The sequence below is a fragment of the Osmia bicornis genome, chromosome 7 (genome assembly GCF_907164935.1).
Source record: "Osmia bicornis bicornis chromosome 7, iOsmBic2.1, whole genome shotgun sequence".
In the NCBI taxonomy this organism is placed as follows: Eukaryota; Metazoa; Arthropoda; class Insecta; order Hymenoptera; family Megachilidae; genus Osmia; species Osmia bicornis.
Genome location: NC_060222.1, coordinates 2430787 through 2719144, shown reverse-complemented (window position 1 = coordinate 2719144; position 288358 = coordinate 2430787). Strand labels below are relative to the sequence as shown.

General features: G+C 37.5%; 20 protein-coding genes across 26 annotated transcripts; 7 read left to right on the top strand and 13 right to left on the bottom strand.

Moving 5' to 3' along the window:
- Positions 1-3325: 3325 nt before the first annotated feature.
- LOC114873350 lies at positions 3326-13243 on the bottom strand. The gene is made up of 5 exons (XM_029181593.2): positions 13169-13243; positions 9091-9237; positions 8649-8980; positions 5657-5767; positions 3326-4981 (listed from the first exon to the last, which is right to left on the bottom strand). The coding sequence occupies exons 2-5, from the start codon at positions 9226-9228 to the stop codon at positions 4741-4743; spliced, it is 822 nt and encodes a 273-aa protein (XP_029037426.2). The 5' UTR covers positions 9229-9237; positions 13169-13243; the 3' UTR covers positions 3326-4740.
- A 2093-nt stretch (positions 13244-15336) lies between these two features.
- Positions 15337-17063, bottom strand: LOC114873456. The gene is made up of 4 exons (XM_029181814.2): positions 16590-17063; positions 15795-15997; positions 15582-15692; positions 15337-15518 (listed from the first exon to the last, which is right to left on the bottom strand). Exons 1-4 carry the CDS (start codon positions 16761-16763, stop codon positions 15380-15382), a joined length of 627 nt encoding a protein of 208 aa, XP_029037647.1. The 5' UTR covers positions 16764-17063; the 3' UTR covers positions 15337-15379.
- A 1581-nt stretch (positions 17064-18644) lies between these two features.
- On the bottom strand, positions 18645-23614 carry LOC114873472. The gene is made up of 4 exons (XM_029181837.2): positions 23399-23614; positions 22964-23142; positions 19917-20033; positions 18645-19003 (listed from the first exon to the last, which is right to left on the bottom strand). The coding sequence occupies exons 1-4, from the start codon at positions 23537-23539 to the stop codon at positions 18895-18897; spliced, it is 546 nt and encodes a 181-aa protein (XP_029037670.1). The 5' UTR covers positions 23540-23614; the 3' UTR covers positions 18645-18894.
- Positions 23615-26233: 2619 nt separating this feature from the next.
- Positions 26234-28976, bottom strand: LOC114873806. Its single transcript, XM_029182515.1, has 4 exons — positions 28836-28976; positions 28571-28743; positions 27434-27550; positions 26234-26363 (listed from the first exon to the last, which is right to left on the bottom strand). The coding sequence occupies exons 1-4, from the start codon at positions 28974-28976 to the stop codon at positions 26234-26236; spliced, it is 561 nt and encodes a 186-aa protein (XP_029038348.1).
- A 998-nt stretch (positions 28977-29974) lies between these two features.
- LOC114873263 lies at positions 29975-34219 on the bottom strand. The gene is made up of 5 exons (XM_029181429.2): positions 32984-34219; positions 32499-32804; positions 30867-31021; positions 30208-30315; positions 29975-30140 (listed from the first exon to the last, which is right to left on the bottom strand). The coding sequence occupies exons 2-5, from the start codon at positions 32619-32621 to the stop codon at positions 30035-30037; spliced, it is 492 nt and encodes a 163-aa protein (XP_029037262.1). The 5' UTR covers positions 32622-32804; positions 32984-34219; the 3' UTR covers positions 29975-30034.
- A 14-nt stretch (positions 34220-34233) lies between these two features.
- Positions 34234-39441, bottom strand: LOC114873910. The gene is made up of 4 exons (XM_046286526.1): positions 39307-39441; positions 35089-35291; positions 34495-34568; positions 34234-34360 (listed from the first exon to the last, which is right to left on the bottom strand). The coding sequence occupies exons 1-4, from the start codon at positions 39439-39441 to the stop codon at positions 34317-34319; spliced, it is 456 nt and encodes a 151-aa protein (XP_046142482.1). The 3' UTR covers positions 34234-34316.
- Positions 39442-41432: 1991 nt separating this feature from the next.
- On the bottom strand, positions 41433-44965 carry LOC114873903. Its single transcript, XM_029182688.2, has 3 exons — positions 44802-44965; positions 42537-42653; positions 41433-41649 (listed from the first exon to the last, which is right to left on the bottom strand). Exons 1-3 carry the CDS (start codon positions 44960-44962, stop codon positions 41484-41486), a joined length of 444 nt encoding a protein of 147 aa, XP_029038521.2. The 5' UTR covers positions 44963-44965; the 3' UTR covers positions 41433-41483.
- Positions 44966-51405: 6440 nt separating this feature from the next.
- LOC114873896 lies at positions 51406-55006 on the bottom strand. Its single transcript, XM_029182673.1, has 3 exons — positions 54830-55006; positions 52540-52835; positions 51406-51635 (listed from the first exon to the last, which is right to left on the bottom strand). Exons 1-3 carry the CDS (start codon positions 55004-55006, stop codon positions 51479-51481), a joined length of 630 nt encoding a protein of 209 aa, XP_029038506.1. The 3' UTR covers positions 51406-51478.
- Positions 55007-57190: 2184 nt separating this feature from the next.
- On the bottom strand, positions 57191-60035 carry LOC114873451. The gene is made up of 5 exons (XM_029181804.2): positions 59987-60035; positions 59621-59889; positions 58667-58853; positions 57658-57826; positions 57191-57463 (listed from the first exon to the last, which is right to left on the bottom strand). The coding sequence occupies exons 2-5, from the start codon at positions 59738-59740 to the stop codon at positions 57310-57312; spliced, it is 630 nt and encodes a 209-aa protein (XP_029037637.1). The 5' UTR covers positions 59741-59889; positions 59987-60035; the 3' UTR covers positions 57191-57309.
- A 4543-nt stretch (positions 60036-64578) lies between these two features.
- Positions 64579-66653, top strand: LOC114873798. The gene is made up of 5 exons (XM_029182502.1): positions 64579-64604; positions 64716-64845; positions 64982-65172; positions 65462-65569; positions 66518-66653. Exons 1-5 carry the CDS (start codon positions 64579-64581, stop codon positions 66651-66653), a joined length of 591 nt encoding a protein of 196 aa, XP_029038335.1.
- Positions 66654-79263: 12610 nt separating this feature from the next.
- LOC114873564 lies at positions 79264-80062 on the top strand (the record flags this gene model as incomplete). The annotated part of the gene is made up of 4 exons (XM_029182008.1): positions 79264-79341; positions 79429-79616; positions 79677-79784; positions 79921-80062. Coding segments are annotated over 4 exons (516 nt in total), but the record flags the coding sequence as incomplete, so codon positions are not given.
- Positions 80063-80398: 336 nt separating this feature from the next.
- Positions 80399-88112, bottom strand: LOC114874318 (mitochondrial folate transporter/carrier). 2 transcript variants are annotated; one of them, XM_029183502.2, is made up of 6 exons: positions 87665-88112; positions 85036-85189; positions 84711-84963; positions 84510-84623; positions 84285-84430; positions 80399-81949 (listed from the first exon to the last, which is right to left on the bottom strand). In XM_029183502.2, exons 1-6 carry the CDS (start codon positions 87822-87824, stop codon positions 81778-81780), a joined length of 999 nt encoding a protein of 332 aa, XP_029039335.1. In that variant the 5' UTR covers positions 87825-88112; the 3' UTR covers positions 80399-81777. The 2 variants fall into 2 exon arrangements, with proteins under 2 accessions (XP_029039335.1, XP_029039344.1); XM_029183511.2 differs by lacking the exon at positions 87665-88112 and adding an exon at positions 87041-87140.
- Positions 88113-88378: 266 nt separating this feature from the next.
- On the top strand, positions 88379-103793 carry LOC114874289 (phospholipid-transporting ATPase IF). Of its 2 annotated transcripts, none has more exons than XM_029183480.2 (20): positions 88379-89069; positions 95964-96068; positions 96138-96392; positions 96597-96749; positions 96814-97112; positions 97176-97390; positions 97608-97894; positions 97958-98137; positions 98395-98542; positions 98752-98894; positions 98960-99199; positions 99373-99515; positions 99611-99770; positions 99949-100257; positions 100328-100514; positions 100590-100735; positions 100805-100908; positions 101161-101386; positions 101479-101575; positions 103543-103793. In XM_029183480.2, the coding sequence occupies exons 1-19, from the start codon at positions 89067-89069 to the stop codon at positions 101539-101541; spliced, it is 3366 nt and encodes a 1121-aa protein (XP_029039313.2). In that variant the 5' UTR covers positions 88379-89066; the 3' UTR covers positions 101542-101575; positions 103543-103793. The 2 variants fall into 2 exon arrangements, with proteins under 2 accessions (XP_029039313.2, XP_029039294.2); XM_029183461.2 differs by lacking the exon at positions 88379-89069 and adding an exon at positions 89812-89983.
- Positions 90029-94557, bottom strand: LOC114874310 (2-oxoglutarate dehydrogenase, mitochondrial-like). Its single transcript, XM_046286605.1, has 14 exons — positions 94483-94557; positions 94132-94413; positions 93851-94061; positions 93617-93794; positions 93427-93542; positions 93226-93365; positions 93023-93168; positions 92563-92752; positions 92277-92498; positions 91901-92177; positions 91757-91842; positions 91220-91540; positions 90796-91080; positions 90029-90340 (listed from the first exon to the last, which is right to left on the bottom strand). Exons 2-14 carry the CDS (start codon positions 94291-94293, stop codon positions 90140-90142), a joined length of 2535 nt encoding a protein of 844 aa, XP_046142561.1. The 5' UTR covers positions 94294-94413; positions 94483-94557; the 3' UTR covers positions 90029-90139.
- A 2-nt stretch (positions 103794-103795) lies between the features above and the next one.
- LOC114874273 lies at positions 103796-106357 on the top strand. Its single transcript, XM_046286525.1, has 10 exons — positions 103796-103929; positions 104009-104056; positions 104129-104313; positions 104382-104502; positions 104582-104721; positions 104773-105110; positions 105180-105385; positions 105461-105698; positions 105779-106168; positions 106259-106357. Exons 1-10 carry the CDS (start codon positions 103796-103798, stop codon positions 106355-106357), a joined length of 1899 nt encoding a protein of 632 aa, XP_046142481.1.
- Positions 106358-106366: 9 nt separating this feature from the next.
- Positions 106367-108330, bottom strand: LOC114874283 (cilia- and flagella-associated protein 300-like). The gene is made up of 6 exons (XM_029183449.2): positions 108090-108330; positions 107906-107987; positions 107758-107827; positions 107522-107694; positions 107286-107458; positions 106367-107210 (listed from the first exon to the last, which is right to left on the bottom strand). Exons 1-6 carry the CDS (start codon positions 108182-108184, stop codon positions 107012-107014), a joined length of 792 nt encoding a protein of 263 aa, XP_029039282.1. The 5' UTR covers positions 108185-108330; the 3' UTR covers positions 106367-107011.
- A 9295-nt stretch (positions 108331-117625) lies between these two features.
- LOC114880264 (cleavage stimulation factor subunit 2) lies at positions 117626-120072 on the top strand. 2 transcript variants are annotated; one of them, XM_029196103.2, is made up of 8 exons: positions 117626-117829; positions 117910-117988; positions 118178-118749; positions 119022-119193; positions 119259-119285; positions 119359-119456; positions 119528-119724; positions 119858-120072. In XM_029196103.2, exons 1-8 carry the CDS (start codon positions 117769-117771, stop codon positions 119975-119977), a joined length of 1326 nt encoding a protein of 441 aa, XP_029051936.1. In that variant the 5' UTR covers positions 117626-117768; the 3' UTR covers positions 119978-120072. The 2 variants fall into 2 exon arrangements, with proteins under 2 accessions (XP_029051936.1, XP_046142316.1); XM_046286360.1 differs by lacking the exon at positions 119259-119285 and having other exon boundaries at positions 117630-117829.
- A 149-nt stretch (positions 120073-120221) lies between these two features.
- LOC114880265 (tudor domain-containing protein 1) lies at positions 120222-281294 on the bottom strand. Of its 4 annotated transcripts, XM_046286356.1 has the most exons (29): positions 280748-281294; positions 280260-280650; positions 279974-280021; positions 278913-279185; positions 278753-278835; positions 278370-278573; positions 278203-278283; positions 128437-128658; positions 126800-126927; positions 125855-126003; positions 125694-125783; positions 125362-125514; positions 125018-125294; positions 124801-124957; positions 124618-124731; positions 124360-124462; positions 124063-124232; positions 123768-123994; positions 123034-123685; positions 122799-122947; positions 122359-122708; positions 122108-122283; positions 121908-122027; positions 121721-121831; positions 121099-121575; positions 120921-121014; positions 120687-120837; positions 120439-120598; positions 120222-120358 (listed from the first exon to the last, which is right to left on the bottom strand). In XM_046286356.1, exons 4-29 carry the CDS (start codon positions 279172-279174, stop codon positions 120233-120235), a joined length of 4986 nt encoding a protein of 1661 aa, XP_046142312.1. In that variant the 5' UTR covers positions 279175-279185; positions 279974-280021; positions 280260-280650; positions 280748-281294; the 3' UTR covers positions 120222-120232. The 4 variants fall into 4 exon arrangements, with proteins under 4 accessions (XP_046142312.1, XP_046142313.1, XP_046142311.1 ...); XM_046286357.1 differs by lacking the exon at positions 279974-280021; XM_046286355.1 differs by lacking the exons at positions 279974-280021; positions 280260-280650; positions 280748-281294 and adding an exon at positions 279553-279848.
- Positions 130628-184017, top strand: LOC114880263. Its single transcript, XM_029196099.2, has 3 exons — positions 130628-130774; positions 176957-177181; positions 183475-184017. The coding sequence occupies exons 1-3, from the start codon at positions 130714-130716 to the stop codon at positions 183819-183821; spliced, it is 633 nt and encodes a 210-aa protein (XP_029051932.1). The 5' UTR covers positions 130628-130713; the 3' UTR covers positions 183822-184017.
- On the top strand, positions 237957-278047 carry LOC114880149. Its single transcript, XM_046286359.1, has 3 exons — positions 237957-238113; positions 275539-277082; positions 277149-278047. Exons 1-3 carry the CDS (start codon positions 238059-238061, stop codon positions 277482-277484), a joined length of 1935 nt encoding a protein of 644 aa, XP_046142315.1. The 5' UTR covers positions 237957-238058; the 3' UTR covers positions 277485-278047.
- Positions 281295-288358: the final 7064 nt, after the last annotated feature.

The following is a 288358-nucleotide window of genomic DNA, read 5'->3' as shown; positions in this document are numbered from 1 at the left end:
GGCCAGGAAACCTAGAACCCTAGGAAGTCTATTGGGGAGGGAGACATTGCAATTTTCCCTGAGGAACCCTACAACAATTTTCCCACTATTTTCTCTGGGAAAGCGCAGAGTCGAAACGTTTGGCAAACAATAACGTTCGAAGACAATTCGGAACTTCTTACGAACGTGATACTCGTCCGCACGAAATCAAGTTAATCGAGAGAAGAAGCAATTTGTCGGGCAAGTACTGCGGCAACGGTGCCGGTCGAATCAATAGCCACGGCTCGTCGCAACGAGCGTTTCGCAGGCCGGTCCAAGGCGAGTTAAAAGCGGATTCGAGCTTTGCCGTGGCTCGAAGCGTGAATGAATAATCAAACGGGGCCGGATGATAACGCGGCCAACCCTTTTGTCCTCGTCGAGACGGATTATTAAACCCTTAAGCGGCTACAACGGATACAGGCCGTGTGTTTGGGGACCGCTGTTTTCTATGGTGTGCTGCTTTTGTTTGCGGAAAAACAATGAGAAAAACCGACGCGGATAGGATAAATTGTTTGATTAGACGTCCTTTTCCCGTGTTCGTTCGTTGAAGAATTTATTGTCTCGCGTTGGATCATTACTATGATACTTTTGGGAATTATAAATAATAATTTACCTAAAATTTACCTAGAATTTACATAAAAAATGAAATGACTTTTGTAATTAGCATAACTATGCTCTATGAAGCTGCGTTTAAAAAATAAACTGTAATTGCAGTTGCATAGATGCACAAAAGTTGCACCAAAGTTTCCTCCTTCTCAAGTGTGTTCAACTTTAAATAGAAATTCGGAGAAAATCCTGGTGTAACCGACTTAAGAAATAGTTTTAAACCGGAAGCAAGTCGATTATCATTTTAATCGTACTGCAACATTAACGCTTCGCGAGATAGAAATGAAATTCCTGTGGATGCCGTCATTGTCTCGGTCCTTCTTTTTCTGCTGACCACTCCTTAATTATCACTTTTAATACGTGTAACGCTCTTTACCACGCTTTTAATTCCTGGCACGTTAGCAACCCCCACCCCCCGGGGCAATTCCTTTCCTTTTAATTTGGACCTTAAGCGGCAGAAAATAGTCAAGTATGGGCGTAGCAGTTTAATCCTTTATGAAGCAGAAAGTGGCAAGAAATGTAAATACGTGTTTCGTGTTTTAATCGTGTCATTTTATCCTCGAAAAATTCGTGTAACTTTCGGCTAATGCAACATTTTTCACCCTTTATCACATTTGTGGAAATTTAATTTATCTCGGAATTTATTAATATTTTAAAATACCTTTCTACGAACAGAAAATAAAAATGTCGACTGTACAAGCTTGCTTAAAAATTAAATTTCGTCCGCGATTCAACTTAATCCCGAACGAATATGCCTGTATTATATCAAATATTTGAATATCAAGTTCACCACGGTAGGATGTCTGATTGAAAGAAAATTCAATTCTCTCGGTTTTCACCTGGCAAACACGCTGGAACTGCAAAGATTCCTATCGAAAATTTAATATTTCATTCTTGACCAATTATACAAGCGGTCTCTTTTAAAGCGCACCGTTTCGATAGTAAATATTGTTGAAACGTAACCGGCCTGTTTGCGTTCAGCCGCTTAACACAGCTCGTACGGTTTAAACGTTCAAACGATCGCATCCGCTCTGAGTATGATAGTCACGTTGTCCATTGTTCGTAATGCGGATAATCGAATATTAGCGAACGAGATCGGCGCCGTATGCACCCGGTGCATCGCGTTCTTGCTGCAGATGCACCGAATATGAGATACTAGATTAAATTAGAATCTCTCCATGGTTTGTCGTCCTAAAGTTAAGATTTCATATTTTTCATATTTTAACGTACTATTCGTGAGAACATTTTTTATATAATTTCGATAGCATTATCCACTGATTTAGAGTATAAAATCCTGATTGAATAATTAAAATTTTTAACGCCCTTTGACCACGAACGGTGCAATTGAAGCTGAGTTACAAATGAGCTGCGTAAATTGAATTTTCACCAAAAGAAAAATAAAAATATAAAACATGAGTGTACTCGAGAGATGAAGGATTCGATTGGTGTGTGTAAAGACAGTAAGGGTCATCCGTGACCAGAAGTCTTGATGTCGGTTCGACCACAATGTGATTCAACCTCGATACAGTAGCCACTTTTATGTGGCTGAACTTTTCATCTGGAAGTTTCATCGACGAAGCCAGTTATGTCCGTAACTTTTTTTAACGGTGCTGGTTTGAACCAGGCATTCGATGAAAATCCGTCGGAAAGTTTCACCATCAGTGGTCAGGAAATGCGAACGGAAATATTCTTTATATTAAAACCAGTCGAGCGATCTTTCTAATTTCACCCGCAGATAATGCGTTTCCTTATCGCAATCTTCTTTTCATCAATTCTTATTTTATTAATAAAACGAAAAGATTGCCCTGAATTGAGATTGTTAAGTTACAAATTGCAATTGGTAGTCATTGCTCTATATAAAAATAAAATAAACTAAGAACCGTTTAAAATTCCGACGAACCACTAATAACTTCCTTCAAAAGAAAACACATAAAGAAGCTTGTTCGACGAAGGGAAAGGAGCTTAAAAGGGGAACGTATCAACAAGCGAATTAAATGTACCGAAGCTAGGCGGCTGATACGTTTCAATTATAGAAGCATTGTGTTTGAATGCTTTTCAGCTAGCTGTGAGTAATCTGGTAATTTGGAAAATATGCTTTTCAAAGGAGCGTCTTATACATTAAAACCGATGTCTCGGGATACAACGGGACCCGTCGTTGAAAAGCGTGACGAGAGGGAGGAGAGAAAAGAAAAAAGAGCGACGAGTAGCTCTTGCTTTTTTCTTTTTCACCGAAGGGAATTGTGGTTAACCGTACGGAATCGGTAGTGTCGTGGAAAAAGAGGGTTGTTATAAGCGGTCTACACCACGCCCTGCTTGGCCCGCGAACTGGGGCGGTGTCACTGTCATCGAATCGATATCTCTTCACTCTTACTGAATTTTATTCGTCCAATTGATGATAACCGGCTAACGAGATTATTTTATCGATATTCCACCTGATATTTATTTTAATCCTCCTGATAATCCTCCATGATTAAGAGTCGATTTGCAAAGATTTACCAAATTTCGCTCTCTCTCCATGGTCCGCCGTTCGATAGCGAGCATTGACAACGACAGGTGTCATATTTTTCTTATATTAACATCTTCAAAACTCTATCATATGATCTTGAGGACTTGAAATATTATTTACAAAGGGTATTCGTGGACAGAAAACTGCTCTAACAATAAATATATCTGATTCTACTTACACGTAGATTCACCAACGTCGACCGTACTCGCGCGGCTATTTACAAGCGCGCTATTACGTAAAGTACACACAACTCGGAGTGTATACAGAGTCATTCTATTTCGCTTATTACATATGGACTCTGGTGTAACTTGTCAGACTGCGGAGGAGTCTCGTTCCGCCTCGTTTCCCGTCTATAGACATCGGATGCTTACTTTGCGAACTTCGAACGCAATATGTCTGACCAAATTCAAGGCTATTCTACTGACTTTAGATACTCGCGAGTTCTATTTCTAATATTGCAAATTTTCTTTATCTTATTTTATAATTAATTTCACTAAATGGTACGTAGGATTTTTGCTTACCAACACCGGATCGAGCGGTGATGCATAATACAGCAGAAGGTCGGCGATCATGCAAATGGAGAAACCACGCGACGCGAGTAAAGCCGACTTATTCACACGAACGTCTGCAGCCGAGTGTTCGAAACAGTTTTCCCGATTTCGGATAATGTTCGCTCCGACGCGCGACCTAATCCTATTACGTCGAATATACTGGCGTCTGGTGCAACAATATTACAAAGAATCGTTATTATCGCCGAGCCGGTGAACTGGCGGATGCCACGCCGGATCCCCTTATCCGCCCTTCACCTACCGACACACGTTTATTTCATGTTCAACCCCTCCCATCCGCTTCGATGGGTAAGCACATCCAATTACCGAAAATGTAGCACTGCACGCTGCTATCTTATGGATTATCGTCGTTTTTAAGAGTGCCTCGAGTAACTCGTATCAGCTCCCCTCGTTTTTTAAACCGTACCACCTTTCTTCTACCCCTTTTCACTTCTTCTCTTTTCCCCTGAATTGAATGTCACTTGAAAATGATCATTATTAAAACGCAACTGACATTAGCATAATTAGATATTATGATGCTGTGACCCAGTTTTTCAGTGTCTCTCTTCATCTTTGTTTTTGATGCCTTGAGGGATGAGTCCCCATTCGCTGTACCACCTTTCCCCTCTCTATTATAGTCTTTGGATGTCCAGTTCAGAATGACTTCTCAAATTGATAGACCTAGAGATAAAACTCCACAGACACCTGGACTGTATTACCTTTCTCCTCTCATACCTCTTTCTGGTCCTTCATTTTTATTGCAATTATAGTTTCTGAATGTCCTACTCGATGCATCATCCTGAATGATCCTCCAACTATCCCAGCTTTAATTATTCTTCATCATTGTCATCATGGATGTCCATTGGTTCTCTTCATCAGACTCCTCCTAGCCTATCATGGACGTTTGTCCCTAAATCTTGCTGCTCTTCGAGAAACTGTGCTTTCTGTAATTTCTGCAACTAAACTACCGATAGCAGGAAGTTTATCATCGATAAATCGAACCGACTGTCGGACAGGATTCCTCCGAAATACGTGTCCCTAGTTCTTCCGGATGTCGACGTCTTATTTCATGTTGTACCTGATCCTTTCGTTGGAAAACCGAGTTGCATCTGCGTAGTCGACCGGAAGCGGAGGTGGTGGTGACCTAGACGCGTCGTATTTTCCGAGTGCCATGTCTATCAGAGAGAAACTGCAGCTGGAGAAGGTGCTGGCGCAGTCGTGACCTTCGTGGCCCGCCTTGTGCGCCCTGCTGTACACGTGATGCTCCTTGGGCTCGCCGGAGAACAGCTTCTTCAGAGGAAACCTGAAACAATCGAGGAATCAGAAACTCCTTGCTCCTTTTAGACATCGGGAAGAGGAGCAGTTGGTCGCGACGAAGGGGTTGAAAAAAGGAATTGATCGATTCTTGCCAATTACAGCCGCACCTGGGACACGGAAGATTCTAAAAGACGATAGGGAATGCATTCGACAATTTTATTTTTGAAAAAATCATTGGAGACAGTAGTGTACCTAAAATTTGTTTTTAAAAATGAGGAAAATTAGGCTTGATATAAAATATGAAAGACAATTTTTATGTCACCGAAGAAAAGAAGGCATATTGTCTCTCGAAAGAAGTTGATTGAAAACTGAAATACGTGTGAAATATTGCTGCACACCGTAGGCAACTTCATCATCGCGAAAACCCATAAAGTTTACGATGTAACGAGAGTTAAAAAGCTCTTAGAATCCATCAAACTCGATAGAATTTCGCGGAGGAACAGCGAGGAGACGAAGTAATGGCGTAGCTTACGCGGTGTACGCGAAGGTCGTCCTCTTAACTTTATTTGCTTAATAAAATTCTCTTTCGCGATCCGGCCTATCCCCTTCGACGAAATAAGATTATTCCGAAATCCCATCGATTCCCGGGGCAAAGCTTGTCCTCGAAAGGAACCCCTTCGTTGCGGTTCCAACTTTTATCCACCCCCAGTGTGAATCTTACGAAAACGATATCCTCATCATCTCCTCGATGAGAGTGTTCCCCTTCGGCATCAGCCGCTGGGAGGCCTCGCAGAGTGCTCGAAGTATGCAAGTTCTGCCGTCGAAATTCATCCTGAAATAAAATACATATCAGTGGGATACAATAAATTCGAATCAAGGGTGAAATTGCTACTGAAACTTATACGGGGTTGGAATAGAATTTAATCACGTGTCTAGAGATCGTTTCGTGTAATATGAAATGAGAGAAAGAAAGAAAAAATATTTAGTATCGTGTATTAATGTATCCTTTCGACGCTGAACAAGCATCTCGTTGCACGTAAAGAACGATGAAAGAGGGTGGTAGTAATGTTTTCTCATCTGACCGACCCTCTTTCGTGGAAGATTAAAGTCTCCTTTGAAGCAGCGTTTGAAAAATTCGTTTCCCACCCCAATAATTTCATCCTTGATTTGAGTGGCTCTGGACAAGCCTCGAGATCGATCTCGAAAATTGTTATCGTTTAACAAAAATAATTGACGTGAAAAATAAAATATAAAAACAACTTTTTTTATTCAGATAAAATTCGGGAGTAGATACTGTAGGCATTGGAAAAAAGTATTTGACATATATTTTCTTTTTATCAGACATCATCCACTCTGAAGGGGTGTAAATGGCTTTTGGAGTTGGGGTTGGGTGCCATATTTCATCGAATATCTTTCTAACTTAAAAAAGTTAAGACTCGCAAAGTTTTCGATTGCCAAATTCACTGTGAGATTTATCTGTTTAAAAAGTTAAGCACGTCAACCCTTGTTAGTCTTCTAAATATTAATTCTATCCCTGAAATATCATTCCACGGTAGCTTAGAGCTTTATTGAAAAACATAATATTTGCTTGGAGAGAGAATAACAGGGAGGGGAACGCACGAGGCCATGAAATAAGGTCGCATCTTATGATCACCAATCGGGGTAAATGCCGGCCATTAATTCAGAGAAATAACTGAGGAAAGGGGAGGAAATAGATTGGAACGAGTGGATCCAAAGAAGTTGGATAATATTAATGCTACAATCGCAAATTCGCGTAAACAATCTTCTTACCACCATTTGATTCTTCGACTTCTTTTATCTCAAGTATTATCATATAATTAATTTACTAATTCCAATTTAAAATTGTCCCTTGCAACCTTACAAAATTATAACGTTAAACCCACTTTCCTACCCTTATAGAAGATTAATTTTTTTTTAAATTAACCTGTCATTATTCTTCATATTCTCTGTAGTCACTAAAGGTTAACTCGCCCCAGCAAAATATTTTCAGTTATTACAATTTCAACCCATAAATAAACGCACGACAGGGAGAATCATGCAGCCACAAATAATAACAGGATTTTCCAGCAGGCAAAAATTGATTCCAGAAGGGTAGGATGAGAATCGTGTAGAGGAGGCTTGCAAGGAAACAGTTGGTGGTGTTGGAGCTGCTTAAGGGTGGCATGAATCAGAGGGTGGCGCCTGAACCAGCATGGAACGTTGGCTGAATGGTGGGGTAGTAGTCGGTAGCTGGGTTGGGGTTGTTTCTGAACGAGCCCGGCAGACCATTTATCTGTTTCTGGGGCCAACAGCCATGAGGGAAATAGTTTACCCTCTCTCTCTCTTTTGTGTGCTTTGTCCATAACCAGATTTATATCCCACCGCCGAAGGGCTTGATTATTTTCCCCGGTTGCTCGCCGATCATCAGAAATAATATCGGACGCAAATAGGGAAACATTAGTTCTACTGCATTAGTTTCTCACGTTTAATGTCCGCCGTTATTGTCTCTAATGTTTTCCTATCTTTCTTGTAATGCAAATTCTCCTCTGAAAAGCTATCGGAAAACAGATCCAGTCGCTGTTCATTTTCATTCTTTTTTTAAATAGCAATTTAGATAAAGGTAAGATTGTCTTGGAAATAAAGAAAATCACGAAGAAATTCTCAGTTTTATCTATCCTTTCCCTTTCTAATACAGCAGGAACAAGATGGTCGTAATTGGTATTCTACATCGTCTATTCTTGATCTTGACGCGTTCAGGCGGTCCATCGGGTTTCTATGAAACGCGACCGAAATACATCAGCGTAGATGACATGGAAAAAACTGAGACGGTTCGACGGGTCTCCATAAACGCGAACGACGATCGTTCGATCACGTCCAGACTACTAAAGCTGCCGTTACATTTTATTATCCGGCGTGCCACTCGGCCTGACGCGCTTCGCGAAAATTTATTCGCCCGTACGATTTTCGGACGGCGAAGAATCGACGCTTTCGTCCCAGGTAACGTGACATTCTCCTTACGTCAAAATCAATGTTCTTACAAAGAACGTTCTCGAAAAGTATATTAAAGGTTCATATTTAATCTGACCAAATTCTTTAGATAATTATATTTTTAATTATGGTAAATTATGTGGTAATTAGAAATGCAAGCAGAGATTCTGCAAATAGAAAGAATACGAGTTGTGTGATCATATTGAAAATCGTTTTACTTGTTGTCGACAGAGAGTTTTACTTTGCTCAGTCAGATGTTCAATCGTTTACTGGAGTAAATCGATGTCGGACTAGTTCTGTTCTACTTGTCTGACCAGCGTCGAATCTATTCTACTGCACTGTCAACAGGCAACCTTTGTCTGTTTTTTCCATTTCAATTCTACATGATTCTGGGACGTGTTCTACCTTTTTTTTTTAGAGAAAAATTACAAACTCACTTCTAATGTTAAATTGATATTTAATTAACAACCCTTAATCCCTCGTTACATTATATTGAAAATCTGCTGCTTTTTGAAAATTTATAATTACAAATTTTATTTTGAATATTTAATAATATATCATTTTTCTTTGAATAAATAGCTATTAAATCATGCAATGAAGGATTAATGAAATCGTCTCAGATTAATCCTTGAATATAAAATAAGAGATTACAGTAAAATTGGGACTTTCTCCATGGTCCGCCATCCAAAAAAAAGAACTATTATTAACAATTAATAATAACTTACGCGTTCATGATGACTTCCAGCTTGCTATACAGATCCCTCCGGTGTCTTCTCTGCAGATAATAGTAATCCGACTTGTAGTACTTCCTTTTCCCGGGTTTCACGTAATATTTCTCGTTGCTGTTCCATTGCGGATATTTTACGACGTTTTTGTTTAGCGGACCGTTCGCGTAGCCGTATTTGTTAGCCGGTTTAATTTGGTCTTGTCTGAGCTGTAAAAACGGCTCGAGGGCCGGCTTACTTTCGTTCGGTAAATCGTACGCGATACCCCAGTTCACACCCTCGGAGAAGATGTCATCGTCCGATAGGGTGTTAAACGTCACGCAAAGGGCGATCTAAAAATTACAACAAACTATGCCAGTACATATCTCGGTGAATTTGTATATACCGACTCGTCTCGTTTGACAAATTATAGTTGAATGAAAACAAAAGAAGCTTCGCTTACCGAGAAGGTGGAACCTTCGGGAAAAACCACGTATCGTTTCCTTCTTGATAAACGAGCGTTTTGGTCAGAACTGACCCCATAATCGCTCGTCAAAATACACAGTATTAAAAAGAGAATGTAACCTCCGGTTAGATTCATATCGGTACTCTGAAGGGAAGAAAAAAATTCATTACCAAAAAATAATCTATCAAGGAAAGGTCTCTGATTACTGAAACTCTGACATTTTATAATGCTATCCCTTCACATTCGACTCGTTTACTCGCGGAAGCACGAAGAACAAAGGGATAATTTTTACAGAGTGTATCCTCGTTCTCCATCCTCATCTTGCATTCCAATTACGAGGAAGCGAACCACGAGATCGTAATAAAGCAATCTCTTTTTTTCCGCGCATCAGTCGTTGAACGAAAATTAAATAACTCGCTCCGTTTTCAAGCGAAGTGCATTTCATTCTTCGTAGAATCCGAGACAACCGGGGTGCACAAAGACGGAGGGAGATAGAGGGTGGTAACCCGGCTTTTCTTCGAAGGACATCTCATTAATCCGAGCTTGAAACGACGAACGAGCAATTTTCCCCGGTAGCGAACAGGACACGACGTTTCTTTATTTTTCGAAAACGAGCAGGAAGAATTATTTTATTTGTACGGGGTGGTCGGTCAACGGGCAGGGAGAAGTTCACGTCGCGGCGAGTTGTAAAGGAATTACCTAACTTTCTGCCGGCGAGAATCTCGGTATAATCCGTTGAGAAATTGTTCGACGACTCGGTCGAAATAAAAGAGGCGTCGAGTAGGTTGATAATGCCGGCTGCGAGCGAGCGCGACCACCGAGAACGTGGTAAGCTCTGACACGCGGTCGCTGAATTCTCGACGAGTGGAGGAGTTAAATCGAGATTGGTGAGACAGGATCTCGAAATAATCTTGAACGATGAGGGAAGATTAACTCGTACGGATCGAACCGGTGAACCGATGCCCGCCATTCGATTACCTAGCCAATAGCTGCAACCAGCTTCCTGTTTAATTCCAATGGCAGACCATGGAGAGAGGTCCAATTTCAATTTAACGTATGAAACTTTTTCATTTCAAAATTGTACATTTAAGTCACGATCGATAATTGTAATAAAAATAATTTATGATAATTTCTACTATCTTTTGCATAGTTTTTCTTTGCACTTTTTCCCGCTTTCCTTTCCGATTATCCAGCGTCCTTACCCCGGCTCCTCTCGAAGGAATTTCTCCTTTGTCGCCGGGGAAAAGGATATTGTCGAATACCTTGAGGGTGTTCGTGCCACCGGTTTTCGTCTCGTCAGACGAACGTCAATCTTCCGGCGTCACTTGCCGCGATTATTTCACGTGGAAAAATTGTTTGCCATGCGTGGAAGCTCGTGCGCAAAGTGTCGAGACGAGTGCATGAGAGGATGCCTTGAGAAAATCGTTCGCTTTCTATGATTTTCAGCCCCCTTTACCTATTTACCTTTCAGCGATACCTAACAACTTCGTTGAAACGGGAAAAATGATTTATTTAGTACAAAATTGAAATGAAATCGAGTCAACTTTAACTCTAAATGAATTTATATCACGAGTTATTGAAAAAATGACAGACGGTTAACGGGTTAAACAAGGGAATCCAATCAGACGTTTGCCACGATTTAAATTCGGACGAGGCTGATGAACGTGTCGCAATCGAAATGAAATTCCCGAGTCCTGTGATCGAATCAGAACAGTGCTCCCGTTTGCCAGCCACCTCGGGAATCTATTAGACGAGTCAACAGAAACGATTGAAATTTCTCAACTACTTTTCACCCTCGTTCGTTTCTGTCTGATGTAGCCTCGCGTATCCGGAACACGGCAGACGTGATTCCACGCTCTGGAAAAATGTTTCTCGACTCGAGGCAAGTAAGGGTTGGCAAATATTGACGATTTCGAATGGGCTGTAAATCCTGCACAGCTTGTTCCTCCGACTACCGCCAGATAATATTCCGATCTTCTAACGACGCTACAGAGCATAACCGTCTCTTAAATTTCTATAGAAAATCTTCAGGGTGTGATATTGATTTTAACGAAAGAAAATTTATATTCAATTCGTACTGAAAAATTTGTTTCGATAATACTCAGGATATCTGTATCTAGAACTTGATATTTTTCCCCACTGTACACTCACAATATAAATCTGCGTATATGGAAAAATGGGCGTATATATACGCTCTATCGACTCTAAAGAAATTGCACCTTATCGCCTTTAAGAAAACTGCACGTGTATATACGCTCTGTATCCTCCAGGAAAATATATACGTCAATGATGCAAATAGATTATGTCAGAATCTCTGAAAAGAAGTTCACATGCGAAGAATAAAGGGAACAAAGATAAAGTAGCAGATTTTTGTAAAGAAAATTCGTAACGAGGTGAGATATCTGAAAATCTGGTCGAAAGGTGACAGGATGTTGTATCGATCGTACGGAACAGCCGTCAGGTTGAATAAAGCTGGTTCACGATCGGATAAGATTTATCATAATCAACGACGAGCTCGTCCCGATACGGTTGGATGGCGTGTACGCTTAGGAAAGCCTGGACGACAGAAACGTCTCGGCTGTTCACCGTCTTGCGGAGTGAACGTCAACTTCCTGCTTTGATGCCGGCTTATTGGAGACGTGACTCCTGCCGGTTGTGCACAGACGAGCACCCTCTCTATATATCGATCCGGTGGTACGTTTCAACGGGAAACCGAACGATATTTCAAAGGCCGAAACAATTTCGGAAATCGTCCCGGCGATCTGTCAAAAATTGCGGGGAAGAAAAACGGGCCGTTCGAAATGCGGCTGAACGAAGCAATAAACGCGTCACTATGGACGTCGGTGTGAATTTGAAAGAGAAATAATTTTGCGGATCAATCTCTGAAATTAATCTTCGTGTTCTCGAAATTTCTGAAGATTCAGAAATCAATCATGGAAAGGATAACAGAAGCTTTCCCGCCGACGGGAAGTATAAAGAAAGAGAAAAGGCAAAAGTCGAAAAGCATCCTCGATGGATGAAAAAAGAGGAAAAGGTCGGTGGAAGAGGAAAGATCGATCCTTCCCCAGTGGAAGTATCTTGTAACTCAGTTCGGTAAACTCTTTAGGAAACAGGAAGTTGTTAGTCGGCCGTGGGGGCAACGAGCGGAGGAAATGATCGATAGGTGACGGCGATACTGAAGAAAACACGGGATCCATGCTTCGAACGGGGCTTTTGCCGATGAACGATGGCAACGACGTGATCTCACTTATCGGGAAAGCATATTACCCGATGCCGACCAGGACTACTCGGCCTTCTTTCTTTCCTCCTTGCTCGTCCTCGATCGTTAAGCCTCGAAGAAATATGATATTGCGACAATTCCGTGGCTCATTCGTCGAATTCAATTTACGAGGCCTACTTGGGAAACGAGTAGATCGATAACGATACCCCTACCGTTGATTACACCGCCGGATTTTATATATTTTTCCTTTTCTTCCTTGGAATTTTATCTCGAACACTTAAGAATACCCAAAAATAAGATTAAATTAATTTTAGAGAGCTTAAGATTTTTTATAATTAAAAATTTTTAATTACATATTGGATTAGTTAAAACTGGACTCCTCCACCGGGGAATTAAAATGAAGAGTGTAATTGGCAAAGTGAAATTTTGTAACCGAAGCAAGCATCGTTCGAATCAATTATCTCTAGGCATGTTTCTGGTAATTTTACTTTCTCACAAGTTTAGTTACCAACCTAACACCTCCGTTCATTAATTAAAAATTCAAGTGTTAATAAGCCACGGTCGTACGATTCTGTTTTATTAATAAATGCAATAAAATTTCTTGGTGAAATTCCATTACAAATGACGAAGAGAAACCTGATTTTTAATATCACGTACAAACTTAGTGTTCGAAGATTCACCGTTTACGACTGGCCGAAGTAGCCAGTTAATGAAGCCTCGAAGCCGAACACACATCGTAAAATTCCCATTTCTTGTCTGTTTCACGAGGCAACGTGTGCGGTGCGAGGAGTCGAAATAAGAAATGCAAAAATCGGCATAGTTTCCGGCGGATTTTATGGAAATTAGTTTACTCACCGGTACCCACTTGCTTCTCGGTGATGTCTTCGCGACGAATGACACCCGGACCAGTGTCAAACGACCGTTATTATTGCATTTCGAGAGCAGACCGGCCATTGTCAAGTTCATTAACGCTCCCCGTGTTCCTTCGCGCCTTGTTTGACAAACAATTAACAGGCTGACGGTCGAACGACCGTAAGGAGCCACCGTGCTAATTACTGCCACCGCTAGCGCTCGCGTTGACATCTCAGAAACGTGTTACGACTCTTCAGTTTTTGCTTTTAGACAACTCCAAGGACAGCTCCCTCTTTCTTTTCTGCCGCTATAATCATCGTTTGTAAATTTCCATCGCATAATTTTTAACACCTGGCGACATTGTTGATTAATCCTGCAAAGTTAATAAAATTATATCATTTTCTTAAGATTTCAAGTGGAAAATGTTGAATAAATATAATTGTAACAAATTAACCCTTAGATAATGGAGCCTAGGTCACTTATGACCCAAATTAAATTAAAATTATGCCTCTCTCCATGATCCGCCATCCGAGGTTTAAAGTACACAAAAATGTGTCAAGACAAAATTTCATTTCTGGATTTCTAGAGCACCTGAAACCTATTTATCTATATTAGAACGTTTAGTTCTCAGTTTAGAAGCCCTAGGGTCCTCGTCCAATGTTTATTAAACTTCTTGTTCAATTTAATGAGCATATAACAACTAAGTTAGAAGCACCAGTTAACACCTTATGAGTATCAGTTTGCACATCTGACTAATTTATGTCGCATTACACTTTGTGTGTGTGTGTTACATATTACAAGTAAGCCTGCTGTCTCAGCGTCTATTATCATAAAGAAAGAAAGAAAAAAATACAGTTACCGTAGGAATAGGTGTGAAAATTAGATCAGCTCGTTTTGCTCGACTTTACACGAGCCTCCGAACGACGACGTCAAACACAACGGTGTATGTCATTAAATTTTGATTAGGTATTCAGCTTTCGAGATCGTCGATCTGTCGGGGAGAGGCGAGAAAAGGTAAACGTAGCAGATGGCTTGATTCTTCGAACTGTCGATACCGAAGTGTCTGGAAGTCGCAAGGCAGGGAAAATTGGGTCGTGTCCCCGGGAAAAAGGCCGTCGGGACTCGTTACGAAGTTTCCCTGAAAGACAATGGAAGGACTTTAAGGAGGAGCTTGAGAAAAATTAGAAAGATACGTTGGGAGAAATTAGCTGCTTCGTGTTGGACAAATTTCTTGGGAGATCGATAAACTGTTAAGGGATAAACTTCCTGATATTGCTTGTTCAACTTCGTTAGATGAAGTGCAACTATGTTGATGACTGTTTCGCAGATTATTAAACTTTCGGAAGTTCGGGCGTAGTTGGGAGTTTTAGGAAATACCAATTTTCTTTTTTCTTTACGGTAATTGCCTTGGCATCGAGCAGGTTTCTGTAACAAACGTGAATGAAAAATTGAAGGAAATTTAAAAGCAATCGAAGGCCTTTGTTTCCAACCTGGAGGATCCGTGAAAGCGAGTTCCGGTGCCAATAATCGCAGTGACGCGTGTCAATTGCATCGTCACGCAGAACGTCAGCAGGTAGCAGCTCGTCAGAGACAGCTGGAGCGCGACACGTGCGTCGCGACGCGGCGACGTCGCAACCGTTTAACCAGTTCATGTTGCTCGGATATGCAGCACGTTTCGAATATGTATTAACCGTTTATCCACTTGAACCGTCTCTTCGCGTATGATGTTTGCGCCTGCAGGGCTTCGAACTTATTCGATGACGAGATGGAAATTTATGAGGAACGGGATAACCCGACCTAATGGCTCGTTCATCGCGTCTATCAGCTACCGGATATCTTCTCGGAGACGTGTTTTTACATCCTTCAGGAGATCGCTTCCTTGGGTTAGGTTGGGTTGGGTTGGGTTAGTCTATGATTAATTGGATGTGCGTTTTATCGCTGCTCGACGTTTCTTCCATTTAGTTTCATTTTTCTGATGAAATGGATATCTGTTTACCATGTTCAATTAGGTGTAATTGAAGAGATGGATTTCTAAGTTTTTTTATTTTAATTTAGAAAAATGAGTCAATTAATACCTTCGATATAGAACACTGTAGAATACAATTATTCTAAAAATCTGTAGTTAGCCAAGTTAACCAAAAGTTTCTCTGTAGAGAAATAAACATCAGGGCCTGAAAGTGAAAAATAAATCTCCGCGAACAGGAACGTTTATTGTCAGCTTAAACTATCCGAGTACAAATGAAATAACAATAATTTTAGAAGAGAAAATGGACAAGTATAGGCCATGTCGCATGGTACCTTTGTCCTATATGCGATGTCGTACGAGTCTATATCTCCAACGTCTTCAATGTTACTGAAACAAAATTAGACGCGTAATAAATTAACAAAGAAAAGATATTCTTCTTATTTGACGTACCTTAATATCAGTCGAATTGCGTCTTCGATGAAGGATTCACCTGGAGGGCTCAAGAACACCTTTGCTTCACAGATTGTCCTCAGAATACATTGTCGTCCTGGTAAATTCTGGCTGAAACAAATTGTGTTTTTTTTACTCTTTATAAAAGAACAAAGTATTCTGCAAGGAACAGGTTGGGTTTTAAAAAGATTTTAATTAAGAGGACATGTGTACCTATCCAAAGCAGTCTCAAAATTAGCGTACAGCTCACGACGATGACGTCGTTTCAGTATCCATGGTCTTTTCACGAAATACTTTCTCTTGATAGGTACTTTCTCCGTGGTAGACGGTATTGGCCAGATCATATCGAACTCAAAATCCAGATTCCAAACCGCGGGCAACTTCACCGGAATCGGTTGCAAAATGGATATTGTCATCTAAAAGAAAAAAAAAATTGCACTGTTACACCAATGATAAGCACCCTTGATCAACAGCTATTAATTTAGAATTTTTGTGAAATTTGTAAACTGAAAAAGCAATATTCGGACGGTGGGTCATTGAGACAACGATCAAACATTCCCTAACCCTTTGAGGGGAATATTTTTCTTCCAAACAAATTATTGAAATCAAAGGTTATCTAATGGTTTCTGGGGTCACTGATTACGATTCCCATGTCACTGCTCCTCAAAGGGTTAATGGGGATGGAATACTTAATTTTAATCAGAACACTGTTTAACCACCCAACTACCTAATTTCAGCCTCAGCACCATTGAAAAATTAAAGTGTCTAATTTTAACCTATGCACCGTTTTACACCTTTCCTAGATCCAGGTCTCGATTGACCCATTTTCCACCGTCCGAAGATGAACTACCCTCCGCAATCACAAATATCACTAAATCACTGCTTTAATCTTCCATTCTGCCACGAATACCAGCACCTCTGTCTGGCACAGTGATCCCAAGGTATCTCGTTTGGTATTCCGTCGAAAAACGCTTCCGTTTCAACAATTCCAAAAATGTCCACACTTACCACGAACGCGCTGCCCTTTGGAAAAGCGAGACGCCTACGTCTGGATAGAGTCACCGTGGACCTTTGACTGGGAACGATGAAGTCGGTGTGATTACGGTGACACACGGTGTCCCCGAGGGCCGGGATCGAGTCCAGGATCTCGGCGAGAATCAGGACGAGCCACGGGGCTCTCATTTCGTGGAATTACCGGCTGAAATCAGCCGTTTCGCGGTTTCTCGAAGAGCTCAGACGTCTCCTGGGAGAAGCAGCTGGCTTGCAAACTTCCTCCACGACGTAGCGATGAACATCTTTCGCGGTTACTAAGCTGACCGAAGCGGCGGTCTATCTGTTTACGCGTTCCTCGCGGACTGGCGTCGTTCCGCTTCGAACCCGCCTCGAACGACCACGCGTGTTTGACCTACCAGTTATCGAACCTGGCGTACTGTTTTTCATCATCGCACGAGTCGCTCGATTGTATTTGTCCAGGTTCTGCTTCTAAATCGGAGATGGACAGCGTTGTTTCATTTGAGAGATGATTATTTCTGAAAAGAGTGTTTATTAATATAATTAGATGGATGTAATTAAGAAGATCGAAGCACCTCTTGTTATATTCCCAATTCAAAATTTTTTTTGAATACTACAAGTTACTCGAACCCTGAAGAATAAAATTCTCCTTTCGAATCTCTCCAGAAACTTTTTATTCATTCCTGGACGTATCCTGTTAAACGGTCTGTATATTGTAAACGACCCCTGTGTCTTTTCTCAGTCGGTTCTCGTGACGGAATTTCAAATTCGCGTAGCTGCTGGTTCTGAAGAATTCTGGAACGAAGAAGAAGAACCCGTCTCGATCCTGAAGCCGTGCTCACTATGTAGGATCAGGGTGTTCTTAAATTTCGCAAATCTCCGGGAATATATTCAACGACGACGTCCCTACTTTATCCAATCTCAAGGAATCCTGACCATTTTCGTGGCTCTCATCTACGGGGTAATTTTACTTGCTACCCCTCTTCCATCTACGATGATGTTGCTACTTTTTCATTCCCTTTACAACGTGGAACACGGTTGGAGAGTAGGTTGAGGAAGCAACGAGTGATTTATTCGATGTCCAAGACGAGGGCTGGTTTTGCTCGATGCCGGCCGATCGGTCTTAATTAAACGGGTCGCTGCATTTTAAACGGGAACAGGGACTTCGCGAAATTGCGTCGGCCCAATACTTTTCGAATAAATGAATGAAGAGACGAGGGGCAACGGGAAAGGTTCCCTTTGAAGTCCACGAAAGTGAATTTTAAACACCCCTATCGTTAAACCTCTGTGCATTTCTAAAGTATCCTAACAAATTCCTATTTAATATTATTAAAATCGTTCCAAAGGTTAAGGAAAAATTTTAAACATTATTAATTTTTGTAGATCTAGGTGACGATTGTTACAATTGCTTTCCGTTATATAATTTTCTATCCTGAATTTATAATCTTCTTCATTGCATACTGTTGCAATTTTCGCATACCGTGGAGTAATACAAATTTCAAGCCCCAACTGACGTTCTCAAAGGGAGAATCGCGTTATAGGCGCATATATTCGCACACGCATAAACAGAGTATTCGGGTAGACGCGTGCATGCAAGCAAAATAGAGAAACCATTGCACTAGATCCGAATCCCCGGAAGGTTGCGTGCTCCGGGATGCACACTGGCATTATTCTAGACAGTACCCAAGATTATTGTAGGACTAATGGATTCACTGATAACGTCTGCTCGATAGATAACGAGGGATCTTAGAAAATGTACGATCTCTGTAACAGTTACTCTCTGATTAATTAACCTTAAGGTTTCTTATTCTCCGAAAGAATCTGATTCGTTGATGTAAAATATTAACTTTTCATCATTTGTCTTGGCACAATTGTCTAGAATGTGTAATTAATTTGGTGAAGGGAATGAACGTTGATTGGAAATTTCTTTATTTCAAGATTCACTTTAACCCTTGACTCAATTGAGACTCGAATTTAAAAACAAAAATATTTAAGGATATTATCCTAAAATTAAATACACAAATTTTAAACGAGATTAAATTAAAATTCGGGCTCTCTCCATGGTCCGCTGTCCAAGAACAGCTTGTTCAGTCTGAAAAACTGTATGAAAATCACCTGAAATTCATCACACTGACCATCAAGGTGTTAATGTAAAGCAGTAAGTAAATGAAGCACACTAATTAGAGACGATTTCCCTGCCACCTCGATGGGAGACGTAACTCGAGTGCTTTCGAGGAGCCTCCTAGATGGTCGAGGATCGTGTGGTCACTTAGAAAATGAAGAAGAATGATTCTCTGTCTGTTCAGAACACGTTTGGACACTTGTCCAGCACTTCCTGGCACTTCTCCCTCCAAAGGTAGGCTCTGTCGTAGTCGGTCATTGATTCTGTATCGCTGAATCCATCTGGCACCCTGAAATTAAAACGATGATTTGAAGAAGATAATTGACAAATCGCGATTAATTATTAAACAACAATCCGGAACTTGCTGAACAGGGAAGAATAGAGGCAGCTTCGTTTCGATCAGCGAGAAACTGACGATTCTTGACGCGTTGGAAACTTTCGAACGATTATTAAAACGGGACGGCGGGAAAAGTTGTCGAAGGAAATTCAGCGAGTTCAGCCTCGACGGGTTTCTCAAGTTTCCCCCGGTTGTGTCGGTCGAAGACTACGTCAAGCGTCACACCGGATGCCATGAATAAATTCAACGTGTTATCGAAAAAGTGTAACCCAGGCGGGCCCGTCTTGCTGGCAGCTTTGAACGGACTTCGAAAAACCTGCACCCGACGACAGTTTGATGACAGATACATCCGTCACCCATACTCTATTTTCCCTTCTGTCTTTTTATTTTAATCTTCTTTCCCAGCGTTCCATTGAAACATCCAACAAAGTTTACCTACCGACCTTCCACTGTTATATTCGATGAATATTGATTCCCAAGCGAATGAGAAATTTAAATGTCAATGAAGGTTTGGGAAGATATGAAGTTTACCGAGGGATCGCGATATTAAATTTCAAGGGGTGGCGTTTGCATATTAGCCTGTCCCTTTTAACGATCAACCTTCGATTAATCAACGCCTCTGTCTGATCAATATTACATCTTCCTTAATCAATCTTTTCGCTAATCATCGTTTAACCATTCGCTTCGATCGCCACCTTCTTAGCTTCTCCCTTTGCCTTGATGAACATTCTATTAATCAACGCTTTCCATTTCGATCTCCTCTCCTGTTCGATTGTCTTTTAATCAATCTTACCGTCGATGGAAATGGAAAACAATCGATTGAATGATTGAATTGAAAAAAAATTAGAAAGATAAAGACACTTACGTGAATACTGCGTGCAGAATCTCCTGAAGGAAGGATCCCTTGCCAATCTCCTGTCGACTTCTTGCGGAGGCATCGCAGATCGCCTTAAGGACGCAGGACCTTCCGTCGTTGCCCTGACTTCGCAACAGGATACAGGGTTTAAGTGGTAGGTAACAGCAAAGGTCTCTCGGATCGTTTGTCATTATCGTCCTCGTTATCGTCGTCTTGCTGTCCGTTAGTCGGCGGTCTATTCATTAAGTTCGCGATAATACCGAGCCAGGGCTACCAAGTGGTACGGTGTAAACTGGTGAACCTTTACAAGCACCCACTCCGCCCTTTTCAGCTAAACCCGCCCAAAACCGTAGCCGGTTACCCCGAAAGCAAATACTGGGCAATTACAGAGCACGATGCTGCGCTATTAGGATTCGAATAATGCGCCCTTCCTGTCTATTCGCGACACCGCTGGGAATCTTGGGATCGTGTTTAACCCTTTACCTACCAAGCACGTATATATACGGTCGTCAAACTGATTTTACAGTCCAAATCCTAGAATGCTTCCTTTTTTTTTTGAAAAATAATATATTTGAAATAATATTGCAGTTTCCCCTTTCAATTTATAGATCATCGATTTCCACCCCTTCTTGAAAAGGAAATGAATTTTGTTGAAATTAAACAGATAATTGAAACGACTTTTTATTATTCCTCTACTAGGATGAAAGTAACGAGTCGAACGAACAGGGAAATCGATTTCGAGGGAAGTAAATGAAACGGGCATAAATATAAGAATTAATCTTGAATGCCATTTGTCGGGGTCGCGCGAATTCCGATGCAGCAATTTGACAAATGGCTACCAATATCGGCCAATCGAAGATATTTATGCAAACGGCTACGCGACACGTGACGGGGTTGGGGGGTGTTTTAATCGATCGATAATGCTTCCTTTCGAGTAATGCACCCCTTTCGCCCATCGAGATAAATCCCTCTCGTTTGTCAATACTCGAACAGTCTTGGCTGGCCTTCTTGTGCGGTTTAACCCCTTCTCTGTGAGGGCGTATATATACGTAGGTGAAAAACGACCAGTCATCCGCTAACGGTGTACACGAGTTGTCGACAAAGGGAGTATTTCACGTAAGAAAATTAATGAAAAACTAATTGAACCCCCTGTAATGCTCCTTCGATGGAAGTTATTTGATTTATTTCAATAAATTCTCTCGAGCCTCGGTTCATAATCGCTTGGCTGAAGGATCATTATTTAAAATGAAACAAAGCAGAGGCACATTTTCGAGGAGGGCCCTATTCGTTCGTCAACATCTCGAGGCTCGCTTTATCGTTAACGCGATTCAGGGCGCACAATCGTGCCGAATCCACGAAAAGCTCAACCCTTTCACCGGCATCGACAGAAACAAGGGACGAAAGCTTTGCTTGGACGGCCGAGCTTTGTTTCTTTCACCAGCTTCTTCTATGTACGTCACTCATAAGGGGGTAGGAGAGAGAGGCAGAGCTTTGAGATTGAAAAAGCAGTTCTATCAGTGGCGTTTCGCGATCGCCTTCCATTTTCACAACGGAGGTCAACGTTTGTTCACGTTCGTGACGTGGATCGAAGGGATAAGGAGTGTCGAGAGCCGGCCACTTAACCCTCCTCTTGCTTCTCATTGTCGTTTTCGACGATTATCCGGCGAGAAACGGACAAGTGGCCAGGCAGAAGGCCGTTTTATCGACGGTAAAAAAAATTCCTTGTTTTGCATACACAAGGAAATGCCTCTCCAATCGGCCGAAAATGAAGAAACCCTTCGCGGAGAGGGAACAATGCGGCGAACCCTTAAAACTGTGAAAAGATCATATTGGGAAAAGTAAACCCAATTCAATCGTGAATTCATGACATAAAAGTACCATAAAATGGCACTTATGATACGTCAATTTAAAGCTTGAAGTTTCACGAAAATCATTATGTGAAGGGCTCGTTAGTATTCTTAATACAAAATGGCTGGTTGCTACTTGAAGCAAACTATGATAAATTTTGTAATGTATGAAGTCTAATAGAATTTGAAGACATAAAGGTATTATAAAATGGCACTTATGATACTTCAATTTAAAGCTTGAAGTTTGACGAAAATGACTACATAAATGTTCCATCAATATTCTTAATAGAAATTGGCTGGTCCTTCGTTGAAATGCATAGAAAGCTTCAAGAATATTCTTCCCTGTGAACCAAGAGCAATTTAATCGTGTTTTCGAGGTCTTTCATAGTCGGATGTTGTTAAAGATTTAATTTCACCGGAAATGGTACATTTCGGAGGAGAACGCGATATCTGAATTGCCATCTAAGTGACCGCGTCTCGCGTAAAGGCGCATCGAAACTGTGCCAGCTAACTTGGTTAAAAGACCCCTCCCCCCTTCGTTCCCTTTTGCAGTCTCTTTAGAATTTCTATTGCGTTAAAAATGAAACGAAGAAGAATATGAAAAACAAGGAAATAAAACATTCTTCAAACCTCCATTTCCTTTGAAATCTTTCTCTATTCACCGACCTGGAAGTGTTGAAACATCATATTTTTCACCTTCAGAAAATTATTGCAAAATTATTTCTTTCAGAAATAATTGTAAATTAAAATTCCATTATTTTGCTTGCCTTCAACACTTTATAGTTTACTTATCTGTAGTGGTACAGGCTGAAAACTCCAGCCAACGTCTCTAAAACTTTCTGAACACGTAATTCTCAGCTTTTCAACCGAGAATCCCCTCGGTTTCCTTTAATCCCCCCAATTCCTCCACGAAAGAACCCCCTTCAGAATCTCGCTATTTTAATCGCTAACACGTTTCCACGATTCGACCAAGAAAAGTGGCCATAGATTTCGAGTACAAAGATCTAAAAACGGTTTTATCGACAATCACCATGATCCCTTTGATCCCTTCCTGGCAAGAATCGCGCGATGATTCGGATTTTCGTACGAGAGGATGCGATGAACGGTTTCCAGGGATTTTTCATCGTACAAAAAATGAGGGAGGAGCTTTTTTTCGACAGGGTAAATGCTCAAAGAAGTTTCGTTCGGCAAGACTCTTTTCAAACTCACCTTCCCAACAGAAGCTCCACTTTGCGATACAACTCTCTTCTGCTTCGACGATGATAATCCCTAAACTTGTTTGACAGCATGCTCTTCGAAGGCAACTGCCATGCCTGACCCACTGTCACTCCCAAACTGAGCAAACCGGTAGGCTTCACGTAGGTGCCTAAACTCATACAGTACACCAGCTGGAAAGACCAGTTAACGTTTCAGAGAAAAATTGGGAAATTTGGGGAGTGGAAATTGGGGCTAGGCTAGTAAATTAAAAATAGAAAATTGTACGATGGGAAATTGGGAATTTGAAGAATTGGGAATGGGAAATGGGAAATTCGTGGGTGAGGAATTGAGGGTGGGAAATTGTATAATGGAAAATTATGAGATTAGAGAATGAAAAATTATTAAATAACACTAACAGCCAGCAAGTGGCAGAAAGACTAAACTCACTTGAATATTGCTCCCTTCAGGGAATACCAAGTATGTGGTATCGAATTCCCTTTTGGTCCGTTTGATACTATGATTCGTGGAAACTGAGAGGTCAAGGAGACACAGAAATCCGATCAACAGTATGACAAACGACATATTCATACTCGATGTTCTGTTATAGTTCGCAAATTACGTTGTATAACGTAAGTGAATTGGTCGAGCTGGTTCCCTCGGACAGAGACGATAAGTGACTGAAACTGGTGAATGATATAATGACAAGTAATAGTGGTTAGAACGTTCTCCTGGACCATTTAGCGAGCAGTTTAAGGCGGGATCGTTAAGTCTCCTTAAATTAGTCGTTAAAATCCACCATGGCAATTGTATCTCGCTCTTTAAGTGTCCATTTTTCGCGCTTTAGGTATAAATGATTACATTATTCCATTTTATAATGATAATGGAACAAGATTACTTCTGAATCCCTTTGAAATGAAATAATTTATTCTCTAAAAAATTCCACTTTTATAATTATTTTTTTTTTTGGTAATATAATAGCTACTAGAATTATAAAAAATTTTTAATTTCCATTAAGTGAATATTCCTCGCTATCTAATTATCAGACTATTGCATATTAAATGGACATAAAAGTGCAAAATACCACTTATCTACCGATAGTGCATAGAAACACGCCCCCTAAAAAAAAAATGTATTATCGTTGGTGAAAATCCGCAGTTCCGTTTCACCAGCGACGAACATTCGCAATTATATTTTCGACCGACAAGTCCGGTGGATAAAATTTCACGAACACCGTTGAATGAAGACCGTTCCCCATCGTTCTAATTACTCGCCGAGCACGGAACGATGATCCGCGATCTTTCTACCATTTTCTATTAATTCTCGTCGCGAATCGTATCGCAGTAATTCGCGTAATTCAACTCCGGTTCGTTGACACCCCGTGGCCCAGGACACTCTTCGTTCCGCCGACTACTTTGCTATTTATGCGACCAGCCCCGACGAAATCCATTTGCGTCATTTATTCAACCTGTCTGCTTTTATACCCGTCCGTCGCTTTGTCATTTTCGACGCTGCTGAATACAAATGAATATTATTTGTAAGAAGGATTAATTTTATGAGGTCCCTCCGAAAAATCATTCGTTTCTCGTCTTCGATATTAATCCTCGCAGAGAGGATTCATAAAAATATTTTCTCTTTCAGTATTCTAAGTATCCTTGAGTTTTTCATATTTCTTTGGAATAAATTATTTCAAAATTTCAATTATTTCGCATAAAAAGCCTATAACATTCTTGAAATAATACACATTCAGAAAAATGTTACAGTTCAAGATCACGTGGTAAAAAATTACCTCTCTGACAAGTGTGCAATTAAAACTGACCATTGTTGGTAATACTTGAACAAGCTCAAGTTTTCAGTCTGGTCTGAAAACGCAACGCACGAGTGCGTTTCTCGTGGAATCGAAATAAAGAGCCATCCACCCCGGGAATGGGTGCGTGTTTCATTCAAAACCAACGAGAGATTTTTATTTCTCGTTCAAAACCGCGTCGCGAATGCATTAATAAAACGTGGAGAACGTATTTAGCGTAATACTCGCTTGTTAAATATTGGACGTTTAAATGGTGACGTTTTTCTTTTTACCGTTTACAAAAAGCTCGACACCATTCTCGCCTAACGAGCCATGAATCCATCGATAGAAATCGTATGAAATTTGATTAGAAAATATTTCGGATAAAAGCAGAACGATAACCGACAGCTACACGTAGATAGATTTGTTTCAGAGAAAACGAAACGAACAAATTTGTAGAGGTGGCACTCTTCCAATTAATTCTACGTACACTCGCGCTCTTTCGTCTTTTATTTCCCTCTCATGAAATTCTTTTTAATCGATACAATGAATTAAACAGATTACCCAATCGAACCGGTCCTGATGTCGATTCCAGACCAATTTCCATTTCTCTTACCACCATACACTAAATTAACCCACAGTCTCTTTCGAGCATTCGTTCGAAATCAATCAGCTCTTTCAGGAACTTCCTTTCAACTTCCACTTTTCTATTTCAAAATAAAGTTACCCATTTTATTAAATATTTCTCTGTAAATTGATTCGACTAATTTATGTATACTAGCCTGATTACAAGCTGGAAGTTAGAAATGACTAATTATTCGAAGCGAAATTAAATAGGAGTTATATGGAGATACAGTTTTAATTGAAACGCTGATTGCTCGGGGATTCTCGGGAATTATTAGGAACATGCGAAAATAAATTTTGTATTAAAGGGTTAATTGACCCTGTGCTTCATATAATATTGATAAAAGCACGGATATGGAGAATTTTCTTAAAAAGAAAAAATGAATTCAGATCCGCACAACTTGGCAGCAATCGGGCAACCGTGTTCGCGGTGGATGAAGATTATGCAGTGATGCGGCAATGTTCGGGTTGAAAAATCGTCCAGCACCGGGATGGTAGCCAGGAAAACTTCGGAAGCGTTTCTTCCTCGGGGCACGTCCGAAAGAAACGCGGTCAACGGTGAACACGCATACGAATGCGTCCAATTGCACCCTTCCTTCAATTCTTCAGAGACAAATTTATTAACCACTTGCCCTGCAATAACGTGTAATCGTTAAATAAATATTGGAAATAATTTATTTGTGATTGTAGTACAACGAATAAAAATTTATTACAATATTAAAATGTCTCCCTATAATTTTACCTTCCAATTTCTTTTTATTCTGCAATATTGTAAATATTTATTTACACCCGATCTTCATCGTAATCTCGTTAAGGGTGTTTGACTAAAAGTGGGAGAAAATTGAACGTACACATGAGTATCCCTGAAGAGGAGCTCAGAAGTCTAGGTCGTAAATGGAGTGCCGGCAAGTCGGATAAAGTTGGCCGCAATTTTCGCTGCTCCGGTATGCGTGCTCGTAAGCTTGATCCCGCGATCGCTCGAACCGTCCTCCGTCCCTGGGCAACCTGCAACAAGGAAAATGGGATTTAAGGTAGCCAAATGGAACTGACGAATCAGAGAATTCCTTCGAACGATAGGATCTACCGGAATCTGATTTTCGACCTGATTCCATCAGGAAACACGTGAATTTTCCTCGAATAAATTCAATTAACCGAAAGTTTATAATCTTTGAAATTTCCCTCTTGGTTAAATTTTAATCCCGTCCAAGTTTGGTTAACTTTAATGGCTACTGTTTCCTAGCAAAATAGCTAATCGATTCTCGGCGAAGTAAAAGTTGGAAAGTTTCAAACTCCAGGGAAAATTGATTCGTATAGGATAAAAGATTAAAGAATTCGATACATTGAACGCTGGTTTCACTGAATTAAGAAACAATTGAAGCGAAATGATTTATCCATGCTAAATTGACCGGCTAAGTGTTGGTTAATCGGTTACATGAGTCCACTCGTAACTCAATCGTTTCGGTTGATTAGTTCCTTTAATTGATTACATTCCGGTCAGCCCGACGTTTTGGCTTGATAATCGCTCTAATTGACTAACTGTTCGTATTAGATACTCTCCTGTTTTGTCGCTGAATGTTTCATTATGTGCCCATCAACGAGTACGTGCGATATCAATCTTCCTCCTTCGATCCATTGCATGCACCCGTACGATGGGAATGCATTTACAAAAATACAGCAAAATTTCGGAGAATCTTTAAAAAATATGAATAACTATATTCAAAGGAGATTCGATCTATTCGACTTGTCGGTAAGACGAGTTATAGTCAGTCCAAAGGATGTGTATAGGAATGGATATTGAATAATGGATATAATCAATTGAAGGATGGTTGAGGGAGGATTTGCGAGAAAGTTATTGCAGATGTCTCTCCGGTGACCCCAATATGAATGCAAATATATCACTTAATATTAATGGTATTATCATTGTGCTGTTAATATTTTGCACCATATTCATCCATTTGCATCCGGTATTAATACACTCATGAATATAAATATCTTCTGTGTAAATGTAATAACTTTATAAACGTTAAAATCCTCGTTGGTAAATTTTTATAACGCGCAAAGAAGAATGTACTTACGTAAATATTACGTGTAGAAGTTCCTGGACCAGGGTTCCTTTGCCTACGTCAGCAGGATCCCTTTGGGCCGCTTCGCAAAGTGCCTTCATCACGCAAGCCTTCCCATCAAGTCCCGTCCTGTCAATGACGTTTAATTTAAAATATTTCCCCGTCTGAAAGTCGGAACAAGCGCCCGAGCTCGGAGAACGCGCTACGCTTTACCGGCCGATACCACCGCCGGAAACTTCCTCGACACGAACTTCCGGGATAACTAGGCGTCGCACGAAATCGCTGTTTCGAGTCATTAGAGCGTTCTTGAATCGACGGAACGGTGTTGATTCAATTAGCAGATTTAAATTCGTTTCGTCCCTTCAGCTTTGTTAAAAAATAGAAAAGCAGGAAAAGTTGATGAGGAGATAATTTTAAAATTATTTTCCATGATTTATTCTGAGTAATTCGTTCTGTAATATGTTCATCGAGAAGGGGAAAATAGTTGAGAGAAAGGAAACGGAAGGCGTTATATAAATGGAACAGAATCAAATCGAGCGACTTCCTGTTTCGTTATTCTCACACGTTTCTCATGAAAATTCCTGAGCCTGCCATGCATTTGCATGTGCCAGCCAGGAAAAAAAGGGCTCCATTTGCATGTTATATCACACTTCAGGAGCGAATAGGAAGCGAGTTTTCGTCAGACAAAAACAACAAGCGAACAAGGCACAGAGGGATCACAAAAAAAAAGATATTAAAATTCCCACCCTTTTACTCAGGATCCATCCTCCTCCCTTTACGATCTAACACCCTGTTTCCTACTTAGTTTGTGCCACTAGTGAAACTCATTAAACGAAAAGTACAAAAATCACGATGATTATAGAGAAAAGGTAGATTTTAAGTAGTATAAGTCAATAATACTGCGAACATGGGTAAGTAATTTATAAAATTAATTATGAGAGGAACAGGGAAATATCAGAAGCTTAGAATTACTTGAAATTGTCACAGGAAGTAAAGAAAATGTCTTAGGTTACTAATTTCTAAACGTGGCTGAAGGAAATTAGAGCGAACGCTGTTATCAAGTAGTGCAAGTCAATAATAGTTGCGTCACTCCCGTTAACAAGAGGATTAAATGAAAGAATACCTTTCAAAGTACAGTAATTTACTTACGACTGCAAAAACGCCTCTATTTTGGGAAACATGACGCTTCTGGTTCGACGATGAAGCAGCTTTGTTACTTTTGGGTCAACTTTGGTCGGTAGCTCCCAAGCCATAGCAGCTGTTATTCCCACCACCACGTCTGTTTCTGTAATGTACGTTCCAAAGGTCAGACAGTATACCATCTATCAAAGAGAAAAGCAAAAATACATTTTTAATTAATGTAATTAACTCTGAGTGTGATTACTTTCTGACACAAATTTTGTTAATTTTTTACCTGCATATTGCTGCCCTCCGGGAAGATCAAGTACCTTTTCGGCCTGGATAAAATCCTCGTGTCATTTTGATTCTCAGTCGCATGGATCGTTAAAAAATTAAGACACAGGAGAAAAATAGCAACACGTCGAATGCCTGGCATCCCTTCGACGAGATCACACCACTATTTCTCCTTCTCATGCGTTTTGATTTATCGAAAGAGAAAACAAATTTTCCTATGAAAATCGAGTGAACACTGCTAGAGTGCGTTCTATACTGAGACATGTTACTCAAACTGGAAGATCAGTAACAGGCGTGAGTTAACGGGAACCGACTCGCTCCTTTTCACAGGTTTGATCAGAAGTAAGTCGACAATTATTTGCACAAACAAAACGGCTCTCCATTCTGTAACTAGGTTAAGATCTATGTAAAAGCGTCTGAAAATTTTTAAAAGTGCCATAATTGCAAACAAAATTTAATATTTAATAAAAAAGAAGGAAATATTAATAGTTGAGTTAATATCCTAAAGTTCATTTGAATAAATGTATTGAATAAATTTCTTTTTTTATAAAATCTAACAATAAAAGCAAAGATTCCACTCGTTTATTGTACTTTCAACAGTTGCCTTATATTAATTCATCCTATCTTCACTGGCAGGATGTAAGGCTAGTAAAAAAATAAAGGAAGTTCATCCAAGAGGAAGAAGGAGAGATGTTTTTCACCAGGCCACGGTACTTATTTCCTCATTTCGTAGACCATAGCTGCGCAACGAGCGTCTGTTAATTGCATATGGGAGTTGCGCGCTCTCGCGACCACCACCCACACCATATTCGTCGTCTCAGGCAAGAAAACCGCACAGCATTCTAAATTAATGCTTTTCGTTAACGCGTGGTCCGACGTGGATGCAATTATAACCGTTCTGTCGTGGAATGTTGGCGAGAGCTGTCGCAGAAGGGTGGAAAATTCACCAGGATGATGAACGACCGACACTTCCGGTTCGACTTCTAAAAATAAGACCCAACGAGGAGATATCCATTCGTTGGAGAAATAAGAATCGCGATCGACGATTTAATTAGTTCTTTTATAATAAAATTTAATTTATAAATAATTATCCAGCAAAAATTAAAACTGTTCTATCAACTTTGAATAAAACGAGCTTCATTACGTATTTAAATGGAAGATATAAATCAGGATCAAGCAGATTGTAACGCAATCTTCATTTTATTGCTCTATAAAACTATCAATTCCTATTAACTCGAGGGGGCAATTCTTGACGTGAATGTCGCAGTAAACATCATCCTGCAAACTTCCATTATTCCCGTACGATCTGAAATTAACCACGACTAATTAACTAGGAATTTTCGTACGAAGAAATGGATACTAATTTTGCTTACCCCATCAGTAATTTTAATATTTTCGCTATTACCCCATCTCTGTGCCTCACGTACTCCATCGCTTGGCAAACGTTCTTCATCAGACAGGATCTACCATCGAAACCGTGGCTGAAATGTTCGTGGAATATAAATTAAGATTTCAAACCATTTCGACCAACAAAATGCTTATTTAGCGTTCGAAAATTTTCAAAATGAAGAAAAATTCTTTTCACTGAAACTTTTAAAAATGTTTAACTTCGAATAACATTTTAGAATTCCATTGGTGTGCCAATTCTAAATTTCGACAAGTTCCACCTTTGTTTAAGAAAAATAAAGAAGCCAGACTGAAAGGAGGTGCACGAACGGTTCAGAGGATAAAATTCTGAGAAAAATCGAGGAAATCCATCGGATGCTTAGCTGGAAGGGATGAAACGAAGGCTGGAGGAGCCCGAAGGAAATAAGAAAACGGAAGTGAAGGTAGGGCGGTGACTAACTGCGGATGCAGTCGGCGGGTACAGCATTGGCCGATCCAGTGGTCGAGGCCGGAAAGCCTCGGCCCCGATGGCCAGAAATCCATCCGGCACCCTTTTCCAGCAACCCTTCTCGCCAATTTCACAAGACTTCTCTACGTCTCGCTACCGCCCGTTGCATTATTCACGGACTATTAAACTATTTATTACCTTTCGTACACCAGTTCCGCGGCCTCGTGAACGTCGGAGATGGACCTCTTGATCCGAACCGGCCCGCTAGGAAGTTCCCACACCAACTTGAAACCAGCTGCATGGGCGAAGATCGTAGTGTACGAGAAGGTAGTCAGCTTGTAATTCACCCTGTACTGAAAAAGAAAAATCGTGGTTAACAATGGCAAGGTTAAAATGGAAAATTTTAAGAAATATTACAGGAGTTCTGTAGCGAAGATTTAATCCTTGGACGGCGGACCATGGAGAGACACCCAATTTTCTAAATTTTACACCGTTTCGTTTTGTTTCAAAATTATATTTTTAACTTGAGATTAATATCCTTGAGAGTTAATTAATAAAGATAAGATTAATCTCCGGAAACTCCTGAAAGAATGTCGACTCTCCGAAGCAAGGATTTCCAATTCATGAAAATATTGCGCGTGTGCATTCCATCGTGTTGCATAATCCAGCTGGAGAGGGTATGAATGTATTCAGGACTGTCGAAAGGGAACGATGATAAATTGCGAGGACGTATCCCATGCGATACACTTCTGCTCAATTTTTCCGACCATTCTCTAAAGTCACTGGCAACCTCTTTTTAACCGTCCACCATGTCCGTGTCAAATATCATCCTAGCTGTAATTAATTGGAACAAGAACATCTTTCAAGTAGCACCGGCTGAGAAATTGAATAAAGTTTATCATAACAGTTTCACGAGCTCTTCATCTGCGAAGGAGCTATCGCCTTAGTTATCGAATAAAGTGGCACGCGATGCGTGGGAGGGGGTAGTTTTGCACTTTATTATTGCTCCCTGCATATTGGCCCACGGTCGAGCGGAGTGTATCGATTTATGGATGCTGATCTGAAATTCAGCCGGTGTCTCGTACATTAGGAGGAGTAGCGCACGTGCAGTGTCGTCGATACCGTCGCGTTGCACTCGCTCGTAAGTGCACCGGATCATCGCGAGCTGCATAATTCTTCTGGTGGAATGGCGGCTGGAAATGCAGCCTACCCGAGCCTCGCACCTGCTGCACCCCTAAAATCCTAAATTCTCCGTCACTGGGTCGAACAAATTCCGTTGGAAACGTTCGCTGGAAATTTTACGACCGAACGTAAACTTATTACAATTAATACCGGATGTTTCGTTAAATTTACTAATTACTAAAATATCGTCGTTCTCCTATGGAAAGGGTTAAATATACCGTTTCGATAATTTCGTTGGTCGATAGGCTGTCGGAACGCGTGTTCTTCCCGTGATATAACGTAAACTGATCGCAACGGCATATTTTCAGCTTGAAAGGGTAGCAGATGAGCACTCGATGATGCACCGCATTAATGCACTCACTATGAAACCATCGCGCCGTAATTCGTGGATCCTGAAATGTATTATGACTACGAGTCGAACGCATTATCCTAGTCACGGTTAGGTCGTGGAAAATTTACTTCAGCTATCGAACCGTGTAGGGACAGGACGAACCCTTTTTTAAAATTATTTAATACTCAAAATATTATAATATTAAAAAGATTTAAAAAATATATGATTAACGATTTATTTTCATAATTGCGATTTAAGAACTTTCTGATCGAAAGATTTTATTAGCGAAAGTAGGAAGGCAGTTGGCAGATACTTACGAAGTAGGAGCTGCCCTTCCGGAACGTCAAGGACCTGGTGGGTCTGTCTGCGGCGACGAGTTTGGCCGCGGTAATGAAGGTAACACAGAGGATGCTCCAGAACAACAGTCGCATAATCAGCATGGATGTCGGGAGCTGGGCCAAGATGTCCTCGCGAACTTGCCGCACGAGACTCGTACAAACTTGCTATGGAAATACGCCCGTCTGTCCTGGAATCCTTGCTCCGTTGGAATTGAATCTGTTGGACGGACAGCGGTGCCTTGGAATATTGATAACGGTGCTTTGGTCCCCACCAATCCGAGAATCCTTAATTTTTTGAGAAATTTAAATTACTTCTGGCTCCTCCTCTTTCTAGGTACATATTTATTTTGTCCGATGCCAGAGTTTGTAATTTTATCATGGATAATTTTATACCAGCGAAGGAAGGTACGTGTACGGTTGAAAATTCAACTTAATATCAAATGTCAGAAGAATAAAATTATTACCTAAAAATATATATAGTACAGTGGCAACCAAACCAGGCTCCTCCTCGGGGAAAGTGGTTTCTATCTTTCCCTGCAAGCTTTTCCAGGAAAAATTACATTGTAGCGAAAGGGAAAATTTGAATTATTTGCCTTGTTAAATCTTGTAACAGATAATTGAAAATTGTATTATTTTTTCCAAATTATTTTTAACATTTTTATCATCAACACAGGAGAAAATTTTCAATCGCAAAAGGACAGGAAATATAAGTTTCATTTTTCATATTTAGCACAGTATTGTTTTACATATATTTCAACGCATTGTTCAAGTTTTCCAAACCGATTTCTTTATAGACTTGTTCGACGACAAAACTTCTCGATCAAGTAACAGTAGAAACAGCTATTCCCCGATACACCGTGAGCGTGCGATTGTATAAGTGTACTTATCAAACAAGGCAGTTCATTAAACTTAGCAAATGCATTTAACTGTACTTCTCGAAGCGAGACGGAACGTCCGGGTGGAAAATCGACGAAATAATTCCCATGAGTCGCAGAAATAGAGACTTTGTCAGCCGGCAATTGCTGCTTTAAATGTGAACCTGCCTTTCGATTAAAGCGACTTCAATTAAACGTCCGGTTCGCGCTTTAAAACGATCCCGTGAAACTGGCACTTAATAATAAATTATTTCGCACCTATACACAACCGTGATATCCCTCACAAACACCTGTTTGCAGTATACTTAATCTAGAAAGCTGTATAAAATACTGACGGCAAGCATCCTCGTTTCTTTTTTTCTTTCTCTTTTTCTTCAATTTTTTTATTTTCTCTTCTCTCTGATTAATCGTGCCTCGAATGCGAGGAAATTCGAGGAGTAAGTAGCACGGAGAAAATGAACGTGGTGGAAGGGTGAGGCGGAGGGGAAAAAAGAACGTATCGTGGTGGATCAAAGAATCTCCGTTTCATAAGCCACGCTGAAAATTATTTCGACGCTAGCCAGCCTTTAATTAACGAGAATTTCGCGTGGAAAAGTTACGAAAGCTGTTGGCTTGCGCTGGCTGGCTTGCTTGCTCGTTTATCGCGTCGTAACGAGCGTAACAGCGTGTGTAACGCAAGACAGAAAGAGATTTATTCCGCTGTGAAGGAAAAGTTGACGTAACGCGAGCTTGATGGATGCAACTGGGTCGAGGAAGAAAACTAAAGCCGCGAGAAGTGGCGAACGTACGTGAAAAATCTGATAAACCGGATGGATGCTGGGTTAATAAACGATGGATATTTTGTCTAAAATTCCGGCACCGAAGGGACAGGACGGATAAAGGGCCGAACAATTATCTAGTCTTCTTCCGGCAGTGGCAGCCTCTAAATACTCTCTGTCCATCGTCGACGCGTCTCCTTGATCGGGTCTGTAATGAAAGATCAAACGGATAAACGGTGTTTTTTTTTTTTCTAATTAAATTTGGTAGAGATCGAACGATTGATAGCGAGTGAATCGAAGCGTCTTACGTTAGGAGCAGATGCAATATTTCACCGACCAGACCTTCGTCTTTCAAAGGTGTCGCAGCAGCCTCACAGATGTTCTTTTTCAAGCAACTTCTTCCATCGATGTTCCTCCTAAAAAGAGTGTTTAATAATTAGAAATTTTTATTTTAAATTTTAAAGTGAAATATTTGTATCGTGTACCTAATATTGTAGACATTATATCATAATGCGTCACAGCAATTAAGCTCTGAAATTACATATTAACGTAATGTACACTTTCTAATTGCTTTGCACATTGCATAAATAATTTATTAAATTTGCGTCCCATGTATTCCATATTCGAATGGCACAAGTTGCGGGACATTTTGCACAAAATTGCACGATCTACCGCGTATAGCGACCAATGGAATTAATATACAAATTGTAATATCAATATATTATTTACAAGAATTTCGATAGGTTAATTGCACTTAGCGACAGAGCGTTAAATACCAAACATCCCGAGTTTATTCATCAGAATTGCAAGTATTAATTCGTCAAAGCTGTTAATTCATAAATTGACGAGGCAAAGTTTCAGCAGTCCCCGGGAGGGACTAATTGCACGCGATTACGAAGCTAGAAAGAGTTAACGCGTAAACTCGGGGATGCTTACCTGTCGAGTTCTTGTTGGAGAACGTCGTAAACAGGAGCCCTCTCGTTCCAACTTACGCTTCTGCGATGTCGTCGTGACGAGCCCTCGAAGAAGTTGGTGAAGAAGGTTGCATTGTCTGGCATCATGTATTGGAACTGAAAGTTTTGGCCGTAAACCAAAATCTTGCCGGAAAGCTGCACCGGCACTGCTATGCCCACGACTAGCTTGACAGAAAGGCAATAAATATACAGATGTAAGCGTTAGATGCGTCGAATTCGATTTCAAAGATATTCCCTCCTGAAAGCTTGCCATCAAATCGTACTAAAATATCAACGTTTCCAAATTTCACGAAAATGTAACTAAACATAAATAACATTGATATTTTAACACTGGTCAAATTTCAAAAACTAATATAATACACTAATTACAATGAAAACTATTTAATTAGATTTGTATTTAAAAATTTTTTAGATAAAATCGTCAATTTATACGAGTGGCTCTAATAATTTGATCACCCACTATAGATCACTTTAAGTAGTACGAGTCAATAATAAACGATCGACCCCTGAGAAAACGTGCACAAAGGGATTGAACGTTCCTCTAATTGGAATTCTTTAAAAATACATATTCAAAGAACAATCTGTTCCCGAATAAGGGAGAAGAAATTCCATCGCTGAGAGTAAGTAAGCGTGTGAAACATTCAAGATAATAAAAGCTTCTTCCCCGTAACTCTGGCTTTCTTTGGATCACCGAAGACGGATCGTTAAAGAGCTTTCGACGAGGGTGGCTACGAAGAAGAAGACATTTCTGTGTTTTCCCGTTCGAGAAAAACGGGCAGCCCGTCAAAAGTGTATCCGAGCGACGAGGAGCGAGTTACAGAGCGAACGCGACAACAATCGTCGCGCTCTTTGTCGATGGTGAAAAACGTTGCGAGGTACGAAGCAAATGACTCGAAGACCGTCATTAAAAAGAAGTTCTGAGAAGAAAGATGGTTGGAACGGAAGTGCGAGGTACAACGAGAGAGAAGCGGCTTGTCTCACGGGTTAAGAGTAAGAAAAATTCGTCAACTTGTGTCGTAATGTCAACGAGCATCTAGAAAAGATCTGTGGCAAAGCGATTTTCATGTTTCATGATATTTCGCTTGGTTTGCTTGCCGACGCGACGCCTCGAGACCAAGTGTAAGGCTTGCAAAAACAATGCAACTCAGTGTAGAACTCGGTCGTTGGACAGAGAGAGAGAGAGCAATTAGAGAGCAGAAAAATCCTGTCTTCAAAGCGCACGCTGGATAAAAAGGCTCCGAAAGATTTCATTAAAGTTGCCGCGTACCAGCGACGCTGCGAGAGAGAAGATTGACGTTGAAGTTTAACGAACGGGAATTCCATTCGTTTTCACGTTCGAAACTATGTGAAAACGAGCCGAGAGATCGTTACTTCGATGGATCGTTGATAATCTTTGAAGGATAATTAACTGTCCGACTGAGACAGCAAAAGTTTGTAATCAAAGATTAATTTTAATCGAGGGATTTTTGCCTACTTTGCTCGATACTACACATATTTTCTTCGTCTGGGGTCACGATTAACCCGGCATCTGCCGTTCAATGGTTAAGAGATTACAACTGAAGACAGTTTCCATTCTGAGAGTAATTGCCAGAAAAAAAAGGGAACATCGTAAAGGGGTTCTCTTTCAATTCCGAGATAGAATCTTCTCGGAATTGTTGGAAGGAACTTTTGCAAGTGTAAAGAATTTAACAGACGGGGAAGGGGCAGAAGTCGAAAAGGAAGTCTGGATAAAGTAGTTTTCCCTTTTCCTCGGATTCGCCTTGCCTTTGAAATCGTTGCTCAAGCGAGATAAATGTGCCGGATGTAATGAAATGAAAAGCCCAAGGAAACGAAATCAAACGGACAGCAAAATTGGCCCTGTTGCCGTATCAGATGATAAAAAGACTATAACGAAAGGAAATATTCAGAGATGCTCGGCATTCATTCGTTTATTTCTAGAGAATAATCGTGTTGATTAAAATTCAAAGAATTTTCGGAACGACGTTCGGGAAATAAATATGTAAAGGGTAGCCGAGCACAGGGGATGAAAATAAAATCGTGCGAAAAGAGGTAGCAAGAAGGGAGTAAAAATACAGCAGTACTCGGATATTTTTTTTTTGTCATTTCTGGAGAAATTTCGCTTCCGCGAACCTTGGTCCTCATATTTCAACTTTTGGAATACTGCTTAACCCCTATTCGTTTCCAAGATATTAAGCCGTCGCTGAACTTTCTTTCTCACCCTCCACCTCCGTCCTGCACTTCGTTACTTTCCCCGTTTCTTTAACTAAGTTGACATCGTTGAAAAGATATCCTGTAACTTCAATTATACAAACGATGTATTACCAGTAAAGTTTATGAATGGAATAATTGATTGAAATGTTAGTTTCCGAAGCTCTTTTAAGAAGTCAGCACGCGATGGAAGTATTTATACGATCTTCCTGATAAGATGGGGATGCGAAGACACGGAAGTAATTCAAAGTCGCTCGCTCTTCTTTTCCAGCTTTACTTCCTCGCTGTTTTTCTTCTCGCTTTGAAACTGCGCTTTTGACGCAGTGCAGCTTCGCCTGTTTAGATACATACTGACCCAGAAACGGTGAATTTTATTTCGCGTCAGTTTCCCGCCTCCATAAGGCAAATTCCCAAATATTTGCCGGGCTTCGCGCATCCGCCTGTAAATCCGCCAATCAGACAGTTGATCCATGAAGGAACGCTTCTTCGTTCGATGTTCAAGAACGAGAAAAAGATTTAAATTTAATAGAAAAATTTCGAATCAATCATTTTCAAATTATTGCAAGTTTAAATGTTTTCCCGTTTAATTAGAAAATTTCACGGAAAATAGAAAATAAAACTGCAGTTAATTATAGGAAAATTCCAGGGGGTGAAACACGCTCGAGTCCTGAACTCGAGGAATCCGGTTCAGTTTGTGTTCCACTTCCGGTACCGATGTCGAGGACTTCGAGAAGAGATCGAGTCGGGGAAGACTTAACCAGACGACTAATTAATTCGTACCTGACGGACCGACATCCGAGACGTTAATTGCGGAAAGGAAAACAGTGTGGCTGTCCACGATAGAGACTTCCGATTTCGCTGTTTCTCCTACTTCGCTACGAAGATACGCTTTGCATCGTCAACTTTTTTACGGCAAGTCTCGAATCAATTTAGACCAGGTATTAATTAATGGCGCTGAAAGAAAAATATCAGCTTCCAAAGAGGATTCGGGCTTTTTGTAATTTGCAATGTGTCTGGTATGCTCAAAATACTGTCTTTCTTTTATTTTCAAAGGATCGTTGAATTCTGGATACCCGGGTACCCGAAATTAAGGAGTCGGTTCAAAATATTTGCAGACTGAAATCTCGTTACTCGAAATTCCCATCGAATTTGCTCAGAAATGACCTGCCATCCAAGGATTTTCTTTTTTAATAATATAGGACACCATTTTCTCCTTAGAAATGTGTCGGAGATTTTTTGCCACCTTTCTTCTGGACAAGTTTATTCGTAATATCAATTAGAAGCGTAACGAGTTTCGTGTCGGTCGACGATGATACACGAATTCGCTTACGGGTCGCGAAACACGCGCGTGAATCCGTTCAAAAACGGGAAAATTTGAATACGCAAGATGTACGATCGTCCGAGGATATTTATGTGGCAAGAAGGACGCGAAATAAAAGGGGAATACGAAGCCCGGACACGTTCACCGTGCACTCGAGCGTATTTTTCATTCGCGTTTCCTGTTAAATGGGCCTGTTTATCTTCTATATGGTTTCCAGATACCAGCGAAAAGCGTGAATTATTGCACGGCCATTATCCAAGTGTACAGAAACCGGACTCGTTGAAATTTAATTATTAATAGTTTTCGATTAATGATTAATCGGATAGTTTACAGAAAACATGTTCCTTTACTCTGACACCCTGTCTCAAACTTCGTTTCATTCTTACATTTTATAAATTTCCAATTTTTTACTTGCGATATTTTATCGATAATTTTCTCTCAGGTTATAAAATGGAACGTAAAATTGTAAAAGTTAATTGCAACGTCAAGGTGTTAAATAAAAAAGGCGACTTTTCTTTTTCTTCAACTTAAGAAAGTAGGATAATTTTCAAGTTGAAGTGGAAAAAATTCCCGTCAAAGGATGAAAGTAGTTAATTTTATGGTACCGATATTAAAGTTTAAAGCTTCCCGGTCGAAGTATAAAATAAATACCTTGAACATGCCGGTCAAAGGGTAAACAAGAGGCGGGGGATACAATGCTTGCCTCTTCTCTCGAAGTTGCTCGCTTTCTCCACTCAGGCTGATCGCGAAAAGGAATAACAGAGGCAGCTTCCAATCCACTTTCATCTAAATAAACATCGTCATCTGTTATTTATTGTTTAGTTCGCGCCTTCGTTTATGCTCGATAAAAGTCAAAAAGAATTACCTTAAAAGATATTCACTGAAACTAATTAGATTTATTTATATCCTTTTTGAATATTTTGAAAGAATGGTTATTCTACAGGGGTGTAATATTGATTTGATATGCTATCGTTTATAAAAGCTTATCTCGTTTTTCCCTTGTTTCGTCGTCAACCGGAAAAGCAGTGAAATCCTCTGGCAAATCCTCTGAACAACGTTCCGAAAAGCAGGTTGGCAAACTTTCCGAGTATATTTTACTCACCTCGTGGATGAAAGAAGGTTCTATCCTGATCTCAAAGTGAATTTTGTCCCCTTGGTAGCGGGCACAAAGGCACGCAACTAGTACGAAACTCGCCGGGACTCTGTCGAGCGGTCTGAATGCCCGAAACTTCCAGTTCCTCCGCGAAATTAACGCGTCATCTGTCAACTCAGAACATAGTTACACTAGGAAGCTTCTGTGCTCGACTGTACCCTGAGTTGAACGAGCTAATTTTCTACAGTGAACGATCCAACCTGCTACTCGTCAACCTGCCATAATTCTCTTCTCTCTCTTTGTCGATTCGTCGAGTTCTTCTCGTTTCGGTCATTGGTACCCGGTTCGATAATGAGAAAAGAAAACAGTTTTATCTTTCGGTGCTTCGTGACTCTGCTTCTATTTTGAAGATTCATTAGAGACATCCTCGTAATCGTTAGGTATACAGGAAGTCGTTGAGCTGATCCTTGGAACGACTAGCTTCAATCTTTCTATGTTCGTAGTAAATGGATGCTGATGGCAGTTCAGTTATTTAAAATTAAATGGCAAAAAATATGCGTCTGATTATGTATTTGGAAAAGTGGAAAATTGGTAATTTAAAAGGTGAGAAAATTAGAGAATTACAAGTTGGAAAATTGGGAAATTGCAAACTAAAAAATTGAGAAAATTTCAGAGATTCGTAAAAATAACCTTCTCTTTTTTATCTTCCTCAATTCCTAAAAAAAAGACCATTGACAACCCTCTCCCTAAAAGTACAGAATAAAGGGGTACGAGTCGGGCATAAATCACGCGATTACAGGACGTAGAAGGTTGACGTTTAATAAAACTTTTAGAATCACAAAAGAAGGCTAAAACAGGGTGGCACATTTTTCAAAGCGTCGACTCGATACTTTCGAAGTACAAAATCTTCCCTGAGCGTAAAAATATAACAAATCGATTATTTATCACTTGTAGCAAGAGAAAAATTAAAATAAAATTCCACGTCGATGTAGGATATTTCAGAGAAAGCTCCGACAGGAAAATTTACTTAAGACTTTTCCTTATTTTTCGCCCTGGCTGCGCGAACGATCGCCTTCGATCGGTGGCTGTAATCGAAGCGACTTATGGTTGCCAGCTTGAAAACTTATCGCGAAAACAGAGTGGCCTTATCGATCAATGGAATTGCTTGCCAAACGGAACGTTATCCTCCATTTGTGCCAAGTGAATCGACCCTGTCGATCTTGATTGCCGTCTCGATCACTGTTATCACTTAACGCAATGCAGACTACTCGTTCCTTATTCCTACCGATGTTCAATTATACAATAAAACAATACTTTTCTTAAGTGATAGTTGATGTATGAATTGTAAGAGACTTTTTCGTGAGGAATAATTCAAAGGGAAAGGGGTAGAAGGTGAACATGGGGGTTTCTAGGACAACGTGGGAGCTGCTACAGCGAAATTTACTTAGCACCTTACTTCCTTGCTGTCCTCGTCGCTGTCAAACCTCCTCCATAATAAATTCTTTTATGACCAAGCTGCTGCATCGTGCATTTCCTTAACCCTCGTGCATCAACTCCGATATGCCTGACATGGAAGTTTGATAAAACAGTCTATTATTAAGTTTCATTAGAACTTCCCTAAAAATATTCTTCAACAATGTTAGAAATAATTTTTCAAGTAATTTAATAGTCTGTTACGAGGCGTTACAAAAATCGAAGGGATGAAAGTTGAGTGAACGTTTAAACGTAGCATCTCCTAAGGGAAGGCGATTTCCGTAAACGTTTCCAAGGGTGACTCGATGCAATCGGGATAGGCCAGGATGCAGTCACCGCCAGATCTTCCCAATCGCTCCGCTTCCTGATACAATTGGTCGACGCTTTGGTGAGTGGAATTAGCCGTTCCTGGCAAGTCCTCCGTCGGCCTGAGAAATTTCACGTTTCCACGATGAGCGCGCAGGGAACGTGTTAAGGTAGAAGAAATTGCGATTTCTTTCTACTGTCAACGCGTTTAACCGGGGGCAATCGACTGGAAATGCGTTCTCTAATTTTTCTCGATCACTCTATCACCGGTTTCTTTATCAAGGCTTTATTTAATACGTCTCTGCAAAGTTGTAAAGGATAGGAAAATGAAATTGACCATTGAATTATTGAAACTCTGCAGAAATTTCCTAGTGACACGTGTACACAAGGAAGACGATACAAAGGGAAAAGCAAAGCGAAACACCTTTCATTAAAAGCTTAATGCAAGCGCCTAAGTTGGTCGCAATTAGAGGACCGCTACCGGATCGCCAGCAATTTCCTCCGAGTACACGAAGCCGCTTTTGGAATAGCAAATTCGTGACTAGTTTTCTAGCCACCCGATCGTTCTACGGATACTTCTCCTAACCCTTTCTACCGATCGATCGTTAATTAAATCCCTGTTCGTTATTCTAGTCGCTGGCTATCCTTGCTCCATCCCTTTTAGATTACTATTATTGCACTCGCCTTTGTGCCATCTTCTCAGTACACGCGCGATCATCGATCAAAGTGAAGAAATTATAATACTGTTTCGTATTAAAGCATTAAATCTACGTAGCTTTTTGAGATTCACAAAATATCAGTTTGATTTATCGCGTTATCTTGGCGTATACGTGCCTCGTTACACCGCACTGTCGCCCTATTTTATCGCGAGCTAGCAGGACCAGCCATTAGGGACTTCCAACGGAATTCATTAACCGGAAGCTCCTCAAGAAATGAATTTCGTTTCGGGCGCGGCACGGCATAGTGTGTTAGATGGCTGAAAGCGCGCGATTCGTCGCAACGAACTTACGTTAAAATTAAGTGAATCACCTCCTCGAGGACGTCCCGGCGTGTCCTGCCAAATGGTGTCTCGGCGAGCTCGCAAATGGTCCTTAAAAGACACCTCCTCCCGTCCTGCCAGCCATACCTATAAACACCGAACGTTCAATTTTAATTTTCAAACCACCCTAAAGCTTATGCATCCTTCTACGTCCTCTTCGTTGCTCGCTTCTTAGCATTTCGAACAGTTCCCACGGAGGTAATTTCATCAGGAAGCAGGAGAGATCCTTGAGTCGTGCAACCGCGAGATGATATTGGTCCTCTAAACTGGTGAAAGAGAATTTTTAAACGCGTCCCCTATTCCTTCGTTCGCTTCTAGGACCGAGAAATTCATTATTCTTCGTTTCCGACGCTCTCGTTCCTCGGTTACCTTCAATGAAATTATCTACTGCTCGAGGAAACATGAAAATTAGATTGAACGCTTGCGCCCCGATATACCGGCTCGTTCGAATTAGAACAGCTTCGTATAAGGCGTCCTGGATCAAGCATTTCTAGATGAATATTTCCTTTGAGAATACCAGATTGCTTGATACTATATAACATTATCGTTCCTGAATGATAATATTTTGCTAATCACCCGAATCGTATAATAATTGGATTATAATTCGATCCGCTAATTACCGGATTGCTTTAATTCAGAAAGTTTTATTATTAATAATATAAGCGAGGACCAGGGTGGGTTTGAAAATTCAAAGTTTCCTAAATTCTTAAATTCCTGAAATCCTAAATTTCTAAATTTCTAAATTTCTAAATTCCTAAAATCCTAAAGTTCTAATAACTTTATGAAATATGGAAATCCTATGACACCGATATTCTTGAATTTTTTAAAAATTAGTAACGGTATTAGGAAATATTGACACAGCCGCGTTACCATCATGAATTACCGGATAAATCGGTAAACATGACTAGGAGAGAACGAATAAATTCGTAATTAACTGGACACCGGAATTGGCTGTGATCGTTCCCGGGGACGTTTAATGAAATTCCATTTTCTAGTAGAGGATCATCCGCCACGTCCGTGTTTACCGCCGATAGAGCGCACAATGGGCCGCTGATTACTCGAAACAAACGGAAAACCAGGCCTCGAAACGCGTTTTATGAACCGACAGACAAACGTTTCGTCGGTTTTCAAGGCAATTTTAAGCTTTTTACGCACGACAGGGCAAAAGGTAGAACGAAAAAAAAAAGGTTTCGAGCTTTCCATCGATAACGAATGTCAATTTTGTCCACTTAGCCAGTTTACGCTTTGATTGGCAGAGTAAAAACTACAGTATGCGCTGCAGCGTGCGACAATAATTACTAAGTGCAGCATCCTTTGAATTTTTCATTATTAAATATTTGGTATAATTTGAAATTCAAACATATCAAATATTTCATGTAATCCAAAATTTAAACACTTTGAATATTCAAATTATTAACATAGTTCGATCGTTCCAAATTTTACACCTGCACCCATGGATCCATTACCGTAATTATTATAGTAGATATATCGAATTATTAATTTATTAATATATCATAAAATTTGTAATTCCTGTGAAACATGGAAATGAAAGCCTTCAATGAAATGGTAGCTCGAAATTTTTACTATAAAATCTGAAACACTATGAAGTTCAAATAATACCGTCATAATTTCCCGCTACTTATCGTCACTCCTTGGCGATCTTAGTTTCCAAGACAATTGCTCTCTCGGTTAACAAAGGACATTCTTGCTGAGAGACTAAGCGAGTGTAACGGCCTCAAGATCAAAGGGCTCGGGGATGAGGTAAGGTAAAGACGGGAACCTGAACGTAAATTAATTGCGACATAAGGCAATTACTTTAGCAGCTCGAGGTACAGACCGAGAGATGGAGTAAAGCGTACGTAACAAGGGAACAAGTCCGCTTCCGAAAGGTTGCCAGGAAGTTAAGAAAGTGTCGGGGTTGATTCGTGGCTGACGTGGGGAGACACGGCGTCCCATTAAATGGATCGTTAGCTGATTCAATGGGCTGAAACCCGTGGATATTCTTCGTTCAGATTTCGGTCAACTCTGGTCCAAGTAGGAACAATTGTTAGTGTAATTTTATATTTTCCATTACTAATTTGATAAAAATTTCAGAACTTATCTTTTAAAAATATTGGAATTGTAAAATTTCCATATTTCAATTATAGCATCCCTAAGGAAAATTACGTTGAACGATTCCACTGAGATAGCAATAATATATTTTTTTACAAATTGTGAGAAAAAAAGAATACTCACCGCTCGAATAAATTTTCGATGGACTCATAAGTGTCCTGTAGACTGAGATCCCTCGTCTGCCTGGCTGGCATTATCGTAGGCTCGAGCTCCGACAAGTTCGACGGAAGTTTATAATTGAATTGGAATGCGGCCGAGAAAACCACGCTGCCTCTTTTGTTCATGGAAACCGGAACCGATATGCCGGTCGTGAACTGGAAAATGGAACAAACGGACGCCGTATGAGAGACGGGGAACGATCGTTTCTCCAACGAAACAAACTTTCCGAGTCGTGAGGGGAGACGAGAGAGAGAGAGAAAAAAAAAGAGAGAATTTATCCAGGGACGAAGGTGAACGGTTCTGGATTCTGGTTCGAAGTCGTTGGAAAAGTTTGACGCGTATTTAGGAAGGGGTCGTTGCGTTCCCGAGACTTTCTAACAGAAATGCGCCTCGTAAGAAGTTTTTTTATGCTCTGATATTCGCTAATATTTAGAATTTCATTTTTTATGACAAATAAAACAGCGAGTGTCCTACAAATAATTTCATGTGCAAGCCCTTATCTACCAGGTTGTTCCAAAAATATAATTTCTACTTTAAAAATGAAAATTCGACCAAAGAAAAATTCTACTCCTAAGGTTTGAAGAGGAAAATTGTAGATTCTAGCGAAAGAATATCAAAGAAAAAAGACGATCGATCAACTTCCGATGAAGTAAATGATGTGAGCGTGACTCGTAATAAACTATCCCACAAGTAGATAAATTTTTCCCCAATTTCCCGTTACACAAGATGCTATTCTCCACGGAAACAGTGCATCTTTAAGGGAAAATGTCTGGAAAGCAGAACTATGCAAAGGAGACGGAAACGAGTGTAAAAGTAGAAGAGAATCTTGACTTGAAACGTCTGAAAGGAATTTCCTGAGAATGGTTCGCTCTTACTGGGAATTCTACAGTCATGGAATTGAAAAAGATTTCTGGGTAACCTCGTGATAAAACGCGCAAGAAATTCTTAATGCATACCGCCTTACAATTTACCGTAACATATTCAAAAATTAAACAAAATTATTCTGTATAATTAAATATAATTAGAATAAAATATTTCGAGGTAATGGTGCGCTTTTATAGTTCAACTTTCGTCTGGTTTATTTAAAAGCAATCTTTTTCAATTTTCAGAAAGCTGCGAATACCGTGTCGTGGATAAGAAAAAAAATTTCAAATATGATTTCAGACGATATAGTTACCTGGAATACTGATTTCGCAGGATACAGAAGAGTACAATCACCGGTCCAGAGGGAGGAGGATAAAATCGCAATTATCAACATGTCGTCAATGAAGATTTGGAAAAATTTCAGCGAACGATTTCGCCGGTATAATTTGGAGGCTGATTTTGAATCGTTGGTCAACGAACTAGCTGCGAGTGGTCCCTTCCTCGTGAACGAACACGACCAGTTTGTGACGACACGATAATGAGCAGCGGAGTTTGTGGCGGGAGACAGAACGATGTTTGCGTTCGACGAGCGTTTGCAATGCAAAATTGCCCGATGAAAACATTTTACAACCGTCCCTGGAGACGAATCGTCGGCCAATTTCGGCGGTATTATCCGAATCACGCCTACGTGGGGTGTAATTATTGATAAATAAAAATTGAAATTAAATTCTGCTGAATAAATGATAATCAATGCTCGAGATAATGAGGCAACGATTAAACGGAATAATGAAATTTTTATAAAAATGAAAATAATCAAGTTTATCAGTGAACGCATGAAAATTTGAATTATGTTTCTTTGAAAAAAAATTTCCACCCTTTGAACAAAGGGTCAACACCAATACGAACGCGTTTTACCAAGGCATTCAACGGTTGCTTGGAAAACCGAGGCTCGATTCATCGGCGTATCAGCTTAACTCTTGCCACCGATAGCGTTGTAAATCCAATAATTGCCCGGCCTTGCCCGTTAAGCAGCTTTAATTAATTCCGTTTCCAACGCCGCCCGATTAACGAGCGAAGTTGAATTAAAATCTCGTTCGAGGATACGCGGATCTGAAAGGTTCTGTTGCCGGCATTTCAGACTTCTCTCGTAGAACATTCGATGTTGAAAAATATTAAACGAATTAATGAAAAAATAAAAAATCTAACGAAAATGTTGGACTGTTCTAAATAAAATTTGATGACATAAAAGTATTGTAAAATAGCACTTATGATACATCAAATTAAAGCTTAAAGTCTAATAAAAATAACTGTATAAATTATTCATGAATATGTTTATCCATTTTGAAATGGCAATGATTGGAAGTTGAAGGTACATTAAATTAAAGATCAATGGATTCATTATTAAATTATTTCATTTCTGTTAAAAATATTAATGACATCTTTATATAGATTTATTCATTTCCCTTGAAGCTTTAATTTAATATATCACAAGCGTTATTTTGAAATACTTTTATGTCATCAAATCACACTAGAATTTCAATGTTCCATAATAACCTAATATTCTTCGATATTCAATTTTCTCCAATACTGAACGTCAATTTCAATCGCCGTTCCCTTTAAATAGATCCGAAGTGAATCGAATCACTGTGAAAATGTCCAATTCCACTTGCAGAGATTAGGAGCCCGGCAAAACAATTGGATATCGAAACAACGAAGGAAGCGTCGAACAAAACAACCGTCCGAAACGAGATGAACAAGCAACGGTTCGTTTAACTCGTAGCAACGATCTCGGATCGTGCTTTCGTTCGCCGACGAGATTAAAATTCAGCGAGCTGCGAGTCAGATTTAATTCGTCCTCCGAATTCCGACAGTCGTGGATCGAGTGTGAACGTTTCAACGTAGCGAAGGAAAGAGGTGAAAAACGAGGGTAGGAGGTGGAGAAAAAGGAGGCCGAGAGACGGAAACGAACAATAGGCAGAGGGAAGAATTTCAAAAGGGCCGCGGGATTTTTAGGCGAGGTCCATTTCCGGAAAGGATCGATACGCGGTGGCCTTTCGCAGTCGACGCGTTTCCTGAAAAACACGCATTCTGCCAGCTTTTTTTTTCTCCATCGGGACAACGCGGCGAGTTTGCGTTTTTTACGTTCACCTGCCTCGTAAAGGATGATAATGACAGGCGCGATAAAAGCGATACTTTCGCCGGAAGTAATACGTCGATGTCAGAGAAAAAATGGCAACCGTATGCCGTTTATCCTTCTTCGTTCCACTTTAGAATTACGAAAATGGCCATTTTCGTACGATTTTTATTTTCTTCCCCGCGAAGAAATGGTGATAGTTTTTCATTCGCTGAAAAATTTTCTCCAAGTGTAGGAATAATTTTTCATTGTTTCAGTAGAATCAAAGTTGAAACGTTCGCAGTGGTTCAAAGTGGTAACTTCGGAAGAGAAAGATTTTCGGAAGCGCTCATCGAGCGCGCGAGATGCAAAGAGGTTTCGATGGAAGAAACTGAAAATCTCCCCGGACGGTAATTGGAGGAGGACAAGAAAGAGACATTTTGAAGGTCCTGAATTTTAGAGACGCGCCACGACGTGATCCGATTACGCTGCACCCGGCAGAAGACGTTCCTTCAGGGTCTGCTCGTAAATTACGATGGCTTGCTGCCTAGAGGGTCGTTCCGATAGACCCTTGTTCGATCGAAGGACATCGCTTTCTCGATACCGTCACCCTTCGTCTCCCTCTTCCATTGCATTTCCATCGCGGTCGTTGAATATTTTCGACGAAGAACGATGTTCACGAAATTCTTTGATTCTTCCTTTCATCTCCTCACCTATGAAAATTCTACTAAAATAAACTTCCCTAAAATTTCATTTTCAAATATCATTTAAAAAAATGAAGGCTGAAAAATGGCACGAATAAATGAGGGTGAAGTTTCAAGCGTTTGAAAACTAATTTATGAGGGTGCTTGTTTATGGTGAAGCTTTATATTCTAATTTATGGTGTGAAAGGGTCCTTGCCGTGAAACATAATTTGTCATATGATGTTCAAGTTTATTTTATTCACGGGTATCAATATCAAAGTAAAACGTCGTAATTAATAAATTTGAAATAAAATTACAACGATACTTCACTTTCTTTACGCGAATCCTTTCTCGCATCTTATTCTTACTTAAGAGATCATCGACAATAATGTTTCCCGCGCATTTATAAACAGGACGGAGGACGATAGCCCGTAGGGTCTGAAAAAATATTACCGTTTTACCGTCCATAAAGATCCGGTTCACAAAGGATGCGAAAGAACGCCGGCGAAAGCAGATTTTCCCTGAGTCGAACGAAACGAAAATTTATAATAGTCGGGTCGAAAAAATGACGCGGGAAACGCGGCCAAACGTATCTTCTTTGGGAAGCCCGTTCATTCTCATTTCGTGTGATCCACGAACTAGATTTGACTGAAATAAAAAAAAAAAAAAAGAAAAGAAGGAACCAAAAGAGAGAGAGAGATGAAAAAGGGGTGAACGTATCTTTTCACGAAGCAGAGAGATATCTCGTAGTCTGGCGGAGAATCCAAAGCGTCCTTCGCGAAGGGTTGGCCATTTTCTCCTCTTTCAAACCACCCTTTTTTCACCCTTCATTCCTGCGTCGTTACTTTCTGCCGTTGCTTCTGAAGAGCTCGAATGAAAATACAGTAGAAGGAACACGTCTCGCGGAATCGTTCGCGCTATCGTGGCTTCGTAGCAGACCGGAATAGCAATGAACAGAGGCTACACTTATTTTCAGTTTTACCGTGCCCTTTATCATCCTCGACACCGTTATATCGGTTCCTCTTTATCAAACCTACGAGATACATCGAATCTTCATTAACCCTTTCACTGTTAGAAAGAGCTATAATAAAGACTCGCTGTGAAGCTATTAAATTGACGAATTAATTTTAATTGAAAATTGTTATTTGACAATTTTAAGCCCCTTATCGTGAACGACGCGGAAAATAATTTCATTAATTTTATTTTCAGCGATAATTAATAAGAATTTGATGCCGTGTAATTCTCGTTAACGAAGGTAAACGTTTTGTCTCCGCTCAGGATGTAATCCCTTTTCTTTTGTTTTCCTCTTTCCTTCCGGTATTATATGCATGCTATGTAAATGATTTCACTCTCCTTCTCTCTCCGACACATTTCCCTTCGAGCTTTTAAGCGTTACACGTACTTGGCTCACCCCACGCGATAATGGACCACGCTTTTTAAAGTGCTGTTACACCGGCTATTATCGTTTTGCAACCTGTTCGCCGTCCGGCCACGATGGAATTTCCTCGGGCGTGCCTTTTAGCCGTCGAGAATCGATGGGAATCAATAAGGATCCATGAACAAAATTTCAAGCACGTTTAGATTTTTCATTTAGGTCTAACTTCCCTTCTAGACAGCCAGGTAAAGGCTTTCGATTCCAGGTGTTGAAGGAGCTTTTCTTTGAAATTTACATACAAGTAGACGCTTTCGATCGGTGCACGCTCGGTCGCCTTTTGCTTTTCGATCTTTCACCATTTGCACTTCCGTGGACGAACGAATTCTTTGACTCGTCGAGCATTTGTGAATTCTACAAATGGTAAGAGGTGAATAACGAATTTCCGGTCAACTCGCGATGGCTAAATTTTAGGGGTATTATTCGAGCCACCCCCAACTGATTTTACGATCAATTCGGTTTGCTTCAAATTATCGAAGGATTTACTTTTCTTCTCGGTTAATTGAATTTCTAACCGTTTAGTCAATCAGTGAGAAAGTTAAATAAGAATTCTCATGAAAACGTGGAGTAAAATTCTCTGCTAAAGGTTCACTTGAATAACGAAATTTCTTATTTAAAACGAGACAACTTGATCTTTCAGCAGCTCCGAGAATTGTAATCGAGGCTACTGGCATGATAGCCGGGGGTTCGTTTGAAACGAAGCAACTACCGGCGAACGTTGAAGATTCTTTAATTTCAGATTCCAACCCAACTGCCGGGGCGAAACTCGACGATTGCTGCGGGTACTTTTAGGAAAATGAAACTCCGCCACCGTGCAACGGAATGCTTCGCCGTAGAAGCTGCCGTTTAAGAAATGCTTTCACGGCCGTCTGACACCTTGAGAAACGACGCTCGGTTCGAAGGGATGAATTTTCGGCATCGTTTGAGGATAATCAACCGTTCAAACTGGCCCGCCAGGGGATTCAACTTGTCGGAAGAATCGTTCCTCTACAATACACTGACTGCTAGAAATCCTTCAGATACGTTCTTCCATTGTTATGTTTCGAATACTTGATCGTACCTATTCTCTTCTGACTTTGATTGATATCCGCATTGAAAATTTATAGATCTGAAACTCGATACAATAACGATGCAATCACTTAATTTTATTTATTTATACAACATCGCCCCCTTAACATATAAATATACTAAAATTATTTCTAAACAGATAAATATACTTGCCTGTACACGAGTTATCGAAGAATCCAAGATAATTAAACCTCCTTCATCGTAATTGAAATTAACGAAAATTTCTTTTCCACCCCTTGAAAAGTATAAGCAATAATCACTCGCGTTGAAAATCGTATTTCAACTAGAAACTCCACCAGAAGCTCGATAAATATCTATCAATGTACATCTCTCTGTTTCATCCGTTTACACGCTCCACAGAATGTAACCAAAGTTTCAATCAATCGAACAAACCTCATCCCACTCTAATCTAACCAGAGACTGAAATCTCAGCCAGTATCCCATCGTCGTCGTCGTCGTCGTCGTGCTGGTGTTTTGGTATTCATACGGTGACCATGGAGAACACATCGAGGATACTTCGTCGGCATTCCGGATAAAGGGCGTGGCAGTTTTCCGCCGACATTTGCTCGCCCAAACGTTCGGCCGCCCGATATTCCTGGTCTTCGTACTCCTCGTATTGCTCGTCGGTGCTGGAAGGCCTGGAATTCCAACGAATTCGCGTTCGAATTCTCGCTGAAAGATTGCGATCCTCGCGACGAGATATCAGGAGCAAGGGGGGCGTTTTTTTTTTCTCTGGAGGAGGAAAAAAGCGGAGGCGAGAAGAGGAGGGATCGATAACTCTCGAGTTATCCTGCTAGTCGGCAGCCTCGTTAATTAGTCTCGAATTATGCGGACACTGGTTAATCCTTCGACATTAACGCCCACCCGACTAATCGACCGGTTGTACAGTTACGTGATCGTAACTTGGCTTTTAACGCTGTTGCTGAAAAGTTTCACCCTCGCAACCCCCTTTCTGTTCGGAGAATAATTTTCAAACTCCACGGATACCGACGGAATTTATGTGCTTGATGCTTAGCGCGATGGCTAGGGTTTCTGAAGTTGGGGGTGAAAAAAACGACGATAAATTGACGAAATTTTACCCCTATGCCAGGGGGGATGAGAAAGAAAGAAAGACTGTCCCTTGAAATTCGTAGTACTTTGAAGAAAACTCCAGTGGAAAGTTCCAGCAATTTCGAAGCTGTTAATTATTATAAAATGAAACACCCCGTTCCTAACTTTATTTTATTTAATATACGATGTACTTTTATGGAAAGTACAGAGGCCAAAGATGTAGCCAAGGTAATATCGATAAATATGAAGATAAAATAAAAATTATAGCCGATATTGCGGTTTCCTCTATTTTAAAGACTTTTTAGAGTGTCACGTAGCACGGTACTTTATATTCTCTAGGATTTGGGGCGTGGATCGGGTGGGGTTTAGGTGTGGTTACACGTGAGCCAGGTCGAAAGTTTCGCGTTAGCGTTGCAGAGGGAGCTACCCGATAAAACTTGCAGCTTTCCATTGAACCTCGTCGCGATCGTGTTCAACGGAAAGATTACTTACTTGAAGAATACCTGCAACAATTGTCCGAGTAAACTGTGGGTGCTGTCAAAGGGAACCGACGCTGCCTCGCAGATGGCCTTCAACAGACACGCTTTCCCACCGAATCCATAAATCCCTGCTGCTTTCTCCAGCATCTTGTAGACGTTCCACCTGCTCTTCTGGCTTCGGGAGTAATAGACACCGGGCAGAGTGAAATCCGTCGCATTGGTCGGCAAATTGTACACGTATTTAGCGAATATACCGACGATCACGTTCTCGTAATTCAACTGCAACGGTGTTCCCAGGCCGAAGATCAGCTGCGAAAGAAAAGAAAATTAGTTTTCTTGCTGCAACGAAGCCTTCCACGGGATCGGTCGTTACGAAGTGACCAGGCCAGGACCCGATTCGATCAGAAAAGTCGTTGTTATGGCGGTTATTCATGGGGGGAAGGGGATGAAACGAGCCCGAGGAGGAAATTGGATGAACTCAGACGAGATCGAGTTAAAATCCACTGGTGTATCTCGTTCATCGGAGTGTGTTCCGTGGCTGGAAACGAATCGAGTAACCGCCGTTCCATGTATCTCCACGATGTTTCCGTGGAAATAATCGAAAGAGAAACTTTAGCTATGCTCGTAAAACTGTAAACTCTAGCGCGAAACGCATCGAGAAACGTCGAAAGAATTCCTCGAGCTCAAGAATTTCCCGATAGCGTTAACAATCGTGTGCGAATGACACTTGAATTTTTATAACTACTTGGAACAGAAAAATATTGTTCAAGTAACGAATAAAATTTGTTGCAAGTGAAAACATGATTCAAAATTTTCATTGGTAGTTGAAGTGATAAATTTTCAAAATCAACATCTGAGGAATTTCGAAACAGCAGGGAACGATCTGTAAATCAGGCACACACTTTCACCCCCTCGGGGTGGGGTGCAATTAGCGCGAGTAGCCAGGATCAGAGCAGCGTATCGTTGCTCTTTGAAGTGTATCGATCTCGATTGGCAACCAGCCGGGTTTCGATGCAAAAACGCTTTAACCCGAACCCTCCGCAGATCTCGTTAAACTGTCCTCCCCAGACGCGTGCGGCTCGAAACGATTCTCCGTGGAAATTCGCGGTTTTATCGAAAATTCATACACTCGCCCGTGCCGCGATGCCGTTCGCCTACGTGTGCATGAATATGTATGTACGATGGTTTGCACGCAGCCAAGCAACGTACACAGAGACAGAGGATATGTAGGTATCCACCTGGCACAGAAATTGGATGAGCCCTGAAAGGTCAGGTGGAATGTGTACCGCGATATCAGACCGGAAGATGGGAATCGAAATACGTTATACACTTTTAGCGCAGCCTTGCTCGGTTATTAATCGCGTACCACCGTGTAATTACGATCCTAACGAAGAGAACAGAGATTCTTAAAAAAAGAACAAAGAAATGTAAACCCAAGTAATTATCCTGATGCCCTTAACCGTTCAGAAGAATATCACTTCAGTAGTATAATTTAAAATTAGAGCGATCGCCTGTGCTAAAAGTATCCGCAGTTAAAGGGTTAACACATTGACAAGGGGAACTACCCAAGTGTTACACAGACGGCTAATTGTTTAAAAGATATTAACAATTACAGTTAGTTACTCCTTACATTCTGAAGTATGACAAACACACATACAATTCGCAATCTAGAGATCCACGGTTCAAATTCTTGGTTCCCAACATTTTTTTCTTTTTTTTTAAATGATAATTTGTCTCTTTTTGAATAACTATTACATAAAAATTATTATAAAAGAAAAAAAAAATTGTTGGGAACCAAGGATTTGAACCGAGGTCCTTGAGATTGGGAGCCATGGATCCGCTCCGTGGCTAAACACATGACTCGCAATCTAAAGGTCCTCGGTTCAAATCCTTGGTTCCCAACAATTTTATTTTTTTTTTTATGATAATTTTTATGTAATAGTTATTCAAAAAGAGACAAATTATCATTAAAAAAAAAGAAAAATTGTTGGGAACCAAGAATTTGAACCGTGGATCTCTAGATTGCGAGTTATTATCATGTTAGGTGCTTTATAACGAAATATAAAAAATATAAAAAAATATAAAAATATTTTCTGTTGGCACCTAGGGGTATTTATAGGAAAATCAGCTTTGCACTCAATGTATTAAAGAAAAGACAAGATCACAGCAATTCTCTGGTACCGATTTCTAATTCCCCTCGAGACAGAAGAAACGGAAACTGATAGCTGTTACTTGAACGACTATACATTGGCCATAGAAACGGGTCATTAGCTCGATCGAGCAGAATCTGCGGTTCTACGTACCAGAAGCTGGGTGGGATCAGGGAAAACGAGAGTTCTGGCTCGTCTAGAGTGACTTTTCACCAGCTCGGTCCCATTGTTCCCTCCAGAATCGTCGCTGCCGCGGTCCTCGAAGCTCTGCGCGGGATGTTGCGACGGGCAAACGAGCAACACCACCAGCAAGACGATCGTCCCAGTCATCGGAGCGAGTTTTCAAGCCTGAAGCGACGGGCAAGCCGCAGAAACGCCAACTGCGATCCCCGATGAGCCGACAAGGAAACGGAAATTGCCCGAAGCAAACGATTGCCACGTGTGGGGTTGGTTCGACGAACCGACGGAGCCTTGCGTAACCACGATTCCATTCTACTGTTGACCGTGTGCGAATAATCTGTCCCGTTGTGTTTTCACGAAACTCGCCGCGTCGATGTTTAAACGATTGATTCGAATGACTAATTCGCACCTACGAGCGTGCTAACTCGAACGCAGACCGGAGGATAACAGGACACTTGATTCGCGTCGTGTCGAGAGGTCTCCTTTGATTAGCCATTGTTTGGACGTCGAATTTCGAACCGCCTCGTTTCTGGAGCACTTTGATTTTTAAATAAATAGAGTACTTTGGACTGCTCGATACAGTTCCAGGGAACGTTGTGAAATTTTCAATTTTCAATCGCTCGAATTCGTGGCAGACTTTTCTGTATTTAGATAATAGCGAAGAGACGTGAACACAAATTTCTCCAGCTAGAATCTTCTTCGCTGATCTCGCGCCGTTTGAACGGAACTGAAAGCCGAGAACGCTTAAATCAACGAGCGACGTTACTACGCAATAAAAATCCTCGCGAGAGTTCCAAGGGAACCCCTGCCGGGATTTCTTTGGTAAAGAGGAGGGCGGACTGAACAAGCGGGTGGAGAGATGCCGCTTTCAGAAAGAATCTCTCACCGTATCCTGCTTCGTGACCCGTAATTCGCAGCCGGAATCTTCCGTGAACCGGTCGGACGGTGAGTCTGCGATCCCGGCATTAAATTGAATTACAACCCCCTGAACGGCCTCGTAAACCTCGTCCTCGTTATGTACACGAATCTTTCTACGGTGGAGCGTAACCGCGAACGCGACCGCACGCATAACCTTTCTTTTATCTATCCGGGTTAAACGATGTCCGTTTGTCGTTTCTTATCCGTCCATCCGAGACGTCCGAGACCGGAAATCGAAATCTTAACCATGTCCGCGGTTCGAAGTCGAGGTAAAACGGAGTGAAAATCAATGGTTCGATCGCAAAAATCTTTCCGCAGCATCGTTAGTTTTCTTCTAGGATATTGAATTAAAATTTAAATCTTAGAAAAATCAAATTAATTTAGTAATTAGCCTTGGCTAATTCTTTTCATTTATCAAAACAAGGCTTCTAATCAACCCCTTCGTTTCGTCCGTTTGAAACGAGCCATCAATAGCAAAATAGGAACACAATCGAGCGAATGATCAGGGAAAATTCAAAAGAAAATCCGGCAACACGCATCCGAGGGAACAATGCGTTCGTTAATCTGTTGAACGCGGCCGGATTCGCCGATCGCACGCATCGCGAATTATCAACAATTAACCGGTGGGGGTGGTAGAGGTAAACGAATCGGCAAAAAGGTAGAGAGGAGAGGGTGGAACACGGTGGCTCAAAGGTTTCGACCTCGCTGACGTTGTAACGACGCGGAAGTAAAATCGTATATCGTCGGTCCGGTTGTGTTAATTACCACGAATCGTTTCGCCCTAGAAAACCATCCTCTGTCTTTCTCTTCCTGTTTCCGTTCATTGTTCCCGGTCACCAGAGTCACGGGTCATTTTTTTTTCTTTCTCTCTCCGCTCAGCTCGCCCTACACCCTCTATAAATTTCAACCGGAGTATTTTCTCTTTACGTGTACCTGTTATTGAACGAGAGAGAACTGCCAATAACGCCGGATAACTGCGTCACGTTTCGCCACCAGACCCCTGGTTTCACCCCCCCTCGCCGCTCTCTGCTTCCCCCTTTTTACTTCCACCCTCCAACGTAGCAACCACCCCTCTTCCCTTGATATTTCTAATATCCCACGACATCGGGACACATAAATTACTTCTTTGCCTTTTCGATACAACCCACCCCCTACGCCCCCCGTTTCGACCGCAGCTAACCCGATCGATTCTTCGTTTTGCTTCCTAACGCGCTCGGATCTCTCCTTCGGACTTCAGGCTTGATTAACTGCTCTAACGTGAGCGTCGAGGTTCTTCGAGTTCGAGGTTGATTAAGGGCGCTGTGAAAGTGTCTTATCTGTATTAATTGCCGGAGGAAATTCAACGTCAGTGGTTTGCAGGAAGGGATGTTTACAAGATTTGTATAATTAAAAAAAAAGATATATATGGATACTTTTACAAGACCTTGTCAAGTCGACTGGTAGGAAGGATCAATTAATTAAAGTAATCCATGGCTGGGATAACAACAGCAAAAGAATAATCCAGTCTTTCGTCGGAGCAACTGTTAATCAGATGATTATTCATGGAGCTCGGTGAAGTAGTCCAACAGGCTCTGAGAGCATTCCGGAAATAAATTGTCGCAAGAGCTAACTGCCTGTCGGCCCATAATTTCAGCCGCGTGATACACTCGATCAAAGTCATTCCTGAAAGGCTCGGACGTGCTGGACGGTCTGAAACGCGAACAAAGTTAAATCAGACAAGAAGTGACGTTTCAATGGTACGAAATATAAATTCACATCGAAGGTTGGATCAGAAATCAAACTACTCCGAGGATTAAACAAATGTTTTGTTAAGGTCGAATCGTAAAATTTTATAGTCTGTGTTCCTCTTTTCGTACGGTTCCAACTTTCGAATCGATACTCACGTGAGGAGAAGATGAATGAGCTGAGAGGTGAGGCCGTGAACACGGTTAAAAGGCACGGCGGAAGCCTCGCAGATAGCTCTCAAAAGGCAGGCCTTGCCGGATCGCGAATCACCGAGAACCGATTCGAGAATTTCGTAAATTTCCCATCTGTTAATGATCACTTCCTTCTCTGCAGACAGAAACTCTCCGTCAGGCTGATTTGGAAGGGAGAGAAAGGGTCGATCAACCCTTTGAACAGCCATCAGAAGCAAATTGTGTCTTAATTTCAGAGTGACACAATTTTATTTGTAAAATATTGTACGTTAGAGGGTGAATTCCTAAGTGGTTCGGTTTAATGAAGAAAAATTCAGAGCAATCGTTTGGAAACGTTTGCTGGTGTTCTTTGAATGAAACGTTATGGTTATTGAAATCGCTAAAGTATCCCCTTTTTAAGTAGACTTCCGGGAATTTTATGTATTGCGATAAAGGAGGATCAGTCTAGTGGCGGATCCAACGTAACAGTCCAATTCCTCTAAATCCGGACGAGCACCCCTTCGCCTTGAAAGTCAGACGAAGGAAGCTCAGTAGCTAGATAAGAAGAAGATCCTCTTTCTTTACATATTAATGAGGCTACCTTTGTTGCGTGTCATGTAACGTCGTCCACGAGCACGATGCTCTTTATTCCCATTCAATTTCATTAATCCCTTTCTTATCGATCTGAACGCGATCTAATTAACCCTCTGGTAAAATGCCAAAAAATTCAAATTGCAAAAATTAAGAACTCAGTATACAAATTGCAAAAATTAAGAACTCAGTATACAAATTGCAAAAATTAAAAAATTAGGGTCTGAAATGGAATAATTATGTTTCGAGTTGTATTAATTAAGAAATCAGGGTTCGAGTTGCATTAATTAGAGAATCAGGATCGAAATTGCAAAAGATGAAAGGGTAAAACGACAGGAAACGTATGTTTAACGGATAACGAATAATTTGGCGAGTGGATAGACAGGAAAAGAGAGAAATCACGTACCTTGATGATCCGGCGAGAGTTCGTCATTCTCGTCGACCTGGACACCGGGTCTGATCGATCTGTCATAGCGTACATATGAATCCGTCAAGTAGGAAGCGTTAGAGGGCAGGGCGTAATTAAATTTCACCACATATCCCATAATCAGGCTGACGTCGACTTCCATAGGTAAACCGAGGCCGAGGATTACCTGGAACGGTTTTCAAATACACGAAGGTGTCATCGATCGTTTATAATAACCGCCAATCGAATGGCAGGCTGGCTAGCGACTGACATTCGATCGGACCGAATTAGACCCCAGAAATAGGGGATACGAGGAAAATTCGAAGCTACGTGTATTCTGACAATTTCGGCTCATCTATCCGAGATATCGAAAATTCTACTATTGATCCTGATAAAATAATATTTCAAATTAATAAAAAAAAAAAAAGGAAAATTTATTATTTCACTTTTCTATTAGAAAAATGTATTAATTCTTTTTTCTAAAATTTGTATCTGATATAAAAAGTTTGCAGTTTACGGTGTTAGAATTTTCATAGGAATATTTAAAACCACGAGTAGTATTGGATTCTAATTGGACGTGACAAGGGTATCAAGTTATCAGAACGATATCATTATCACGTCGTGTCTTTTGTAACGTCATGTTTCTGTCCCTAGACAGTTACCACTCACGCTTCCTATCACCTTTGTTTAACACGTGCAGCAGGTTAAACAATTAGTGATCGATACCTAATTAGAACGAGCAGATAGAGCGAACCGATCATTCAACTGCTGACATTTCAACACTAGCCAGAAAAGGAAAATTTTTATATAAAATCCAATGAGAAATTCAATGAAACATCTTCTTATGTTAATCAAGTAACACTTTGTCACACTGAAAACACTTGACAGAATCAAATCTGTCCCTCTCCTGATAATTGTCAAACTTTTGTCACTGATTATCGATTTTTCCTCTACCTGTAGTTTAGTCGCTGCTATATTTCCAGGTTTCGGAAAGACCAGGTACCCGAAACACTCCAAAGGACATCGTTGAACGTGTCCCACGAACAGAAGTGAAAGGAGAAAAATGCTCCGCATGATGAACGTCCGAACAATGACAGGTGAATGTTTCTCGCACTGTTTCGTGGCTGAGAGATCAAGCAGCGAGGTGCGAGGACTCGTTAATAGGGGCAATTAGTTCGTTATCGCGAGTTAAGCGAATAATGAAGCAGCTTCGATCGCGGTTCCTGTTAACAACCAAGGCGTGTAAGCGTTAGTTAGACAGGTTGCATCGAAATTATACTCAAATTGCAGATCGCTCAAATTAATGAGCTTTCTACTCACGGTTCATCATTCTTGTGATCCAGTTTTTACAGCGTCATTCACCTCCCGGTCAACGATCCTGAAAATAAATAAATATTACTTAAATTTTCTTAATTTTAATTAAGAAGAATTTGATACCAAAATTTCCATTAAGCTTCTGACCAAGGTCCATTTAACTTCCATGTAAGATCCTAACTCCAAGTACCAGATTCTCCAAGAGCAGACACAAAACCCACCCCCGAACTATCCGTATACCGTAGATCGCAACTCGTGTACGATTCCGTGGGTCCTCTTAGCACATGAATGTCGTTGTTCCCTTGGCTTCTCTGAAATTGTATCGTCGTATTCGCTCGCAGCATTTGCATTATTTTCGTATTACGCCGGGTCTCGTTTATGCCAAAGCATCCGGCCACGGTCATAAATCCCCTTAACAACGAGCCACGTAGACGCCGGAGAGGAATATATCCTTCTTGAGTCAGCCGAGTACCCCGAGGGATTGATTCGAACTGGGACCGATATCCGCGAGAATTACCACGGATAAACGAATTGGGATAATGAGAGAGAAAGAGAGAAAGAGAAGAAAAAAAACCGCGCAGGTTATGAAAGGTGATTATCGAAGAACTGGTGGCGATCAAAGCGTTGGCTGTCTTCGAGGCTCGCCTTTTTCTCTCCCCCTCTCTGAATAGGCCCGGAAAGGAAGGAAAAAGGGGTGCTTGATTCTGAGCAGCTTACTCAGATATTGGTTGGCAGCCTCTCAAGGCTGAGGCTAGAAAAAGCGTACGTACGAAGAAAGAATCGGATTTGCGGATAAGAAACGTCGTACGGATCGAACCGTGCTTGTTATTGTGACCCTCCGTGAAACGGTGAGGGTAAAAAGGAAAATTATCTTGAAAAAAATTCTTCGAAAATCGAATGTAATTTCCAGCGAAAAGGATTCTCGAATTTATCGAAATAAAAATCTTTTGAATTATTAATACAATTACGTCCCTAAATTGCCAATTGCTCGGAATGGAATGTAGCTAGTTTTTCTTAGCGATTCGAAAGAATTTCAATTTCTCGCGCGGAATACAAACATCCTTGGATCCTTTTCGCAGGTACACATTTCGTCTGTCGGTAACTGCAGTTCATTCATCTTTCCTCGGGCCGATGAGCGCATTCAGGGGCGCAGCCACGAGGCCGGTCTATTTCAACGACAATTTATCTCCATCTGGACAGGAAGCTCGAAAAATAGTGCCTCACTTTCACCACGGAAATAGTTATTCTTCCCTTGAAACGCTGTAACGCGCGGTAAAGGCGAAAATTGTGTGTTCCACTGATCCGTGAACCGGGCCTTAAACTGGTCGAATTGAAACGATAAATTCCTCCGGACGCTCGTTCCTTTTCTTTTCGAGAAAATCGCGATCGAATTCTGTATTTAACTCGATGCTTTTAATTTCCCGTTTGACGGACAGAAGGGTGAAAGTTTACGAGCAATTCATTAAAGTTCGGTCACGGGGGTCGGTGTTGAAAAGAGCAGAGGGAAGCAGTTCATTGTGCATCGCGCGTTATTTCTGTTTAGAGGCGTGTACGGATCGTAATTTCGAGGCGGCGCCTTTGAACAGATTTTCCCGCGGTCCCTGAGGATGGACCGAGGGAACGTTACATCTCTATCATTAAAATTAGAATGGTCGACGCTCAGAGGAAATTACAGACCGCTGGGAACTTCCTACGTACCATTGAAACTCGACGAAAATCTAACAACTTGGCCGCGCGCGAAACGCGAACATGAAAATTCGGAAAAATTTCTGATGGTCACAATTTTATTTTATTCCCAACTTCTTCCCTTCTCTCTCTCTCTCTCTCTCTCTTTTATTTGAGTTAGAAAATAAATATAACTTTTGTTTTCTCATTATTTTATGCAAGTATTATTTAATGGAAAATATAATCCTTATTACAAATGATTATCAATGTTTCTATGTTCGAAACGGATAAGCTTCTTTGGAAAAAAAGCTTCGTGAATACTTGAAGAGGTAATAAATCCTCGTTGATATTCATCGACACGTAAGGAGCATCGAGCTCAATTATTCTCAAGGAAGAAGAAGGAGCAGATATTAATTCATGGGAGTTTTTTTTACGTGGATTATGTAAATCGAGGTTTCTCGCCGGCTCGGATATCGAGTATCCTTAAAATGTGCCAAATACCGCAAAGAATGTAACAAGCTGATTTAAAATTCTTGAAAAAGAACTCCGATAATTTACTTCCTCATTTACACGATGTCGAGAAGATAATCAAAGTTGAAATTAATAATTTAAAATAAGGGGAGGGGAATGTTTCTTCCAGTGAAATTTCAACTGAATTTTATTTCTACGTCGAACGAACGATATTAATAAAAAATAAGAGAAAATCAAAGAGCGTAATATCGTCATCGTTACAGTTAACAACTCACAGCTCGATAAATATTAGAGTGAAATTAAGAACATCTTCCATACGGGGGAGGTCTTCGACAAAGCACGAAAAAACGAGGAGTGATTTTTTTCCACGCGAATTCTTTCAACTCGTCGACGCATCGATGCAAATCTAGCTCTGAAATTACAATTTACAATCGGGTGTATAAATCGAGAAACGAATAATTTTTATTTCTGGAACATTATTCGTGCGCTCGTCGCGCTAGCAAAGGGATACATGGAATGACTTCGAAATCAAAAAAGGGAAAAGACACATCTACGTCTATCGTCTAACATTTTAAGATATCATACCAAATTTGAAAATTAAAATATTGATTCTGAATAAAATCAATTTGTCAAAATCACTGGTACAATTTTATAATCTTCTCACGGATTTATCTGGACGATATAATTTATTAACTTCCTGAGTAGTCTATAGAGGAAGTCTTTATGATACCAGCAATGGTTCCAACGAACTACACGCTACTGAAATGGTGAAACTTGCTCGAAGAAGAGAAGAAACGCGACATATTCTATCCCCGTAAAGAAGAAGTAACAGACGCATCTGCGGTGAATAGGCACTTCGTCCTAGGGAGGAAAAATGCTCTCCGACCTGTTTGTGAAAACGAGAAAGTGTCGCTATACGTCATACACGAACGGTCGATGCACGGAATAAACGTTCCTGGGAAGAAACAGCGAAAAAAAGGCAGCAAGGAAATAAAGAAATCTGAAAAATGCGAAGATTCGAAGGATTTTACAAATATGGGATCTTCTTGCAATCAGCCTTAAACGCAAAGAAGAAGAGAATTCATAGGAATTCGTGGGAGGAACATCTTCCAAAGGGGGGTTTGATATGAAAGTTTGACACTTTTCACCCGGAATCGTAGCAGATGGAATTTCATTCTCGTCGATTAATCGAGGGAAACGCTTTGAAACGATCCGGTTAGCGTGAAGGTTTCGAAGAGTCAGTCGGGAAAACTTCTCGACGCGTAACCGGCCGCCGTTTTGAAATGCAATTACGATCCTCCACGTCAGATATCCACCGAGGCTCCGGGTGGCGGTGATTAAAAAACTTCCTTGAAACGGGTGAAAAAGCTAGCGAGCCACAGGCTTGAAAACGGCCTCCTAGTCTAGCTTTGGCCCGTAGGTTAAACCGTGCGTACGCAAATGAACCCACTTAGCTCGGTAATTATTCTTCGTTTTTAAATTCCTTTTCTTCTTTTTCCTTTTTTCTCTCGCGTTTTACATCGATGCACACGAGTTCGAAAAGAGTAATGAAACACGCGATGCAACGAGTTAAGGAACAGAGAAATAGTCGTTCGACGATGGTCGTGTGATTTCAGAAAAAGGGGCAATTAACTTCCGTCCTCGTTGCGATTCGATAGAGCGCATTAAGTTTGCTTGTTGGATTACGGGGCGGAGGGACGATAACGACAGAGGAAAATCGCTTTTCTTTTCTTGCGCGTTTTTAATACCACCGTGGAACAAAGGAAATGCGGTTACATGTGAAAAATCAGACCCTTTCTATGCTTTGAATGCAGATGAGGTTTTTTTAACGCGACCCTTGGATGGCGAGCTAAAACAGCGACAATGTGATTTCTAAATTTTATATTATTTTGAAAATAAATTAAATCTAACATCCAGTGTCGCGTAGAAATGTTTTGTAATAAATTTTTTCCTACCACCCTGATATATGAAATTCTTCCATTTAATAAAATTTAAATTGCTCAATTTCGAAGTTGCACGACTGAGTCACGACTATGTTATTAACATATTTGAATAGGTTTCGAGTCAATTTAGAAGCGACACTGGTGGGTTGAACACGCAGCGTAGATGCCATCATGGTCAGAAGGGGTGTAAAACCGAGAGATAAATGGATTTCGCCCCTTTGGGCCTCGAACCTTGGCATTTTTCGTGGTAAACTAGATCCCCAGCCACTATACCAATTACGTCACATCGAAACAACTTTACACCATTCATATTTCAACCACATAACATCCTTCTTCTCATACGAGATTATTCGCATAATACGTGCCACTCCAATTCTTTATTTCTCCAACCCTATAATTTTCTAACTGTTTCTCCTCCCACCTGCTGTTCATTAATTAACACCTTCGAAGAACCGGTTCGCCGAACGAAGGTGAACCAGAGATGTCAGAGCTTCATTCGTATTTTCTCTTCGAGGCAACATGAGGAGTTATCGGGAAGAAGTTCTGTACGTTCTGTTAATTAGAATTTTTCAATTTTACACATCTAACGTTCTCTGTGTGTGCGATACCTTTTCTATTGAAATTTTCCGATATGATGGAAGGTGAACCTTTTGCAGACTTTTAATGGTCAGCCTGGCACTGACTGTCCAACAAGTCGCCTCGAAAATTGTGAATTCCGAATTCGCTGAAGTCCTGCATCGACCCATCAGAGATATTATGGCGTTTCCAGATGAAAGCACTTTTGCGGTAAGTACTGGTAATTTGTAGAAATATATCTGTTATAATTTTTGAATGGAAATCTTTCCTCGGGCCAAGTTATATCATAACTATTACCCAGCTTCGAACCTTTAATGGCAAAAGTGTTAAATTTTTTATTTCCCAGTTATTCTTCGCATTGGCGGTACCATTGGAGGATCCCTACAAATCGGTATCGATAGCAGACTTCTTCGAAGCCACTTACAATCTTCCAGTGAACGTAAGTGACCCATGGTTCGATGCTGAAGCAGGAAGACGAAAAAGGCGTAGCCTGAACAGAGAGACGCTTTATCAACTCGTGGAGAACAAATTTATCAAGTGAGTTTGATGTTGATTATCCCTGATGGAGCTTTTATCTTCCATTCTCCGGTACTCGCGAACCCTTTGACCTTAATGGTCGCATTTAGTGCTATTGTACCGAACGAGACGTTACACTTTCGTAACAGTCATTTGTGTATAGAGATTGTAGAAAACGGGAAAAGCTTGGTGTAGGTGAGCACGTAGGGTGACCCAGAAGTCATAGTAGGTCAGAAAGAGGACGGTCTTATTTTATTTTCCTTTTTTTCTTTTTTTTTTTTTTCACTTTGCTTCCTGACTTGCCGCACAGCTACGGATATCAGGGTCACGAATGTCTGCTGAGGGCCATTTGCGAAACTTCGGAGCATTCCTTGAGACATAACGGCCTCATCGGTGATATTCTGCACGTGATCTTCACGTAAGTTTCTTCATTAACTTTTACATTATCCTAATCCTTATCCGATAATAACCTCGCTAACTTGCTCTCCAACTCCATTCCCGTTCCCCTTAATTCGTTGAAATTCATTTCACTTCCCCGTTCGAGCGGACCTTTTTTTCATTCGCGCAGATAAACAGCTCTTTTAATTTTATAAGCTGTTTCATCGAATTTCGACCCTTTGAAAATTTTCATTTCACCTTCTAATCAGAAGTATACCGGGACGCGTCGAACAGGAGGTCATTGTTCTCCAGGAACGCAAACGCTAAAGGATTCAGCTGAAAATTTCGTTGGCGCGACCTCCTTTCGCGGGGCGAAAAAAAAGAAGGGAGACGGGCATATTTTTTTCGACCGGTCCAAGGCGGCGCAAATTGGAGTAGATACACAGACCGTGTAGAAAAGCAAATTTGGTTTAGCTTTCTCGCTTCTCACCCGCGTGCCAGCTCCTCTTCCCCCGCGCCCTTGTGCCAGTAGATGGATAAACTCTCGAGCCAGGGACGTATGAATAAAAAAGAGGGCCCGCAGGCGGCCGGTGACGCCACATTGTCGTTGTCCTCGCCGTCAACTACGTCTTCCTCGTCGCGAAAATTTCCCCGTAGCTACGATGTTGAAAATGAACGGATGGAAGCATTATTCCGCTAGCTTTTAGCCTCTCCTCGTTCGAATTGATTTCGCGTTCCTCTTTTTATACCAATTTGTCAAATAATTCGAGTATTTTTATTCGAACGTTCGTTTGGCAAGTCGTATGATTTCCGAAATATTTGACCGACGTTAAATTGGCCGGAAAGGAAGAATCGCGTGACGGCGATTTAATGGCCGTTCTTTAACGAGTCTCTCGACGTTACGCGATGCTCGTTACCGCACCGTGACACGGCAAGAAAAAGCTCCTTATTATCGTTCGGATGTATGTACGATGCACCTTGTTTTCAGACCGACAACCTCCCGACACGAGCCACTGCCGCAGGACATTCTTCAAGCTGAAGTGGTCGGACGTAATGGAAGCTGCTCGAACTACCAACCGCAATGTCCCGTGGGACTCTTCGACTTGATTGGAGTCTTTGGTTGAACTGTGAAAAACCATCGCTACCGTTCGATTCTAGGTGAACCGTTCGATTTTATGCCTCTACTTCCGGTCAGCTTACACCGGCTGTACGGACCTATGTACATCGAGTGCGCTCTGTTGATTGATCCTGCTAGCTGGCTGATAGCCATGAAGAGAGAGAGAATTTTATTTTGCGGAGATTTTTCGATCGACCGAAGTGTCATGTAAATTTTTTAATTAATTGTAGGAATAAAATTGCTTTGAGATACTTTGGAAATATGGTAAATTGCAAATTAGATGATTATCTAATTTTTAAATTAGAAGATATAAGGATATGTAAAAAAATTATTTCCTGATAAATTTTTACACCCTCTGCCCTTACACATTGGTAAGAGTAATTGTGGGGGGAGGAAAATAGAAGACGGTTAACGTGTTAATTACAGGAAAAGAAAGAAACATCTGTCGTAGAGACACAAGCTGCTGGTGCGACAATATGAGCGAATAAAAGTCGTTCGAGTAACAGTATCGCAGCTCCATGGCCGCAGTTTATGGTTCCCAAAGGGAAAAAGAAAGGCGAAGGGGAATGGAGGAGACTCAATGTTATCGAATTATCTACTAGGTTGCTGTTTATATACCTGCACGTAATTGCACGACCATCGTAAGTTCCAGGTGTTCCAGGAAAGGGCTGAATCGTCTTTCCTTCGTAAATTTAAAAAGTGTTCAAATTGAATCCTTTCGAATCTAACAAAGACAATTTCTATTTTCTGCATCGAACGAGAACAAATAAATTTGAAGAAAAACACCGAATTTCTTTCTCTATTTTCTGCATTGAACCAGTAAACAACAATTGACGCCTCGAGTACTCATTTACACCCTCGATAGGTAGAAGGAAAATGTAAAGCAACGAAAGGCATCCAGGAGGAAAAAAGGTTCTAGCCTCGATACGAAGTTCAGCAGGTTTTATGCCGAAACTTCGTAAAACCAGCTGAATTTTACACAAGCTATAGATGTAAAGTCCGCGTGAATTTCGACGATCATGGAAGTAAAGTTGGATATTTTACACGTTGCAACTACCGGGAACTTGTAACAAGTTTCATTAGAGATTCAAAGGTGAGAGTGCTTAAGTGCACCTACACGAGAGTTCTCGCTCTTCTCCTTCGATCTTTCAACTATATATATCTACATTGTAGATAATTTCGTTGTCAAATTACTTCGACACTTTGACACAACAATGCACTCGTTAGCTTAAAGTGAAAAAAGCTTGTGCTTTTTAGTAAACTGGTTGTAGATGAAAATATGAAAAATTAAGAAAGAAATATCGTAGGACTAAAGTGTGAATGATAGGTCCTGCAGGACGTTGAGTAATCTTTTAAAAAGTCATCTGTTCGGGAGGCCACGCTATAAATCAAATGTTTCAGATTGTCGAGATGTTACGAGTGGAAAACTTTACCTGAGAAAATCGGCTGACAAATCCCAGCCGCGCCGAATCTTAAAATGAATAAACCAACACCTGAAAAACGACACTCTCCTATTTCGTCCGCATCCTGAACCCTCTCGCGTATCCTGCGCAATCTACCCTTCTTATTTTTCAATTTAAAAATTTAACATTTGCAAATTCCTTTTAACAAAGAAATAATCCATGAGGGGCGTTAAAAATTTGTAGCCCAAGGTAAAATGGTGAAAGTATGAATTGAAAGAGTACCATTGTTTTTCCCTAGTCTAGAAGGGAAGAATGTCTCGAGGAACGATCGCACATTCTCCATTGTTTGGTCGGTTCCTATTTTCTTGCAATTCCACGGAAAATTTCCACATGGTTGACGACTTTCAATTGCCATGGCGGTGGAGCCAGGGTGATTTTAATCTCTGTGCAGGTGTGTCATCGGCGCGTGGAAAGTTCACGAGTCGAGTCCCGATTAATCAGCTCGTTGGCATGCAGCAACTCCACAGCGATTCAAGCTTGATCGGCTAATGAATTTCGAAATTGGCCTGTTAATCGATTTCCTTTACACGCCCTCCTCTATGGTGTGCATTATACATAGTGATCAGGCCGGGCAAGATTCGTTCGAGTGCTTCCAATTTACCACCCTCTATCATATTTTTCACTCATTTCTCTTTTAAATTGTTTCGAACGAGCCGCATTTAAACTTGGAATTTTAAGGAAATTCAAGGGTTTACAAGGGTGAAACGCTTAATGTAAAGCGTTCAGACGATTCGATAAGTTTTCAGCTTTCCCGAGTGGCGTCACGCTGCTGCCTAAATCGGCTCGCAACTTTCGCTCGGTGTACGAGTCGATTAAAGCTCGCGAAACCGAATTCGAAGCGGGAAACTTGGCACATTTTCTCCCTGAACATGAACGTTCGCTAATATTATTCCGACATCGCGATTTGAAGCGTGCGAAAACGCGTACCGTTGAATATGTATTAATCTCTGTATCTCTGACGGATTTAACCTCCGCTTAATCAATTTTCGTTCCGTACACCGTGTCTCCTTTGAGATACTTAATAATTTTTAAGGGTGCAAATAATTTCTGAGACGCCCTGTATAATAACCGGAGAATAAATAAAATTTGTCGTTCGAGCCACCGCGATCAATCTATCCAGAGGAAGATGATCCATCATCGAATCTGTTCCTGGTAAACGATGACGAGACAAATCGATGGCTCGCGGAACACATCGAACCAGAATTCAGCCACGTGGTCGGCCTGTTTTGTCCCCTGGATACACGCGTTTCCGCGCTTCGAACAGTAGGGGAGGAAAACAGTGACGAATGACGAAGAAAATGATTTACTGCATTATTAAATCGACCATCGAAATCGTATCGCCATCAAAATAAAAACTTATTAATTTAAATGCACCCCATGTTAAATTAAAATTTTCTTAATTTGCCGATTGTCCCAGACAAATGTCTTCCTCGAAGGACAATCACAAACACATGTGTCCACATCTATAGATCCTATCCCAGCAGGTATTACGGCCTCTAATTAATCGTCCTATCCAGGACCGTTCCCTCGGTGCAATTCATCTTATCAACCGCGAAGATTGATTAACGTTACACTTCACGATTTCGTTTCATCAGCCTTGTTCCCCTAACAAGCCAGCCCTTCGACAAGATCGAGTCCCCGGCGTCTTGACAGCGGTGATGACGTTTCAGAAAAGAAAAACGAGGCTCTTTTCCAACGGGAAAATCGTGGAAATGAATTTTCCATTAAATACTCGCCGGAGCAAGATATTTTAACAAAGTGTGGCTAGTCAAGGCTTTCTTTGATGTATCCGTAAACCTGACTCGGCAAAGAAGCAGCTCGAGTAGCTCGAGAAACTTTCCTCGGCGAATCTTTTTATTTCGATCGACCTTTGACTTCGAGCTAACACAGTCAACGTAGATTTCCCTTTGAAGCGTACGTTACTTCCGTATCCTGTTCCCCCTCGCTGAGTCGCGACCTTCTATTATCGTACTTTTGCGGTGCTGAACTTCCCCCGACATCTCGATCACTTTTTCGGTGGAAATTTTCTTCCCCGTAAGGAAAACTATTCTCCTAGGGAATTTTTAATCGAGGATTACCGTTTTTTATTTATTTTTTTTTAATATCACAGAAAGCGACTGAGAAGGTTTTTCGCTGTAATAAAATATTCGCGATAAAACTACCCCTCAAGGTATTAGTATGTTTTTCGTAAATGGAATTATGTAAAAGCTTGGAAGGTGGAAAACTGAAAGTATTAATTTGTAAAGCTAACGAACCCCTCGACGGTATGATTGAGTTCCCGATGTAATAAAAATCCACCCTGCCAATTGAAACAAAGAGTCTGCGAGCGGTAAGCGAGAAAGAATGCTGAAAACCTCTCAACAGATTCCCCCAACAGCCGCTCCTTTGTTAGTAATATATCCTTCCACTGGTAAGCGTTTATTAGAAGAGGAATTTACTTGTTCGTTGGTGGTTGCGTTCCTTCCCAAAGAACTTCCTTGCTCGTAGATATTAATAAAAGTATGAGAAACAAAAGAAGAAGAAGAAGAAGAAGAAAAAAGGAAGAAGGAGGAATCATGTAGAACGATAAATCTCAAAGTTCACCCGGGTATCTTTCTCGAACGAAAAGAAAAGGAAGGAAAAATGTTCGATGAATTGTTCCGTATCTAAAGGAAACTTTGATGTCTGTATAAACTTTTCCAACGAATTTTCAGAAAACAAATTTCCTTCTTCCGTTAGGAATCACTTTGTTCTGTAGCCAGTTCGACGAAAACTTGATCCGTGACAACGCGGTTGGAAAAATGAGATAGATAGATAGTTAGAGTGAGAGAAAGAGGGATAGTCTGGTCGATCGATCGAGGAAAGTTCGTTAACCAACGATTAAAATATTTATATGGACGAATCGAATTCGCGTCAGCCAGCATTAATTACTTTCCGCGAATTTCACCGAATAATCTGTCTGCGCGGTAATAGCCTTCCATTGATTCGGCTCTCGACGACCCCGCGGCAACCTGAAATTTGCATATCGACTGGAGAAATTTCGCATACAACCGGTGCCGAGAGTCTACGAACTCGCGAGCTAAGGATTCTTTGGTCCTCCGGGCTGAATTTATCGGGGAAATCACGGCCTTCTAAGACCGTGCCAAGAAGTCTGCAGCGAACACGGGTAAACGAGCAGGTATTGCGATTTTATGCAGTCTAAGACGCGTTAAAGGGCGTCGAATTCAATTTCCACTTCGCGCTTTTAAAACCTCTTTTAATTTCATCGATTTCATCCCAACGTATAATTTAAGAAAAAGAAAAGTAAATAAATAATGTTACGTTAGTAATTTTAAAATCAATTTAACACCCATCGTCTATCGTCTAAAGGGGTTGAAAGATGAAATGAGAATTAATCGGGGAATGTAATCAAGCTGAAACCAAGAACAAACCAATCGGATTCGGTTGTAGGCGTTTCAACTTCAAAGAGTTACAGGACATCGGAGTCACGGGTGTAACCGCTAAGCTGACGACCGGTGTATTCCGCAACGATGAGGCAATCTGATAGGATTCAAGTTCGGGTCAGGCTGAAAATAAAGCCGCCGCGGTCACGATTAAACCCTCTTGGTACGTTGATTACCAAACCGGACAGTTCCGGGAGGGTAGCGGTTGGCCGGAGTTTCTGGCCAACGAGAAACGAAAATCGATGCCAGACTCTGTTAGTTCATCTCACTCTTGATGCCTTTATTTTTCCACTCGATCAAACATCACCGGTTATACCGTTGATCCTTTATTTGTTATACAATTTATAAGAAGATATCGATCAAAGAGTAATGGTGTAACCACTTTTGCACCCCTCGTCGAGTCTTGATTCTCAATTTTTATTTTGAAACCGGGTGTTTCTATTTGAAATATAATTTATAAAGTCCAAGTCTATCAAACTACCAAAAGTACACCCTGGTACAATGGAAAATGTAGAAAGAAGCATCGCTGGAAACGATATTTCAATCTTCATCCCCCAATCATGGGGCTCTTTTTTTTTACAGTTTGCAAGGTAATCCGCATATCGTGGTGAACAGCGAATAGATTTCGTTTAGGGACGAGTTGTAAGTGAGGGTTGGCACGGCGATGAAAAGGGAAGGTAGAGGGACAAAGAGCCTCCGGGATGGTTGGGGTTGATTGTAGCCGGTCGAGCAGACCAGAGAGAAATTGCATTTCCCACCGCGTATATCTACGAGCCTTGCGTCATTTCGTTTAAACAAACCGCGTCCATCCACCGCTGCCAACGGCCATCCTTTCCACCCCGTTTCGTCTTTTTGCTAAACCACCCCCGTCGCTCCATCGTTCTACGAAACCACGAAACTTTCATTTGCCGGAACTCTGCTCTTCTGCCACGGACACTTTGATTACGATCCCGCAAACGATTTCTGACTGGCGAAAGCATCCTTTCCGTCTAGGGACATTTAGGGTGTGGCAATGAGCTTCTCGAAAGGATTACTCGTTCTAGGGGAAAGAAAGGATCTACTCTATTCCCTCGCAAACGTTTGAACGCTCGAACGTAACAGAGATTGCAATCTCGTTTAATTTTATTTCATTGTTTAATTATAAATTTACCGGTGACCATCTGTAGGAGGCAAGCTCGTTAAATGGACCAGCGATTATCTAAGAAGAAAGAAATAACGTGGAGCAATTTCAATTTTAATTTCGAACAGGAGACAAAGGAGAACGGAAAGTATTCGACGAAAGGTAATGTCCGTCTCATTTCGAAGCGAGTTCCGTGCCAATGATTGGAGTAAAAGTTTTCAAACACAAAGACAGAGGAAGCGGATCGCGAACCGGGAAAGTTAATCTACGACAAAATTACAATCCGGGAAGTTCACGGACGACAAAAGCGTCGCAATGGTCGTCGATGATTGCACGTTTGTTAGCATCCGTACATCGGAATGCAATTACCTTTTCGAATACCATAAGGGCACTTTTACTTTGAAAACCATTCATCAATTAATTTCTCATCGATCAGTTGATCGTTACGCGTATAAGAAAATTGTTACATGTAACAAAGTGGAACGTTAGAAGAGAGGAGGAGATCTTTGAGGAAGAATTATTGGCAATAAAGGGGAGCTTTAACTCGCTAACTGGAACCAACATCCATGAAAACGAGGATAATTGTCGTGAGCAATCGATCACAAGAAGGGGTATCGATTCCGAAGGGTCATTAACGACTGCAACCGGTCGAAAGTAATCGGTCCGTGGATTTTTTCTCCTTTTCGAACAACTCTTTCTAGGGGCCGTCGTCTTTATGCTATGTAACATCGATTATTTCGAGAAACGAGCTACTCAAATAGAGTTCTACGCTTTCGACGACAGATTGAAGTTGATTCGCGAGAAGAACGATCGACTTCTCGAGTTCCTCGCTTCGACGGGCAATATCGTTTCACCGGCAATTGCATATTTCAGTGGTTGCCTCGAATTTCCTCCTCTTACACCGCCAGTACAAAACTAATTTCACTGTGAATTTGTAATACCAGCCATCTATCGTGTCGCCTAATTATTTCATTAGAACCACGTGTAGACGAAATGAGCTAATACGAGCAATTAAGGAATTCAGGAGTTTCGAGAAATTTTAATTTCGATTAAAATGCTAAGTCATTCGTTGGAAATTCTGGTACAAAAGAGCCTTTTAATATCAAAGAGATTTACTATATGTGATTCGATTGGAAAGAATGTCTATCTATTCGATAAAGAGGCAATTTGATAGCTGGCAGGTTTACGTCCACTATTGGTAGCTTTTATTACTCTTCTAAGACATATTAACATCCGCCATTCGAGGCACGTATCTCGCAGTATTACCCTCGTCAGCTCTTAATCCGATATATCTCTCTAGAGATTTTTCTGGTACAATTAGAAGCCGGAAATGACCGCTAAATCCTTCGTCTTAAAATCGACGAGCCTTGTTATTGGACCTCTCTACCCTTCTAAATAAATTATAAATTAAAAAAAGAAAATAAAATAACAATTTTCTAAAGATTTCCAATTCCGAAACAACCCTTTCGCGTTTAAATCGCTACAAAGACGATTTCTCAAGCGTCTGAAGCAAACAACCGGTGGATTGCATATTTCAGGATTCCCTCTCCATTTCCGGCGACGGGTTCAATCCCATATTTTCCAGAATAACTCTATTCGAGCGGTGCCCGCACCATAAGCCCTGCGGGTGGACCAGAGGCCACCCTCTTCTTTCCACGTCCGTTATCCGTTTAACACGTCCAGTCCCAGACGCACACTTTACAAAATTAGCTTTGTCAGCCCTTTAACCAAGTATGTACAGACGTGATGGTGGCTGCAGATGGCGAGGATACAAGTGGAACCCCGTTTTCAACCCCCTTCGACCGGCCAACGAGAATCGAGGTCGAGTAAACGTGTTTCCCTCGTCGTTCAACCCGCAATCCTCCCCCACACTTCTTTTTAGTAAATTTCCCTCTTCGAGTTCTTTCAGCCGAAAATTCATTATCTCTTCGTTGTTAATGACTCTTTAGAAATTACCCGGCTGACGCTAAATTGATTCGTATTTGAATAATCGTACGTTTGTCAAGACTTAACAAACTACTTGTTGAGTACAATAAATTAACAAACTACTTGTTGAGTGCAATGCACCGGTACAGAGAATTACCATAAAGGATTAAACGCCTATTATTCGCAAGTATGTAATCGAATTCGTAATTAAAGCGTTGACCGAATTATCGAGTGGAATAACAAAAACACGAATATCAGGTGAATTTCGACGAATCGTTAAGTGTTTCCAATTAAAATATCGGCAAGCTACGGAATGAAGTTTTGAAAAAAAGAAAAATTTCAGTGACGCAAAAGGTAAATGAAGCGGAGGCGTGCGTTATCGCGAAGGTCTCTTTTGGACCACGAATCCGCTGAGAAAGACCCTTTTCAGGATACCATTTCAAAATAAAGACAAAGAGAAAATAATGAAGTGTAAGCAGAAAGAACGAGAGAAAAACTATGAAAAGTCTGGAAAAGAGGAGACTCTCTTTCTTCTTTTTCTCTTTTTCTCTCGGCGCAAGGCTAATTTACTAGGCGTATTAACTTACCCGAAAATGTGTACACGCACCTGACGGGAACGTGAGCGTGATTCTTCCGGCTGAAAGTAATTTCTCTTGATAATAACCACGTTGGACTGACGACTGGTGGCTCGCGTGAATTACGGCTCGGTGGCCGGCTCGAGCGGAATAAACGCTTACCGTACACTTTTTCCTCGGTGATCCGCGCCGCGGAAAGAGGCGGAATTTTCTTTCGCTTCTCGCTGCTGCGTCGACAACCAACCTGACACCGTTGGATCCTGGAAAATACCGTTAACACCTTTAATATTCCCTGTCCAATTATTGTGACTCGCATGGGGGACGTTTGAAAATTCTACCGAATCGTTTGAAACAAGAATAACGAAACATTTTAACCCCGTGTGCTGGAAAATTATACAGGATGTTTCAAATAAAGTGCAGTTAAAAAATTTTATATTTTGAAACATCCTATATATTTCAGAATGATCCGTGAATCCTCTAATTTTGAAAATAATACAATCATCGACAGTCCTGATTTTTCGCACGACAGAAGTGAAATTTATTTTACGAATACTGATTTGATTGCAGCAAACGGTGTTTACCAATCGAGTGTTTTTGTTTTTTAATTACGAAATGCAGGACGATCAATTTCTCAAATGAAATTCCCTATTGTAATTGAATGTTTAGATTGATATACGCAATTTCGAAATGAATTGATTTACGATGCCAGAGGGGTTGAGAGGGTATGTTGAATAATAATTTGTAAATTTAATTAAACATCGTATGCAGATGTTCGGAGGGTTAAGCCTCGTGGAAAAGTCACCGATCCTGGGACTGTCCGAGGAAGCTCATAATCGTTTCGATTCGCGAGTCTTCAAAGCAACCCTCCAAGTTTCGGGGTAGATAGGGGTTGTTCGACGCAGCCTAAGGCAGTCCCATACCGCGGATTCTGGTTAGGTACTTAATGTTGTTCTACTCGCTACTGCGGTGAGTCTTGGGACGTGCTTGAAATCTGTGTAACTTGGAATTAATTGTACTGGAGAATCTTGAGACACAGGTTAATCGATTGATCGATCGAAATCCAATGGCATTCTCTTGAAAATCTCTAAGTTTTTATATTTAAATATTCTGAGAATCTGATAAAAGGTTTCCTGTTTTATTATTTCTCTCCCTCTTCCTGATGAATGTATGATCTTCCGAGGATACAGCAGTTATTAAGTTTTCGTAAGTGAGGCGAGTTAATTTAATTCTTAAGTCACATTAACCACATCCGTTTTACAGCTGTTCCCTGTCGCCTCCGCCTTCCGTTAGCGAAATCTCCACGGCAAACAAAAGGATCATATCCATTTCCGCAGATCCTAGCTCATGACACCCCCGTAGGGATGTATTCTCTGTTCTCACCAGGCACACACCTTACAAGCACTGCGTAATCCCGTTGTTTGCCAGTCAACCGAAACTCGTCACTTTATTTAATTAGCAACGCCAGAAATGCTTTTACCGTCGGTGAATATGATAAGTCACGTTCATATGATGCTAGCTAATGAACCACTCGGTCATTATCATTTTAAACGCTTTCATAACGTCGTACTGACCGAATCTTGAGGGAAAAGAACAAAATAAAACCCTCGGCTTCGTTTCGTGTTCGTTGTTTTATTAACAATCGAAACAGGGTTTGCTATCTTCCTCGTTGATTATTCATCCCCGTTATAAATTATGCATGAAAAGAAACAGAAAAATAGGAAAATATTTTCTGCGCTTGTCTCCTCCAAGCTGAGCATGAAATTTTTATTCTCTTGCCTGTTTTTTTACGAGGATGATAAATCCAGTGATTGCTTTCCAGTCAAAATCCTAGCATCAATTATTAATTCTTCTCTATTCTTATAGTAGCTGGGCACTGCATCCTTTCGTAAATCTTTAAATTTTTATTAAGAATATTCTTCGTTTATATTTAAAACAGGTGAAGAGAAAATCAATCTTTTATCTTTCTTCTAATCTTATAATAATGAAATTTCTAGCATATCAGTCTTTGGAGGTATTAATTGTTAGCTAATTAATTCATTTTTCTTGAAGTACATTTTCGAATTTTAATCAAAGCTCATTAATGAGAGGATGGTTAATCTTCGAAAATTTTGACCTGACCAAGGAACAAAGCCAAAAAGGTTCTCGTTTAAATTAGATGGGCGGGGCTGGAGTTCCTGGATACCAACCACCGTCCGCCATCTGCAAACCGACGGTCGAACAATCTTGGAAACTGCAGCTCGTGCAGCAGGGGTTGCAATTGTTCCACGTTCCAACCCCAACAGCGGGATTCTGTGGATTCTTCTTTTCCTTTCGAGATCCTCTATTCTTGATCACTAGATCATTTAATCCTTTACACTTTTAACAATTTCTAAAGTATAATTCAATTTTTCCATTTGCTATCGATATTTATTTTATTATTAATACCAATTTTATTATTAATCCATTTTTTTTATATTCGATTTAATCTTTCCATTGCGTGATTTTTTAACTTCACATCTCGAGCGATGAACCCAAATTAAATTGCTCTAATTATTCATTATCGCCGTTCAAACTTCCAATCGTTAAATAGAAGGTGTGATAATTATTGATACCGTAAAAACAGTTTTCGCTCGTGTTAGCAGCCCAATATCGGTGTTTAAATTTCGTTGACACAGAGATAAATGGAAATGATTATTCTTTCGTACACTGCTTTTATACAACTGGCGCATAAAATTGATTTGTTATACAGAGACAGAGAAAAAGAAATTTCAAACGGTAAGTGAGAATAGAGGGAATACAAATTGACAATGAATAAATGAAAATCATTTGGCAAATTAGTACAGAGAAATTCAGTAGCGGTAAATTCGCAGGGTTGCTAATCAATGATGTATCTCACCGGTTATATCTGTGTAAATGGGGTGCGTGCGTTTCCAGCAGCACAAGTTCGCCCCAGATATTCCAACCCCCGCGGCAAACACAGGGGTAGTAGCTTTAGAACGTTATTCCAACGGAGGTTGGCGGATGCGACGGGGCCAAAGTCCTCGAGTATAATTACAAGTTCGCCATTGAATCTGGAATGCGCTAAACAACGCAGAAACAGCCGCATTACGATTCAATGATTAATTCAATCTCGAGCTAATGCATACTGATCCGGCTGCGACTGTACGCGGCTGTATCGTTTTAAGCGACCCACCGATGATAAACGCATCCCCTTGTGATCCTGCTAGGGGAGGATTTAGGAAAATAGATAGCAAGACGTTCCAAGCATAAATTAATCCTTTAACATTCTATGTACAAAGGAATATTTTTCCTTTGAATTAAAACAATATTTCTTTTTCCTTTTTTTTTATTTTTAATTAAAAGAGCTGGAACAAGCGTGTTACCTATTTTTAAATCTATTTCAACCCAAACAATACTGCTTTTAAAGTTTTTCTTTGAAAATATGTTAAAATAATAATAAGATAAATTGAATTTTTACGATGTATCTTTATCGTCTTCCCTCCCATTATAAAAGTTACAACGGCATCCTGAGTTTACACGTGGACGCGAATAGCCCCGGTTACGGCTCATTAACGCAGGTAATTATTAGACCACTGCGAACTTTTACGATCTCTTTTTTAACGCTGACGGGAAGTTTATAAATCGTTGGACCGTTCCGGCTCCGCTTGTTCGCGATGTTGTTTCAAAAAAAAGTAATGGAGCTAACGATCCTGAATACATTCGTCGATTTTATTTGATTAATATTGCGGTCTCGATTGGGTAAATCTGAAAGTGGAAATTAGAAATCTCGATCTTTCTATATGAACAAATCGATTTGTGATTTTACGACCTCGTAAAATCACAAACATTGGCAGACAAACCGTAAAATTTTTAAAGGATTTGAAAGGAGTGAAATGCATAAAATATTGATTCTTTTCTTATACGAAATCGTCGATAGACAAATAAATTGCAAAAAGAGATAGAAGTTAAAAATGAAAAAGAAATTTTGTTGTCTCGTCTATAAAATAAGTGTTTAATCAGTGAAAAATGATTTGCACCTTGATAGTAATGAATGATGTGTCCTGTGGCTTTCAGATATTCAACAATAATGTACATTCTCTTAGTGTGCTGTCTGATGTTGCTGTCGAGGGTTTCTGGGGTGAAAAACATCACACATGGGGTAGCTAGACACCTCAGATCAGTGACATTCCCCGACGGAAGTGGTATGGGGGTAAAGTACCAAAAAACAAAATGATAAAATTAACATTTTCATTATCTAGATCTACCAAATAATATAAAATTAATTTTGCATTTACAGATATTCTTTGCTATCGGACTGCCCCTCAACATCCCCAACAAATCCATGCAGACGTCCTTCTTCTTTGAAGCAAATTATGGCCTACCAGGGCCGATGAATTCCACCGATTACTTGGACGATTTACCTTTAAGAAAACGCAGCCTGGATCGACGAATAGCATATGAAATTATTGTAAACAAATTAGAAAGGTAAGGAAACTGATTAACAGACTATATAAAAGAATGATGAAAATAATAATATTTTACCAGTTTTGGGTTTTCTGGAGAGAATTGTTTGTTAAAAATGATCTGTGAAGTTGCACACCAACCTTTCACTGATAGTGGAGTGATGGGTGACATATTGCGAATTTTGTTCACGTGAGTATCTACGCTAATAATGAAAGTGTGTCAGAATCAAGAAAATAAATTAAAGTCTTGATGCTGCGAAATGAACTTACTTGGAAAAACAAAATTGGGGATAAAAAGGGTTATTATTGCATTTATTTTGTCGTAGACCATCCTCTTCGCAAGATGAACACCTTCCAAGCAGCATCGTCGAGGCTGAGTACGCGGAAGACTGCAATAACCAGTACAAAAAATGTCCTCAAAGTCCATTAGCTCTGATAAGCCACCGCGATCTCAGTATCATTAGTTAAGCATGCCATAATATTAATGCGATCTTCATTAACCTCTTGAAAAAACTATATTTACAAGAGCAAGAATGTTATAATTTTTATTCCATCAAAAATACGTGCCATTATTTCTTCTCTCGAGGAGCTTCGTTATTATTATTAATTGCTAAAAGAAAAATGATACATAATTTATAAACTTTAATGTAAATAATTAAAATTTTTTTTTTTTAACTCGTTAAAATTTATTAACCCTATCTGTCTTGAATATGATCCAGTTTCAGGAATGAATGATTATGAGGTGTTGATCCAGGATAGGATAAAGATTTCCCTGGAAAGTATGAAAATAAATAAACGCATTACTTTTCACGTTAATCATTTTTTTTTATAAGCGAGAGGCTTAATTAATTCTTATCCCACAAAGAAATGAAATGAAGATACTTACGTACTACGTAACAAGCATCTAATTACCCATCATATTTTTCAGAAGATTGAAACTTCTCATACAGTCACTGCAAATGATTTTTGAATAAACATCGAAACTGTACGCATTAAGATATCGTCGCAATTACATGAAATAAATAAAGAGTATTAAGTCACGTATCCTATTAAGCATTGATGATGGATACAATATTAAAATGATTCTGCATGACAATTAACAGCAAAAGTTTACTGATGCTTTCGCCTCGGTATAAATAAATCATAAATCCAGAGTTTAATAATAAATACGCATGATTCAGGAACTAAAGTGTTCCGGATTTATGAATATTTTAACAAGTGTTTACAAGTATCATTCACGTCATACAATCGTTAATTAGAATAATAAAAAGTTGGCATGAAAATTCATTTCAAAGGAATTAAAACTGAAACTGCATCCAATTTTGTTTCGCACCGATGGATACAATTTTTTTTTTTCAATTATCCTATGTATTGTTGTTCGAACCAATTGAAAATAAATACAATTTAAGATAATCGAATTGGTACGAATTAAGTGAAACTTAACAACCGTACAATGTTTCCAACGCTTGTTACAATTCCACTTTGTAAAATTCGCAATTTTGTGTACGTAGTGTGCGTTTCAATCATTTCCGATCGAACAATTCACAGGGAAATAGTGTAAAATCGATAACGTTCGAAAAAACTCGAGATAAATGAAATTCTGATCAATGGTAACAATTCGGTTGCTGTATTTACAATTGCTTTCAATAATAACGATGCAATATGGGGTCTGATCGTACACGATAACCATATGGATACAAGTACGATGTTTGTGAAAGAAAATTTCGTCTATATCTTGCAGATGCAACTCGTTAAATGATTGGAATTAATTAAATGCATGTTGTTCCGTTCTTCTGCAATTTAACCAAAATTTTCGTCGAGCATAAACATGACAATTATTCAAACTTTGCCAATTGATTAAAAACACCATGAAAACTGCGAGTTCTTTATGGTAAAAAAAAAATCAACAAGTCTTTTACCATTTTTCAAACTGGAGTTTCTTTTTCGAGATACGATTCGACTTCCGGGGTGCTCCGCTTAAATTGAAATAGCGAAACTTTAAATAAATAAATTATTTCGAGTCAAAATGCAATACAGTTAATTTTCAAATTTTTATTAAAACTCTAATTTAATTGGAACACTCGACTTCCGGGGTGCTCCATTTAAATTAAAGCGGCAAAACTGAATAATTGAACCATTCTGTTTCGATCAATTGGCAGTGTTGACTTGAATCAAATAATTATTTAATTCTCGATCTCCTTCACTATAAGAGGCAGCGATGTTCTGTCTTCATCCCTCCAGCGACGAAGGAACCGAGAAACGTTTTCGTACACCATAAACGTGATCACCGTCGCCGGGACCACTCTGGCCAGGTTCGCGCTCAAACCTTTGTAAAATCCACGCCACCCCTCAAACCTGCAATTAACCACCAGCAATACCATTTTATTTTCTTTCGTTTTTATACCGCGATTGATATAAAAATACTTGAAAATTACTAATTAATTGGTCACGATGTTAATTCTCATTCGCACCAAAATATTGAACCGGCGTACGATTCTTGTCGTTTCCTTTTATTTATTAAAATTATTCGTTGAAACAAAAACAAAAAAATAATAATAATCGTACGTCATGAAATATTAAAATGGAAAGAAATTATCATTAGTAAAGATACAAAATAATTTGGATGATTTTAACATTGTTAATTGAACGATAAATGAAATAAATAAAATAAATGAATAAAGGACTTTCTGAAAATCCAGACGTTCCAATTCCACACAGTTTGTTTCTCATTCAAATTCCTTTCTTTTTTTTTTTTTTTAACACGTCCAAAAATCGTACTGCTGGTGGTTTAACAAAATGACCCGCCCAATCGTAATTACATCCACGCAAAATACGCCCACGCAAACACAATATCTTTCACTTCCATACCGTGGTGCGTTATAATCCTCTGTGGCCCCGCTACAGCACTTCAACTTATCCATAAAAATATTGAAAAAGGAAGGAAGAAAGGACTGCCACGTTAGCTGCGCTTCAACATGACCGCTCGATTCGAAGAAAAATACTTGAACAACTAATTGGAGAAATCCGATCCAGATTATAAATATTCTTCTTCGAGCGGTTTCTACAATCATTAGGCACAACCATACAAAATTTTCCAGTTACCATTACAGATTCCAAGAAGGAAATGTCGAAATACAAAAGCAAGGAATTTCTGTTAATAAGCAAAGGATTTTCTATTATATAACAGCTAATAATTTCATGGTAAAATAATTAAGTGTTATTGCCAGTTTATATTAAATTGGTTATAAGTATCCAGTTAAAAATCGTATTTGTTGAAAATCGCAATGACATTGAGAATTTAATTGCTACACTTTAGCTGCTTCGAGTACCAGACTCTAGAAAACTTTTTACCATTTCTCTTTTTTTCCAGTATGAGGTACTTAGATTCCATTGCAATAGAAGAAATGTAATGGTGAAATAAATAACGATAAAATTGTAAATAATTATTACACCCCTATGCACATTTTATCACTAACATTTTCAATTGAGATTACAATCAACACTGCGATTAGTAGATCACAGGGAAGATCCATAATTGCACTATACTGTATTTTCCTTTTAATGTGAAGTACAAATTTCAAGTTAGAATTGCTCTTAATCAAAATATAGATAATATTAATTTATAATAACTAAGATTATTAAATATGATTTCACCTTAAAAATTAATACATGTATTTGAGTGCCAGCCCGAATAAACACATTGTTTGTACGAAGAGCAGTTTAATTTTCTTTAATAAAAGAACAAATAAAAGTATTCTGCGTACAACTGTCAAATAAATAAAATTCTTTGTTTAAATTATTACCATTTTAAAATAAGTATTATAATTAATATCGGTTATTGTCATTTTAAAATTCATATTAATTACCGAAGTATTAAGGGATTCATTTCTTCCGAATAGAAAACTAGTGCATTTTGTTCTCAAGAATAACCGTAAATAAAATATCGAAGTATTTATCATTCAAACCCTTGCATCAAGTACTGTTACTAAGAACAACAAAACTATTTTCAATAATATCATTTGCTTGAATGAGTAGCTTTTTCCTAAGAGATATATTGTCTAAATTTGAGTAGCTGTGTCATTAACAACCACAAAATAACATTTTCTCCCCCATAAATTACACTACTATAATACACTTATATTGTTAAAGAGATATTCAATGTCAACTAACAACATTATTTTCCCAATTGACTTTTACTAATTTGAAGTAAATAGGGACACGGCAGAAGCGTACGCCAAAATGCTACTAAAACACGTATTGCTTTTACTGTCTGTACGAAATTACAACGTCAAAAAAAGTAACAGATTTTTTTCCCTAGTAATACTGTTTTAAATGTACCTTCATCTAATAAAAAAAAAAGACAAAAATTACAAACTTGTACAGACTGTGTTAAATAAGATTAAATAGAAACCTGATTGCTCCTGAAAAATTATAACAAACTATGTAAGGGCTGGGAAAATTGAATATCAAAATATAATTGTGTCTCAGTAAATTATACATTTAAAATGAGACTAATACGTTCTTTTATCTTCTAAGTTTTTAAAAATTTTAGATTAATATAATCTAAGATAGCCGATTTTTATGCGCGTCAGAAAATGTTTCATAAATCATGAAAATTAGACAAATATTTGGTGTGACGTGCGCAAGGTATGGTGATAAGCCTTTATAAAAACCCCTTGTTCCTTCTGACCTCCATATCTTTTGAACACAGTCAATGGTGCCTTTGTAATCATGGTGATGATCTTGAAGACGTGCTCTGACAACTTGATATGGATAAGTTAGACCTGCTGCTATCGATTTTGAAATAGCCGCGAAGATGATATAATACTGCTGAGCCTGTAAAGAAACAAATAACTTCTACATGCTGTATAACAACAATATATAAACAATCTGATAAAATATCCACTGAACTTACCAGCTTTGTGTCAATTGCAACATTCAAATACCTATTGTAACGGTTTTTCAATTCTTCATACACCATAAACTGAATGGCACCATGTGAAACACCTAACATTCCAGGAACAAAGCCCTGTAATATTTCAAAACAAAAATAAATGTAGTTAGAAACAAGATCAAGTAAAATCAACGTTTCTATTCTTCCAACAAACTAACTTACCTTGTAGAAGCCCCTGATTCCATCTGTTAAATAAATCTTCCTAATTGCATCTATTGTGCCTTTGTACCTTTTCGATTCCGGAAGATTCACATCCTCATTGTATTGCAAACACAAACGTGTCTTTACTACCCAAAGTGGATTTGTTATAATTAAAGTAAGAATTCCAGCTTCTGCTGCAGCACACATGTGCATCAAAGGTCCTAAAGCTTTCTCGACGTCTCCCCCTTGGATCTTTGATTTAATGGTATTGTAGCTAAAAAGAAATAAATTCTATTAGTAGTTTGATCATTGATCTGCAACAAGTAGAATAATTTCTAATGCTTACAAAAGGAAGTAGCAGCCCCATGCACTTCCAGATCCTATAACATTTGGTACTATACCTTTGTAAAGTCCTCCCACTCCTTCAGTCTTCAAAATTTGTTTGGATGCGCCTAGCAAGCTTTTGTACTCTTTAGACCTATCTGAATGGCCATCGCTCACTAGAAAAAAAAGGAAACAAAAAAGTAGAAAGGTAAATAATTTGCATATAAATTCTGAGTAAGGAAATTCATTGTGTCCAAGACTTTTATCCGTTGTTTCTTCTTCAATGATAACGAGTAGGAGCCGGGCGATAAATGAATCTAATGATTTTTTCTTTCATCACGTGTCATGGTTTATCTGAAATCTCGTTTGCCTCGTGACTAACGCGCGAGTATTTCATTTTTTAAATGATGCAAATAATATTATTGGTATGCGAAGATACTTTTGTTGCGGCTTATCGTTTCGTTGCAAGATTTTATTAATAAAATGAAAATGATTTTACATTTGTAAAAATTAATATTTGTAAAATCAAAGGATAGGAAGGGATAAATTTCTTTGATTTTAATGAAACACAATATTGTCGTTACGAAAAGAAAATATAACAATAGATTTCTAAAATAAAATCTTTTTAATAGCAGAAAGACGTCAGAAGCAATAAATTTCTTAACTTTCTCGGGCAGCATAATTTTAATCACGAGAAAACGCGCTAAACTTCGCTCTCACGTGCTTCTGACGCAATCCGCTGAATTTCTTGCTGTTTGGTGTGTAGCCAATGAATTTTACGACGAAAATACATTGGTATACGAGCATCCTTCGTTACATTTTCAACGGCCTTTCGATGATAACGAAATCGAAAGCTAACAAAGATGAAGAAACTCAAACTTGTGTATCAAAGCTTTTTGATAGGGAATTGAATAACTATTCCACACCGGATAAATCAATTTCTTCTTATTTGATGATACGCTCCATATATCAATTTAGACATTCAATGGCATTATTGTTAACTGGACCATACTTTCTCTGCATTATCTGTGCCAAAGTCAAATAAATCAACTGGTAACATGTTACTGCAAATACAATTTAAAATAAGTTGAAAAATTTTTACTCTCCACTCGGGGAAATTAAAATAAATAACAAAAATTTGAATTATAAAATAAGAAGAAATATTTGAAACAGATAATGCGAAATAGAGAATAAGAAATCCAACAGTAAATTTCGCGAAAGACACAAACAGGGAACAGGCTTTTTATCCCACTAAAACCACAGCAATTTCTACTTTCCATTCCTCACGGTAATCGAAAGTGGACTATTACTTTCCATTTCATTTTGTGTCCCAATCACGAGACTAATGATTTTTTGCACACGTATCAAGGTCATCCCCGGATGTTTGCGTCCACAGATATTTTGGAAGCGCTTTTAATTATGTTAATTAAAAATTCAGGCGGTAGCGACGATAATAGCATATCTAGGAAAATAAATTTTTTTATTGAATAATTTCATTCGAAAACTTCCATTATCAATTCTAGGAACGTTGAGACATAACAGGAACCAATTAAAAAATTTTCCAATTTAGAGTTAATTATGTCTGAAGCATATTTCTTTTTCTAAACTGAGAGATAAGATTACTATTCTTTTTGCTTTAATAGCATTTTTCTTTTTGCTTGAATTTAAAAAAACATTTCTAGACAAAATAAACTCAAAGATCAACAGAAGTTGTAATAATTAATATTGCTTCATCGTATTTAATTTAATTCTATCTTGTAATTAACATTGTAGATGATAACAGATAAACTGGTTGATGCAATCTTTGAAGAAATGTACATGTAATAAATTTAAATTTAAATGTACGATTAAAGCTGTAATAATATTATGTACATCAATTGTCATCCGAAAGAACAGCTAATAAAGCCAAGATTGGAAAATATCACTTCCTTACACGTGTATTACGTTTGTATTTTTAAAAGACCATGACACGAGCGCGCTAAACCAATCGATAATCGCGTACTCTGAGAGCAGTCGAAAATACATACTTCTCGATTCTTCTCGATATTAACGCCACGTGCTTTTGCTCGGCTGACCTTGTTATCGAATATCGGGTAGGATCAACGACCCGAAATGTTACCGAATTGCGCTCACATTTTACGTATAATTGTCGTTTACGAACTTTTACAAAATCTCTATTATTTCTAATTCTAATATTCAAGGTATACCAATAGCGGAACCATTTATAGTTCAGGTATATTCAAACAATGACTAATGAAAATGCCACATGACTATTTCCTCATCGCTTTTACGTGACGAAACGTTCGAATTAATATTCTAGAAATTGTCATTGCAAATGGCGTATATATGTCCTCAATGGTTTATTTTTTCTTATTGATTAGATACGCCATTTGTCGCAATGTTTTGCCGACTGGTCGGTTCAACTTTACAGTTACCGTGAACGTTCTAGTTTGATGTGTCGGTCGACCATCATTAACCGAATGATCCAGGGTCAAAGAAATGAGTCATGGAATAGACCCAGAGATTTCTCAGTATCTTTGCATAATGTGCAATTCTCGTAAACCACGTGTATCGTCGAGTAAATCGAACACATACCCGCCATTTGCATGCATCAAACGTAATGTTGTCAGCCATGACATGAATTAATTTACCTGCGAATCTGGTCTTGAGTAAATCCAGCGGATGCAGCGTCAACGTTGACACTACACCGCCAGATATGCCGGCAAGGAAATGCTCATATTTGAGGTAGCTCAGCACGGGTAAAACGTGAACGATCCCCGGAGAAGCAGCACTAGACTGCACCGTCGACATGTTCGCCGTATCAAGATTGTTGTTCGTTATCGAATTGTTAATGGAAGATCCGCTTGAACCTTTTTTGGTACTAGCAATATTTGTTTCCACTCTTCGGCATATCACCTGATCAGGGTCAGACAGTGTGGCGGGATTAATGGTAGCGTGAGACACGATTGTATTTTCCTGTGCGATTTATCCTATCAGTTTTCTCCTCTCCCTCACGCTTGCTGCTTTAAACGATTATGCAACGAGACAAAACGTAATACACACCATACACCACCACACTATGCACTCAACTGACCGCGGTAGATGCTCCGCACATCGCTCATGTACTTCGAATATACCGCCCTCTATCGGAATATGCGCGCGCATCTACGCGGCAAATACAATTTGAATTTCTATAGCGCGCTATTCTCTGAGAGCTGTTTGAAAATATATCCCAAATTTAATTGTTTTAAACTCTTTCAATTACTTCAAAGAAAAGTAGTATGAAGTAAAATGAATTCTTCGATGAAAATAATGTGATCTAACTGTGGTATAAGTTTTTATCAAATAAGATATGTAAATAATAAAGTTAATGCACAAATATGAATCAACAAGAACTTACGTTGTTCTCGAAGAATTTAATTATTAAGTGAAATTTGCAGTTATATAAGTATATTTTTTGCCCTATGTTACACGTATATTAACTAATTTTGTAAGGGAGCTGACTGATAAAACTAGTTCGATACGACCAGAAATTGCTTATCTTTCGGATTTCTGATAGGGTTGAATATGTATTGGTGACCGTTGATGAACGGATAACAAATTTTTTATCCGTTGTCACGATAAAATATCGCAGTTAGCATTCTCGCTTGATCCTACATCAGTCTGTGAATCGATCGATTCACGTCGGTTTGCGGTTTGCTAAGTATAATTCATCATTTTATAAATTGTGAATAATTTCTTTATTAACATGCATCGAGTGCATTTCAATCGGACCAAAATTTTCTTCTTAATTAAACACCATTAATAAATCAATAAAATTTACATGGTTATAAGCTCTCTTATTAGGTTCCCTTAAATAAATAAATTAAGGTAAAAGTAAAAAGAGCGAATAGTGACTAATTTTTATATGGTGGATGAATTCAACAGTAGTAAGTGGGGAATAATGAATCACGTGTCTCTCATTCAGCAAATGAAATAATAAAGAAAACAAACTAGAAGAGGAAAAGAAATTTCTTCAGCAAGGAGACAGCAGTTTTCAAATCATTAATTGAAATGGTAAGAAAACATTATTTAAACAAAGTTCAGAAGGTGAAGTGAAAAATAGAAAGTGGAATGTCAAAGTTCCATAGTAACCTATTTTCCGAGGGATTCTAAAGAAGAAAGATTCATAATTCGGTGCAAGTCGGATTTAAAATAGATTTTTTATCAAGCTCATATTCGTAAATTTTTATCAATATTTTATTAGATATAATCCTATCTGAAAACACTATCTGAAACTTGTTGCTAGATTACGTTACAATTGTGCGAATTTTCTGATCAACAAGACTATTCAATATTAAAAATATAACCAGTTGTTTCCCTCAAAACCAGAATATCCGTATTTCTGTTAAAAGCCATAGGATTGCATAAGTTTATTGCACATCTGCTTAATGTATTCAAGACGTTCAAGGAATCCATTTTAATGTTCACTGGCAATGGAATATTAATGACACCTTGATAAAATAAAAAAAAAAAGACAGTAAGCTAGTGTACACTTTTACATAAGACCGTTGATATGAAAAACAGTTCAATGCTAATAATAAACGAATAAATGTATTGTTTTTTTTTGGTATAAATATATAGAATTTGTAGACAGACTTTCGTAAAAAATGTCGTAAAACAATTATTACAATAAAATTGTAAAAAATTTCGTTCTTCTTCGATAAATGTATCAAACAAGAGCAAACACAAATCGCGATAAAGAATCGCTCCATGCATATATGCATAGATGAAGCTATTAGCACAATCTGTCTAGAGACTTCTCAAGTTCAGTTATATTTTACACGTCACGTCAGGTGTGTCTACTAGCTGCAATAGCTTGACAATTGAAAAACAAGCAATAAAGAAATTGAAGAAATTCGATGTGGAATTGGTTCGACAGAAATTGCACCCACCCAAACGAAACTTACGCTAAATACCTATGCCTTTTGGTGAGTAAAGCGTTCAATACTCGGTAGAAATGAAAGTCCATTGGATTCATCACTGATTATTTGCTCATTTATTAGCACAACTTATCTCGATACCTCGCCCATTTCCGGGTTTACGGGATACGTGTACGAGGTTCGAAGTTGAATAGCTTTTTCAAGTCAATCCAGTTTCAAAGCGACCGCAATCATGTCGTCGTACTCCTTTTTGTAAATAACTTTACTGCCAGTCGCAGGAGCTGCTGATGGTGGCCGACCACCGTAAGCAATATCCTCCAGACGGATCCCTAGGGCTAAGGCTATCCTGTCCCTTACGTAGGAATAGGGGCCTTGGTTCTTGTGTTCTTCTTGCAACCACATTATCTAAACAATAGGGCATTTTATATTGTAATTTTCGAATAGGGGGAGTGCTAGGTGACCCTAAGCTCTAGGACCCAGAAATATGCCTAGGTTTCCATTAGGCCCTCTCTAAACTCTCCCTAGGCTCTCCCCCTAAGGTTTTCGTTAGGACCCATTTAGGGCTCTCCCAAAATTCATAAAAGGTAATGGGTCATTTACACCCAAAAATTTACCCTTAATATTTTAACTATCTCGCTGCAATCACTCCAACTAGATAACTCAAAGATCGATGGGTTCCTATAAAAACCTAAGTGTCCCTCGTTGGTAAACATGTTAACCAACCCAAGTCTATTTAGCACTTATAATTTTCTCGGAAATGGTTCCAAAAATTGGAACACTACTTAGAATCAATGAAATTTACCGATAAGGTCTACGCGAGATTATCTAGAAATTTTTTAATGAACGATAAGTTGATTTACCTTAGCGTTCGGGTATTTCGCCATTTCCTGGGCAAGCAGGTGGTACGGAAATGGGCAAAGTTGTTCGATACGAATGATCGCTATTTTGTCCTCCAACTGTTTCCCCTGACGTTCCGCCAGTAAATCATAGAATACCTTTCCACTGCAGAGTAACACCTTTTCTATGTTTCCCGGTTTGACGGAGGGGTCAGGGAGGAGGGGTGCGAAGGAAGTTCCGGTTTCCATTTCTTGAAAAGATGACAGAGCCATAGGATGTCGTAGTAAAGATTTAGGTGTCATGATAATCTGGGTTAATACATCAGAAGTATTAGATTCCTGTCTGATATAATTTCTATCTTCTAAAATTAACTGTTCGATATGCATCGATCTAGTAATCAATAACAAATGATACCCAATGACGAGCAGAAATTAAAATATATCTAACCAATGGTTTTCTAAAAGGCATAAGAATTTGACGACGAAGCGCATGGAAAAGATTGGCAGGGGTAGTCAAATTGCAAACGATCCAATTTATTTCGAACAATTGCCTAGTCATGATCTGCTCCACAGTTTCATCGGGAGGTGCTCCTGGTTCCTTTCCAGGCAGATAGACAACATCATCATCGCAGAGTTTAAGGAAACGTTCAACCCTTCCGGACGAATGTTCAGGTCCTTGACCTTCCATTCCATGAGGTAACAGAAGGACCAGTCCTACTTGTCTCCCCCATTTCGATTGTCCAGCGCATAAAAGTGTATCCGGGACAACCTACACGTATCATATCTTTTGCTCTTCTCTTAACACTCATGCTCGATTAAAGCATGTTTTTAAAATAATTCTATGTATCATTCATGATAAAACTGACAAACAAAGAAATCATGCTGATCTTAGATCTGTATATCATGATAGATGACAATCAATAATGTTTTGTTTTAATTAAAAATATGTAATAAACAATTCTTCAAACAGACATTGCACAATTACCTGGCAAGTATTTACAAAGTCACCAAACTGACCTTCCCAAATTACCAAAGAATTATGATTGTACGCTGAATATCCTAATTCGAATCCTACAAATAATAACAATATTTTCATTCATATTCTGATTACCATTGACACGATACTTACCACAAACACCGTACTCTGATAACGATGAGTTGGTCACGGTATAGAGTGCTTGTCCAGGAAATACATCGTGCAAAATATTTTTGTACGTTTTGTCTCTGCTCTGATCATGAATAACGTGTATACGATGCGAGAACGTGCCTCGTTCGACATCCTCCCCGGATAATCTCACATGATGACCATCTTTTAATAAACTGAGAAACGCTAGGCACTCTCCCATCCCCCAGTCCGCCTTACGGGACTCCATTAACTGTGCCCTTTTGTCCATTACCCTCATCACCTGCAAGAAATTAAAAAAAGAAAATCAATTCAACACGTTTGGGCCGAGATAACAGGTGCAGCTCTGTTCTGTCATGGATAGATGAAAAATGATTAATACTTGATTATGAGCCTCGATATCTGTAGGAGGAGTAGATATAGCCTTGCAGATCGTTAGAATGGTTTCCCTATCAATACCAGTCGGTGGTATTTTATTTTGAGGACTCTGATTGGCAAAGAAATCGTTCCATGGTATATCGTGCCAGTCGCTCAATTGCATGGAATCTACCGTTTTTGCCTTTTTGAACTCCGTTTCGCAATAGTGCAGATATTTGTCTGTCTCCTGGAAAAAATTATGATGTAAGAACGCGTGCCAATCTCAAATAGATTGTAGACTCTTTCTGCACTTCTTTGATATATGCTTCGGTGATCACTCCTTCCTTTAATAATTTATCAGTGTAAATAGTCAGCACGTTCGGATGTTGTTTGATCTGTTTGTACATCAACGGTTGAGTCAACATTGGTTCATCCAATTCATTGTGACCAAATCTTCTGTATCCAACGACATCCAACACGACATCATTGTGAAACTGCGCCCTGTGATTTATTTTCAATGATCGCGTTAATTCGTTCAGCGAACTGAAAATAATCTTATCGTCCAATTAAAATTTGATACAAAAGCGAAAAGCAAATTGTTATCGATAGTCGTTTTACCGTTTAAAATAAAGTCATAAATTGAAACGAAAGGAATAATTTTGGATAATATCTTGCTAATTATTAAATTGACTGATAAAAATGAGATCACCGGAAATTAGATCGAATATTTACAATCAAATAATCTCAGATTAAAAGAAAGTTTCTTTATACCTGTAATCGCAGGCTACTTTGCTACAATAAGTCACCAAATCAGGATCATCACCGTGTATGTGAAATATGGGCGCATTTACAACACGAGCCACGTCTGTGCAATGTGCACTCGATCGAGAGTACCGTGGATCGGTGGTAAATCCGATCTAAAATTCATCGAGACGATTAGCTCGTTGGACAGAGGGAAATTGAAAAATAATTACTTGATTATTAATGACAAGGTGGATGACACCACCGGTGGTGTACTGTGGTAGATTAGTTAAATGCATCGTTTCATAAACGACACCCTGACCTGCGAAGGCAGCGTCGCCGTGCACCAAAATGGCTATCGATTTCGTACCGTCTGAAGAGAAGAAATATTCAATTTTAAATTGCATAATTCTATATTATTTATATACACGTACGTGTGGCGTCCTTTTTTTCAACTTGTTCTGCACGAACACGACCAACTATCACAGGATCAATGGCCTCCAAATGAGAAGGATTAGCCATCATAGCGACATGAATCTTCTTTTTAGTCCTATGTAAACAATACCTCGACTCGTCGAAATTCTTCGTTAATTATTACAGTAATTTTGGGAGTAATCAGTTCACCTGTCTAACACTCGTTCCGAATGCGTTCCCAAATGGTACTTCACATCCCCCGAGCCGAAACCTTCCAAAGAGACCGGATTGAACTGAGTCACTAATTGATGCAACGGTTTGTGGCAAACATTGATCAAAGTATTCAATCGTCCGCGATGAGCCATTCCAATCACAGCAGTCTCCACCCCTGCAAAATTATTCAGAATCAGAATAATCGTTTGACATCGAAGCGAGATGTTCTACCGTGTTCAGCTGACGTTTCCAAGCATTCTATCATCGACGTTATGAAAGCTTCGCAGCCCTCCAGACCAAACCTCTTCTCAGTGGGATATTTTCTAGCCAAGAAGCTTTCGAATGTAACTGCTCTCATAATATTCATCCAAACACCCTTTCTCCGCTCGACAGGCATATCCCAAGCGCCTGGTATCTCGATTCTATCTCTCAGCCAATCTAACTGAAAACAATGGCACGAAAAAATTTCACAATAATTTGAAATTATCTGCGAAAACTTTTAATAAGCGTACCATAAAAAGATCGTGGATGTAGGTGTACTCGAGACCCAAATGACCGCAGTAGACCTGGTTCAACCTGGTCAATATCTCTCTCAAAGAAAGGCTTCGTTTAGGTCCACCGATGACAGTGAACGGAGCGAGAGGAAACTCTTTGTTCATATCAGCTTCCGTCATGCCCTTCAGATGCTGTCGAACCACAATCGCAGGGGGTAAATTCGCGGTTCCTTGAAGCTTATACGAGTCTGGATTTTGAAGCTTCAACGGATCAGTGTCAGCTATCAGGTGGCCCCTTGCCTTAAGTAAAAATCAAACAAATCAGTTCTTCACACATGTTCAAACAGGTAAATCTATCTTTTGTACTACCTGATAAGCTCGAATTACTGCGTTGATATCAAGAGTTCCACTTATAAAACTTTCACCCTGTATCTCACTGTCTGATTTCTGTCTCGTGCTTTGAGAAGGGAATCCTGGTGCTGAAGATTATATCGATGGATTGAAGTATAACTTATGATATTTCTCAGATAAATTTACCTGGGGGTGTTACACTCGTTAGATTCGCCGGTACCAATGAAGGGGGTGATTCGATTCTCGCAGGTGTCGCCTTAGGTGCCGTCTTTTTTGGTGGTATGTCTTCTTCGTGAATTAGTCTGAAGAAGGAGTCCCACGAGGGACTCACACTTTTTGGATCTTTTAACCATGATTGGTACATATGATCCAAGTACTGACTGTTGGTCGTGTTCAGCACGGTGTCGAAATTACTTTTTTTACCATTCCCTTGGCCCTTGTGCTTGAAACGAGCAACGTGTTTTTGTGAATCGAACACCCTGTTAAATACTCTGACACGACCATTGAATCCATGGCAGAGACTGAAAACGACCGAGCGATAGAATCGTGGATTCGTGTACATGTCCCCATTTGTTTCTACCCGCGATCAATGGGTCGCCGAATAGGGGATGTTTTAATTTTCATCGAATTTTTTAGAATTTGTTAGTCGAATTTATCGAGCCACATCTCACCCCGGAGTCATTTGACACTTGACTGTTTGAAAGATTGCGTGTTGCAACCATCTTCGGACCGTAACCAGCTGATCTGAAAGGGCGAAGTTGTGCAACGCTTCACCCTTCGATGAATTTCTGATTTTAGCCAGAAAAATGTCTGCATTCGAACTTGTAGAATCTTGAACGGTTAAATGCATTAAGGTATTTTTTTAAATTGATATTAATTTAACATTTCCATGAAAAATAAAGTATTTTCCAGGTGGAACAAAAAAGAAACAATTTAATCGATAAATACAGATGCAACTTCTGTGACCTGTACAATTTTGGAATATCGTCCAATTTCTTATTTTCTTTTTTATAGAAATGTTTGAGACAGACGACAGTAATTCGATAATAAAAGATAAGGTACCTTAAGGTACGGTTGGGTACAGAAGAAGATATGATGCAACACGTTACTCAACCCATAGATGATTTAGTTAACCTCCCCTATCTTGAATTACAATTGGACGTGCAATCTTTAGGTATAAGAGTGTTGCAGTTCATTCGAAGGAAATGGTTCAAATCACAGAGGCTGCTCAGAGTTCCGGTTCTCTTAAGAACGGAACACACACTTTCCCACGCGATACTTTTTATCCAAGCAAGTTTACAAAATTCTTAATGAATTCTTAATTAAAACGTTAGAAACTTATTAACGTTCCACGTGACTGGTTATCAATCTTACCACTTCGACTGCCATATCATTTACACAATTTTAATCGGAAAAATGACATAACAGGTTTAGTGGAAACAAAATTGCTAATTGGAAAAATTAAGGAAGAAAATAATTTTCATTTCTTCTGTTTGCAGGGTAATGTGACATCAGTATACGAAGATCATAGGGTTATAGCAATTAGCCCGAGCAACGACCCATCGAAAACAGTTTTCCCCAGTAATCGTATCGTCTCCAAAAAGGTAATTTCGACAAATCTATTAATTAGCAAATATTATTCTAGAACCATTTAACAGTGAATTCGTTTGCAGTACACATTATGGAATTTCATACCAAAAAATCTGTTCGAGCAATTTAGAAGGATTGCCAATTTCTATTTCCTCGTAACAGCAATCATATCAATGATGATATCATCACCGATTTCACCTTTAACTAGCATATTACCTTTAAGCTTCGTCATACTAGTAACAGCTTGCAAACAGGGATACGAGGATTACCATCGTCACAAATTGGATCAACGAATAAATCGCAAATTCGTCACTGTGATTCGTAATAAATGCACACAGGTAGGTAAATCAGAGTTACGTGTAAAATAAATTAAAATTTCATAATATTCTTTATCGAAGTCCACTCGAGGTTTAAACTTGAAGTCATTGGATCTTATTTTTGTATATCAAAGTGATAAGCTATCAGTTACGTTAGAATATACGGCCTTACGTTATTTCCGGTTACATTCTGGTTTTCATATTTACATTTTCTTTGGCTCGCAGAACGTTCATTGCGAAGAAATAGTAGTGGGTGACCTGGTGAAGGTGTGTCGTGACGATGATGTTCCTTGCGATCTTCTGCTTCTGTTTAGTACAGAAGATTCTGACCGGTGTTATGTCACCACGTCAAATCTTGATGGCGAAACTAATTTGAAGGTAATTAAGTTGCATATCAAGTTTAAAGAATCAAGTTTAATTAGTAAAATTATTGCCTATTTAGACGCTGCTCGTACCAAAAATTGTATCCAAAATGGGGATCTCGGAAATAGCATCCATGGAGGCGACTGTCACTTGCCAGCATCCTTCCTCCGATCTCTATCGCTTCCATGGTAAACTAGAAGTGAATAGTTCCGACGATGAAGTGACCACTACTTATCTAACGATCGAAAATTTGTTACTTCGTGGATCAAGACTGAAAGACACGGATCATATCATCGGCTGTGCGGTTTACACCGGACAGGACACGAAATTGTCTCTGAATTCAAAGATCAGAAGCAACAAATTCTCCACAGCTGAAAAGTAAGAACCTCTTTCAACAAATTTAACGAATAAACAATAATCAACTGCGAATCTCGTTTACAGATCTATTAATAAGCATATTATAATATTCATGGTGTTATTATTGGTTGAAATAATACTGTCTTGCATCATGAAGCATGTAATCGAAGAAACTGCGAATTGGACGTCGTACATCGGGAAAGATGGCACCATCACTTTCTACTCCCTGGTCACTGATTTTTTAACATTCACGGTGCTTTACAATTACATCGTGCCTATATCGTTATACGTCACCATAGGTAAGAATCATCTTTATAATTGTCATTAGAAATTTCTAAAGCTATAGTAATTAGGAAATGTAACATTAAAAAAAAAAAACAAAAATAAATAAAACAATATTTGTCATCTCTTCCTGATTCAACATCGTCGTTCACCTTCGACCAGAATTATCCGAGTATCTTTTATTTCTTTCTTTTTTTTTTCAAATTCAAATTCAATCAATTGTTCTCGTTACAGAATTACAAAAATTCTTCAGTTCGTTTTTCTTCAGCTGGGACATCGACATGTACGACGAAAACAGCGATCAGTCAGCGTTGACCAACACGTCAGACTTGAACGAGGAGCTCGGGCAAATCGAGTACCTGTTCGCGGACAAAACTGGTACCCTAACCGAGAATCTGATGGTGTTCAAACGTTGCTCGGTCAATGGGAATATATACATGGAGAAAGATTGCGACGGTTGTCTCTATCTGTTGTCTCCCGATGGGGATGAGACGAAAGCAACGAAGCTAACAACGTGGGAGGTAAACCGCATTTATCTCTTTTCTTCAACGAAAAAATTTATAATACGTCTCTTCCGATTGCAGCAACACATTTGGCACTTTATGATAAGCATCTCCTTGTGTCATTCCGTTCAAATTACACCGCCGAGTCAAAGGAAGACCATAATCGCGAGGCGGACAGAGTACAGGAAAAGTTATAGATTGAAGAGAATTTTGCAATTGAACAGTTCCCTGTTGATGCATCCGGATTTACCAGAGTATCAGGTAAAAATGTTCTTACTTGAAAACGAACAGAATCTCGAATTCTCTTACGAAAATAAAGTCTAACATTAGCCGCAGTATTGACGGATGGTTATTTTTAACTTCGATAAATAATCGTCAACAACAGCTGCGATAAATTTTCACGTCGAGTGGCGTTAACGAGAGTCGTAAACGATCCAACTAAATGATAATATCAATACATTTCTAATTCGCGCATCGCTGCGAATGTAGCTGTTAAAAATTTGTCAAATATGCGTTAGGCAGCATCTGCAGACGAGAAGGCTTTGGTGGAGGCTAGCGCCAGGTGTGGGGTTGTTTTCCAAAAAAGCACCAGCGACAAGATAGAACTGAGGATCAATAGAAATATATTGACCTTTGAGAAGCTCGAAGTCTTAGAATTCACTTCCGGTTGGTATTCGAACAAAGCTTTTTTCTTGATCCTATAAAACCCTTGATGAAAGGTATATCTGATAATTCAGAAAAGCTATCGTTCGTGGCTTTAGAAACGCTTGTAATCTGCTTCCAAATCATTGGATGATCTAATCAGTCCACCTCCTCTTATCTGCTCGCATTTTCGATACGCAAATCATGATTAATAAAAATTTCTTGATCGACAGAACGCAAGAGGATGTCGGTAATAGTCAAAGACGCGGCACTTGATTACTGGTTGTATTGCAAAGGGGCGGATTCGGCTATCCTTCCACTGATAGTCTCTGGAGACGTTAATCAGGCTATCGCTCATGTCGCTGACTTCGCCAGGGTTCGTTAATTATCTTATTGCAAATGAAAAGTTTCAACTCGATTTAACGAGGATTCGTCTTTCAGAGAGGTCTTCGAACGTTGATAATTGGGTACAAAAAAATGAATCAAGTGGAGTACGAGAATTTGGTACAGAACGTAGAACAAGCCAGACAGATAATTGGCATTGAAAGAGCAGCGTACATGGAGAGAGCTTATAGCTTGATGGAAGGTGGTCTCACTTTGTTAGGAGTAACCGGTGTCGAGGATCGTCTTCAAGAAGGTGTGCAGGAAACTCTCGAATGCTTACAAGTTGCTGGTATTAAAGTTAGTAACTTGAATAATTAATAACAATCCCTTGTGAGATTTGTTAAATGAACGTCCACTTAATCTGTATAAGTGTCTTAGAATCTGAATAGATTTTTTTAAATAAACGACCTAGTTTGCTTAGATAGTCTGTGAAGGCTTAATTGCAATTGGTATTTGGAACTTCTAATTAGATATGGGTGCTGACCGGGGACAAAGCGGAAACTGCGGAAAATATAGCGTTTCTCTGCGGACAATTCAAAGACGGTACCGAGATATTGAGGATGCTCGATGTAACCGAAAATCGGACTTGTGTCCGTCGTCTTACGGATTTCGAGTAGGTATAATTTATTACTCCTTGTAAGATTAGGGCGAGGACCTAACTGACAGCTATTTTGAAACATTCTGTGATACTCTTTTATATGATTCCAGTCGAAGAATAAAATTAGAACCGTACAGACAATATGGAATGCTAGTCGATGGCTGTAGCATAGCAATTGCATTGAAAAATTATCCTGAACAATTCAGGGCTGTTGGAATGGCCTGCAATTCGGTAGTCTGTTGCAGATTGACTCCTTTGCAGAAAAGCGAAGTAAGATAATAAAATTTTTGATATCGTTAACACGTTCCATGCTTTGAATATTTAATTTTTATTTTAATAGCGGCACAGAACGTGTTAAAACAATAACTTTATGCAATTACGATTTATCGTCGTACGTGTTAATGGAATACGAAATGATACGTAATTCTGTTCGACCATTTTTATGCAGATTGTAATGTTGATAAAAACAGCAAGGAGCAAGCCGCACACTGCCGCGATCGGCGACGGAGGAAATGACGTATCGATGATACAGGAAGCTCACGTTGGAATCGGGATAATGGGCAAAGAGGGCCGTCAAGCGACCATGTGCTCCGATTTTGCCATAGCTAAATTTAGATTTTTAAAAAAAGCCCTGCTGGTTCATGGCCACTGGTATTATTTACGAATCAGCATCTTGACACAATATTTTTTTTACAAAAACTTTATATTCATAATGCCGCAATTGTTCTACGGTCTGCAGAGTGGTTTCTCTGCTCAGGTATTCATTTTATTAACACTTGTGATCGGGACAATGATAATACCGATATGACACGTAACAATTATTCCAGGCAGTTTACGATGGTATGTTTTTAATGATGTTCAACGTATTATTCACATCCCTACCAATATTAGCGTACGGATTGTTAGAACAAGATTACAGTGCCGACAAACTCCTACGTTTCCCGTATTTATATAAATTAAATCGGCGCAATTATTTATTGTCGGGAACACAGTTCCTCATATGGACACTTTTAGGTGAATACCATTTTCCTATTAGTTCATCACTCTTAATTAAAAACACGTTCTTGATTGAAATTTTGTTTCTTCCAGGTTGTTGGCATACATGTATCATATATTTTATGTCGTATATTTATACATACATCAATCCCATTATTTTGTATAATAATACACCGATGGATCAGTGGTCATATAGTACATGTGTTTTTCATTTAGTCACATTAATAGCCAATTTAGAGGTACGTCGATGTCTCATGTATATCAAGATATATTATACAAGATGTATTATAATCTTCTTTCATTTTTAGGTATTATTACGTAGTTCATATTGGACATTTCCGTTCGTAACAATAGTGGTACTATCACAGCTGTCGTTCTTTGGACTAGCGCTTACTTATTCCCTCATACACGTGTACGTAACACTCGTATTTTATAATAAATCAATTCTACAATTTTTAGTATTTTCCAAAATTCGAGCAGTAAAATCAGATAGTTCGCTAATCTGTTATTGAGATATGCTGCAATCGATATGAATTTGCTTAGTAAAACTTATCAATTTATCGTGAACACGTCTTTTTATCGTACATAATCTCCTATGTCCTCTTGGATAAACAGCATTGGACGGCACTGCATATCTTATCGGTATCTTTTTTTTTTATTTTAGAAGGTACGATGGGAATATGCTGAGGGTATTTGAAATGTTAGTATCATCCATATCTTTCTGGTTACTAACCCTCATAGTCGTCGTCGCCTGCGTGATACCCGACTATTTGATTCGTGTGTACAACTGTTATAGACCAACGTTTATAACAAGAAGAAACGAGGAACAACCGCAGTACATCATCATCAATAGCAACGATAATACAGAGAGCGTGCCTTTAGAGACCAGAGTAAGAATTATACACCTGTTATATGTGCAGATAAGCTATGACTGTTACGTATTAGCACGATATTCAACCAGTGTACGTATGGTTCTTCACAGAATCAAGGACTCTTCCACTTTGTTCCTTGGAAAAACACCTTTGTACCGCAGAAGGTCAACTGAATTAAGTATCATTTTACCATGTGTCATAAAGGCCGTAAGTCGTTTATTAATTTATCGTCCATACGATGATCAACGCTTGTAAATATATTTATTATATTAATTTCTATGAAGCTGTATACGAAAACAAAAGCGTTTCGCTCGATTTTATACTTCTGTAATGAATGATTATTTATGATTGAAACGCGCCGTTTTATACGACTCGAAATAATTCAAGAATCGTCAGTAACATTTCTGAACATTTTACTCGAAATGAAGCTTCTCATTCATTCGTACTTGTAAATATTAAAGAAAGTGATGAATTATAAGTTAGCCGAAAACTATAGCATAGAAACAAAAAGAGAAGTACGCGTCTTTGTACTTTGCGACTGAAGTATACGCATTTGTGTTTTTTTTTTTTTACTTTTTAAGTGATCGAATTTTGTAATAAAAGATAGAGAAAATCTAAAAATGAATTTTGCAATGTAACTACATGCGAACGACCTTTGGTTCAAGAAACTCATTCGATGAGCGTGTTTGGAACCGATAGTAAGATCATATGCGCATTTGCATTGGTCAAATTTACACGCCTTATCAATTGCAGCGCGATATAAAAAGCTGCAATGTATCATAAATTTTTCGTAAATAACACGCCCTCCATTGCTGTATCAGCAGCCCGTTATCAAAGCCAAGTATACAGGATGTTCCGTGCAATTGGGTCAGGCTGTAATTCTGAAATGGTATAAAATAACAAAAAATATTATGAAACAAAATTAAAGAGCACCTAATGGAGTATTACGAAATGTATGTGTCGGCTCCGGAAGTGGAAACGTGATTTTTTAGGTCAACTTGATTTTTTAAAGTAGAATTATAAATTTTTATAAACATCATTTGGTAGGTCTTGTTATTCCCTACAAAAATGTATGAAGGTATTTGGGTCGAAAGTTAATTAATTTAAAAGATATCTTAGGGAGAAACTTAAGCTCTCCGAATTTGAAAACATTTTTTTTTGAATTTTGTACTTCCCTTGGTGTCATTTGCTGCGTATTGTTATTCTCTACAAAAAATTGTTAAGGTACTTGGGTGGAAAATTGCTTAGTTCAAAAGATATCTTAGGGAGAGACAAGGAGAGGCTAATGGTCTCTCCCTAAGATAACTTTTGAACTAAACAATTTTCCACCCAAGTACCTTAATACATTTTTATAGAGAATAAAAATACGCTTCAATTGGCGTCAAGAGAAGTAAAAAATTCTAATAAATTTTCGTTAACGACTGAAAGTTTTTCTGATTACATCAGCAAGGCCTTTGAAATGCTTTCCACTTCCGAAATCGTTAGATGCCCCATTTATGTCTGGAGTTTGTCTGGGGTGGAACAACCAACTCCCATGGCTTTATTAAAACTGTTGCTTAATTTCAACGTGATTTTCAATTATAATTCCGCATTTTAATCAATTCCACCCTGGCCTCTGGCTAGTTACGCCAATGTTCTACGATAGGAAGATATACCCCCTATAAAATATATTCGATAATGTATTCGCTCCGCGGAAAAAAAAAAGATTTAATATCTCTGAAAGTCTTCCAGTGAAAGCAAACAACTGGAACATAATTGACGGTCATGGATGTATATGAGGGATTCGCAGGTATAAGCATCAGTTGTTTGCCAGAGTGTCTGCGATTCGGTAGAGGCACGACTTGCAACGTTTAACAAAAATAGATTTATTTACACTGAGTAAATAGTTCTCTTTTATACTCGTTTTTCTACTTTCATCATTTAATTAGTGAATATTAAACGTCGCGGCACAGTGATACATTCCATGACCCATATAAATCAATATAACATAGCAACAGTATAAATTAATAAATTGAATTATTCATTGAATTTAATTGTTTTTTTTATGTTGTGCTAACGATAAGTGTTGAATTAAATATCCGTACAGTTAATCATTTTAACGTCAAAATATTCTAAAGATAGAACAAGTGTACGTACACACATACATACGGTAAAAATATATTTTATTTTTATAGGTATTGTGAAAAGCTACCCTTAAAATCGAGCTCAGACTGGCGCTCGATCTTACAGTCGTTAAATCAACGACTGTGAATATTGATTAAAAAGAGTCTGCCTGTGACATCTGTAAGAACGGAGGTTAAAACATTGTATTTTTGAGAGATTTAATTCGGATTTTGTACGAATGTAAATAAATTAGTATCTTGTATCGTGATTATATGTCTTACAGCGATACTTAGGTGGAGTAGCAGTATGATAAACTAAGTAAAGATGAGGATTATGTCATGTTACTTTCGGCGTCTCATAATAACAGCGTTATTCGTCACGCTGCTGTTCTGTGTCATTCAAGTTCTACGATCAGAATTGGGCTTTGCTGACAATGATCTGTCAAATTTGGATAAATTGTGGGCAACTTCTTTAATAACATGATACATTACAGTATAATGTTTCATGTTTAACTGTGATTAATTTATGTCATTTCAGAATACACATATCTCAATTAATTAAGGAATCCAACCAACCTTCTGTTAGGTATACCTATAAATGACAAAAAAAAAAATGATATTTCTTTACAAGTATTTGATTATATTTATGTATCTACAGGGAAGGAGACGTGGCTTGTAAGCTGCCACACTTGGATGTTTCTAATCCAGAAATCACAAAATTCTTACACGATGTTCCTCCATTGTCTTGCACGCCTGAGGATTGGGTTATACTTCGTGGTTCAAGACTTGTAATTAGCAACAGAGCAAAGAAAAAATATGGATCCATATCTTGTTCTTTCAGTGGTGAGTTATACAATAATATATCCATTCATCATGATTATAATGTGTACTTGTTTATATTGTATTTATAGAAATTCTCAGAGATGATGATTATAATGTATCATTTATGCCTTCTGTTGAATCCGATGACTCCTATGTTCTGAAACATAGTGATTTTGTTAATGTCAAATGTGAATCAAAAAATGGAGATGAGTAAGTTCAAATTAATAAGAATATACAATTAATGAAGTAAATGAAATTTCTTATCTGATTTATCCATTTGTTTTTTTAGATGGCACTCTGTTATGGCTGGAGTAAAGGATGATCCTCAGGTGAAAGAAAAGAACCGATGGGAAAATGTTGGAAGCAAGGCCCTTAAATTAAATGTACTTATGTTTGGTTTTGACTCCCTGTCTAGAAATACATTCATACGTAAATTGCCGAAGACATATCGCTATTTAAAAGAATACTTAAATGCTTTAGTCCTAGAAGGATACAATATAGTAGGTGATGGAACACCACAAGCACTCATTCCTATTCTTACTGGAAAAATTGAACTTGAACTACCAGATACCAGAAAACGAATGGGTCTGAAAGCGAATTATGTTAATGTATATCCAATGATATGGAATCAGTACAAACAACATGGATACATAACAGGATTTATGGAAGATGTACATCATATTGGAACATTTACATATCGCTTAAAAGGCTTTAAAGAACAACCGACTGACCATTATATGAGAACGTTCTATTTAGCTGCTAGCCCATACTTTAGATATTATAACAAATATTGTGTCGGAGGCATTCCGAGACATATGGTATTTTTCAGTTTTTAACATTAGTAATTATACCGCGCCTATGAAATTATTATATTGTTATTGTTACAGGTGATGCTGAATTATATTAAAGAAATTTTCAATGTTCATAAAAATCAACCAAAATTTATGTTTGGATTTCACGGTGAACTTTCACATGATTCTTACAACGATATAGGAGTAGTTGACGACGATTTACACAATTGGTTAAAAGATTTACACGAATTTGGTCATTTAAATAACACAGTACTTATATTAATGAGTGACCATGGACACAGGTTTGTGCTTACTCATTATGCAAAATTAATCCAACATTGAGAACAGTGAATTGATACAGTAAATTTTATCTGAAGATTTGCAGAAATTCGCAATACTGTACAGGGTAAACAGGAAGAAAGATTGCCATTCTTTTCATTTGTGTTTCCTCCTTGGTTCAAAAAAGTATACCCAGAAGCATATGCAAACTTTCTACATAACACGCATTATTTAACAACGCCATTTGACGTACATAAAACATTAGAAACCATATTGAATCTTGAAAAACCGAAAATCGGAAACCGTCACGAAAGAGCTATTAGTTTATTTGATAAGGTAAGTGTAACTTTGTAGCCTTTATTACTAGTCACCCATATCATTCATTTAATAATAATAACCATTGTATTTTATAACAGGTACCATTAGATAGAACGTGTGCAGATGCTTTTATAGAACCACATTGGTGTGCTTGCCTTAGTTGGCAAGAAATCTCAGTTGATGAGAATAATGTAATTGCTGCAGCTAAATATTTTATTGAATTCCTTAATAAATACACAGAAGATCATCGCGATATATGTGAACCGTTAAAATTGAAAGAAATATTATGGGCTGCTAAACTTATACCTAATAAAGGTTTATTAAAATTTCAAAAATCTGGAGACCAAGATGGTTTTATAGGAGATTTTAGTGCAAAAACAAAATTAACAAGTGAAGTTTATCAATTGAAAGTAAAAACTAAACCAGGAGATGGATTATTTGAAGTCAGTATTACTTACGATATAAAAAAGAATGCCTTTTCTACCAAGGTAAGATATTTCGAAGTGAGATAATTATCGAGCTGCTATTGCATTCATAAATTAAACCTTGAATAAAAATGTACAAAATCTAAATTTCAGATTTCAGATGTTAGTAGAATTAACATGTATGGATCTCAAGCAAGATGTGTGGAAAACTCTTTATACCATTTACGAAAATATTGTTACTGTAAGGATTAACAAATTAATTTTTAACGATTAAAAATAATACACAGATAACATATGACCGTTAGATTTAACAAATTAACTTTCACAACAAAGGGTGCTGTGATTAACACTATGTTTTGTTCTTTATATTTACACTTTATTTTTATTTCTAGTCTTTAAAAATATACCGTAGAATTCTATTCAGTTAGTAAATAGTACGAAGGAATATAGTAATTATTTTATAATTTTGTTTTGCGTATAACATTTATACGTATAATAGTTCTAATCTTGATAAAAGATGCCAATTTTTCATTTTAACTCTAAGTATCTACAGTAATAGCTATACGTTTAATGCGGTAGGAAGATACTACACACGACAATAGACCTAAATCATTTATGTATACTATACTGTGCCAAATAATCATTACGGAATGCCAAACTACTATTAGTTATTTGATAGATAAGACGTATATGAAATATAGAGTAATGCAAACACCTTTAACCAATTAAAATCAAACATCCTCAGTTATTATTATATTTTTTGAAAGTTCGTGAATGTAAAGTATATAACAAATGTATGGTGTAAATAATGCATAATATCATGTAATAAATCCATCATTGTGGTAAAACAATGTTTATATAATAAATATTATTTTATTGGAATATATATATTTTATTATACAGCATTCACTCGGAAATACAATATTCTCCAAATTGATGTAAGAATGTTGTAATTTCGCGAGTAACACTATCTACTAGTAAGAATCCAACATTTTGTGTATGAAATGGATCATACGGAAAATATGCTTGTCCTCTATTATCTTTGGCTATTATTTCCAAAACTAAGGTACTAATTGACAAATCTGAGTCTTTGTCTTTTTGTACCCTAGAATAATTACAAGTATTTATTTATTGAATTCCAAAAAAAAAGAAAAAAACATTTATGAAAATATTGTACAACCTGATTAAATCTTTATAAATAGATTTTGTAACTTCTAGGTATGGATCTAAAACATCTTCATATTGACATAATACCCCTCCAAGAATAAGCAATTGAAAAATACGAAATATAAATTCTTCTTTCTCATCTTTGAAATATAAATTATATTGTGGACAATCTTCATCCAATAACATCTACAAATATTAAATTAAACATAAATTTATATTATTAATATAACTTGCAATAAGAATTCATACTCCTCTAAGATTATCCGAAATTAGAAAACCATCTATTTCCATATCATATCTTTTGCAAATGGTCCCAGACTTGTGTATAACTCCGTTTTCGAAATCTTTTAGTTTATTGAAAAATGACATATTTAAAACAGAACACGGCACAGGTTTTATTTCTACTGTTGTCGCTATTATACCTGCAAATTATATTTTAAAAAATTGGCGAAATCTAATATTCTTTAAGAAAGAATGTCCATTACCTTGCTTTATCCAACCATTCCCTTGTTTTGTTAATAATACCTTTGAAACAGTAGCATCTTTAAAGAAAGCCTAAGATAATTAAAAAATAATGAATTAACATTACAATTCTTAATTATATTTAAATTTATTAAAATTAATTTCATTAACTTCGGCTAAATGATATTTGTGATACTGTTGAAAAGGTTCATTGAATGAAAAATTTTGTATAACAAAATTGCCCTTTATTCCCCTGCAAAAGTGAAAGATATCTTTATTGCATAAAATGACAACTATAAAATAGTAATAACATTTAAATTGTAAACATGCGCGATGTATCAAGCATATGAATTACCATTTAGCAAGATGTTGTTGTATAGCTTTATCGTTAATTCCCAAATAATTCTTTTGTACAAGAGGCACAAACGTGTAGTTCGGTTCGATTTCCATTTTTAAACAATTGTATCGTTACCATAGAGACACAAGGCATGGCAAAGATACAATATTGATTTAACTTGACAATTATACTATGTTCCCGTCGGTATCTAAATTTAAAACCATAATAACATAAAAGTGAGAGGAGGTAAAGCAAAAATTAGAGAAAAAATAAACTTTAAAAAAAAATCCCGCAGCCAATTCGCTCATATTATTTGCTGCATAATTAATAAATGTACCATAAAAATAATGATACAGTAATTAATTAGTCATCAAATAATAACGATTGCCCAGGTCTCACCACGAGGAGGTTGCTGCGGTTTGGAGACCCGCCCTACCTCACCCATCCGCCCTCCATTTATGCAAATTTTTATTATTTTCATTCGATAAGAGCATCCCCTTGAAGCACGTTTGCAAAACATCTTTGTTGTGCAAAAGTAACAACAAAAGGAGCATTATTTCTATTTACTACCTACCTATCTACTTATCTACTTATATTTTTGTTTATCAATCCTACTTTAACAGTTTTTTTATTTTAGTTACAGATCTGTAATCAATAATAATATGCAATTGCATATTTGTCCTACCTATTTATAAATACTAAGGATACTTATTTATACGAGCGCTCGTAATAATACTAAAAGTTTACTTAAATCTAAAATTTCCTAATTAAACACTGCAGCGTTTGATGATTATATCTTGATGACTTTATGGTCATTAAGCTATAATCATAAAAATTTAAGGAGATATAAACGAATACGTATATGAAATTGTTGATTTGATTATTCTTACCAGAATAGTACCTGAAATGGACTAAAAAGAATTAGACATAATTTTCAATAGTAACAATTCCCTTTCCAATCATTTTCACCTCATCTTACTTAATTAGATACGTTGAATTTCATCCTCTGATCGTAGATTTTATATTAGATTTCCTTTGGTCCTTTGTTTATAGATTCTATAATTCATACTTTCTATAAAAATATTTCTCTGTAACAGAAACTCATTAATTGAATTCATAAACAGACAAAAAAAATTAAAATAGCTGGAAAGAAGATGCATTAGTACACATAAAATTTTATAAAAATCAACGTGATTGTTAATAACTTGTTTCAAAATGAAAAGAGGAAACAGCAATTGAATATAAATACCAATTGAAAACAAATAGTACCAAAATAAAGAAAAAAAAGAGATAGAAAAATATATTGTTATTTAGTATTTAGTATTTAAGTTAAAAATAATATTTCATTTTATTGTATTTGATATTCGTTCATTTATTGGTGAATATTATATAATTTTTTAATTGAAATAATTGTTTTTCACTGCAATATATTCACATCCATGATTCTACTTAACTTTATTAGATTATATTATACACCTTTATGGTACAAATTTGTTGGAATTTGTAAAATTTAAAAAAAATCGCGAATGGACTTTAACTTATATAAAAAGAATTTGGAAATTTATAAAGGTGCATTGCTTTAATTAGCTTCTCCATAAGCTCAAAAATAAACAACACGATCAAAAATTAAAACTGAACAACTTCAACAACAATCATCCACTACTTTCGTTTAAATAAAGCACAATTAAAAATTAATGAGTAATTTTAAATGAATAAATATTCCTTGAAATATTTTGTCTCCAATTATCATAAAATAAAATGAAGTTTCATTTGAAATAAAACTTTTAATAAAGTTTCGCTTAAAACTTTATTATATTTAATAATACTTTGAAAACATTTCGTCAGTTAAATTCATATAAATTTTAACAGTATTTCCAACAACCAATGCTCAAAATTTTCAAAATTAAAAAAAAAGAAAAAAAAGGATGGCGGCGGGGCAGGGGGGTGGGGGTACAGGGGAACCTGAAAAGAAAAGTTTGACTGCCCATAAGAGCAATCCCTAAGCAAACCCTATAAAACAAACCGAAATCACACGCAACACTAATTTCAAAATTGCAAACATTCTGAACTATGACAAAACATCGGCTGGCAACGAAGGGTTTCACGCCCCCTAGTCTTACGCCAGACGCTACATACCACCCACCCCGCCTGGACGTCGTAACGCCAGGACAGAATGCACCCCTTCGCTAAGAGCGCTACCCGCCCGTCCAACACGTTGCATCCAACGGTGTCAGATTGACGGACGCCCATAGTATAGACAAAAGGACTGCAGTTTAGAATATGGTAACATATTTTCATATGTTCCATATTCTAAAACTGCGCCTGCAAAGGCCTAGTAATGCATGGGTTTGTCTCCCATGAGATGGTGTTCACGGTCTCAGGCCGCGGAATCCTTAAAAGGACTCCCACCGAATGTGAGTCATAGTTACTTCCACTAATTAACAATCGCGAATTCATTCGCAACACTAATTTCATTAATTATATAATATGTACAAAATCGTACGCGTGAAGGCTGCTCCATTATGCGCAACACTAAGCTGAAAAAAAGAAAAAAAGAGAAATCGCGAACTGTAACGCAACACTACTCAAATCTACCGAATTTTGTAAAACGCAACACTAATCTAAAAAAGGGGTACAGCCAATCCAAGGCTGTACCACGGCAGCTGGTCCATAGCTGCCTTATGGACCATGGCAACTCCACTGGATCGTTTTTGGGCATTTCTAATGCAAAACGCGAATATTCATTACCGTAACACTAATTAGGAGGGAACTCTATAAACTAATGCAAAGCAATCGCGTATTTATAAGTCGCAACACTGGGAAACAATCGCGCTAATGTCATTCGCAACACTATCTTTAAGAGACATGCAATTAAAATGCAGAAAAGGGGGATTCTCAAACCGTGAATTTTTTACTCGCAATACTAATTTCATTAATTATATAATATGTACAAAAGCGTACGCGTGAAGGCTGCTCCATTATACGCAACGCTAAGCTGAAAAAAAGAAAAAAAGAGAAAACGCGAACTGTAACGCAACACTACTCAAATCTACCGAATTTTGTAAAACGCAACACTAATCTAAAAAAGGGGTACAGCCAATCCAAGGCTGTAGCACAGCAGCTGGTCCATAGTTGCCTTATGGACCATGGCAACTCCACTGGATCGTTTTTGGGCATTTCATCATATATCGCAACTCTAATGCAAAACGCGAATATTCATTACCGCAACACTAATTAGCAGGGAACTCTATAAATTAATGCAAAGCAATCGCGTATTTATAAGTCGCAACACTGGGAAACAATCGCGCTAATGTCATTCGCAACGCTATCTTTAAGAGACATGCAATTAAAATGCAAAAGATGGGGATTCTCAAACCGTGAATTTTTTATTCGTAACACTAAAGCAATCAACATTAAAAAGCAAAACTCTACCTTAAAGCAATCAATATTACAAAGCAAAACTTAAATAATTTTAAAGCAATGTAAAAAGGAAACGCGATATTTAAAATTCGCAACACTAATATATGTATAAATGAAAATCGCGATAATCATGCACACGCAACACTAAATTGAACCGTAATAAATATTCATTCGCAACACTAAATTGAACCGTGGTCAATATTCGCAACACTAAATTGAAAACGCGATTTGCCCAAAATCATGGGGGTCACGGGCCCCCTCTTGTCCTGAAATTACAAAACTACAACTACAGACGAGCACAGTGACAAAGTAGTAACGATAATGATTTCCCATCCTTTTTAGCAAAAGGATGCAAAATCATTAGTAGTTCCCCTCTTGAAAGACAGTTTGTCGGGGCTCTTCGGCATATAGCCTTTTCTTTCTTCGGGTGGTCCACCCACCTGAAACTTATATCTAAAGCTCGAGACTTGCAAATTCGCAAAACCAAAAAAAAAACAATCAACAAAAAAGAAGAATCGCGAAACTCTAATTGACACGTGGACGAAAAAGGACTTTATATAAGTCGTTGTTCGTGCACACGTGCCGTGCTCGAGCAGAACTTGTGCGTTTCGTGCCATCGCGATCGCGTATGACGACTTATGAAGTCGCCAAAAATTTGAAAAATTGTACAGACAGAATCGAAAGCGAACGACATACTCCGTTCGTCGATTGTATCGTCAATTCTTCAAATATATTCCAGGTACAGGTTGATCACGCGAAATCGCGCCTACCCGACCAAGAGACTGTGACAACCTGCCCCGGCCCTACTTACTTACGATCTATCACACACACCAGAAGGTATACTACCTACCTACCTAACGCTATATTTAAAAAAGGCAAAATCACATTCTCACAAAAATTCATTCTACGACCCCCATACACTCCACCCGGGCGCAAGACCTACACTAGAGAGAACGTCCCGGGACGCCTCCGACACCCGAGTTTCATCTCACATCACACTCTACGGTACGTACCATTTTTCACTGAAATCGTCTGGCAAGGCTAGCAATCATTGCGTATAATGATAATTACAAAATTTAATTAACTACTTTGATATAGAATATTTCATAATAATGGTAATAATCATGGTAATAGTAATGGCAATATAGTAATAGTAATGGTAATAATATTATTTGGTTTGTACGTTCATCGTACATCTTGTTGAATAAAATATTATTTCAAATTAAAAGTTAAATGAAAAATTTATTAAACCGACGCAATCCCACAGCCTAAAAACACACACACCATATGTGGAGATTACGTCGTGCACGATATACTAACACAATGCCAGCCGCTAATAATTTTTATTCTTATGAACTAGGTCATCGTGCCCATTGTCTCTACCCATCCAAGTAGCACCTGGGCACGTGAATGGGCTTTGACAATAAACACGGAAGGGGTTAAATCTGAAAATCCTGATCTAGAAACATGATTAATACATAAACATCTAACGGGCTAATATTTCACAATTTTAATTTAATAATAAAAGTGACTCGACTTTGTAAATATAAAGCTTTAAGAACAAATACTGAAAAGCGAAATAGAGCAACTATGACGCAAACATGGTGCACTGCTAATATCGGCTGGCAACGAAGGGTCTCACGCCCCCTAGTCTTACGCCAGACGCTACATACCACCCACCCCGCCTGGACGTCGTAACGCCAGGACAGGATGCACCCCTTCGCTAAGAGCGCTACCCGCCCGTCCAACACGTTGCATCCAACGGTGTCAGATTGACGGACGCCCATAGTATAGACAAAAGGACTGCAGTTTAGAATATGGTAACATATTTTCACATGTTCCATATTCTAAAACTGCGCCTGCAAAGGCCTAGTAATGCATAGGTTTGTCTCCCATGAGATGGTGTTCACGGTCTCAGGCCGCGGAATCCTTGTAACTAATTTGATCAATTAAATAATAAAAAGGATTGAGTTTAAAAACCAAAAGGATTCCCACCGAATACTAGTCAGTGCATCGTCATATTTACTCTCGCGCAACACTAATTTAAGAAATGCAAAATTTTAATAAAAAAGAATTTAATGTCTCTAATTAAGAATACTTTGCAATGAAACAAGAATTTATTTTGAAAATTAATAAAACATCCTCGGGCGACTTCCTCCTCAGAGTGAATTTTCAAGAATACGCAAAATATGTTGAAATAGATCACTCTGGTTTGGAAATCTACCCGTCACGAATTGTCTTCTTGCACATAAATTGTTCATTTTTTTATGAACGTGTAAGGAATTGAACTTTACTATTCGGAAAAAATTCTCAAATTATATTTGAATTGACAATATATAAAATGTAATTAAATTAATGTAAAAGCATAATTAATATGTATATCTAGTATACATATTATAAAACCAATATTATATCGATTTGAATCTTTATGATAACTAAATCAAATGATATCCGACTTCTCCGTTAAAGAAAAACTAAATAAAATTGTTTCTGTATTTACTTAATTTGAAAATATTTCATATTCCACGTTTTATTATAAAATTGTATCATGAATATTTAAAAGCATTCAAATATTTCATAAATATCTATTGCAATATGTGGAATAGAAATAATATTTAAACGCGAAGTGCAAGAAGATCTAGCCTGAACTAAATGAAATAAAACACAATAAAAATGTTACTACACATGAGTATATGCATACCCATGGTCACTGTGCTCGTTAACCACATATACAACCAGTAGCCCGTGTCGATTCGGACCATTCGTCCTACGACAGGATTGGGCACCGGAGGAACCATAAAACATGCGACTCACCGTTCGCAGATATACTCTTCTTCCGTCAGTCAAACACCAGGTAGGAGGCTGCCTTGTAGGAGAAGACGGACGTCGTGAAGAAAGCCATCAAGGATGTCCGGGATCTCGACAAAATCCAGAAATTCATCTGTAACAAAAAAAGAAGAATTACGGTTAATTTAGAAAATTATCAATTCTTATTGTAGTAAAATTATATATAAAGTTGGATTTTATAAAATATTAGCAATTAAAAAGAAATCTCAATTATCAAGTGTTGAAATTGTAAATTATTCTATTTTAATAAAAAGCAATTAAGTAAAGTAATAAGATACTTACGTTCTTTCGCCCAAGACGGAAGTCGTGAAGAATGCCATCAGGATATCCAGGAACTCGGCAAAATCATAAAATTCATCTGTAACAAAACGAAAAAGAATTATGGTTAATTTTGCAAATTATCAATTTTTATTCTAATAAAATTATATATGAATTTGGATTTTATAGCAATTAAAAAGAACTCTCAATTATTAAACGTTGAAATTGTAAATTATTCTATTTGAATTAAAATTAATTAAGTAATAAGATACTTACACTCTTTCCTTATGGAGCAGCGCCCAAGACTCCTCTTCAGTGATGTATTGACTCTACTTCCGCGATTAAAAAAGAACAATCAGAGCCGCGATGCTCTAGAAAATATTTTATAATACGCAGCAAACACTGACTCTACTTTCGCGTGATTCCTAATATAATTCTACAAACGCAACTCTATTCAGGGCCAGTTCACCCTTGAAAACATCAAAACATTGGAATTATGTTCGTACAAACACTGGCTCTACCGACCGCCTTGCGCGCGGCCACAACAATTCCTGGAAGAAAAGATTAGTAGGGAGGTTGGGGATGGGTGGAGATATGTATACAAAAACAATATTCTTCTTACTGAGCGTTGGTTAACGAAATACTGTTATTAATGCCCTGTAAATGAACATATCTATGTTCGTGAAATATCTTCAACGAACCCAAATACTGATAAAGTTAAACGTAGATTCTAGATTATATCGTAATATTGAAACGTTTTAAATAATTGTAGATAATTATTTCAATGAATATTACAAGAATAAAGATCAATTACTACTAAATATAATAGACTATTTTATTAAAGTAGAGGATTCTCGTTGTTAAAAGCGTACTACACATTGTTGGAAACTCTATTATGTCGTGATTTATAAATTATCTAAATTCTTGTCAATAAACAAAGTCCAATAATTAATCAGCATGTGATTTAATAACGCGTTTCCTATTTTAATTAAAACTTGTACCAAAAGTTATACATTATAATATAATTACTACGATTTAACAAAAACAAATTGTTTAAAATAATGAAAATGTAATCAAATAATTGCAGAAGAGAAGCAATCATTTGCAGTGGAATACAAATTGTTTCAATTTTGTTGTAATTTAAAACACGTATCAAATTACTAGTTGAAATTATTTAATAAAATGAAAAATTAGTTGTTCTTTTTCCGTTAATTAATAAAAGAAAAATAATTTCTCTAATCTTTTCTTCCTTGACGTTGGTACCAGTTAATTATCAAAAATTCTTACAATTAACAATGACTTCATAAAAAAAAGTAATAATAAATGTTAATAATTGATTACAATAAATTAAAATGTTACCAATCCCTTACGAAATATCAAACCAATGTTAAGTATCATGGCATCGAATGGCATAGCGTTCTTTCAATAGCAACAAAATATCTGTAACAAATAGAAAATACAAATTTGTATAAATAAAATTTAACCAATGGCAATTAAAGTTGATTAACAAACGATCGAGCTCTATAATTTATGTAAAATATTATAATAGGTAAAGTACGCATACCTAAGTAAGTATGTAATATGTATACGGAAGGACGCTCTGAAATACGTCTGATCACCTCGGCGATCGCGAAAGGAATGACGCCACCGTCCCCCAATGCCGGACGTTCGAGAGAGCTCGGCTTGGAACCGAGCACATAAACGAAGAGGTCTCGGAACAGTACGACTCTCCACGAAGTACGTTGTTCAATTCGTGCCTGAAAATCAAAACATTAACGATGTTCAACAAATTATCGATATAAAAGGGAAATAATTCAGATAATACTGTTCCAATCTAAGGTTGAATTCACGACAAGGGTACAAAATTTCATCTTACGCATTTCTGAAGACAATGTGGAATTGATGGTAGACATCATGCAGCTCGATTTCTCTCAAAGTTAACCTTCGGTTGTTCGTATCTTTTATACCACGAAAACAATTGTTGGAAGACCAACATTTGATTACGATAACCCTACGAACTCACTGCCGGATATCCCACCATCCAATACCAATAATTCGTTGAACTCTAGGCCGGATGTCCCACCATCCAATTCCGCGATCTCCGACTCATCAGCGATAGTCTTACCTCCCACACTAACAATAAACGAAGAAGACATATATATATATCGTGACAATAGGTCAGGAGACAATTCAAGATTCAACCACCAACCAAAGTACTCGCGTTGTTCCACTGCGTATTTCCGATTCACTGTAAAATTGCGTTAAGTTGAGTTCGGCGTGTCACGAGGAACCATCGAATAAACTTTTATATTTTAAAAAGCGATCGTTTCTTCACCCGGATCCCAACACAATTTAATATAATATTTTAATTAAATTTATTCTCAATTTCCACAAACGCGTGCACTCAGGACGAAGTTACGAACGGGAAGTGACGTAACGAGGCAGACCTGCGCACATGACTAATACCGACGACTCTGATTGGTCGAATGGTGGTATGTAACTGCCATTGGAAATTCAAAACTTTTAAACTAACTCAATATTTAAATAAACGTTTAAATAATAAATATAAAAGAGAAAAGTAACTAATGAATAAAAAAAAGAATATTAATTTAACATGTAAAATTACTTTCAATAGATATGGCAAGATGCAACATAAAAGCGGGAAGGAATTACTACGTGATCCGATAAATGATCACTTCCTAAAACGTTACCAATTCTTTACGAAATTATTTTTCAAACCAATAAAGTATTATGGCGACGTATTACGTAGCAATTTTCAGTGTCAACAAAATATCTGTAACAAATAAGAAATATAAATTTATGTAAATAAAATTTAAACAATAAAATTATGATTAATAAACGATCGTACTCTATAATTTATGCAAAATATTTTATACAGTGCTCTTCGTGTCACTCATCCTTTTCCTTTGTCAGTTTTTCGTAAATGCATTAATAATGCATTTCCCGATTGGGAACTGTATTATATTTATCGTTTCAATAGCGCTGCTGTCTTATTCCACGACAATGGGAGCTAAGTTTCGCATTACATGATGAATCTATTTTATATTTTGTCTGTGGTATGGATTGTTTGTGTTTTCGTCTGGCATAGAAACTAGAGACAAGTGCCGTGTTCAAACTTCGAATAATAAACAAAAACGAATAAATTACAAAAATGAGTAATTCAACTATTTCTGATCAGTCACTCATGGACAAATCCATGCGGAGTGTTTTCGGTAAGAAAATTGATATAAAATTATTTTTTATTATTAATTATGCTGCATAACCTTTAAACACATGTAATGTTTCATAATAGTCGGGAATATCCCGTACGAAGCTACAGAAGAGAATTTAAAGGATATTTTTAGCGAAGTTGGACCGGTACTTTCATTCAAGTAAGTTTATTATATATTTAAGTTAATGCATTTAATTTTAGTTAATCTCTATAAGCATGAAGTATAACCTTACTTGATATAGTACTTTTATATGTTTCTTTATTTTCCATTCAAACTTCTGTTTTTAAGGTAGATCTCTTGCTCTTAAGAATCACATATTAAAAGCAAATTTTGAATTATTTTAAACAGATTAGTATTTGACCGGGAAACAGGCAAACCAAAGGGATATGGCTTCTGTGAATACAAAGATCAAGAAACAGCTCTTAGTGCTATGAGAAATTTGAATGGTTATGAGATTGGTGGAAGAACATTAAGGGTTGATAATGCTTGTACAGAGAAGAGCCGGATGGAAATGCAAAGTCTTTTGCAAGGACAAAATACAGAGAATCCATATGGGGAAGCAGTGCAGGCAGATAAAGCTCCTGAAGCTATAAGTAAAGCTGTAGCTTCTTTGCCACCAGAGCAAATGTTTGAACTCATGAAACAAATGAAGCTCTGTGTACAAAATAATCCTAATGAGGCACGGCAAATGCTACTTCAGAATCCTCAATTGGCATATGCTCTGCTACAAGCTCAAGTAGTGATGAGAATAGTGGATCCTCACACAGCAGTTAATATGTTACATAAAGCAAATCCAATCCCAGGTGTATTAACACCTTCTGATAAACCAGTTGTTCATCCAATTGTGCCAAGGATTGAAGAACCATGGGCTCCTTCACGTCCAGCTCCAGTTACAAATACTCCAGCACCAATATTTGCTGGTAGGAGTATCAAAGATATTAAAAGATATGGTAAAAGCTGTGTAATTCGGATAAATATTAATATCAATTTGTCATCAATAAATGTTTTTAACTATATCATTCCTTAAGTGTCTTTGAGTATATTAACCCAAGTTTTAAACCGGTTTTTTTTGTTGTAAAAGTAGTTCGTTATTTAACACATTTGCTGTTGAGCACGCGATATCGCAGGCTCGATTATCACTGGAGTGAACGTGTTAATGTTTCTTTAACCAAATGGTGTAATTTTATAATAGGGCAGGATGTTGATCTCCGTACATTGGATAGACAAATGGATCCACGTTTAGCTAGAATGGATCAAGATTTAAGAGGCCCTCAGCAAGTAACACCAACACCTGTTAGCGTACCATCAGCCGTGGCCGCAAGTACTGATCCTAGAGGACTCAGTACATTTAATGTTACAGACAAGTTAGTATTCTGTTTCATAAAAATTTGGAACTAAAAATAATTAAAAGATTTACTCTTTTTTACAGTGCACTTCCTGTTGAAGGAGTTGAGAGGTTCCATAAATATTATAGATAATATAAAACAGTAACTTTCAGATATTTCTAAAAAATACTTAATTTTTTTCAGCTTTTGTCGTGACCCAAGAACAGATAGATTTGGACGAGATCCAAGGGATCCCAGGGATCCAAGAATGCCCATTGATCCTAGAATTACCAAAGCTACTCGTAAGTTTTTTTTTTTCAAAACGAAATTCATTTTCTTTCTTATGACAAAATGTAAAGTTAAATACTTTTAGCACCAGTGCCAGTTGCACCACCAGTGGTACCAAGACCTGTTGCTGCACCAACTGTTCCGCCATCAAGTGTTGTTACACCTAGTGCACCAGCTCCCGCTACTGCATTATCAACATCGGCAACATCCGCTACCTCAAGACTCATGGCAGGCATGTCCCCTGCCGGAAATATACCTAGTGGAGCATCTGATCAAGAGAAGGTAAAAATCATATTTAGATTATTATTAATTATATTTAATTATCAGTCAAGTATTTATAAAAATATATCAAATAGTATACGAGTACATTTAATAACACAAATATAAAAGTAATTAATAATTTGTTCTATTACAGGCAGCTTTGATAATGCAAGTGTTGCAATTATCAGATGAACAAATCGCTATGTTGCCACCCGAACAAAGGCAGAGTATTTTAGTGCTTAAGGAACAGATTGCTAAAAGTACACAACGTTAATATGTAATATCTTTTCGTCTTTTTTTATATAAAAGATTAACGAACTGTGAAACTATATTATACTGATATGGTAAATAAAATTCATCAAATAATAATTTCTTGTATCAGTAATGATAACTTAAAAACCTTTTAGCATTATAAATACAAAAAAAAATACTTGAAAAATAAAAACTGTAATCTACCTTTTAAGATGAAAGGTTAACTTATATTACGTAAAAATAAATGTATGCTAAGGTTTGACTAAAATAAAATTGGTTAGTTTTCTTCATTTTCTTGTGATGTGAGCTGAAATAAACCATTTTCAATGAGTGTATGATATAAAAGTTCCTCCCGTTCCTCGTTGTCATATAATTCAATATGCACGAATTCTTCACCAATTTTCTGAAATAATCATTTTAGTATTCAAAATCTGTTAAGGAATGTGTACGTTATGAAAAAATTGTGGTTAGGTTCATAATTACTTTAACTGCGGCTATAACATTTTTGTTGTACATTTTCTCAAATTGAGTTAGAAAATCCTCGATATCCACTGAAGGATCAACTTCTATGTTCCATAATTTACATTTTACTGCCATTATTGGTACCTGTATCCATTCTTTCTTCAAAGCAAATAATTCGCGCCTTTTATACGAACAAAAAGATTATTTATTAGTTGTAATAATTTTAAGTTTTCACTTAGAATTAAAAAAGAAGATGCAACATGACGTACTGTTCAGAATTAACTGTCGTATGTTCCCAGTTGCCATAGTCAATATAAAGTAGTTTAATATCAGTTGCATCTGAATCTTTATTAGGTTCAGATTCTATTATAAGGCTCCTGTACCACATATCATCATTATATTTCGCAATACATGGAGTATCTGTAAAAAGGAGTTTAACCGTATACACCACTGTAAAACTAAAGTTTTCAAAATTTCTGTCAATTATAAACGATAGTACTTACTAGGTGCAAAACTTGTAATCGGTTGTTGCTTGCACGCGTTCTCTTGCAAATCTTTCATTAAAAGTTCATATTGTTTATAATAGTTATTTAAAACCTGAAATAAAAGCAACACCCATACGGAATATTTTATATAAAATTAAATAAAAATATTGCATTTGGTATTATTTTTATTACATACCTCCGAGTGAGCATTTTTTTGTAAATGCGCGTAAAACTCAGTAGTGCTAATACTGAAAGACAATTCTATTTCTATGAAATCTATATCTTCTGGTATATCAATGGGTTTATAATTCATTGAAAGATTCTCTTCAGAAGCAAGTTGTGGCGTCGAGCTGATTGTTTCTTTCTTTAATTTACTCCAAGATAAATTTTCAATGTCAGTCGTACTAGGACTGTCATTTTTATCTACCATAATCGTGTTTGGCAACATGGAATTTCCGCTAATAATTGTTTCTTTGAATAAATCGCTATCCAAAGAAAATGAATTTGAGTTCTCAATGATAATAGCATCTGGAGAGTCTGATCGGCCGACACTTTGGTCACACGTACTAATCTCCAAATTTGGTTTCAGATCCATCTCCCATTCGTTTATAAGAAAAGTTAGTAAATCAGTTTCTTTCTTCATCCGTTTGTTTGGTAATACAATTAAAGAAATCTAGAAAAATATCTATGTATATAATACGGTATATTTTAAACATAAGACATATTTCTGTATGACCATAATTCGAAAAAAAATTATAACTATTTTATCTACTTTTCTAAATAATTAATAAGCTTTCGATTAGTATAAGATTACTTACAACAAGATGTGTTTTAGTTCTATCCAGCACAGTTACTTTACATTCGGTGTCAATTATAACACTATGTATTCTATCCAACTCATCTGTCAACCATTTTCCACTTGGTCGTGCCTATTAAAAAAGAATGGGTTTAAACATATTTAAATGTTTATTGAACAATGCATTAAACTTGTTACAAAGTATTTACCGGATTCAGACCATAGATTGCACATTTCGTACACTGGATTGGAATATCTTCTAAAATAACTCTTTTCTTCACTGTTCCAATTGCACATTCTTCCACGTTTCCATAATCAACAAACATTACCTGTAATGAATATGTATTTCATGTTAAATAGTATTGTATAAAAATAGGTCTTTATAATAAAAAAGTAAATAAATTTTTACCTGTACTATATCATTATCAAGAACTTTCACTACTTTTCCTCGATACCATTTTTTATTTGAATGGTATTGAGCAATGCATAAGTCTCCTACAACCCATACTGTATCACGTGGTTCAAATTGACATTTAGCATATAGTTTTTCTAGTTTCCTTTCAATACGCTGCAACATTTCTGCATCTAAAAAGTATATTGCATTTAATAATATTCATTATAATGTGCTACATCATGCTATATTATATATAGAGTACATACTTTTCCCTTTAGGATGTAAATACAAAAAGCCTTCACTATCCAAGTATGTTGGCAAGGCAATAAATGAATCTTCGAATATTGGTTCTGCTGGCAACCAGTCTGTCAATTTTGAAAGCGATGGAATTTTATCATACAGTTCTATGTTAGAATCACTACTGTCTGAATCAGAGTCTGAATTATTTAATACTTTTGACATAATTCTATTCATGTTTATTCCTACAGAGTCGTCGAAATTGTTACCAATTTCAAACCATTTCACGTTTGGTTCGCATTTTGCCAGTCTTTCTAATTTTTTCTTCAACATCCGCTTCAATTCGATAGCCAAAATTTTATCTCTTTTCTTTGCATATCTAATAAATAAAAGTAAATTTCAAAATAAATAAGAACAATTGATTTCAAATGAACAAATGATTTCAAGAAAATTTTATAATGTTACATACTCTTTTATTGGCAAGGCTACTCCGTTTTCAACTAGCATTCTATTAATGGAATTAATTTCATATCTTGTCGGTGCTAATGGTCCATCCATTTTTACTTGTTTAATCCAAAGTTCGACTGGTATCGCAGAATCTTGAACATCTTCATCCTCCTATGCAATAATAAAAAATGTTTTAAATAGAAATAGTTTACAAATAGTAGTATCATTTTTGATGATATTGTACGTGATATGCTTACCACTTTTGATATATAGAATTTGCAATTGTGATTGTTATTTACAATCTCTTGCAACTTTTCAGTAGATAATGATGGCCAGAATGACGAGCCTCCACACGGTAATATGCCACTCAGTTTTACCTTGAAAACGTGTGTTGGTGTTTCGAAGAATATTGGATATAATGATTGCAAATCGCCTGTCGATACAGTTTCTTCGGTTCCTATATCGTACAAGAATACGACTACTTTATCCGCAGATTTAACGTCGATGACTCTACCACGATAATACGTTTCATTTTTCGACAAGTAAACTGCACAAACTGCATTTTTGGTCCAAGCTTCGCGTTTTGCGGACCGATATTTTCTATAAAATTCTTGCATCGTCGACATCATTTTTTCTACGTCAACTTGATCTTGGGTGGTATTAGATACGTAGATACAATCAGGAGATTGCACTTGGTGTATCTGGACGCTTACTTTAAAAGGATCCTCAATTTCTTCAGTCCCTTTGTTCTTAGTAATTGTATTTGGTGTATTATTAGATTTTTCTGGTATTTCTATGGGAGCTTCTATGGATTTTTCCATGAATCTCTCTGGTCTCTCTAAGGTCCTATTACCATCTTTCCTAACTTTGTTTTTCTTCTTTTTATTATTGTTAAATTTGTTGTATGGGCTATGTCATATAACAAGAAAGAAATATTTATTGCAAATATAATGGTGATTATATTAATTTAAATGTTCTAAAACGGTTGTACCTGTAAATATGTAGCGCCAGATTTTTACCAGCTAATACATTACAAACATTGGTTTTGTCATGTGTGTACATAACTACATTGTACGTATCTTCAGATTTGTCAAGGGCTACAATTTTTAAATTTGTTATGCGCATTAGGTATCTCTTTAGAAAATCATTTGTATCTTCCTTCCATTCGTTTTTATCATCAGGTCGTGGTTTCGCGTGTTTCAATGAAATTTTTATTGCCTGGTGAATAGATAAAACATAATGATAAGTATTGAAATTTAATGTGTTTCGCTTTGATATAAACTTACTTGAGTTTTACAACTCATATATTTCTTAGACAGTGCTCTTACAGCATCGTAACTCAATATTGACGTGTACCCTAAGTCTACATAGAACACTCGTATAGTATTTTCAGTAACTTCTTTTATAATGCCTCTATGCCACATAGAATCTTCACCGCGTGCAGCGCATGGCAAATCTGTGTAAAAAGTTAAATGATTAATTTATTTGATTAATAATGTGGTAAGAATAAAGACTTGACAAAATGAATATGTCTCGTGAGATTATTATTGGAGATAGTATTAAATTCATGAAAAACATATTACCTTTAGAAAGAGTAGGAATGAAATCATTGCAGGACAAAGTTTGCCCATAATTTTCGGTCATCTCACTGATCAATTTGCGGAAGTATGATCTATTTCCGTGCGCCTGTGCAATATAAATATAAATTTTTATAAATAGAATATAATAGCAGCTACCATATGATTTTTAATATTTTTGAAATTCAAGATGCAATAGACCTTTTTCATATAATTAATACATGTTACCTATATAAAGTACCATTAAAAACAATTTCAACTCACTTTTCTAACATATATACAGTGAGGAGATTCGACATACAGAACTTCGATATCCGTAAATATTTCCATATCCAGTTGTTCTTTAAAGTAAGTCCTCGTGGACTCAGGATTCGTTCTCTGGAAATGGAAAATAAATGGTCAAATTTTGGTACTCTTAAAATCGCAAGATAAATGGTCTATGATTACCATTAACTTGTCAGATGAAACACAAGTGGCGTATTTCATGTACGTTAACGAATCGTTTACGGATGTTAAATGCCAGTCTTTTGAAGAAATAACAGTCAGCTCAACATGATAGGTATCCCCAGTAATGGCACCGACGGACATTGAAACCATGGCATTTCTGAAATAAATAAAGATTCATTTTTAATTTAATGAAATGTAATTACAAGACACTACTTACGAATAAACCAATTTCTTGAAAGCTTCAATGGCGTCGGGGTGCCATTTACCATTATTGGGCACAATATTGTGTAAAGAACATCTGATTGCCATCATAGGTAGCATTGAAAATTGTGCTACAATACTTCGTATTTTGGACAATGGTACATTGTCCTCTTTCATTCCATAATCGACGAAGAACACGCTATACTTTTCATCGTCGTTGGAGTCTTTCTTGTCTATGATACGTGCTCGGTGCCACGTTTTGTCCTCTAAACATTGCACGATGTACAATGCATCTGGGAAATACATATAAAAAAAATATACATAACTTTATTATAAATAAAATAATAATTTAATACATACTTATAGTGATTTCTGTTGGTATAACTCCTATAGTGTTAACTAACACTGACAGTTCTTTGTCCAAGTCTGCTATTCTATTCTGATTTTGTATCATTTGAATATAAAAACAAGAAGGATTCACGACATGCGTGACGCGAATCATCTCCGAAGAACCTTAAAATAGAAAGGAATAATCGATGAATCATATGATCATTGAAAACAAACTTTATTCTATATAGACTGAAATAATCTTATTAACAGTAAATCAACGATCTACTCTTAGCATATAGTCGAACCTTTTGTTCCATTTTTAAATTTCATTTTAATAGAAAAATCAGATTTTAAATACGTACCAACAGCAGGAAGTTTATCACATTTTTTAGGAGCCATTGGTATTGTTAGAGGAGCTGTTTTTTTTACCATAGATGATGGACGTTTAAGTACTGTAAAAAACCAAAATTTTTATTGTTAAAAACAAATTCTTATTCTTATGTAATAGAAAAATTAATATTACTTGAAATATTAAGGTCTTCAGTCAATGGTTCTAGTTTGTAATCGTCGGGCAATGAATTTCTTCTTCGTAAAGCAAACGTCGATGTGGCTGGTATATCTAAGGTGTAGTGTTTCTCAATGGCATCAACAATACTCTTATCGAAGTTAAACCTAGAAAGGATACATTCGTTTCAAGAAAACCTATTGTAAATTATAGAAATTGATTACTGCAAAAGACACAGTCATATCTGATCAGACACATATGAACTTGAATTATTAAAAAATAATTTTTTAATTTAATATAAGACTTTGTAGTTTGGTATTTTGAATATCATGGCAATGGTAACTTTGATCTACTGCTCGAAAGCACCTTACTTTTGAAATACGAGTGGAAAACAAAAATTCAACATTCTCTTTCGTGGTTTAAAAAAGGGACATTTCGAAGCCGGTTTATAACACAACCGTAGGTGCACTCTACTTTAATTAATTACTCCTACACCTCGTTCTCTCTTTTTCGTTCTCTTCTCGTTTAGACATCCGTAAGCTGCTTACGAATATAAACGACAGGGGATTTGCTCAATTCTCTACCATCCACGGTAGCCAGGAAAATAAATCGTTCAATATGTACCGGAGATTTTGATTTATCAAAAGCTACACAGATTTCGCTGTGTCGAAAAACAGTGGACACCGATCCCTATGGATCCAAGTCAAACCCTTATCCGAATAGTCTATTTATGTAACGCAGACTTAATATTTTGATAAAGAATACCGTAATTTATTTTTAGGATAAATTTTCGAAAATACTGATCGTCAACACTTTTTTTGGAAACTTAAAATAAAGATTCTAATTATTTTCTAATTACGAGTGTTTGAAATAAATTCTGTTTATTCTACAATGTTTATGATAAATATATATTTCTTTGATTGCATATTTTAAAGAAAATAAAATTATGATAAGATTACTTACGTGATGTCTTGGTCATCTGGAATGGAATTTAACATCAAGTGACATGGTGTAGAGACTAATTTTTCTAACTGTTGTATCACTTCATGGATATCTATTTTGTCAATATTTTCTGTCACTGAACCAGTTATCTGTAAGAGAAAAAATTGTACTTGGATTATTTAAAAAAAGAAAGAATCAAACGTTGTGAACTCTTGTAATTTATCATTGATCCACAATTATTGCATTATGGCTTATGCAATACTTCATTAGATAATAATTGCACAATTAAATTTCTTTATCTTTCTTCTTTTACGATACGATAGGGAAAAATTATTCGAGAAAATGAATTGTCAAAACAATGACAATACCTCCTCGTCGGTGTGTCAGGTTCATTTCACTCGTTTTCGGTTCGTTCATAATGATTTCATTATGAAAATTTGTATCTCCACTGTCATATACACACGCTGTAGCACGCTAGGGAAAGAGATTTTAAATTCGGACCGTTTTATGACACGCCGCGAATTAGCACTGTCATCTAATTTTACTTAAATTACTTTCGGCAGTAGCGTTTTCGAACAGTTTCACGAGAAATCTCTCTGCACGTCAACCATTATATTTCAACGATTTATTTCAGCCAGATAAATTTTAAGGAAATTCGTGTTGTTAATCGATCCTCGTCCACTCCAGTTGCAAATGCATTTTAAAAGAAAAGAAAAATTTTGCAATAAATGCAAATTTTAATCTGAAATATTTTCATTTAAAAAATTAGTGTTCTAATCAATTTAAAATTAATTATGCAATTATCACATTATTGAAAATTCTCTGAAAATAGATTTTCATATTGATTTTTAATCTTCATGAAATATTTTCTAATTTATCTAATGATTTATTGATGCATCATTAAAATACCTATGATTTGATTTCCACTTTGAACGAAACATAGAAAACATTAATCACATTTCATTTATAAAATTTCATCACTGAAGGTATTATCCATTTCGAAATCATAGCGTTTTCTAATTCAAATTGCATAGAGATCAGTGTACAAAATCTCGTAACGATTTTAAGCATTCTCGTTTATTACGTGCAGCTCAAACACCGCATGAATAAAAGCGACAGAAGATCCCCACAGACCTAATAATTATAGCAATCAAGCTGACACTGTGGGGCTAATGAATCATGCTCTGTTTAAAACACACGGACGTAATTGAACGAACGAATGGAACGAGCAATTTAAACTTCACCTATGAGAAACATTGCAGTAATTCAATTGGGAGAATGATCTTTTTCGTAACAAATTGTCATTATTTTACTAATGAACTGGATAATGTATTAACTATCAGTGTATTACCATATTCAGCATTCGAGGTACTATTTACATTAAATACAATATGTTTTATTTCCAATACAAAAATAGTAAATATTGGAAATTAAAAATAATTAAAAATTAGTAATACTGAAATAAGTATTATTAGAAATTAGAGTAGGTAGTCCACAACATACTAAGAATTTTTAATTTAAAAAAAATATAATTGCAAAGCATCAATACTATTTTTTTTCTACAAATATTAATTAGAAATCAATAATAATACTGTGTTTCAGAAAATGATATCATTAAACTCTTATCACTAATTATTTTATCAGTTTAATATTCTTACCAGTAGAGCATACTGTAACTGGTTCTCATAATCTCTCAGCTGTTCAGATATATCCTCCAGATTATTACTCCTTGCATTTCGATGATCGTTTAAGCTATCAATGATCTTTTTCTCGAGATTCTGGAGAATACCATGTAAATGAGCGAAATGTTGGGTAACAGCTGTCTCCACACTGTCGATATTGTGTGCCTCCTTTGGATAAATGGCGATTCTTGATAGTTTCTGAAAATATAAATATAAAAAATCGATTAATATAATCAAAAGTGCTCATTAGATTCCTGGCGATAAATCAACGAATCATTATATAGTAATTAATTATTTAAATTTGTAGTCATTCATGGTCATGGGAGTCAATTTATTAATCGTATTAGTGTTATTGAATGATACAAAAAATTCAATAAAGCGTTTTATATTTATGAAGTCCATCTTCATGTCAAAAAAGATGAAGAACCTGTGCCAAGGAGGTTCGAATGAAAATAGAGAAATCGCTCTACAACCTGTCCTGTGTGAGTTACATGCAACGTGTACTGCCTGTTGATGCAATATTCTGATTGATATTCGACCGGTCGTTCCCCGGTCGTGTTAAGAAATCGAGGCATCTTTAGTAATGCCAGTGAAACTGGTAATTCCTTCTGAGGAACACTTGTATCATAATTGTATTTGAACTGAGAATGCTGTGCTTTGGGTGCTTCTCAGCATTATTGTAATTTATGTAATGGGTGACCCTTTGAAAGTTTAGATTGCTTTACTTTGATTAGAATTGCAAGACTAAAACTGGAGAATTCCAAAAAATTTTATTAATTTGCAATCCCAAAAAATATTTGAAAATTCTTTAATTATATCAATTTATATAATTTAGAATTTAACTGAAGATCAATTGCATTTAACGCAAATTAGCCTGCCACTTAGTTGATATTCAGAAGATTCGCTAAATTAATTAAACAAAAACACTTTTTTTTAATTACAGCTTCATTTTTTCGAGGACCTCGTTAAAGGAAATTTTGTTCGCAATTAAAAGCGAAGCTACTGGTAGTGAGCTGTCATGAAATTAATAATAGCAGTATGTATCGAAAAAACTAATCAATGCACTGATGCAGATTTTTACATAGAACCTGTGTAATAAATATTATGAACTCTAACGTTATTCAATAATATTTCGTTTCGATTTTCCATATTTTTCTTTCAACTTTCAACGAAGTACCTCTGACAATTGTTGACTTTTCTCCACCTTTCCATCTAACGAGCTGTTGATTTAAACCGATGTCAAGTTTAATAATTTTCAGAACAATTTTGTAGAAGATAACAAGGAATTCACATAGGTGAAAATACCTCATCTGCTCCATTTGAAATTAATTAGTTCTTTAGCAGTAAAAAATTAATACCAATATCAATTTTTAATTTGTTGATGCACCATACATACCCTGAAGTTATGGTTGATTTATGTACGACCAAGCATATTGACATTTTCCATTATCTTAACTTCAAGAATACTAGAAGACAAAGGTCAGATCAACAGATTAAGAGGCTTGAATCGAGTATTTGCCATTCATAGTGAAAAAGTTAAAAGTCAAGATGACGATGACTTTATAATTTTGTATAAATAAGATTATACATAGGAAAATCACAAATCAATATTGTAAATATCTTGGAAGCTGAATGAAATACAAAATTAAATTAAAACTGGGGCTCTCTCCATGGTCCGTCGTCCGGGGGCTAACGAAGCTAGATTTGGTCCACCCGAAAATACTAATTGCCCCTTATCAAAATTTATCTTAACTGAAATAAATATTTCAGATAAAATGCAATGTGAAATATAAGTAAACGTTAGCTTGACACGTTAGCTAAACTGAACGACCTAGACCATCCTAGAAATCCTACTTACATCACTGACCACCATAGATTCAGAATATCAACAAAGCTACCGAAATCATCGTGTCATCGTTTCACCATGAACTAGAAGGTCGATGTCGGATCAGCTTTCCACGAAGATGAAGGGAAGAGACCTATCTATCTATCGTGAAGGGAGAGCGGCAGAGATTGGAATGGCAGGGAGCTAAAGGCACAGAGGTGGGCAGAAGTTAACATCGAACCACCTAACAAACGTTCCTTTCCCCAGTCTTTCGCGTCCCGAGGACCGGTTACCATCGTTGTTCACGTGTTTCCACGTTCCTTGTCATCATTTTGTGCCAGGACCTGGGTTAGTGTCGAGGATGACGCTACCTGTCCAACCATTTGGAATCCTAGCTTGAGTCATCCAGGGTCAGCAAGAGCAGGACCATGTGGCTACTTCATCATCAATGTGTCCTGCGATACGTTCTGTTCTTATTCTTGCTCGTCGGTGAGTTATTTTGATGGTTTCTGAGTGTGTCTGTCAGCGAGTCATCGTCTCTTCTAATATCAGTGATTCGGATAACAAAATTTTCGTCTAATTGGGATGAGTTTCTAATTGGACAGGTTTTGGACATTTGATACACTTTTGTGGAGATAGTTCATTTCTTCTTAACGCAGGTGAGTTTGTTTGGAAGATGAAGAGATTGATGATTAATAAAAATCATTATATTTTGTATAGTTTTTGATGGATGTAGTTCTGTTGATGCGAACGATTACGTGATACATGTATTTTATTATGTAATCAAGAATCTCGGTCATTGATGACCAATATGGCGGAATATGCGTGTAGAAGATTCTACTTCCTCTTCGACACAGATTGCTTTTCTACTTGAATAACAAATAACAATTTTTGAATTAATATTTTAGGATCAAAATGAAATTGCATTAACTATTAGTGAATTTTTATAATCCTTTTTTTGTGGAGGATTTCATTGATCGATTGTGTTCTAATTAGATTTACTTGAAATTTAACAGCGATATTTAAACGTTGTTTCAATATTAATTGCAGAATCTGCTTGTATAATCCATGCTGATTAATTTACATCTGTCAACGTCAATAATTAATGAATCTCAGCAAAGTAATATCGAGTTGTGCAAATAGCTGAAATAATTAATATACAAATCAAGATTCTTAAAAATGAGATAAAATAAAAAACAACATAATGTTAATTCTGAACATTTAAAAATTACTGAGTTGAATTTAAAACATTTCTATTTTGCATAAAAATTCTTCCAATTCAAAAAGGTCACGAGCCCTCAATTTTAGATAATGGTAAATAACTTTCTCCTGTTGGCTATGAAATAATATCACAATTAATCGTTAGTTTACCGGTAGCCATGCACTTCGATGGAGAAAGTACAGTGTTAGGTGTCCATATTAGGACTTGTATACGTCCACTGTTTAATACCCGTGAGAATCTGTTACATATTGCTCGGGTCCTGGAAAATAGGCCTCACTGTACTCTTGACTCGCTAAGGAAAAAGTAATCAGAATGCCCGGGCACAAAGACAATAGACTTGCATCACTAATATTTCGCGTTACTTTCCTTTCCTAAAGCGCAACTCTGGCACGTGTAATTTTAGCCTTTACAATCAATCATCCCGGATGAATACTCGCTCATTTGGTTTTCAAAACGTTTCCAGAATTCAAATTAGAAGTTTCAGAAGAAACTGGTAAAAATTCCAAATTAACTAAAAGGCAGAAACAATTCTTTTTGTTAAAATATTATCTTTAAAATGTACAATTCTTACACATTCGATACCAGAGTAACAGTAGCATGGGTTATTGTCCATATGGAATGGATAATACTACACACTCGGGGAAAGTGTTAATTACATAAATTACTTCAATATGTTTTATAAAAGTTACCAAGAAATAAAAGTAGGTAAAGCATGGAAAATTGAAACGACGAGTATAATTGATCGATAAGTTTCGTGCGAGTGCACATTTCCTTCCATCTGAAACATCTTTAACCGGACGAAAGGGGGGAAACGTGGAGATAGGAGAGAGTGCTAGCTGCAATCTCGTTTACTCTGCTAAATCAGCCGCAGAGAATCCACTTTAACGTTTTCGCGGCAAAGCAGCGTTAATTATACTGCGTAAACAGTCAAAGGGAGTCCTCGAAGGAGGTGAAACGAGTGGAAGTCGCGGGTAGAGACCTTGTCAGAGCTAGAAAATTAAGTTCATCCTCGCCGGGAGTTGGAGCTCTCTCGAGGCCGACCTGGAAACGAGTCTTACGAGGGCCAACGATCGATATATATCCACCTTGATAAACCTCTCTGCCGATCGTTCTCTGTCGACATTTAATTAGTGAGATCGATCGAACGATCCATGAACAAACACGGATTAATCGGCGAGTTTGGAATTTATTCCCGCCACTTAACGCGCGCAACCCTCTCTTCGATCCTCAACCCCTCATCGATCATCGACCGACTGGCGTTGTTCCGTCTGCCTTGATTTACCCGTATCAGAAAATGCTGTCTCGTTAATTCCACCTATGTAAATGAGAATTCCCTTCCTCTTGCTAATATCGTTTCACGAACGTAACGCTGTTATTAGCGACCAGTTCCGTACGAGGTCTATCAGTAATTCCATTGGGTACACGGTTGACGATGATGTAACGGAAGTGTTTCTCAATGATTTACGAAACACAACGTCCTTATAGGGAAGATGCATCTGGTTGGACCTTGAATGAAATGCGATTAGGAAATTTCATGTGTCGCGATTCCTGGGCGATTTTGACGAAAAATGGTAACAACGAAGCATCGTCTGAATCTTCATCGTAAAGAGAGCGAGGCTGAGAGAGCGATCCTTGAATGAAAATTATTTCTCGATCTAGACCGAGCAAATGGTTCGAAGTGGAACGCCTTTCGAATCGTCGATCGGCTTGGAACAGAGACGGTTCAAGGGGGGAGAAAATGTCTCTCGTTTGTTCTTGGCCGTTTTGTGCGCGTGACTCTGAAAAACTCGATAAAGCGTAAGACGCGCGTCACGACGCTTTCGCAGAGCCGCCACTCAAGCGACTCTGCCCAATTTGCATTTCGAACGCGGCCCCAGAAACGGAAGATAAATACTTAGTGGTATCCGTTAAGTTTGCTTGCCCAGGGAGACCCCTTTTATGACACGTAACTGGCGTGCCATTCGATTTCCAACAACCTCTTCTCTTTTACCGACCATGAAAAATGGTTCGAATGGATCCCATTCTTTTTAGATTTTCCTTCGAGTCTGGAAAATCCAGGATTTTATTCAATCTTTATGAAAGAAGTATGGAGACCAATAATATTAATAAAAGAATTAATAGATACTTAATTAATCAAATTGTAAAATTCTTCCTTGATTAGCATCGTGCTATATGGAAAAAGAATCGTGTAAATCGTCGATTTACGTTATATTAGCAATACATTTTTTTACGTTGGCCGATCTGAAGTCCAGGCAAATATATTTACCTGGGAGAGCGACGCGTGACTCGTCGTCGTTCGAAGCCTGCCACGATAAATTCCATTTCGACGTGGCGCGGGCGAACCAGCGGTGACAATAATGCATAGGTGCATAATCCGCGAGTTGTACGCGCGTCGCGTGAATGCACCGATCCACCGATACTCTTGTATTCTCGTGCGAACGAACCATTGCAACGTGAACATACACGCAATGTACCCGGTGTTCTTTTCGTGGTGAAACATTTTTCGGCGTAATCAACAGTGATTGTAATCGAAGTTGGGGAACAAAATTGAAACAGGTTGAAAAAAACAGGAAAAATTAAAATCCAATCGATTGTCAAAATTCGAATTTATCAGATCATTTATAGGAAATAAATAAATTTAATCTTCAATGTAATTTTCTAAAATAATATTGCAACTAAATTGGGATGCAATTTTTAATGCAATTCCTGATGCACTTTTTGATGCAATTTTTGATGCACTTTTTTGAGAATGTGTGGATCAATATTTGAGTATCAAAGTACTAAATTTCAATTTAAAAAAAATGTTATTTTACATACAAATTGCAAGTGCAATAAATAAAGAAGAACTGAATTATAAATTAAGAATAGATTGACCAGCAACAGATTACTTCAATCTATGATTAAGGTGTTCTCTTATAGGAACATTCAAAGAATTCCCCTTTGCAAACAATAACAATAAATTATCATTCCTCACATTCTACATGTCGCTCTTATTACACACCTTTTTCCGTCCCAGAAAATCATTCGTTAAACACATCAGATTCACATCGTTCTAGAGAAAAACGTATCAGAGCAGAAAAAACTAACGACTTCCTTCAAAAGATACAATTACACGCGTTCTCATTCTCCATCACAGTTTCAGAATCATCGAAATAATTTATTATTATTCGATGAGGTGAACGCTGAACTAATCGTTTCTTGCCGCCTTTCACAGAGGAAGTTGCCCAATTTACACTTGTTCCTTTTGATAAATCTGTAGTGTAATGCTGACACATGTGCCTTTTTTTTTAATTAGGCATTATTCGTTTTGAAAGGGTGAAAATTAGTGTGAAAAATTATCTGATTTTTCCTTGTAACTTAAATGAAGTGAAAGATAGAGAAGATAAAAATACATAGATATTAGGTATGTGCAAAAATTCATGACATAAAAGTGTTGCAAAATAATAATTGTGATAGATCAAATTAAAGCTTGAAATTTAATAAAAATGGCTGTATAGACGTCAAATCGATATTTTAAATTAAAAATAGCTGGCCGGTTATTACAGTAAACAATGACCAAATAAGAAATAGAAAGATTTGATTCAATTTCATGACATAAAAGTATCTCAAAATAGCACTTACGACACATGAATTCAAAATTTAAAGTTCAATGAAAATAACTATATAAACGTTTCATCAATATTCTTAACACAAACCGACCACTTGATAACACACAAACGCATAACATTACCGAAATATTCCTTTGGATCCGCCTGATCGACAATGAATGCATTTATAAATTAAAAAATGATAATTATGAATTCCGAATGAATTATTGGCGGCAATAATTAAAAGGAGCATTGCCTATTATAATTAAAGATTAATTATTGGTAATAATTGTCATGAATATTCTCTGCACTCGATCGATTTATATTCGCTTCGATACGAACGATTCGGTTGATACATGTTTATTGCAACAACGACTTCTCCATATAAATAATCATCCACTTGTGAAAAATAATACATTAATTTATCTAAACATTTCAGATACACCTTTTTTAAATACCTTTAATATACATGAATCTTCTCGAATCGTTAAATTTTCCTGATAAATGAGATCGTTCAATGTTTAAACTATCCCTATATTCACCCCCCAAATATCCACGAATTGAATTTATAATTTTACTTTGAAACAGCAATGTGCAGTCCGTTACAGTTGGTTAATTAATACGTTTGTTCAGAGGCCACTCGGAATCGAATTATTTTCACAAGAAATAAATTATTAACGGGCAACATATTGATAGGTTAATATATTTACGCTTACGGAATAAAAGAAACGAATCGAAACGCGCATCGCGTGCATAATTATTAACGCGAATTAAATTGACGCGATACCTGGAAATGCATTTCGAGAAACTGAAAGGTTATTTAATATAGTGTATTTTTATCTTAATACAGTAAAATAAGTCTTATTTATTTTTTAACATAAAATGTGTTATTTTTATTTGAAAATTAGGCTTTTTGAGATGATTAAATAAGAGGAAAGTGTAGCAGATAATTTAAATAAAAAGGAAAATGTTTCGTAATAAATTTAGAATGAAATATAACAAATTATAATAAATAAAATTCTCAACAGGAGAAACAGATATGATCTGGTAAAATTAGGAAATAGAGAAGAGCATGACTACTGGTTTCCAAATAATTTCTATTGTAATTCCTTCAGAACTGTCCCACGATCTAATAAAAATGAGGAATCCATACAAGGTGTTTTATAATATGTAGGATTCATTTTAGGACACAAAATGTGTGTTTAATTTGATTTTGCTGTTGAGTTATAGTCATTAATTAGGTAATTAGTGATTTCCTGTTAAGATAATTAATGAAAGGTTTATGCAGTCATTTTTATTAAATTTTAAGTTTGAATTTTTGGTGATACTTTTCTGTCATGAAATTGTATCAGCCTTTCCATGTTGCAAAATTTTTGATGTATTATAAGCATCATTCTGCGATACTTTTATGTCATCAAATCATGACGGACTTTCTACCTTTCGAAGTGGGTCATTTGATCCGATACAACCTAGTACTTTCATAAATATCTGCATATCTGACAGGGAACATGATAAATCACAAAAAAAAACATCTGATTTAATCCTCAAGATACTCTTTAACATCTAACAAGTGATTACTAGAAAAAAGTCGTAAGAGGTATACGGTGAAAGTAAAAACGATAAAAATACGAGCTGCTCTATTCCTCCCGTTAGAGCATCGTTTTTGCTCCGATTAATGATGGCAAGAGCAATAGCAGGATTTCTCGAATCGATGGAAAGTGTCTGTGGAACGTGCGAATGGACGTTCGAAACGTTCGGAAATTACCTTTGAAAACGGCATTAATCGGCCGCGATAAAAGGCAAATTCGCACGCGAGGGTATTAATTCTTCTCTGTGCCGCACCCTCACCCTCCGTCCATAGCGATGCATAAATTATTTTAATAAATCGCTCGCTATAACGCGCAACGTAGGATCCACGTCGAATCCAATTAATCGTATCACATATCCAGCCGCGTTTCAATTAAAATTTTTGCAAAAAAAAAGAAGAAAAAATTCTGTACTTTGCGACGTTAATGCTCGTGCGAACAACGCGTGACTCATCGCTTATGCAACAATTGCATAGAGAATATGCATCTCTCCCTTTTTGTTCTTCTCGTACCTTTTTTCCTCTTTATTCTTCGAACACTTTGCATGTTGATCCTTCTAACTGGGACGAGATACTGCTAGCAAATGTGAGACAGGATATCGGGAATATTGAACATCCAGGAAGATGTACAACTAGGAAATAATCAAGTCGATTTCTTATTTGAGTGAAAAATTATTCATAATTTGGAGTTGACTTTTATAAAATTGAAGTAATCTAGACAAGTGATTCACTTTATAAATAATTTTGTTTAAATGAAAGATACTTTTTAAACAATAAACACTGTTATTTTAATTATTTTATTTTTATCATTTCATATATTGGAAGAATAATTTTTATTATAATAAAATAATATGAAATACGAAATTAAATAAAAATTGGATCTCTCTCCGAGAGTTAATCATCTAAAATATTGTTGAAAAGAGAAAAGAACGAAGAAGATCAATACAGCCGTCGAATGTACGGTTAGACTTTACAGAATCATTCTATATTGTCTCATGCATCTTTTCTTTCTCTTTGCACAAGAGGAAAGATGGTCTCGTAAATCAATATTTGTGGTGTTGTCGAGGGTGGTCTTAGGTGAGTGAAGCACCCAGCTATATTCAAATACTGCAGACGCTCTTATCTACCCCGTACAAAAGGCAATGAACCTTGGAAAATAAAAGGAAACATCTTATCCTTGTAAAGATAACAAAAATATTATTCATATTTCTCTTGAAAATCAATACAATCTTTCCTATAACATGATACAATATAAAAAAATAAAAATTATTATTTCTATTCTTAGAAGTAATTGACTCATTCAAAACCAGGATATGAATTTTATCACAAGTTGGAATTTTACTTATGCATAATTTATTTTTTATTTTAATTTGAAACTAGAGCAAATTTTTATTTTTACACAATTTTCTATATTATTTCATTGCCAACTATTCAGTACTAATTGATAGCACAAATTTTTTGCCATGACACACCCGGTGCGTCATGAGCTATTTTCCCTAGGTATTCAATGACACATCCGTTGCGTCATAAGCTATTTTGCATAGGCATTACATGACACATCTGGTGCGTCATCACTCAAACCACTTTATCATCATTCTACACCTGAAAACCTTGCACTACATCAGAGTAAATACTTAGTGAAACTGGAATTTCCTACAATTAATGTTCTGAACAACATTGAAATAAATTCCACCTATCCTAGATGATAAATCACAATTCCTAGATAACTAAGAATGTTCATCGAAGCCGAGGTACCCAGGCACAGCCTTCAGCGTGTTTCCAGGTCTCAACCTACTCGCCACGGATGAACGGGCTTCGACGGGGCCAGAATTGACCAGTGCCGTTCAGAATGGACATTTACACGCACGGTGAAAGGAAAAACGCGTCGCATGACGCAGCTTTGCGACTTGAACGGAGAAAGATGTACCCGAGTGGTTACGTGATCCGATAAATTACTAGGATACCTACTCCAACGATCCTGGATCGAGTGAAACTGGATAGATATACTTTACCAGAGATACAGAGTGACTGACAGCAAAATGAAATCATGACTATTAATACAGAATGTCCCATTTATCTGATAAATTATTTATTCTTTAAGAAAATATGTGAAACAGAGATTTACTCTGATTTTAAACTATGTTTTTCATTGATGGGATGGAGTATCGTTTGGAGACCTTCGGGACTCTGCCAGCAAGGCCGGAAGATCAAACTTCGCACATGAAATGGAGGGCCAGGAAATAAAGCAACTCGAAAGTTTCCAGTCGCGTCCAGTTTCTGAAACTGGAAATCCTTGTCTGCCAATGCGGGTTTATGATTGTATAACCTTGACTCGAGGAAACAGTTTCGCCAGTGGCCTTGTTGAACCAGCATCTTGGAAATTTTCATTGAAAAATATTGATCAATAGTAAAAAATTATTGATTAGTCTTCGATCCACAGTGTCGTCAATCTGAAATTTTCTTAAGGAATCCTTTGAATTCTTATGGTAAATTCATACTTGTTACATGAAAATAGCTGATAGATGTACAGCGAGACTCATTGTCCCGCGAAAGGGTGGAGGAAAAATTCATCCGACGGTTCGCGATGAACTTTCAAAGGAATCCTGACATTCAGACAGCGGCACGAACCTCTTCCCGTTCGTGCAAACAATAATTTCACTGGAAATAATCATATTATGCGTACTGCGTGTATTATGTCAAAAGTTTCGCGAGTTTTCGTCACGGCTAGGAAACTTGGCGACGATGTACCCGTTGAATCGAGATATATTCATCCCGAACAACGTAACGAAGTTTCTAAGACGGCAAACGAGCCGTGTGTGCCTGCCGTTCGTGGGACACGTCCGCGAGATCGACTTTAAATTACGTTCATTAAAGGTCCTGAGGGACGTTGTTCCATCCTGCGACTGGCAGACGGGAAATGATGGAAAAACAGACGACAGGAAAGGACCCGAGACGACCAATTTTATTCTTCAGCGTAGATGGATGTTTATCGAGTAAAATCTTAAAAGTCCAATTGAGATTTCATTTTTTTAAATAGCACCCTACAATGTATTTATTGTTAATCATTTGATAATTAACACTTTGATAATGACAGAATTAAATTCAATATGCGAAATAACACCCTCATTTCAAAAACATGGAAGTTGTAACTCAGGTAACAACCTCTGAACGATATCGCCCTATCAAACGTTCCCTATTGCTTTTAATAAATATTTATCAAAGAATTCTCGGGTCAAAGAGTATCAGAAACGCATGTTTGTCGGCCCTTTGCCATCAATAACAGGATCTAAAATCTAACCCTTTGATAACCCTTTATTCCTTATTTTGTTATTTAATATATTTGCATCAGAAATAGATATATGCAATCATAATTATTATTGAAGTAGAAAAATTATAAATTCAATTTCAAGAGGGTCAAGTTTGACCCTGGCACGATGATTGAGCGTCTAAAATCCTATTTTCAAAATGCGGAGAATATGGATGTTCTATAAATGAAGTTTCAGAGACACCCTATAGAATCAGGTTGTGGCTAGGCGTTTTCTCTCATTGAAAGTTTATCTCAGATCTAGTGGTCTAACTGGCGAAAAGCAGATTGCGAATTACCAGGTCCTGAACTAAATGAATCTACGAGATTGTATTTCGATCCTAGTTCTCGTTGCTGTCCGACTAACTGAGTTTCTTTGAGACGATTACTCTTCTTAATTTATCCTTTACTTAGAGGGAGAGAGACTAAGAAAGAATCAATCATTCGATTCTTAGATAATGTTTGATAACAGTTTGCTGTGTTATTTCTCACTTTAGCATTCTATGTTTTTGTATGACTCTGCAAATATTGAAAATTTGGGTTGTAGATTTCGCAAACATATAAAACTTGAATTGTGGTATTCGCAAACATATAAAATTTGAATTGCAGCATTTGCAAACACGGAAAATTTCGGTTATATATCTGGTAAAAGTGGAAAACTTGAATGATGGATTTTGGAAACCTAGAAACCTTGAATTCTAGAATTTGCAGAAACAGAAAATTTTTGTTATAGAATTTGGAAATCTAGAAAATTTGGCTCACAGACTTAGCAAATATAGAAAATCTGAATAATATAGATTTCTAAACAAAATTCGTAGCGTCGAAGATTATTAACTATCATAGTAGCGAACGTACTAATCATCGTACGTGATGACATAATAATCACGTCTAAAACGTCCGGATGGAAGATTGTCATTAAATGAACGAGAAGAACGCGTTTCTTAGCAGCTGACAAGGTAACGTGAAAAAGCTGAAGGGGAAGTTGCGTAGATTATCGCAACATGTACGTACATCGTCGAACAATGAACAATGACTACTGAGAGCGAGTCATTAGTTGACTCGGCTGGAAAATGAATGTAACAGCTGCTTTTTCGCGCGTGTATTTCCGCTTGGAGAAAACGTCATGAACGAGATCCCTAAGATATTTTTTTATTCACTAATAATAAACAACAATTTTGCCACCTTATTTAATAATTTAACTATAATAATTTGAAATACAATGCAGCTCTATCAAAATTCGAAAGCCTTTAAATTTTCATTTTTTTTTTATTAGGTTATTTAAATTGTGCCTGAGTCTAAAAATAAAGGTGTTTCGCAAAAATGATTTTAAATATTCAGAAATAAATTGGGAACGTAGAAAGTAGCGCACGCCTTGTTCATGCCACATTGATGAATTAATGAAAAAGAATTACCTTTCACTTCAGACATGGACAAAGACGTCCTATTGTTCTTATAATATTATTGATAAATGCTTTAAATAGAAGTTAAAAGAGTAATCGATGCACTTCTGAAAGAGAAACTGTGTATTCCTTAACAGGATCTTGTGACGATAATTAGTATCGAAAGATAATTATTTTCTCATTATTGATGAGCATCATCTATAGTGATAGTTATGGTACGATAAATTTAATGTCATTTGTTATTTGAGTAAGGGGAGCTTTCGAAGTGAATCAGGATCATATTGTAGGGTCAAAGGTGATATTAAATCATCAAGATTAAACCTTATTTCATGAATTATTAAGATTATAATCGAAAGTTCATAAGTTTCAGCCAGAAAGAATTTACAAGATTAGAAGAACAAAAATAAAACCTATTCGTGATAAAAATAAATAAATGAGCTTTGAATTAATTATAGTATAAGAGTACGAAAAATGTAAAATAATGTATCGTCATAAAAAAAGTCATTAACACACTTTTTTAATCGTGCTCATCAAATACAGACAGGAGAATATTCTGAAGAAAAATTAAGAGACTGAAAGGTAAATTGAACGCAATTATTATTATTACTCTGGATGAACACGTTCATTTACACGTTAATTGCTAGTAGTTATACGAACTTCTTTTAGACGAGTCCATTTCGACAGGTGTTATTTAATAGATCAATTAGAGCCGACTAATTAAAACGTTTTATGTTAATCGATAATTGTTTCCATTGATTGAACTTTCGTTTCGGAACTTTTGATTTATTTTTCTTAATTCATGTGAGAGAAATCGAGCGACTTCTTTTGTTAAAAATTTGCCAAATTAAAAAATGTTCATGTTGGATAATTTATAGCTTGCTGTATATTTTTATTTAAATAAAAGAAAAAATGATAACTTTTGTATTTCAAGTTTGACACTTTTATAGATTTTTAATAACTGAAAGAAAAATATCAAAACACTCTGTTTGATAACAAAGCAATACAATTATGTATATTTTTCCTATTTTTTGAAATATTATCGAAATTTATGTGAATTTGCATGACGATATGAAATCTGTATAGAAGACGTTAATGTTATTTGATAACTTTTGTCGAGCAGCCGGGTAGTATTATCGTAAACTACGTTTACCGACGTTTGAAAATTATTTTCATATGGATTTCGTAGTAAATTGCAGTAAATGAAATGTGCTCGCGTTGTGAAAGCTGCTTTCAGTGAATCCTCCGTAAACTGTTTAACTCGTTTTGCGGAAAATTGGTAGTTAATGACGTTTGACAGCGACTGCGACACATTCGTCACGTAAATATTTGCAAACGAACACATTTATTTTCCTAAAAAGGAACAAAAAGGATCTTGAATAATCTTCACTGATACAAGTTTGAAATCAGGTTCCATCGTTTAGAAATTCTAAAATAAAATACCCTTATCTGGGTGACACTTGAATTTCCATAAAAATCCATATTATTATAAATTCTACTTAATTAGAAATATAAAAATACTATCTCATAAAATTTTCTACAGTCCCTTGGAAAACGATCCTCTTAAGGGAAAACTCCCTTAAATTTCAACTCATAAAGATAATCTCAAAGCTGAAATCGTTCCTGCAGAAAAAAAAAAAATAGGGAAAAGCGTGTATTTGAAGGTAAAGCAAAAGGTGTTTGCACGATTCTGTCGCGAGAGAAACGTCGAATTTAAAAGGCTCCCGTATCGCACGTGACTGGTCAGACAGTGTTGGGGTTAACGTTATTTCGCGCAGGGGTCCGTTCTTGCTTGCCCCAGCTGCTGGTTTTTATCGTACCGAAGCATCGTCCTTTATATTGTGCCTAGCACACGAACCTGGCATACCTTGCTTAACACCAAAGTCACGTGCCAACGATACAGACAACCGCGTATTGGCCGGAAACAACCAGAACTGATGATCGAGGAGTGGACGGACGTTCCTATCCACCTTGGATCTCTAACTTCGTTTTCGAATATATTGCACACTACCCCTTTCGGTTTTCGCCGTTTTCTAACCCAATCATTCTGACAAGAATCGTCGAACAATTCGACATCTTAATGTCTGATGGCTGATAGAAATTTATTGACTCTCCTAGCTTATTTTGAACAGAAGAAAACAGATATTAATATTAATTTTTTTTTTATTTTTACACAGATTTCTTTGTTAGTTTACTCAGGTGTAATGTTATCCCATTAGCAATAAATCCTAATATTAATATTAAACAACATACAATGTCTATAAATCTCCTGAATGCTAATAAATTTTTTTATGTACCACAAACTGTAATTACCACTCCTACGATCAAGATGACCGTAACATTAATGTCAAGAAGATATACGGTTCTTTGAATTTCACGATGCATTCTTCAACATTACATCAGAGTCCTTGATCCTTCATTGTCTTCATTCATCGTTAAATTCCGTTCGTTTTAATCTCGTTCGCCGCACTACGCCGAAAGGCCGATGACTCAATCCGTTAATTGCTTATCAACCGGTAATATCTGCCCGAGGAAAAAGATGGTCGAGCATCATTACACAACATCCAGGTTCCCTCAAAAGTCTCGATTCGATCCACCTGCAGTCAAGGCTGCTTTCGCAACAACCAATTTCGTTCCAACCGAAGTAAAGGGTTGAATCTCATGTTGGTTTGAATTAATTCAAGAGAGATGATTCTCTGGGAACTGACCCATGTTGCAATGATTATGTACGTCCATTGAAATGGACACAGAATGATGATGCTTCTACTTTTTATCACTTTTGTTTTTCGGAGGTGAAATTTGGCCTCGTTTGCTTCTTCTTTGCATGGGTGCATCCAGTCTGACACCATTTCATGACATAAAAGTATCATTAAATCGTACTTACGGTACATCGATTTAAAGCTTAAAATCTGATGAAAATTATTATCAAAAGCCTTCGTTGATATTCTTAATACAAAATGGCTGATAGCCAATTACATTAAATAATGATTAATTTCGAAATTTACAAATTCTGATAAAATTTCATGACATAAAAGTATCGCAGAATACTAATATCCTGAACACAAAATGATTGAATCCTGATTGGAACAAACCTCTCTGACATGAGAAATTATACCTTAAAGAAAAAGTACAATAACCTTTCGAAAAAGTAAATGAAATAAATTTATTTAATTATCGATGTATTTATTGTTTCGTTTATCCGCTTTGCCGGTGATCGAGAAACTAGTAACTTTTCATCAATCCGTCTGCAGTATCTTCGCCGTTGGCCGGCTCAGTAAGCAAACTATAACTGGGAATTGAATTAACGTTCGTTATCAGAATTTGTACGTACAACCGCGTAAAGACAGAAACTAATACATCGCGTTGTTAGCAGCCAATTATCGAGTTCGAGTGTCGCACGATAATACCCTCCGTATCGTGAACTTCCGAGGCAGAGGGTGGCTGCCGGTTGTGTCTCGCGCACCTATAAACGTGCTCGCTAACTTAAGTAGCCGAGAGCATGGTCCCTCCAACTTCCAAGCTACAGAATTACAATTCCCTTAGTAACTACAAGCTGAACCGAGCATCATCATCTAATTTCCTTATGTTTCGTTTCGTGTTTCAGAAAGCGACGAGTGTTTCATTTTCTGGCAAATTATCAAACCCGAAGAGGTATTTCGAAATGAGATATTTCCTTCTTTTATTTTTCATCGCAATATTAAATAGAAAATTAAGGGTTGAACTATTAATTACAGGTATAATTAATTTCTAATGAGTATCATAAAAAATATATAAAAATTTTCCTGTAAAATTAGAAAACTGGTATTGAAACGATTAACACTTTGGCAATATTCGAAGAAGATTGAAAGGATATCCCATAGGCGAGCAGTTATGTTCGATTTACGAGTAACAGGGGTAAAAGCTGGCACGAGGGGTGTGTGTCGTGCAAGTTTTAATCTAAAGTTCAAACCCGCTACGTTTATTTCACTTCTGTCGTAAAAGTTGATTTATCGCGGCCAGTCGTCAGTAATATTAATTTGCCAGAGTTTGTCGTGCTCTCGCGCTCTCGTTACACGTACTTCACTTTTATAGGATTAATAAGAACATCATTAACTAGCTGCGAAAACTTAATTGGATCAACGGCAAACAGAATCAACGTTCAGCAAAGAGAAACGCTTCCGCTTCTGAGAAACAAACAAGGCAAATGATTTTTCATATTAATTTACAAATAAAGAGCAACAGTTCTCATTATTATTATTATTTTTCATAATTAATTTTATTAATGAATAAAGAAATTCTAGACAAGGAAAATGGAAAATCTGGTTCGAACGATGCTAGGTGATCGTTTTCCGTCTCGCTGAAAGATCGTCGAACATTCACAATATCGTGGAGCTCGACGAACAGAATAGCAGACCTATATAACCCCAGAATATTTTCCGCGGAGCGTAGTTCATTCTCGGTTTTCAGCCGACACGCCGCAAAGTTCGTTTCGTAGCCGGTGAAACGCGTTGAAAATTTGTTTGTGCACACGCGTTTCCAGCCAATTGGACCCCTAGACACGCAAACTCGATCCGTTGTTACGTAATACGCACGAATATCACGTACAACTGGGAGAAAGAAGCGGGGTTTTCATGACAGAACGTGCTACCATCCGACGAAAAATTGCATTTGTTGCTTTGAGGGACGCGATCGACGAGCCTCTATGCCCCATGTCAATTCTTTTTTATTGCCCATGTGTAGATTCTACTAATCGAGTAACTTTCCTATATCTCTACCTCTTTTTTTATCAACAATAAACTTGGATTATTTTGATTTTTAATTTATATTCAATACACCGAGACTTCTAATATAGTGGATCTTGAAATAAGAGTAATTAATTTTTATTTTTGAATCAGGAAGCTGAGTCAATTTTTACTCTGATCTTAATGAAACAGTAATTTGATTGATTAGTCATTAGAAATTTTAAATAAAAGACACTACACATGAGACATTCTAAGTAAATGAGATATTAAAATAAATGAGATATAGTACATCAGTAGAGAAAGAATAATAAAACAATGTATGTACAGAATCCTTTAATTTCAGCCAACGATTCGCAAGAAAACGATGAATCGTGGATTGCAATTTACGTGATCCTTTCACAAATCGTGATAATACGAGGAACAGCGTTGAAAAACATCGGGAAGCGTAGAATTTTAAACACAATCGCTCCTCGATGCATTATTAGAGGCGTTCGTTAGTGTATTTCACTGAATGTCACGCATTCTAGCGTGGAAAAATCGTGTTCCAATGAATGAAAAACCGTCCCATTTCGACAAGTAAACGCGAAAATGTCATTGTACGTCTCCGTCGATATAGGATCGAACGGTAAAAAGAACAATAACAAACGTGCTAGGGGGTTGTTGGATTTATTTTCCAACGATTCAGTCGCGCCCGGTTTTCACCTGTCGTTTGATAAAAATATCGAACCGATCGAAAGCTTATCGACACCGTTCCTTCGTTTTCGTTAAAGACTATACAAGATTTAGGAAGAATTCGTAAGAGTTATATGCCAAATTAATATTCTCAATAACAAATGAGTAATTGTCAATTATAGCAAATCCATTGAGTTTAATTAGAATATTTCCTAACAAAGGTAATTGATAATTATGTTTATTTTCTAACTTATATAAAAATATGAATACTTAATATTGCAATTTAAGAAGAATTATTGGCAACAGAAAGAATTTCATATGAAAAAGACAAATAGTCCATGTTTTATGCCTTTAGATGTTGAGCTTTTATGAAGAATTAATAATCGTTTCGTACTGTTCAAAATTGCACGAAGAAAATATAAGACGGTGATATTTTATTCGAATAAAGGTACACGTGCAGCTCAATACCTCTGTTTGCAGGTGAATCGCGATGCACTCGGAGAATACAACGAATGGATACAAAGTCGCATTCATTCTTATGTCTTTCCTCCTCTATTTCCTCTTTTTCTCTTCATTCCTTTCCCTTATACGTCTTCACCTTCTTTCCTTTTCGATTTCTTTCCCTTTCTACTTGCCGTAGGTTGTACAGAAAAGCATCGAGTTATAGAGAAACATTCTTCGGAATTGCATTATTATATAAAATAAAGTAACTGATCTTTAAATTATAAAATATTAATTAAATTTATTTTAATATCTGCACATTTCTTGTACATCAATTTTGCAAGATTCTTTATGAAATTCAAAATTTCAGAATTCTATGAATTTTAAGAGTTAGAAAAGTTCTTCGCACTTCTATTCTTCTCTATCCTAGCTAAATGTATTGCATTGTTTAGCAACAGGCTTCAATATTGGCAAAATGACTTCATAGAATAGCAAACGAATGAATTTAGATTCTTCAGTTTGTTGTTCAATACCTTCCTTATTTGCTAATATCAATTTGCAACTGGTCTATTTCGATTGCAATCGATTTGCGTAAACCAGAATCAACGAACCGTTTTTCTCGACAGATATTGAACAGTTACTATTTCGTTAACGATCACTATCGTAGAAAAGAGATTATCTTTTGATCTGAGTTTATTCGAATTTTTTCATTTTAAATGTATTTCATTTTATATAAGAGCATTATATAATTATTGCAAATTAAAGTAGTGCTATGAAGTTATAGTGAAGTTGAAATTTTGAATCTGAAACTTAATTATCCTTCCCAATAATTAAAATTTCAGTGTCCTATTATCTATGTGTTCATCTTCAATGTATCATAGCAGTCTATGTATTAATAGAAGGTATCAGTTAATCTTCTAATCATTATTTTCATCGATTTCTGAATTAAGCATACTTAATTGTTTTCTAAAACGCTCTTTCTATAAAGGGATTTCAATTTCCGTGTTTCCAGCAGCCTCAGCTCCGAACGAAAGGCTATAAAACAAAGCTTTCCATCGACAAATTCGGACGAGTCCAGGGACGTGCAGCTTGCGCAAGCACGGCCAGATTGTCGTACGTGTACCAAAGGTTTTATAGTATTAACTGAAATTGCAAGAGTCCCCATAAACTATACAGCTTCGGTAGCTATAGTCTCAATGGCAGGAAACTGTCCTTTCCTCTGAACTTTTTCAAGAAGATCGACTCACTTTATGACTTGATCTTGTCGCCCTCCGGTCTTTAATCATAGTGGACGTTTATTTTTAACTTTCTTTTATTCTTCCAGAAAATTAACCCTTTAAAGCACAGACTTAAACCAACTCTTCAATATTTCTCAATATTTCTTACATTTTGTTAAATTTTTGCTAATATAAAAGCAAAATTATTACAAACGTCTTCCTACTATAACAATGAATGTAATTTTCCTTTGAAAAACGAGAAAAAATAAAATAAAATAGATCCTTTCAATCCAGACTGAAGAACAGAATTGAAGAAGTAGAGGCTCCAGGGTGAAACGAAAGCTAAGATTCATCTTTTGGTCAAAGACAATGAGATGAAACGATTGAACGATAAATTTCCAAAGGAAACTCTGATTCGTTGAAGGAATAAAATTTACGGATAGTAAAAATCGCGGCTGAATGGAAACGCGTTCCCGGACGTAATGGAATTTATTCGAAGATAATGAAGCTTGATTGTGGAAAAAGGAAGATTCATCTTCGTGGCACATCAATATTGATTTTTAAACCATCAGATACAACGATGTTCAATTCGATTTAAGTAGCTTCAATACATCTGTCGCCGTTTAAACCACGATGAAAAATGAAGGATTATTATTTTAAAGGGGTAGTTTTTAAACCTTCTGTTTTGATAATAATAGAAATACGAAGAATATAAGGGAAAGGAAATTTTAACCACAAAAATCATCTGAAATTCCTCAAATGTTATACATCTATTCACAGTGCCATGACCTAAATAGATACCAAAATGAACCGTAAGTAAGAAAAACAACGGAGTTAAGGATTTGAATAAAGTTGATGAAGTCTTGATTCGTTGGCGAGCAAACATTTCTCAATCGAAATGAACAGGCCAGTTCCGTGAATGACCCTGTACATTTAGTTGTATCTGGCCGAGCGATTGAATGCGAATGGGCCAGTCAGAACGTGAGTATCCCTGACGTCGGTGAACAGCCGGGCTTTTTCCAGTGACGAGAGGGATCAGAGGGTGGGACGACAGTAAAATCGAAATTGTCAGAGCTGCCGCTTTAGTTTTAGAGCCCTGGGGTTACTGCCGTCGGCTCGTCCCGTCCCCGTTCACCCTGAAACCCCCATAGGAGTTGCCTTCGTCAACCCGTTTCCACCCCCCAGTCGTAGCTGCAGCAGCCCCCACTCGTTCGCCCTTTTCTTTCTGCTTCGCGAGTAATAAGTAACCATCCTACGCGGACTTATGGAATTCAATCAGGGAATTTCGATGAAAACGGGGAGAGACGGATCGATCGATTCGTTTCGACGATTCATTTAAATTTTTACAACTTTCAACGCCAAACCCTACTTCTTTATCGCCATTCTCCTGTGAAAGCTCGAAAAACTTTGATCGTTTGTAAGAGTTTTAACGAAACTTTAAGGAACACTGAGAACGTTACAACGATATTAATGAAATCTTCGTGAAAGATCCTCGAGAGGAATCATTGCAATATTATTTACAAATAAGTTTAATTTTGAAGATTCTGAGTTCTAAAATTCAAAAAGAATTATTAAATTTTATTATTAATGATATAAAATTGAAATTATTCATTCAGACTTGGGTATATCTACCATAACAGGCTATATTAATACATTTAATATATTCCCCCTGATCGAAATTTGTTAATAATTCCAGCTTCAAGTGCGATGAGTGTAACATTTTTTTTTTCTATCTTTTTAAACACTTTAAAATCCATTTATACCCACGTTACAATACGAGCCTTTGTTCCAGCTCTAATCAAACACGTAAGATCACCGAGCTGTTAAATAAAACAGCAGTCGATGGACAAAGGGACAGGAACGTGGCGGTTTGAAAAAGCGTGAAAAGCTCGAATTTATCGAGCTCCATCGGCTCGATTCCCGGTCACTGGCTCGGCTTCGAGTTTACCAGTTGCCTCGATTATACGACAACCAGATTGCATAATGATCCATGCCTTCGAGGCTGAAAGAACAAGAAAACATGGCTACGACATTGACCCCGTTGCCGAATACACTTCGTATTCGTGATCGATGCTCTATCGTAACCCATCGACATGTTCGTTCCAATTCTGTACGAGGAATCACTCGAACAATAGATTTGGGTCAATATGATCAAGGCTTCCTTTGCGTCGGCTATCGATGACCTATGATCATCTTGAAAGATAAAGGCTTTTGTTAACGCGATCAGTGTTACGATTGAATACAGAATGACATGTATTAACCCTTTCACTGATTATGAGACTGCTGTGTAATAACTGATTGCTGGAGTTCGATAAGTGGTTTGCCTGTTCAACAACCATTTTCCTATATTAATTGCTAGTCACGTTGATTTGAAGTAGGAGAAAAATGTTTAAATTTAAAATAGGTGATTAATTGCTTCAATTGACATTTGTTATGGAATTCTTGAAAATTGATTGAGGTAAAGTTTGCAATTGAAAAATGAAGTTGTAACATCGACACTTACGAGAAAGTAGTTTCCTCGAAGAAAAACAGTGTGATGTTCCGTGAGTGCACATGTTACGTGACTTACCAGAGTTGTATGGATCATTTGCGTCATTTCTACCACTCGAATTAACTTTCTCCTGTTTTCTTTCATACCCTAGCTAAAAATTTGATTTTTGTTAGCATAGAACCGAATTAGGTATTATTAGAAAAAAAAGTAACAATATTAATTACAAATGATTGCAAATTGAATCTAATTAATTTTTCATAGATCTTCCAATGGATTGATTATTATCAGTTCATAAATGAAATCGTTTTTAATATTTCAAAATATTAAATTTTCATGGTGAAAGCAATTACAATAGAAATTCCCTGGTGAAATTCCAAATTCCCTGGCCCTGTTGCTCTCGTAACGTAAACATTGCTCATTACGAGATCAGCAGAACGAATAAAACGTAACCACACACAGGGACGATCAATTAAACAGATATCTAGGAGTGGGTGTATCAACGCAGAAAACACCCGAGTCCTATATTATGGGCTCGTTCGACGCTCACCTCGATGTTATGGGAACGATAGAATCTATATCGTACATCAGCCACGAACTTTCACTTTCGCATGTGCAACTGACAACGAAACGCGACACACACACAAGTGTGGCCCATTCACCAACACCTACGTGCACCTCTCTAATCACGGATTTCCTTTTGCTATCAAACTAAACGATTGTCAAAAATAATTTATATATTTTCTGTATTTCTATGTTTCTACCTCTAATTAAACAAACGAAAGAATCCCTATTAATATTCTTAATAACGAATTCCAATGGAAATTCAAGCATCACCCAAACAGGTGAAAAAAGAAATGAAGACCCTCTAGAATCCGTGATTCCCGAATTGAAACGTTTGAATTAGCAATGCAGTTACACGTGAACCGTGTCAAAAGGGGATGGCAAAGAGGCTTAACCCAGACAAATTCAAGAATGGAGCAACAGGTTACAGAGTCGCTTCTCCGTAGAGAAATGCCCGTTCCTACACGTATTTCCAACCCTTGCGTACCGGTGTTGGTGGTCGTTTTCCTCGTCGACGACGACATCGTCGTCTCCCCATATTTGTTTTGTATACCACGCCATGGCTCGACCTTTGTTCCTGCCGGGCCGACGTAATGGAGACAGAGAGAGAACCCTCGGGATAGAGAAAGGGACCGACGGGTTGCTTTCTCATTCATGCTTTCCAGAAGACGTATGAACGATTCAGAGACCACGTCATTCAGTAAATTCGTGTAAATTCTGGGTTCGTTTACCTTCGGTTTTCATTGATCTCAACACCTTTGTTGCCCCTTCCTTCGGATTTCACAATTGTTTTATTTGAATAGAAATTTAAGATGACGAATTGATATTTTAGGAAATTTTTAAGTGATGCAAATTAGGGGTAACTTGAAGGAGAATTTCATGACAGAAAAGTATCTCAAAATACCACTTATAATACATCGATTTAAAGCTTAAAAATTAATTAAAAAAACTTCATAAATAATTAATCAATATTTTTAGTATATCTAAAAATTTTCAAAGTTTTATCGAAACAGAAACAACAATTAATTTTAAATGAACAGTATTACCAAAATTGTCATCAGATAAATAACAAAGTTAATTTTATATTGTTTTTCGCCAGCGAATTCGATGAAGCTGTGTTTTGCAATCGACTTCGAAACCTTTCAATCCGTAATCCCGTATTATTTCATAAACGTTCAAATGTTTACAGACACTTGCAGCTGCTTCGTTTACGTAAAAGGGTATTTAGTGTTGTTTATGAAAATGCGAATAATCGTTCGATCACGAATGAATTCGCGAACACGCGCAAAATTTATGCAATTCAATGTACATTCGTCCGACCGCGTTGCTCTCGATACAGAGAGAGGCTATCCCTCGCTCGGCCTCTCAACATTTGTTCTACGTATTATTTCTGACAATTATTTCATTAAAACTCGTTCAAATAATTACTCTACGCGAGAGCAAATTCCAGTCATTTCCGATGGATTCGTTGGATGTGCATGGAAATGAACGAAATAACAATAACGTTGAAAAATTTTCTTTCGCATCAAACATAAATGTATCTGTGAAATAAATTTCACAGTAGACATCTTATTCTTCGTGTCAAGATTACCTTCATTTATCTTAGGTAAAAAATTTCCACCATTAAGGTGAATCCTATTTATATGTTAAATTGGATTCTGTGGGAATTGCTTTTCATTTCTCTGGTTGCATTTATTAATTTCATTTCATATTTTATTTTCATACAAATTTTTGTATTATATTTGGGAGATCATTTTAATCCTTTCAGTGGTATACTTGCAATCAAATTAGGGATCCTCAGGAAAAATGAGAGCTGGAGTCTTCGTTTTCCCATGGGTTCCTGTCCCACCGTCGGCCCACAAGAAAATTTGTTCTTCGTATTTCTTAATTATATACACAAGCTATATTATTTTCTTTCCAAATTACTTTTAATATTAATATCGTCATAATTAAAATTCTGAGAATTCCTGTTTTCCAGCTAAAATCAGGAAAAAATTTTGAAGAATGTATCAATTTTCTTTGGAATATTTTATTATACGGTAACTAATTTAAATATAATATTATGTAATTTGTTCTTTATTACTTTGAATGATAGCTGTTCAAGTTTAGATAAAATTATAGAAACTTATTTGGATCCAATCATTTGTATGAAGTGAACGGTGAAAATAGCCGGTAAGCGATATGATAAGATTGAAGACTGATGGCGTGAAATTGTTTGAAACGCCAGCAATTTTCCGCGAAGCATTCTCGTCCGCGATTAATCATCAGGAATTAAGCCGCGGGATTGCTGGAATCGCAGGAAACGGTAGAAAGTAAAATAGCCTAATGTTCGTTGTAAAATTACCCGGCCGTCGAAAGCGTTCTCCCTCATTGTTTCGAAATTCGACTTGAACCGCTAACGCAGCCAATTTGCGGCCTGTTAGTATGCAACATCGACCGCTAAACTTTAATAACTCTCCAGCTCGATTCCTAGCTACGAGAACAGCCACGTTCCTTCCACGTCTTTCTGTTACATTTCATCATATTTTCTTTTTTAGGCACCTCCGCACAAAACATTGCGAAATAATTGCATATTTCTACAGAAATTTCATTAATCTGTTAACCATTGTATCTTTTATTTAAAAAAAAAGAAGAAAAAATAGATTGCTGTCAAGTGTCAGATAAAATTTAAATTAATTAATTTAATTTCAAATCATTAATTAACTGTGGAAATAAAATATTTTAATAATTTGTATTATAATCTATAATCAAATTTTTTAAAAAATCGATCAATCCATGGATTGCATGAAAATTCTTGGACATAATAAATCAATCCAGGCAAAATAGAATAACAGGTGCAAAAATACCATTTTCTACAGAAGCAAATAACAAAATTCGCGAAGAGATGTGCTGACACCCTGGACCAGAAACGAGCAGGCCAACGGTTACCAGGAACGACACACGAGGAAACGTTGAAAATCTTCGATGTCTCCGAAGAGACAACGAGAAAGACACAACGGAGGAGAAGCGTTATGAAATGTATAGAAAACACGAGACAGAGAAGAATTTTCATTTGAGAGAACAAGCTGGATAGGTACTCCGGGCACCATAATAACTCACGTCGAGGAAAGTCGATAAAGACAAATAAGCTCTTCTCCTATCGACAATAAAATTCCATCTTGTCTATGTCTGATATTCTTTAATGAACTGAAGAAGTTATAATGCGATTTAGAGTTGACGAAATAATTGACTGGATCTTTCCAAGGAATCGATTTTTACATTAAGTTTTCCTGAGCCTTCGAATTGCACAGATATTTCTGCTGGGAATCATTAAATAAATGATAAGATTTTATGCCAAAATTTTTTTTGTTATTAATTTGTAACATTTGCAAAAATAAAAATCTACACACACTCGTAGGCTTGCGAAGGGAAAAGAAAAGGTTAAGATCTAGTTAAATTAATAAATAGATGACGGGTGTCCTAAAAGTACACGAGACAGGGTACAGGGGAATTGGAGAACGTTTCAGTTCCGGCACTTCAATCGCAAGATAGACACTCAGGATAAGAGAGGAATTTAATTGAGAGCCATTGTTTCCGCGTTCGCTCTTCCTCGTTTTGCTGGAAGGCTTCGTATTAACAATCAGTCGCAATTAAGTGTTATTACGACATCATCAAGGTTCGAGGACCGAATGGGGAAATGTATTATCCCATATAATAATGTACTCCAGTATTTGAAATATTTTTCTTCCATCTACGATCATTCCTAATTTGATGGTTAATTAAGTCTCGAACGATTGTTTCGAGAGTATTTAATTAGCAATAAATTGGAACACTCATTTCGTCTGCAATAATTGCAATATTTATACATTTTTCAGTTCTGAAAAATCTTGCAAAATTTTGGACAAATTAAAATTCTTATCATTTTAATAAATTTTAAATAATTTGTAGAAATTAATAACACTTTAAGCCTTCTAGTACCAGCTAATTATTTATCAAAATTTTGATAAATATTGAAAATTTGCAGCCAAGTAGAGTATCCAATGGCAATATCACCAAATGCGACACGTATATGTACTTACTTTGTCCAGCATCGACTGGTTTTTCGCGTCGAAGCCATATTTATACTTTCCCAAGAGGGAAAGATTCCTCCTGGGAAACAACACCGAGCTGGAACACACGGGACAAGTAAACTCGGTTTCTCTGAAACCTCGAGATGTCTTTCGTAGGATGCTTTACGATCGCCACTCCTTGTTTTTCCATCGTTTGTCGACAATTAAACCTAACTACCGCGATTAACCCTTCGTCTGGTCGGCTATAATTGTGCTTTTCTTTCCTTCGCGGTGTTTAATACTTCCGTTTATGGTCATCGAGAATCGGAGCGAAATTGACTGACATAATTGAGCCAACCTGGATAACTACATTAAAAATACTAATTGAAATACAGAAAATATTTTTTTACCAAAAAGTCTATTATAAAAATTAGAAAATTATTTCTTGACGAGGTTTCAACTATTATTTACTGTAACTAGCAATTTGGTATTAAGAATATCAATGGAAGGTTTTCAGTGAAGTTTAAGAATGAAGTGGATATTATAGAAAATTTGATGAGAATAGATGATGAAATGTTAACAAGATGAAGGATCTTCCGAAACAGAGAGATACAAGTTCGTTACAAATTCCCGTTCTCTATTCAGCTGGAATCTTTGCCGCACCACGCGCCAATGAATAAATCATTAAACGTTAAACGCGTACACGGTTCGGTTCAGAAAACGTTCAGCTACCCCCCAAAGTAATCCGAAACGCGATAAAACATGTATCGAAGCTAGCAGCCCGTAAAGCACGTCGTCGTAGCTGCAGCAAAACCCCTCTGTATGCCAACGAATCGCAAGGAAGCGCTAACAAATCCTGGGTAAACAAGTCTGCACGATGCGTTTCCAAGTAATATGCTCGTTATTAAACGTCTACGTGGACCAACGTGGACCGGATGAACGACAACGGGTCAACCTGGTCTTCTCCAGGGAAAATATACACCGATAAATTCACTATCTACGAATATTTATGTCGTTTCATGATTTGAAGGTAGAAAATATATTTTAATAAAAATTTGGAATTGATGTAGGTTAATTAATTAAATATTGATATTTATAGGCAACTCAACTTAAGAATTAACTTAGCAGCAATATTCTTCATTATAAAAATTATTATTCGATTTGCAGGAATTTTTAATTAAAAATTTGTCAATACTCAGTTTAATTAGCTCGGCATGATAATTATTCGATATTGGAAAACTTTTTACTCCCACGAAACAAAATTCTAATAATTTCACTATAAATAAAATATTTGCAATTAGAAAATTTGTAATTGAGTCGACTTCTGTGATTATCAATTTGAAAAAATTATTTTCTATGAAGAAAATGTTTTGTATCGACAGTCTCAATTAACTGGACATTCAAGTGTGATCAAGTTTTACTATTAATCCAGAGTTTATCCTATAAGGCAGATTTTTTAATCTCAAATAGTTATAGCGTTCGAACAATCTCTAAGCAAGAAGAGGTTTGCCTGCTGCTATAACTTATCGTTCTTGGTGGCTCGCATTTGCAAAATATTACAGTAATTATCTTAATATCGTTCTGCAGCGAGACTTTAACGATGAAGAATCGCCTGTAAAATTACGATAAGTAATGAAGCCAGGAGAGGAGAGACTGAATTTATGCAGAAATAAAGATCTATATTAGAGAAAGGGAAATTAATTCGAACGAGTATGTATCTCAATTCCCTACTCGTTCATCTATTTTAACACGCATAGCTTGAAAATCAAATGTATCTTCATTCTAACAAACAATTTACATTTGTTAGCTGCTGTGAAAATAAATTGTTCCAATTAGTCAAACTATTTTTTCATTATTTGCTTATTCGTTTCAATGAAACTTATTTGTCAAATTTTAATAAGCAATTCTGTAGCAAAAAGCTTTGATGGACACGAAATTAACCCTTTGGGTACCAATTTAATTTAAAGAAATTTTTTAGATGGACCTCGTTTATCTCCATAAAATGAGTGAAGGGGTAAAATTTCACCATTTTATAAATTAGACTCATAGGGTAATGACTCATTAGGAGATAATTATCGACCTATTAATTACAATATTAGAATAATTTTTTATTTTAATTAGAATAATTTCACGATCTAGAAGTAGTGTAATGTTTATAGCATTAAAAACTCTCCTTTTTTTTTTTAATTATCACCTAACTCAAATATCTAGCAGCAGTTAACGTGTTAATCAACAGCCGGCCGAAACTTTAGTGAAGCGAACGCGTTAGGCGAGTAATTATGCGTCGAGCCTTAATTTAGCCGGCGGATTGTTACGGTAGATGATCTTTTTGTTCCCCACGACATTTTAATTGACTCGATATATCGATCATCGAGGCGAGCCTGTAAGAGCGTATCTATCTGCACAGAGACGCGTCGTTGAATCGCTGTCGAATGACTGACACGCGCAAATTGCTAAATGGAAAAGTTTTGTTGACTCGAGTGCCGGACGCGTTCGATTCGCAAACCTTCAAAAAGGGATCAAATTAGCCGACGGTGGGCATTTGTTTCATGACTGACACTGGTAATATCCAGCCGATACGTAACGAATTGAGCCTTTTTTGACAATGATATGTACCCTTGATTACCAGCACTTTTAACCCGACCCTGATCCTCCGTTGATGAGAAAAAAATGAAAATGACAGTTTTGGATACCATTTTGAAGATTGCACATTTTCAGAAATCCATGAAAAATTACTAATTTTTAAAATGTACTTCTATCTTATCATTGGATAATATATATATTATTATTGGAAATTATTTGATAAACTTTCGTACACTTACCACCCACCATACCATAAGAGGGATGCAGAAATTGTGTGATCATTTACTTCAAAGAGTACGTACCTGCAACATACAAAAAAATACAAAGATTAGTAAAATATAGTTTCAAAAATTTTATGATTCATCTTCCTAAGCTTAGTAGGAAGTACCATACATGGACTTCACCAAGATGCAACCCCAGGGTCCCTGTTATTGGTTAATGGTACTCTGGATCATACTGACTAGTAGTCTTCCTTAATGGAAGTAGTTATCAATTCTAATTGACTACAAAGTAGCTCCCGTTCTTCCTATAAAAGGACTTTGCAACTTAAAGCCGGACCTCACGCTTAATATACGAGTTCACACGCAATGTAACATTCCTCGAGTTGACATTATTGGCAACCCTCTTGAGAAACGCCATAAAAAGAAACACTTTTTACATTATTGTGACATTAAAAAAGAACACTTATCTGCTTTTAAAATTGTTTAATTTTATTTAAATGTTTAAATATTTATTTAAATTTTAATTTAATCTAACACTCCTCAACTTACCACCCTTTCCTCCATATAAATACGTCCGAAAAACCAGAATCATGATTGACCCGTTTTCTCTTCGAACGTTAAGAATCTCCAAGTAACGAACTAATTTACTCTTCGATAATCAACAGACAGGGTAACGAGCAAAGATTCGTCTTTCAGCCGTAGTTAATCGAAAGCAAAAAAAGAAAAAGAGCATGAAATCTTTTTACACCGATCCCTCTATTATCCCCGGGGCCGGAAGCGAAACGTTCGCCAGAAAATTGAACCAGTCGAGCTGGCTAAACCGGCGCGTATCCTTTGTCCGGTAACTCGTTCTCGTTCGTTGTTATACGTGGACCCGGCTCGTTCTGTATCCCGTTGTATCGTGCGTTCACACACGTAGCAGATGGAAGAAAATTCGCCGGTTTCGATTTCGCGGTAACGGCGAGCTCGATTACTCTCGAGAGCTGCGAGTACCTGGATAGAAGTACGGGGAACAAGACTCGGAGGGTGGGAAAGGGTGGGCGGGCGAGGCGTGTTGCAGGCAAGGAGACCGAACTCGTGTACCGAAGGAGCTGCATAATTCGGTAGACGATATTAGATCTCATTGTTAGCGGATTCGATAGACACGTATATAGAGAGAGGTTCGACATTCGCTTGCTGTTGCACAAAATCGAGTCAAAGGAGAATCGAATATACACTCGGTGTCTTAAATAAACCTAACGCTATTTAAATTTTCATCTAAAAGTTTATAGAAATATTTTAATTTCTCTTTTATTTGTGAAATAACGAAGTTCTTTTATTATGGTTAAATGAAAATAATAATGAAGATAATAATTGAAACGATATAAAAGAGAGAAATATTAATTGTATTATTTTCTGTAAATAGCAGTTTAATAATAGATTTGTAAAGAAAAAGAATTTTTAATATTTTACACCTTCTGAACATTATGTTTTAACACGTATGCCATAAAAATTCACAGTTCAATAATCACATATCCAATGATTCCCAAAAACTCTATCTTCTACTCTCTTCAAATCCAGTTGAAACAACCCCATAAAACAACCAACCATCAAAGCGTTAAGGCACCATTGAACATCCAAAATCCTCATCTAATCGAGTTGCCGAAACACCGAGTATGTATGTAGACCACGTGGCTACGGAATATCCGCTATTCGAGAGGGGTGTGAACGGAAGGAGAAGGTGAGAAAAGGAAGAGGGTTGTTGGAGAGGTCGAAATGACATTTGTATGCATTGCGGGCCACATTACACTACAGCCAACTCGATCCACCATCTTCTCTCGAGTTCTCTTCGCTTTCTGTGAGTTACTCCGTGATTACTGTTTTCCTATGCCATGGCGTGTTGCTACGCTCGCTCCCAAAGGGAGCCATCACGTCCACGACGTCGTCGTCATTCTCGAAAGACACCTGGAATACGAGAAGACTGACCTAACGTGCGATTCACGATCTACCCTTTCGACCACCCCTTCGATTTCCACAAAATTTCTTCGTCATTTCCTCCATCCGATTTATTTGCTTGCACACCTGGATTCCCTTAGAATTTTAAATATAATATGTGCAACAGAATTTTTATATGAACAGTGCAATATATAGAAAATGAAAATAATATGAAATATAAAATTATGGCTCTCTCCATGGTCCGTGTTCGAGAGTTAAAGTAGGTGCAATTATAAAAAAATATGATTTTCATCAAATCTCGTATTCGTATTTCACCCCTTTTGTCATCGATACGGTGTTCAATACAATTCGATGCACGTTCTCAAGGGAAAGAGTGGAGAAGTGGTTGGAAACATCATCGGCATGCTTGGTAGCCGAGTGTCTGACGCGTTACAAAGCGACCGGGAGATCTCTGGCCGCCTGTATGATCCTCTATCTCTCCATCCTGGGCAAGGATTACGTAACACAGACGTTTACGTAAGCCAGAGCCACGGCACGATTCTGTCAATAAACTGGCTCATCCGTCTTTCACACGTGTACCGTCAACCTGTAAATCGATCCGCAGAACAACCAGCCAACGCAATCACCACCACAGTAATCCTTTACCCAAGGGTTTTGGGAGAAATTGTCATGATAGTTAACGATCCGAAGGGAACAGATGGAAATTGCTTGCAAGGATTTCAGATAAAATCTTGAAAAACGAAGGAATGTTTTATTTTCAAGTTTTTGATGATTTTTGGGTAATTAATTATTATGCTTTATTCGTGAAGTTTGAACGATCCAAAATATTTTAAAAGTTAGACACACTGTTTTTAAAAAATTTAATTTTCAAGCTAAAGATTGTTAACTTTTCAATCGATACTCGAAAATACTACCGTTCGTTATTCACAGCGTCGAAAAATCCTTCTAAACAAATTATTGAACTGATAAGCCGGATACATGGGACGGTCGCAGTCACGTTCCAAAATGAAATAAAACGAAAAACAAAAAAATCCCCTGCCTGTCCACTTGTACTTTGTTTACACATTTTATTTTTATCGACGGATCGCCCCGATTTTCTATACGATCCTCGCCAAGCGTCGACATTGTTTAATACTATTGTTTGCCCCGATATGTCGTATTTCGTGCCACGCCCGTAAAAAACGAACGCAGCCCCCGTAATTCGCAAAAAAACATTACAAAACAGCCCGTGCAAATATCGGCTCTGCAAAGCTCTTTTATGCGTGGCTCCCTGTCGACGTGAGAAAAATATGATTAGTGGAAACGAACGGCCGCGACAACCCCGGCGAGAACACAATAATAATTCCGTGGATTGAATAAAGTCCGGCTGAAACTGGCGAACATCTATCTTGCATAACTTTGGATTTGTTTTTTGTTTCTTTTTTCCTTCTGCACCTTTTTCATTTTTGATTACTTGTTTAACCTTGCAAAAGCAATTGAAATAGTACATAATCAATGCATTAAACCAAATTAGTTATCAAAATTGTTTAAATTATAAAATTAAAAAAAGCTGCTCATTTTACATTAGATAGGTTCCTCTACACATTTTGGATAATAAACTATTCGGGTATAATGTTGAAAAAACGAATAGTTTTCGAGATATTTCAAATTAAGGGTACCGATGCACTTGCACGATGCACATGCACTTTAAAAAAAAATGGATTTTCATTTTTTTTTTTATGTAGATCGTTTCTTTCAGATATTCTGAATAAAAAATTATTAGAGTACAATGTTAAGAACTGAATAGTTCTTGAGATATTTCAAATTAAAGGTAGCGATGCACTTACACGATGCACATGCACTTTAAAAAAAAATGGATTTTCATTCCTTTTTTTATGTAGATCGTTTCTTTCAGATATTCTGAATAAAAAATTATTAGGGTACAATGTTAAAAACTGAATAGTTCTTGGGATATTACAAATGAAATGCAATTATGCACTTGGCGTGATGTAAATGCACTGTTTCTTAATTGGATTTTTATACTGTTCTCTGTCTAAAATTTCCTCATTTTAAACGAAAATTTGATCTATTATTTTTCACTATTAAATAATTCTTGGTGTTGCATATTAATATATTAATCAAATCATTTTTCGCAGTTAAATATTCATCCTATGTAAATGAGTACATCATTTTTGCCTGAATGTATCGTACATCCATAAACACAATAAATGATAAAATCCGCAATATAAGTAGTAAAAAATTTACAAAAACATCCATCGGTCTACACCTGGTGCCATTTCAATTTTCTGTTTGTCCCGTCAACATAGGAACAAGCTTTTCATTTAACGTTCAATCGCTTTATGCAATGATTAAACAACACGTGTGACTTTTATTAAACAAAACTTTTTCACTGTCCAACACCCAGCTAGAACATACACATTCTCACTCTGTAACCTTTCAACGCCGAAGTATTTGTCAATTTTTCCTCCTTTGTTATTGGGTGCCATTTGACAAGCAATTTTGCGGTTACTAATTGTTCCTATGGATTTAAAACCTGGGTATTGTTAAAAAAAAAATGATTAGTAATTTTTGAGAAATTCAAACTTAAGTTTTTGGAAATTACAAGTTATAAATTTATAATGTTAATGTTGACAAATATTTAAATTTAATTAATTAAATAATAAAGTATAATATTCCTTTTTATCTTGTATCTTGAATAATTTAATCCAGTTCTGAGCTTTTGTTAAACAATTTTTCCTGGCCTGAATATATTATAATAATAAATTTGCAACTGGAACTTCCTCTCTGACGTCAAATTATACGAATCGTATAAAGCAGAATATCGAATGGTCTCCGTTCTTTGTTCATCCAGTTACCGCGTTCGCCTTTCATCCTCAACTTTTACGCGCTTTTGTTCGAACAAGACCCATTAATTTCTCGACCAGCTGACGCGATACAACGATAATATGCGTGTACTTACGTATTTCCTACGATACGGAAACGAATTCGTTCAGTTAATGCCTTTGTTCCGTTTCCCGTTTCCCTCATTCGACTCGAGAGATCCACCGTTTTTCGTTTGATTCGCGAAATAACATTCAAACGTAGCCTCATTGAAAAGAACCTCGGTTCGAGTATCTTCGACAGCCGTGGAAATGAATATTCAGTTTAAAAAGGAAAAATAGAAAAAATCTGGTATATACTCTACTTGAAATTTTACTTCATGCTCGCACAACGTCGATTGAAATTCTGCATGATTCATATTATTGAATACAATTGAATATTATACTTTATTATTTAGAATTTAGAATTTTTTATTCATGAAAAGTTGATTTTCTAAAAGAACAAAAATAATAAATTTTTTAATATCCACAGAAATGTAAATTTCTTGAATTTCTATAGAAATAAAATAATAAAATATTCAATAAAATTTTGAAAGAATTCCCACCATTAACAACACTCTAAAATTACCATGTACTGCAAATACAAATACATTAAATAAAAAAGTTAATTAATTTAGAAGAAAATTAGTATAATCTTCAAATAATTACTAAGAAAATATTAAACAAGCCTGCTCAATGTTCCCCAGCTTCAAGGAATTAACACCCATGAATAATTAACCCCGAAAATTTCCCATTTGCATCCGAAGACAAATAAAGGAGCGCAATGGGTCTTAAATGACTGCTCTTAGAGAGGAGCAGATCGAGGAGGTAAACGGTCCGGGACAGGATTTTACGCAACAGGTAAACGTTGGATTATTGATTCGTTGATTCGACGTGGACTAGCCAGGATCAGGATATGTACGAGTGTGTGAGGCCGCAAAATGCACACACGTGCACCAACCCCCTACCCCATAGTCAGTTTCCAACCACCCACATATAGAGCGTGAGGAGGGAGGTTGAACGTGTGTACACAGCGCGTGGAACCGAATGTAGTAGCCGCAATGGTTGCGATGTGTATTCTCATTTCCAAGCGTGTTCCCGCATTCTGCTTGCACAGGAGTGCATTAATGCATGCAAAGGATTCCATTCAGCCTGGCTGCAGTCTAATTTCGCGGCGCCCTTTATCCTGGACGTACTTGTTGGCCGCTTTATTATCGGAATAGAGATGTCCTGCGGAATTTATGGAACCCGCTGCGATAACCGACCGCAAAATTTATTATTACTCTATGATCTTTCTTTATTTTTATTTTTATTTTATACTGATTTCCCAAAGAGTCGCGAATTGATTTTGGGTGGGTTGAGAATTAATTTTGGATGAGATGCGAGTAGGCTTTGAGTGGATTGCAAATTAATTTTGACAATAACTCTTGATAAAAATGGTATAGGATAATGAGAATAAATCATTTAATTTGTATTCCTATTTTAATTGCAGAATACCTATGTGAAAAATGTCAAGAATGAATGAAAAGAAAAATTTCAGAATTCGAGAAACGAACGCAATTTAATCGTAGAATTTTAGCTAAAATGAAATGAAAAAGAAAATCAATATACGTGGCTCGATTGTAGCAATAACTTCTATCGGTACAGCTCGTACAACATGAATTCCATAAATTCGAAATCGCGTATCATTTTGAACTTCCGGTTAAATATTTGCCGGCAGAAAACGGTTCGTTCACCGTTAATTCATACGTTCGAAAAACAGAGACACGTTTTAACGTAAAAAGAACATAGTAATTTTAAACCTTTGCTAACAAGAAGAACAAAATGTTCTTCTTTTATCATTACATAATATTTTTTTGCTTTTGAATAAATCAAATTAAACAAAATACCTTTAAGAAAATATATTGCATTACCCAAAAATTATTTGCAATTATTTAAGAAAGGAATGTAACTTTCATATTGCGCGATAAGGGTTTTAGTTTTTATTAAAACACGTATTGCTATGGTTTTCTACGAGTAGAAGGGAAGTTTTGAACACAAGAAGATCCATGGTGTGGGAGAGTGATTTAAGTGTGCCCTGAAACCATGGCCGAGTTGGTCGATGGTTAATCGAGTTAGTTACAGAGTTTCTTGTCAGCGAGCTGGTTACAAAGCTCCACGACAGTTTTAGTTGACGTTGTCGCTGTGGAACAAGAACCAGGGAGTTCAAAATATTATTTCATGCATCAATCATTGACACAAAGAGCAATAACTTTGAGAAATTTCCAGAATTTAATATTATCTTTTGGCAATTTTGATCTATTTAAAATCTCTTGTAACAGTAAAATTTTAAATCATTCGTTTGCATTTTTCATAGAATTCATTACATTTGAAGAAAAGAGAAGAAAGATTAAAAAATAGATTTAAGTAAAAGACTTTTCTCGTAAAACTTCATTGCTGATTCTCGGCAAGAAAGCACGTCAATCGCATCTCACGAAAAGACGCGTTTTGTAAAAATCTCCTAAGAAATAGCGTTCACGTTTCTTCATACCTGACACTGCTTCACCTATTATTGCTAGTCTTCTGACGCGAATATTGCATGATGTGTCTGTCAAGAATTTAAATCTCCGCTTTAATATGTACAACTGATATTCAGGTTGTCATGTAACTGATGGTACAAGCGGAAATGAAATAATTTCTCCTGGAAAATTCAATTGAAAATATTGAATAAAATCTTTTCATAAACTTTGAAAATTTGTCAAATACATGTGCTATTAAATTTCCTCCAACATAGCAAAATTTTAATTTTAATTTTCAATTTAACTTTCCATAAGAAATCATCCAACTTTCATTTGTATTATTAGTTACACAACACTCTGTATAATCATCGATTTTTATCAATCTTTGATAAAAAAGAAAAAAGAAAAGAGATTGTCAGATTCACGACTTTTCACTTCTGCACGAGATAAAATGGAAATAGAAGATTACTACTTTCACTATTACTATTTAGGTGATGATGTTAGTAATTGCAGGCTATTAGGAGTGAAAGGATTAAATGATGTTGTGCCCTGATAATTTTTTCTAATTAGAATTACTTAATGATGATAGTATGATAAGTCATTGTGTTACATGTAAATAGTAGAAGGATCAAGATCTTCTGCTATTTATAAGGACTAACAAGACTGATGTGTATATATTTTATTAATAAATTAAGCAGCACTTGGCAATGAAAGTGTTAAAAATATATGTATTATATTCTTAAGCCCTTTATATTCAGCCTTGTACAGACCCAGCTGGATCGATAGTCATTGAATCGTGTTACAAGAATGATTAGGGTCTTGACACACCCAGTGTGCATTCTGAAGTCGTCCTACGCTCGTACACCTACTGATGGTATTAAATATCTTATCTCTTTCGAAATGACATAACAATTCAATTACCATAAAACCTCAATTCATTTTGAATTCTAATCAAGGTCAATAATTTTTGGAATCCTTGGGAATTTTGAAAAATTTAATTCCAAGGCATTTAAAAGGCTTGGAAATTAATGCAGATGTGCATTTGAAGTGCACTGAAGTGGTTATTAACCCATCAGTAGTGCATCACCTTTCTAAAGTGTGTCTGGCATACCATGATGCGACGAGTTATAGTGAAAGTGAAAAACTTGAAGCAACTCAACGAAAATTATAATGTGATTACCATGATTAACACGTCGTTGTCACGTACGATGGAAAGCGTGAAGTAACTATTGTAATGCGCTTTCACAATGACTCTTTTGAATCAATATTGAATGCATATCTTTTTCTTTTCTAAAATGAAAATGCATTGGCAAAAATAAATTTGACGGTACAATTATTCTTCGTTTCAATAAAAATAACTTCTATCATTAAAAATTTTAAATAAGAAATCTGGAATTTGACAAATTTCATATTTTCATTAATTTTTTAAATCACACCGAAAATATGCATATTTTATAAAGAATAAAAAATCCTCGCTCAACAAAAAAATCTTAAAACAGGTATTCAATGATAAGTTTAAAACGTCGGACGTATTAATGTTGGTCGTTTATAGTGTACTTTCATCGTCATGAGAATATAATAGTTACACAGGGTGTAATCACGTAATGGACGCTGGCTTTAATCAACATTACTTAACTTGTCACGAAATTAGCACAAGTTAGTTGGCTCTGAATCAAGTTGACGTTGTAGGAGCAAAGATTCCTGGCGAAACAAGGTAATTTTTGCAACGGTATTTAATGAAAATGTTTTTCACAACACATCTTGTGCAACTTATTTCCTTCATCATAAACAGTGGCAATTTAATGGGTCGTTTTGAATCTAGTTATCACTATGCCAAAGCAAACCAGGTTAATGGAAATATAATAAATGCAAATTAATTAACTATGTTTTAAAACGATACATTAATTTTGCTATTAAAATACTAATTATTAGCTACACGATCACTTAGTTATCAATTTTATAGAGTTATGCTATCCTGGAGGTTTCAAAATCATAGGTGACTTTAAAAATTATTTTCTCAGAAAGTATTAGAGATACGAAAGATATTTTTATATAAATTTATTAGGTGAAGTTTTTTTCTAAACCTTTTATAATAATCAATTTAATTTAAAAATGTTATAAATAATAATGTTCCACTCAAACCAATCACTATAAAAAATAAAGAAAGAAAGAAACTTACACGAATTGATTGGTTGATAAACCCATCAGCACCAAAATGTCCCCCCAAAAGGCACCCACACAAATCATCACAAAACAAAATAATTAAAAAAAATCAAATGTACAAAGAGTTACACAGAAAATTCGAAAGTAGTCCACGAAAAAGAGCACGAAACACTACAACCACACTAGTACGTTCATCAACAAGGACTGAAACTCATTCCTCTTCAGCAAAAGGACTCCTCCACCTTGTAAAAGGACATCTGAATTGTCTCCCTCCCCACCATCATTAGATATCGCGTTCAAACAGCGCAGGTAGACTGAAAGTTATCAGAGTTAACACGCTAAGGGGAGGAAGAAGGCTTTGTTGTCTTCTCGTCACTGTCGATGTAAATCAGCCTGTCACCATGGATCCCTTTTCGTTTCATTTTCACGTTGAATTCTACCCTTTTTCTCCCTTCATTTCATTTGATATTATTTTTTATTTTATCCAAACATCCTATCTTATCGATTTCTATGTCAAATGGCTTATTCGAGGTCCCTTTTTCGTGGCTGTTATATGGGTTCTCTTTTTCAAGTGTACACACTGACCATTTCCATGGAAACCCGTAAATGAAATGTGAGCTGGTATAACCGTGTACGAATATTCTCATTTTCGTCAGAATTTGCTTCGATTGCATGTCTTTTGGACCACCAGCAATCCTCTCCATCGTTTCGAATTACTATTTGCACGCGCGAAACCCCCGCGAGAATAAATTGACACTGCTCGTTATATGATAGATAGTTTAAATTATTCCGATGGAAAGCGATTTATTACTAAAAGTTGACATATTAAATTCTGTAGAGGCCATTGATAACAAGACTATAAATAAAAGAAAAAAGAAAAAATTAAGAAAATTCTAAGTAGCATTAAATTTAATCAATTTAATAAAAGTTTTCATCCTTTAACATTTTTATAAATATTTCCCATATATTTATATTTAAATAAAATTTTTAAATAACTGCAACTATAAGTTTCTCTAACTAGTTTCCATGATAGAGTCTATCTCTATTGTCGTGAAAAAATTGCCTCCAAGTTACGAGTAACTCTATTCGCACTAAATTCCCCGGCATACCAACAAAAATTCTTCGACACGCGACTTTTTTCATGGAGAATGTTCCTCGTGACAGCTGTGACACGGTTGGTCAACACGAAATTCCAGGTAGACGCACAGTTAGATTCAAAAGTCGCGATTGGATTGCAGTAGCAGAAATAAACTCACGAAAAAGGTGGTTCCACTGCCGAAAGAAATTTAACTTCCAGCAACAAGCTCGAGGGGGATCAATGGGTTCCTTGAGACTTTTAGGAATTGAGAAGAAATGTGCATGAAGCGTCAATTTGACAAAATTAAATAGTTTTTGGAAAATTCATAAAATTTTTTATTAGAATTTTAGGGTAAAAAGTTAAAATTGTGAAACATTTTCGTGTCAAAAATGAAATTTATAAAATTAAAAACTGCCCAAAATTCTTAAATTAAATATCTCGTATTTGTGGAATATTAAATTTCAAGATAGCCAAGGGGTAAATATTCTAAAATTGTTTGACGAGCAGTTATCTGGATGTTAATGAAAATGTTGCTCATCGACTTTTTAACACCTGTCCACCGAGAAAGTTCTGAGGTTGATGCGGAAAAAGTGTATCAAAATAGTAGAAGATGAGGAAAAAGAACATCCTGTCCGACGCAGAACCCCATGAAAGTTCCGTTAATTATTGTTTGACGTCGGAAAGATTGACGTTTTCCAACGATGAATTTTTCTTTTTCCCTTTAGATACAGACATGAAGAAACACAGATTACTAAATTAGCAATTAATGAGACTTTGCTAATTAACCATGACACAAAATTAAAAAAATAAAGAAAAGAAATTATTATTTTGTTTTATAATTTATCGAACGTTAAAATTTCATAAAAATTATTCCATTTCTTCCCCAATTCTTCGCACTCATTCCCTCCAGAAAAATGTTGCTCACCCTCTGTACGAGTCCTATTGTTTATCCTCGACAGTTCGTCATCCAACGTGTGATATCTGAATTTTAGATTGCTCAAAACGATGCAATCGATGTTTCGTTCCCTGTAGAGTAACAACTTTTCCCGAGACCCACCCTCTGGATGCATCTTCCGATCGGGTGCAGGAATGTGCATAATCAACTTCACGCTTGGATAAATACGAATTTATGTACTGAGATCTTCGAGAGTCCCTTCAAGAAAATTGTACACGTTATAACAATTTGATAACTCGCAATTTCAAATTAAAAATTCTGTGATTCTTTAATTTTATTGCTGAGTGTATAATCTATCAAAGTTTATATTAAAATTAAAAACCCTAAACTTTTCTAAGTTTAAATATATCTTATTAGAAAAATAAAAAATTAAAATTAAAATTCTTTTTAATTTCAAGAGCTAGATTTCCCTGAATTTTCCACGAAGACACAAGAATACTGTTCCTTTTCCCATGTAACTAGCTTTCTCTCTCATTCTTCTCATCCAGCGAATTTTCATACGATACCACGATATTAAAGCGTCGTTTCCTTGGGATATTTGCGCGTCGCGAAACGCAGGAAATAGCTACGCGACTCTTTTTCTTTGGCGCGATTTTTTTGCGCGAATCGAGCTGACAAAAACTACCCCGCCGCAATGGAGGCAAGAAAGACAGAAACCGGGGAGGGTCATAGAGGATGGCAAGCTGTCGCTTTATGATGCTTTATAAAATATACGGGATTCCAGCGTAACCGATTAGCGTTGTTCGAAATTGCAGCTTAATTTAGCGAGAATAATGGGGAGTGTAAATAGGGGTGCGTGGTAAAGAAGCCATTATTTCGCGAGCCAGTTGAACGACTGGAATGTGAAAAATTTCCTATTATATTCTGCAAAATTTTCAACCCTTCAAACATATATATAAAAAAAATATACCTATTTAAAATTCAGAGAAAACGTCAAATATTTTAAAGAATAATAAAAGTAAGTAATAAAACCCTCGAATTTCATCCACTGACATATGATTACAATTCCTCTCACGATAGACGATTTCTATAATAATTAAAGCATGCCGTAGGGAAAGAGTTAATTAACTCACCAACAGTTTTAAATGAGCTCGTTTTAACGTTCGCGCATAAAAAAAGGAAATTGAACAGGGGTGTACAAACCAGCATCGTGTAAAACTCACCCCGAAATTCGTTTCTTTCTCTATGGGGTGTGTTCTCGAAGTGGTTGGAAACGTGTACTTTAAATAGCACGGTTAATTCCAGGGACCGCGAAGAATGAAAATATTGTAATAACTGGCCGCACATAATGAACGAAAACCGCGGAACGTGACTACCCCGTTGTTCTACCAATACACTCGTTCAACGGCAAAGGGTTAATGCGGTCCGATTCGTGTGTATCCCTGTCAGAATTAATAGGCCGAAATTTGGAATTCATTAACATGAAATTCCTGAATTGTCGTTTCGTCGAACGGTAAATCAAGTAGCGCAACCATGATCTGAAATGGTTAGAATTCATGGGGCATCGATGCTTTTGCGATAGAAATAGATATTGGATATTGGAAATTATAAGAATAAATTTAACAAAATATTAATTTTTTTAAATTTAAATATTGGAGTAAAATTTAAAAAAAAATTGTCTATATATAAAAGATAAAACTCAGCAGCTCAAGGATTAAAAATAAGAAATATGCTCTAATTTTCTAAAGAAAAAATATAGAAGCAAACTTGCAAAACTAATTTTCCAATTTATTAATATTTACGCAAACGAATGTTCAAAAAATCTTATTCCCCTCTGAATCTGATCCTCCGAGCCATTTCCAAAGAACACGTCGATCGACTTGTTCATCTCATCCCGTGGGATAGAGTCGTCACCGTTTTCTCTCACGTTCGTACCATTTCACCTTTGAAGCCTGGAGAAACGATTCAACCCCTCTCGTTCCTGGTTCGACGTGGATGCTCGAGAAAACGCAACGTTTGTGCTGTGCGGCGTAGAATAGGAAGAAATCCTCGACAGTCGAGCGGTACGCGGATCGATTAATTATTTAACGAAGCTCTCGGCACTCCGGTACGCCCATTGCACCCCTTTTCCTCACCCCCGTTGGTTGATCATTCTCTCACTGGCGTACTGTTTAGCCCCGAAGCAACGTCCGTTCGTTCTGTCTGTATTTCCATCCGTTGCACATCCTTCCACCACTCTAACGCGGCCTCCTCCGTTAACCGGTCACCCTCTTTCGTCTCTCTCATCCCTTCGCCCAACAGACCGCCGCGCGTCGGGTCTGAAATTTCATCGTGAACCGGAGAATCGTAACTGCGATTCCAGAGAGGGATAGCCGCGTAATTAGTTTGCCTTTGATGAGAAAACTCGCGATCTACCTGCACCACGTACGCACTTTACGCAGGGGTTGCATCGATGCCGGAACAGGGGTGCCGTGGTAAAGCTTTACGCTGCCAGCTCTGGGCCGAGAGTCGGACGCGTGAACGATCGAACCCGACGGTGAAATTGAAGGGTGCTTCGAAAGTCGGATCGCGAAAGACTTGAGGGCTGGTTGAAAACGATTTCACCCAGCGAGTTCAACGGTATCGTGTCAAGGAACTTTAAGGGAGCACTTTGCGGTTTATTCTGGAGTAGGGTTTTGCTAAATCTACTTAGGGATTGAAGCACTTTGTTCTAAAATTATCGAGCTTCCACGATTCGATTATTTCAGCTTAGATTTTTACAAAAATTGCACCCTTATTTCATTATTTTTATCTCACATAATTTGGAGATGTTTGAAGGTTTATTTTTGGAGCTTCGATACTTAAAAAAAGATTTTTATTTAAAGTTAGACGAGTTAATTTATTTTTACCAATTAATTAATAAAAATGAAGGGTATAAATATTTGCATCTATCAAAGAATAAATGAAATTTGTATTAAACCTAGAAATCCGTAGAATTACGAGCAACGTGTCGAGTCTATCGCTAGTGAACCGAGACATAAAGAGGGATGCGCTGTTAAATAGCTCTTTCTGTAAGAAATCGACCAAGCGAGGAACACAAAGGAATCAGGATCGTTCTTTGCACCGTTAAAGGGCTCCACTACCTCCTGACTAACCTGGCGAAAAGATTTTCTCGTCACTACCCTTCTCATCCTCCTCTGCTGCTGTTTCTTTGGTTAATCTCCCACTTTTCAAAGTCTTGCGCGAAACGATTGAAGTTACTTCGCGTGCGATAATTGCGGCTCCAGGAAAGTACTGATTTTAGTTAATGGCTTACGAATAAGAGAAATTAATCCTGTTTCTCTGTTTTCCTTTGTTACCAACAGAAAAATTGATATACTTTATACAAATATTATTATTTCTCTTTTTTTCTAAATCTCAGACGGCGGACCATGGAGAGAGCCCCAATTTTAATTTTAATACATAAAACTGTTTCGTTGCTTGACGCGTGATTCAGGGCTGTTTTTCCAGAAAATTTAGTTCTTCTTTTTCAAACTTTCCACCGGATTATCCTATCCCGTCCATCCCCCTTCATTTCACCGATCGTCATTATTTCCCTCGATTTTTCCACCTTTCTCCATCCTTCATTTTTATCCTCGTCCAGACAAAACGAACTCGCTTCGTACGCCGAAGGAATTTCTACGCGAAACGTTCCTCTTCTCCCGAGCTTTTCGAGTCTCCGTTTCCGAGGAAACGTCTTTCAGCGGAGTCAGCTTCGAATTTTACCTTCGACGAAGCTTCACGATGCCCGTACACGCGCGCGTACGGTTTCCACTCGTCGATCTTTCGTTATACGATAAGAGTTTTAACCCGAGCACAAGAGAACTCGACAACGAGTGCGTTGTTTGGAGAAATCGAACCAACCGGACGAACGATCGTGTCTCCTGTCACACGGATACTTCCTACAAACTTTACAATAAATTATTTTTTGTTTAGGGGAAAAATCTTCTGATTGCAAATAAAATTATTTTAATTTCCAAAGAAAAGGATTATCAAAGGATCCCGTTTTTCTTCCCAATTAAATCATCATTGTTAAACTTTAAAAATAAATTGTTTTTCTTAAGAAGCCTACTGGTTCATTTTCCAATATTATTCTCTGAAGATACACACGTTCGTTTCAATATATTTACCTGAGAAATCCATATTCTCGAAAATGAACATCGCGACAAACACGAAAACGCGACGCGTTCTATACGCTTTGACCTTTTTTTTTCCTCTCTAGCGAGAGAGAAACGCTTTTCGGGGCTGATTCATATCCAGCGGGCGTTTTCTCTATCAGAGCAGGGCAATATCGTCGCGCTTCGCCAGCCAAATTTCATAAAATACGCGCGAGTAAGTAGGGACGCGAAATCAAATAATACTTGCTGTATTAAATGCCACGAACAAACAGGTGTAATTATTCGGCAGCCAAGCGAATAGCAAATAATTATCGATGATTCGCTGCATTTCCACGACGAAAGTATCGCACTAGCCAGCCCGGCCGGAACTAAATTAACGCGGTTGCGTGTAATAACAAACGAATTCCACGGAATCGATGGTGCATTGCCCCGGGACTATACCGTGAATTTCGAGGGGAAAAAAAAAGAGAGAGAAAAAGAGTAGCCCGTTTTCGAGGAACGATGCTGGGAGTTTGCTCCAGGCCAGCACACGGAACCGACCTTTAGATTCAGTCTGTTCAATTAACAATCGACGATTTATTGAATCGTATCGTTTTGGATGGATCAATAAGCACTTTGAATCATAAATGTTTGAATTTTAAAGTTATTTGGAAATTTTTTGAAATTGATCTTCTGAGGACCACTTGTTATGTTAGACTGTATTTATCAATGAATTCTGTAATTTGTTGTTAAGCAATCAAGATGTAAATTATTGGAAAATTAAAAGATTTTTAATTGAGATACCAGAAAATAAAAGAATTTTTAATTCAGAAACGATGTTTTTTGTTATTAATGAATTCTCCAATCATAGAAATAAATAATTTTCTATTTCCTTCAGATCTTGAAAAATGTTTCATTTTCAAGAACTAATAAACTTTTTTTCTAATAAACCAATTAAGACTTTTGTAATTTTTAATAGTTTCAAGAACTGTTGACGTCGCAATCAATCGCAGATTCCGCGACAGGTTAATTGAATTGCTTGAAAAATTGTAGCAAAAGAGAATATTGAATAAATATCCATTGCTGGTTACGGTAATTTTCATCACGGTCTAATTATCATGATATTCAGAGGGAGAAACGAAGGGGTACGAAAAATTGGGCAAATTTACGAGTCATCGTTCCAGCCGGCGGCAACCCAATTCCGGCCAGGGTAATTAAACGGTCGTTAATTAACAAAGAAACGCGTGCAACCGTTTGCAGCTTACTTTGGGAACAACGCTGGCCCGGAAATGAAACGGGAGACGTGAGATGAAATGTTTTCGCTATCAATTGTCAACCGTTGGACCGCGAACAACCGTGGAAAAGGTATAATTGAATGGCGAGAAGGTGGGAAAATCGTTTCATGGAAAATCACGTTCACTTGAAGGATCGATGAGTTTAATCTTGACTTTACTTCAAGAAAATTCAATGAACCAGTTGGTTCATTTCAATCTTGGAAGGTCTAGCATGGTTCCAATACAAAATATTGGTATTTTCTTGAAAAATATAAATGATGAATAATTAAAGAAAATCAAGGTCTTCAGATTTTACTTTTAATTCTCCCCTAAAATAAAATTGAGAAAATCACGAGCCAAAATAAATCTTCCAATATCATTTGTAAATGTGGAAGACGGGATCCCATTGTCCATACTCGAATTAATCCGTTGCATTTAGACGCATAAAGTTCGGCTGGTCGATGAGCCGTTAATTAGCTTCCACGTCACGGACGCACCGGTATCAAACGGGATGAACGGTGGGATCGTATCCACCTTTCCTCGTGAAGTAACACGTACACGCTAGTGTATGCAAACAATACACTATATAACGAAAATTTCGCGCGAACCGACGCATAGAAACCGACCCACCTGCCGGCGGAATCTAAAGTATTTTCGAAACTGTTCACCCCCGTGTTCTCGACGTGTTTCCAAACAATATATTCATCTGTATAAAAATAAATATTGAACAACCACTAAATCAATTTCAATTCCATTCATTTATTAATTTATTAACAATAATCGAACGTGTTCAACATATGCTGGATTGATTGTGATTTTACAACTCCGTTCGATTGTAAAATAATTCTAGCCTCTGGTATTCAATTTTCCCGTGAAACAACTCAATTTTCCAACACCGTGGATACGATCAATCGCTCAGCCAGCTGTGTACCACGATTATAGCCTGCCAATGTACACGGTAACCCTAACGATTTCGGAAATTTTGAATATTTCAGCGCGAGAGAGCCGAGGGAGAACCCAATCACCGCCTGTCCGACAGAGGAAATGTTTCACGACAATGGTATACAAAGCTGAAATTAATTAGCTGCAGACTTCCGAACCAGTTCGGTTCGATAAAGTGTTGGGTCAGCTTGAATGTATATACGAATCTATCGTGAATAACGTAACAGCTACCGCCCTGTGGTTCCTGTACTCCCAACGACATGGCCGCAAAACTTCACCCTTCTGTATCTTTCTCTTTCTCGCGTTGGTTACCCTTGTCCGAACCCTAGTGTCCCGTGAAACTTTGCTCCAACGTGCCGCGAACCCGGCTACAACTTCCCCTCTCGACCGAGACTGGGTCAAGTCTGCAGGCCTTGCGGCTTTCCCGACGGAAATCCGCTTCGTGACGTCGGAAACATTAGATTTCTGGCTTTGGGTGGTGTTTTTTAAATGGTAGGATGGGTGAAGGGTTTGATCGATGAATAGATTCATCGACTTTCATTACTTGCAGTCGCTTTGACCTAATAATTATTAGGTCATTATAAGAGAATTTGAAAGTTAAATTTTATACAAAATTTCATTATACAATATAAAATATATAGTTTTGGTAGGAAATATTAGATTTTTAGCTTTGAATGATGAATAGATTGATTAATTTTTATTAATTACCGTCATTTTGACTCGATAATTAATAGGTCATTATATGAGAGGGTACTCATTAAGCCCTCCAATTAAAATATATTAAAACTGTATTAAACACAATCCTTCAACCCCTAAAAAGAAGACAAAATTATCAGAAGAATCGACTCGATTCGCGTTTATAATAGGATCGCTCGTGTTTCAGAGGGTGTGCGAGACACAATTGGTGGTGGAGGGTTGCACGAGGGTGGCAAGGTGTCGAAGAGGTCGAAACCGGTGGATCCGGACGAGGAGAGCCACGACAACGAGGACTACTACTACGAGGACGTGGATGAAAGAAACAATCCGACGAACGAGGCACCGGTTGTGCCGCCCGGATTCCTCAGTCCCTCTGTAAGGGAGTATCTCGATCTCGGTAAATCGATACCTGGTACGTAAACAAGATCATCTAGCGAGAAGTTGCCCCTTTTGCGACCCGTTCCTCTTCTTCGTATTCCTTTTTCTCCTACCCTCTGTGCACACGTTCAGGAATTTCCTCTTTTTCAGACTTCTCTCTTTTATCCACCCTACCTTTGCTGTTTCGCGAGCTTCCTTTTTCCAGACGAAACACGCTTTTGAAATCGCGAGCGTGAAAACGAGTCGACAAATAAAAATCACCGGTAATCTCTTGGCGACGATGTTACACCTGGGATTATAGGAAATTTTTTTCTAAGCGATTAACCCTTTATGTCATCGAGGGTGTAGAGGAAGATTTGGGAAAATTTAAATTCTCAAAATTTCTTTTTGCAAATATTCTTCTTACGAGATGCAAAAGTTAAAAATTATATAATATTCAATATTTTATATAATTTTAATTACTTTATCTCACAATTCTCCCAGTATCAACGCTTGATACTGTAAAAGTTCAACAAAGATACAGAGACACTGTACATCAGCATCATAGAGATCCCCGTGGAGGAAGAGGAGAGAGAAGAGAGGAGGGGTCGTGGAAATTGGTCGTTCGCGAGGAAACGGTGCATTTAAATTCGTTTCTTCGTGTCCCTTCTTTATACGACGGAATACTATCTTTCGACAAGTTCCCTCGGTTTAAGCGAGCGCTTTATGCGATTGCGGAGACGCGGAACGAAAGACGAGAAATAAATACATAGACGGTTATTGCTCGCCGAGGTATGCCGCGTATTGTCTCGTTCCTCTTCACCTGGAACCGTTTTTATTCCGACCTCTGGCGTCTGGAAGATTGCCTCCAAGGGCATTTATTAGACTCTATCTAGGTCTACCCTCCAATTTCCTCAACTGTTTTTTCAAATTCTCTCAAGGAATCTCTTTTTTTATTCAAACAAAGCAGATGAATTCAAAGCTACCCCCGAAAAGGCTTAAAAATACAGTTTTTCTATTTTGAAAATTCTTCGTACGAAGAAGAGAAGTGTTGTGGAAAGAGGTCTTTGCGAACGGATTTATGAGGACACGCGTGTAATGGCCGATTATAAAACAGACGCGGTAAATTAAATGTTACTTGCTGGAAGAGACACGCCTTTCTTCTGGGGCGAAGCTGATACCAGCTGCCTGCTAAAGTATGACCATGAAGATAGGGTGAAAGCCGTTTAGGTTACATTTTGCATGCTCCTTTGAACGAGGGTTTAGTCGATAGAATCGCTGTTTGAAAGATGATTCTTTAACCCGTTACCTCAAGATTTCTGTTTCCGATTATGTGGAACCATGGTAAATTAGCATGCGGAAATGAACGTGTGATAAAATTTAATAAAAATTTTAAAATATTATAAAATTGCTAATTTATGTAACAAGAAACTATAGAAAAAATAATTTGACAAATTCATCTCTTACACCCCCAGTAACTTAAAGGGTTAACTGTTTAGAAAAAATATTTCAGTATAGTTAAAAATTTCTAAAAACATTTTCCTATATGAAAAATATGATATTTATAGAAGCAGTAAAAAATGTATAAAATAAGAATTTAAAATTAAATTTGAAATCTAAGGGTTAAGTAAAGTATTAAACATCAAGGAGCATCAAATAACCACTTGAAATTCTTTCATTCTCCCTCTGAATATCCCGTTCACCCTTTTCTCGAGTAGCAAACCGATAGCACGATATCCGATTATATCGTGGCGAGGATGAAATCCGTTCAATCCGTCGTAATTATTTTTCTCAATGTCGATCCGATTAACGTGGTCCCAAGACGGACTTAAGCGTTTCGAGGATTCCGATGGACCGGTCTACGGAACGGAGTCTCGCGTTACGTCGATTATCGATCACAAATTCTGGGACAATGGGGTGTTTCGTTGTGCAGCCAGTCCACCGCAACTCGTCACGCCACCCCTCGAACACGTAACACCTATTGTGACAGGGTGGATGTTATTGTGGACGGCATTTTCCGCAATCCCCATACCCAAAGATCCTGATTCTAACGATAAATGCCATAGATTTTTCTAACTTTGCGAGTTCGTCCATTGAGATTTAGATTTTTATTTAATTAATTAATTATTTTCTTTTTCTAATTCTTTGATATTGATCAAGTGTCCAAAAGCAATGAAATACTTGAAACACTATAGACCCGAAGACAAAAATTAGAGTAGAAAAAATGAAAAAAGAAAGAGGAGGAGGGAGAGCAAGGGGGTTGGTCGGGGTTGCGTTAAATCGATATAGCACAGCGTAAACTTATCTCATTGTCTTAACGTTCCTCTCTCAATCTCTCGAAGGGTTGCGACGGAACCGACCTACCCCCACGTTTCGACCCCTCCACCATCGCACCACTCTCGGATAGGATAATGAAATACCCAAGAGCCCGGGACGCGACCTCTGCACCAGAGCAAAGGCGCCAGATCCTGCGGGAGCATTCCAGGGGCTGCAGGACCAACGTGGCAAGGGGACGAGGCCAGAGAACAGAGACTTGCACCCTCCTTTTCCGACCACCCTCCTGCTCACCGGCGAACCCGGTTCAACCTAACCGTAGGTCTCATTTCGTGCGTTTCACGACGCGTACGAGCGAGCACGCGCGGACAGAGAGACGAAGCGGAAAAGGAGAGAGGGGAAAAAAGAGATAGGGATGGAGGGAGAGAAGGATGAGACAGCAAACCTCGTCCCGTTCGCCTGACTGACTTTATGACGATGGCTGCCACGAGGAGACATAAAAGAGAGAAAGAGGGAGACCGGGTTGAGGAGACAGTCCTGGTTGATGCATTTTCCCGGGCGTTCGTCCTTCATTTGCCAAACAGCAGGATAGCTTTCCATCCTTCGAAACGAAACGATCGGCTGGCGAACCACCCTTACCACCCTTCGGCTATTTTCCAACCTTACCGTGAATTTCTTGCACCGACCATTCAGTACCTTTCTTACAATTTCTTCCCCGGTATGCTGCTACTTCGAGCTATGATTCTTTTAAGGGAAATTAAACGTTTTCGTAAAAGTTTCAATCATGATGCGTAAGTTATTTTTGAAAAAATTAGGATGAATTAAATCTACTAATTTTTATAAGAAAACCTTGATAATACGATTCCTCGAAACGTTCACCCCTTAAAACGCACTGGCAAATTGGAATCCCCAAAGTACAGATACCCTCCAAAACGACCTGCTAACCATAATCTCGCATATCATTCCACAACCCTCAACCGTCGCAACTTAATCATACCTCCAATTTGTATTTACATCAACCCCCATAAAATTCATCTTAATCACATCCCCTAGACGCGCATTAACATTCCAGCATCATGGGTAAGCGTTAACAAAAGGGTAGCTGGAGGAAGTGTAGTTATATCTACCAGCGAAGGAACGAAATAATTAGAACGATCGTCGACGCGTTACGGAAGGGATGAAAAGCCGAGAATATGCGGTGTTTCGCGTCGTCGAGGCGAGAGTCCTGGGAAGTTATAATTACCTGGACAACGGCGTACTCGCGACGGCGACGCGATGCGACGCGACGCCTGTGAACAAAGGCGTTAGAGGAGTCGATTGAAAAGGGAGGAGAGGCCGCAAGGCGAGAGAAAGAGGGACGCGTACGGGACGTTTATTCCGTGCGGGTACACGGAATCTCTTCCGGTGACAAAACAGGTCGGACAAGCGGCGGAAGGTGCGAATTTCGTATGGATGTCACCGCGATACGGACGAGTTTGCGACCATGCTGGAAAGTGCACTGGTCGTCTCTCTCTAGCTGTCATCCAGCCAGGATGCGCACCGTTCTGCTCGCAGCAATAACAAGCGTATTCCTGGCCCGGCGAGATCCGTGCGCGATGTGCAACCTGAAACTATGCTGCTCGTCGAATGAGATTCGAATAGCTATGGGGCAGGAGGAACATCGAGCGACAGGGTGAATGGAGAAAAGGGAGAGACAGAGAGGGTGTAGCAAGTGATGCAAAGTTGTTTAGACGGACAACGGAGAGGGGAAAAGCTTCGCACGGTTGGTTATAATTCGTTAAGAAGCTTTGCCAGCGGACCGAGTTCCAGCTCTCTCTCTCTTTCTCTCTGATCGCATCCCTTTCCGGTAATCCTTTCTACGACTGTTCATCGTGTTCCTTTGGCTTTCTTCATTTTTTCTAGACATCAGATGATGCGAACCCCATTTTTATTAAAATTATTGTATTTCTGGGAATTAATTTATAAGGGGGTCTGAACACAAATTCTTGTAATTAAACAAAAGTTTGATTTTTACACTTATTTTGAATTCTTGGATGGCGGACCACGGAGAGAGACCCGATTTTAAATTGCATCGTTTCTTAACCAAATGCAAGTAATTTCTTCCGGAAAATAATACTTCCTGCTGAATAAACCTTCTTGAATTTTAACAATCAATCGAACGAATGAAATCTGGCGAAACGAGGGGAATACAAGAGGGGATAAATACGCGAGGGACGCGACGCAAGGGGTTGCCGTTGTATCTGATCTCGAAACGATTGATGTCTCATTACGAGCGACTCGAATCGATGAAATCCCATGGTATTATTCGTTAATGGATGCCGCCGCTAAAGAGAAACATTATTGGCAACCGCATTACAGACGAATCGGAGCACAAAGTATAATCTTGGGAAAGGGAGGTACGTTAAGAAGCTTCCCTTCGAAAAGAAGAATTCAAGAATGTTTCCATACGAGTTGATAACGATGACAACGAGGCGAACCGATGGCGATAGCAAAGAGACAAACGTGTTTATCACCAGGCTCGTTAGAACGATGCTTCGTAAGAGAATAAGTAAGACGATGAAAGAGAGGAGGGGAAAGGAATCGGTAGGAAAACGTTCTTTGATTCGCTCGTACACGACGAGTTTTGCTTATTTATTCCGGCCCAGCAATTCGAGACCGAAGGCTCTTAGAGCAATTTCCTTCTTTACGCGAGCCACTCGTTGTGTTTTCCTCGGATATTTGTTGATGCTCGACCAGCTTGCTTTTACCTTCGTTTTAACGGCGTTCCAGTCGCTCCACTGGATGTCTTTACAAATTCAACGGGAATTCTTTGGATTTCAATTAGAATCGCTGAAATTGTGCGTGGAACAGGATAGATTCCAGATACGAACAAAGGAGTAACGTTATTGTACATTTGATTAAGATAATTAATTGCCAGGTGAAGATGGGGATGGCAATATCATTTTTGGATAAATTGGATTAATTTTTAATATCAGATTTTACCTTTTTCAAATCTTAATAATTTCTCAATTTAAGATTTTAAGATTTTAAGGTTTTCCAAACTCCAAAGTTCAAAAATTCCAAAACAACAAATTAATAATTTAAATTAATAATTTTTCTAAGGTTCTAAGGTTCCAATATTCTAGAAATCTAATTAATAAAGCTAAGGGAGCTAACTCACGCCAATCTAATTGTTGCAATTATTTATCGACGAATGTGTTAATTAATTCAAGCCTACACGAATATCGTGAATAATTGATGGATTAAACGTTCGCGACTGGTTATCGTTGGTTGTAAACGATTTGAGAGACGTTGGATGTACAATTGGCAGTCAGTCGACGAACGTCGATAGCTGGCGGGGTGCCTGTGCTTTGTGCAGGTAATACAGGTGTCAGGTGAGCCGAACACGTACGGTGCATCTCGGCTCGTTGCATTTCCAGCGATTAATCGAGGATACAACTAACCCGACCAGTCTGCGGACGAAGCTTTGCTTCAGCCTCCACGGTATATCCGTTCATGGAAATCATGCAGCCGGAAGCGAATCGGTTTTGAGGAAGGGACTACGATCACGGTGTTACTCATCTCTCTCTCTCTCTCTCTCTCCTTGTCTTCGTCAGCCGTCAACGAAATCGTCCTGTATCCTGTTGTGTCGGTTAATGAGATTTCCGGATGAAATCCCGGCTTCGAGCTTCCTCTCTCTTTACCTGAATAATCGTAGCCAGAAACTGAAGATCCGATTGGAAAAGGAGCTTCCGATAGCTTTCTTGGAGGGTGGTTTGTCTGCGGTTTACTGTGGTGTGTCGTTTCGGATTAAACTATCTCTGTTGATCGTTCCTTCATTCCAATATCAATGGTTTATTTAATTTTATTATTAAAATATGTGATGGATCCTTTATCATTTCAAATTGAAATTTCAATTATTAACGTGGAAGTTTTTTGAAATTCTGATATTTTCTTATTTCTATTATTTGTTATTTCAAACACCTAATGCAAATATTTGTAATTAGATAATTTCCAGAGATTCTAATTACACGAATTCTAGTTTTAGAAAAGTTCGAATTTAAAATTCTAGCAATTATTTAATTAAATTTCCAGGTCGGGCAGGAACGGACTACCCGGTGTTAGGGAAGGTACCCTACACGAATTTCTACTGCGACGATCAACCGTACCCAGGTTTTTTCGCGGACGTGGAAACGAGATGCCAAGCGTGGCATTACTGTGACATCGACGGTCGACAAGCGACATTTTTGTGTCCGAATGGGACGCAATTCAGCCAAGCAGTATTCGTCTGCGACTGGTGGTTCAACGTCAGGTGCGAACTCAGCCCCAAATTATACGTTATCAACAGCCGACTATATGGCAGGCCCACGGAGAGCCCGACGAGACCGCATCGCCTCATCACCAAGGAATTGCTCGAGAATATTTTTGTCAGGCGAAAATGAACGAGATTCTAGCGTTTTTCCTTTGATGAATAAACCACTCAGGTTTTGAGATGGTGTTGTTTGATGGACAACAAAATTTTGGGAGGAAATGAGAAGATTAACTGAATTATAGAGGGTGGATCAGCAATTATTAATATTTTAATTATTCGAATTTTTAGAAGAATTTTAATTTTGTGAAAAATTAATAGAGATAAAAATGGTTTTCTGAATAAAATTTTTCCATCTTTCAATTTGAACTTTTGCAAAATTATTCTTTAATTTTGTATTCTCTCAATTATTAGTTATATTGAATTTTTGACATAGGTCACTAGTGAACACCCAGGATATTTCAGGTGTCAAAGTACAAATTACTGGTCCACCCTATAACAAATTTATATAAATTTTGTCTATAATTCAGCAACAGCCAGTGGAAAATGGATACATTAAAAGATAAAGACATCTACATACTTGATTAGTAAGATATAGTACTTAAGGGATGATGGTTGTTTTGAATAACTATGTGAAACGAATGATTAATGCTGTATGACTGATTCAATGATAGATACTAAATAAGTATACTGCAATAGATAATGTGTGTTTGAAATAAGACAGTGAATGTGAATAGTTGCTTTTTTCGATTAAGATTCTGTGCCACTGAAATCATTTAGTACACTGATTATTACTCTAGAAAGATGTATATGTGCCTTGGAAGAATATTATACAATATAATTTTGCGAATGGCGAGACAATGTATTTGTTTGAAATGTAAAATGCGACTTGTTCATTCTAGATTAAAATATAAATTTTCTCGATTAAAAATTAACCACCCCCTCCCAAAAAAAGATCATTTCAAAATAGAAAATATTAACATCCAAGTAGAAATTAATCACGTTCGTTCAAGCACCAATGAATACTCGAACGAAAGAAATAAATTTTCCCTGGAAGGAAAGAAGAATACGAGAGAAGAAGGGAAGGAAAGGTTTCACGAGTACGGTCATGGTAATAAAAGAAAAAGATCTAAAGAGGACTGAAGAGGACATCCGTCTACGATCTTCCCTTCGAGTTGGTTTGACGCGCTGCTGCACTCTCGGTGTGGTTCTTAATCGTTGATGAGAACGAACCAGAGGATCTCTCTTCCTCTTTCACCCCCTTCGCAACCCACCCTTATTCGCGTCGTGAAAATAAAGAGCTTTGCCAGTCGATCTTTACTGCTGCAAGTATTCCGGCCAGGTAATACGCGATGGAAGGTGCACCTGTGCGAAAATCAACCAGCCATGCTCTGATCGATCCACGAATCGAGACGCTTCGTATTGTAAACAAGCCCGAATGTCATTATAAACCTAGCTGTTGCAAGGAAATTTTGTTTGGATAAATTGTTCTTGAGGGTTGAACAAAATCCTTGAAGATGAGATGCAATTTTACATTTTCCTGTCTAGACAATTATTTTAATTTGGGCGACATATTTCATTTTTAAAAAATAATTATTAAATCATAAATAGGTCAAGTGTCACTCATTGTCAGGTGAAGAAAAATGTATTTTTCTAATACCTGGATCATTCAATTGATCAATAGATGTAAATACGAAACAGTTGATCCTGTTTATTCGCGTTGCTCATGTTTTCGCGATGAAGCGTAGGTGCGTGTGGCACAACAATTTCCCGGTTCCATTATTGCTCGTATAATCGCGATCTCGTTTCACATGTAATCGCAATTGTTGCACGTATGACTGATCGTCAATTGGTTCGTTGCTAACCGAAGCGTCAAGCCTTCGGGCGGACGCGAAGCAATTACGCGACTGTAAGACATAAGCTGATCGAATGTATACACACTGCAAATGGTACTCTGCTTTCAATTGCCTGTACTCGTTGCAATTGCAATGAATAATCAGTCGAAACATGATTGGTGCTCCTCAAAATCAATTTTCCAATCTTTCTTCCTTCATTCATATCAAACGACTACAATTTTTAATTTATAAAAAAATAAATAAATAAATGAAAATTATATCGACATGAAAGTAATTTAAATTTTTCTCAATTCACTTGATGTAATTTGCAATATATTAAAAACTTTGAAACTTGATTTTCACCAATAATATAATAATGCTAAATTATGTGATTTTCTAAATTTGGAATGTGGATATAAGAGCATTCGTTAATTCTACCCCTAGCGCCCCAAATTCAGGGAATTATCGAGTGCTTACTGTAATAATTGTAAGATAACTGATACTAGAATCATTATTTTCCTTGGTGTTCTATATTGAACAAAGGTATTATAAACAGATACTCATAGAAGTCGCTAGAAATGATTTGACGTTGAATGTCGCAGACGGAGAGTCGACGAAATGAGAAATTGGTCGGGCGAGGATCGTTTTCAGGCGACAGACCGTGCACGCAATATGTCGCGATCGAACGACACACGTCATTACTAATTGCCGGCAAACCTATCGTTGTCGTATTTCGTTCGGTTCGTCGTGCGTGCACAATTCTATTAGCGGATATCGATTCTGAAAGCGTTGACTTTTGATCGAACGTTGCTCCGCTTTTGTTCTCTTTGTTTTCTATCTCGTTCACCCTTTCAGATGGTCCCTGTAATTCAGGTGCATCGATGCTGAGACCAATTGAAAAACCGCCGAGCAAGAATTCTATATGAAAACATTTTAATTTATTACTTTCCTATTTCATAATAAATTCACTTCTTTAAAATTAATTTATGCATAGGGGAAGCTACGTTGTTTAAATTTAATATTAACTATTCAAAAATTTAATTTTAGAAAATTAAAAAACTTTGATTTAATTTATTTATATAAAATAAATGGAAAAATATTGAAGAATATTAAAAAATTTAACTTCACAGTAAATTTATGTTATTACTAGAATTATTTAAAGTTACAGAAACTATTAAGTTTATCTTAACTGAAATATATCTGTTAGTGTAAAAAACATGTAAGAGATTCGCGGAAGATACGACTTGAATGCAACGGAACGACGAACCTTACGCGAAATTAAAGTAAATTAGTTTCAAAAGTTTCCGATGCGATGTATCTTTAACGAGACAGCCCGCCCTTTAGTAGCCATTCGCTAATGAGGAACGGTTGACGAAGAAAATTGCTGAATAATTAAAAGTTGCTTTTTGTTGAAAATTACGCGATTCCTCGGCACCCTGGCATCCCGAAAATTATTGCGTCTATTAAACTCGTTGAACCTGTCTTCTTTATTACAATAGTTAACCGGAAAACCTAGATTACATATCATTTTTATTATTTTATATAAAAAAATTGAAGTTTTTGAGTGGTGCAAATTTTTAAATAAAAATTTTTAATTATTTTTCTAACAACATCTGAAGAAAACAGGTTGAAATCATGAAATTTACCAGGACCCAAAGCGATCATCTCAACTCCCGGGTAACAACAGCATACACTACCGTTCCCGAGAAGAATCTTCAAAGAACTCGTCCGATATAAGCCATAGAATTCACAGGTAGCCTCAGGTGCGTGCACCAAAGTCTGATCGCTTCTTCGAGCAGGGAGGGGTTGTACCTTATCCGGAGGGTGGTCGTATTTCGCACACGAATACAGGAAATCGTTTATCCAAAACGGTCATAAACCCGTGGCCCGAGTGAGAAGAGCATGGAAAGAACGATTGTCGCAGCCGATGGACGAGGATTGGCGGAAGTGTCGAGCGAAGGAGAGGGCAGAGGGTTGTGCTCTAAGAATCCATCAACGAAACTGGTAATCAGCCGGGGCGAACCACTTCCATGGATCCAATCTCGTCTAGAATTTTTAGTCCCGCTCCTTATGCCCCCTCTTATTCTCTTCCTTTCCGTTCTACTTTAACCGGGCTTCCGCTTTCTGTTGGCGCGCATGCAACCCCGTTCTACCCCGCGATCGCGATACCGCCGTGCCAGCCAGATTCTCAAAGATACCGAAGATAGGCGAGACTTTGTCGGCAAGTTTAACTGGCTCGTTAAAAGTTCTCGATATCGCGTTAGATTCCGATGGATATAGCCGATGGAGACATAATCCCTGGATTGTAATCGTAAAGTTGAAGGTACGTTGCGCAGGAAGAACGTATGGTTAAAGGAAATCATTATTTAACATTCTCCAGGTGAACGACGAGTCTTTTCAGACAAAGAAATCGTTTCCTTTTCTTTTATTTTAGGAAGCGAAGGACCAACTTGGTCCTGGAGAACATTCGTCGAAGAAAGGGTAGTTTTTTTTCTTCCTGCAGGACGTAAAGTCTGAAATTGAGGAAAAGTGGGACCGTGTAGAAAAAACAGGGCTGGTGTCGGGGGCGGGTAGGATGCAGTGGCCGCCTTTAATTGCAGGACTCGCGGCACTTTTAAAGCCGGATGCAAATGGCCCATAAAACTCGCCGGATCCGGAGGCTGGGCTCATTTACGAGCGCGGAAAGTTTTTAGGTTCGGCCAGGCGGGTGCTGCGCGAACGAGAGGGCCTGTTTTATCGGTCTACGAGTTCGAAAGTAATTCTCTTAGTTGGCGGTGAGACCGACAGACTGCGATGCCGGCTTAACTTTCTCGAGGAGAGTCCAACAGGGCCAGCTTTCTTACCGATCCTTCCCGTAAATCCCTCGATCCCGGTCAGAATCGGCGAAATTCCGCGCCTGGGATCAGAACCATTCCATTTCGAATGATTTCTACTCTTCTCCAACTGTGATCTTTGACCAAGGAAGATAAATAGATTCTTCAGGATTTTATGGTCCTCTAGCTTATCGAGTCTCTTACGATTTTATCGTGATATTTTTGAAAAATGTCCAAACTAGGATGAAGGTATCGGGTGTAAAAATATAATGTTAAAAAGATTTTTCAAAATTTCAACATTTGGCAAAGTTACAGAGGTCTGGTCACTGTGAACCACTTTTAGAAGAATGGCTATAACTTTCACAATTCTGAATATTTTTGAATACAAAAATAATATTAATTTCTGCTAAGAAATATACTTTTGAATATGATACCACGCGTTAGAAAAGGATCATTAGTTTCTGCCCAAAAAATTCTCAAAGGTACACCTTATTTCAACCCCCTAAGTAGGCATCAAAGACGTCACCCTTTGCTCTAAAACGTCCGAAATTATTTATAAATTTATCTATCTTAAAATGTAAAAGAAATAACTCTGCACAATTAGATCTATCGAAATACCAATATATAGCAGAACGAGACAAGACATCCATCGCGATGGCAGCGAGCGAGCTAGATATATCCACGTTCACCAGCGAATTATTTTCGTTCGCATAAACAAAGTCACGACTTGAAAGGGGAGTTTAAATTGTTCGCTAGTTTTACGTGCCCGCGGCTCTCTCCTCCCACACCCCTCGCACCGGTTACCCTCCTCTTTCTCTCTCGTCCCGTTTCAACGCTAGCCACCCCCCTAACCGAGAGGGTATTTCTCGCTTGCGCCAGGCGAACCATCGTTCGATCTTCCTCTGTCCCGTAGCAACCAGCATCCCGGCGTTGTTACTGGTGCTGTTGCCGCTGTCCATCAGGAAAGATCCCGGGATGCGAGCCTGCGCTTGAAGCCCATTGATTAACCGTTGTCTGCTGCATGTTGCGAGTGGCCGGAGAGTGAGTGACGAAGAGGAGGAGACAGTTCGGTGGGGTTGATCGAGGGAGAGAGAAAGAGATTCAGTGGCCACGAGCAACGTTTATGAAAACTTTCTGCATCGACTGCACCGTGGCCACGAATAAAATAACGCCCCGCGGATTATTCCAAAACCCACCCCCATACAAACGTTTCCTTCTGCCGAGCTAAGCGACCAAGTTACCCTCGAATTAGGCTTGATACTTCATTTCTACTCGCTAAGGATTTTTTCACTTATACACAGAATAAATATTTTAATAATTTATACAGCATCTTTGATTTTAATGATCTTTTTTTAGAGATTTTAGAGATTAAATTGTTTTCTTTATTACCAATAGAATTTGCATACTAATTATTTTATTAAAAAGAAAAGGGTGGAATCTATAAATGTAGGACAAGAGGTCACGTCGATGATATGCGTTATCTATCTATTTTTCAATTAAGCAAAATTATAAGTTATGAAATAAATGAAATAAGGGATGATACTCTTCTAATATTTTTGAGGAATATTTGAAATATTTAAATATTTCAAGTATTTGGTTATGATAGAAAGTATTCGGGTTCAAATTGAGTAAGATAGCGGATGTATGCGAAGAGGGTAGATCCACGAATGGATTGTTCTGACTAAAATACAACGTCCAAACACAGAGTGACGCAAGGGAAAGAGAATAATGGCGAAACAATGTGTCTGGTATGAGTCCTTACCGACTAAATAATGAAAAGTTACTCGTCCAGGGTTGCTACATTACGTATGGGTGAAAGTTTAAATGCAGAGCATGAGAAAAGCCATGTTCCACGATTTCGTAATGTGTAAATGCTCGGTTTAACGTGAGCTTGTATGGTAATTCATCAGTAGGCAACCGTTAAAACAGTGAATCTTCATTTACAGAGAAAAAAAATGTTGGATACTCAGATATTAACTACGTACACGTTCATTTAATTAATTAGTATGTAAATTATGCAGAATATTTAGCATAAAATTAAAATTGTAAAATAAAAAGATTTCATTAAAAATTTTCATAGTGAACCATCTAAAAATTTATAATCACTGATATATAAATTATTATTGTAAATAATTATAAGTTTCTTTAAAGAGTAGCTCTGAAGATTCACTTTTTACTACTAATATAAAATTCATCTATTTCAAACTCACCCCAGGAAGAACACCATTCTAACAAGAGTTTCACATCTTACCTGTAACAAAAAGAAATTTATTATTTATAAAATACTGTATCTAATTTTGTTATCCAAACCTTATTTTATTTATTTCATGAAATAGTGTTATGAAAACTTATAATAATCGTGCCAAGAAACAACCATAATTGTTGCCCAACTTCCTAAAATATCCAAACACTAATACAGCTGAAATCCTAAACATAAGATTTTTCCAGCATGAAATCCCACCTCCGTAACCAGTTGTTGCAGACACGGAGGGTAAACAGCCCCGAAAGGCGCAGATGATCGACGCGGTTTCGCGAAGAAAGAGGGCGCACACGAAACAGGGATAAACATCCATGGAGGGTGAGCGAGAAAAACACGAGACGAACAACGTTTTCCGGAGGGTGGTTGGGGATAGGAGAGACCGCCCCGAGCATCTACGATATTTATTTTTCCCCGTATTTTTTTTTTTTTTTTCGAACTCTCTCTGCGCGCTCCTTTTATTTTTGCGCCCATTTCGTTCGGTTTTTTAATTCGTCCGATATTTCCTGGTCGTTCGCATGTTAATTTTCGGCGACCAATGACGCGGCAGGCCCGCGGGCCACAGACGTCGATGATATTTCCCAGCCAGCAACGCAGCTAGTTGCCTGGTAAAATTCTCGATCGGCTGTGTACGCGTTTCCACCATTTCCACCCCCGCTGCTCTACCTTTCTACTTGCACCCCTTGCGCACCCCCTGTACCGATACCCACTTGCTCGGATACGTTATAACTAGAATGCGGATGCTCAGGGAAATTGGTAGATTTAATTGCCAGGTAAGATCCGTGAAATTTATAGTTGAATGAATTACAATTCATAATTCAAGAAATTTCAGAAGTAATTATATATTTCATTATGATAATGGAAAAATTAGATATGATTTAAGTGATCCAGTTAATGGAATATTTAAATTAGCCATTGATTAATATTTTCAGTAGCTCTATTAATTGCTTTGAATTAAACTTTTATATTAAGGTAAAACTATTGATTCGAACCGGGTATCTAATAAATTAGATTTAATTTTAGACTGTCTGAGGCTGCATTCGAGTTTAATTTTATACTCAGTTTCTTCTCATGCAATCTACGAATAAATAATTAGCAGAAATTCAGGATCACTTTGCATCATAAATATATAACAAAAATATTGCACGGCTATTTATAATCCAAACAGAATTAAAAATCAATATCGTGCTTGTACTCTGATGTAATAAACAGCTGCCTGGACAGCTGATGTATTGGAAAAAGAAAAGAGAGAATAAAGATTGAATGCAATAAAGTTGGTAATTAATTTTTCTATTTTAAAATCAAATTTAAATAACATAATTATAAATCTTTATTTAAGAATCCCTGGCAAGGTACTTGAAGAACGATTTTATTTAATTACAAATAACAATTTTAATCGACAACTCAATACTGATTGAAATTTCTAATAATTTTCTTTGAAACATACTATTAAACAAACATATAATTAATTTCCTTTAATTTCCACATTTTCTACAATTACTCCCCTCCTGAAACATCCATTTATAAACACTAATGATTATTAATTGTCTTCAACTCATCATTAACACTTTCTTCACTCGTATCTTAATGACACGTGAGTTTCTACGGTAGCCAGGCATCTATTTTATAGAAAATCACACTGTTTATCTAACTATCTATTATATTAACTACTTGAAAGTGCAATCTACAGAAGCAACTAACGTTTAATGCAAACGATATGCTAGATTTGTTAAAGAAATAAATTTCTTTCCCGATGAAACTTCCTGCTACTTTGTCTCAAGAGCCGAAGTGTTAAAAGGATTCAAACAAGTTCGTAAATCACATTTGCATAAATTAAAAAACGATCTTCCCGTGTTATCAAACTTTTACGTGCTTTCACCATGGAAACGTGGATTACTTTTGATCAGACTTCGAATTCGTGTCATCGAACACAAACTCGCCTTCTATGTCGGCCAATGTCAAGCTCAGACAACGCTGGCTTTCTCTTCTGGCTGCTAGAAGATTTAAAGATACGATTCTTCATTTCCAGCAAGGTCGCTTCCTCGTCTTTTCACTCATGAATCTTGCGCCTTGAGTGCTGACAGACCATGATCTACTCGAAAGTGATCGAGGATTGTTTAGACTTAGATTTCTTAGACTCTGCTTATTTAAACAAATGTATGTCCATTTCGAAATTTTTGAGTAGGAGTTTTAGATTTTGAAATTGGATCCAGTTAAAATAAAATATAATAAAATATAGTAAATTGAGTAAATAATACGGTAAATTAGAAATTTTCATCTGATGTTAATCAATGAATTTCCTTGGAAATTTTTATCAAAGGTGCCTGTTGCTTTCGCCGCAAACGCTTTAATACCACAATTAATCTAGTCTGATGAGTCTGTAAATCTCTGACAGGAATAGAAGGGACTCCAATGCCTGGTAACAGCCATTCACTTCCGGCATGCGTTCGGGCGTCGAAATCTCCGTATTCGGAACATTCAATTCAATTTCTTTTTTAATAACTATTTTCTAAAAATTTTGGTTCATTCATAAATCACTATTTTAGGGAAAAATATATCTTTCTTTGATAAGAAATGTAAATCAAATGGTTCTTCTAAAATTTTAATTAACTTTTAATGACACACTGTAAAACGTTCGAAATAATGTTTGTAAGAAATAAAATAATCATAATAACAAAATTACACCTTGTTTCCATGAAAATCAACTGAAACCTCAATTACCCTTTTCAAAATATCACAAAAACCTCTTAAGTAACTAGTAGAGCAATGCACTCGATAAATCAAGTTGCATAACTACTGATAGTAAAAAGCGTAACATCTTCACTTTCCATCGTGTGTTCTACGCTCTCTGAGCTCATTACCATCGTTTATAATTGTATTAAAAATCTTGACAGCCTTATCGAATCCTGTTGATTTATCATCCATCAGTATAACCAACCAACTATAGTGGTAATTAAAGCAAAAACAAGATCAACTGATCCTTGTTCTTAGCGAAAGATAATCATTCTCTGGATTGGCCTTTTGCGATTCACGTGAAAGTTGCAACGGGATAAGAGAAAACAAAAATGACCCCCATTCGAGAGTCCAGTTTACGTGTTTTCTCGAGCATTCGAGACTTCGTCAGTGAGAGAAACTAGGTAGATTCGAATCACTTGTACCTGTCTTCTGATCAAAGGAGGACTCGTTAGCCCATTAAATGTTACACAGAAATGAATGGTACTTTTTTTGGTTCACAAAAATCATATTTCTTTCTCTTATCTTTTATACTACTAGTTGTATACTATGGCCTTTCTAGTATATCTATTATATAATAAAGAAAATTAATATTTGTTTCACTTAGAACGACGACCTTAATAAAAATTCAGAATAAATTTTGAATTTTAGATTTTTCAGATTCATAGAAAATGATTTTCATCAAAACCTACGAGCAATAGGATAGTTGCGGTGCCGGGAATATGATTAACGCGTTTGAAAACGTTCTATTCCTACAAAAATTGCCGGTACTGTGGCTTTGACAGCCGCGTATAACGCCCTTTTCCACCCCGTGTTACCCGAATACTCTGGTAATTCCTGCGTTTTTCTCTAACCGAGCAAACCACCACAAATATTGTGCGCGAACGAGAGGAAGCGTTTTTGTTTCCGTTGCTCGTTTTAGCTCCACCCTTTTTTTTTGAGTTTTGTTCTTTTTTTCCCTCGCCATGAGCACACGGACAATCGAAATACACGGAGAATTAATATTTCCTATGGCGATACAGATTGCACCTGGATCGTTTACAGGCTTGCCCAGTGGCGTGGAAATTCGCCACGAAACGATTTTTTTTTTGGCGTGTATCGCATGTAACGAAATAATAGGTACATCTGATTGTCGCTTCATAGGTGTTTCGAAGATAATCGAAAAATCACGTTTACGAAATTTCAGTTTTCAAGGGAAAATCGATGAAAATACATAGGAAGTTTTTCATTAATTTGTTGTAATTGATAATATACTATAGCGAAATGATTAACATTCCCTATAATTAAAAAAAAGAAAAAAGGTATCAAAACTGCCTTCAAAAGGGGTGAAGAAATAATGGTCGATTGGTGGTTGCGTTGGTGCTGCCCCATTGACTAAATCGCGTTTAAACGGCTGTGAATGCGTCGACCTATTCCCCGGAAACACGTGTTCCTCATCGAATTTCGTTTCCATCCCCCCGGTTCGACTTGCTCCGTGTTTCCACCCACACAGAAGGGAAGCGTTTAGCGATCGGTCGACGCGCGTGCACGGTTCATGGAAACAGATCGAACGCAGGCCTGCTCGCTCGCTCGGTGTTCCTGTTTGTATCCTGTTCGAAGGCAGACAGAGGAAAGCTGTTCTGGATCGCTGGATACTTGCTGCTCGCCCGCTTGCCAAAGGATACTCAATCGCATTGCGCTGTCTCTTCGTCCAACCAAACCCCCTCAAAACGTTTTCTCTACCCCTCATCTGGCTCTGTTTGTACCCTTTCTTCGCAAGTTGCACGCATCGATGAAGATAACGATTGTTACTTCTCTACCAGAATTTCTAGTTCCCTCAGGGGCTGTTTTTTCAAATTTATTTTTTGTAAAATTGTATAAGTTATAAATGCTGATTTAATTACTGTACTGAATTTTCCAACTAATTTTTCCAAGAAACGATTTTCATTGCAATATACACTTTCCCGTCCAAGAAATGAAAAATTAAGAATCACCCTCGATTAAACCATGCCCTTATCAGCTGAAATGTACCAGAAACTATTACACGTCACAATGGTCACGTGATTGCGCAAGTTACACACCATAAAATAGCCGGTATCGTGTGCCAGAATCGTCTAGGTACACGGTAAACACGGTTCTCGCAGAGGGTTGTGAAAGGGAAGAGAAAAGTTTCGACGCGTTGCCTTTTGTCGTGAAACACGCGAGCTGGCTTTCGTATTATCAGCTCGCACCGCGTGTGAAACGCTAGAAAACAAATACCATTGTAATTCCAGCGACTTTTTCTACGCTTCATATGACACCCGATACAAGGCAGACTGTCCACCGGCCCGTGTCGATGAAAAGCAAATCCATTTTCAGCCAAATTACACGCGCCTCTATACACCGGGGATTTTTCGCTCTTTTTGTCATTAACTCCTCGCATTTTTCGATTTTAATCACGTCAACGTGGATAAACGTGTCGATGACTTTTAACGAAAGAGAGGAAAACATAAGGATATTATTATATTTAAAAATTTTACTTTGCATTTTTCAATCATGAATGTTTGGAAAATGCATACCGGATGCACTTTGTGTGCATCTTAATTGCATTTTTCTGAATATTGAAAATTTGTTAATATATATTTTCTAATTCTAAAAAAAAATTTTCTATTAATAGCTCCACAATTCAACACATCTATAATCGCTGATCTTTACCCCCAATTAAAAATGAACGTTGTTTAAAAAATATTTTACTGTACCAGACGCACAATCGTATAAAATAAACTGACAGATTTTTTTGCAAGAGGTGGAAAAAAAAATGAATTGAAAGCACGTACATCGCGAAAGATGTCAACCGCGCAGCGACATTTATCCGGGTTATTTCCATATCGTAAACAATCGATAAAAATCGCGATTAATAACGTCACCGTGTGTTATCCCGATGTTTGTTTAAAGAGACGACAAACGCAAGGGATGAAATGTCAAGCGATATGCGAACGTATTGCAGATCCCGTGACATAAAGCTGGAGTTGGAAATAATTCCCATTCAGAGATAATGGAAATCATTACAGATTCAAAAAAATAAAATATTATGTAACTGCAATTCTTTTTTTTTTAATTAAATAAATACTAAATAGGGTTGCTATTAATTCTAATCTTTAAATATTGGTGCTGGGTCAATCATGGTCCAAATCTAAGATAGATATATAGATAATGGCAAATTGACTAAAATGAGACACTCAAATTTTTAGATAAAAGGTAATATATTCAAAGGAATATATAAAAAGGATTTTTAAATATAAAATTAAATTGAAATTGTGGCTCTCTCCATGGTCCGCCGTCCAAGGGTTAATATATAGTTAATGTCCTTTAATTATTGCATTAAATTAAATTTGTGATCCCCATGACATTCAGCATATTAAATGAAACACCATCACAAGATCTCAGCAAACACTAGAAGACACTAACAGACGAGACGTTTTATGAAACGCTACAACAATATTTACTAGTCGACAAACGTGGTTCGTGCATACGAGAACAGCCACGATTGCACGGTTTGACGTAGCATACTGTTTCCGCCATATTTTCTTTTTAATTTTTTTTTCATGTCGGTGTCGTTTCGCCCGCACGCGATTGGAGCAATTGAAAACTGGCGTCGTATAGCCTCTTCTATCAGTTGCAACGCGAGGGAAATGCAGTTAACTTTAGATGGCAAAAAAATTTCTCAACGCTTCATCTGTCCTATAGCTATAATAATTTTTAATTGCACATTTCCTTGGAATCTATATCTTTAAATTGTGCCACAGTGGAAACAAATATAAATAGTCAAACATACTGAAATTCTAATGATAAAAAATATCTAATTAATTTTCCAATTTAAATTTTCCACTCGTTACCTTACAAAATTAATATTAAATAAAATTTCTTATTTATTTCCAAGGAAGGAAATAATGTCAAAAGGTCTAAGAAAATTTAAAAGAAAATGAAAAGGAAGTTTGATTTGAAGCGATCGAAAATCTGTAAGGAGATGAAAATTATTTAGAGGACGTTTAATTCTGTTTGTCGTAGAGGTTCGCGTACACCGTGTTCTCGCAATCTAGCTGGAGAGAATTTACGAAGCTACCTGGGGAAGGTGTAAGCCGATGGGCGGCGAACAGCAGCACGTACCGCGAGAAAGATCCCTGTCGCAATACACGGTGATCTTTCGTGTCGGATCGTCTACACGTTTCTGCAGTGTACACGGTTGTACGTGCTGAACCCGACAGCTCAATGAAATCCTGTTATCATGAAAGAGACGCGACCCTCCTTTTGCCCCTAACGATTAAAACGGCATTAAAACAACTATCAAAGTAATATCTAATGCAAGAGAGTTACCATTCCATCATTTCAATTACTATTTTTATTTCAATGTTCTTTTTCACTAACATGGCTGACAAACTGAGTCATTTATTTTGGAATCTGATTTTATATTATTCTAGGCTTTAAAAAAATCTGAAAAAATTCTGAGATATTTATTAAAACTTTAAATTTAACATACAAGTGATATTTAAGTAAAATTTTTAAATTCTCTTGTAATAAAAATAAAAATTGGAAGACAAGTTCTGGAAAATGACAATTTTTTGACCCTGGGACAATTTTATCAAATTGTCATTTTTTAAGAATTGTAATTTTTTATTGAAGATTCTATTAGTGTTTTAGTGTCGTATAAATGTAAGCTTCCCTCGCAGTTTCATTTTATTTTCATTCCTAAATTGCGTGAAAATTGACGAGCAAAGGGGGATGGTTTTGTGTGAAATTTTCAGTTTAATCGGTTTGTCCAGCGTTAACGAAAAATATGACACCTTTTGGACGGAGGCTAGATCGATACGTAATACGAGCGAGCGTAAGCCATAAAAAACAACATAAAAACCGCTGGGTCGCGATAAGCCAGCGGTGTTTAAAGTTTATTATACGCGCGGGCAACATTGACAAATAATAACCGAGGCAAGGATTGTACGTTGTTGAATCGAACAGCACGGATTCCTATAAAAATGCTTCTGCACGATTTCCACCATTGGTCCCGCCACTCTTTTACAAGCCGTTGATAAAATGGATTTTAATGCTACGTTCGGCAAATTATTACTTAGGTGCTCTTATTTCTTTTGAGGAAATCAAAAAATTTCAGTAATCATTTCTATATAATTATTTATTCGATTTAAAATTAATTTCACTCCTTATAAAATTCTATAGATCCCATAAAAAGTCTTATAGGTAATTATTTTATTTAAAATAATTCAACCCACAATCAATGGAAGGGTTGAAGAGTGACATTTAAGTCTGATAAGGGAAATTTTTATCACAACAACCCCCATCAACGCACGTTCATCCTCCTCGACATTTTCACCCCTATTAATAACGTGTCCCAGCTTCAGAGGGGTAATTACATTAATGATTCGAGGCAGAAGTTCGTAGACCTGTTATTCTTTCATGCACACACGATCGCGTCATCTTGCAGCCTCCTTTGACGCAAATTGTCGAGCCAAGTTACGTAGGTGAGCAAGCGGATACGAACGTGTGGGTTTAAGCCGTACCGGAAGTTTAAGCCTTTCCGATAAAATATCCAGACGGAATTATCCGGTGCAAAGCTTTCAGCTTATAGATGTTGCTACTTTGGTCAAAACATCTTAACAATTTATTCGATTTTGAAAACACGTGTCTATTTTAAGACTTCAATTTTTAATAAGTTTTTGAAAAAGCGTATAAATTTTAAAATGCATTATAACAATTAGAAATAAAAATATCGAAGCTAAAAAATCTTTCATTGCAAATAAAATTATTTTAATTTTTAGACCAAGGCTACCGAAGCATAATACAAAACTTTCTCACTTATAACAGAATGAAATGATTGATTATCTTTTTTTTCAAAAAGACGGTATTTTCTGATTCCCAGAATTCACAAAAAGTCTGTGAAACATGAACGAAGGCCATTGACGCTAACAAGGATATTTTATTCGCCACAATATGCAACGTTTCACTTCCTTCTTGTCGAATTTCCGGCTAGATTGCTCGACTTATATCAATTAACTTCTTTTTACGAATAAAACGAACGTGAGAAACCCAGCTCGCCGCAGTCTCAGAAACGCTTGCCAGACAAAAATGAAAAAATAAAGATTGAAACTGATGCAAGTACCCATAAAAGTCTTGAAGAAAGTAACTGGTTTTGCTTTCACTAATCTATCCAAAAAGAAGAAATTTTGAGACCGATAGTATTAAGCTTATTTTTTAAAACTAGTTTCATTTATTAAAAATTTTAACAAAGTTTACTATTTTGAGCTTTGAATATTAAAATGTTGAAAATGAAAACTCATTACAAAATATAATGCAAACATGCTGTTATTACAGCTCAACGTAAAGGATTTACAAGTTTATCATTGGCAAGATTGCATCAACGAGGGTTAAAGGAGTTGGACAGCTGCCTAAGTTTGTAAGACACTGCGTTACTTGCAAAGGGTGACAGGCGGTTAATTAGAGACACTTTCGCATCGTGTCGGTAGCGAAATTCGAAACATCAACATGATAATTCCTTTGTAATCTTTACGTCATACAAACTTCCTCTTAATCCATCGTCCAATTAATTTTTAAGAAAGAAAAATTATTTTTTTCTTGAAACTTACTATCATTTTGGGAAGCAATTAATTTTAACCCTTTCAAGACGACATGGATTCATAATATTTTTCTATTCCTAATTATCACAGTAATTAAACTAATGAACAAATATTGTAAAATAATCAGCTGTCTATTAAAATAGTTCAATTAAAAACGGATAATTCTTTAATAATAAAAAGATGTCTCGTTTTAGTGTTACGTCAATGTTATACAATTTATGGTGAACTTACGCCAGAATTCTCTCGAGTTCAATTGAATCGTTTAACAGTTTTAACAGCGTGGCAAGTACTGGAGAGACCTTTCGTTAAAATGTTTGCTGAAACACAGTTTTGTCTAATTTCGGCACGTCGGAGACACGGCTGAAACAAGGTTTCCAGCGAGTTGAATTAATCTGGATCCTGGCTTCATGGATACCGGCTTTTTCGCTTTAGCAGACACGACCAACGGTAAGAACGTTAATGGAACACCGTTACACGTGTTGATTACGACACGGATGTTTTGCTTAATTTTGATTAATCAGAACAGATATAAAACACCCTTTACAATTCTTATTTTAATCAAATAATATAAAGTATAGAAGGTAAATTATTGTTTCATAAAAATTAATCAAAATATTTAATAAAGTGGATTAGTGGAAAGCTATTAGTTTCCTACATATTAGATGGCTAATTTTAAAATAGAATATTCTATATTAAAAAATTTCAAGGGTTGGCAAAGGCTGTCAATCGATAAAGGTTCAAAGCTGCAATCTTCGAGTTCGGATCCTAAGTTCAGACGTCCCTTCATCAGGAGACCGAAATGATGGACAGTTAATTAGATACTTTAGCATCCATCAGGGATGGAAATTCTAGCAACCTGATCCATCATCGAGAGCAATCTATTCACCCAGCAAACGAGCCAGTAAACGATTTTTAAAAAATTGGAAAAAAATGGTAAATGCCTTTATTATTTATAGGCATTTTAATAATATTATAGGCAATAAATATGATTTTTCAAATATGCATAAACGAAGTGACAAGTGTAGAGGGTAGTCGAAGTTCAGGTGAGAAGGGGTTCGTTTGCGAAGCAATCGGCTAAGAGAGCATCCGTGTCGAAATCTGCATAACTAGGGTCCGTTGAGAATACAAGCACCGTGTCCAGAGTCCGCAATCTCCGCGGATTAAAGGCGAGTTCTTATCACGGTCCATCAGCCGGATACTCGAGGCTGGCGAAGGGAATTGGAAAACTACTCAAGTGTCGAGGAAGTTGGAACCTGGTTGATGGGCTTTTGGGGAAGAGGCGCGCAACAAGTCGACTGCTCGTGACAATTTCTTGCCACCAAGATTTATCTTTTGCCCTATTCGCTCACTTCCAAAATTGCAAACATCTACTCACCTAGTAGTAAACTTGCACCTCGAGTATAATTATTTTAGTGTAAGAAATGAAAAATTATTTTGAGTTCGAAAAATGCTAAAAATTCTAATTAGGAAACAAATTAAATTAGAGTGATTAAAATTATAATAATTTAATCTTTCAACCCTATTATTTAATTTACCATCTTATGATATTTATAAAATAGAAAAAAAATGGCAATTATAATTCAATTAATTAAATTTAAAATTTAATTTTCAATGTGTTAAGACCAATAGAACCACAAAAAAGACCGATATTTAATCCCCCTGGAATCAAGGTTTTTATCTTATTTCGTGGATGCTTCGCACATTTACAGAATTTTCCAGGATAATCCTCGGATATATACGATGTGTGTAATCGTGCGAGTCCAGCTGGCACAGAATCGCGTTTACAAACGATTCTCTTTCTTTTTTTCGGCGCCCTCCTTCTTACACCCGTCCTTTATACCCCGACGAAATGATACGCGAACCATTTTCGGTGGAACATGTTTTTCGAAGCAGACTCGACAAATGCTCGTTTTCGCGTAGAGCTCGTATAAAATAAAACGCTGACAGTAACACGAGAAAAGCGGACGTATGGATGAAAAAAACCTTGGAGAAATAGCGATGAAATAGAGCATCCAGGCGAGAAACAACGAGAATGTTGTCGCGTGTCGTAAAATTCTTGTTTTCCCGCAGACATCGTTCGTAAGACGTGCTTTCTAGTGTTCAGTTTCGCGGAAATGTTGCTAGAAGTATTTTTTAAATGATATTTCCGTCTTTTTCTAATACATATTTGCTTCAGTGATAGCTGCACTTTCAAATATGTATTATAAAAGAGCATATACTTTGTAATTGGATGTCGACTAACTATACTTTCAAGTTCTAATGAATAATGCAATTGTTCGTAATTGGATAAGAAATGTATTTTTGAAATAAATTTAAAATGATATTTAGTTATATGTATCACTGACAGATAGATGATTCTTTACTACTCAAAATTTAATAATAATTTGTATAATAAATTGCTTAAAAATATCATTTGGTAGGTAATGAAATTTCTGCGTTTAACAACTAAAACGACTGTTAGCATTCGTTCTATTCATCGTTTCCAATAAGAAAATTCAATTTTCACGGGAAAGAGAAACCACGGAACGGGAACATTCCCATCGAAACACGAAAAAATTTGCTTTGCCATCGTTTTTCCTCGTTTTTTTTTTTTCAGTCCGCTTTTCCATTAAATGATACAGGTATCGAAACGAAACAGCAGGTTTTCGAAAACAGTATCGAGCTACGATGAGTTTCGTCACCACAAAAATGCAAAACATCGAAAAAGAGAGAGAAAGAAAGAGAGCAAAATGCCCAGAGGGCAAACGAGGTAAACGGTTTGATGGATTTACTAATTAAACATGGAAATTAAAAGATTGCACGTTGAATACGATCGAGAGAAAATCTAGATGATTCGCAATTTATCATTTTTTCCTTGAGTTATATAAAGTTTTGAATAACAAAAATTGTGTTAACATTATTAATTTGGGAATTTGAGAATTTGAAGATTGTAGAATTTAGGAATTTTTAAATTTAACAACTTGGGAATTTGAGAATTTAGGAATTTAGAAATTTGAGAATTAACAAATTTTAGAACTATCGAATTTGAAAATTTTAGAATTTTAGAATCTCAGAACCTCACAATAATGAGGGTGTCACCCAACATTTTTGGGACGCCCACCCCGAGTCCTACCTAGTTACGCCAATAATTGTAACACCTGTATATCTAACATACCATCGACAACAAACAATCGACACATCGATAACAAGCTCGTTACTATATCCACGATAAATCCAATTACCCGGTATCAATAACTTTTCCACAGGTGTTAGGCCTGCCAGCTTAATTGCTATCCACGTGAAACGCAAGGCTTACTTTATTTTTGTAACAGAAAACACTCGTATCGACGGCTCGTGGTCATGGAAAGGCCGCCATTATTGGTCGTGCTGGTGTAGATCCATTGTTTATCGCGCATTTAGCGGATAAACAGCGAATTGAGGCAAATACCAGAGGTTCGACGGGGTTGGTTCTATGGGGAAAGGGATGGAACACGCAGAGCGGGAGAGAGAGAGAGAGAGGTGGCAACCACGTTTATTGTCACGTCACAGAATCGTGAGGTATAGTAAATGCCATGCATGTTTAATCAGTTAGAATTATGGCTCGTCATGTAGCAGTTTTAACGGATCATTCGTTGCCTAGCGATCGCTCTCCACGCGATGGCGTTTCCTTTTTACTTTTTATTTTAAAGCTGACGTGAAATGAAAAAATGGCAAGTTACGAGGGTCAGGTGTTTTATATGCTGAGTAAAAAAATGCAACTGTGCTTGGAAGTATTCCAAGCAAAAAATATTTTATGAGGGAATATTAACGTGGTGATTGATGATGCATTTTATACGATAGATCAAATCTTAGATGGAACTGAAAATTATGAATTGATTGATAAATTTGGAATTATTATTAGTAGAAGATTAATAGGATGATGACTGGATTTATGGTAGAGATTCTTTAGAAAAAAACTGATCAATATTTTAGAACAATTAGATAAATATTTCTTTTATAATTTGTAATCTAAAATTATCTTTCATATTTGTATCAAAACCATTGATAATATGAATTTTTTCAAAAGACTCAAAATGAAAAATTTTCAGTACTACAGGATTTACACAAGCATTTTAATATATCATTTGTTTCACCTTTCCACGTATCAACTCCCGTACTAATGAAACGATTTTTCACGAAAAGCATCGAACGAGAGTAAAAATAAATCGCGATCGAAATAATGTGCGAACCTGTTAAATTACTTTCTTCAGAACATGGAAACAGCGCGTTTGTTTTTCGAGTCTTTAATTAGCGGACGGATTAATAATTAATGGGGCGAAGATTAAAAGCCCAAGCTCGGCAAACTGCGGCCGAATTCGCGAATTAATAAGTCCGAGAGAAAACACAGGCCGCAGGAATATCGACGTTAAAACTATGCTCTGACTGGTGAAACAGTTCAAAATTTTCTCTCTCCCTGCTGTTTTTTTTTTTTTATACATATCATAGGAAGGAAAAGTTATACGCAACTCTAATCAAGATCCCAGGAACGATAATAGGGAAGGTGGTAAACTGTTTCTGAATTTCGTAAAGGATCAACGCGTTTCTTGAAACTCGACGGAGACATTTCTCTCGTGTTTCTACTCGAGCAAACTTTGCACTTTAAGTTTCTGCACAAGGATACTCGGATTAATTAGCGGTTACGTGTTCGCCATCTTCTTGCTTCATTCTCGATTTAAACTAGATTTTTAACCCTGCTGCTTTCCTTGGATCTATATTACCCGAAATGAGTACCATGGTTTCAAAGGTACCTATTATATAAAAAAAATATAAAATTTTAAGTACAATAGCTGAAAATAAAAATTCACCAGAATAACGAAAATTGCCAGAAATATTTGATCAATCACAATAAAATATGCACAGTGGTTGAGAATCAGAATTACTCAAACAGGAAACGGTTGCATTGCATTTTTTTGCCAGACTCGTCCGATAGGATCACACCTAATGGAGAACATTAATAATTGCGTCGAGTTTCTAAAGCGGATTTGTTTGGTCAGTAATAACCACGAAGCCATGGACAATTGAACGTTCGAAATTCGCCGATCATCCTTTTGCAGAAATACCTACGTAAAAATTCACAAATATGCTCGAAATTCGCGAGCTCCTACCAGCTTTTAAATAATTCATTAGCTTCTCTGATTCCATTTACCAATACTTTTGAAAATGCTGAAAAAGCATCGTGAAAATATAATCAAAAATAGTATTAAATTCTGAGATTTATCAGCTTTTCAAAAAAAAAATAACATTTTTTTTTATGTACAAGTGGCATTTTTCTAAATTCAAAACGATATGGAACCTCCATAAACGGTATAACACGTTGCAGAATTTCCACTTGACGTGCTTGAAGCAATTATTACGATACTCCAGACCCTCCGAACATTCGAATGTAAAAACTGGAATTTTTCGTTTACGGAGAGTTCGATATATATTTTTTAACGAGCAAAAACATCGACGAGTGGTAACTGATCGTTGAGAATAACGATTATCGACGCATTCCATTTTTCAAACGTACATATCTGTATTGAAGTTTTGACATTTCAATAATTTTCTTTAAACCTCGAGAAACTGCGAAATCTAAAAATTCTAAAATTCTAAAATTCTAAAATTCTAAAATCCTAAAATTCCTTAACACTTAATACAAAAATAAATTAAAAATAAAAAAGGGGGTTGTACTCGAAACTGTAGCAAAAAGTTTCAAAGGGTTAATGAATACCACGTTATCCGAGAACACGTTCGAGTTTTAGAACCAGAGTTCGTTGCATCTATGGGCACAAAGAATACGAACTCGTCGAAGAAAGTTGGAAAATATTGAAAGCAAAGAGTAGAATCGCAATCTTCTTTGGGGGACATTTAAGCGTCCAGGCGTTTCGCGGAGAAAACAGTTCGACGAAGAAACGATAAAAGCGGAGGAAAAAGGGCTGAAAGTTCTTGGACGAATTTTACAAGCGAATTCGTTAATCTGGCTTGAAAGTTCGCGGAAGACTGATCGAAAGAAATATCCGTTCGACTGTAAAAAAACTGAGGAAATCTTTGTTGAGAATTTTTAAGAGAAACGTTTAAAGAATGATTAATTCGATTAAACGAATTAAAAGGTACTAGAAATTGAAATTAAGCTTCATACTATGATAACAAAGTTAAAAGAAATTAAATTACTCCGGGACAAAGTTAATTCCTTAGCTTAATATTCTAGTCAATTAGCTGCTTTAATTAATATAATTAAAATAGGTTTCCTAAGAAGTTTATAAAGAAGAAAAAAGTTGTTTTAATAATCTTGTTCATTGTTTCCGTTAATTAGGAGTTATTTTAAGAAAATGCAGCTTCTGAGCAGTAGATTAAGTCAATTTTTATACTGACAGTCTTTCAAACTAGATATTAAAAATTTTTAATAATTTTTATTTCAGGTGAATAATATTTTACTTTGCAAAAAATGTAACAAAATAAGTTAGTTACACTGTTAGATTTACTTTTTCTTAACTTTTCAATTTGAATTTAATATATTCTAGATAACTATTCATTTCAAAGAAAATTTCCTCAGATTACTATCTAATCTTTGAATGCACCCTTCCTGGTTGTCGCTGTAAGTCCCATAAATTATACCTTGATTTACCGTCATCCTTAGAGGATGTGCCTCTTAATCAGCGATAGTGCATGTGGTTTATGCACGACGCCGTTCTACCTCATTTTCTTCACACTTCCGGCCCGCAGCCGAATAACAGTTTCCATGAAAATTGCATAGGGCCGAAGGACTTGGTAGACAAGCTCAACGAGAAACGTATCCATCATCATTCTATCATTTACAAGGTTTATAAAAGCAGAAATTCATTTTGAAAGTTAAAATTTCCCGAAAATTTCAACAAAAAAATATGAAAAAAAAAAAGAAACTTGCCATACTCTATTAATACTTAATTGACACTGGAAAAATTTTATATTTCAATACCAAATTGGAATTAATTGCTATGCTAGTGCTATGAAATTGAAATACCAAATTTCACAAATTGAAATTAATTGCTTTACAAATTGGGTTTTGGGGGTGATTCAGTGGAGGACCAGTCATTGTAACGACGGCAATGATTTTGTTCATTTAACAAGCAGATTTTCAAGTAGAATCGTAACTATTTGAAGGAAACTTCTTAACTCATCGACACGTTCGAACGACGCCAGACAAATGGCGGATAGCTGTCTGAAACTTGTGATGGAATTCTGAGACACGGTACTTCGACGAACTTAAACTGATTATATTCTCCTGTGTACCTTTGAAGACGAGTTCGCGCCTTCACGGACCGTCGACTATCAATAACTGTAGCAACTTCAGCGAAACGAATAATGTGATACAATCATTTCTATAGGGATTATTTTATTGTAACGTTCGAGTGCTCCAACGGAACTGATATACGCTCATTGAGTTTCCAAAGTGAACGTTCCCTCGAGAATTGCGTAAATTATTTATGGATTCGTTCGCATTTTTATTTATTTCTCGGCTAATAGTAAATTTAAGATCATTTTTGTGGAATTGAATTTAGTGAGTACCGTGGTATGCTCTAAAATTATTTCCAGTGGATTAAATTTAATTATCTTATACGTAATGAATTTCTGTAATTTTAGAAATTGAAAAAAATTGAGAAATTCCAGCAAACGTAGAACACTTAGAATTAATGATTCTATCTAATCTGATTTCTAATCTAAACATGTAAATGAGTTTCTTTAAAATTTTTAATACAATAGATGATCTGATAAATGATGTTTAAAGTGTATTTCTTAATACAAGTTACAGAACTTTGTATTATAAGTGAAAGGAGAGTTTAGAAAACTCAATGATAAACTTGTTTAAAAATGAAACTAAACGAAATTTATTTGACCTCGTCATGAAAATTGCAACACGATCTTCGAAATTCACGTTATTTCTTGGCAAGTGAAACTAAACGAGAACAGAAGTTTCTAAAAGGAATATTCTATCAAGCATGCAAATTATTTAACTACACTTCGTTCACTTACCACTCTGCATACTATTAGGTCAACGAAAGAGTTTTCCATATTATCCTTTGCTCATTTAAGAGGGTACATACCTGAAAAATAAAATAAAACACAGTGTTATTTGAAAATTTCTTATTAATCTCAATTAAATAATTTTATACAATCTATTATAATATCCATTGTATGTTAGGATTACTAATGAAGGATTTATAGAGTCATTTTCAGGGAATTGTAAGCTTTAATTTGGTGTAACGTAAGTGCCATTTTATGACACTTTTCTGTCATGAAATCCTGTCTGACTATCAACCATTAAATATGCAACACCTTATTAACAAATTCATCTGCTCTTAATAAAAGTGTATCTTTCCTATATAAAATACATAAATCCATTCAACAAAAGAAGTCTGAGAAATGTATTTAGCAAGCGTTGAAAAAGGCGTTCTTGGTAGCTGGTTTCGCTCGTTATCTACGCATCGTCTGTCTTCTCGTAGTTTGTCGACCAATTAAAAGTTCCACGTTTGTGGAGTCGATCGAAAGATGTTCTACGTTCAGCCGAGGCCGATCGCAAGTTAAAATGATCCGATGACAAGACGGAAGTTTTTCCTTGTCACCGGAGAGGAGAATTCGTAGCTCGAAAACGCGTCGGTACGACTTCGTTCGACGATGCTGCTAACTTACGCGAGTTTAAGGCTTGTTAGAGAAATTAGCGTGTCGAAAGTTTGACAATTATACGTGATTCTACACGACGATCATAAATATTGTACGCTTTCTAACGACACCTCGATAAATTAGAATAATTACATCCTCCCTTACATCGTGACAAACATAGTTTTCTAATTATAACAATTAAATAAGAATTAAATAAGAATTAATTGTTCCGAATCATCCAATAATTTTCCGGGTTTTCTTGAATTTTCCTAGGTCTCCCTAGAATTTTCTTCGGCTCCCCCAGAGTTTCCCTATAATTTTCCCGAGTTTTCCGACACTTTTCCCTGCTTTTCTAGCAATTTTCCCAAATTTCCTACAAAATATTTCTTCAAAAATTTCCACGGTACAAAAAATATAAATTAACTCCTCATTACATCTACCAATTACCTCGAATTCAACTCGAATTCAAAACGATAAAGAGGGAGAGAACATAAACACAGAAGCATAATGAACGAGATTCAGCTAGAATCACTGTTATAAAACACAGAATGTTAGGGGGGCTTGCAGGGGGTAGAAATTCGTGTAAACTAATTTCCCGGAGGGCGGGTAAGTTGGACGGACGTTTATCGAGGTGCCTGGGAACAGGTAAATCTGAAACGGTTTGCATCGAGTCGAACAGTGTGCTTGAAATCGGGCTTGTTCGAGAGGTGGTTTCTCGCGTTGCCGAGAGGATGCAAAGAACGCCACGCGGTGTTACTGACAGCCCGCCGGCAATTTAGTCGATCAAACTGTTCACCGCAGGGCCGTCGAAGGTGGAAAAGGTACGGTTTGCTTCAGTCAGCTTCCAACTGACTTTTACCTGCCTACCTGAACAACGCGAACAGTTCCTTTCCCGTAAGCTGCACGCGAACCAACCCCCCCTTCGTGCAGGACGGATTAATTAATTCTCGCGGTGAAACGCAAGTCGTACTCTACGTTTTCGATTCTCAACGCTTAAGGATGAATCTGTTGCTTTCAAGCCGAAGATTGATTGTTGTTTCTAATTTTTGTGAATGTCTCGGTCTTATGATGAATTTAGGGGATGGGAGATGGATTGGTGCTACTGGAAACCTATTATAGTGGACTCTCTTATATTGCTCCACAAAAAGCTATAAGAACGGACTTTTTTTGGATAAACAATTTTTGGGAAATTTGGGCAAATCATAAAAAATTCTCGGGAAATACGAGAAAATTCTGGGAAGTGTGGAAAAATTCTAGGAAGCGTGGGAAAATTTTTCAAGATTCCACACCCCCATTTGAAGAAGGCAGAAGACGAGGGCAGATGAAAGTGGAAAAGTGATACTAATATGCTTGAAAATTCGTATATGAATCAAATCACTTTTTTATTCAAAATTCCTTAGGAAAATGAATAGAATTTTAAGGTAAAAAAATTATAAAATTTCTTTAGTATCGAAAGAAAGGAATCTTATTTCCCATTCCTTTTCGAATGACGGTTTTCAAGAAACATCGTCGCGACGTTAATACGATTGTGAAAGCAGTAGCTCGTTAGAAGTTGAAACGAAGCATCTCTATAAACCGATCGACGTCTGCGATCATTTGCTTTACCTTGTTTCTTCCGATCGTATTATCTTTACGTAGATCGTTGCCAGATAGCAAAGGATACCAATACATTGTACCGTTGCAAATTTACTTATAAAGCTAGACGATACGGGATACCCGCGTCTAATCAACGGTACTTCATCCCTGTGGTGAACGAAGTTTATCCGGTGGAGCAAGATGCCAGACAACAGTCTTAAAGGAACACGCTATACTCGAGCCGGGACCTAATTTAATCGGCACGAATGCGGACTGGCCGATCTCGGAGAACTACATACGTACCCGCAGCAGCTGTTTCGACGTGTAACCGAAGGAAACTGTATCGTTCTTGTTACTCGTTTTACTCGAACACGATTATACCCGATACCCTCAACGGTTGGGTAGATAAACTTGGTCATCTTGCCAATAACGTTATATAGAAACATGATTTTTCAAATGAAGATTGACGAGAGATATACATATTCACAAAATTTAAGTAAATTATTTATTTTGCTCTTATGCCTTCAAGATTTAATATTAAAGAAATGGTTTTGATTTCTAGTAAGGACATTATTTTTAAAAAAGAGAAAATTGCAATTTTTCATAATTTAACTTTTTATTCAATTTTGATACCTAATTAACTGAAAATTTAATTGTCTACTAAATTCAATTTTTTCGATACCTAATTTAACTTAAATTAATGCTTAAAGTGTTAATGTATTCAAAATTGAATAAATCATAATAATGCCTTTATAGCTATTACAACCTCCAGCATCGACACGAGTTCGCACTCTTAGTCGATTTAAACAATCACCGTTCGAAAATCGACGTGACTCAGCATGAAAAACGTGACATAACGCGTTCGATCCGGTTCGATCGATCAGAATCCCACGTGGCAGGTGAGATTACGTGGCTTCTCCCGTTCACCAAGCGTTCACTTAAGCGGCAAGATGCAAAAGTGGCTGGTGGAAAGAGAGGTGGGTCGTAGTCGGCGCACGAGCGAGAACGATTAAGCTAGTTCGCGGCACAAATGGAGGAACGAAAGGCGGGTAGAAAGGATCGTGGTGAGTTGGAAAAGGGACCGTAGTATCTTGGTCAAGAGTAACGAAATAACCGATCCTTTTGTTCCCGGGATAAAAGGAACGATTGTGTGAGAAGCTGATGGCGAGGCACCACTCGTAAAGGGACTTGTTCTACCAGCCAGCTTTAAAAAATGTGACAACCTCAAGGGAGACTGGTTGATGGAATATTTTTTAAACTTCTTTAGAGATTCATAAATACGAAGAAAATTCAATCATTTTGAAAATTGTAATATTGGAAAAATAGATATAGAAAAACAATTAAAAAATGTAGGTACCTGGTTCTTGCATCCAATCCTTAATTATTCAAATATTTATTTAGATTGTCAGGAATGATTATACGAGGGTTAACAATTAAGTCTGTCTGGAAATGATATTGATGGTAGTCTTTAGGGTTAATTCACAAATCATTGATGATACAATTTGCATAAGAATAAATGATAGAAAGAAACGAGAGCTGGTCAATTTATCGGCGGCAATTACGAGCGCGAATTTAATAAGTGAATTCATCTGCCACGCTCGTACAACATTAACGTAATTACACGGATAATGAGGAGCGAATTGCCGAGGTACGGTTAAAAATTCCAGTGAAACTTGCAGAACGAACCTTTGTGAGTGAATGAAATTGAAGGCGGTATTGTTAATCAATTGGCATTCAATTATTTCTAGAAACTGACTAACTCAATATCTGTTATGTATTTTTTAAATGGTAAAATAAATTAAAAAATTTATGACTTTTAAGAACTAATAAATTTTAATTATCACCTCTATTAAATCCCAATCATTTTTCCAATGCATTGAATAATTTCAAGGATCGTTGATCTGAAATACCAATCGAAGGGATATGAAATCCTACGATGATCGAATTGCTTGGAAATTTGCAACAGAGAATATTGAATGTCCCTGATCGACAGGGGAGCGTCGCGACGCGTCGCGTCACGGTCCAAAGCAACATCAAATAGAAGGTTGCTCTATTAAAAATCGACCGAAATGGGGCGAGGGGTTATGATCGAGCGTTTTAATCGATGCGCATTTCAAACCTCAAATTCAGCGTATGCCTCTGTAAACTTATATCGTCGCGTTCACAGTGAAATAACAGTACTTTTTCCGCGGCTGGATGCCTGAAATACAGTTGCACGGAAAATCGCGGATAAACTTTTGCTAGGGGATCCTCCCGCGATTTCACAGGGGTGAACGTAAAAGCTGTTACGCTCCCTCTCTCCTGTTTTCTTCTATTTTTTTTTCTTTTTTTTTTGTTTTCACAGTGAAACTAAACGGAGATTCTTTCTCGCTGAGATGGTTTAACGTTGTTACGTGAAAATTCGAGGATCTAAAGTGATACCGAGATTATTACAATGTTTCTGAATTTTGAAATTATTTTTCCAGTGATACTTTTTTAATTTTGAAAAAATAAATTATAATATAGGAAGTTCTAATTTCTATCATCAGAATATCAGATTTCTAACATTCAATATTTGTCATTTGATATGCAACAACCTGATACAATAATTATCCCAATATCATAATATATATTTTTAAATCATTCGATATGTTTATAAATGATCATAAACTTCCGTATTTAGCTGATCTTAAAATAGTACTGGTCAGAATGAAATAGAATATCAAAGTAACTCGATACAAGACTCTATATGTAAAATGGCAGTAGAAGTTTGATTAATTGTAAGATCGAAGGAAAAGTAAAAGAGTATGTAGTTTCACGAAATCTTTGATAGTTTCAGGATTCTGTGATGATCTTGCGATGCTTCCATGGCGGTGCTTACTTACGTCGATTTATCATTTATGGAACTTCTAACTCAGTGGATCTTTTACCAACTACTCTCCTCGAATTCTTTACACTTTCTACCCAATCTCTTAAAAGCTTCTGATCGTTGTGTCCTAAGTTTTGTGTGTGGACGATGACCTAATCAATGAATGAATGGTCGCAGAGTTTCCTAGGGAAAGTTTTTCAAAAGGGAACCTTTGGCAATCTTGCTATCTTTTAATCAATCTATATGAGAGTAAGATCAGGTTCAATGTTGGTATATTATTCTATTTTTTAATTATTTATTTTTAAATTCTCCAATTTTTCATGAAGAATTCACCCTTTTACCTCCTTTGCAATTTTATATTCTTTCTTTTTCCTAACAGAAAATTATACACTGATAATAAGCTTTCAAGTTTCCCAAATACGTTCCAAAACGACTGTTTAATTACGCTCGTGTCTAGAAAGAATAACTGTACCTCAAAGGGTTAATTATTATTTCGCTAGCCAGACAAGGGAGGTTTATATTCAACGATTCGGCTGTACAGTTTCAACTATGCCAACATGAATATTTGGCGAGGTGTCGCCTGTAAATGGGCTGCATAATTATGGATCACGAGATTGCCGGGAAACATCGCGTCCAACACGAGGGCTTTACATATTTTACAGCCGTTTATATTTCTCTAAAAGCGGCGCAAAAGGGTTGATTAAAAAGCGACGAACACGCTGCAATTCGCCTACAAAGCTCGTTTAGGTTGGAAAAGGATTCCCTTTGTGGGTTATTGTCGGCTGGATCGAAATTCGTCGGTTTTAAAAAGCTTCATGTTTTTGGGAGGAGGTTGTCGATTAAACCATCCTTTGCTTGATACTGGGTCAATTTGGCACGTTTGCTTTGATGATTCACTATCGTCGGATCATCACGTATACTTCTTTTCTAATATTTATCTATTGCAATAATGATTTTTTATAGAACTATTCTACATATATTCCATTTTTTTAATTATTATGAAATTCTTTCATAATCAAATTATTGTAAATAAAAATGTTTTAGTTATCTTTTGCTTGTGAAATCTTTCCATCATTTCTATATTACATAAATCCATTTTTTAAAAATTTTATTTTATCACTGAGCAAACACAATTTCTTTGATAAATGAATAAAAAATAATTTTTCAAATCAACCAGCGCAATATTTATACTTTTGTTTACATATCGTTTAATATTTTGCTGGAAAAATGTACATGCATAATAAAACTTTTATCGCGGATAAAAAATGTCCACGTCGCTCGTTAAGGATTAAAAAATTGTGGAACGAGCGCGTCGGACGATTCATTGTGTTTTCGAATCGTTTAAAGTTCGACGCTTGTTGGATGCAACCGATCGATGTACAACGTTTCGTTGAACATCGTGTGCGTGGCTGTTAGACACTAGGTGGGATGTAATTTCGCGCGATTATTGCGGTTAACTTCACGAGATAGCTGGGTGTTCTGCTCGTATTACACTATCCAATATCCTGCACGTGTGAATACTTGCTTCTATGCCCGTACAACGGTGCTCTTAATCGCTAATCGCTCGCTTGATGCTCGCGTGCACCAGCTTTTAACGCTAACGTCGTGTGTCGCGTTATTTTTCGCACCATTAGCTACGTGCGTTTTAGCGATGTACCGTTGGGTTTAGTGTCAGACTTAGGGTTCACAAGAGCTCAACACTAACTTCAGATTTAGATAAATATAAGTAGGAGGTGAGGAAATTAATAGTAGGTGGATGTTAAGTTTCTAATACTAATTTACTGGAAATTTATTGCTGTTTAGGAAAATCAATTAAAACGAAAAAAGTCAATAATAAAATAGAAAAATACAATTGTAACTGTAAAGAAAGATACGTTTACGTAAATTTGATATTTAGATAAATTGATTAGGGGATACACAGACAATGCTATAGTATTTGAACGGTTGAAAAGCATCGAATTCTGGGTCTAAGAGAAACTTTAATAAATTAACCATAATTCATTTTCCTCCGCAAGATTCTCGAGGAAACTCCAGCTGGAGATCATAAATTCTATTGAAATATCGTCATGACCACAGAGAACACACAATTCATTTAAAACTTTTCAAGTAATACGAGTTTTCTATTAAAATAGAAATATATACTGGATACTTTTTAAGTATCCACATCAAAATTTTAATTTGAACCTACTTAATGGAGGTCACAAACGAAATTGCATTAAAAAAATATAAAAATCAAAGGATTAAACTGGAATTTATATTGCGACTCAAAACAGCTGTAATTCTGGATTCTTCTTCCAGACAATGAAGAGTGAAATCGAAATAAAGAAAAATGACGAATCACTAGGGAAATAGTGAGAACGAACGCTTACGGATAACAAAGCCATAAATCCCTTTAGCGATGTGCACGGTTTCAACAGGAAATGCTAGTAATGCGCGCACTGGGGCCGAATACTTTGAGAGGGAAAGACAAACTCGAAAACGACCATTAGTCGACCAGTCGGATAGGCAAATAAACGCGTTTGCCTGCTGGCTAAGTCGCATAATAGAGTGCGATGTTTACAAGCGGATGTGGTTTCGAAAAAAAAAATTAAAAAAAAAAATAAAAAAGAACGATAACAATTTAGTTTGAAAAGGAAAATTTCAGCTGACTTAGAAAGAGACATCAAAGCTTTGGATTTTACTTTCGTGTAAAATCTAAAACAAATAGGTTTACTAAAAATTTTGAAGATGGATGATTTTATAATAAGTAATAAATATTTTCCTGGCAACTTGGTCGTAGATAAAACTTAATCAATTCTTTTCTTTTTAAAAAAGTCCAATTACAGAAAGTTGAGGCTAGAGCGAAACGAATCTATTTTGTAAGCCGGTAGACATCTGCGTCCTATGATTTCAGTTTGCAGAGAAGGAAACTATTGGATCAGTGGAATTTCATCCTGCATGTTGTCCACCGATTGGAATCTTTTGATCGCTTCCATCTCGTCGAATTGAACACTCTCGATCGAATTTAATTTACACATCTACCTGTAACTCTGTCGGACGTCTCGTTTGTTCATTTCTTTTTTCACTCTGTCCTCTTTCACGCATTTCTACCGACCGAATTGATTCTTCAATTTAAGCATTGCCTTCTCTGATCGATTAAGATCATTCGAATATAAAATACTTATTTAATTTATCAATTATCAGTCATCTATTTTCATTCAATTATTGATTCTATTTTTATTTTAATATAAGAATATTTTTCAAAATCATTAATTTTGCAATAGACTGTTTTAAAATTTTAATATTATTTAATATTTCTATAGCGAACTAGTTGCGAAATAATCCGTCATTTATTACTTAAAAATAATCGGATTAGAAACTTTCAAATCTAATCACTTAGAATCCCCTGCGAACAACAAAATTCCTATCTAAGATTCACGAGTTACTCTCCTTTCTTAGAGAGATTATGTCATTTAATAAATCACCATTGTCACCAGCGTTCGCAGACTAGGGAAAAATCTGCAACAGAGGATTATCGAATATCTCTAGGCATCTGGTAATATTTTTAACCAGTGGAGCAGACGATGGCTTATTATTGATCGAGTTGATCGAAGTAACGTCCTTAACTCGACGTGCACGACAGGTTACGCATATCGAATGGTAATGTCGTTGACAGACGTGTCTCGTGGAGAAAAAATATCGCGACTAATGAAGAAACCGATGATTAAGGGATCCTTTGCCAACTTATTAACCGACTTTCGCTCCACAGACTATTTGTAACGATCCAATTCTGTCCCAGTTATTTTGTACTAAAAATATTGATGAAACGTTTATATAATAATTTTTTCTAATCCTTGAGCTTTAAATCGATATTCTATAAGTATCATTTTGTGATACTTTTATGTCATGAAATCATGTCAGCATAATCTAAAACAATTTTATATGCAAATTATTCTAGGGAAGTGTTAACATGAAGCCAATCATTCAAGTACTTTATAGAATGTTTTTCAAATTTATGCAGGTCGGATGCAATCAAATGATGAAATTAATCTCGGCTGTAAAACGTTAATAAGAGTACACACCGATTCTTGCGCAAGGTAGAACGTTTCACGATCGCTCCCTTCGTTTCTGCAACGTTCTCCAATGTTATTTATTGCAGTGGTATCGCGTGATACCGAAAGTACCACGGGCGATCGTGATGTAAATGCTGCTTTGATTTCGTAGCTGTTGCGTGAACGAAATACGTTCAAACAGACCGTGATTTATTTCTTTTCAAACTGTGAATTAATAACGAGAGCACCGTTCCGGAATCTTCTCGTTACTGTCAAGAGATTGCTCAAAATGTTGCGTAGTTTTCAAACCAATCAAATGAATGTTAGACAGAATTAGATGGATGAGAGTAACGCAATGGTCGATTACTTTATGCAATTTGTGGTATTGATAATTTCCATGAAAATCCATATATAAATTTAGAGGAGTGCTTGTAAAAATTTATATTTAATCATTTAGACAGTAGACTCTTGTTATATTGCCACTTGAGCAATTTAACCCTCACATAAAATTATATTCCAGGAAAATGATATTATATTAACATCTCCTTCTTCTAAATGAGAGCTTGGAAGTTCAAAAAATTGTCCATTTCTATAGCTCCCTCCGTGGCAATATAACGAGAGTCTACTGTAATACTATCTATCAATGTCCATATCAATTTTCCTCCTCTACTAATTTTTACAATATTTTTCCAGAAACCTGCTACTATAAATTTACCTCGATGAATATGATTATTTATTCCATTTTCAGTTGCACGCGTTATCCATAACTGTACCCAAGAAACGAATCTTAAAAAGGAAAAATTTTACTACGGATTTATTACCACGAATACGAGCTCCCTGTTACGACACGAAACGAAGACAGTAGAATAGAATAGGAGAACGTAGAGCATTCTAAACGTGCAAAATAATGCTGTGCCTGACAACGGGTACGCAGCGAGTAACCGTGCGGCAAGTTTTAACGCAGTCATCCCTTTTTCTTGACGCGGCCGACAGTAAAGCTGGCTCCGGCTAGGATCCAGTTAAATTACACCGATCTTTTATTGCGACACGTTTATACGTCGCTGCGGCGAAGGTGTATCGTTACCGGAAACTCGATGGTCGGTAGGTACCACCGAGCCATATTCCGCCTCGTTCGAACTACAGATTCGTCGCGGATTGTAAACAAAAATACGATCCTGCCACCTGTACGCGAGGCTCGTATAAGGGGTGCTTTTTTAATGCTTTATGCTGAGTTTCATCAATAATTGTTCCATCCCGCATTACTGCCTTTTTATATCCGTAGAATTACGACAGACGCTAAAAATTTTGATAATTCCCTGCTGAAAGCTTTGATTAGAGATGAAACCATAACTATGCAAAAATAATTAATTTCTGTTAATTTTTTTCCTCCCACACTGACTTAGATTGCAACTAAAATTAGGGAAAATTTATAGCATTTTCCTTGCAGCTGTGACAAGGTATTGGCACGTTATTTCTCAAAATTTCCAGAGTAACCGTAGCAGTAAAAAGCAAGCCCCGTATACGTCAGCTCGTGAATCGGCGCTCGGGTGGCCGTGTGTCAGGGATGGCGCAAACGTAGAACCGTGCACAGGGGGGGAGAGATGCGCTTTAGACGGAATTGCAGGGAGCGCCTCAGCCATTAACTTTGATGCGCTTATAAAACGCAGTAGGTTTGAGCGAGTAACGTCGACACGGTGCGGATGCCACGTATCGCGGGACGGGAAACGTGTATGCATGCAACGGGGAGTATAGAGTTTCCAAATTTAATAGCCTTGTGTGTCGAGCAGGACGCAGGAATGAGGAATGGGTACACACCGAGGGTAGTGGGGTGGCTCTCGACCATAAATACGCTAGCTGGTTGATTATATGGAGCCCCATGCCAAATCGACCGCCCGTCCCACACATTTCCACCACCTTTCGCCCATCTACTCTCACGCGTCCAACCCCCGCGTCTATCCTGCACCCTTGCCGCGTGGCCACGTTTTATCCTCCTTTCTATCTCGTCCACGTTGCGACTCGCGCCAGATCTCCGCTTCGCTTCGATTCTATTCTGGCCTTTCGGTGTATCGCAAGAGTAGAACACAAGTGTAGATCCGTCTCATCGAAGCGTATCTTCGTGCATCAGTCCGGGCTACACGTTGGCCCGATTAGTTTCAATTTCTACCCCTGTGCTTGAAACTTACGAGTCTAATTACCTCGTGCAATCTAGCTCTGGATGATTCCGCAGACTACGGGATCAGAGTTTCAAATTTTTGCTGAGAAATTTCTTGGAATAATATTTCTTAAAATAACATTTTTCTGATTTCCTAAGGACCGATGGAATCTTCTTATTTTTATTAACCCTTTGCAGAAGATCGACGAATTGGTAATCAAAAGGAATTGGTCAAAAAGTCTATCGATAGACTTTCGGTAGATAAAGTGTTAAGAATGCTCCGTCCCGAAAGGGTTAAAGTATAAATAGTTTGAACGTCAGTTTGGTAGACATCAGGCTAGAACTCGATCGCTTCAATAGAGCCACCGTGAACGATGATTAACCTCAGATATAAAGGACAATTTCGTCGAGTCTCACACACGAGAATCCACGTTAAGATCCGCGGGGTTAACCGTTTCTATTGCAGTTAACTCGAGCGATGACGAGCATGCATTTCAGAGCATAGCCCGGGGCATTCATAATCGAGTCGACGCGGCTGGTTTTTGGAGCGCGTTTGTACGTTCGAGCGCATCGTTAATCGACTATGCGCAATTATTTACAATATCCTGCAGATTCAATATTAATCAAAGGGCTAACGACTGTCATTTCGTATTCCCGTTAATCGTAAATTCACCGACACCCCCCCTCTGGCCCTCCGTTATTATCCACAATGAGTTTCGCGATTCTGTCAGCCGGAGGATTTACTTTGACACATCAGACAGAGGATGGTGTAACGTATGAGCGAATAAAAATGACAAATTGATACGGGGGAGGCTTTTTTACTTCCAACTGACAATTTCTGTCGAGTGGAATAGTGTGCGTTATTTTGCAAAAACTAATTTGATAGTTAACCTTTCGATGGCGGACCATGGAGAGAACCCGAATTTTAATTTACATCGTATCGAAAAATAATTGATACAATAAATGTTAATAATACAAATATTTCAAGTCTGGTGAAAAAAAAGATTACGTTTAAAATACCAATAGAGGTTTGAATAAATAACAAGAGATATAACTAACAATTCAAAAAAAATACACACACCGAAACACGCGTCCACTGTATCATATTTTATTTACGATTCTAGTACGTGACGAGCATATGGAAAAGCGAAAACTTTAAATCTCTCATGAAATTTTGAGCAGTGTCCTCCCTATGTACATTCAATGCATTATTAAACACCATGTTTCCCAACTATGTGCAAAATTAGAGTCGAATTAACGTCCTGTCCTCCACCCTCATAATTCAATTAAATTAATATTATACGCGGTGTAATAATCTCTGAGAATTGCACCCGTATATCAAGAGTGTGATGTTTTAAAAATTCTCTGACGATGGTATGGGTCGCGTAAATTCCAAAAAATAACGCGTTTCGAAGTAGCGAAAAATAATAGGTACTGTTATGGAAATAGTGATCGCACGGTGTGAAGTATCGAGTGGACGAAACAACGAGGAACGGGATGATACAGAAGTTACAACAACTGGAGGGCGGAAGTGACAGGGTACATGACTGGTAAACGATGTTGCTCGCAGCCACTTGTGGCGCACGTAACAGGCACGTGAGCGGGTGCAGGGGTCGCGTGTTGCATTCTATAGCGAGAAACGGGGTGAAGAGCACGATTACACGAATGGTGGTTGTATAGAGGCCGAAAGCGTGCTGGCTTGCCAAGCAACAGTGTGCTCTTTCCCTTTCTGTGCTGCTGTCTACACGGCCGACAGTTTATTTTCATTCAGGAATCTCTTCGGTGGTGTTTTTTTTTTTTTTTTTTTCTAGAGTGAAATGCCACTTGTGAAGTTTATATTTTTATCCCTAACAATTTTCAAAATTGTAAGCTTTGAGAGTTCTCTTTATATAGAGATGTCAGATAGAAATATTCACATCATCATTTTCCCTGGGGAAGCTTACCATGTTCGATATTCTGCATATGCAATTTCATCTATGATAATAATAATAGTAATACTAATTGAGGATTAATGTTTCATTTTCTGTACAGTAATATTGCATAATAATGTTATGTTATTATGAAATTATATTAAAATGAAATATTAAATCATCCAAAAATACGAATTAAACCATTACTGCACTTATAGCCTGATATGCAACTGCACAATTGCATCTCACTTTCCATACAGTCCACCTATTTTTAAATAATCAATATTGTATCCTATCTAAAATAAAAATAATAGCAATATAATAATTCAATTCGAAAATCAATCACAAATCAATCGAAATGGTATAAAACGAACGATGGCAATTTGGAACAAAGTTAACCGTAGCGGTGATTAACAGAAGGTAATTACACGATTGACGTAGCAAGCGCAAAATGCAACCAGTACTCTGTTAAGTTCGTTAGTGTAATTAGCGTTCGCCTGAGCCGAGGCCATGGCTCACCGTTCCCTAGGTAGACACGTAACCTTCTTAGGTGATTAGGATTCGATATAATCCCACGTAAGTCTCTTTTGTGATGGCGCCGTGAGAAAGGCGGGGTTAGACTACTGGATGCTAGTAGAGAAGGTCGTCGAACGAGTTAATATGTCATGGCTATAAATCAAAGGAAAACCTGCCGACAACACGGTACGAGACTTTCTGTACTAGTAACGTCAGACAGATTTATCTGATACCGTGACAACAACACTGGAATCTGGGTATTTAGAAAGTGGAAGCAAACGATTTCAGTGAAAATCCATGGAATTATTTCGATGAAAGTTTCTGGATAACGATCCTACCAAAATGGATCATCGTACCAGAAGAATTAATGACACGTTAAATTGCTTGGTTGATTTTATTTTTATTTTGCATGAGAATTTTTATTTTAATTTCATTGTTTATTCATGACAGACACACTGGTGTAAATTGGAATTTTCAATTTTTAAATATTTAAATAAAATCTAGGTTTTTTATATCAAATTTCCTTGAAATTTTTATAATTTTCTAATATTTTATAAAACTTGTTAATTTCTTAAATCCGGATCTACTTGGGATAATTTTTATAAACAGATAAAAAGCAAAAAATTGAACGGCATGAAAAAAACGAGCTAGAAAATATTGGCAGGCGAGAACTGTATCGCGCTATTAACGGAATATTTCTCGCCGGTTTGGACACCGATGGAAACCGGGCATAATATCGCGAAAAAGAACGGCACAATCAAATATATAAAATCACTCGAATAATTGATTCCAGTTTAATGCGTCGCATTAACGGAATTGTAAATTTCAGCTTTGTGAGTGGAGAGAGAGACAGCGGGCAAAGGGTTAAATCGTAATTAGCGGATGGCAAAACCGGACAGATATACGCGTAGAATTCTAACGACGTGCAATCCCATAAAAGCGTTACCCTCCCTTTTCGACCCCGGCGCACCCTCCGACACCCATCGCGAACGCGATTTTGCCCGCTGTAAAAGAGTTTCTCGTGGTTTTTATTCAAATTATTGCCTCGAGTGAAAGGCGCCGCAGAGTTTTTTCCCCTCGTCTTTATCACGCGAAATAACGCCGGATAATCGAACGATCGTTGCTCGAAAATCCGGAATAAAGTACTAGATAATACGGAGAATCTGTGCAAATGGAGGAAAAAAGATTCTTGAAACTGAACGTAAAGAAGTGAACTATTAATGTACTTATTTGGTTTCAAGGAGAAATAGTTTTTTTTTTAAATTTTAAATACCTAGAATTCATATGCAATTTAATATAGAAACGTACAGAAGCATCTTTTAATAAAGATGAAAGAATATTGAAAGGGTTGAAAAAAATATGAAGATTGCAAATTTATCAGCCGACTCAATAATCTCTCCAGTTCATTTCACCGAATGATCCGTAGTGCATTAATTAAACCATAAAGTATCATTTGTTGATCGTCCCGATGGAAACAGATGAGAGTCATCGAGGGTCCACGAGTGATCGAAGGTTTAAATCTCCAAATGAGTACGAGTAACATAAAAAGGCAACGGGAGAGCCCCGTCGACAAGAGGGAGACGACCAATCGATCCGTCACTTGTAATCAATTAAAAGCCAATAAACCAGACGCTGATTGGGCTGCGAGCACGAGAGCGAAAACCAGGACAATAATAGCGAGTCATTAACAGCTGCACAAGCTGTGTTTCTATGGGAACTCGTCGTTCGACGACTACGCTCGATTTCGAGTTCAGCTTTGCAAAAGCTCGACGTCAGCCAGCGCGGTGTCCCCGCTCCGCGAGCAGACTTGTAATGACGCTTGGTACGCGCGCGCCAATTCCTCGAGGAGGAAACACCTCGTTGACCCCGTCTCAATTTCTCCGCGAGCTCGCGATGGATGGATTGATCGAAAATATCGAAAAACACGCACCGTCGCGCGTGAATCGAGAAAAAAAAGGGTTGCCGGGAGAGAAGAAAAACAGAAGATGTGAAAGGGGTGGCTGTGCAAAGCGAGAGGGTGTGTTTGGATTTCAATTACCGTAGGTTACGGAAAACTGGCGCGACTCTCGTTAAAAGCGACGACAAGCTCCCTCGATGGATGGATTTCTTTCATTTTTCCCTTCGTCGATTCGAGATTCATCATCGGGCTGCGTGAGAAAAAGAAAGGAAAAGAAAAGAAAAAATTAAATAAAAATTCACGCGTGCTCGCGCCGCTAATTGCGGCCAAATAACGCGCGCGATCGAGCATCCTCTTTCCTCGTTTAACGTCCGCCACTTCAAAGACGCGATTAATTCCCGCGAACGAACTCCCTGAAAAACTCGCCGTTCCATGTGTATCGTTTCATTTTTTATTCTTTTCCGCTTTATTTTAATCGTTTCTTTCTTCCTTACCAGTAGCTGCAACGGGATTGGATATACGTATGAAAGAAAAAAAAAAAAAAAATTAAAATGCAACGCGGTATCGTAAAACTGCTTTGAGAGTATTTCGGACCTTTTAACTCTGGAATATCGTCGCATCGCGTGCGGTGAATCCGGAACGCGATTGAAACCCGGATACAAACGATTGTTTGTGCAAAGGTAAGCTGAAAGGGAAGAAATGATCTTCCTTTTTTCAATCGTACGCGATTTCATCTGTGTAACGGTGGTTTTGGTGTAAACTAGTGGCTTTTAGCGTTCCGCAAGAGTAATAGATTTTTACTTTTTTTCACAGCTCTGTCCGGGGATGAAAAATCATGCTTTACAAAATATTTTTATTTCCTTTGAGAGCACTTTGTAATTCAGATTTACTTTTAAAGAATTACCCGTTGCTAGGTGTTAGAAAGCGAAAATAATATGAAATATAAAATTAAATTAAAATTGAGGCTCTCTTCATTAAAGAAAATTTTTCCTAAAGACCTCATCAGCTTTAGATTCTGTAAAATCATTTTACAGCAAGAAAAATCTAGCCCAAACCCATTAAAGAAAAAACCTCCCTCGACGCCCCTTAATCTGCGCCCTGCACCCTCAACCCTGTTTCAAAAAATTACCTACCCCAACTCATTAAAGAGAAACTCCACTTAAAGAGAAACATACCCCACTTCCAAAAAAAAAAAAAAAATCCATCCAAAAATTCAACTTAAACCCCAATCTCGTCCATATCGCAACGCATAGGTGTCACTTGCGATCGATTTGAAAATTTCAATAACGCTCACTTCCGTCTGATTCTCGGTCCCGATCCCCTTTCTGGTCCTTTGTGTTCCAGTGTTTGCGCAGAGAGGAGATCTATCTCTGCCGCGGGTGAGTACGAACGTCCGCCATTTCGCGGTGCAGTAGGAAGCGTGTGCGTGTCGAGTGCGAGGAAGATAGGTGGGGAGGGTGCGATAAAGCGAGAGGGTTTTGAAACGGTCGAGAGGTGTAAAGGGTGGGCGGGGTGTAGCGGGGATTTAAACGGCAAATTCAGAACACCACCGCCACCCTTCTCCGTTCCATCCGCTCCTCTTTATCGCCACCTTTATCCGTTCCCCTTCTATCCCTCTCTGTCGGTTGCTATTCAACCACCCACACGGCCACCCTTTTCTTCTTTCACCCGTCCCCCCGGTGTCTTCGTCGCTCGAGTTTTACGTCAGCCGATATATGCACGCGAGTTTATGCCGTGAGAGCCGGTAATTCCGGCAGTTTCGCGCGAGCCAAGCAACACCCCGTGAAAGAGGAAGAAGGAATCGTCGAGGGTGACAGATGTACCGGAAGATGGGGTACGAAAGAGAAGGATAAGAGGATCCGTAGAGAGAGAGATATATGTATCTGCCCGAGGAATTTCAGAAGCGTCACTCGCGGAGAGAACGTAACTCCGTGGCCGTTTCGAAGGAAATTTAAGTTTTCATGGGATCGAGGCAGCGACTACCGTGGGTCCCGCCTCCTATGTAAACGGTCGTTCGTATGCGCGTGAAACGAGCAGACGGATGTGCACAAACAGGGTTCAACATAGTGTACGCGATGCCTTGAGAAGAATGAGAGACTGCTGGGCGGGCTGCAGCGGTTATTAAAAATTAGTATCGTCTGGCCGAGGCGTACCGCAAAAATTCTCTGTTTCTTCCTATTTGAATAATGTCCCTGGCTCGAGCGATGTCTGTCTGGATGCTGCTGCTTCAAGGAAATAACTGAACGCGCCCGGTCAGCTACGAAAACGAGCGGGAAAAAATGGATGCTTCTCCTTTTGGGAGAATCATACCGCGTTTTTATGCAGCTGAAATTTAAGGAGATGGAGATGAGGAAGTTGATCCTGGGGGGATAATTATCTTAGGTGTTAATTTGAGAGTTTGATCTAAAAGTTGAAAATAACTACATTTTCAATCTCAAATAAATGGGCCAGTAATAAAAGTTTCAACTGATAATTTCGATGTCTTGTTACCCTCCAAGGGTAGCTTGTTAGACGTACACGAGGATGAAAGAAACGTGCAAAGAAAGAGAAACATACGAGAAGAACCCGTTGAAAGGTCTGTCGCCTACAATTCCTCGTAACGAAACTTTTAATTACATTTATCCTTTGGAGATGACGTGTACTCCTGTTTTTACCCTTCGAATATTTCTTTCTTTCTTCGCTCGAAATCCTTGATTCTCAATTACACGAGAACGCGCGTGTTGTTTGCTTTCTTTCACAATCAGACGGGGTGCAAGGCGAAAGCCAGATGTTTCTATGTCGATGAAATCATTTCTTAATTTAACCATTCAATCCTTTTAGTTCATAAAACATTATTTAAAATTCGTTTTCTAATTAAAAGAATTTCTAAATATTAGCCGAATATGGCATCAATGAATTTTCTATTTAATTAAATTATACAATTAAATAAGTTTCAATAAAATCCTTTAAACTTTTTATAAAAATAATATTACCTATAACTTGTAGAAGAATAAAAAATATTTTATAAAATGGTTTTGCAATTGGAGTTTGAACCCAGTAGGTACTTTAATCACTCCTACAATAGATTACTGTAAATGTCTCCCCTGGGGAACAACAGCAACGTATTTACTCTGTTGTTTCGTTTTTTAAACTTCATAATTTTTTACTCGTTACGCTGTATTACGTAGCCGGTGGTTTTATCGGTTGATGTTTATTATTCAATAAGAAAGTTCAGAAACAGTTGTGCACTTTATTCCTCTGTGAAACTGCCTGTCAATATTTTACCCCTTAAGCGACCCTATGATACACCTTTTCCACCCTCAATAACTTAGAACTGTAACAGATGGTATAAATCTGAAACCATATTTTGAAGAAGACAATTTTTTTATAAAAAGACGCAGCTCGATTTTGATTGACTCTCAAACACCTTCGAGAGCATTGTTCCCCATCGAAATAATTATGCAGCTCATCGCGGACTAATTCGAGGCGACTGAAAGATCCTTCGCAAGCTTGCGTTTTTCTGCGAAAGGTCGTACGAAGATTACAACGACAGAGAGCGAGAGAATAACGACAGGTCGGATGCAAAATAGCCAGACCATCCACCGGTATGCACCTGTAATTTAGAGTTTACGACCGCCATAACCGAGACTACTAGTGCTTTTGGCAATGTGTCCCGACACTGAGAAAACCTTCCATCCCCTTCACCCTATTCCATCTTAACGTTGTTTTAGTTATCCCTGTTGGTGTACGTTTCTATCTAGCTGATTCTATTGATCCATGAGAAATGAGGTTGATGAAGCAGAACAGACGTCAGAATTTCAAATTTTCCTAACAGGAAAAAAACTACAATCAATTTCAAAATAATTTCTTAAATATTTCTTTAAGCATCCCCAAACTATACCCAAACATTTTTATCTATATGCACAAAATCCAACAAATTTGAAAGTCGGAACAAACGCAAGATGAAAAAAATCGGACCATCCAAAACGTTCTCGCCGAATCCACGTACAGACTCTGTTGATCTAATAACGTCCGTGGTCGAGGATACGTGCTGTGCGAAGAGGAAATTTGAAATTAATGTACGCCGGCTACGTGGGCCCCGGTGAAATTAGTAAATAAACGCTGGCGAAAAGACGAAAGGCCACTGAAATTTTCATCGAACCGAGCGGCTACCGTGTGCCGAGTAGCCGCCGCTGCCCCAAGAGGATTTCGTTAATCCTAAGATGCGTTATAAACCGATTTGCATCGCGCCAAGCGGAATCGGAAAACGAAGTTTCCTTCGGCATCGAACGGCCGCTGGGAGGAGCTTTGCTCGGACAACCTCGACTGTAAAACGTTCGCCAAGCTATGGGAATACGGATAGTGTTTCTTTTGGTAACAGGTGGTAAAGGGAAAAAAGCCATTTTGCGTAAAAAATTATGAATGAAGTCTGTTTACGATGAAGGCTAAAGGCTTTTTCTAAAATAAAAATATGAAAATGTCTCTACGTTGATAGCCACTCAGATGCTATTTAATAAATAAATATTATTTTTAGAAAAGCCTCTTTACCATCATTTCAAACACCTGATAAGAATATTTTTAATTAAATAAATAGAAGAATTTCTAAATGATTTCCTTTGGACATTCAAATGTCCCAAATATGGATGGCACATTCACAGCAGATTATTTAACAAAACAAAAGGAAACAACGATGTATAGGGAGTGAAGAATTCTAGTTGTAGCGAACGAAATCGAGGAAATTCGAAGCGTAGCCGATTATTATAGCGGCTCGATCCGCTTTCAGTGAAATTCATGTAAATTTCAGCAAGATTTTCAAGCGAACATTTCGCGCGGCACACATGACGCGATACTGTTGCTGCGAGAAAATCCGCTCGTCGCTGGTAGATAATTCGCTGATGGCTAATGGCCGTCCAACCGAAGCGGTGTACGTGCAACGCGAATTTAATTCGGTGTACCTGAATATTGGCGCACTCGACGAGAAAGCGACAATATCGAACTTCGCTTCTCGAGGCTGCTCCCAAAGTGTTAGCCGACTTGATAAATAAGTCAATAATTCTCTCTTAAACATTTACACAAATCTATTAGAAGAACCATAATATTATTATTTCCATTACTGCACATTATTTTGCAGAAAGAAAGACAGAAGATTGAAAGAAATATAATGACCCCCTAAATATTTTGAAACATATTTCAAAAATTATTTTTTAATGAAAAGTAGCTCTAAGAAAAAATTACATTTATTGTACTAATTTTTAAATAATTTATTACATTTGAATTTTGTATAGTTTAGACCAATTTTACTACCCTCAAAAATTTGTCACCCTTTGCAAATGTACCTATTGATCCATCGATCATTTAACTCATTCCGATCAAGAATTAAAGAAACTTCTGCTGTTTTTGCACACAATTTTGCGTTATAACTTAAAAGCTAAAGTGAACCTATCCCTTCCGAGTACCCATGTCCTATTCACTATCAGAAACAAAAGTAACTTTCGCAAGTCCGGGGCACAATCTGCGATATTATACATTAGAATTATTTGGCTTACGAGCAGTAGCTCGACTATAACTTAAAAGCTGAATAGTAGCAGCCCGTTGTAAGTTTCGCCGCAGCGATCGTTAGCAGCAGGAACAAAAGTAACTTTTACTGAATGCCGGGCGCAACCGGCCGATATTATTCCCGTAATCCCCAATAACACCGAAGGCTCTTTCCATTCCGTCGGTTTAAACGAATTAAATTACTGGCGTCGTTTCGTCGATCGCGTAGGAAAAACGCGAAAACGGGGGGCGAAGGGTGTACACGGACAAAACGAAAATTCCGTTCGCGAGGAACGCCGCGGTGTTCTTAACGAGCGAAACACGCGATCGATCATGCACACGAATAATCAGATTATACGGACATCAATGTGTAATAATACGAACGAACGAACGCGCAGGATTAATGAGCGTTAAACGAGAACCGAAGGGAGAATGATATGCGAACAGCTGGAAAACGAATTCACGATCAACTTCGGCCGTTCCATTAAACGGTATCTATCCACGTTATTAACCATCAATATTTGCGAAATAGTTGACGCGAAATTTCGACGACCACCGCCTCGTGCGCCGATACGAGATTGATTTTCTTCGATGCTCGTTAATTTCAATATTCGAACAGATTGGATGATAGTTTTCGAAAAAAATATTCCGTTCCATCGATGGACCATGTTTTATGGAGATTTTAATCCTAAGGTTTTAAAAAATTTCATTTTTATAATTATTAAAAGAAAATTGTTGAAGATTTTATGGATTAAGTGAAAACAGTTCTTCTCGTGAACAGCCAAGCTTTTTTCTCATACCTTTGGAATTTTATTCCGTGCCGATGTTTCAATGTTTTGCTTTCACGAGCAGATACATCGAATCCAGTCTTGGCATCCTTTCACTTTCTTAAAGGAAGTAATAGCCGATCGAATACAGTACTCCGTATCCGCGTACCCAACGAATACCGATGATATCTACCATAAGTAGATCAATTGCAGTCATTATTGCCTTATTAATAGCAATAAAGGTTCATTTAGATCCTATTTCGAATACTTTAATGAAACTCAAGGATTCTTAAATTTCATAACTCACATATGTAATTAACAGTATTCCCTCGAACCACAAAGGGTTAATTTTCTATTTTAGATTTCAATTTGAAATTAGACTTGAATAAGTTTTATGAAAAAAAATTATTTCTGAATCTAGAATTTACTTTAGATATTTTCTTAACACTTACATTACTCTTTAAATTTTGCAACAAATAAAAATTAACACAGTTTACACCTACACATTAGCAAGGATCAGCGAACCTGTAGTCATCATGAGATGAACGAAGTTAAGTCACGTTTGAAACGCATCAGGTGGATAATAAAATCATCATTCTTCGATACGTAGCGGTAAATCGCTTTACAAGAAGATCCAGGGAATCACATGGGGCGTGATGACATTACTTTCCAACGAATCAGGACAATGAAGCTAATTTATTCGTACGTATAGACGGAGGATAGTGAGTCAACGTTGCACGTGCAGTTGCAGCTAAATAGCCCCTGTTTCTGTCGCGGATAAGAGGCACCACCATCCTCCTATATAAAGCATATATTCATACGTGGAAGACATAATTCGAACAGTCGCACCGCGGGCGTCGAACGAGATACACAAACGAGACATTTCGCGTAACGAACCCTTCTCTCGACATTTCTCTTTTCAATCTTTTCAATTCAATTGCTACGCAACTGAATGAGTTACACGGGGAGGTACAGAAGTTGACCCTACCTTAATGCGCTATTAATGTTTCTATGGTGAATAGAAGATCTTTTTATAAATTTACTGAGGTAAAATATTAACACTTGGAATATTGGATAATTAGCATAATTAATATAGTTAATACTTGGAAATGTCCCATGTTAGGGTCATTAGAAAAATATTACTATTATGATGATAATATAATATAGAAAATTGAAAGTTTGAAATTGAAAATTTGCAAATTATTAAGCTTTGCATAATGTAAGCCAGCAAATAAAACATTTATATTCCCAATAATCAGAGCTTCAAGTTGCCCATTTTCACCGCGTTAATCCACGAGTTGTAATTCAACAAGTAAACGATTTTAGCAAAGAAACGAAGTAAATTCGTGTACTGAAAAGCAGTTGCTCGAAAATGTAATCAGACGACGGGCAAACACGTGAAAGTATGAAATTCGCTCGGTTTCTTGGACCGTGTATCAAAGGAACGTCGTGATGAATAGGAAATACCGGTGGTTCCGGCTTCTTGGTGGAGGAATCGTTTCGATACGATTTCTCGGTTAACGGTACACGTTAGTGGTATTCTATCACCGACAGGGTTTCCCGCGAAGAAATAAACCTCGATAGACTCTGGGTGTACCGTTGAAATTGGCAAAATAGCTGCTCTTTCGTGAACGTCCTCGTTCGCAGGGCTTCGGCACACACGATATTTCCACAAGAAATTCCTACATGCAAACCATTTTCCATTTGGCAAATTTTATTTCGAATTTTCGATAGTCATTTACAGCCTTAAGAAATTGGCTAGTGCAAAATTTTGCAATTCTATAAAATTTAGAAGAATGAAAAATGCACTTGCACTTGCACTTGCACTTGCATTTACACTGTACTGCAGGAAACTCTTATTGGAATAATTTTTCAATTATTACACAACAAATCTTTATAAAATCCTGCAAAATTACATAAGCTTTCCTTGACAATCTTTAACCTTCTAAATAGCAATTAATTTCTGCCCACATCAAATCCCACTCACAATCAGATCACAGATTAAAATTTGCCAAAATAAATAGGATTTCTTTTATTATAAAATAAAACAGATTGTCTGTCATTCAGAATTGTAAATGTAAAATAAAAATCAACACGTCATCTGTTATTCAGAAATTCATGGTTTCCTTTGTGGGCAACTTGTACACTGGAAACCAGTGTCTGATGAACTGGTACCAAGACTGGGTTACTTTCACCGTTCTTCAAATTTTAATTATGTGGTTTTCAAGGCCGCGATGGATGCTCTGTTGAACGATTCAACGATCAAATTCCACGGCTTTCTATCCACCGTAATAAGCCCGAGTATATACGATTCAACCGGAACAACACTCTCGACATCCGGCTACTCCCTGCCTCTCTATATGCACCTTCAGGACGTTCTCGTCGAACAACGAACAATGGTGGCCACTTTCGAATAGAAAACATCTTCCCATGCTCGATTCAATAGGGATCATAAGTGCAACAATGAAATTGGTCGCAAGGTATGAAACTTGTTACGTTCACGGTGACCCATATTGGGGACCTTATTAAATTTCTTACGTAAAATTTGCTGCCACGTCGTTGAGAAAATTTTTATCGAGAGTTTCAGAATATTTTAAAAGCGTAAAATGAATTTTGAAAGAAAATATTCAAAAAAGGGTTAAAATTGTGCCTTTAACAGATCCTATGGGTCATCAATGACCCATGGGAAATTCAAGGCGTTAAATAATTTTTCGAATTTTTAGAAATTATTATTGACCAGTAAATTGAAAGGAAGTTAAATAATCGTTTCTTTGATGATCGAAAATGACTTGCATTCACAAATGCACGCGATGCAACGAGAATTGCAATGCAAAAATATGCACTTCACATCGTAAGTGGTTACACATTGTGATTCAATCATTATGCAACACGTACGATCGAATTGGTGAAATTTTATTTCTTTTTTCCTTTGTCAATGTACATATTCATATTATCATACATGGAATTCTGTTAAGCCGCATGTTTATTGAATCTTGTTTAAGCAACTCAATAATTGCAGTCGTATTTGCATTTTGCATATTGCTTTTTGTTCGGAACGAAACGATGATCGTGCTCGACGTTGTTGCAAATTTTATTTCTTCCTTGTTCCAATTAATTCACAAGCCAAATTTCACGTGGCCGGCCAATGCAATAAACGAGAAATGCATAAATTATTAGTCTGTTTATCTACACGAATGAATAATTATACGTGCATCGATAAATTTGTATCCCGATTATAGGGAAAAAATGAACGAACGATTAACTGAATTTGCAAATATTTCTCATTTTTAGAAATCATTAATTATTATTATTTTACATCACGATTTCCAAATGTTTTCTAAATTTCTAAGGGTATTTGCAAAAAGTTCCAAATTTTTGAAAAACTTGCAATTTATTTTTAAGAAAATTATTAGAAAAGAAATTTCAAATATTTTAAAGCCCATTTTTTGAACTAAAGAAGATTAGTAACAGCGAAATGAGCACCAATTACCAGAGAAAGGGTTGAAAAGAAGTGTTATTAGATTTCTTGTCCCCTTTGTTATTTTTTGTAAAATGTGACATGGTATGTATGTTTTCTATGGGATATACAACAAGCAGTGACATTTGTATAATTCACAATATCGACGACAAATAAATAATCCCTGTGGCGTATCATAAATAGTTGCTAGCCAGCAATGCTTTTTTCCACCTCCCCCACCAGCTTTCATTACGAATGGAAATTTTTCGCGCTCTCGCGTTTCATCCGGGATATCCCTGCCGAAAAAATAGCAACGATAACGAACATATCAGCGGTCGTGAGCAGTAATTGTCGCCCCGCGAAACTGTTGCGCGAAAGCTTTTTTCGCGTTCATTCTCGCCCATTTCGCCGACTAATATTCCGTTTTCCCTACCAAGTCCCTCGTCATTATGACGTGTTTCGACTCTGCGCTACATTTCCCGGAAGTTGGTACCGTGGAATTCGATGAAACAATTTGCCGGCGAATCTTCCAGCGCCGATTTGTCCTTTGTAATACGAAAAAATAAAAAATACTGCGTTTTCCTTGAAATTCATTTCATTGCAATATTGCATATCACTGATAAATGAATAATAAATTATTAGAAGTGTGCGAGAATGAGCTTTAGGGAGAGCAAAGAGGTGTTGATCCACCTACGAGAAACAAGTTGAGGGAGTACCTCTGTCTAGGAACTCTTTCCGCTAGAGTTTCAGTACATTTCCGAAATCAAAGTCTCTAGAATTGCAGACGGCGAGGATATATTATTAAGTATTCACAGAGTGGAGACGAATTACTGAAAGCTGTCGCGTGGAATTCGAAACTTTTCTCATGAAACAAGTTCGAGGCGTCGAACGGGGGAAAATGAGGGATTTCGACGTTGAATTTCTTAGATCTTTGATGTTCCCAGGATCTTAATTATCACCTTTTTCAGTTACCCTCCATCGAGACTAAATCGACACATCAAATATTCGGTCAAGTAAGAGTAATAATTACATTGATATTTTTTTATCAATAACAGAGGTATTAATTGCTGTTTATAAATTTGCAATTCATAAACCTTCATAAATCTTATAAATTCATAATTCTGATTCTTCCGAATAAATCAATGAACCCAAATTGTTAATGGATTTTTCACGAGAATTACAGAGGATATTTTCAATCAATTACCGAAGACGGTTTGTTGATTTACCAAGGATCAAAGAATTGGCAGCATTCGCCGAAAGCTCGTGCGATAATTTACTTTACACCAATTCTTTCAACGCGTATGAAAATTCATTATGCTATTAGTCGGTAATCGGCTTTTCGAAATTCCCGGTTTTGATCCGATTACGTAGCGATTATACGGCTCTCTTTTTTTTTCATACGACGGTCCATCGAGAGGAAAAGATAAAAATTCATTCGGGCGAGAGAAAAACCTAGCCATTTTCTTCGCGTTATCAATATTATAACAGTGTTTTCCCGTGTTACCCCTCGATTGCACGAATATTCCACACTCGATGGAAATGGTCGTTATAATACTCGTTCTAGTGGATACTCCATAAAAGATGATTCCGCATGAATTAAAAAAAAGGAGCAAGTAAATAAATAAACGTAAAACGTAGATTGAGTCTCGTTTTCAAACGATGTAGGTCCAAAGTATTGGATCGTTAATTTCAAATGAAATTTTATTGAATAACTAATCAAAGGTGTCCAACAATAATTTCATTTTTTTAATATATTTTATATGATAAAAACTGTAATAATATATTAATATAATACAATAATAGTAATAATAATATTACTATTTATTATTTTTTAAATAATTAATGTCCTTTTAAAAAATATTGCAAATTTAATAACAACGACCAGTCCCATCGAAATACCTTGTTTGTCGAATGATTATTACATCGACCACTCATCGATTATTACATTTAATCGTGTCAATTATTGAACAGTATTTGCTTTCGTCGATAGAATGGTAATGAAGGGACTGAAAAGCTGAGCGTTTAATGAATCGGTTGAATTGCAAGCTCCATGCAAATTTGCATCCGATGTAAACAAATGATGCAGTTATTTTCGTCGTACAACGTGTCGTGACTTGCATCGCAAAAAAGGGAGCTTGTGTGCCTATTGGAGGAAAATTATCGATGCAAATATTGCACGTAACCCATTTCGAAATATCAAACTAGCACACTTCGACTGCAATTTTGCATCTTCAAATACAGAAAACGTTACAGAATCTTTCATGCAATTCTACGAAAACCTACCGGAACTGCTGCCAAACCAAATTCAATTTCGCTTGGAAACGATGTCTCTTTCAAAAAAGAAAAAAAAAAGAGGGAAAGGAAAAGTTAAGAGATGCGCGTTCGTTTGAAACGTTGCTAGAGTGTTCGTTTCGCGGCTCTTTGAACCGCGCTAATGCACGGATAAGTAAATAAACGAACAAGCAAAAAAGAAAAAAAGAAGAGAAAAAAAAAAGGAGGAAGAAACGGTTGAAGGGTACAACCGGTTTAATTAAAAGCGTGTAATTAATCGTAATTATGCTAGTAGTTCTCTTTTCGAGTCAGGCTGACACGTTTTGCAAGACGCGGCTCAATGGATAAACGAATCAACGCTCAACACCGGGAATAAAGATGATGAGCCGACGCTGGAAACGGGGACTGTACAAGACACTCGACGCTCTGTTTGTTTCCAAGTGCTGAATGTTAACTTAATATTACGTGTTAAATTAACGAAGTCAAACGTTTCTATTCGAGACTTTTTCGTCGACGCCTCCGCGAAGCGTTCGCAGTCATTCGTACGTAAAACAGTTGCAGAATTACAGACTTTTATTTGATAATTAAAAAAGAATTTTGATAAGGACGATTAAAAGCGGTAAAGTTAATTAGGAAGACGAGATAAATGCTTTATAATGAAAATATTGTAGAATAAATTATTTCTTAAATTCAGATACCCGGAAATTAATTCGGATATTGGGATAATTTTGCAATGGTAATCTAAATTCCAAGAAGGAATATTTTGAAATTTAGAAGATAGTTCATAAGTTACTTCTATAATTATATGCAGCACAGTGACGCACGCGGAATTCCTAATTACTAATTAGTTTCTTGGATCGTGTGAATTACTTCTAAGCTTAGAAGCAGTTCTTCATAAATGACTGAAAGTGGTTGGATCACTTTCGAATCCAGTGACTTTCAAAACAACAAACATAATTTAAGTCTTATACCGCTTTTAATCGTCTATTAGACGGTCCAGTAATAAACTACTTTTCTCATAACAAAAAAAATACACATTTGCATATAGACAGAGGTCGTTAAGGAAGGAATGCAAGATCTAAGATGCTACAAGATAGTATATCAAAAAAGACTTACTATGTCGAAAGGAGGAAAATTAATTGTTTGAAAAGTGAATGTTAAGAAGGTTTCCAATTACTCACGCGTTAACTGCAACGATTACGCTCTGTTTAGTACTTGATATGGTACGTACCTGAAACATAAAAAGTTTGGTTTGTTGTTAGTTTTAATTTTAAAAAAATCATAGACAAGAAAATGAATTGAACAGTTATATTGTAAAATAAATTGCAAGCATAAAAATATTTAATGTGAAGGAAGAAATAATAAAATTAAATTAAATGTAAATTTAAATTCTTTATATTAAGAACTTTAACAATTTTAAAAAATTCTAAGAAAATTAAATTAGTTTAAATATGTAAATTGGAAAGTCATATCAATAGGAGAAAGTCACGTGTAACAGTAAATCATATATGTAACATTGAACATAACTAAAGGTAATTTGAATCTGTATTATTACAGTTCGGAACGGAACCTGTGTTTCAATATGCGAATGGAAATTCGATAGCGGTATACTTATGCAACGTTTGAAAGTTATCGTTGGTAGAAAAATAACGTCACATAAAAGAAGCAACAAAGACATTGCATTGGAAGGGCTTCTACGAAGAAATGATATCTGGTGGTAACATTCGCCTTGGACTGTTCCAGCTTTTCAACTTGAAATTCCTTTGTACTCTATTGAAACTCTAAACCGATTGAAAATTGTTTACTCTTCTTATAAATATTCACAGAAAACAATAATATCTCAAAGGGTAATTCATGAGATAGTAGAGATCAAAGTGAAGAAGTAAAAACCACTGGAAATATCTGGTATGCACCCAAGTGCATCAAATGCATTAAATGCATCCAAAATTTTAACCTGCAGTATGTACCTTTTAATCCAACTCTAATCATCCATAAATCCTTAAAAACCACCCTTTTCCCGATTTATTCATCCTCCATACCAAATTTCAAATTCTGATCCCATAATTATAAAAAAAATGATTTTATCTCACAATAAATAAGAATATTGACTCAACCATTCATTCATTCATAAAATCAAGAACTGTTTCCTGTTGGTTCCTCATTACATCATTCTTTTTTCTAAAAGACCCATAAATCCGTCCACGTGTTTAACATCCTTCTTCAGAATTCGTGAGAAGGCAGACACCTGATCACCTCGAAGGTGTTCACAGGTCTGAGCTAAGGATGTAAGCGCGCCTCCACCTTTTCCTTCTTCCCACCACTGTCCTTTGGTAAGGAGACCGGTAGCAGCGGAGACTGAAAACCAGCTACATCAGCGTGGCATAAGCAAAAGTCGACGAACGTACGATTCGTTCTGCTCCAAGTGTCGGGAATACTAGCGGCGGTGTGCCAACGAAAACCAACAGTTTCCGCGTGGACTTGGTCGTAACGGGTCTTTCGCGTCTCGACGCGGCTAGCAGGTTCGCGTTGCGAGTGTTCCATTCTGTGTCACGAGGAAAATGCGGTCACCCAGTGTCCCCGTGTGCTTTGTTTACGTTCTACTGAGTGCTCTGGGTGAGTAGACGTGCGAATGAAAATCGTTTTTTACCTGTGCTTTAAATAGCACTGGGTGTACAAGTGAGCTAAACTAGTGTTCTGGATTAGAGTGTGATGAATATGATGTTCTTGAAAATAGGAATCTAAGTAATTGGAAAGTGGAATTGAAATGTTAAGTGGCACTTATTCGTGTCATGATTACATACTTCATAGGATTTATGGATCTTGTAATTTCAGATTTCTTTTTATATTGATGGGAAAATTATTATTCCAACTGAAATTAGCTGATTAGAAATTAGGCTCTTCCAAGGTTTTCCCAAATTAAAGGGTTAATGATAGTGTTACCTTTGGCTAAGGTTAAGGGTAAAAGTAGGTGAAGAAGCCTCCAACCGCTAGGTCTTGAATTCAAGACCTACCCTCCTGCATCCCTTGATCCAGAAATACCTAAAGTGCACCCAAGGGTATCGACACCTTATTAAATATTCTTTAGCCTGACCCTGATCCTGAGTTTAAGGATCTTTATCTCCCCATGTATCTCTGAAACAGGTGTTACAACGACCAGGTTTCATGTATTTCAACGCCTGAGTGATTTTACAACCTCTCTAGACTAGACACGAATTGAATTTTCACGTTTAAAGAAGTACAGCAATTTCTCGTTAATTTTAAAACACTCTCATTGAATCGGGGATAGCACAGATGTAAGATAAATTGTTGAGAGGGATTCGCTGGGAAACGGGAGGAAAAGAGGATCGTGACACAGGTGTAAAGTGATGCAGGAAACGCATTTGGAATACAGACGGCAAAACAGTGTGAAACGAATCCTAGAACGATGTAAACACGTATTCCCAGACACGTGCTGCCCGGGTCATCTGGGAATCGATGCGAGCTGGTTAGGCATCGTCAACGTTTCTACGAGCGATACAAAGTCTGACAAATTCTCAAAATCCCAATTTCCAAAATTTAAAAATTATAGAATTATAAATTACAAAATTCATAAGATCAAATTGCTCATGCGGCAATATAACGCGAGGCTACATGTAAAACGTCGTTTGCCTAGCCAAGTAGCACTTTGTTCGAAATCCCATAGAAAAGGAACATGTTTGTGATTTATTTTCGCGCGCGAACGCCTCCACCCATCGAGCGGATAATTCGAAAGCCAGGTGAACGCGGTTGTGTTTTCAGTCAGCGTCTGGCGTGGTCCAACGACGACGACGACGACGCCGTCACCGTCGTCGAACACCAAGGGAAATCAAGCGTTCTCCGCTTTTATTTGCATAAAATGATGGGACTGGCCATGTCACGTTCGAAACGTCGGCCTCTCGACTCGGTTCGCGCGGCCCGTTCGCGCTGATTTTCCTCTTGAATTTCATTACGCGCCGGCCCCCATGGTACCCGGCGACTCCGCGGGAACAACGCGTGTCTCCGATCATTAAGTCCGCAAGTAGATGCAAATTAAAGAACCGCTAGAAATTTTCCCGCGAAATTGTCCGGCCCGTCTGTCTGACGCTGGATTTCGAAAGCCTTTCCATTCGGCGCTGATTCGTGTCTGCTTCACCTTCAACTAGGATGTTCAAATCCCGGATATTTTCATGGAAAATATGGAATATATTGCATCTGAGAGAATATTTAAAAGAAAATGGAGCAGAGGGTGGAGGGTATTCAAAAATTTTTAAATTCTAAAATTCTAAATTCGAAAATTTGTAAAGGAGTTGACCCATCCCCCCAAAAATCCTATTTACTCCGATGCCAATGAAGGAAAACTCCATTCGAAGGACGTGCAACAATGCATAGAAACGAGAAGAGTATTCCAGACGAATTAACGTGGATAAATGTCTCGAGGTAGAGAGGACGAGGTGGAAGAGTTTCATGGAACACGTGCATAGCCATTAAACCGCGCGGTACATCGCGAGAGGAGGGCAAAATTCTTACGGTCGTCTGAGTACTAAACGCTGACAAAGGTATTCGAAAAAGCTCTATTTGCCTCTTGTCGCCCCGACCATCTTCGGCATCCACGACTTCCAACAGAAACGATCTTCTCCCTCCACTGTGCGATCGTGAAACTCCTCGCGACGCCGTTTTCTCGCGTTACGTGCTGTCCCCGTTCGTTTTTCTCCTTACAACGAATCAGTTTCTGCCGACGAGGCGGCCATAAAACGTAACGACGTTAATTCTCCGTGTCTCGTACACCGTACGAGGCGCGGCAACACTTCTTCCGTGTACCGAATTGTTTCGATCCGGAAGTAGTAACCGGATGACGCATGACTGGAGAACGAGTGGACCAGATACCGGTCAAGTTTTATCTAAAGTCTTCGAAATTTTAAGAACCCGTCGAAAAAGAAAACGTGACAAGAAATATTCTTTTTCATAGAAACGAAATTGTTTGAATTTTTTTCCTATTTCATTTTTTCTTTTTTGAAGCGATATGAAATAAAGATCATTCAAAAAATCTATACACCCCAGGCAAAGCTTAGGATATTGCTTTGAAAAATAAAAAATACCCAGGTATTTTCAATTATTCCAGCAATGAAATTTTCGCCGGAATCAATGGCGATCGCAGACATATCCAATCCATAACGCGACAGTGTGTCAACCGCGTCAGAGAAAATCGAGTTTGCCCGCCGGCAGCGTTACAAATAGCGAAGAGCATCGAGTCAAAGCATCGCGGAAAACAAGCCGGGATCAATGGATTTCCACGCGAACGGATACGTGAAACACGAGAGGAACGAGTGCGTCGAAACGGATAAATATTTCCGAACGAATCGCGAATCACGTTCGCATTACTTGAATATCGTTACTATTGACACGTGATCATTGTCGCCGTTGAAAACGAATCATCTTCATTGTCCGGACAGTGACGCCGGGACACGACAAAACAGAAGCTGACACGTAACAGGGAAGGCAACAGAAAGGATATGATGGAACCGTATTGATTCCTGTGAATTATATTCGTCGTGATAACAATCCCGCCACTCGGTCATTCAATCTAAAATAAATGTTTTCTATCCATGTTTCCATTCAACTCAGGCTAAAACGTTTGCCTGTTTGCTGACAAATTTTTAGTCAAATAATTGGTGAAAATATACTCGGAATTGTAAATAGAAACAGGAAGAAGCATTTCGAGATATGCTGAATGAGGGAGAAAAATTTTTGATATAATTTTTAATGTAAAATAGATGGGAAATTGATGGGCCTTCATTTCAAATTAAATTTGGAACGAATGAGCTCCCCTCCTTCATTTTTCTAGGCTCAGAGGTGAATTTATATTTCTGGAGCTCACGCTTATTTTGAATAAAATTAAATTTAAAAAAATTTTAATATTAGCTAAATAATTTTCAATATTTTATTTAAAAACTCTGAAGACAATATGATCCAAAATAATTCTTTTACAAAAATGATATAATTCATCTTAAAAAAAATTCCCAAAGGTTCCAATAAATATATCAAGCGACTTTTAATTAACCGTTTCCCATTTCCCTCATCCACTCTATATCAAACCCTACAACTCAGCAGTTAAGTGATAAGATTTCCAGTTCACTAGTTAAGGGTTAAGGGAGAATAATAGAGAGACCGTAGGAAGGATTGTTTGTACGATCGAAGGGAGGAATAGCAGTGATCGAGCAGCAACCCCAGCTTTTCGAACCAGCCTCGAGGGGTGCAACGGGCAGCACCCCCCGTAATCGTGGCTGCGCTCACAATTCACGTCGCATACGGTGCGGGGTACCGTGGACGTCGGCTATGGGTATATCAACCGGTGTACTACCTGATCACCATAAAAATTTATACGCCATCGTTCGCGACCGTAAATTGTATTATCGAATGCATACCGTCGGCTCTTCGTTCCTACGTTCCTCTCTCGTCACCTGCCAACCACCCCCTTCTGTTTTTCCGTCCCACCCTCACGCGTCGTCCATCCCTTCTACGGAAGAGCATCCGCTCTTGAATTTTCCCGGGCTTATGGGAGACTCTCATAAAAGGTCTCGCCATGGGGATGATGCAAGAAAGAGGGAAACCGTGGCAATAAAGCGTCCTTTTTCGCGTTCTCCGCGGACCGTCGTTAAATTACTCGCGTTGTAAATTACTCGAATTGTAGCCCTAGCCACCCGGGAGAACCCGTCTCCTCGTTACGCCCCCTGTGTAATGAAGTTTGCTTTATGTACCGAGTATTCTTCTTATTACGACCCCCTGTTTCACCATCCGACCGGTGCAACCGGGTCGTTTCGGTTCGTCAGGTGAATTCTTTTCGGTGATAGTTAAACCTCTTATTGTTTAAAGTTCAAACGTATGGGTTTCGGAAAAATTTCAAACGGTATTACAGTAAATTCTTGTTATATTGACAAGTTCTCATTTGGGGGCAGAAGAGCAAATTACTACACCTGAGAATTCCTCCCAAAGTTAAATTGCTCATTTGGCAATATAACGAGAGTCTACTATATGACAAAAAATCCCTAATGACTTAGATTTGATAATAATTAACGTGGCAATATAATTAGATAAATTTTCTTTTTATTATCAAATATGATGACAGAATTTTTTGACCCAAAGCAGGTTCGTTTCACGGAACGCGTTAAGAAGGATACAAATGAAGAAGTTATTTTACGTAGGCGTGTTTAATCTTTTAACCAAGCACAATTCGGGATATTTTGCACGTGCTCGACGTGTACTTCGTCAGGCTTTTGTTGTGAACGCGCATTGTCCGCCAAAAGTACTGGCGTAAATTTTACGAGAGGTACGCCCGCTGTTTATGCCGACACTTTGACTTAAATCCTGCACACGGTCCGTGTATTTCTGTCGGGTGATGGTGTACCGGATACACCGTATCAAATTTTATGGAAAAATAACAAAAGTGTAACTAATATAAGGCGACCAACTGTTCGAAGATGAAATTTATATAAGATCCATCAATTTAACACTTTATCTACAAAAATTCGTTAATTATAATATTATTTAATAAAAAAATAAGAATTCTTGAAAGCATTGATGCAATCAATGACTTTCTATGACATTCTAATTCAAAGGAATTGATTTAACACTGCAAAAAATATTTCATCACTTTCGTGGAGACAACGTGAGATTAGAATTGTACGATCAGTGTTTATTAGCATACCAAAACCGATAGTTGGTGCAAGGAAAGTGAGACCAGAAGGGAGAGATTATCGTAACACGGAGGAACTCACTTTCCCGAGCTGGACGATCTCGATAACGCGAACAAGACGTTCGTTATTTAAGATTGACCAGGTGCACGTCGGTGCAAGTGAAAGCTAAACGAATGAAAGGCGTATCTCGTATAATTTGCATCGGACGCGTACGCGTGACAAGACCGCTTAAAATTCATACGTACATACACGATAAGCATGTGTGAAAACAGACTGCGAGGACGGTCGATGCACCAAGAATCTCAATTTCTGTTTACGTTTCATTTTTTTTTTTAAATATTCATTTGTATTTAATATTCTATAACTACACTCTAGATATTTATGGAAATGTGTATTTTTTAAAAATATTCTCCCCTTCGTTGTATAATTTTTCTTCTAATTTTGAAAAGAAATAAAATTCCAAACAATAATAAATATTTTTCAACTTTCATAGTCAAAGAGTTAATAAGCAATATAATATATTATAATGATTTCAATAAAACAGTATGTGTAAACAGTTAGGTTAGGTACTAAGTACTTCTTTTTATACACTGCATAGTATAATGTAGATATAATGCACACCTCGGTTACCTTTAGCAACTCTCATATGAATATCGCATGGTACCAGCTGAGGTTTTTTAGAGAACGCCATAGCCAAAGGATTAAATAATGAATATTCATATGGTCGAACTTACAGGATGTGTTTGAATCCATCTACTGCAATGGTCAGCCCTTCAGGATTCATTTGAAGTACAACACACGCGTTTCACTTTAATTGGACACTCGATCACACATAGCTTTTGAGCAGGAGCATCAAAGAGTTTTAAACACGACCACTAACTAGCAAGATAATAATAGCTTTAATAATAGTTTTAATAAAATACAAAGAGTATAACTCGCGACACATTTCAACCATTGCCGGTTATTACGTAGCGTAGAACGAGGAACGGTGGCGCCTCCACCGCTCTCCAACCACGTGGCGCATGGGGAAAAAACAGAATTCCCTAGTAATAGCGCGAATGCTGGATTCAAATATAAGATCCTTGCTTTTGATTGCTGTAGAACTATTAAATTGTTTAACAAGCATGTTGTTAAATTTGAAAGTTGGTTAGAATGACCCAGAGTCTAATATTGTAATATTAATATTATCTGTGATTTTGGAGAGAGACTTCCAGTGTAATAATAATAGTGTAATAATAATAATATTTAATATACAAACATACCGAGGCTGCTTAGTCCAATTTTTTCAGATAGAACGCAAAATCCACGAACCTTTTCCATCGTAAAAAATGAAAAAAGTGAATTATTTTATCTGCAAATATACTGTCGCTGAAATATTTTTCAACGGGCATGATTAGAAAATTTCAGCTATGAATAGAACGGACAACTAGATGAGTTTGACGTAATTTTTGTCGACGGCCAAATAACATTTATAACGTGATATACCGATGAAAAAAGGCGCTTTTAAAACGTCGAAATAAATTAAAAGCCGAAATTTATGGTATTATTTGCATTTATATTTTTTTCCCTCCCCCGCAACACCGAGCCCTGGCTGTGGATATTTAAACGCGAAATCAACATGCGTCGCAGCGCATCGTCGCTTTTTTACGTGCTCGAATAAAAAGTGACAGGTGACAGTAAAACACGGGAACAAATTTTCGTTTCGTTTATTTTTCTTTTTCACCCCCCGCTTTTGCTATTCAGCCTTTTTTGACCTGACCAGCACCGCCGTCCGGTAATTGTAACAAATGTTATGAGCAGCAGAGTTCGTGATAAAAAAGAAAGAATCATTCCGGTGAATTTAGATCGATACTTGAACGAAATGAAAAATCAACTGTCAGATGATATTTATTGTATTTCAACTAATTTTCAAAGAGAATGAATTCTACATAAGTAATAAATCACTGGAACAAATGATGAAGTCATGTAAAATGACACTAAAACATTTAAGAAAATGAGAATGATAATGGATTTCAAATTGAGTTAAAGTTGTAAATCATAGAATAATAGAATGGTGGAATAGAAGGGTTAAAATATTACCTAGTATTTGAATAGAACAACGCCCAAAGAATAAAATATTAAATTATTAAGAAATTCGAATAACAGGTGTTGAAATAATAGAAATTCATCTTATAGGTAACCCAGTGTGAAGGTTCGATTAGAAACGAGCCACTCTCGAACGATTCCGTGGAAAATAGCGAGAGAACGCGCGAACGATAGATCTCTGAGTGTGATTCGAGCTTGCAGGATTACACACAGTCGACCGATAATTAATCGGCGTACGGATGAACGACAGAGCGATTAGTAGGACGTACGCGGTGCTAGCGATATTCGAATCTGGCTGTCGTATGCGCAACAATGCTTTGGAATTCCGACTATATTTGCTGGGATTAAGTACTGCCCGATTGGGATAGCAGCCAGATGATAGTGCCGCCTCGATTTCGAGCCATCCCGGGGCCCGATAATATTTCTATGGACGTACCATGTGTGTTTGCCGTCGCATTTTCGACTCTTTCCTTTTCCATATCCATCAAAATGATTTTTACTCGCTAACCCTCCCCCATATAACCTGTCTATTCCTTTTTCTCTATCTCTCTGCCATTTCCACCACGTCCAAAAACGTTCGTTCGTGCCTTTGGATAAGTGAAAACTTCCAGCGAGCTATGCAAATCGTATTTGATTCGGAAAAACTTTCGTTAAATGGTCGAGAAACTGCTAAAATTCCGGGGGATTAGATTTTCAAACGGTGGAAATCTTGGAAAATATTTTTCATAGGGTTCAATCAAATTTCAAGTTTTCCAGTGAAATTATAATTATCTCTAAATCTTCACAAAACTCACAGCCTCTCTAATTCTAAATGTGGATATAAAAGGCAACGAAGATAATAATCAGCTTATCTTTTCACAACGTCTAATCGATGGTTACGAAAATAATCTGTTAAATCAGTATAAAAACAGTGACACGGTCGATTGAACTTCCTGTACCGTACAGTATCTACAGGAAGAGATTATATTAGAGAAACTACGATCTTTGAAATTACCACAGTGATTGAATTACTACTTTTATGTAACAGATTCTTTGCTTATAAATTAAATTTAAAATATTGCTAATCAGTGTGTTCAATTAAGAGCAGACCAGACAGGGTGATCCATTAACTCCTTGTCTTAGAACAAGTAGACTATAATTAGCGATTTGTATTTAAATATCGAGACAGATAATTAGGACCAAAATACTCTATAAATCCTAATTAGAATCTAAATTAATTCTAAATTATTGAAATTAATCTTGTCTAATTACTAATTCTTCTATTCCAATTAATTAGAATATTGTCGCATGAGTGATCACTATAAGAAAATTTTAAAAATCACTGAATTCTTCATTTTTTTTCCATCGATAAAAAAATCAAAATTAATATCAGAGAGGCACTTTTAAAATTGCTAACAATTTTTGTCATGGAACAGTCAGAAATGATAAAACTGTACACGCGATCACAGCAAGCGAATAAAAATTCTCTTTAATCGTGCAGATTGCAGGGAACGGTTATTTGGCAAGCAGAGAGCGTAAAAACGACAGGATGCAGTATAGCTCAGGGTCGACAGTGGTTTCTTTCTTCCCTTCAACATTGCGACACAGAGACGGACGACTTACTTTTGCCCGAAGGTCGGTCACGATCGATGTGATCGATCGATCGTCGATCAAAACGGCTCGGGTGAAACGGCTTCAAAGTGGCGTGTCGTTTGTATCGTCGTTAATTTCGTCGAGACTGAACGGGATATCGATAGCAAAAAGGAAACAGCTCGCGGCTACGTTTGGCGATAAAATACTAAGCGATCAGACAAGGAGAGACAGAGATGGAATATACACGTGAGGGGGGTAAAAATAGAGGCGAAAGGTGGACACGGGGGTTGTAGCGAAAAAGCGAACCGTGTATAGCGCAAATATCCGCGCAAAAATACCCCCAATCTATCCGTTTCCCGGTGAATTTTTACCTTTCAGCGATACTCGTTCGCTATTAGGATGACGTTCGGTTCAAAAGCGTGCCGGACCAAAGTGATTTCCAGAAATAACTTTTATCGAATCGTTGAGCTCCTTTCCTTTGGACATACAGTATATCTACCTCCTTGTTGGAACAGTCGGTTCGTGAAAAGCCGAGCTATGATAAACCACCCCTTTCTGCTTAACTTATCATAGGACAAACTCAATCAAGGTTCATGGTATTCAGTGAGTGGATATCAGAGTTGAGAAATATTACAAATAATTTTCTGATACATATTTTAACTAGAATGAAAATATTAAAAAATCAGAAATAATTTTTTCTTTAAAATAAAACCAATTTTCAATTTAAAGACACTTTTATTTCGAATAAAAATTGATTCTACCTGTTATTTTCAAATGCTATAAAATTTTTATCGACAGGATCCCTTCACAAGAATTGAACGAAGACCTAAATAGGCCCGGTATTGCCATCCAGTTTTTGCTTCAACAATATTAACCCGTTTACGTGACGAATACATTCAGGTGAAAGCAAACAAGAACGAACATAATCCGGTTACATGAGCTCATCCGACTGGAACAAGACTTTTCGAATTCCATGTAATCCAAGGAAACTGGTACTTTCACGAATTATACAGGAAATGAGGCTACAAATTTCAATGTCGCTTCAAAGGTATTAATTTTGAAATAAAAGTGTTTCGTACAATGGCAAATAATGAAAAATAAAAATAATGTTAAATTCTCATTATTAGAAAAATTAAAGAAAGGAGATTAAAAATATATTATTTTACCTATTTAGAAATCTTCCAAATAATTATTTATTTTATTGTTCTATAACCCTTGCCCAATACGAAAAATTGATAATTTGAAAGACAAACGAGGGTTTCTTTGAATACCCTAATTTTTCTTTTCACAGAATAAGGTAATGATTTACAGGCCACTTGTCTAGCAGGCTACTCGTCTCGGTGCGAAAGTGTCGATGACCATTTTTCATTTTCATCGGTTATCAGTAAAATCATAGCGTGTAGAGGAGAAACGTTTTACCGACGGCAAGCATATTCGGTGGACTCGTAAAAGGCGGGCACCATGTGCCCCGTTCGACCGACAAATGGCCGTAAAAGTCCATCACGCTGGTGGAAATTATAGTAGTTCACTGATATACGAGGAGTTCCTGTAACGATCTCTAAACGGGGAACCGCAACCGTTTATATTGAATGCGGCAAAGACAACGATATTGTGTTTTGTTAGCCTCCATGCCACGTAATTGATTTATCGATTACTCATGTTGGAAACTCGCCATATTACAAAGTACAGCTGGTATAACCACAAATTTTCTTACCTCAAAGGATTCAAAAATTTATCATGCCACAGTTAATACTTCCAGGAAATGTGACTTACTTATTTAACAAAGAAACATAGGAAAATTGTGGCTCTCTCCATGATCCGCCGTTCGAGGGTTAAGCATTCAATATCGATTACCAATACAATATTAATACCATTCAAAAATTCCTTCTCTTGACACATTATAATTACAATTACTCATCATATATTCACTTTATTTTTCAAATTAAAGCTCCCTCTTTTAAATAGTATAATTTTCTTTAAATTTCAGTAACTCCTCCAGATTTAAAACCACGGTATACCACAGGATTAAACCATAATTTGTCACCCATGAAACAAGCATCCCATACGAAAACCCAACGCATTATCAGCGTCTGTTCGAGACGCGAAACGACGTGGATCGTCATCGGTTTCGTGACCCATCGTTCGTCTTTTCCATAAACGTTCGCGGATACGGTTGCATCGAGAACGAGGACGGCGTATTTGCTGGTCGTCGATTGGCCAGACCGTATAAGCGTGGCTGTTTTACGATCCGCGGTAAAATTTTCTACGCTACAAAGTTATGAATTCGTTCCACGCTCGAATCTCCGTTACCGTTCCTGCGAGCCACGGCTCTTCATCTTCCGTCCTCTTATACCGGGGCGCGTCGCTGCCTTCTTCCGTTTTCACGCCTGCGACCAACCCCTTTTGTTTCTCGTTCGTTTTCACGAGCAGCCGGCTCGACGTTTGACGACTACACCGCGCTTTATGACACGCGATATCCTTCATCCGAAATATTATGCCTTGCTGCACCTCGTTGGACCTCGTCGCACCGTTCTCTCAGACAGACACAGGACACACAAGGCTGGCCTCATCTGAATCCTCGCGAGGCAAACGAAATATACGCGCGCCGTATGTAGCTGCAGACCGGAGATTATATTGAAACCGTAGTAAACTTTAATTTTGTCCAATCCCGGCCTCGGGAGGAATCTAAGAAGCGGAAACGGTTCGCCGAGTACAAAGAGTGTGCATGTCAAAGGACACGGCAGGGTGAATGTCGCAGCAAGCTGATGAACAACCTTAGCTCCACGTTTCGTCTAACAAACGAGACAGTTTATTAGGTGTTCCACTGTGAAAGTGTATTTGGTGGAGGCTCTTTGTGCACATTCCTGTTTAACCCTTTGAAGATGGGGAGTTTAAGGGGGTGAGTTCGGAGGAAGTGATCGTGATTGCAAAAATTATTTTCATAGGGATTAAGAACGATATGGAAAATAATATATTGTTAAAAATTGAATTTTTATCTAAATTCATGAAAAATTTATAAAGCAAACGAAGGGTTAGAATAAAAAGACCCTTCTATATTTATATTTTCATTCAGACTTTAAACAATTCCACCATACACACCCCATAGCCGGTGCACCGAGCAGAGAAGCTTTCAACAAAAATTAACAATTCACCCCTGGCAGCTACGCAACCCCTAACTCGTCCATGCCGGAAAGAGAAAACGAAGGCGATCAGAAACCGATGAAAATCACTTTACCTAGCCCGTAACGCACACGCAGCACGTCACATTATCATCTCAATGGGGTGAGATCCAAAAGGGTTACGAATCTCCATCAGTGGCGTAACTAGGATTTTTATAAAAGACTTAAATAATGAATAACAACTTTCCTGAGTAAACGTTTGAACACAAAAATAACAGGACCTCCTTTCCCCCTGTCACAATTTCCCTAAGAGAAGTTACATTTGGTACTTCCTTACATTTAAATTATTTATTTCAATGATGATTTTCTGAACTGACTATAATTTCTAATGAAAGAAGGTCTAGCCTGACCTCCACCTAGTTACGCCAATGGTCTTGTTCCAAGTTCAATTGGAATATCGAGCGAAATGACAGGGTAAAGGATGCGAGCCGATGGCAGGAAGGTATGTGCAACGTGTGCGAACGCGGCAGTGCGTAAGTGGACGCGGATAAACGGAAACCAAACGTTGAGTTCGGTTAATGTCCTGCGGACAGCCGGGCAGATGAGGTTGCCCTGACGTTGATAGGTTCCCGGGTGGGAGTGGAAGAGAGGATAGCCAGACGAGGGGTGAATAAAGAAGGGAGATTGAACAAGATAGAGGGACAAAGACAGTGACACAGGTGACGCACACAGAATGCAGCAAGGATGGCTTTACAGGGGAGGGACTGTAAAGTGGTAACCACAGAGCACGGTGCGGGAGCCATCGGGAACAGATTGCGATTCCCTTCTCTCCTCTAGCTTCTATCCAAACCTTTCCCCTCTCTCTCGATTGTTTCTCTTTCTTCGACGTGCTAACTACCAACTCCCCTCTCTCGCTTCGATACAAGACTCGACCAATCCGTGTACGTGCCCTGACACCACCGCCTGTCGCACCCTCGTTCAACGTACACGTCCCTGCTTACCTCGCGGGCACAAAATACCTGACAGCCCTATTGCCAGTCCCATTAACAGGTGTTAGAGCGCGCAATTAACTCGAAATCCCGAACCTCCACTCGCGCCAGACTGATCGCTGTCGTTACCTACTTGAAAAATTACCCCGACGATCAGCACAAAGGGTTACTTTCAGGATTTAGAAATATTTTACTTAGAGATACAGGGTGCTAGATGGTGTCTACATTTTTAATTGCAATATTAAATATTTCATCTAATTTCGGGTGCTGATCACTGATGATCCCGCATAGAAACACAGAAATAGCATTGTAGATTCAAAGAATAATTTACTACCCCTCCCTTCGAACAATAAACAAAACACAATTCGCCACGTCGACGTGCGCGAGAAAATTCGTTATGCATAGTTGCAGATTATTACCAGAAATTCTCCACTTCATAATATAATCGTGAACAAGGGGTCGGTGCCGAGGCTGATATAAAACACGCAAGAAAGTTCAGCGCCGCGGTATTCCACGGATTCTGAAAGTAGTTTCTTTTCCACGTCGGATGGTAACCGCAGGGGCCGAGAAAAGCCACGGGGAGTGTTTTCGGTTCAGAGGAGAAGGAAGGATCGCGAAAAGCACGATTAATCAGGATACTACGACTACGTGTTCAACGTGCACACATCGAACGCGGGCATACACGTCGGCTACGTTTAATCAAACTCACCGATTTCAAGCTGAAACAACGACAAGGAGAAATGGGCGGGGGCGGAATCATTGGGACTGTTGATGGTACTTTGAAATGGCTACGTTTACCCCGTAGAATCTCACTGTTTTCCTGAGAGACCAGACAGGAAAGAAAGGAACCGGACTCGGAGGAAACAGAGAGATATCCTGTTTTAAACTCACCAATGGGGTGTTTAATCCTTTAGCTATGCGCCATTAAGAATCATAATATTCATTATAAAAGATGAAAATTTATTTTTGACTGAATTTCAAAAATTATTTTAAATCAAATGCAACAAATTAACACACAATTTTCTATATTATTCTTGCATGTAACATTTCTTATGTAATTAATTATCTAGACTTGAAAGTTATATAAATTTCCTGCACCAAAAGGGTAAACCAGTATATATTTGATAAATAAATAAATAAATAGAAGGTTTTCTGTAAATTTTCGAAAAAATAACAGAATTTATGGAAAAAAGTAAACAAGGACTTGTACTGAAGGTTCACGAAAGACATGAAGGTATATGACGAATGAACGCGTTTGCAGGATGTATAAGGGTGTACATAGGGGGTAACAGTATATACAAGGAGCAATACATGGACGTACGTATGTATGGATTGCAAGGGCAATTAAGTTTTACGAGGCTGCATCGCAGGGAGAGGCGCCTGTTTCGAACGTTGAGTGCCGCTCGTAAAACCAGCTAGGGATAACTGCAGCGCACCCTGTTTATCCCTTTACCCTTTTCCCAGGTAGACGACGAAACGCGTTCAGTATCAAGCATCAACGTCCCGGGGAATTGCTGATAGGAAATCGATCGAAGCCACCAAGAATTGACGCTTTCAATCCTGAACTGTTTGTTATATTTTTGCATAGACTCACGATCCTACGATTGATGTTTGCTTATAGAAAGTTGGAAACTTTGTTACTTAGAGAAATTTTTGAGAAAGGTACAGGAAATTGAAATTAGAAAAATATTGACAATAATTACAGGTAGTTTGCCATAAATAGGACAAATCTATTTTTTGAATTTATATCAAAGTTTATCAATGAAAATTTTAATTAATACCTTTTGCAAAATTTAAAAGCTAATCTTTTAAAACCCAAAAATGACAAATTAATTTTATTTTTAATTTTGTAATTGAAAGAAAGAAGATCCTTCTTCATAAAGAAGTAAATAGATTATCGACAATTCTCGTAAATATAAATCTGCTAGATTTGAGCAAGCAGAAATGGTCAAAGCTAAAATGAAAAGAAGAAATAAAAGCTTTCAATCTCAATCTATCGAATGAAAAGTTTCAGAAACTTTTGCACTGTCAATTTTCATTCATCACCGAATAAATGAAAAGTAATGGATGACTTCTGTAAACAGAAATAGTATTCCCAACTCTACAATCTATTAATGTAAATCTTTATTTTAATTTTCATTATACATCCACGTTTCAACAGCTAAAGCAATTAAGTTTCTGCAACATCAACTTTATTAGCCAATTACTCTCTGAAACAAGTATTGTGCAGTAAGAGTCTTGAGTAACAAGTTCACAAGCATCTAATTACAACATACTATTATAGTAATTTTCCAGCTTCACTTGTTAATTAAGAATTCATTGTTCCCTGGTACGAAGAATTTTCCTATGCTTTTGTAATAATATTTTTCAATGAATGTTGGTTAAAAATTCAATTTTGAAGGAATTCATAAAAACTGCAATAACTGATTTGAAAAGGATTACAAAAGACGGAATAATAAAAATCGTATTCAATAGCTATTGAACACAGACGCCTGTTGATTGAAAATTGCAAAATTGAAATAAATTCATATTTCCACCGGATATTTAACATTTCACGAGAGATGAAAAACTGCGTACCGAAGTTCAATTATTAAATATTAGAAATGAATGTAAATAACGTTCTATTGTACGTATAGAATTTTCAGAAATTCTGTTTTAAACGTATCGACTACTATAGGGGTTACCAGTGATCCATATTATAAATTGCACAGAAGTAATCAAACGATTTAGAAAAAAAGGATTAAAAAACTGTTGCAGCAGTGCATCAGTTTCCTTCTGGAAACTGATAATTCTATCGTTAATACTTTGCTGAAACGTTGGTACAGCGGATATTTAACAGAAGTATACGTCATTTCACATGAACGCTGGTATCGTGACACAGAGGATGGATCGACGTACGCATTATTATATTTCAAACGCACTAGAATCCATCAGCGGCATTTGATTGACGCGAGGACATATTGAAGTGGCCGTTGTACCATCGAAATTCCTCTCGACGGCTTCGAAAAGCAAGGCAATAATAGTTGGTATAACGAGTCGGGGAGGGGGTGGTAAAAGGAAATCCTGTTTAGAATAATTCCTGGTCAATTAAACTTTTCCAGAAGAAAACGCTAACTTCCGATAATTCGTTTAAAATTCCTACCGGATGCAACAAAAACATTCTCTCCCTTCGAACAATACAAAATTAAGAAAGTTTTAATACGTTTCCCGGTCTTCCCGACTCTTTTGACATGTAATTTCGCTCTAGTTCTTCAGGAGATTACACTGTAAAAGAACGTCTGTTGGTTTCAGCCTGAGATTTCACTGATGATATCTGAACGAGATAAATAAACTTGACTAGGCACCTCCTTCTAAGAATTTCTAATGCTACCAATAATTATTTTGATAATTATGATTTTCTAGAAATTAAGTCACTGCTACTAAAATAAGGAAAAGACCTAATTTTCAACCCCTAATACATTAGAAATCTGGGTCAATCGAGACTCAAACTTGCAAAATATATTAAATGTATAATTTTTAAAGGAAAGAGTTTCATATGTTAGAAAAATAATTTTCAAAGGAAATGTAAAATTTAAAAAGTGAAAATAATATGAATTGTAGCTCCCTCCATGGTCCGCCATCTGAGGGTTAAACATCACATCCGTCAAAGTTTTGCGAATAAATCATCCCTTTCTCCAAAGACCAAATAGAAAGAAGAAGAAGAAGAAGAAAGAGGAAACAAAGTATGAGGGAACGCGTGTTCGATTGCCATGAGAGAGTCTTCCACTCCTCCTCGTTCCCTCTCGAGCAATTATGCATAATAGGGGTAGCAGCTGGCCCGTAGCCACGTCTACCTGTTGCACGAGAGCCGAATCGCTCGCTCACTCGCTTGCTTACTCGCTCGTCGGCGCGAAACTACGGCGCCGTTCAAGAGGCCGTTTCCCGAGGGTGGAGGTAGGTCACTGTGAAAGAAAGAGACCACGCGCCGGTTTAGGGTTGAATTTTCGGCGTCCCACTCGAGGAAACCGTGTCAGAAGGTCAGCCTCTATCGTGCTTTTCTACGGCCGTATCCAACGGTATTGGATATCGATACCACTGCAGGGACTTCGCGATGGCTTGTTGAACAGCCAGTTATTTTCTTTCTTTCGTCTATCAAACGAGTGCTGACGATTTCGAGGCATGGAATTGTAAGTGGAAGAATTTTTACAATTTAACACCTGTTTAATGGGTTTGATAATTATATTGAATATGATTTTTTTAGTAAGGGGTAAAATATTTTCTAAGAATGTCGTAAATTTAATTTCCTTAATCTATTAGATTGTTAATGATTTGGAGGTACAAAATAGAAAGTTCAACATTTTTTTTAATTTAATTTCTCCTTAATTGGTTCGATAATTACTGATAACACATGAAGCACAATGTATAAAGAAATGTACATATATACATTAAAATTTTGTATAATTATTATTGAATGATTTTATATTGAATATCAATCAATATTTTGACAAGAATAATTCAGTAGACGATTTTAAAACAAACCTGATAAACAGACCGACAGTTAGATCGCGACGTCAGTTAATTGTCGAGCGAGAATGTAGCCCGCAGACCGGGCAAACTTTCGCAATTAGCAGTACCATTGGGTTGCCTTGTATAATTATATTAAAACGGTACACGGTAACAATTAATTATACCGTCGGCTTTATATTAGGAATTTCCTGCACACTAACTCAACCAGACAACGCTAACTCTCGACTGTACAATAGGCTGTACCCAACTGTTACCGCGTTCAAAATTTCTATTTTCTCCAGTTATGTGATGACTGAGATGCACGACAATACGAAATAGTTAGCAATTCAATTTCTAACCGCAATAACGACGAAACAAATCATTTGCGGGTTAAACTTTAACAAGCTCCGTGGAGGAACTTGAACGTGAATTAGACAAACATGATTGAATTGCTGGTAGCGCTGATAAAGCTGTTGAAACTTGTTAGAAAATTTCTATATCTCAGAATTTCTATTTTAAATGATAAAAAATTATGTAAAGAAAATTTCTAATAATTTTCTAATAAATTTTTCCTTCAACAACTCGATATTTAACATTTCTATTTGCGACCAATAATTCAGTCAACTTTTCATCAAGCAACGTCTTATGAAACAATATTTCTTTTCAACTGATTAACTTATTTGCAATTATCTTCGACTAAAATGGTAAAACGAATTTTACGATCACCCTGTAAAATCAGTATCTATGAGAAACCATAGGAAAACGCTTTCGCCTGGGGTTTGTTCATTCCAAACAGAGAAATTTCTGTGCGATAAAAACCTTGGTAGAATGACAATAGTATTTACGAAGAGAAATTACACGTTTGCTGAAAGGAGTTAGCAAAGTTTCAGTGTGAAATGCAGAGCCAGAGAAGCTATAAACGTGTCTAATCCTTTCAGTCGTAAAAGTATTATGCTAACAAACGTTTGTTTCACTATGTACGGTTGTACTTTCATGCAGGTAAATGAAAGTGTTTCTTGATGAAGAGGTAATTGAAAACACTTTTGTTTACTTATTGAGTAATCAAAATAACAATTAAAAAGCAAAATCCAAGAATTAATTAATTTTACATTCTTTAATTATTATTTATATTGATCAAAAATGAATAAAGCCGATAAAAATAGAAACTATTTATCAAGAATTTCATATATAGATAAAAATGTGTTTTATTTCTCATAAATTTCGACTAAAAAAACAGGCAACAATAATCAAATCAATTAATGAATATATCCCTCCAATATTCGCTATAGTAATCGATTCATTGGTTCCATATAAATTGGACTAATAAAGACAGAAGCCATTTATCTAGAATTTCAATCACCTAAAATGTCAAACAAAACTCTTCGCCCTTTGCAATTATCTCTATTTCTAGCATCCACCAGGTTCGATCATTAAACGAGTAATATCAATGAAATCAATCAACTCGTTAATTGAAAATAAATTAGGCTGATAAATTATGCTAAAGAAAATTTGATTTTTCATAACATTCGACCACCAAACGAGCAACAATCGGGCCGGTTAATTATCAATCGTTCGATTCACATGATTGTTCAACGAGGGGTATGAAAATTAACGAAACATCTAAATACCTGATGAAACGAGCGGAAATGTATTTCAGCCGAAAATATAGCTGCTCGGAACAAACAGACAGATATGAAAGGAGCAAGCCAGGATAAAAGAAGTAAAGCAATGGTAACGGGAAGAAGAAATGAGTACGATGAGGAAAGAAAAAAACGAGCAAATAGTCGGCTAGAGGGTGAGGTAAAGGAAGAGAAAGGGAGGGACGAAGTCAAAGATCAGACGATGCGAATAATTGAAATTTTCCAGAACGAGAACTTAACTTCTCGTTCGAAAGGGCGTGCTACGAGGCATGGCAGAATGTGGACCGTATCTCCATCGACCTGGCTCTCGGGTCTATGCAAACATCCGTCGCACCTCGTCCTCGTCGTCGAGCGACGAGCCTTTCAATATGCTAGTCGCTCGACAGAGAAAATCTGAAGGAGCACGAACCGTCGCGTCGGGGTCGATGCTGGCACATACCAGGGAAACGAGGGAAAAGCTGTTTAGAACGGGTGGAGAACCGTGAAAAACTTGCGGTTTCTACCTTGGATCGTAACCGGGAAATCGGCTGGATCGATGTGGCCTCGAAACTCAAGCACGAGGAAAGTAAAAATTTTCGATGGAGATGTAATTTACTTAAATATCGAGAAAAATGTTATTTTTTTAGTTTATTAGATTTTAGAAAATTAGGAAAACTCGAGTACTTTTTCAGAAAAATACAAATTTTCCTCAGCACTATATCGTCATTTTCACTATGGAAGTCTATTTCAAGTAATAGCCTGTCAAATAAAGTGAACAAAGTCGTATCCTTTGAAATTAAGATTCACGTGAGCAGAAACTCACAACTATATTGGGAAACATCGTTTCAGTAAGAGTACGTGACATTGGTGTGCTTTCAAAATTCATTCCTCGATTCATTCCGAACAGCGAATAGACATCCACCTACGGAACGAGAGTTGTTCTTATTTTATAACAACTTTTCGTTATTCCGCGCGAGTTAACGGAAATAATATGAAACGAAGTGCACATTTTTTACTAGCTACCGAGCGTTTCTCAGCTACGTGGAAATTACTTCGCAAGAAACGAACAGACAAGAGCGTGCAACGATCCTTAAGATTTGCCGTTGCTGGCCAAGTAAAAGCACCGGAACAGAGTCGTTCTTTTCATTAAACGAACGTTTTCCTATGAAAAGCGTCGACAAAGATCGAAAGCTCGTTGAAATTCAAACGTTATTTACCGGTGCGTTAATAGTTCCACGTCACTTTACAATTTTTCTCAACGATCAAATATTCTGCGATCAAAATACTTGCACGCAATTCATTTTTAAAAATCTCCATTCTGTAAAATTACATTTACAGTTTCAACATTGAGTTAAATAATTTAATATAAAAGCATTTGAGTATAATTTATGAAGGGTTAAAATAAAAAAAAATAATGAACATCCTCCCCTTATTGGAAATACATTTAAGAGTCTCTCTCCATGGTCCGCGTTCACCATTTTTCAAAGCAATCAGATACGTCATCCCCGATCACCTTACATTCAACAGGCTATAAATCTAGCTCTCTCTCAATCATACCAGTCAGACAATAATTATCCTCATTCCATCCAATCGTTTGTTAACTGTCTGGAGCATAAAAATGTCTATCGAGACTGCTCGCCAAAGGAGTCGGACTTCTCTCGACTAACGTAATTACGGAGAGCGTGAGCCATCGAAATGGAAATTTCGCGATGAATTGCCACCAGGCTGGGCCAGAAACGTACAAACGACAAAGAGTACCGGTGTCCCGTGATTCCTATTCTCCGTGAGGCGTTGCAAAAATAATGACGATGCTACACTATCCGCCGGGCGGAGACAATAAGGGAGGACGAGCGTGAGAGGGAGGAAAGATTTAACGAAAGGTGTTAATTAGCAGCTTCTCCCAGGAATGCGGATACTATTAATTGGTAAGCCGAAGTTGGACATTTAGAAACGACACCATATAACTGGTGGTAGTTGCTGAATGAAAAACAGCTATAACTGGAAAATTTTTAATGAAGACATTTGGGTCAAATTTGACTTTTTAACCCTTTCGTAAATTAACAATTCGACGGGATTATTAATTATTTATTTTCAAATTTCTTTTAAATATTCTCAATATTAATTTAATTTCGTATTCCTATATGAAATGTCACATGAAATAATTAATTTAAAAATTACAATGGTACATCGATGATAAATTCTAATTTAATTCAAAGTATCTTTCCCTCTTATTCGAATCCACTGTAGAGATTAATTAAAAACTAACCCAATGCTACTCTCACTCCTCTCTACAGGTGTGCAATGAAAACACCCGTTAGCGAAAACTTCTCCAAGTTCAACGACAATGCAAACCACAATTTCTCTCTTGCGTTTGTTACACTCGGTATCTCTTTCTCTTTCGAGCCAGCCTCCGGCTACGGGCACGATTTCAAACCATCGTGTCTTTGACCAGCTGCTGACGAGTACTCTGCGGCTTTCATGGTGCACTCTTTTCGAGACACCCATAGTTATAGAGTAGTCAGACCGGAGGTTGTAAGTGAAATTAGTACCGTCCGTGGTCAGACTGGCTGGAGCAGCTCGCAATTTCGGCAACTCTGCCCGGTAACCGCGTTCATTATCGACGTTGTTGCCTCGGATACGTTTAGAAATGTTTAGTTTTGTATTTAAGAGGAGATTTGGTTTCACAGGGAAGTTTGCTGTTGTTTCGGATAGAGGTGGAAAAGTTATTATAATTAGGAAAAATAAACTAACATTAACACACTGACTATGATAGCTACTGTCGACATCGATCTTACATAACAACTCGAAGAAAATAAATTAATGTATAGTTGAATTAGTATTAATATTACACCCTGTTACGCAAAGTAGCAGGTAGACTGTAATTGAAATTACAGTCTACCGTTTTCACTGGAGCAATCAACAAGTCTACCTCGGTTAGAATTTTTCTTTTCTTCAAAACTTTCACCAATTATTTCCCGTGTAAACAATTTAAAAGAATTTTATTTCGCAAGAAGATTTATATTGTATCGAAATCCTGAAGGATAAGCAAGGATTTGTTAATATTTCATCGAGGTAACATGCAATTTTCGTTCTTTATCAGAAAAGAGTAAACTTAGGATCGATTTTTTTTCCAGGATTAATAGCACTGGATAATCGCGTGTTCGCAGACCATTTAACGTTTAAATTATCACACAAGTATATTATATGTATCCGGATATATTGGAACACATTCATTTTTTCCAGACTGTCTAACGACATAGCTAACGATAAAAAATGCACAGGGAACGTGCAAATCTTAATTTCGAAGAAAAAATCATTCGCGTGAAAGTTCGTGCATCGACGTAATCTAATCAGATATACTTTTATTTACATCGAGATTTATTCCTTTCGAATAATCACCTATTTTCTGGTTACTACGTACAACAAGGAGAGACGGTACATGCATTATTCAAACGTTTAAAGAATTCTTATTTTTACTGTTGAGTCACATAACAGTGACCGGAATAAATACAATGGTGGAACAATTGCTTAGCAATTATTCGAGGAAAGTTCACTCTTTTCTTAATTCTTCGAATTCTTCCGAGCGTTTAGTATTGTGTAATTTTTAATTCTGTTTCTAACACTTTTTGTGCAACGTTTAATTGAAAGTGTCAAATGGGTTTCTCTTAAAAATATATACTTTTGTAATATGAATCATTAACACTGATGACAATACTATTGCTATTATGCAAATAATGTAAAATAGCAAATAGAAAGCTTGAAATTTGAAAATTATCTATTCCAATTTCTAATAATTAGATTAGGTCCACAAATGCTCATGTTCATTGTGGCAATCAACGTGTTAAAAGTAATTTAGAAAAAGCATGTAACAAGTAACAAGTAAAACAGAAAGAAATAGGGTGAAACTTTATAATCCCGAGGGAAGCGATAAAAGCAGCAACGATTTAAGATAACACGATTCGTTAGAATCGATCCGTGTCGTAAATAGATTCTTTCGCGATGAAAGGTACTTTTCTTCGCGATTCGAGTTACCAGCAACACAATCGAATTGCTTGGAAAAGGGAGAAAAGAAAAACGTCCCGGAAATTACATAACCCGGAATTCTCAGAACGTTTAAGGCGTAAAGTATCGATATGCTGAACAGCTCGAAAATCTAACCAGCTCGAAAGTATAATACACCAACCTGCTGTGGACACCGTAAGATCAACGGACCAAGACTGGACTAACTAACCATCAGCTTTCTCCAGTGATCGTCTCGTGTCTACACAATCGTTCTTAAACATAGTATATACACATTTGTATGTATCAACATCATTTTTCATACGAAACAATAAATTACCAATAAAATTACCAACAGTTGAATTATAATTAGTGGAAAGTTAATTACTGAAGCATTAACAAATAACTCTATAGAAAAATAAATTAGAGGATGAAAAAATAAATTTAGTAGTCAACCTACTTTTACAATTCAGTCCTTACCGTCGACCATTAACATTAACCAGATCTTCCTATTGTAAATGGACCACGTTTACGTAAACAATTAAAGGAGACGAAAAACTGGTATTAACGAGGAATAAAGAGCCGAAAGCAACGTACACAATGGGGTACTTCTTGAAGAACGAGAAGAGGGGTTGAACTTTGAAACGTTCGAGGATCACGGAAAGGAACATTTGTCTTTCGAGGAAGAAGCAGAAGAAAAGACGACCACGAGGAAGACATTGTCGTCCGAATGAGGAGGGATGAGGGGTCCAGCGCGTTTTCTAATTGCATTATAAACTGTCAAAGGCCGAGCATCATAATTGGCTTTCCGTTCGTGCAATTTGCATGCCATCCGCGTGCTTTCTGCTAATGATCGCCTCGCTCGTGTGCACTCTTAGAAATCGAAAACCTACTCTTTCTCCTCTCGCTGTTATATTTCCGCCGCTTGTTTCCGCGACGCTGAATTGACTGGCGCAAAAGGGTGCAACGACTGGCTGGGTAGATCAGGGAAATGGAAAGAGGAAAATGCCTAATGGGAGGCCATGGTGCAGCCAGTCGTGCCACCTCTCCCCTGTTAATTAATGATCGCCAGGAACGATTTGCTTTACTTCGAACGCTTCGAACGTTTTTATTCCTCCGGAGGAAATTCGTTTCTATTTTGAAGAAAATTTTATCATAAATTTCAAAATACCTAAAATTTCAGATTACAAAAGAATAAAATGCAATATATGCAACAAGCTAATAATTGCATCGGTGGCAGCCGAAAGTGCAGTCAAGGATGCGTTTAATCACGGCAGTGGGTATCTTCAATAAGTAACGAGCGTTGGGTTGATGCGGTGGTTCGCGAAGAATCGTTGTGTTTTCGCGAAATTACCACCACCACCCCCTCGCCCCCGTTTAATTCGGCTTTTCACCGTGAACAGCCCGTGCACCGAGGCGGCCTTTATCTCTGCCGCACGTCAACCATAACCGGTACGTACGAGCATCGGAGGAACGAAGTTCGCGTAATCACACCAGAGAGAGGCGACGACTAATGTGCTTAGCGTTAATACCCGGTCAGGGATTTCGGATGCGGAAAGGGGAGAGAGAGAGAGGATTTTGGGGTGCAAACTATCGAAAGAGAGAGATAATATATATCGAGCTGTACAGAGCGATGGAGAGAAACGAGCTGGCCGGTCTATACCTGGCAACTTCGAATTAATAATCAATGCGTACTTGCATCGGAGGGGTTGTACACCTGTACAGGGGGTGTGTACGCGCGGCCCAACACCGACGGGGCAAGAACAGCCCAAAACGGAACCGTGTATATACGTGCATCGAGTATCTACTCTTATCCTACGAACTAAGTTAGTCGATTCCCTATGGTCACTCGACTGTCGAGTTTCGAACGAAGCTCCTCGGCTTCCTCCTCGGCTTTTGTTATCCCGTATTGCGGACAAACCACCGGGCTTCAACTTGTTTCGCAAACATTGCTGCCTCAACGTAACAAACCGCGGATATGTGACTTTCTTCGTGGAATTTCGTCTGCGGTTCAAGAAGATGTATTCTCTTTGGATAAATTCATTTATCCACCTTCTTATTTCAGGAGGTTAAATTTTAAAATATAATATTTTATATGAATTTAAGTATTTTGGAGAGTGCCTCAATCTTAACACTTAACGAAGAGCTTGTAAATTATTTTTTAACTTCTATAAATTCTTCTCGACCCACTTTAATTTTATAAAATAATTTATGCATACTTTTTTCGAAAGAACACCCTCAGGTACCTCAACTCTAATTTCAACCCCCTATGAAGATAATAAAAAATACAACCCTTAATAACACATTGCTCAGCATTCCCAGAGACACTAGTTCCTCTTTCGTACATACTCTCGAGCGTTAAATAAAGGGTGCCGTTCGACGCATTCGTAGTTAGCCACTTCAACACGTTACCATGTAAAAGTTCGCGGAGTATGAAACTCGTGCAACTAAGGCGCGGGAGTAAGGGGGTGGGTTAGGTGGAGGAATACTTTCGTTATTTGTAACTCGAGACACGGGTGTATCCCGCGGATGTTTCCCTCCGCGAACTTCAACTCCCGACGTGTCTGGCAGGAACTGGTCGCGAAGATCGTAACGAGAGAGGACAAGCCGTCGTCGCGTTTGTAATTTCAACGCCCGAAGACAGTATTCATCCTCGGTGCCGAGAACGGCAACCTGCTCGTTCGAGTGTAAGAAGTTTCACGTGAAATGTCGCCGGCTACCTATACACATACATATATATGTATGTATCTCGACGACACTCCTGACTCACAGACGACTCCTTTTCTTTTCGAGCGGAAATCTCGCAACCGTAACGTTTTCGACGTCGACGGAACGGAACTCGATTATCCAACGCATCGAGCTCCAGCGATTCATGCAAATTAAGTGCACCGTGCACTCGTTAGTTTCACGATCAACCACGTGATGCTTGATCCTCGTAATATGTAGTTCTTTCACTTCAGCTGATCTTTAGGGGTTTCAACCCTTCCAGCTGATATCGGGGTTAAACTTTACTTTAGGGGACAGCAAATTTTCGACATTTTTCTTTTCTAATCTATAGTTTTTGATTCATCTATTTCATCTAATGAATTTTCTATTGGGGGATGAAGCGTCGAATTTAAGGGGTTGAACTGTTCAAAGATGAAAAATTGAGTGGATGTAATTTTGAAAGCATCATAGAGTATTTGCACAAATGCTTTTGCATTTAATTACAATTTGCAATCATGAAAGTACACCCTCTTTTTTGAAATAAATTAAAGAAGAGAACTGTGTTACTCAGTTTTTGTAATAATACTAGAAAGAAAGAAGATTATTTATTCGTAGAATTTTTATTAAACGCGTGCGTTCTTTCAACGTGCAAACACGAAAAGAATCATCAGAACCTGGCTGGAACGAAGTAAAATATTTAAAATCCAGAAAAATGAAAAACGTAAACGTAGGTGCCATGCTTGGTGCGCACAATTTTCTGAATATAAAATCTTGAGAAGAACTCCGCTCAGAAATTCTGGCTCGTAATTAACTGAAACTCGTCGGTGATGTTGAACGTTCTAAAAGAAAAAATGTAAACACGTTCTTAGAAACACCCTGGAACTCTTAACGTCTGCGCAATTATGAATGTAGTATTGATCAGCGTAAAATAATTAAACTGCTAAAAGAACCGGCTCCTGGTGCATTCAAACTTTCATCTAATATTATACACCGTGTTGCATCCTTCGGATACTAACGGTGAAACTTTGTTTTCACTGATAAAACGATATTATTATTCATGCCAACTTTTTGCTTATTAGTTTTATATTAGCTAACTTATTACTTGAATTTTTCTATTTAAAAAGACAATAGAACTGATATGGATATGTGAAACAAAATAAATTTTAATTTAAAATTTTTCACTTACTTAAAGTTTAATTTACTAAGGGGTGAAACTACCCTGGAAGTTTCAAATGAAAAAATATTGATAAGGTGAAGGAAACCTGTGTCCAACCATAAAATTCAGAATAAAAGTACGAATTAAAGAAAAACTATATCAGTAATCATAAAATCTCGACGTACTCTCTTAGAAAATTTAATGTAGATCCTAAAAATTCGAACAGTTTTTGTTTTAAATGACAATTACAGTTTTTATAGACTGCATCATAAAAAACTGCATCAAATGCAGGACTCGACTATTCCACCTCCCGTGCCGCCATTTTGGCTCTGATTTTACATCTCAATATTCCAAATTGTAGAAAAAAACTCGTTTTATAAATACCTGTAAAAATGTCTTTCATATCTTTTATACTTTTTAAGAAAAAAAAAATATTTAGTAAGTTAGTTCCTCGGTCCAAAGATTAAGGGTAGTTTTACTCCCTATGAATTAATTCGTTGATTCAATATCTAATACTTATTATATTTATATTATTTATACTTGTGAGAGGCAAGACGTGAACGCATAATAATGAAAAGTGCCGATTACTTATAATGAGCAATATCTATTCAATTAACATGATCAGTCGATACAGATTCATAAGGACCAAATTAAATTTGCGATCGAGCTCGTATAAATCGTATTAAACCTTCGAGTATCATTTTCCATTCCGTCGAATATTTCCAATTTGCACCCCTCCTGTCCCTCGGACCTTCATTGAAGTCTATACCCATCGTGATAGCTACAACCATTCGTCTGTCCTTTGACCGTGATACTCTACGCTCGAAGGCAGAATGCTTTGAAAGTCATCTGCATATCGCATTCGACGAAGAACAGTTTGATCACTTTTCAGAGGGTTAAGAACCGTGATGGTCATAATTGCACAGTGCTACACCGAAGAACTGCAGGGAAATTTAAATATTGGGAAAATAAAACCGAAAGACTGAAACTGTAATATGAAATTTTATCTTTGATAAGAATTTAATCATCAAAAGTTACAGAAATCAATTGTCGTAATTGAAATTAATTGTAAATATGGAAAATGTAGAATTTATATTGGAATTTAATATCTGTAAGAGGACGTAATTAAATGGAATGTAATTTCAATGGATAATAAATGAAAATTTTGTCGCATGAAATTTTTTATAAATTAGAAACCAGTATTAAAATTTGGAAATTTTGTATTTTCTCTAAGTATCGGGATATTTCAAAGTTTTCTTTCTAGGAGAATTATTCTATGAGAAAAAATTTAAATATTTCTTCGCCATTAGATACAACAACTTTTATCGAACACCTTATGTATCATTCCAGAATGGAACATCCTGTGTATCGTATACTGGTTAGTACATGCCACTGGAACTACCTGAATATCTTTGTGAATACTAGCGTTAGGGAAAATTGGATCGAACGAATATTGCCTGGCTTAAAAGAGTTCATACTCTGCTACTACTCAAACTTTCCTCATCGTTTGCAATTTCCAAGATTTCGAGGCATCCACCGTCAATTTCTTCGCACATTTTTCCTTTATTAAATATCTATACAACATTTAAATTAAGATGAACACCTTATTCTTCCTTATTTATTAAAATAATCATTTTTCTTTAAAAAAGAAATATTCTATCAACATTAGCTAAGAAACTTCCTAAACCTTAATAAAAATTATATATAATTTCAAGGATTAAGCATATTTTATAAATAATAAATATAATATTTGAACGAAATTAGTTATTGAAAATCTGTCAAATAAATCCACCATTTAATCTGCAACAACCTACACAATTAAATGAATATAATAATTATGAACCATTGAAAATCTATTTCATAGAATTGTACATCAAACAGTGCTGTCACTATGACAAATTCACGGCTGCATAAATATTTTGCAAGAGTAAAAGGACCGCGTATCGACAATGGGGCGGCACAAAGTGCGGTTATCGCAAGATTTTAATATCCAATTATCAACGCGTTTCATCGCTAATTTTATATTACGTGTGTTCGACTGCCGGGCCAATAAGATTCGGCGCATAGAATCGATTTAAATTTGCGGAATACCTGGACCGAATAGTTGAAATTATTCAACCAAATGAACGAGTCGGTTGAAAATTCGAATAATAGCAGCGCGTACGCGCCGCAATTATATGTTGTTTCAATAAATTCGAACTGGTTCCTACAAGAGAGCAGCCCCAACTTCCCGCCGCCCCGCTGTTAACTTTTCTAAACGGACAAAGGCCCGACGGCGAACGGAATAATTAATTTTAAATTAAAGGCCCGCGATGTAATTAAATATGAAACACAATGAATCTCCATCTCGATTGTCCGATTGAAAGAAACAATTTTTTAACGGAGGAAGTTATATAATCGATGTGTCTCGAATGGTCAACTTTCGAGACTAATAATTTTATAATATAATATATGGTCAGTCATGAAAGTCTTCGCAGACTCCATAAAAAGGCCATTCTAATTGACCCTCGTGAGATTATTATAAAAAAAAAATGAATTTGATTTATTTTTTCATAAAGTAGAAAGAATTTTTTTAATGGGGTACAAGAAATACAAATAAATATTTGAAAGATAAAATTATTTTGATAAATTACATTATCAACTGGATTGCATAAATATAATCAGGCGTTTTCCGTTAACGGATCATCGCGAACCTCAAACATATCGATCGATTACGATCAACCGAAATCCAAACTGATCGATTATTTATTGATATTCGAACGTTTGCACATTTTCCGCTGGACTATTCGAACGCGACCGTTTGCTGACCACGATCTCGATTGAAAGCCTCTATTTAATCGGTATCCACGTGATCTGATTTGGCCCAACTAATTGAGCGGCCTGGTGACGCATGAAAACGAGAAGAGCAAGCATCGGAGGCTTGAAACTTCGATTGTTTCTGTCGATGACAGTAGAGATACTTGGAAGTTTTTGATGACACGTGAATTTCTACAGAAACACTTATCCACTTCGTGAAAATGATTTTATATGGATAACAGGAACAAAACTAAATAATATTGAAGTGCAGAGGAAAGATTTGATAAATTAGGTCAACTTGATCTTATTGATTAAGAAGAATCTTGCTATCTTTCAATCCCTCCAAGCATCCAGAATTTCAACTCTTATTTTAACCCTTATTTCACAGCATTTAAATAATTTCGAAGTGCAAGGATTAACACAAGAAAAGGTACACGACAAGAGGATGCGTATAATACCAGCAACACGTCGAAGGATAAGGGAGGGAGCAAATACACCCTCTATCGGACACACGCGTCCGGCTATGTTGTATTAATTTTCGTTTGCCGGCCTTTCGTTGCTTAATCGAGACCACATTGTCCGCGGGCACAATCGAGTGGAATCAATCGATCGAGCGAAATTCCGTATTCCCCACGAGGATCGAACCCGTTCAAAGAATGGACCGCGTGGTTACAAGCGAAATTCGTACGAATCCATAGTATTAACGAACCTCCTTTCCTACCCACTTCTACCGCATTCTATCATTTTTGTTCAACGAATAGTTAGAGACAGTATCTTGCAAATATTTGAAGAAATTGGTCACTGGAGATTTTTCAAATTCTTTGGTAAATTTTTAAGATTTTCAAGATTCTTATATCTTCGAAAATTTATCATTTTCAAAGGTAAATAAAATTTCCACCGGCTATAATTTTTAAAAATATTAAAATAAAATAATGGGTAATTATTTACCTAAAACTTTCAGATACCTAATGAAATATTAAAATTTTCAAAATTTGCAACCCTTTTCTAATACCTTCTAATACTAAAAATATTAAAATTTGTAATAATTTCAATTTTTTTTAAATTTCTAATCCTCAAATGACATCCAAAATGATACTAGCATATGATTGCTCCATCCCATCCACCCCCCGATTCATCCCTCTTCAACATCCGAAGAAAACACAAGAGAATGCAGCTTGTTCGAGTCGCCAAGGAAATTAACCCATCTAAGATGTTATATCCAATGACCGTTAGTAAATTCGACTAAATCCAGTGAACATCTCTCGGTACGATAGGAAGCGTTAATGCAGAGAAGTTCCCGAGGAACTTACACGGGAACCGTTTCCTTGTTCCGTCTAATTTCACAGCTTTGTATCCCCTTAAGGTCCAGGTTTCGGTTACAAGCAAGCGAGGTATCTGTTGCTGGATTCTCCATTCGGATCACCCAACTCCCACGCACACGACCGTCGAGACCTCGAATAGAAACGATATGCCTCGAAAACTCGCCCCTCGTGGAAACGAGTGTCGTTACGTGGCTCGTTTTCCGGGTTTAATTAAATGACGTGCAAAACGGGTAGCACGGATTCGCTTTTCAGCGGAAGCTGCCGCTGAGACGGGTCAACCGTAAACCAGAAACGCGAACTTCCAGTCGCTCCTCTGTATTAACGTACTACAATGTTGTTTCTACCGACGAGTCCCTTGCCTTTACCAGAAAATCATATGAATCGAGGGGATGGTTCATGTTAGCGATTTTAACGAGATTTATTTTCCATTTTGTTTATCCTAATTCCAGTTGCTGTTAGAGATTTTCAGAAATGAAAGTTTGAAGAAACTCGTCTGATTTTTTGTACACTCGCGATCAAAAAAATACTGATAATGAATTCCTGAGTAGAAATTAGTTACGCCAGCTCAGTTTGCCATGTTTCAACCAGGAAGGAGTTACCTTCCTCGAAGGTATAATTAAAAATTAATTAAGAATAATTAATTTACATTATACGTAACATATGTTAATAGGACAAAGTTATTACAAAGAATCTTATTTTTGAGCAAATAGAAAAGCATCTTCCACAAATGGAAAAACTTGAAAACTTAACTTGCACATTAGTGTTGAAGTAATTAAAACTCTCCTATCCATAAATTAATTAAAATTAATGTAAAGTTGGAAGAATTTTCTCATCGTCGTCTAAGACCGAACCCCTCTCGACAGTTAAGATAATTACAGAATTTCTGCAATAGCAAAGTTACAAAAACGAATTTACGTAACACCTTCTATATCATTCGAAACATTTCCTGTAGAAAGGAGCCGTTAATGGTAGTTGTGAAACGAAATAAAATTCCAGCGAACATTTTTATAATTACCCGGCAAAAGTCTTCATTATTTAAACATAACGTATATTAACTAGAATTGCATTACAAAATGAAACTTATGTAAAACAGGTGTGTATTCATTTCAATTGTGGAAACCTCTTTATATTTCCTTTATTTTCATCATTTTCCCAACGCGTACGTTTCACTTTGATACATTAGTTACATAAAGCGTAAATTAATTTTCTTTTATTTTTTAACAACAAAATATCCAGTTTCATTTTAACGCCCTCACCCTCGCTATCAAAACTCATCCGAGGATAAGAGAAGCCGCACAATAATACTTCATAAACTTTTAATTACAGCAGCTTATTTCATGTTGGCGACCACAGAAAGTGGAATACCACCGGAACGAATCTAATTTATATTTACCGTCCAATGGATGGAAACGAATCTATCCTCGATTAACGACGCCAACCAAGGGTACTTGCTTAAGAACCGATACATCGTCGGATCGATATCGATCGCAGAGAGACCGCTACACTCTTTATTACCCCATATCCCGATACAAATTAATCTTCCACTGATTGACCTTTCGCTCGCGAACAAGCTGAATTCGCGTTGACTTTATGCAAATTGAAACAATATACACCGCGGTAATACCGCCTACCTCTCGTCGAACGCACATCCAGTTCCGTGTTAATTGCGAGTTTCTCTGCGATCCGTGGCAATTATCAACCACGATGTAAACGGCTCGCGATAATAGCCTTGAAAAGGATAGCTTCTATCGACGGAAAAATCAGTTTAACCCTTTATTGCCGGGGTGAACACCAGAGAGACTTCGCTAATTCTCTTCTTTTTGAATGTACAGTGTCGAGGAAAGTAGGCTTTCTTAGGAAAAATAATTAACTTATTTTTTCTTAAGTAGAATTACACAGTAAAAATAAATTTCCATATTTATACACAAATGAATTAAAAATCCTAAATATGGTACCTCGATACTAGGGAATTAAAAAAAGGGAACGAAGGGTAAAAAGAACCGCAACAACCATTAATTATCGATGACATTAGACGCGAACGTTACTGAAACGAGCATCATTAAAACCTCATTTGCGCGGGCTGATCGCATTATCGCGGCTGCCTTTCTCGATACCGAATTCGAAATTTTAAATGGAAGCTTTTATAACGCGTAATTATAACGCGTATTCCCTCACTCATCTTGATGCCGGCGGGTAGCAACGGGAACGAAGGAAAAGCGAAAATACACCGTCGGTTTCATTGAGAGTCATACACGGACGTGTGTGCGCGGGCGTGGGCGTAACGAAGGTAATTACATGCACGCGATACGAAAGCGAAAGGGTCCATTACACGTCCACTCGAGGCGGGAAAATATGGTTCACAATATCGCTATACGACTACCCTTCCCATTTCGATTTTTATGAAACTTAATACACTCGTGAATCCAACACGGAATTGTAACTCTTTGAAACGGTTTTTCAGGTGTCTGAGCATTGCTTCGAGTGGCGCGCTCGTTTCGATGGGTCTTCAAAACACGATTTTCACGAGCTTTTAAATGGTAACGCGATTTTAATTCCTATTCGGTCTTTGCAGATCTTTGTGGAAGTTAACAGCAAATGATACCAATATATAAAAGAATATCTAAATTTAATCTAGGATGGTAATAAAATATTTTAATAAGAAAATATTAGCTTGGCAATATTATAGAATTAATTAAAAAATTCTAGAAGCTATTTTCATTAACATGAAAGCTACCAGGGTTCAAACAATTTCTCATCTTTTTCTTTTTCAACTGAAATTAATTTCTTCTGTTTTCCCTGTTTCCCAATATTTTTGCTATCTACCATAAGAAGGTACTTCTTACACTCTCAAGTTGTAACGTAAGGTCTGGTAAGTCTCAAAGGTCTGCAGCAGCCTTTGCAAGATTTATTTCCAAAAACCCTTCGTGACTGGAAACACAAGTCTAGAAACGTATTTTCACAAGAAGTTAAAACCGTTCCTTTTTCGGTGTAAGCCGACGTGCTGCTACAGAAAATGGTCAGAGAAAGAATCTTTATATGGAGAGAGAATTACTTTTGAACAGCATTGGTAAAAAGTAGAGCAAAATGAAACTAGCAGAGTCCTTTTAACAAATCTTCTTGAATTTTTATATACAGAATTCTCTCGTTATATTGCCAGGTGAGAGACTTAATTTTCACCAATTTTCAAAAATGTTAGACTCTTGATAAATTTATCTCCCTTTTCCAATCTACCTCTTTAAAAAGTATTATAATACTTTTAAAATATATTTTTGAGGTACCCTTGTTTATCGGATTACAGTGTCTCAGAATTACTTCCATAGATTGTCCAGAAATTCATCTCTGGACGAGAAGGATAAATGGTACAGCAATGGTACGAAACATCAACCGATCGTTCCTATCGACGAAAGTAACAATTACGATCTTTTTAGCAGTATCTGCCATCCTCTCCCGATTGATTACCATCTGCTTCTCTTTCCCTTCAATACGCAACGTGACGGATAACATAGGTACGAACCGGTAGGCAAATTGCGGCTGGATTTCTACGTTTGCGCGACATATTGTAGCGGTGCGACAGGAAAACTCGACGTGTCCGGCAGAATGTCGTGCCGATTCATCGGTATCTCGATACGGAATATTAATTGGAGGCTATTGGTTTCCCGGATTACCGTTATTTCGAACGCACGTGACTTGGAAGCTTGACGGACCCGAAGTTTCATCGCGAGACGACTGCCAGATAGATGCAAACGGAATTCGGAAGTTGCCTTGGGTGTCCACTGTCTCTCCCTCCCAAGATAGGGATGAGATGTATCGGAAAATGAGAATATTTATCGATAATAAGATTCCCGACTCAATTGCTTTGCGATTTCGTCAGAAAATTATTATACAGCCCCTTATTTTATTTTTTGAAATAAAATCTCACAGCTATGAAAGAGTTATTCTTCTTCTTTTTTTACAAAAGCAACGAAAAATTCTGGGAAAAAGGAAGAAATATTTTCTGGATATAAAAAAGTAGAGAAGTCAAATCCATCGTGAAACATGCTACGATTTATCATAGAACGTACAGTTTGAAAAAAAAAAAAAAAGGAATTCATTCGATAGCGTCACATTCGTTTCAGAACAAAATCCTCCCGTTTCCTCGTTGCCTATTCTGTCTTGTTGGCGTATTCGACAGGGTGAAAAAATATATACACGGCTACGTAATAGAAGGCAATCGTTACAATCGTAATTCAGAACGGTGGACAGAAAGAGCGAAACCGGTGGACAATTGATATCGCCTATGGAAACTGATAAAGTCGATACAGCCAATCGGCAACGGGGCGAAAAATTACGGCGACCGCAGGTTTTATTTATTGTACCGGGCGACGAGACGAAGGGCCGTGTCAAACAACCAGATCCAATACACAATCGGCGAAAATCAACTCGTCTACAGGTATATATATATCCATAGGCGAAAACGAAAGTTCTTTAACGAGTGAAAAACTACCCGCTGGCCTTTTTCCGCGAAATATTACGTGGTTCGGGTACGAAATGGAATGCAAGGGGACAAAAGCGTGCCGACGAAACAAAAGAAAATTGAGAACAGGGTAATCGAATAATGAAGAATTGTGTACACGGATAGAAGGAAGTTCGTTACTCGTACAAACTGTAAATATGGATATGGATATGAAGCTTTGACTGTGACCACTGGCAATTTAACCATTTTCGGGGAAAATTTATAACCGGAGAAGATAGAAGACTTAGGAAATCCTGGAAGCTAAAGTTTCGAAAACGTAGAAAATTTAGAAATTTTTGCAGGCTTAGAAACTTAAGAAATTGAAAATTTAGTAACTTAAAAAAATTTGAAGAGCTAAAGGGAAGCTTGGAAGTTGAAGATTCAGAATAATTGAAAATTCATGCTCAGAAAAGTGGAAAATTTAAGATTTGGAAAATTAAAACTTAGAAAGCTTAAAAGGAAAAACCTTGAAAATTTATAAAATTCAGAAAACTGTGTAAACTAAAATTAAAAAAAAAAACCAGAGCTGCAATATATCCCTCCACTGTGTAACCCACCTCATCTGATCAATATTTCCCAACACGGACCTCAAAATGAGAAAAAAATTCAAGAGAAGCTTTCCATAAATGAGAGACAGAATCTTCCAAAAAAGAAAATCTGAGAGACGACATATCAACCCCTTCAAATGCTTGATGTGGTCAACAGGTTTAAACACCACCTTAATTCACGGTTCAAAATCAGATTTCTGTAAAAGGGGTAAAGTAAAGCGGGAAAGAGAGACAGATGTCCAGAAGGATGATGGCCGTGCATCTTTATGCAGATACAGACATCGCTAGTGGAGCTTTGTAAATTTTCAGGACGAGCACCTCTTTAGGGGTCGTGGCACACGCGCTTTGCGGATTTTTCAATCACGTTCCGTACTGACAGGATTAATAAAGCGGCCCGCGCTACGCGGAGAGTTTCCAGACTCATTTCATGCAGAATCGAATTGGATTTCCAGGTCGGGGTCGGTGTATATCTCCTCTCTATACCTGTGTGTATGTATAGATGTGTATGTGTGTAACAGAAATACGACCAGCGCGCGTTCATCCCTTTGATGTGCCATGCTCGAATACCATCGAGCTTTCTCTCAGCGATACCGCTTTGCACTTTGTTACATCGCCACTAAATAATCGGTTTATAAAAATTCATACCGAGTCTAGCGGAACGATGAGTTTATATCCTGCCACACGTTTGCGACCTGCGTCTGAGCAATGGAAGGATCCTTCTTCTTGAATATGATAAATGTCCCTTTAGCTTCATCCTTTATTACCATACATTTAGTTAATGTGCAAGAAGGTGTTTTAACTTCACGTTTTATAGGGTTGGGCTATATATTAGATTCTAATGTTAGGAAAGCTAAGGGTGTGTGGGCATTTGAGAGAATAATATATGTGAGAAGTTATGAAGAGTATTTCTTGCAAGTGGATATTATCCTTAGAGTTACATAAATTCTAGTCCTTTTAATCATTTTTTTTTATCGAGAAAGTAACAATGATTTCAATATTCTATTTTAAAATATAAGTTGGATATTGTATAGTTTCTTTCAAAAAGTATGGATTTGCTACTATTTTGCAGACGTTTAAAATTTAAACGAGAACGTGGAGAAAGAGAAATTGAAAAATCCCAGCTGGGGTGTTCTTATCTGACCCCGTGGTATCAGTATTCACCGGACATTATTCTAGCGGATTTATTCCATTCTCCGCGGAAGTACTTATGTTAAGGCTAAAAAATTAAAAGAATTCTACGATTCAAAGCCTATATTTTTATTTAAAAAAGCTAGAATAATAACTGATGGAAAGTGATGAAAAATATAATTATTGCAAAACCGCTATCAAATTTTTAATTTCAAAAATAAATACTAAAATGATCTATTCAAGTGGAATAAGACAATAAAATTTCTTAAAAAATTTTTATATTTTCAAATAGCTATCTCTACAAATTACTAATTAAAATTTCTACCCCTTACAGTTTTATCTACGAGAAGTTCAGCAGCCTCTTCATCGGACTCCAACTCCACGAAAGTGGTAGTAGAAGAAGAAGATGAGGACTCGTTACCGGAGATAACACTAGACGAATTCAAAGAAAGATACAGGCGACTGATACCATACATGACCTTCTACGTAGCCAACAATTATATTAATGGACAAACTGTAATGCAATCGCCGGATTCCTCGTCGAAAGACTTCCAAACGAATCAATTAGTTCGAAACAATCAACCATACGTCCGAATAAATAATCTACCAAAGGAAGGTGCCAACTATCGCGTGAACCAAGAAAAGAAATTCATCCCTTCCGTGCAATTTGATCCCCGCGACGTGGGCGGCGACAACGACTACTTCACCCCCGTGAAATACACGTCTAAATACGCTTACGAGGATTATTCTATACCCCATCATCTGTATCAAGATCAAAAGGCATCCTACCCAGAAATAACAACGGCATCCAGCCAGATCGCACGAAAGGAGAACAGGTACTACGCAAACGTGAGACCATTACGACCTTACACGACAAATGGCAGAGATCACTTGCCGAGGAAACAACCAGCTAAACCGATCCACGCTAACGTTCAAGACGAGTACGTGCTAGATTATAATGTCAGGCCAACTGGTAATCCCGCCATTAATTACCCGGTTAAAGACATCCAAGGACATCGACACGTCCCACCCACCTACCCCGATGTACAAACACTGGAACCATTACCAGAGGAGAAACAACCCCCGGTGTTATCTCAACCGCGAAATCCGAACGTGAATCTGCAGCAGATTGTAGAGAGCTTTCTGCTGAGCGAAAGATTACCAGAGATGTTGAATAAGGACAACCTGGACAACAGTCTGAGGACTTTAGTCGAGATACTAAATATTCTTCATAATACAAAGAAAGAGGAGCTGCCTCAGATTCAGGCACCGCCTTTGATACCTCCTCCAAGATTGCCACAGAAGGTACATAATTATAAGCCACGACCTCAAACGAGGCCTAAAGTGATAACTGAGAGTAGGTTCCAGGCGACACCGAATCCTCTCTACCTAACTGATGATCCTGATCGTTATAAAGCCACCAAGTTATCGTACGAAGAGGAAGAGAAGCCTAAACATTCTCAACAGAATTATAATACCAATGGTTTGATTAATAATAAAGTGGTGGAGTATTATATTCCAGTGGTTCAGGAGATTCCAAGTAAAGAAAAGGAGATGTTTGTGTCAACAATTAGGCCTCAGACTGATGGAGGTCCTATTGATCATTCTTATGCTATCACAGAGGATCTCAGTGATGATGTTATGCAGGAGGAGAGATTCACTTTGCCATCAGTTGTTACTGATAGTCCAAGTTATGGTTACACACAGCCTAATGAAATTCCGACCTCGCAGAAAACTAGCCCGCAGATAAAATATGGGGCTACCAGAGGGAAGGCTAATGTCGATTATCCGGCATATTCTAATATACCGGTTACGAGTTTCAGTTGCAAACAGCAGAGGTATAAGGGATTCTTCGGTGATCCAGAAACTGGATGCCAGGTAAGCTACCAGCTTGATTTGCTCGAATAGGAAAATTTAATGAAATTTTTATGATTTTGATTGCAGGTATGGCACTACTGCGACCTCAACGGTGGTAAATCATCATTTTTATGCCCGAATGGCACCATATTCAGTCAGGTAGCATTAACCTGCGACTGGTGGTTCAACGTAAAATGCGAAACAACGACTCAATTATACGTACTGAACGAACGACTGTATAAATATATTCTACCGGTAATGCCAAAGTTCCCGGAAGACTTCACCGGGCCGGAAGTCGATCGTTACTTGGAGCTCAAGTTCAAAGAGATGGAAGCAAAATTAAAGGAGAAGAAATTGAAGAAGCAGCAAGAAGAGAAAGAAAAGCAAAAAGATAAATCGCAAACCTCGAAAGAGAATGAATAATTGATTTATCTAGGGTGTAGTTAAATTATTGTACAATTGTTGCCATTATTTGTTATATAAATAGCAACAAACTTATTGTAGGGTGTGCTTACTGCATCAGTATATGTAGAGTAACTTTATGAAACTCAAAAATGTGCAATATTTTTATATTATAGGTTTGAGTGTGATTTTTTATATTTAATACGATATAAGGATAATTTGACGTAATTTGTTTATAAGTTAAAAGAAAAAATCAAATTGTATCACTGAGATATTATGCAAGTGTGACACTGACTTTAATTATTCCAACACGCATAGAACAGTTAGAAATGCCAGAATCAAGCAAGTATAAAATAACTGATAATTATCAGTAAGTATTTTGTTTACCTCTAGTCATATTTGTACTGTTTACTTATTTATATCCAAATGTTGTATTCATGCATATATTGTAAAGGACACTAATGGTCATCTTTAAGCATATCACATATACAATATAATATCATTGATAAAGTCAAACTTGAAAATAAATTAATTAAAAATTTTCTAATCTAAAACAAAATGATTTATAATCGTTTGAACTATGTGTTGCGATAATTAATCTTTTAATTTTTAACTTGTGCTGTTACAAATGTTAATCAAATTTATTTATTTTTAATTTTATATTATACTTGTTATTGTATATGCAATATGGCAATCATGCTTTTCCATAATAAAGATACAAATTTCAGTAAAGACTTACCTTTTGCGCCTGACGAATCCTCTGCAGGTTCTCCGTCACGCACTTGGACACGTCGAAGAATTTTGGTAGCAGCACTTTATTCTAAGAAACATAAAAATAAAAACATATTATTTCTCTTAAATGATACGTTAATAGCGCTTCGATTCTCAATTGTTTAAAATACGAACCTTCTCTAATAATGTCTTGTAATTATGTTTCTTGTGTAAGTGTAACAGACAGTGCGAACACCCAGCCACTTCGCAATCTTCACAATAATATCCTAATGGCTCTGTACATTCCTCTGAACAAGTATTTTGTACAGAGAAACAATTATCGTTGCTGTTGTCTGTCAGCATAATTTTTGTATGGCTTTGTAATGCCTTTCCATGAATCTGGCAAAACATATATTTTGCATTCAATATTTTCTTATTATAATAATTTGTAGGAATTTTATATTTATTTTTATTTCCTACATATTACAATCATAATTAAAACATAGTTGACATTGTATTTTCAGTGAAAAAAAGCTAAGCATACATGAAAATATGTAACAGTTATAGCAGAAACATACCTTTGAATAGCAAAGAATGCAAAATAATGCATTGCATTGTTGACATTTTATTGATGCTTGAATACCACATTCATGACAGAGATCTGAAAATGAATAACAATTGTTTTATTTTAACTGAAAAAATTATTCCAACTATGTAGTTTCCTGATCTGCTACAAACCTCGTAAGGATTGTTTTGCTTTTGACTTGGAACTGATTGACTTGGAAAAAGATATATCACTATCATCCATTTGAACCGATCGATTATGAGATATGACCATTAATCCAAGGACATACATGTTCAGGGGTAAGGATAGCTTCTGATCATCATCGAGTTGTGGAACGGTATTGCATAAAGGACAAGGTTCGCGAATGGATAATTTTGCACATTTATCACACATGACATGACCACATTCCAATAGCAAAGGAACTAATCCACGCATAGGTACAAATTCTGAAACAGATGAAAGAAATAACATTTCTAAACATTCCTTTTTGAATGTTATTTATTTCATGAATAAATACATGGAACCCTATATCATATAAGCAACATTATTCTAACCTCTATAAATTCATATTCATATACTTTACGTTTAATAATAAAATCACCGTGCAATCTAATAATTTCTCGTACACGTGTTCAAATATTCTGAATGTTAACTCACGTGTATAAAATTATATGAAAAAAAAAATAAATTTACAGAGAATGATATTTTAAACGATTCTATTAAATCTTATAAGTTAGTATTTCTCTGATCAACGATTAAGAATAAATAACGAAATCTTAAGAAGCCGGTACGCAGTTCAAAAAATTCGATTACCTTGTAAAAAAAACTGGTGTTTGCAATATGTACATGGAACGTTTCGAAGTTTTGTCGTAGGAGAACTGTAATAACGCGTACACTTGCTATCGTCTCGTAAAGTAATCATTTTGTTCATCAAAAACTGATGATTCGTACAATTACGTCTTTAAACACGCACTATTCGTGAATTAACAGTGTTTGAAGTTTACACGCCAAGATACGACCACGCGGAAACACAAACATCCAATAGCAGACATTTGAATGTGGTGCTTAGTGCCGGTAGAGGACACAGATGCTACATATTACATATACGCATATAAATTCTTGAGTGGTAAATTTAAATACTTGTTTACACAGTAAATAGACTAAATTTATCAAAATTTTTATATAATAGAAGACATAAATGAGATATGTATTTTATTTTATTAAATATACGTACGTTAACAACACGTGATTGTATAGTACTGCAGTAGTCAATTTCTAATATCTGAAAATTCAAATTTATACAGAATTTTATGAGAACCTGTAGCATATTAAAATGTAATTCCTTAAAAATTAATTTAATTATAAATTAATCTATTCACACGCGTTCTTGATAAATTAAGGTTAGATGCACTACAATAATTTAAACGTTGTTTACATTAAAGTATTTATAACTTATGAAATGACTTCATTTTATTTTAAACCTTATAAATTAAAAAGAATATTAATAATATGTAATTTACCGAATGGAATAGGTTGAATTTGGAGATATTTCAAAACCAAGTAGAATGATTCTACGCATCAAAAATGGCGTCGACGAGTCTACTTTTAAACTACTTTCCCGCTAGAAGGTCTATAAGCTTCCACAGATCACATGATCGGTATCTGTAAAACCGGCGCAATTACAGTCACGTGACTATGAGCAATTCGCGATCTTCAGGATAGATGCCGCAACAATCTTGAACGTCATAGAATTTGGCAAAAACATAAAAAGCCGTATGGATAAACGGTGAAGTTATATTGGGTCCATTGGATTCTAGGCGCGGTCATAAGTAAAGGTCCGTTATGATCCCACCCAACTCGATCGTTTCAGTGAGCAAGAGTATCCTGAACCTCGATCGCCATGTTCTAGTACTGTAATATAGAAAAACAGTCCTGGAATGTTTCGTGTTCGTCGAATAAAAATTACGCAGAAAAACAAATAAGTGATACATGGAAAGGACACTTTTACCTTATGACGCATTGTGTGTCATCATAAGTATAAGTATTTGCAAATTGTATACAGATAAGGATATGACAAAAATGGATTATTTCTGACCATTCCCTTAAGAGCTCGTCATTGTTTAGAGAGTATAGATAGAAAATTCGATCTACCGTCCAGAGTCTATTTTCAGTGTTTATATAGCAGATATAATCCGCTTTACGCTTCCAAAGTCTGTTACTCGGATTTCCAACATGGAGATACTGACCAATAACCAAGTTCATGGATCATTTTCTTTATAAATTATAAAGCTCTGTTATTTCGAGACTAGTTTCTACTAGCTTCACCAGCAAAAATTCCATCAAGCAACATTTAATTACAAATTCCATTAGATTAGATTCTCACGATAAAACATGTCCGTCATCGTTGAAAACAATCGTTCTTTTTATTTCGCGTGCCTTAATTTCCCCGATGCAGCATTACCGTCGACTGTATCAGAAATAATTGCAAAGACCGTTCGAAGAGTGGCTCGGAACGAAATTACCCGCGATCACAGCCGGTGATAATTTCAGTTTTCATCTTTACGTAATCGGTAGGATCGCGACTGGGGAATACGATTCTGGATCCCCAATCCTGGTTCTGTTTTTGCTTCTAGAACATTTGGGAATCTCTGGCATTGAACGTGTTGATTATTGACATTTTCTTTTATACAGTTTCGAGGCTAATCCGAGGAGTTGAAAAAATCTTCGAATTCTGAGATTGTAAATAATGTCCAGGAGCGTACCTCCTAGGCCGGGACCCACAGGTTGCATAGGCGAAGGCAAGACGAAAGAGGAAGCGAGATATCGGATTTAGGCCGTCTCTCGAAACAACAGTATGTATAGTAACATAGAACGGTGCGGTCTCTGGACTAGGCAAGCTGAGCGAAAGAGCTGTGGCAAGGTCTAGGCTGGCTGGTATTCAAGGTCGCGTGCACAGCGCAAAAGCCCCCGGATCTATCCCCGCCCCAGATTTCTAGCGCCCTTTACCTCTCTCTCCTCTCACTCTGTCTTTTGTCAGTGCACATTTCACCGACACCTCTCTCTTTCTCGTACTCTCGTCGTCTCGCTTCTTCCCAGCGAAATCGTACCTATTTCTCTCTTCTTCCTGGGTGAGCTCACTTCCCGTTGCTCTCCCAAGCTCCCGTCTCGTTTCCTCCTCGACGCTACGTCTTTTTACGGCTCTCTTTCTCTCTCTAACTCGTCCTTTTCCGCGTGCAACATCGATTTACCATAAAAATTCCCCGAGCTCAACTCTATCGCTCGTCCATTACTTCCTGGCTGGTGTTCCGGTGGCTGTCGCTACCGAATTCGCCGGTGTAATACGCAACAAAAGTATGATCGATCCGCGGAATAATTGAACGGTAAGCGTGGCTCGGTTGGCGTTGCTTGCGATCGCTTATTTACATGCCTCGTGCATCCAGGTACAACGGCCACGTATACTATTGCCGTGGCGCGCGCTAGACGAAGAGGAAGAAGGATGTTATGCGCGTACATACGTATGTAGTTAGACGGGGAGTCAAGAAACGGAATTTCTTGTTCCGCGGGAACGAATTGTTCGAGTGCACCAGCTGCCTTGCAGCTCGAGCATCCTCCGATGAGATAATTAGAAGAGACAGAAGAGGCGGATGTTTGTGGGGGAAAAAGGATGGTAATATTTTCCTAGATAGTGACGAGTATACATATGTTTTATTTATACGAAGTTCGAGCTAGTTTAAGGTGAATTATCAAGCTGTACGTATGCAAACACCGTAGCCAGTGAGAGGAGATCAAGTTCAATGGGAATTCATGAATGTTAATCGATTCGATACTCGAGCTAGCTGGTGCCGAATAGTAATCGTAAAGATAAACACTGTTCTCGGTCTATGTGTTTGCGAAACACTTGTTAATATCGTGAACTTACTGATCGATACAGAATTCAGAAATACGGCTAATCGAGCCTTTTGGGAGTAATAATATTCGAATCTTATCGCGTGCGCCCGATGATTTCTAATCCCCCAAAGCAAGCGGTAATCAGCTCACGCGATAGCGAAGAACAGTTGCTTCGACAATTATCGTGCAACTTTTCTAACATGATTCCATCGGAAGATAACAAATCTGAAAAATTGCCAAAGACCCGCAGCACAAATTGCTTTATGCTCGACGCTTTGACTGGGGGACTATATTTCCTATGCAAGGCAACCAGTCGGAGACGAACTGATTAGATTTCTAGAATTTCAGGTAATTGTGTTAAATCAAAATTCACGCTGCATATTGCTCCAGAAATCGATAAACCTTTGATTACCAAACAAATTGGATTTTTAGTCAATGATTAAAGAGGTTAACGTAATGGCCGCCATTATAGTCATCCGTGACTGGAGCTATGAACTTAATTTAGTCAAATAATTAAGAAACTAATAATAAATTTCATATCTATTTCATTTTCTACATTATTTTCAATTTGAAAACAAGCGTACATCAAACGTCGGTAATTCTAATTTTAATATCATACTAGTTACACGAAGTAGCCAGTGGAATACAATTGCATCCTGAATAACAGCGATTAGAATTCTATGTGCCACAAATGGTCGTTTCCACTGTGCCAGTCAACGTGTTAATAATTCATAATACAGTGTGCCGTAGAAGATACAGCTATTCTGCTGTATTCTTCCTGCTAACAGCGCCGCCATTAAATATAAGCGCCATTTTGTTGATGTTCGCCATCACGATGATCATTTCTTTGACTCCTATAGAACCAATGACCCTAACCCCGAAATTCTTTCAGCAAAAGAATGCTAAACTTCGGATTTTTTCGAGTGATCTTGGATTTTAGCACGTTACTTTCCATAATATTCGAAACCGTTTCAGACGTTGCTCATCTTTTTTCTCCTGCACCGTTCGGCGTCCGCTCGTACGCTCGCGAGCCAGCCAGACGTCTGCTTGTCCCGTTCGTTATTTCGTGAATAAATAATTGAACGAACATGCGCGAGCGTGCGAAAGGACGATGAAAATTTCAAATCGACGGCTTTTCGCCCGTTCACTGCTTCAAAATTATTCATCGATCTCTTTCTCGACGCCTGGACTATTCCACTGGTTCACGGCTCTTTCCTTTTCCTCTCTGTCGTTCTCAGGTACCTCCTCGTCGTCGGGAAGCGACAACGAGTCCTGCGACAAGGAATTCTATGCTCGCGCAGCTACGATATTAGCCCGGTCGGAAACCTCGTTTCAGCTCGCACCTTTTGCCTCTCTGAAGCATGCTCTCGCCGTGTTACAGGACTCGTTTCGCGGCTGTAAAACGCGTCTATGTATGGGTTCGTTTCTTTCAGTATAACGGCGAGCAGGGAAACAGCCTGTGAATCTCCATCGCGTAGAATCTAATCTGGGTCAATGGAATTGAGTTCAGAAGCGAGTCTGGTTATCGTGGACACTGCGGACAGGTTCGAGCATGCTTCAGGGAACTGATGGTTTCGTTTTAATTTATTCTACTATCATCACTGTAAATATGAAATAAAATTTCCAAGATTGAAGCCTGGTACATGGATGGGTGTAACTAATTTCATATCGCCATTTCGCGGGTCGAATTCAAACGAGCTCCCCGTCCCGTTGCGTTACCATTAGCTGTCTGTATAAACCGTGGTGACGTTTCCCAGTGAATTTCAGCCGACATTCAGCCGGTTGTGTTTTAATATCGCGGCATTCGCGTTCGCGCGTCCACCTGTGTGCACGCTTGAAATTCATTTCACGAAACGCAGCGTCGAGTTCGAAAAAAGGAAATAAAAATAGGGAAAAAAAGGACGACGCGGCGTATCGTTGGCGACATTTTCAACGGCAGGTCGCGTTACACAAGCGCGTGGAATTACAATATCGGATTTCATTTTCCGTCATAGGACGAGATCTCACGGAGAAAGAGACGAGCTCCGAGTGAAATTCGTCGGACGGCGAACGGTTTCGCGCGATCACCGCTTCGCTTGTCCTCCTTTGGATCCGCTGCGCGACGTTTATCCTGCAGCTAGGAAGAAGGAAAGAATTATGTCAGGATACTTTCTTTCTGTATACTGGAAATTCAACCACCGATCTATCGCGATAAAACAGAAGAGGGGTGGTTTTTCAAGGTAGAGGGTGACTTGCAGTGGTACTATCTTGAGTAGGGCGATTCTGTATGCAAAAAAGTAGATATTTTTATATGAGGTCTCATTTTAGAAAGGAAATTTCTCCCAGTATTTAAAATGCTAAAGTTGAAAATGGGGTGATTTTATTTGTAAAAAGAATTAAAGATTTCAAATAAAACTTTTTTGCATGGAACATCATTTAAAAAGAAAATTAAAATACCCTAACGAGCAGCTTCTACTAAATTTCCTACCTAATTGTACATTTCAGGCACAGGGACTTTGGGTACAGAATGATTTGAAATATTGATCTATGGTCGTTACAGATGTTGTCATCGGAATCGTATTTCACTCGTTATTTTGCTCACGCGTTATTTCAATATTTTCTGCAGAATCACGATCTCAACCTCAATCGTACAAACATGTTTTCGAAACTACCATTTCTTCCAAACAGTTCACGGTAACAACCCTTCGCGAACCGTATTTACACTTTCTATATCCCCAAACTTCAATTTCCTTAACGCATTGAAACTCAATGATACATCTTTGTTAAATTCTTCACGCCTCTTCTCGATTAATCAATTATTCATAGCGTCGGTTGTATTGAACGGAAGAATTCCATCATCGACGACGATCGTTTAATTTTAAATTGCCTCTTGTTCGTCGTCCTTCTCCAGGACTGTAATGACCTTCATATCTTAGCACGGAGTTCTGTTATTTGGGTCAGCGGCGATGCACGTACAAGCGTGTACATTCCTCGTTCACAGGACGAAGAGCGACAATAAAAGCAGGTGGGCAACTTCTGGCTGAGTCGGCTGGCTGAATTCCACCGGAATTTCCGTGCCTTCCCCAACGGGTAATAACGAGGATTCGGCCTCGTTTATCACCACTTGTAGCTTTACCCCAGCGTAGTCCTGACCAACCGAATCTTTTCCTCTCGCTTTTCTGCACGAAAGAAGAAGGTGACTGTCTCGTTTCCCTCTCAGCCGCTTTATCCGGCCTCCGACTCCGCGCGTGACCTCTTACAACCCCTTATTTAGCAGACCGTTCTCCCTGTTATCGTTTTTACCATGTTCCGTCCTCTCTGCCTAGACCTTCAGACACTGACAAACGTGAGCACATCAAATAAAACTTCCTCTCTAACCACGTGTTACTTCAGCTTTTTCAGAACATCGAGTAATATAGTCGTCTGGCATGCGATTCGAGGTGCCATTTTTTGAAGATCCATTAATATTTGTGCAATGTTAAAATTTTTCATATATTCATATGATTTGGTAGGTTTTAGCAAGTTCATTGCTGAAGTGAAAGTGGACATATTGAATTTCTAATTATTACGTGTAATAGAATTTTCAAATTTAGGCTTTTTATTTACTGTTTCGTATTAGTAATGCTATTTACAATTTTTTAGCAATGAATGTGTTGAAGTTATATCCAGTACTGTTTTCTTCAGATATAGGGGTAGTTACCCTTCTGCAAACTCCTAAGTAAAATGGCATGAAAATTCTAAAAGTTTTGTAACTACCTAACTAAAAATTTGTTATATTCATTTTAAGCCATCCTGTATATACGAATGCATACTTAGGCAAGGACTTTCTAGAAAGTAGGTAGATATCTCCACAATGTAAAGTGAAATTTCAACAGTGTTCCACTAACGTCTCTTTAACAGCTGCGTTATAATTGGTACCGAGCATACAACTGCAGAAGTAGAACAACAATGCTCGTAGAACTGTATTCTTCTCTAAACGTTTAATTAATTTACATACTAATTGTGTTTTAATCCTGTTGTTTCAACGAACAGTTTCTAAACGATCATGAAGTTAGATTAAGTCAACGTCACGAAACGTAACTTTCACCTAAAATCTTTTCATCGATCTTTGACACAACGTGATACACTTGGCGATAAGAGTGACGTTTATGGAGGCAGTAGCCATACTGATTAACTGGTTGAGTATTAATCTTCTGATCGGAACAGAGAACGAACGTGGTCGTTGACAGGCTGCACGTGGCATGGAAGTTTTAACCATAAATACCACCTGTCTATTAAAAGAATAATTAGTAGATTACTGTGTTATTAACAGGTGGAGACAGTGTGTTATAGATCATCTGCTAAACTACGTTTCCTTACAAATTGGATGTCATATGAAATATTATAGATTTATATATTTGTCAGATATTGCTGAAAAAGTGGTCATCACAGGAGCTGATTAATGTCAATTGGACATTTGCATAAAAATCTCAGCATATCCTTATCACTTTTCAAATGTTAACATTGCACCACTATTGTAAAAGAATTCAGGCTGATTGTAAGCTGAAATTAGTGGGCATTCATGAAGAGATGTCTCAGGACCACTCAGGATTGATTGTGGTACTTCTTCTTCAAAATGATTAGGATACACAGATTAAAAATCGAAGAGGAACGAGGAGACGAACAACTTTACTTTCCATCACGATTTCTCGCCACCTGAAGATTCAGGTTGACCCGTTGATTGCACGAAATCTGTTCGAAAGAGCAAAATACGAGGGTTGCACACGCCGAGAAAGAGGGCCAAGTGGTCGATAGAGTTGCACCACGCTCTTTCCACTATTCCTCTTCTCATCCCCCTTTCGGTTGGTCCTCCTTTCCACTCGTTCCGGCGAACTCACCCCAGTTTTCATGCGAACGACGGATCGTGCTTCGCTTTCTTCACAGTTTAACGCAGCATCCGTACGAGTTCGTAGCGAAACCTGCTCTCCCATGCAACCGTACCAGCCACATTGTCGACGACAACAATGACGGCGACTTGTTTTTCTTCCTCTCCGTCTGTCTACCTTCTCCCTTTCAGCCTTTCTTCCAGCTCGCTCCCGACGCCGGGAAAATGTAGGTTTCACCCTTCGAGGGAAGGTGCGCTGGGCAGGAAAATTTTCTACTTTATAAACGACCAGCTAACGTGGCACAGAAACGTGAATGTAGGGCTTGCAAGGTTTTAAAGCATTAATTGTTACAGGGTAGTATTCAATTCTAAGAGTTTGATTCTTCATGGTTTTAGGGGTAGCTCACTGTTTGTCCTTTGCATTAGCTTGATGGAATATTTTTCAAAATTTCAAAAGCAAAATGAAAATCGTCAAGTTAGATTAGAGCAATGTCTGCCTATCATCAAATATCTTCAAATTCTTCTCAAATTCATTACCAAATGAAACGTTTCAAATATTGTCAAGAAGTCGAATAAAACCTTGAAGAACTATCCTCCTCATCGTCAACTGAGAATCTTCAAAAGGTCCAAAGAAGGTAAGAGTAAATTCCAAACACCTGAACCATGATACTCTTTAATGGACCACCCTGATTCAAATGTAAACCTAACAGAATAAAAAGCATCGTTCCAATCTCCGTCCGCGTGTCCCAATGAATTCATAATTTTCGAGATGGAAAATTGCGATGGCCGTGTATCAGAACCGCGTCGATTCATCGTGGCTGCCGCAATTTGGTGTTGTACGTGCTGTTAGCAAACCGACGGCTACATATTGATGCCCTCTGGGCCCAG

Bases quoted from the DNA above. Each gene is read 5' to 3' on its own strand.
- LOC114874310 (XM_046286605.1), bottom strand. From the start codon at position 94,293: ATGACGGAAGCTGATATGAACAAAGAGTTTCCTCTCGCTCCGTTCACT. The intron at 92,753-93,022 runs GTATAAAGAAAC...AATAAATCACAG, and splicing joins AAAGTAGCCTGCGATTACAG to GGCGCAGTTTCACAATGATG. The intron at 91,843-91,900 runs GTAAGTATCGTG...TATTATTTGTAG, and splicing joins ATCAGAGTACGGTGTTTGTG to GATTCGAATTAGGATATTCA.
- LOC114874318 (XM_029183502.2), bottom strand. From the start codon at position 87,824: ATGTCGACGGTGCAGTCTAGTGCTGCTTCTCCGGGGATCGTTCACGTT. The intron at 84,431-84,509 runs GTAAGTTCAGTG...GTTTCTTTACAG, and splicing joins TTGCAATTGACACAAAGCTG to GCTCAGCAGTATTATATCAT. The intron at 81,950-84,284 runs GTCAGAAGGAAC...GGTTAATTGCAG, and splicing joins TGTGTTCAAAAGATATGGAG to GTTTGAGGGGTGGCGTGGAT.
- LOC114873910 (XM_046286526.1), bottom strand. From the start codon at position 39,441: ATGAAAGTGGATTGGAAGCTGCCTCTGTTATTCCTTTTCGCGATCAGC. The intron at 34,569-35,088 runs GTAAGCATCCCC...CACTCTTTTTAG, and splicing joins CTCCAACAAGAACTCGACAG to GAGGAACATCGATGGAAGAA. The intron at 34,361-34,494 runs GTCTGGTCGGTG...CTTTCATTACAG, and splicing joins GACACCTTTGAAAGACGAAG to ACCCGATCAAGGAGACGCGT.
- LOC114873806 (XM_029182515.1), bottom strand. From the start codon at position 28,976: ATGCCAGGCATTCGACGTGTTGCTATTTTTCTCCTGTGTCTTAATTTT. The intron at 28,744-28,835 runs GTAAAAAATTAA...TCTCTTTGATAG, and splicing joins CGGAGGGCAGCAATATGCAG to ATGGTATACTGTCTGACCTT. The intron at 26,364-27,433 runs GTAAGTACATTC...TCCTTGTTGCAG, and splicing joins CTTCTACACGTAATATTTAC to GTTGCCCAGGGACGGAGGAC.
- LOC114873263 (XM_029181429.2), bottom strand. From the start codon at position 32,621: ATGCTGATTATGCGACTGTTGTTCTGGAGCATCCTCTGTGTTACCTTC. The intron at 31,022-32,498 runs GTAAGTATCTGC...TTTCTTTTTCAG, and splicing joins GGAAGGGCAGCTCCTACTTC to TACAGGGTGAATTACAAGCT. The intron at 30,141-30,207 runs GTAAGCAAAATT...GGTTAATTTCAG, and splicing joins ATATTAAAATTACTGATGGG to ATCGTACGGGAATAATGGAA.
- LOC114873472 (XM_029181837.2), bottom strand. From the start codon at position 23,539: ATGAATATGTCGTTTGTCATACTGTTGATCGGATTTCTGTGTCTCCTT. The intron at 23,143-23,398 runs GTGAGTTTAGTC...TGGTCTTTCCAG, and splicing joins CTGAAGGGAGCAATATTCAA to CTGGTGTACTGTATGAGTTT. The intron at 20,034-22,963 runs GTGAGTTTGAAA...CCTGTTGCGAAG, and splicing joins GTGGAGCTTCTGTTGGGAAG to TCAGGGCAACGACGGAAGGT.
- LOC114873451 (XM_029181804.2), bottom strand. From the start codon at position 59,740: ATGCGGAGCATTTTTCTCCTTTCACTTCTGTTCGTGGGACACGTTCAA. The intron at 57,827-58,666 runs GTACGTGATTTC...TTCTGTCTGCAG, and splicing joins ACTCTCGCCGGATCATCAAG to AGAAGGAAGTGATCATTAAC. The intron at 57,464-57,657 runs GTGAGTATCGAT...TTCGCGTTTCAG, and splicing joins CTCATTCATCTTCTCCTCAC to ACCGTCCAGCACGTCCGAGC.
- LOC114873798 (XM_029182502.1), top strand. From the start codon at position 64,579: ATGAGGAGTTATCGGGAAGAAGTTCT. The intron at 64,605-64,715 runs GTACGTTCTGTT...AACCTTTTGCAG, and splicing joins AGTTATCGGGAAGAAGTTCT to ACTTTTAATGGTCAGCCTGG. The intron at 65,570-66,517 runs GTAAGTTTCTTC...CCTTGTTTTCAG, and splicing joins ATTCTGCACGTGATCTTCAC to ACCGACAACCTCCCGACACG.
- LOC114873350 (XM_029181593.2), bottom strand. From the start codon at position 9,228: ATGAATCTAACCGGAGGTTACATTCTCTTTTTAATACTGTGTATTTTG. The intron at 5,768-8,648 runs GTAAGTTATTAT...ATTTTATTTCAG, and splicing joins CTGGAAGTCATCATGAACGC to GATGAATTTCGACGGCAGAA. The intron at 4,982-5,656 runs GTAAGATTCACA...CGATTGTTTCAG, and splicing joins ATGATGAGGATATCGTTTTC to GTTTCCTCTGAAGAAGCTGT.
- LOC114874289 (XM_029183461.2), top strand. From the start codon at position 89,915: ATGTGGAATTGGTTCGACAGAAATTGCACCCACCCAAACGAAACTTAC. The intron at 99,516-99,610 runs GTAGGTATAATT...ATATGATTCCAG, and splicing joins CGTCGTCTTACGGATTTCGA to TCGAAGAATAAAATTAGAAC. The intron at 100,515-100,589 runs GTGAATACCATT...TGTTTCTTCCAG, and splicing joins CCTCATATGGACACTTTTAG to GTTGTTGGCATACATGTATC.
- LOC114880263 (XM_029196099.2), top strand. From the start codon at position 130,714: ATGTGGCTACTTCATCATCAATGTGTCCTGCGATACGTTCTGTTCTTA. The intron at 130,775-176,956 runs GTGAGTTATTTT...CTCGTGTTTCAG, and splicing joins GTTCTTATTCTTGCTCGTCG to AGGGTGTGCGAGACACAATT. The intron at 177,182-183,474 runs GTACGTAAACAA...TTAAATTTCCAG, and splicing joins TCTCGGTAAATCGATACCTG to GTCGGGCAGGAACGGACTAC.
- LOC114880265 (XM_046286355.1), bottom strand. From the start codon at position 279,670: ATGAACAAAATGATTACTTTACGAGACGATAGCAAGTGTACGCGTTAT. The intron at 124,463-124,617 runs GTGAGTTGAAAT...TATATTGCACAG, and splicing joins ACTGTATATATGTTAGAAAA to GCGCACGGAAATAGATCATA. The intron at 122,284-122,358 runs GTATGTACTCTA...TATACTTTTTAG, and splicing joins TTTACATCCTAAAGGGAAAA to ATGCAGAAATGTTGCAGCGT.
- LOC114880149 (XM_046286359.1), top strand. From the start codon at position 238,059: ATGCGGTCACCCAGTGTCCCCGTGTGCTTTGTTTACGTTCTACTGAGT. The intron at 238,114-275,538 runs GTGAGTAGACGT...TACCCCTTACAG, and splicing joins CGTTCTACTGAGTGCTCTGG to TTTTATCTACGAGAAGTTCA. The intron at 277,083-277,148 runs GTAAGCTACCAG...TTTTGATTGCAG, and splicing joins ATCCAGAAACTGGATGCCAG to GTATGGCACTACTGCGACCT.
- LOC114874273 (XM_046286525.1), top strand. From the start codon at position 103,796: ATGAGGATTATGTCATGTTACTTTCGGCGTCTCATAATAACAGCGTTA. The intron at 103,930-104,008 runs GTGGGCAACTTC...ATGTCATTTCAG, and splicing joins CTGTCAAATTTGGATAAATT to AATACACATATCTCAATTAA. The intron at 104,314-104,381 runs GTGAGTTATACA...TTGTATTTATAG, and splicing joins CATATCTTGTTCTTTCAGTG to AAATTCTCAGAGATGATGAT.
- LOC114873456 (XM_029181814.2), bottom strand. From the start codon at position 16,763: ATGAGAGCCCCGTGGCTCGTCCTGATTCTCGCCGAGATCCTGGACTCG. The intron at 15,998-16,589 runs GTAAGTGTGGAC...TTTTTCTTTTAG, and splicing joins CAAAGGGCAGCGCGTTCGTG to ATGACAATATCCATTTTGCA. The intron at 15,519-15,581 runs GTACGTCAAATA...ATTTTGTTTCAG, and splicing joins GCAATTCGACTGATATTAAG to TAACATTGAAGACGTTGGAG.
- LOC114880264 (XM_029196103.2), top strand. From the start codon at position 117,769: ATGAGTAATTCAACTATTTCTGATCAGTCACTCATGGACAAATCCATG. The intron at 119,194-119,258 runs GTTAGTATTCTG...TCTTTTTTACAG, and splicing joins ACATTTAATGTTACAGACAA to TGCACTTCCTGTTGAAGGAG. The intron at 119,457-119,527 runs GTAAGTTTTTTT...AAATACTTTTAG, and splicing joins TAGAATTACCAAAGCTACTC to CACCAGTGCCAGTTGCACCA.
- LOC114873896 (XM_029182673.1), bottom strand. From the start codon at position 55,006: ATGACTGGGACGATCGTCTTGCTGGTGGTGTTGCTCGTTTGCCCGTCG. The intron at 52,836-54,829 runs GTACGTAGAACC...TTTCTTTCGCAG, and splicing joins CTGATCCCACCCAGCTTCTG to CTGATCTTCGGCCTGGGAAC. The intron at 51,636-52,539 runs GTAAGTAATCTT...TTGGAATTCCAG, and splicing joins TTGTTGCAGGTATTCTTCAA to GCCTTCCAGCACCGACGAGC.
- LOC114873903 (XM_029182688.2), bottom strand. From the start codon at position 44,962: ATGAACAAAAGAGGCAGCGTGGTTTTCTCGGCCGCATTCCAATTCAAT. The intron at 42,654-44,801 runs GTGAGTATTCTT...CGGTGTTTATAG, and splicing joins ATCGAAAATTTATTCGAGCG to GTATGGCTGGCAGGACGGGA. The intron at 41,650-42,536 runs GTAAGTTCGTTG...GAAATTTCTCAG, and splicing joins GTGATTCACTTAATTTTAAC to GCCGACGGAGGACTTGCCAG.
- LOC114874283 (XM_029183449.2), bottom strand. From the start codon at position 108,184: ATGGAAATCGAACCGAACTACACGTTTGTGCCTCTTGTACAAAAGAAT. The intron at 107,988-108,089 runs GTAATTCATATG...TCACTTTTGCAG, and splicing joins CAACAACATCTTGCTAAATG to GGGAATAAAGGGCAATTTTG. The intron at 107,459-107,521 runs GTATGAATTCTT...TAATATTTGTAG, and splicing joins TTTCGGATAATCTTAGAGGA to ATGTTATTGGATGAAGATTG.